The sequence below is a fragment of the Schistocerca americana genome, chromosome 2 (genome assembly GCF_021461395.2).
Source record: "Schistocerca americana isolate TAMUIC-IGC-003095 chromosome 2, iqSchAmer2.1, whole genome shotgun sequence".
NCBI lineage: Eukaryota > Metazoa > Arthropoda > Insecta > Orthoptera > Acrididae > Schistocerca > Schistocerca americana.
In genome coordinates this window covers 1,047,139,205-1,047,427,562 of record NC_060120.1, presented here as the reverse complement: position 1 = coordinate 1,047,427,562, position 288,358 = coordinate 1,047,139,205, and the positions used below count along the sequence as shown (strand labels likewise).

The following is a 288,358-nucleotide window of genomic DNA, read 5'->3' as shown; positions in this document are numbered from 1 at the left end:
GCTGGCTCGGAGAGTTTCTCCGCGCAGGGGCTGGGTGTTGTGTTGACACCATCATCTCATTCCCATCGACTCGCAAGTCTCCGAAGTGGCATCAACTCAAAAGACTAGGACCAGGTGACTGGTCTTTCCGACGGGAGGTCCTAGCCACACGACATTTCATTTCAACACTTTCATATTATTAAATAAAATAATCTTTCATTATATGTATCGCTCGTTGTACATGAATAATGTAAATGAAGAACAGTCTACCCATTAATCTTATAAGCAATTGCGACAATCGTAATTAGCTTTTCTGGAGCGACAAACCCAAAACTTACACTTCGCACACTCAAACCCCGAGATTTCCCCATATCCACGACACAAAAATAATAGTCTTCTTCCGAAGAGAAACTTTCATTACGATTTTGAAATTCAAGCTTCCTTTTAGTTGCGCTAACCGTTCTTGTAATTTGCTTGTTCTTTATATCGTTTTTAGGGCTTTCCTTTCTTGTGTTCTTCTGCCTTGTCTGCTTCTTCTGCTGTAGGACTAATAATTTTTCTTTATCAGGGGCGATTGTTTTGACAGAACCTTTTAACTTCTGCTTTTCTTGGCGCTTCGGACCATTCCCACAATTCACTTTGGTGTGAGGACGTAGAAGCTCAGGGTAAAATGTTGTTTTATTCTTGGATTCGTTTGCAGAAGAAGTGCTTTTGAAGGTTGAGCAGTCGCAAAAGTGCTAGTTGAACATTCAGGACTTGCAGAAGTCCTAGTTAAAGATTCAGCGGTCTCAGAAGTGCTACTTGAAGGTCCAGGAGTTGCAGAAGTGCTAGTTGAAGATCCACGCTTTCCAGAGTTAGTATAATTTGAAGGCATGATTGTCCGAGGAAGACTACAAATTGATGGTCCATGAGTCCCAGGAACAACGCTGACTGAAGTCAAGACAGTTTTAGGAAGGCTGCTCGTTGATGGCTCTGGAGTTGCAGGATCAGTGGTAATTGTGGGATCACCAGTGCTGCTAGCTAATGATCTAGAAGACGTAGCCATATCACAGGGTTAGAACTATATGGAGGTATTTCTTGACTCACAGATGTCTCAAGCAGCTCCGTTACTTCAGGTGGAGCGAAATCAGAATCTTGAAAACCATACCTGTCAAACGGTCAGATTGCTTGTTTCGAAAATGCTGAAGGAATATTACCATTTTAGTTTTCATTCACGAATCATAGGTGCATTAATATTATAATTCTGAATAAATCGTATATGTATGTCGACATGCAGTTGCTGAAGTCTGTGTGAAGTGTATGGCGGAAAATATAGGAGAATGATGCCAATTTCCCTGGAAAAGTTTACGGTGGTTGAGTAACGATGTGTTTCGTGGTTATCCAAAAGTAGCAGCTCACCCCTGTCTCTGGTTGGTTTCACGAAGTATTTCATGTAGGCCATGAAATCATCGTGTTGCATCCATCCATAACCATTGGCCATTCCAAAACAGACTTCGGAACCTTCTCATATAAAACAGTCAAGGCTTCACGAAGTATTTCATGTAGGCCATGAAATTTTCGTGTTGCATCCATCCAGAGCCATTGGCCATTCCAACACAGCCTTCGGGACCCTCTCATATAAAACAGTCATGAAACATTTGTCTAGGAAATATGAACATGCGCAGAACATGATTACTAAGGGCACTGATCACCAAACCCGTCGTAACAAGCGAGCCTCCTTCTGTTGACCTAATTTCACCAATTTCCTTTTTTCGTTTCGCTGGTAATATTTTAGTAGCGGGTTATACAGTTGCTACATCACTTTCGTCGTCATTGTAAATTTCATGGGTCTCCAACTTGTGTTCATCTAATTCTTTCGAAAGATTTTTGTAGGATATTTCGACACTTTATGTGTTAAAACCGGTAGCTCTAGCGAGACTTGAAGCCTCTGACTGTCGTATGGATGAGTATGAATTCCTTTCCAAAGTCATTTAACTATTCCTCGCCAGCCATTTCTTTCTCAATCCATGTACGTGGAATTTCAATATCATAAAAAGTAGCACACTGGTAGACTAAACGAAGTAACTCACGTAAAATAAATTTGCAGCTCGCTTCTCATATGGAAACAACTGTTCTTCTTCGGTACTAAACACACGACTGGGATGTCTGTGACCAACTTTTAGATCTTCACCTTTTTGCTTTTTTTTTTGACAAAATCTGTGTAAAGGCACTTGACATTTACCAAACCTTTTTTACAACACTGCGAATGCTTTTCTCTGAGCTGATAAACTTCTTCATAAGCCACTTCCGAAAGTGATTGAGGTATTTAAGCTCTATCAGTAGTTTTAATTCGATTACATGAGATCCTGAGAATATAGAATAAGATATTTTATTGCACACGTATTGTCTTATTCACAAAATTTACGATAAAGTCATGAAAGTACTCACTAGTCTTCGGAATTCGGCAGCGGAGACGATGGTAACATGTTACAGTCGTCCCCGGGGCCACTGTTACAAACGTCACTGAGTCGCATAGAAAACATTAACATGGCGCAGCGCTGATTTGTCTCGGAAAGATCCGTCTTAACCATAAATATTCTGAGGGAACTATAAATAATCTACGTCTACATACAGTTTTTGTTGTTGAAATTGCTTACTTGCAATGATGTAGGAGGAGAAAACCAAGAGACAAAAATACAACTTTTTACGGGTAAAGACAAACTCCTATCGCTATAACAGGCGACCCGCAACTAAGATCAGTTACCAATATAACGCGCGAAATCTGAATTGTTACAATAGACCACTGTCACTTTTGTCGTAGGTCTCCCCAACAGCTGGCCGAAGTGGCCGTGCGGTTAAAGGCGCTGCAGTCTGGAACCGCAAGACCGCTACGTCGCAGGTTCGAATCCTGCCTCGGGCATGGATGTTTGTGATGTCCTTAGGTTAGTTAGGTTTAACTAGTTCTAAATTCTAGGGGACTAATGACCTCAGCAGTTGAGTCCCATAGTGCTCAGAGCCATTTGAACCATTTTTTTCTCCCCAACAGCCCTTCGACTAATTAGAAATAAAATTAGTAGAGTTGCCAGCAGGAGGAAAGTAAACGGAGAGGATTACACGGTCCAGTCAAATTAACGTGACCACTGCCTGTTTTCAACGTCAACGTGCAATAACCAACCATAGACGGTAGGTGGCAGCACTTGCAGCGGGGGGTATACAGAGCGTGTAGGGGGGGGGGGGGGGGGCGCTGGAAACGGTGCAGTAGTTGTGGTAAAACAGAAACTGAGCAATTAAAATGACGTCCAAAAGCAATGATCATTGCCTTTCAGGCCAAGGGTGGAAGAATTTCCGAAACGGGTAAGTTTGTAAACTGATTACGTGCCACCCTGATTAAAGGATACCGTGCACGGCAAAATGGCGTTAGCCTAAACTGGTACCAAGGCAGCTGCGGTGCACTGCGGTCCATAGTTGATCAGGGTGAACAACAGCTGCGAAGATGTGTGTGGGCGGATAGAGGTGAAAGTGTTGAGCAACTGGCCGGCCAGGTGAGCTGCTGCGTACGAGCCTCCTCAGGAGGCATCTAGTCCATTCACCCATGGTAACTGCTGTTCATCGGTGACGAATGACGGAATTTGCACGCCATTACCGAAGCTGGACGTCCGTTGACTGGCGACAGGTGGATTTTTGATATGAATCACGTTTAACGCTGCACGGAACAGATGGCCGTTGGTACATACGGTATGAAACGTCTGAAAGCGAACACCATACGCCAGCCGTCAGAAGGGTCCCGGCTGGAGGCACTGACTGGGTGACCTTGTCATTCTGGATGGCACAATGGATCAGCGCAAGTATGCATCCATCCTTGGGAAGGAACCATGCACAGACTGTTTTTCCTCGGCACGATGGTATCTACTAGCAGGCAATGAAACGTATCACACAGCTCGCAGTGTGCTTGCATGGTATGAAGAGCGCCAGAATGAATTTACCATACTCATCTGGTCACCAGATTCCCCGGATTTAAACCCAGTGGAGAACATCTGGGACCACCTCGATCGGGCTGCTCGAGCTGCTCGCGCCAAGGATCCTTAACCAATAAACTTAGCGCAGCTGACCACGGCACTGGAGTCGTCATGAGTCCGCAGCCCTGTCGATACCTTCCAGGACCTCACTGACACTCTTCCTGCACTTCTCGCAGCGGTTCGTGCCACGAAAGGTGGTTATTCAGGCTTCCGATAAGTGGCCACATTAATGTGAATGGACAGTGTAGAATCGTTTCATTTCTACAAAAATACGCTGCCTGACGAAAAACGGACTGCATGGGAACTTAAGGGTAGCCATTCTCGTCGTCAATGTTAGGGAACGAGTTCGGCACCTTTTGGTTGCTGTTTGTGTACTTTCAGGCGCTATATCAGGCGGCTGGCTGAAGTGGTATTGGAGCGGAAAGCGGGGGTTATACGGCCACGCTCTACTTCTACCATAGGATAACCAAATCCAATAATTAATGTGCCGCTCCGTGATAATAGCGGATAAAGGCCAGCAAATAGACGGGGAAGTTTCATAATCCTCTGATCAAACCGATCGTTCGATATACATCAAAATAACGTTCTGTTTGATTTTTATTTTGGCACTTTTCTAGTGATGATTGTTTTCGTGTGCTTTTAGCCGTTCCACGCTTTTCAAGCTAGTTCAGTCAATATCTTATAAACATGATTTACATGCCAACAGAGCCGGAAATTTTTGAGGGACTCCCAATGTCATTTGGACGCTCTGAACTGTCTGTATAATTCGCCATCACTATAGCATAAAATTAAATGAAATTTAATTTGATTCACTAAACTAATACTTAATTCATTCCTAATATCTTCATTTCTTATGCAGTCTTCCCTGATAACATCAGTCACTTTCCTAAGAAATCTCATTTCCGCTACTTGTAGTTCGTTTTTATCGACGTTTCTAGCAATACAGGAGTAGCCACAGTGTGATGATAATTTTAGTTTTGTTTCTTCCGTCATTACTTGGACAAAGAAATAGAAAATAAGATCATCAAATATAAATTTGTGGAATGATAAACAAAACATTCCAGAACAAAATACGAAATGGAAAAAAATTAAAATTTTGTAACACCATGACTACATCTGTAATGCTGTATGGAAGTGATTCGTGGATCCCTAAAAAGTCGATAAAATCAAACTACAAACACTGGAAATGAGATTTCTTAGGAATATGAGAGGTGTTACCAGGGAAGACCGTGTAAGACATGAAATGATCAAGAATGATCAAACAATGGAAAATCCGGGAAGGAACAACGCAATATTATGACAAGCATAAGTGCTACTCACTTTATAGCGGAGATGCTGGGTCGCAGATAGCACAACAAAAAGACTTTCAGAAATTAAGCTTTCGGCCAACAAGACTTTCATCGAAAATAGACAACATACACACACACATTCACGCAAACGTAACTCACACACAGATGACTACAGTCTCTGGCTGCTGAGGCCGAACTAGACATTTATAACATTAATGAAAAGAGTGAACAAAATAAAACGCTATCGAATGCCAAGTAGGTGGTAGTGAAAAGTGAAGACGGGACAGGCGCAAGTGCCTAAACCCTGAAGTGCAGAAGAAGAAGAGAGGTCGTTATACTGACGAAGGATTTGTTTGACGGCATGGGAACGACCTCACAGGCCAATAAAATAAAAGCAGTAGCCTCCGCTGAAAGGGTGGGGGGGGGGGGGGGGGGAGGGGCAGTGGCAGCAGTCGTGGGTGACCGTATTGGGACGCTACCGACAGGCGTAGCAAGCAGTTACCTCGAAAGCTGGAGAAGAAGACGCCGTACTGTCTTTCCCTAGCTTCAAGTTGGATGGCCGCACGGTTTGAGGCGCCATGTAACGGATTACACGGTCCCTCCCGCCAGAGGTTCGAGTCCTCCCTCAGGCATGGGTGTGTGTGACGTCCTTAGGGTAAGTTACTTTAAGTAGTGTGTAAGTCTAGGGACCGATGACCTCAGCAGTTTGGTCCCTTGGGAATCCACACACGTTTAATTTTTTTTTTTTTCAAGTTGCAAATACTAATGCAGAGAGGCAGTCGACGGAAATTCACTAGTGTTGTTTTTATTCTGGAAGGCAAATATACACTTCGCAAGGTTTTTGTTCATTATTTACTGAGTGAAAAGAATACCTATGAAGCTGTCGACCTGCAACTCTGAAGAACAAACGACTACAAGATCCACGCGGTTTCTCGGTTAGGGAATCTACGTTATTAGTAGGTGCTCGTGTTAATGCCATTTCATATAAACTATAAGTAGTTCTCAAGTTGGCTGTTCGTGGAGCACGGCTGCGCGAGTGTTACTAGGACATGCATACGCAACGAGCTGCGGCCATTAGTGTACTGTCGCCATTTGTTCTCAGTAATTCGCAGTGATAGCTGCAATTAGTCCGTTTCTTGCAGGCATTACTCTCGTTGCAGCTCGTGAATGCGCTTGCCAAGTTGTCCCGCCAGGAAACCGCACGTAACATCCTTCGCGCGGCCACTTTATCGGCGATTTCTCAAGGAATGCCGCAGTGGGCTGTAAAGTATGTGTTTTTACGTTGCTCTCCTTGCGCAATTCGCTCACTCCACGGTACAACCTGAAATAAAACAGCACTCGTCACGTCCATCATTTCTCGGCTTCCCATGTCGGTGCTAAAAATTTTATCTTCTAGAACAAATAACTGTCGTCGGCGAGACCCCGAGCAATTTCTTCTTACGCTTCCGAGAATTACGACTCACAAGCAGAGACGTATTGTCGCCACACGAGAGTGACGAGTGTCTAGCCCGGGAAGCTACTGTGTCCATCTCTTTCCGCAAATGTTACAGGATATATTGTTTTCCAGTGAGGGAAACGATACGTTTCTTGTCAAGCTTCTTGACAAATGACAGGCTGCAGCGGTCCCACATCACGTTTATACAGACTAATTGAAGACCTCGTAACAAAAACGATCCTTGTCAAAGATTTACATTTTTCAGGATAGCGGAAAAACGTTCTAAATAGTTGTATTTTTTGTGTGGCCTCTTGAGGAGGTCTAAATCATTTTTATGACATTTTACTAACTTACTTTTCATTCTAGCTAATAAGATTATTTATTTATTTATTTTTAAGTTACTATTCTCACTGATAGAGGCTGTTTTTGTCAGAAAATATACTGGGAGTATGAAGGACAGGTGCAATAATTATACTTTATAAGCCTATAATAAACATTTTTTTACAGAACAAAAGATTACGTTACATTAATGGTACACAGAATTGATCAAACAAACGATCATTGGTCCTCTCCAGTAGCGCCGTCAGATTCAACCGTACTGAAGTTCGGCCCATCTTCTTCCTACCCCCGGGCAATTATTGTTTTGAAAAAGTTTCAGCTGCCACTCTTCAAATAAGGGAAAAGCGCCTTGAGAACTTGGGATTTCGACTTCTTAATCCTGAGTACATTGTTGTAAGTCTGATTGGAAGTTAAGTCATCTGGAAGTTTCGCGTTGTTCCGAAGTGCAACAGTACGCGAAGGTCATCTATAACTGTCTGCACAGAATTTTAACTGTTTCCATTTTATACATCCTTATCCCTTTTAATTCACCAGTTTTTTCTTTCGTAAATGGCTTCAAGTAGTGCTCAACAGCTTCTTCCATGCTGAATATCATTGACTGGTCTGCTCTGCAGTTGATGAAAGATGTTGGATGTTTTGGAGAAGAGGTAATGACTGCGTCAGAATCAATAGGTACTTCAGTGGCCTGATTCTGTTTCTTACCTCAAATTAAGGATTAATTTTGATCATTATGCTATAAATAATTACCTCTCGCGGGAAAGATGTAAATTATTCTGTTGAACATTTTCAGGCTGTGCACCAGCATACGCAGAAAATACATAATGATAAAATTTTTATTTTGACGAGTTCTTCTCTCTGAAATCAAAAATAAGTATCTCTCCAGAGTTGCTTACTTTTCAAGTAACGTACTTATAAATAAGTCACTTTTTCCTACCTAAGTCACGTGCCCTTCGCCCATCAGCTTCTTATTCTTTATCACATTTTCCTTTCTTTCTTGATGTTTCTGCATTTTAGGTCACTGAACACTTTCTTCGGTATTCATTACGAAACCTCAGACACTGAACCGTCTCTTGCCAGAGAGTAAACTGAATTAATCTAGCAAGTACTACGACGGCGACAATGTACATCGAGGTTGCATTGCAGCCTACTCTCCCTTATCAAATGCTGTTTTTGCAGAACCATCACATTTTTGACTTTCAATAACCCACGACAAGGGTCATTTCTGCAATGTCTAATTAGAATCAGGATGGCTACAAGATTGCGCGGAAATATCGAAAAAAAAAAAAAGAAAATTAACATGGGTAATTTTTGATGTGTAATCATAATTTTTTTTTTTAAAAAAGGCACCATTATAATGTAAACATCAAGTAAAATAACTACTGCCAAAAATATTTAAGACGCTAGGCTGGTCTAGACAAGGTTTGGGTTGAAATCTCCGCCCGATCATCCTGCTTAAAATTCCGCGTTGTATCCCAAAAATCGATAAGACGCAACACAGGCTAACTGTTCAAGAAAGAAAAGCGCCAGACTGCTACTTCATAAGCCGGCCGGAGTGGCCGTGCGGTTCTAGGCGCTACAGTCTGGAGCCGAGCGACCGCTACGGTCGCAGGTTCGACTCCTGCCTCGGGCATGGATGTGTGTGATGTTCTTAGGTTAGTTAGGTTTAATTAGTTCTAAGTTCTAGGCGACTGATGACCTCAGAAGTTAAGTCGCATAGTGCTCAGAGCCATTTGAACCATTTTGCTACTTCATATCTGCCCTATCCGAGGTTGTGCTCCGTCTTTAGTGATTGTGCCGTCTACAGAACGTTAAACTGCAGTCTTCCTTTTGCAATGACAGGCCAAGTAGTTTCCAACTTTGACGTGTCTGCCAGCGGTGCAGACTGCTTTCTACATTATTCGTCAAATGTTAGAGCGGAACGAAAACAAAAAATCCCTATAAATTACACAATGAGTTCTTGTCCGAGTGTTCGTAGCCAGTCGAACAGTTGGAAATGGACAAATGGAGTCTCACATTGACCAATGCGAGGTGCAGTTTAGCAGAAAGAAAAAAAAAGGAAAACTTAATTAGTGGTTTGAGCGAAAATTGAATTGCTTCAAGAACAGCTGCCGCTATGTAAATGAAGTGTCAAAATTTAATCTCTTCAATGTCTAGCTATTTTGCCTAGAAATTACGTTGGTGTGATATTCAACTGTCAAAAAAGGCTTCCTTTGAATCAAGTACTGAATTTAGCAGCTTTCGAGAGGAGAAGACGCTTGGAACGGAAATGGGGTTTCAAAAGGTTTATTTTTTTTAAGGCCAGGCTATTTTTGCACATAAAAGCGCTACATTGATGTAATATTTAACTGTTAAAATTGTTTGCATCGAATCGAGTACTATATCCAGGACGTTCGAGTAAAGAAGACGCTAGAAAAACAAGTAAGGCTTCCTGAACAAAATATGAAAACAAACACAAAAAAAAAAAGAGTTTTTGTGAAATGATTTGTCTAAAAGTAAGAAATAAAATAGGTTAGAGAAACATTTGATAAACCTTTGAAAGTCGCTCTAAATCATGTACAGCAAATGAGATGTTTCGCTAATCTATTTTTACTTTTAGACAAATCATTTTTACAAACCATATGACCGATATTTACTCGTATTACTTGTATTGACGAAAAGATAATTTTTCAGTCCAATATTAAAAATTAATTTCACTGCACATCCACTTAGAAGTCTGGACGAATGTTGCAGCAGTTACCTTTAACAACCGAAATTGTATTCACAGTTTTTCGTAATTTACATAATAATATTTTTAATATTAGGTCGATCTCACACCAAAAATAACTTGTCTTTTTTTTCCTTTTTTTGTTCACTCAAGCATTTGTCACTATGATTCTGAAATAAATTCTTTTTTTAACTTTTTCGTTATTGTTTCCAATTCAGCACCTCTTTTCTGTTATTCATCTTAGCTATTACTGTGTAACGGTCACGTTCTCCATCTCTGGTTTATGCAGTGTATAGATACACGACACAGTCGGCGAAACCTGTGGACTGCCTATTTCTTGGATTGTCCGTGTGGATAGAATATTCCATCATCTTTCGGGAATGCTTCCAAGGAAGAAATATATTTTTTCTTTCGGTCTTTCTTCATCTTTTTGAAGATAGCAGTACAGGTATCAGCCGAAAGATCGGAAGAAACAATATTCTGTCCCAGAAGGACGCTCGAAAGATTATGGAATAAGTACGCGATGCATTTCAAGAAAATGTTTACGAAATTTTTTTCATACATAAGTTTCAACATTTTGATATGCTTTACTCATACGTGGTGAAGTGTAGCAAAAATCGATAAATAAGGTACTACATTAATTGCACATTTAAATGTGTATAATTCGTAAAATCATCTCTCGTAAATCAAGCAGAGTGGACATAGTTTTCTTAGACATGCCACTGAAGATGACGAGAATGGCGAATGAACTAACGAAATACTCATTAAATACAAAGCGATATCAAAATGTGAGATGGCTCCTACTCCTTAAACTAAAGCGAAATACGTTTTTACAGACTTAGTATCTGAAGCGATGCGTTGCCTACCTGCACGCAGCGTCATAGGGACAAGTATTGAAAATGCGACAACGCATCTCTCCCAACAGGACATTAAATGTCGAGTTTTCAGGAAACCTATCTTCGCTCTGCGTACCACGTGTAGTCTGTTACTACAACAAAGATACGTACACAAGGTGAAGACAATAGATTTCAGTTTCCCAAAGGGATATACACAGTAAAGAAAAAAAATGCAGACAATATTTCTAGAGCACAAAATTTTGTTTTAACTTGGGGAACAAACCTACAAGCTTTAGATAGTGTTATTGTCCAAGGCCCAACAATTATTACCAAAAATAAGAAAATAGTCCTTATCACTTACAGATGTATCAAAGACGAGACAAACGACAGGAATTTGCGCGGATGAATTAGTTCCATTTTCCAGAACTAGAGTTACCCTTCCGGGTGGTACAGAGATCACTGTGTGCCACTGAGAAACGAAACACTGACGGGGCTGCGAGTCATGGTGATCGATGTCACTACGGCGCATTTTATAGTTTTTGTATCCGACAGAAAATGTAACTGAAATGAATATTGCATACAGATGTTTTGACATAGTTTACTGACGAAACACGTGCGAATGCCCGAGCAATGTCTGCCTCTTCATGTAGGCAACGTATGGACCAGTAGAAAGTTCCGGCGGAATGAAAATGTCGTTAGAAAGCTAATAAAGTTTGGGATTTATTATCAGGCCCAGACACTGACTACTCAAGTATGTAAATCGCTGACAGAGAGAGTTGGTCTTATGCGGCGTGACATAAAATGCAGGAACATATACGGAGGTAAATTTCATCACTGAAGCGCTGGAGACATTATATGACAATGCTGCGAATTTAGAGCCTTTAAATCAAGACAAATGCCGTCTAAAAAAATTAAATGAACACTTGGCTCAGCGAGTGGGGTAACCGTCTAGGGCAAATTAGTAATTAGTTTTGTCGGGAAAGTAATAAAAGCACTTGACAACTTTGTCAAGGAAAGTTAACTCCTCTGCTTGTGTATTACAGATATGTTCCAGGTTATATCTCCGCTTGAGAACGTGAACAAAACAGGAGGTAGGTCGTAATAACATTTCTACAAGTAGGAGAAAGGCAAGGTATGATAGTTTAACGTCCTGTAAGTGGGTACTAAACTTTTCACTAGGAACAAAGGCTTTCAGCAGCAGGCAACATATTTGTTAATACCACCAGCTATACGATCCCCAGTAGTCGAAGTCACGAAGCCACACTAGGATGGTGGTGCCAGAACTAAGGAAATGCGTGAGAAGCTTTTTGGCCGGGACAGAGAGTGGAACTGATAGCGTGTAAATTTCTTAAGGGGGTGCGGGCATGTCCTTTATCAGCAATGTTAAATTTTGTTAAATGGCGTCCATGTACTTCAGAAACCCACTGTAGCAGTGGAAACGAAAATTTTACTGGACGAGACTTGTTACGTTCTCAGTGTACTTTACTAAAATCATAGTATTTCAGTCCCTCATTTGTGGAATAAGTTAAAATTTTAGTATAATTTCTTATACTTCCTCCAGTAGTTATACTTTACATTATTTTAACACGGTAGACTCAGTATGTGCACGTTTCAACTCCCTGAAAATTTGAACACTCTGCTCCATGTGGTTCCTGAATGCAAATGAAAATATAAATTTTCAGAAACAGCTACTGAATTTCGAAATGACTAAAACTTACTTAATACATGTTTTATTTTTTATTTTTGCCCAGTCAGAAGCACGCTACACCGTGGTGTATATCGTCTTCTTGTCATTTTCCAAGGATCTCTTTCTTTTCTTCCTTCTGGACTCTTTAGAGGCCATTTCTGCTTCATCTGTGTGGACCTTGACCATCGGTTGGAGATCTTTGACCCGCGATTAATTCCCACACGCTGTGCCATTTTCACCGTATCGATGTTTTCATCATTTTTTTGGAATGCGAGATCATATGAGATTGCTGAAGGACTCACTTGGATTCTGAATCAGCCCATGCACAACTTTTTCAACAAGTCAGGATGTGCAATGTCTCTGTAAATGGGGGTTATAACTTCCACGAATGCTGCTGGAACGGAATTTTTCCGGTTGTATGAAGTGTTTAAGTAATGTGTGTTACGATACTTGCCCCATGAATTTCATCAGGGAGAGCATAGTTGATGTGTAATTCCTGACGTGCATCGCATAGTATTATTTTAATTCATCAATAAACTTGACTGTTAGCCTATCCTTTATGGTTTTACCATCGAAAAGTTTCTTGTATCTCAAATTTAATTCCAGCTTCCTAATTCTGGTTCCCGGCCTCTACTGCACGTGATCCACGCACCCCAGTTTTGTGATAATCTTATCAAGATAAGCCCGAACTGCTACTAAGCTGTTGTATGGTTTTTAGTTCTCATCGCCTACGAACCTAGTGTAACAAACACCGCTTTCATTCCTGGACTGAAAATTTCAGTGGCTGGAGAGGCCTTCATTTCACCACTTGTTCCTTTAAAGTCATATCACAGACATGTTCTGCTTCGCTCCCTAATTTACGTCTATAACAATGTTTTTTTTTTAATCTGAAAGTGCATTACCTTTCCGGTATCCATATTTAATTAGTACTTCTGCACACAACATCTGTTGACTTTACGAAAACCTACGATATTGTTTCCGTCAGAGCTACCTAGAGAAACAACACAATTTCGACTTTGTAGTACTGTAATACTCAGCCTTCAATGTAGAAAGTTACAGACTTCATTTGATCCTGAAGTAGTTCATGCAAAATTGTTAACTTTTTAATCATATGCAGACAATACTTAAAAAACAAACAAAATACTTCTCATGCGAATTTATAATTTTTTATACCATTTTACTAAAAAATTACAAATTTTGTAATGAGATAAAAATCCACAAATGAAAATTTGTTTTTTCCATCTAACTCTCTTTAGGCCACACTGTGCAGTGTTAAATTCCAAACCTTGCACAGCATCTCGCGGAGTAAGAACTAAAGATGCCGATGAGGCTATTGAGTTTGGAGGCACTGGTTGATTTTGCTCAAGAGGAATATGCTACTTAAGGGGGGTTTACTATCTTTTGGTTCAAAAAATCGATTTTTTAAAATTACATTTTTTGATCCATAAAAGCTGTTTAGAATCCACCCCTGAAACGGTTTTTCCGAATACGGAACGGAAATAGTTGTTAATCGCGGTTGAACAAAAAAAAAAAAAAAAAAAAAAAAAAAAAAAAAAAAAAAAAAAAAAGCATCTGCCTGAAATCGGCCTTTTTCACGCACCAGTTTTTTTCTTACTGGGGACGAGCTATTGTACTGGTGCTTGGGAGGAAACATACAAAATTCAAATGAAATTTTGAACGCGTGTGTTTGGAAGTTAGCCCTCAAGCATTTGCATTCTGGTGCGAAGACTGTGGAGATTGCTACTTTCCTGGCAGTGAGCAGCTTCAACGAAGGGTATTCAGCAATTCTGAAGACCATGACAACGATGAACGTCACTCTGGGACTCTATTCGACGCAGTTCTTCAAGCATGCGGACGATCACCGGATCCTAGCGGCCGAAAACTGTTTGTCACCGGCCGTGCAAGCGGCTCTGGAGCAGCGCAGGATGGCCCAGATCGAGCAGAACGCCCTCTATGAGGAAGAGGAAGGACTAGTTTATGGACCCGGAATAGCAGATTGAACGTACGTTGCATAATATTGCATTTATATGTAGTCAAAAGTTCAAACGCGTTTTTCTCGAAATGACATTTTTCTTTAACGTGCGGTATGGTAACTTCAAATCTACTGAATCGATTGGCATCGTTCTTTGTTTCCGACGAAGCTAACTAAATTTTCTAGAAGTTGTACCACTTTTATTCCGATCCATCGACTATAAATATTTTTACTTGGCCGACGAAGTCGAAAAATCGATGAAAAAACCCTATTTTTTCAAATGGCCGCCATTTTGTTTCCTATGGTCCAAATAACACAAGCGAGGTACAACTCCTGAAGAATCTTATACACTTCGCTAACGTCAACTCAATTTTGACGAGCCGGCTGACCTCTGACATACCGCGCGTGCAGGTCTACATCGAAATTTTGTTTCGTTCCGACAGCACTTCTGCCTTTGCTCTTCCACATTTCCCGCCTAAAAGATTTCAGTTTGTAGAGGAAATATCAATAAACATTTTCACCAAATTTGGCATTTATATCTATAATATATCCCTAGAAAAAAATTCTCCTTCAGTATTTGCAACATTGTGGCAACATTACTCTAAAGTTTCGATTCCGCAGCTATAGAAATCGGATGGTATTGAGACGAATAACTGGTTGAGCCATGTTCGGAACGCATTTTCACCCGAAGAAGAAGTTCCTTGCAGGTTGTTCGATAGAGAGCGGAAAAGGTGAAAATCTGAGGGCGCAAGATCATGTGCATCAGGTGTGCGTGGAATGGCTTCCCAACCCAACTCCTGTATAGTGTTTTTTGTCAGTCTAGCAGAATGCTGGTGGGAGATATCGTGGAACAGCATAATTTGACGCGATGTTCCTGGTAGTTGTTCTTGGACTGTGTCTGCAAGACGTTACAGTTGTCGCCAATAAATGTCAGGAGTTATGGTTACACCACGGGAAAGCAATAATAGTACACCACACAGTCGCTGTTCCATCAGATGCATAGCATTATCTTTCACAAATGAGCGCAGGTCTTTGTATGGGGAGTTACTGCTTTGTTTGGACTCGGTCATTCCTTTCTTTTTCTTATGTTAGCATGTTGTTGTTGTTGTTGTTGTGGTCTTCAGTCCTGAGACTGGTTTGATGCAGCTCTCCATGCTACTCTATCCTGTGCAAGCTTTTTCATCTCCCAGTACCTACTGCAACCTACATCCTTCTGAATCTGCTTAGTGTATTCATCTCTTGGTCTCCCTCTACGATTTTTACCCTCCACGCTCCCCTCCAATACTAAATTGGTGATCCCTTGGTGCCTCAGAACATGTCCTACCAACCGATCCCTTCTTCTGGTCAAGTTGTGCCACAAACTTCTCTTCCCCCCAATCCTATTCAATACTTCCTCATTATTTATGTGATCTACCCATCTAATCTTTAGCATTCTTCTGTAGCACCACATTTCGAAAGCTTCTATTCTCTTCTTGTCCAAACTATTTATCGTCCATGTTTCACTTCCATACATGGCTACACTCCATACGAATACTTTCAGAAATGACTTCCTGACACTTAAATCAATACTGGATGTTAACAAATTTCCCTTCTTCAGAAACGCTTTCCTTGCCATTGTCAGCCTACATTTTATATCCTCTCTACTTCGACCATCATCAGTTATTTTGCTCCCCAAATAGCAAAACTCCTTTACTACTTTAAGTGCCTCATTTCCTAATCTAATTCCCTCAGCATCACCCGACTCAATTAGACTACATTCCATTATCCTTGTTTTGCTTTTGTTGATGTTCATCTTATATCCTCCTTTCAAGACACTGTCCATTCCATTCAACTGCTCTTCCAAGTCCTTTGCTGTCTCTGACAGAATTACAATGTCATCGGCGAACCTCAAAGTTTTTATTTCTACTCCATGAATTTTAATACCTACTCCGAATTTTTCTTTTGTTTCCTTTACTGCTTGCTCAATATACAGATTGAACAACATCGGGGAGAGGCTACAACCCTGTCTTACTCCCTTCCCAACCACTGCTTCCCTTTCATGTCCCTCGACTCTTATAACTGCCATCTGGTTTCTGTAGAAATTGTAAATAGCCTTTCGCTCCCTGTATTTTACCCCTGCCACCTTTAGAATTTGAAAGAGAGTATTCCAGTCAACATTGTCAAAAGCTTTCTCTAAGTCTACAAATGCTAGAAACGTAGGTTTGCCTTTCCTTAATCTTTCTTCTAAGATAAGTCGTAAGGTCAGTATTGCCTCACGTGTTCCAGTGTTTCTACGGAATCCAAACTGATCTTCCCCGAGGTTGGCTTCCACTAGTTTTTCCATTCGTCTGTATAGAATTCGTGTTAGTATTTTGCAGCTGTGGCTTATTAAGCTAATAGTTCGGTAATTTTCACATCTGTCAACACCTGCTTTCTTTGGGATTGGAATTATTATATTCTTCTTGAAGTCTGTGGGTATTTCGCCTGTTTCATACATCTTGCTCACCAGATGGTAGAGTTTTGTCAGGACTGGCTCACCCACGGCCGTCAGTAGTTCCAATGGAATATTGTCTACTCCGGGGGCCTTGTTTCGACTCAGGTCTCTCAGTGCTCTGTCAAACTCTTCACGCAGTATCATATCTCCCATTTCATCTTCATCTACATCCTCTTCCATTTCCATAATATTGTCCTCAAGTACCTCGCCCTTGTATAGACCCTCTATATACTCCTTCCACCTTTCTGCTTTCCCTTCTTTGCTTAGAACTGGATTTCCATCTGAGCTCTTGATATTCATACAAGTCGTTCTCTTATCTCCAAAGGTCTCTTTAATTTTCCTGTAGGCGGTATCTATCTTACCCCTAGTGAGATAGGCCTCTACATCCTTACATTTGTCCTCTAGCCATCCCTGCTTAGCCATTTTGCACTTCCTGTCGATCTCATTTTTGAGACGTTTGTATTCCTTTTTGCCTGTTTCACTTACTGCATTTTTATATTTTCTCCTTTCATCAATTAAATTCAATATTTCTTCTGTTACCCAAGGATTTCTACTAGCCCTCATCTTTTTACCTACTTGATCCACTGCTGCCTTCACTACTTCATCCCTTAAAGCTACCCATTCTTCTTCTACTGTATTTATTTCCCCCATTCCTGTCAATTGCTCCCTTATGCTCTCCCTGAATCTCTGTACAACCTCTAGTTCTTTTAGTTTATCCAGGTCCCATCTCCTTACATTCTCACCTTTTTGCAGTTTCTTCAGTTTTAATCTACAGGTCATAACCAATAGATTGTGGTCGGAGTCCACATCTGCCCCTGGAAATGTCTTACAATTTAAAACCTGGTTCCTAAATCTCTGTCTTACCATTATATAATCTATCTGATACCTTTTAGTATCTCCAGGGTTCTTCCATGTATACAACCTTCTTTCATGATTCTTAAACCAAGTGTTAGTTATGATTATGTTGTGCTCTGTGCAAAATTCTACCAGGCGGCTTCCTCTTTCATTTCTGTCCCCCAATCCATATTCACCTACTATGTTTCCTTCTCTCCCTTTTCCTACACTCGAATTCCAGTCACCCATGACTATTAAATTTTCGTCTCCCTTCACAATCTGAATAATTTTTTTTATTTCATCATACATTTCTTCAATTTCTTCGTCATCTGCAGAGCTAGTTGGCATATAAACTTGTACTACTGTAGTAGGTGTGGGCTTCGTATCTAGCATAAAGACTCCATTTCTCGTCACCAGTAACGATACAAGATAGCAATGGTTGGTGTTGTTGTGTTATTTGTATCCCCAGAATATACGCAAAGCAATGTTATTAAATTAAAATGTTAATACTTCAGCCCTGGGTTTCCATCTGACTGCCTTAAAATCACTTCTTACCTACGCGAATCTAAACTTACACTTTCCTCAGGAACTAAAGCTTTTTCAAAGAATAAATGTTGTTCACTGTTTCACAAAATTATTTTCAAGTGGAATTCAATAGTGGACTGAATAATAGTGAGTATTCAGACTCAAGTTCTTGACTAACACACGATTATTTTCAAACTATAAACTTTTGTAACACATTTTAAATATATTTTCGTAATGCATATGCTCAAGTAGCCCAAGGATGGGGAAGGAAATCGGCCTAGTCTTTTTAACGGCACCATCCCGATATTCACCTTAATCGATTCAGGAAAAACACAGAAACCTACATGTCAATAGCTGGATGGGAATTTGAACGCGATCCTGTAGAACACAAGAGCAGTGTCTTAATCACTCACTCTGTGCCTTAGAACTAAGCCTTGGTCGATACGGGGCAGTCGACCTACACTAATTTGTTGCTGTTCCCCTCGAAAATAGGTAAGATGTGTGCGTGTGTGCGTGTGTGCCCGCGCGCGCGTGTGTGTGTGTGTGTGTGTGTGTGTGTGTGTGCGGGGCCGGCCAGAGTGGCCAAGCGGCTCTAGGTGCTACAGTCTGGAACCGCGCTGCCGCTACGGTCGCAGGTTCGAATCCTACCTCGGGCATGGATGTGTGTGATGTCCTTAGGTTAGTTAGGTATAAGTAGTTCTAAGTTCTAGGGGACTGATGACCTCAGAAGTTAAGTCCTATAGTGCTCAGAGCCATTTGTGTGTGTGTGTGTGTGTGTGTGTGTGTGTGTGTGTGTGTGCGCGTATGTGTGTCTGTATCTATTTTTATGTAAAATGTTTGAAATTCTCATAAAAATAGCTATAAGTGCGAGGGGTAGTCATACAAATTTAATTATCATATCGAATAAATGAAATTACATAATTAATTATTGTTTGTTTAGCTATATACCAGATGGATATCATTAAACTGATTGTGTTCCGACTCCTGCAGTGTAGGCTCCATACATGGCAGGACACTGAAGCGACGTAGGTACGTTCATTAATCGCTGCGCTCGCGTAGTATGCTGAAAGAAATTATGGTTCTACTCTCTGCCACCAAGTGAAAATATGATGCTAAAAGCGGCATAATGCAAACTGTTTCCTGTTTTGACGTCAGTATGCTGTTTGTTTCTTGGCGGCCCGTGTTAATTTCTTTTGTAAAGTGACTGTTGGTGTAAATGGTTGAAGTTTTCCATACGGATCGCAATGTCTGTTGAGAAAAATGAGCGTGCATTGCTGGTGAAGGTTTTTTTGTCAGAACGGCAGCAACAGCAAGCGCTGCATTGCAAGAATATCGATGGCAGAAACAGCTGCGAAAAGACCTCATATCAATTAATGGGCTAAACAATAGATCAAGAGATCTGAAGAAACAGATGAATTAGGTGGTGCAACAGAACGAGAGAGGCGGCCGTTTCCGATGGCAATTGTTGTTGAAGTCTCTGTTGCTACAGCGGACAGTGCAACACATGCCTCAGACTCTCCAGACACTGACCGAGCTGTGTCACAGGAACTGTCTCCCCCTGGTCAAGAGTTCAAAATGTTTTGCGGTGCACTTAACACTGGCATCCTTACGAGATTCAGCATGTCCACCATATGAAGCCTCGAGATAGGCTACAATGGCGTAAGTTTGACCTTTGGTTTCTGTCACGCATGATAGAAATGGGTGATAGGTGGCCGGGGAACACTCTTTGGACGGACGAGGCACATTTTACTCCGCATGCTGGCGTGAATGCACAGAACTGTCCCAGGTATTCTCCAGGGAAGCGTCCTGGGACCTCTGCTGTTCCTGATCTATATAAATGACTTGGGTGACAATCTGAGCAGTTCTCTTAGGTTGTTCGCAGATGATGCTGTAATTTACCGTCTAGTAAGGTCATCCGAAGACCAGTATCAGTTGCAAAGCGATTTAGAAAAGATTGCTGTATGGTGTGGCAGGTGGCAGTTGACGCTAAATAACGAAAAGTGTAAGGTGATACACATGAGTTCCAAAAGAAATCCGTTGGAATTCGATTACTCAATAAATAGTACAATTCTCGAGGCTGCCAATTCAAGTAAGTACCTGGGTGTAAAAATTACGAACAACTTCAGTTGGAAAGACCACATAGATAATATTGTGGGGAAGGCGAGCCAAAGGTTGCGTTTCATTGGCAGGACACTTAGATGATGCAACAAGTCCACTAAAGAGACAGCTTACACTACACTCGTTCGTTCTCTGTTAGAATATTGCTGCGCGGTGTGGGATCCTTATCAGGTGGGATTGACGGAGGACATCGAAAGGATGCAATAAAGGGCAGCTCGTTTTGTATTACCACGTAATAGGGGAGAGAGTGTGGCAGATATGATACTCGAGTTGGGATGGAAGTCATTAAAGCAAAGACGTTTTTCGTCGCGGTGAGATCTATTTACGAAATTTCAGTCACCAACTTTCTCTTCCGAATGCGAAAATATTTTGTTGAGCCCAACCTACATAGGTAAGAATGATCATCAAAATAAAATAAGAGAAATCAGAGCTCGAACAGAAAGGTTTAGGTGTTCGTTTTTCCCGCGCGCTGTTCGGGATTGGAATGGTAGGGAGGTAGTATGACTGTGGTTCGATGAACCCTCTGCCAAGCACTTAAATGTGAATTGCAGAGTAATCATTCAGATGTAGATGTAGATGTATGAGGCTCTGCTACGCCACATATCGTGCAGGACATCCTCTGCACACATCTTATGAGACTGTGTGGTGTGCTTCCACAGGTTCCTTCATTCTCGGTTCGTTTTTCATCTAAGTGATGACACCTCGTGGGCCTGTTAGGTGTACAGTGACATCTACACGTTATAAGGATCTCCTTTTGCAATACATGATTCCAGCTTTGCAAGAACTCAACTGTGTCTACACCACAATTCTCATGCTAGATGGAGAGACACCACATGTCTTCTGCCAAGTGAAATATCTGGTTTGAGAAATCTTCAGTAACGACCACATCATTTCTAAGAAATTTCAAGATGTGCGACCTTCTAGACCCTCCAGTCTAAATCCGTATAACTTCTGGTTGGGGAATATATGAAAGATCGTGTCTATCAGGGATGCATCCGGACCCTTCCTGATCAAAGGACAACATACCACTCTGATAACACCGGATATGCTGCGAACAACTGCCGACCACGCCGTGACATGGATGCAGCGTGTTGCTGAGTCAGGAAAGCATATTGAACACAAATTGGAACTTGTGACAGTATCCCAATAAACGTGCCAGAACCACCGTTATCGTGTGATTGATCGTTTCTCCCCTTTTCCCGCACCAATACCACATTCTGAATGTTTACCGCAGCCATTTCACCTGGTGGCCGAAAGTGACACTATTATTTTTTTCAGCATACTCAGCGAGCCCACTGATTAATGGACGTACCTAGGATGTTTCAGTGTCCTGCGATGTATACAGCCCCCACTGCAGCACTCGAAACACGATCAGTGCAATTATAATCACCCGATATGTCTGCAGTTTTGGTACACAGTGAAATACCCGAGCCATAGTGGCGAAACACGACACAAGAAGAAGCAAACAAAATGCCGTATCCCAGTAGTAAAGTAGATATTTCAGTGTGCACCTGCATACAAATCAACAAAAACTTACATAATTTTATTAAAACTTCTACATCCCTTCGTATAGGGACTGCCAGATAATACACGATATGTACAACAACCAAGAGGGAATGATAACAATGAAGAAAGATCAAAGGATGTGTTTGGCTTAGAAATGGTATAAGGCAAGGATGCAAGTTCTCTCTCCTACTGTTGAACCTATACACCGAAGAATTAATGGCAGAAAAAAAATAAAATAAAAATAAAAAATAGGACTGGGACTGAAATTCACGATGAAAGTGTATGAGTGGGCATAATTTCTTGTAACTGAGACCACGTCAGACTTTCTGCTGATTGCGTGCAAGATGCATCCAGTCTGCATAGTGGCAGCGATGTTTGCTGTCTCGACGACCATACTGATGGAGATGACATGGATTTACATAAGACGATCACAGGGAAGTGCCCAGTGTTCACAGAATATCCTTACAAGAGTTCGTGGCTGGTACGAAAATCGAAGCGTATCCTACGACATCAAGAAAAAGTTTTCTCGAATGTTACAATGTAAATAACGGTTATTATAAAGCATCCGGGAAGTCACAGTGCTACTATTACTCCTTTGTGTTTCTTAGCAGGTAACCATGCGTAAGCGAACATTCGTCCAGGACATGTCGGCAGTGGAAAAAATATCACGAGAATAGGAAACACATTTTCTACTAATCACTTTTTTAATGCGCTACGCTTGGACGCACAAGATCTTGGCAAAATGTAAATAGTTCCGCAGGAATGTGAAAAGCAGTGGGTGCGCTCGCTCCTTTGTTATACCAGGACTATACAAATACAGTAACCGCTTGGCTGGCGAATGAGAATTGGGTGGTGTTTGCGTTTTACGGTCCCTTTCACTTCACGCGCCAGATCTTGCGAAAGACTACTCTGTTGTATCAGCTACCCTCCTGTTTTTGTTTCGCACTTGCGTGCTTTTACTGAAGCACATAAGCACTGTTTGACCGAATTTGTTTCCTTCGATTTGGAGAAGAATATTTAAAAGGAGAAAGCAATATTATTTATGAACTGTTTCGTGTGCCAATGGCGTAATGTTTTAGGAACTGGAAAGAGATTTCGGAACAATAGCTGGTGAAATTTCCTGCTATCTCTATAAATTCAATTCTTAACACAAATTTAAGGTACATCGCATTACCTAAAGGTTGCGTGTATCATTATACTGGAACAAAAGCAAGGTTTTCTTGCAGCAGTTTCTGTCTTGTCGATTTTTAATAGTATTTTATTTGTTATTCATTCTGAGCATCAGAAATTTGTTTCGCAGATTTGCGTGTAATTCCAGTCGCATCGATCCTCGATCCGTCTGTCATGTCCAAAAATGAAGTGTTGTGTCGAAATAAGGGTTATCAAGGTGTTACACATTCAATCGCTGTAACGCATCGGTACATTGAACGATACATGGAGCTAGTCGTGGACATTACATTCTCTTTCGCGGTCATTAATCTTCCGACTGGTTTGATGCGTCCCGCCAAACTCTTGACCACAGAGCTGCACTTACACCCAGTGTTCTCAATTATTCGTTCTATATACTCCAACCTCCGTCTTCCACTACAGTTTTTGCACTTTATTGCTCACTCTAATAACATGAAATCTATCCCCTGATGTCAAAATACACTTCCTATCTTCCTTTCCTTCTTCTAGTCAGTGTTTTCCGAATATTACTTTTCTCGCCAATTCTGTTAAGGACATTTAACTTTCAACATTCTTCTCTGATACCATATCTTAAACGTTTCGATTCCCTTTTCTCAAGGTATTCCAGCAGTCCATGATTGCCTTCCATACAATTCTGTCCTTCAGACGGAGTTTCTCAGAAACTTCTTCTCCAAATGATCTATGTTTGATCCTAATGTACTTCTTTCCCCGAGGAATGCTAACTTCGCCTGTGCTAGTTTGCTAACTACATCGTTCTTGCTACCAAGGTAGCGGAATTCCCTTAATTCGTATCATACTTTGAGTCCAGTTTTGACTTCAACCTTATCGCTATCTCATTTCTGCCACCCGACAACACTTTTGTCTGCGTATTTCTGACAGAAACACGACAGTTGACCACAAAATTCTAATATCTGACCACCATCTCTTACCTTCAGAGATACGATTTCCTCTGTGAATATACAGCATCACAGGATCTAGAATTGTCATTTTATCTGTCAAAAAAGTGTTTTGCATATATGAAATTATGTGATTCACCCAATTTGTCACCGGGAACATATCCGCTTCATTATGGACGTCATTAAACCAAGCAGTAAGCAAAATCGTAGAACAACTTTATATTGTTTTTGTTGTGTTCTTCAGTCCGGAGGCTGGTTAGATGCAGCTCTCCATGCTACTCTATCCTGTGCGAGCCACTACGTCGCAGAATGACTTTGGCTCTCTCTACGATTTTTAACCCCACATTTCCCTCGAATACTAAATTGGTTATCCCTTCGTATCACCGAGCGAGTGGCGCTTTGGTTGGCCCACTGAACTCGCATTCGGGAGGACGACGGTTCAAACTAGCGTCCGGCCATTCCGAATTAGGTTTTCCTTGATTTCCTTTTATCCCTACAGTCAAATGCAAGTTCCTTTGAAATAGCACGGCCGACTTCCTTCCCCATCCTTCCCTAATCCGATGACTGATGACTACGCTGTCTCGTCCCCTCCCCCGAATCAACGAACCACCTTGATTCTCAGAATGTGTCCTATCAACCGATCCCTTCTTTTGGCCAAGTCGTGCCACAAATTTCTTGTCTCGCCAGTTTCATTCAGTACCTCCTCATTAGTTACGTGATCGACTCATTTAGTCTTCAACATTTTTCGGTAGCTTCACACTTCGAAAGCTTCTAGTCTCTTTTTGTCAAAACTATTTATCGTCCATGTTTAACTTCCAAAAGATGAGACAGGACTTTAAAGGTAGGTGTTTGTGTAGTTGCCGCTATGGATGCAACCACAATAAAGACATGCTTGCTTCGCTTCACTCCGAGATTCCGTCCAGGTCGTAGCTCTTTATCAAATCTTGACGTGGTGACAAACGTTTTTCCTCAATGACAGGCCTAATTTCTCTTACGAACTGTTAAGATTTTTGTTGAATATCGGTATCCACCTCAGGCAGTCTCTTGCTAATTTTGTGGGCTATTTTGCGGCGGGCAATCTTATTCTTACATTTAAATTTCTTCACGCAAAAGTTGTAAGCTTTGAACTGCGGTGAATTATGACGGTCAGTTCTCTTCTTTACATTGAGTGCCCAAATTCTCAATGTGCCGTAATGTATTATTGCGTTATCTTGGGTCTTCAGTATACAATGATAATGTAGTTCACGATTTATCATATCCTGCAAAATTTTTGTGTTTGACAAATGACGAGGTTTTAGCGCGTTTTCAAAATTTTGTAGCACCGTCTTGCTCTTTATCTTTCTTTTCTGGTCCACAGTGTTTTAATTTTCAGGCGCGGTTTCATATCAGTTGCTAACCCATGTCGACACAGATCTGGAGTATCAACATTTCCATCTAGAATGAAAGTTTCACTCTACAGCGGAGTGTGCGCTGATATGAAACTTCCGGGCAGATTAAAACTGTGTGCCGGACCGAGACTCGAACTCTGGACCTTTGCCTTTCGCGGGCAAGTGCTCTACCAACTGAGCTACTCAAGCACAGTAGCTCAGTTGGTAGAGCACTTGTCAGTGAAAGGCAAAGGTCCCGAGTTCGAGTCTCGGTCCGGCAAACAGTTTTAATCTGCCAGGAAGTTTCAAGATTTCCATCGTTTGCCCTTCTTCGTTTTTCCATATCTTTTTTGCATGAACCAGATATTCTTCTGGAGACGTAGTTCGTTGGAGGTGGTTGCTGATAAGATGAATCGCTACTGCCCTGGAAATTCGCCACTGGTGACGTTGCTTCATCCTTCATTGCCATGGCACTATCATTTTCCTCATCTGATGTCTCTTATCTATTAAAAGTGCAGTAAGCTCTACAATTACAGAATCCTCTCCGGTCAAGTGTTGGACTGTTTGTTCATAAATACGTAAATAACACGCTCTTCTCCTGTAGGTACGTCCTTTATAATACCAGTTATTTCCCAATTACTGCCTGTCTCATTGTCCATGGTGAAACACTTACTAACTCTGTAAACACACTTTCACACCACAAAGACGCATCTGTAACGATCCCTCTGTCAACACGACGAATAAAAAAAAAAGCCTTGAAAAAGCACGTATTGCCTCCCGGGGCGGCAGTGCGGTCCCTGGAGCAAGCGGCCGGAAACCGAGGCGACGTCAGCGGAGCGGCAGCGCTAACAAGCCGGGCGCACGCCAGGCCAGCCAGAGGGACAAATTGCAGCTTCCGGCCCACACACGCGGCCCCGGCGCCGTCACCTGCCCCCTCTGGTCGTTAGCTCTCCTCTTCTGGTCGGCACCTCTGCTAATGGCAGATCCGCCGGGCCCGCCGCCGCCATTTGGCGCGGGCCGCCGTGTTATTTGGCGAGGTGTCACCCTCCTTGTGGCAGCCGATACGCCAATAAAGAGCGGGGAGCCGCGCGTCAGCGGTCGTACTTATTACAGGTCAGGGGCGGTTGGCAGGCGTGGCGGTGGCTCGCTGATGACAGCCGCGGGCCGCGCGGCGTGGTGGCCGACACGGGACAGGAAGTGGTCGCTAGTCACACAGGCCACCAGGGCTGCCACCACACCGAGAGCGCTGAGTCACTTACACGCTCAAAACATCGTGAAACAGTCAGGACACGTGTTGACCTACTGTCAATACGAGAAAAACGAGGGGCGTTCAATAAGTAATGCAACACTTTTTTTTTTCTGAAAGCAGGTTGGTTTTATCCAGGATTCCAATACACCATATCTTTCCCCCATCTTTTCGTTTCAAATCTCTATTTTTCAACGTAGTCTCCGTTCAGTGCGACGGTCTTACGCCACCTTACTGGGGGGGAGGGGGGGGGGGGGCGCCTGTATGCCTACCACTCTACTGGTCGACGTCGGAACCAATGCCGTGCTCCATCAATGACCTACGCATCATCCAAGTACTGCTTCCAGAAGAGTGCATATTTCATTGGGTCAAACAGATGGAAATCAGAAGGTACGAGAGACAGGCTGTTGAGTGAATGAGCAAGAACAGTCCAATGAAATTTTATGACCTCCTCCTTGTGTGAGAAGGAGAAGTTCGTTTGCATACTTCTGGGAACACGCAGAAGTCCTTTCTTCAATTCCCTGTGGTTGGCATCAATCAGAATAACCCCATCAGAGTCTCAGAAGATTGTCGCCATGGATTTACCGGCTGAGGGGATTGCAGCCGTTATTAATTGCCAAAAACGAAACTGACGTCATTTAAAGTATTTATATAGTCTGTGAAGTGTCATGACAAGGCATTATTGTCAAAACTGCTCCACGGCCGGTTCGAAAACATTGTTCCACACGCGCAACATATTATTTGTTTCGCATCTCACGTTAAACGCTTCGTTACTGAGCTGGGTTTGGCCGGCCGGAGTGGCCGAGCGGTTCTAGCCGCTTCAGTCTGGAACCGCGCGACCGCTACGGTCGCAGGATCGAATCCTGCCTCGGGCATGGATGTGTGTGATGTCCTTCGGTTAGTTAGGTTTAAGTAGTTCTAAGTCCTAGGGGACTGATGACCTCAGATGTTAAGTCCCATAGTGCTCAGAGCCATTTGAACGATTTTTTGAGCTGGGTTTTCACACACTCCGGTAGATTTATTGCACAACGATATCATTACATGGCACATAATTTGTACTTGAACGTTTGACTATCTTACTTTTATAATATGTAGATGCCGTTATTGTACTTGACATCAATTTACTTTTGTTTCTGGAGGGAGAATAACGCGTTTTTCGTCGTTGCGGTTTCCCAAACCCAGTTACAATAGGGGAGTCTATCTATTTACACAAATATGATAACTTGAAATTGTAAAATAAATCAACGCAAATGTGGTAAGTTTTTCTACCACTGCGTCTAATATGAAGAGAAGAGAATTTCAAAAGATCATTAGTCTTTCGACGCTAGAAAATTACATCCAACGCAAAGCAGATCCATCATGTAGACTGGCAAGAGCTCGAGTGAGACTGAAAAGGAAATTTAACCCAAATTCCAACGAAACAGCCCTAAAAGACATAATTACAGTGCAGGTGCATTATATGTCCCAGATCTAAAAATAGAAAAACCAAACATTGACGCCATACGTGCTTAGCACATCGTTCCAATACGTGAAAGATGATTCAATAATGAAGAAGACAGTGAATCAAATATTACATGTAAGTCAACCAAATATTACATGTAATTAAACGATATAAGTGGATTTATTCTTCCTCTTTAAAGGGGTAGTAAGATGGGAAAGAAGTAGGTAAAGTGTTTCTTATTTCAAAAGTAATCGCCATCACTGTTACAACATTTATCCCACTGTGAAAGAAGACGGTCAATGAATTAATAGAAAATTTTTGCGGTTGCAAATGTTGAAATATGTGTGAAATCTTATGGGACTTAACTGCTAAAGTCATCAGTCCCTAAGCTTACACACAACTTAAATTATCCTAAGGACAAACACACACACGCATGCCCGAGGGAGGACTCGATCCTCCGCCGGGACCAGCCTTGCGGTTGCCTGCAGACCATAATTGACCCAGACGTGCACTTCTTTGTCAGAAGCAAATCGACGATCCTGAGTGTCTTTCTTCAGGGGTCCAAAAATATGGAAATAACATGTGGAGAGATCGGGACTGTATGGAGAATCGGAGGATTTGGCTTCCCAGCGAAACTTCTACAACATAGTCCTGACAATTTGCCAACAAAATACACGCACACTTGTTACCAAGGTTATTCCAAGTCCGTTGGAGAAATTTCGCTGCGAAGCCCGTACACATCCTCTGTGCAGTCCCTGTCTCTCCAAAAGCAATTTCCACATTTTTGGAGCTCTGAAGACAGACATTCAGCGCCGTCGATTCCTTTTTAGGAAGAGGTGCACGCCTGTGTGCAATTATGGCTCCGTAGGCAACAGCAAACATTTCTCCATGAAGTCATTAACGTCTTTTCTCACAGTGGAATAATTGTATTAACAGTTATAGCTATTACTTTTGGATTAATAAACAGTTTACTTATTATTTTTGCAACTGCCTCGCATTCATTTGACCGCCCCTTATATTTTTAACCATGTGAGCATTGATATTGAAAATTACAAAATTTTTAGGACTCTAAGAAAACATGATTTGAATAAACAAGACCGCTGATGCTATTAGAATTCTTTATTGGATAACACGATTGGTTTCGCAAATTTAATTTGCATCTTCAGGTGTTTCAATTCAAAAGTTTCTATTTCGGCTATGTTTGCCCTGCGTATGAATTAGTCTCTTTAAGAGAACAGTGTTGTTACGGAAAAACTAAAAATTTTTGGAATTGATGTATGTTATGAAGGTTCATTAACAATGTTGTCACCAGTATTTGGAATGGTTCAAATGACTCTGAGCACTATGGGACTCAACTTCTGAGGTCATTAGTCCCCTAGAACTTAGAACTACTTAAACCTAAGGACATCACAAACATCCATGCCCGAGGCAGGATTCGAACCTGCGACCATAGCGGTCTTGCGGTTCCAGACTGCAGCGCCTTTAACCGCACGGCCACTTCGGCCGGCACCAGTATTTGGAACAAAACTCATTGTTTTAGCTCTAAATAAAAAAAACTGAAGTATTACTCTAACTCCACAACACTAATAACGTTAAATCAATTGACCACTGTAACGAAATGTTAAGGTTGCCCATGTGTGAATTTTGAACGACGCACTCAGATGGAGAACTTATTCGAGAAAATTACCTTCCAAATAGGTTTACACTAACTAGGACAATATTTGATACTAAAGCCACTGTCGGCTCCTTTGTGGACCCATGTTTTCTGGAATACCGGCCAGTGTGGCCAAGCGGTTCTAGGCGCTTCAGTCTGGAACCGCACGACCGCTACGGTCGCAGGTTCGAATCCTGCCTCGGGCATGGATGTGTGTGATGTCCTTAGGTTGGTTAGGTTTAACTAGTTCGAAGTTCTAGGGGACTGATGACCTCAGATGTTAAGTTCCATAGTGCTCAGAGCCATTTGAACCATTTTTTTTCTGGAATGTTTTTGCTTCTATTGTCGTATATTTTCAACGGTGTTAGTTTTTGCTACTAACTATGACACTGACTGTAGGTAAATTTCGCGCTTGGGTACCTCTGATGCTCCTCCCTACTAAGCGGCTGCTTGTGTCGCTTGCCTCACTGTTTCATAGTTGTGAAACTGTAGCCTTTCCTGATGTACCGAATGTTCATTTAACTTACGCGAATGCACCTGGTAATGTCATCGACAGCGACTGTAGTTCTGTAAGTGAACGCTCCGTCATTTTCAAGGCTCGAGTGTAAAGAGAGATCACTATGCATGACAACTTCATCAATCACAGGGCAGGGCTGCGCTAACTAGAAAACCGAAAAGTAGCGTATGCCCTCTGGACGAAGCACAACACATACCGTCAACAGATAGTGCCGCCACTGAACCGAAGATGACCAACCTCAGACGATATCGATTGTGAAGCATTAATTGACAACGGCTGAGCAAGTAGTTTTAACTGTGTTCCTCTTTTATTTGAACAGAGAGAGAGTAGGACTCTACCCAGAATTTAAACAAGGTCTTCCGTTCTATTGGTAAGGTTACTTGCTAGTTTAATCTCAACAACGCCCTTAAAAACCTTCCGCAGTAACTGGAAGTGCAGGTCAGGATCTCCTGAATTAGTATTCCATCACGTGACCGGTACCGAGGAAACGTCTGCAATCGCAGATTCTCTCGGCTAATGCTCTGTACTCCAGTCCCCTGTGAGATATTATATGACGTGCTACAGCCACAGGGGATACGGCAGAAATCAGCCTTATGCAAACCAAGATCCTTTACAAATCCCGAAATCGCCCTAATCATAGATGGTGTCCGAAAAACACAATTCACACCATGTTTCCTCAGAATGGGGCCGATCCTGTTGTAAATACTACCCGTGTAAAGTAAAACGCTGTGGTCTTAGGCGCCATATCATTAGAATTGTTTTACACGAAGGTGTACTGAAAACTAATGCCTCTGAATTTTTTGTTTGATAACTCTTAAAGCTTTTTAAACAAAACAAACGCTATTGACATTCTACATCTTTATTCTTCATGTCCACATCTTTATTTCTCAACGTTGTCACCCTGGCGACGAACATATTTCTCGCAACGAGAGACCAGTTTGTTGATACTGTCACTGTAAAATGTTTGAATTTTTATCGGAGCCACAACCTCACCTCTGATTGCGCCGCTTCATCAGGATCGAAGTGAAGTCCTCGAAGTGTTCTTCAAATGTTGGAAACAGACTAAAATCGGATGAGGTGAAGTCGTGACAGTATGAAGGTTGACTGACGACAGTCAAGCCAAGGTATTGGCTTGTTGCGTTTGTGTGTGGACTAGCGTTGTCATAGTTAAGAAGAGAGTGCTCCAAGTGTGGCGAAACTCGATTACAGCACGCTGTTTCTCACTCACCGACTTAGTTAACCTTACACATCACCATGTTGCACACTACAATTCCGAGCCCTCTAACAGTACAGGACTGCAAATATTTCGATATGAAGGATGAGGATGAAGAATGTTTAACGTTTGCTACATTTAAAAAGCCTTTGAGTTTTCACACAAAAATTTCAGAGGCATTACTTTTCAGCACGCCCACGTACTTGTCGTAACTGTATTTCTAACTTTTCACAACCCTGCTATTTCCTACTAACTGTCCTGTTGAAACTGCAGCCAAGCAGCTAATTGCAAAGATGATCATCAAAGATCGGCGTAAAAATGAAGCACGCCTTGAAATTTAGCTTTACTACATTGTCACGCATGCCAAGTGCCTAAAAACAATGTGCGGCGCAGTGTCACTTCATAACCCCCATTGATGAATTCTTACAGTGCTGCGGTGTGGCTGTTATTTTGCGTTAGCACCAAGTTATCATTGTTAACGGTGTTAGAATGGTGTTAGGTATATATCAATAAGAACTGATTCGAAACAGCAGCTTCCATAAAACTGTGCACCGCAGAGAATTTAAAAAACAAATGATGAACGTTTCTGGAGACACCCGTTATACACAGTATACCTATAGCTGACTTCCCATGGGCTAGGTGGCATTTAGGCAAAAAAAAAAAAAAAATCCAAGGTGTACACTAAACACAAACGACAGAATTTGCGGAATTTAATCCTAAACTCATACAGTTAACTCCTAGTATGAAAATTATACAAGCTGCAGAAAAATTAGAATTGTCGTGTCGGCTGTTAACTTCAAGCAAGACAGTGGTGAGAATGTTTGCATTCCACTGGTTTGGTCGCATCTCACGTTCTCTTTCCGATGTCTTCCATACGAGCCACAAATTCAGTCTAGCCGAATAGTGGTTGCCCAAGCCGTTCGGAAGTACTGCTGTGTAGGACACACGGTCTAGATTGTCCCTTGTTGTAATCAGCTACAATCCACTTGCAGTTTTCCTTCTCACTAAATTTTAATTGCTATAATGATGAAGGTGGGTGGCTTGCGTGCCTTTACGACGCAGACAACCGTACAACGATTTTGGAGAGGTGTTTGTCGATAGGCCATATCGAGCTACGGTTCCTGGAAAGGGGCAGCAGCCTTTTTAGAAGCTGAATGGAAACAATTTCCATTGCTGACTGTTCCGGACTTCTAAAATTAACAGCCAGGGCCTCGTTATGTTGGTACTAGAAGCGGATCAAGGAAAAGGGAAACTACATCTTCTATATTTCCAGATGTCATCCATCTCTATTTGTGGCTTAATGGCGATGGCACCCTCTTGAACAAAATACGCGTATTTCAGAGGTAAAATAGTCCCCCATTTAGATCACGAGCATAGACTTCTTAGGAGAATGTCACCACCAAAATTGCCGTTCTACGGATCGGAGCGTGGTATGCTAGATCCCTTAGTCGGGTAGGCAGGTTAGAGAGTTTAAAAAGTGAAATGGGTAGGTAGAAGTTAGGTATAGGAGGAGTTAATGACGTACGGTGGCAGCAAGGACAGGACTTCTGGTCAAATCAGTACAGGGTTATCGGCAGGAAATTAAGTATGGGTAATGCAGGAGTCGGACAAACAATAAATAAGGAAATAGGATTGCGGGTAAGTTACTGCAGTTTGACTGAAAGCAGGGACTGGTTGTACGGCATATCCTGAGACATAAAAAAACATCGGCTTAGTGTTGTTCCGGTGGAGGTAGGTTGCAGTAGTTAAGCAGAGATGAAGAGGCTTGCAAAGGGTAGTGTAGCGTAGAGAGTTGCATGAAACCAGTCTTAGGACTGAAGACAACAACAACAACAACAACAACAACAACGGTAATTAAGCATGGACGACACACGAGCTTTGACGAATCTGTCCGACTATTACCGCAAAGAAATTACACCAAGTACAGAAATTTTTGCCGTTGATATATTTTCGTATTAATTCGATATATTTTTAGTCCATTCCTATACCTACATTTACAAGTGACCATCACAGACGGCCAAAGGCTTTGTGAGTTTTTTAAATCATAGTGTGCCGAAGCGTTCCGTGACCATGTCAGGTGCATTTCGTCGTCTCTTGAACATAGCTTTTGTCTTCAAAACTTTATCACAAAGCTATTCCTTCAGAGAAAGCCGTATTGCATTCTGTCCCCCGTTGAGACGAATCAAAATGAAGTGAACAAGCGTAGCAGCTATCGATGTTTTCAGCACTATTGCCTTTAAATTACCATTTATCGAGAGACTATAATGACACTTTTATAAATATCGATTTATCGGGTTACCACTATTTTTGAAAATTACAACAGCTCTACTTTAAATGTTTAACCGTTTATCTAAAATATTTCTTCAATTCTTGAAAGAAACGAAAGTGAATTGATACCTGTTACGGACAATGTGAAATATTTTTAGAAATTCTCGTGCTGTAAGTGGAAAAGTCATTGTCGTGCGTTAATCTGAGTGTACATACAAATAATTTTAAGTCAAATGCAAGAACATACCGAATTCCCCTGGATCCATCCGCAAGGTTTCTGGCTTCTACAATATTAAAACACTTTGTTATTCGATGACATCTAGCTGCTGATAACACATGCTGTCATATAGAATATGTATACGAAATACGTTAGATGAGCACAAGTGTCAACAAAAATCAAGAATGTCAATGTAATGCAATTCTTTTTAGTAATGAAGTGACCTGTAATTATAGAGGTCAGGACGAGTCGATATTACACGAACCAGAGCAGTTAACGTAAGGTCTGCAAAATGTAAACGTTCCATCCGACCAGCCCAAGATAAAATTGCAAGCTCGTTTCAAGAGATTTTCCTTGCAACTCGCTTTAAGCAACACCAAGCAGTATTTGTAACGTGTCGAAGTAGTAATCCTATGTGTTCTGTCACACTTATTAAATCGGAGCAGTTGTCATAACTTACCGCGCACAACACTCCATAATTCGAAATTAGTGGCTATCTAACACTGGGTAATCCGAAAGTTTCGTCAAATACTCTTGGTAATTGTTTGAGATTCAAATCTTCGAGACACTCCTTTGTTTATTTAACAATGAATAACGTACTAGAGTACATAAGTCGGCTGCAAAATGACTTCAAAGAAGTACACGTGCTTGATTCTCGCAAGACCGTCTGATTTAGGAAAAAATGTGGCATTAGATTATTTCACGCGTTTCAATGATTTTTTTGGAATGGAGAAGCAGAAGAAGAAGAACAGAAGAGAAGGACGAAGAAGATGAAGGTAAAGCTGGTCCCATTTCTTACTCGACAAGTGGCAAAGTCGTCCATGGAGATGCTGTGCTTGTAAGTTACATCCTTAAAATGGAAAGTGACGACGATATATTTTATGCGTCACAATAGAAATTTTCTTAACCAAGCACGCTGGAAGTCACTGAAATGGAAAACGATCATACGTTTCTTTTTTAACTTTCTTTCTTTACCGGATACCCTTATTTTGACTACTATTTCTTCACTGCACCTTGATTAGTCGAACTGTCGTTAAATGCAAGAATTTCTGTTATTCGAAATATTTCTGATATTCCTTGAACATTCAACTCTCCAAATTCGATTGCATTATATCAGTGTTTCTAAGATTCCTACCTGTGTTTTATTAAGTCCTTGTAGTTGATAGGCCTATGTAATGTGGATGGTGTGATGGCACAGACTTTTGGTGTTGGAGCCTGAGTAATGTGTGTGTGTGTGTGTGTGTGTGTGTGTGTGTGTGTGTGTGTGTGTGTGCGCGCCAGAAATTGTGCTGTATTTACAGACATCCATACCATGAACCGCTACTCATATTAGGAAGAACACTCAGAAAAAACAGAAGCTTCATTGCAGATTGTTTGCGCATCAACAAACATGAGCAGAAGCTTAGTGCAAAACTGGTACACTACGAAAAACTTGAGTATGAAACTGTTGTTTCCGTTTTTATTTCCCTACTCTGAAGACCAAAAACAGAAGGGGCTCGGTTGCTCATCTAAGATGACTGGTTCAGCGAGTGCCCGCTACGTCTCGCAGAGAAGCAGCAATCTCGGCTGCGCCGTATGTCTGGCTGCAGTGTCAGTGCGTCAATGAAGCGCGAGAGATGGTGGAGGGGGAAGGTGAGGAGGCGGTAATTATTCCAATTAACGCCGCGGACCGGTCTCTCTCCCTCGGCCCCGCCCAGCAGTAGCAGTGGGCGTGTCCCGCGGCGGGACTTGATTGGCCGGCGGGAGTGTGGTGGTGGGGGGAGGTGACAGCGGCGCCCAGCTAGTGACACCCCATCTCGCGTCTCGCCAGGGATTATCTCCGTAGCGCGCAGCCGCCGGTGAACGATGGACGCGTCTGGCGCCAGTGGAGGAGCCGGGGACGGCGCGAACGGTCCTACTAGGCTGCCGCGGTTGTACTGGCGGGCGGTACGTGAATAATGCTCATGTCGCGCGGCATATTTTTCTGACGTCGCTAACTGAAGCATTCGGTTAGGGTTACGAGAAGACGTGACAGACTTTAATGAGAACATTTTAACACAGAGACTCTCGGACAAGTGATTAAAGGAGGTTACGAAGCAGCACATCTGTGTCGATAAAGTAGCCTACTAATAAAGATGGTAATAATCCAGATACGAACCAGTGGCGTAAGCGGTTTGCTGTTGTCAACGCTCGCCTTGAGGCATGAAGGGAACGAAAGGGAGTGTGTCAGCGGCTGGTTGCACGCAGCCAATGAGAGAAAAAATGGTTCAAATGGCTCTGAGCACTATGGGACGCAACATCTTAGGTCATACGTCCCCTAGAACTTAGAACTACTTAAACCTAACTAACCTAAGGACATCACACACACCCATACCCGAGGCAGGAGTCGAACCTGCGACCGTAGCAGTCCCGCGGTTCCAGACTGCAGCGCCAGAACCGCTAGACCACCGCGGCCGGCGCCAATGAGAGAACAGCGGGCAGACGACGTGTCTGAAAACAAGCGACGAAGGAATATTGCCACATTCTCACGTCGATGTGGATGCCAAGTTCTCCATTTAGTCGGAAAAAAAAGAAAAGGAAAGAAAAAAAGACAGCTGGGTTCTCAGGTTACAAGGTATCCACAAGCTCGGAAATTGCGAAATGTTGGGAAAAAACAATCAAATGCTTGTGACAGTCGATATTACAAATTTAATTGCTGCTTGTAGAAATACATTGCCTCTTTTCTCGACTCTCACTGGTAACTCGTAACAGACGCCTTGCCAACCCGTGACACCCCGCCGTGACCGGCTCGACTTCAGCCAATACGCGTAAAAAACGTACTGACTTGTCGTGTGCCGTACAGTCCCCTACAAGGACAGCCCAAAGAAAAACTATAAATCACTTGGCACACGGTGTATTGAGAAGTCTCTATAGAGGGAAGGATTAATACAGAATGTGTACCAGGACATGTTGATAGGGACAACGAACGTACCGACCAAGTGGAGAAAATGCTGCAGCATCTACATCCCCTACCATTCAGTGACTTTCATTGTACACTCGCCAACCAAGCAAAAAGGAAATGGACGATATTTGTGGACACGAACCGTAGCCTTGAAGGCACATGGTAGTGGACAATTTAGCATCAGATTCCACACCACCCTTGGTTGCATTACTTGGTATTATCAACAGAGTAAGAATAGGTCACAGAAATACTACGTATTGATCAGGTTCTAGTAGAACCCGCGCATTGAGGGTTCCGTACGATCTTGATTGCGTATATAGACAATTAATCCATTCCGGGAAGCCAAGATCTCTACCATTTTTTATTATTATCGACATTGATATTGGTCCCAGGGATTCCAAGATTTTTGAGAATGTTCTAAATTCATTAATACAAATGTGATATAAAGTCATGCAGGAGGCAGACGACTATTACTAAAATAATCAGTGGTTCTCCGTTCAGGCTGGCTGGGTCGCAATGGTGAAAGTCAAACATCAGGCAAGGCATGAGTTTATTTCTCATAAGACACGTTTGGGAATTTTTCAATGATCAGACATCCAGGAGCGACTACTGCACACAGATATCTATCCATCAGACTGGTCTGGTGGATGAGTTCCCAGACGCGTCATGTGAGCACTAAAGTCATTCCTGTCCCGTTGTTGACTTTTTCCATGGAACCCAGTCAGCCTGAATGCAGAATTACAAATTGTTTTTATTTTATGTTTGACGTGGAGAACAAATGACAAAAGAAATATTTTTTCCTGGAATATAACCATAAATTGAGAAATTTCGGATGTCTTTCTTCAGCTGTACTGCGAAACTTTGTGTTTTGCCAAATTTGATGATTCTACGCCAACGGGAAGTACCCTAAAAGTTTTGATGAGTGAGTTTGCAAATATCAAAATATGTGATCTAAATGACCGTATCTTTTGGCTCCATTGACTTGGGAGCGTACACTCATTACACTGCCAAGGGACAACACACAGTATGTGACATAAATTTCCATTAGTTACGTCTACCCGTTTCCGAGGAAAAGGATTCTTAACAGTCGGATAGACAGACAGACAGATGGAGAAAATAGCGACTCTGAAAGTGTTCCGTTTTTACACATTGAACCACGGAACCCTGATAAAACGAGACTTTTGTTAAAACTGATACTGTTTTCAAAAAGCGATACCTGCCTCGTTGAAGTGAGCGTTGTGCATATACTAAGAGAATGTGATAACTACAGTCAGCCAAGAACATTGACACTGTACAATATTTTAAAAATTAAGAATTAATTATTTTAGTTCAATTAATATTCTTAATAAAATGATAGGGTTTTTGCCAAATGTATTTGCCATTTTATTACTCCTTGCAAAAGGGAACTTTAAAATTTGAAGAATTTTTCATATGTTTCACTATGTACACTGTCAGTTTGTTTTAATTAGGAGACGGCCGGTGAGGCTGAGTGGTTCTAGGCGCTTCAGTCCGGAACTGCGTGACTGCTACGGTCGCAGTTTCGAGTCCTGCCTCGGATATGGATGTGTGTGATGTCCTTAGGTTAGTTAGGTTTAAGTAGTTCTGAGTTCTATGGGACTGATGACCTCAGATGTTAAGTCCCATAGTGCTCAGAGCCATTTGAACCATTTTTTAATTAGGGACAACTACATATTTCGAAAAATAAGCATCGTACGAAAAATAAAAATGTCCATGGTGACAAATTTATGTTTTCAAGTGAACATTTATCTGTGCTAGAAATGGCCACCCGCTAATGCCCTAATCCCCCCATCCCCCATGGGAGATTAACTTTTCATTTTAAAATGAAAACTTCCCATTTTTATTACAGATTGGAATTGTGTTCGAAAAAATACCTAGGGTTCACCAAAACATATTTTTCCATCAGTAGTAGATGTTCATGTGTTAATGTTACCACTGTTCCCATAACACAGCTACTGTGTACCTTCAGAAACATTTTGTATAGTATTATACGCCCAGATGCACGTTTTGAAATTCATGGTATCATCTCTGTACTCATGAATACGCCCTGATTCTCTTCTACTGTTAATGCGTGCCAGCGCTTTTTCATTCACTAAACCATTCAGCTTAATGCAGAGTCATATATTAACTCTATTCTCTAATAAAATGTGCATCTGTTAACGCTTGTGCTGATACGAAAAATAATTTTTCCATATGTTATCGACTGTGTATACCTTTATCAGCCAACAGTTAAGTCGCGTTGAAGGTACGCTTTTCGCTGTTTATATTTATTCGAGTCAGAAAACAAATATAATACATGATGATTACCATTAGAAACAAATGAAAGAAAGAATTACGAAACTTTTTAAAATTTTATTCGTGAGTGAAAACATGGTCCAGGTATGCTGTTTTATTTTTTTATTGTCTATGCGATTGGCCAATTTCGACTTTTAGTCATTTTCAAGTACGTATCTTAAGCTTCCAGCTTCATTTTACATTACAATATATCGCTGGTACATGTCGACAGCAATATGTCTTACTTTTGTGCTTATGAGGCACAAAAACAATATACTGTTGCATATGGTTACATCTATTGGCCGGCACAAGCAGAAGGCTGTCATCTCATAGTACAGTCAAAGCTGTTCATTCAGAAATTACCAAACTCCACTACTCTTGCGGAAATCCTGCGCCTCGTGTCGCAAGCAGATGTTCTGCGCGAGATGCAGGGCAGAGCTGAAAATCCGGTAGGAGCTCCATGGTCTGTGGTTTTCCGCAGTCACAGTTGGTGGTATCCACAGGGAATTGTCATTTCTGGAAGGTTACTTTCGGATCTTCCGGCTCCAGAACGAAAACGGTGGAGTGACATCAAGACAGTGCAGTTCTGTTCATGCCCAGGTGGGAACGTTTCTAAAGAGAGAGGTCTGGCTGAGTTATTCTCAAGTCGAGAGAAGGACAACTGTTTAGGTGCAGTAACTGATGATGTTTGCAAGACTGAAGTGCTCTTGAGGAAAATTCTTCTGGACTTCAGCATTGGGGATGCCGTAACGTGACCACGTAGTGGACGGGTTTCCTGGTGAGCCTAATATCTGGTGTCGTCGTGCCAGCGAATTGGTAAAATTTTACAAGTGGCGTAGGTTTATGAGAACCTGCAATATGCCGACACGTTTCGTTTATGCGCCTTGTCCACTATGTTTACGTGGATGGATGTGTACGAGACTAGGCAGCATAGTCTGCAGCACCATATCATATTGATAGCGCCGTCATTCCCAGGATTTGTGGTCGAGAGCCCCACCTGTTACCAGTGACCTTGTGAAGGATATTATTTCTGGCTTCCTCTTTCATTATCAGAATGCTATTTTTAGGTCAGAATACGATCCAGAGTGCTTCCCAGATATTCTGGGATGGGAGCAATTTACTAACTGTACCCTTTACTACGTGGTGTCAAGTTTGCTAGGTAGCAGATTGTGCTTAAGATGAAACGCTCGCAGTTGAGTTTCAGCTGGGTTTGGACAGTGTTCATAGTTGGAGTAACTGGCACTCAGCAACCTCAAAGCGTCTGTCAGGTGGGCTTCAAATTTTCGGACGATTTCCCTCAACACGCTAGTGCCAGATCATCGGTTTAGTGGAAAGATGAATTGAAAGTTGACAAAATTATGTAGACGAGTCTATCTGGTAGTACTTCTCCAATAACGAAACACAATTTCATTTTTAAATGTTTGACCTCAACTATGTCAATCATTATTTGTAATGATTTGTGTGTGTGTGTGTGTGTGTCGGGGGGGGGGGGGGGGGGGGACACACACCAAACAGCGAGGTCATGGGTCCCATCGGATTAAGGAAGGATGTGGAAGGAAGTCGGCCATGCCCTTTGAAAGGAACCATCCCGGTATTTGCCTGAAGCGATTTAGGGAAATCACGGAAAACCTAAATCAGGATGGCCATACGCGGGATTGAACCGTCGTCCTCCCGAATGCGAGTTCAGCGTTGTAGCCACTGCGCCACCTCGCTCGGTTGTTTTTAATGTCATTATTCTTGTTCATTTTGCACACTCATTACTGCTCCACTAACATATCTTGGAGGGTCAGACGTACGAATATGTCTGTGAGATACTATATACGTTAGATTTATCAAAGAAATGATGCTGCCCGTTTTGTGGAACCTGTTGAATTAGTTTTATGACGTGATCATAAGAACGGCACTATTCTTTATTTATGATCCTTTCGGTTGGTTTATGCTTTTGCTAGCTCTTTGTGAATGATTTATGCCTGACCCAAGGAAGCATGAGCTACCCGTGAATGCATTTGTTAATCTCACGGTTACTGATCTGTTATTTAAAGCATGATTATAGAAAATCGTACGTTTGCATCTGCAAATGGGACACCGGCCCCAGTAGTACAGTTACGAAAGTGAGATTTGTTCTTCTGACAAATAGTGACCGTCGCCTACTGTACGACGATTTGGTGAAGAAAAAAATGGCTCTGAGCACTATGGGACTCAACTGCTGAGTTCATCAGTCCCCTAGAACTTAGAACTAGTTAAACCTAACTAACCTAAGGACATCACAAACATCCATGACCGAGGCAGGATTCGAACCTGCGGCCGTAGCGGTCTTGCGGTTCCAGACTGCAGCGCCTTTAACCGCACTGCCACTTCGGCCGTCATTTGGTGAAGATTCGCATCTCTATGCTCCTGTGTTCAGAAAGGAAGAACACTGTCCGTAACTAAGCCCTCTGCAACTAAGCGTTAGTGTGAACCGAATATTTCCGGAGTGCCTTTCTCGCAAACAGCAGTTTCAGGATATTACGAGTATTAAAAATCAAATAAATATTACCTTTTTTCTATATTTTTTTTGTAGATTCCTATAAATTCAGTCTTCGGGCCTGGAAATCCCTGTAACGGTGGGTTTCAATAACTAGCTGCGAAATATAAACCGTAGTAAATTCCACTGCAGATACACACCACCGACGAATGTGGGTTGTTTTCACGTTAGTGCCACATACGTCTTTGCAACAGGTAGTAGTTTCTTGCCCAACATAAGCACCTACGATCATGTACGTCAAGTACAATGCTGCCGAAGCCCTCCCACCGCCTGAAACGTTCAGTTCCAACGGTAAGGTGTTTATTCACAATGCTCAGTTTGGGGCCCAACATTGTCGGTATTACTTTGAGCATAAAAGCTTGGGACTCCGTTTATGTTACAGTTGCGGCATGTTGTGAACATATAACTACATGTCACGGCTAGCTCGCTTGTGGTAAACTGGGAAACGGGAGTGGACAGCATCGCACGTACGAAACCCAGCTTGCCATTTTCTCGCACGCTATGTAGCGAACCATGGATAAGGGACAACAGGCAGAATCCATATTCCTACACACCCTGAAAGTATTTGACACAGTGCCCATTGCAGACTGTTAACAAATGTCCGAGCATGTGGTGTAGGTTCTTATACCTGTGAATATTTAAAACTTTGTAAGCAATTGAACCCAGTACCGTGAGTGTTCATCAGAGATATAGGTATCGTCAGGATAGTATGATAGCACCGCTCTTGGTCTCTGTATACATAAATGATCTGACGGATAACGTGAGCAGCAAACTGCGACTGTTTGCTGATGATGCTGTTCTGTTTAGGAAAGTGTCATTGTGTGGTGGTTTTAGGGTGGTACAACAAGACTAGGACAGATTTACTGTTTGTTCTGATTAATGGCAACGTGCTGTAATTACCGGAAACTGTAACGTGATGCAGCTGAGTAGGTAAAACAAGCCTGTAATTTTGAAATACAGTATTAGTTTTGTGCCGCTTGACACATCCACGTCAATTAAATATCTAGGCGTAATGTTGCAAAGGGACATGAAACAGAAACTGCATATAAGGTCTGTTGTAGGGAAGCCAAATGGTCAAGTCCGGGTTACTGGGTGATATCTACAGAGGAGACGGCGTTCGGAACACCCGTGCGACCCACTCCTGCGTACTGCCGGCCGGAGTGGCCGTGCGGTTCTAAACGCTACAGTCTGGAGCCGAGCGACTGCTACGGTCGCAGGTTCGAATCCTGCCTCGGGCATGGATGTGTATGATGTCCTTAGGTTAGTTATGTTTAATTTGTTCTAAGTTATAGGCGACTGATGACCTCAGAAATTAAGTCGCATAATGCTCAGAGCCATTTGAACCTGCGTACTGCTCGAGTGTTTGTGGTCCCCACCAGGTAGGATTGAAACAAGGAATCGGAGCAATTCGGAGGTGTGCTGTTAGACTGGTTACCGCTAAGGGTGACCAGCACGCGAGTATTACGGAAATGCTCCATGATGTCAAATGGGAATCCCTGCAGGAAAACGACATTCCTTCCGCGAAACACTCAAATGGTTCAAATGGCTCTGAGCACTATGGGACTTAACAGCTATGGTCATCAGTCCCCTAGAACTTAGAACTACTTAAACCTAACTAACCTAAGGACATCACACAACACCCAGTCATCACGAGGCAGAGAAAATCCCTGACCCCGCCGGGAATCGAACCTGGGAACCCGGGCGCGGGAAGCGAGAACGCTACCGCACGACCACGAGCTGCGGACCCGCGAAACACTATCGAAAGCTTTAGAGAGCCGGCATTTACGACCGACATCAGAACGATCCTGTTATCACCAATGTACATCTAGTATAAAGTCAGTGAAGACAAGGTGAGGGAAATCGGGGCTCGTACGGAAGCATATAGACAGACGTGTTTCCCTCACTCCATTTGCGAGTGGAACTAGAAAGGCAACTATTCGCAGTGGTATAAGGTAGCGCTCACTATTAACCGTATTGTGACTTGTGAAGTGCTTATGCAAATGTAGATGAAACCTCCGCATACAAAAAGCAATGTCAAAAGAGTGTTAATGTTGTACAGGAGAAGAAGTAGAAGAAGAAGGAGAAGAAGTGAGAAATAATCTATTAACGAAAGATTGTTGGACGATTCGGATTATCTTAAAAATTCATAAGGGACTTCATTGGAACAGATCGTATGACAATGAAAACTGAAAGATATCAATTGTGGTCCCTCTGCGAACATAGCTGCGTATCTCAGTTGAGAAGGGTATGATGGTTCAACGCGTCTTCAGGGACGAGAAAAGAATTAGAGTGCCCGTTATAGCAGCAAACAAAGCTGCAAAGCTTGTATGGACGGTCGTCATAAGTTAAGTGCCACGTCCTCCACCCTTCCACGTGTAACATACATTTAAGTCCATTTATGTACACTCGGAACCCCTGTAGAGTGCTGTTATGTGCACCGAACTATGTTGCACGACTAACTACGTGTCTAGTTCTTCTTCCGTCTCTGGCGTCGACAACGATTCTCTGTAACGTGCTTGCAAACTGCTTTTAGCTCTCAGAGACCGGAAATAATAAAACTCGCCACAGTTCGTCAGTTAAGCGAAGCGACATGCCACGCGCGTCTTCAAAGCTAACACGTGTAGTACTTTGAATACAGCGGCCTTATCGTGCAGTTTATGTCGTGTTGTTGTCACTTAGCATCAATAACTCACTTTTCTTTTCCTACCAACGACATGGGTAACACTTCTCTTAACACGAACTTTCTTTTCTTTCTACATCTACATCTACATACATATTCTGCGAGCCACCGTGCGGTGCGTGGTGGAGAGTACTCTGTACCACTATCAATCGTTTCCTTTCGTGTTCTACTCGCAAACAGAGCGAGGGAAAAACGGCTATGCGTCCGTCTGAGCTCTAATTTCTCGTCTCTTATCTTCGTGGTCCTTACGCGAAATATATGTTGGCGGCAGTAAAATCGTTCTGCAGTCAGCTTCAAACGCTGCTTCTCCAGATTTTCTGAATAGTGTTCCTCGATAAGAACGTCGCCTTCGCTGCAGGGATTCCCATTCGAGTTCCCGAAGCATCTCCGTAATACTTGCGTGTTGATCGAAAATACAGGTAACAACTGTAGCAGCCCGCTTTTGAATTGCGTCGACGTCTTGCTTTAATCAGACCTGTTACGAATCCCAAACGCTCGATAAGTACTCATGAACAGGTCACACTGGCATCCTATATGCGTATCTGCCGTCTCCTTTGCAGATGAAGCTCAGTTTCCTTAAATTCTCCCAGTAAACCGAAGTCGACGATTCCCCCTCTGTACCACAATTCTCACATGCTCGTTCCATGTCATATCACTTTTCAACGTTACGCAAAGATATTTAAATGACGTGACTGTGTCAGTCAGCACACCACTAATTCTGTATTTGACACTTTGTTTTTCCTACTCTTCGGCATTATCTTACATTCTTCTACATTTAAAGCTAGCTGTCATTCACCACACTAACTAGGAATTTTGTCTAAGTCATCTCGTGTCCTCCTGCAGTCATCCAACTTCGACGCCTTCCTGTATACCACAGCATCATCAGCAGAGGACCGCAGGTTGCTGCCCACAAGATAATTTATGTACATAGAAATTAAGACCGCTTCTATCACGCTTCTCTGGGCCCTTCTGACGATACCCTTGTCTCTGATGAGCACTCCCCGTCGAGGACAACATCCTGGGTTCTATTACTTAAGAAGTCTTCAAGCCATTCACATATCTGGGAACCTATTCCATATGCTCGTATCTTCGTTAACAATCTACAATGAGGCACTGTGTTAAACTGTTTCTGGAAATCTAGAAATATGAAATCTGCGTGTTTGTCTTTATCCATAATTATCAGTGTATCACGTAAGAAAACAGGAAGTTGAGTTTCGCAGCTTTCTAACACCGTGTTGCTTTGTGGATATAAGCTCCTCGATCTCAAGAAAATTTGTTGTATTCGAAGCGAGAATTCCTTCAAGGATTCAGCTACAAATTGATGTTAGGGATATTGGAGAACAAACTCCGTAAAAGTTAACTTTTTGTACTAGGACTACCGAACTTCAAAATTTCTGCAGTACTGTTACAATGCTATTTCCAGCATCTGCTTTTCATGTGATTTATTTATTTTATTTTATTTATTTATGCATTTATTTTACCTGGCAAGATTAGGGCCTTCAGGCCCTCTCTTACACCTAACCAGGCATACTCAGATTCAACAAATTTCAGTGTCTACAGAAAATTAGGACATATAACATGTTATACAGTATTAATGTTAAAGAAAAAAATAGAGATTATAAAAGTAGTACAATGATAATTATAACAATCAAAAAATAATTATAACAATCAAGAATAATAAAAATAATAATAATAATGATAATAATAATAATAATAATAATAATGACTATGTATATGAAAGTAAACATATTTTTCTTACATGAGTGTCAGTCCTATTGCTAGTTGGGAATTTTCTCGTTATATTCTTGCAGCTTGTGAGTTATTCTCATCAAGCAGAGACATAAGACGATGGAATGGGGTGAAAGAGATATAGAAGAGGTAGATAGGTTAGAGGAAGAGAAATAGAATGGTAAAATTCGAAGCTATGATGGAGAGGAGAAAGAAAAAGATGAGGGGGAGGGGGGGGGCACAACAATGGTGGCTATACCGTCCCTAATATGTAAGTCTTAAGTTCCCTCTTGAATGCTGAGTGGTTTTGGATAAGACGCAGATCACAGGGGAGCGCGTTCCATAGTCGTATGGCTGAGATGGAGAATGATTCTTCACTGATGAAGCGAAAGACGAATAGCGGTTCCAGGACACGCTTTAAATATATCCTGAAGCTACTGATGCGTCATTTTGATTGTTGTTTGTTGTTGTTGTTGCTGCTGCTGTTGTTGATGTTGTCTTCAGTACGATGACTGGTTTGAGACAGCTCTCCGCACTACTCTATCTTGTGCAAGGCTCTTCCTTTTTTCAATAACTACTGCAACCAGCATCCACTTGTACCTGCTTACTAAACTTGTCTCTTGGTCTACCTCACTTCCCTCCACACTCCCCTGATGTCTCAGAATGCGTCCTATCGGTTGACCCCCTCTTTAATCATGTTACCTCACAAATTTCTTTCCACTCCAGTTTCATTCAGTACCTCCCCACCAGTCATATAATCTTTCGAAATCTTCTGTAGTTTCAAAAGCGCCTATGCCTGTTTTTTCTGAACTGCTTATTGACCATGTTTCACTTCCGAGCAAGGCTGCGTTCAAAACAAAGGCCTTCAGAAAAGACTTCCTACCACTTAAATTTATACTCGAAGTTCACAAATTTCTCTTATTCAGAAACGCCTTTATTGCCTTCCCGTCTACATTTTTTATCCTTTCTACTTCGGCCACCATCAGTTATTTTGCTGCCAAAATAGCAAAACTTATCTACTACTCGTACTTTTAGTGCCTCAATCTCTAATCTAATTCCCACAACATCGCCTAATTTAATTTGCTACATTCCATTACCTTTGTTTTGATTGTGTCACTGTGCGTCTCATATCTTCCTTTCAAGACACTGTCCATTCCTTTCAACTGGACTTCCCAGTTCTCTGTTGTGTCTGACAGAATTACAGCGCCATTAGGAAACCTCAAAGTTTTTTCTTCTTCTTCTTGAACTTTAATTTCTTCTCCAAATTTTTCTTTGCTTTCGTTTACTGTTTATTCAACGCACAGATCGAATACCATCAGTGATAAAGTTAACTTACCGGAATAAAACTGGTAGCAGAATATAAGTATCTTGCCCACAAATTTTCAGCTAAGTGGGCAGCTGCGTAAATTATCCACATATTCGACGACCGTTTTCCTGTACTCGAGATGTTATTCTATCTAACAAGGAAGGAAAAATATGTTTTCACAGTTGGCAGCAGTTCCGTTTCCGTGTTGTCTTCAAAAGTGCCGTAATTTTTAATGTATGAGTTGCGGAAATGTTGTGATCGGAAAGTCATTTGAAATGCCTGCGCTTCCTCCATTTGAGATATACGAATGTGTTTCTTATTTTACTTCTCACGTTAGATGAGAAGATGGATGTATAAATTACACATCAAACTATGAATGAAGAGTTCTCTATGATTCTCGGACGCTGATCTGAGCAAAAATTAACTTTCTCGGCCCGAATCCAGGGTTAAGGCGACAGCGAAGATTTTACAAAATTTATGCAGCATACGATCTGGAATCAGATAAATGTGTTGAATGTCCTAAATTTTTGGGGGTACATACTGGTGAAAACTTGAACTAGGAAAAGCATATTGATGAACAGCTCAAGACATTAGGTTCAGCTCTTCGTACAGTTACTATATTCGGAAACAAACGAATCAATATTTTTACTGAAAAATTTCATGGTTTTTCTGGAATAACTTATCACTTATAAAGATAGTAATGATTGCACAAAAGACATTCATCATAAATAATCCTTGTCAATTGTAGAGGAATGGCGACTACAACAATACTAAATGAAAAAATGACCTTTGTTGTTCATTATTAGAGCTGTTAGCGGCTCTCTGAAAGGAGTTCAATACGCATCAAATTGTGTTTTATCGCTTGCCCAATAAGATAGAATTTCTGAAATGTTGCAAACAAGTTTTGACTCTAACCTAGAATCATTTCGTCTAGACGAGTTCTTCCATTTCAAAGACATATTTTTATTTAAAAAGTAGTGGCACATTTTTAAGTGAAGTTGTATGAGTAGGACTGGAAAATAAAAAGTTCATTCACGTTAATAGGAATCATGTACACATACCATGTAAACTGACTGTTTCACTATCATTTCGATAAAACGAATGGCTCTATAGAACACGTAATGAACGAACTAAATAAATGTAACACAACGTAAGTTTTGCACATTTTCATCACGTAACGAATGGCTTCAGTCTCACTTTTCTTAGTTTTCCAGCATGGATAGATGAAAACAAAGAAACAAAGAAAACTCGTGCGTTTTATTTACAGTACCGTTCTATTTTTGGTGTTAGCTACTGCGTCGTTAGGAATCTCGCGTGTTCCAACATTTACTACGGTAAATTTCATGCGAGCTTAGTCTCTCTTGACGCACAAGTGAGAAGAATCTACTAGAGTAATTTAGTGTTTACTGAGTGGTTTTGTTTGGTCAGGACTTGGATTTTATGCTGGTATCAAAATTTCTAGTTCTAAGCGTTATCCTCAGAAGTGCACCGTATGCCCAGAGAATGTCGATACAGACAACCATGCTAACATTCCTTTAATCATTTTATAATGCGATTGGGTGAATTCAGCTTCGTATTAGTCCATGTGGTATAAGAAGTTTCACGGGAAGCGAGAAGAAGGAGGGAAGAACAACGATCCTTTCCCACAGACGCCTCGCCAGTTATCGTTGAGTGGTTTACGTCTGAAGTACTGCCCTCATTTATATGTATGACTAGCCATTTTGCAATATTGCGAGGAAACCTAGAGGCAATTAGAGTGTGTGATATTCTTATCGATAGCAGAACAACTATCCAAAACATGATTCTCTTTGCCGAAAGCGGCTAGCACACGCACGTTATTATCCAAAAGTATAATTAAGCGAGTTGTGGGGCTTTTTCGGACACCGTCAGATGTGCTTGACTCAAACAGGTTCGGTGACCACAATTGCATGTCTGTGCTGATTTGCGCCGTTCTCTGGTTGCTATAGGGGGACTGTTGCTCGCAAGACGGTTGCGAAGAACAAGCGCTTGCAAATTGTGCGCGGCGTGAATCTGGGACTACTCAAGCAAGGGCACGCTGCGTGTCTAATGCAACTGGGAAATACTCTGTAGTGACAAAAGTCATGTGATACCTCCTGCTACCGTGTTGGACCTCCTTTTGCCCGGCGTAGTATTGCAACTCGACAATGCATAGACTTGTGCGATGGAAATGTGTTAGCTCTCTGTATCCTGCAACACCCAGGAAATGGAAAAGATCTGAGTTGGAACGACTGCAAAATTTTATCTCTAAATCTCCGTCTCCGCTTGAAGTCCCACAGCAACAAGAACTTACCTGCGTAGCTGAAAATTTCATTTCAAATAAAAACAGTATCGCTGCATCACTGCGGAAGGCAGTTTATTCTCTCTCCGCTTTACAGGTAAAGAAATGAAAATAAGTTCTTAAGAACCCTGTGTTATAGAACACTTAATATACTGTTCAGAAACGGAATACAAAAGCTTACGTTTCACACATATATCCCATTTAACAGGCCATCTGTCTTTACATAACCATCCATACACAATATGTAAAGAATATCATCACATGTTATCATTAACGCCTGGAATATTATCTGATGAGTTAAAAAACGACGAGGTAAATAACCAGAAAGCTCAGATGACTGAATAAAAATTGCGTATTGTTTCCAACGTGTGATAATGAAGTTGCGCGCTGGAATAAAGACTTAATGTTTCCCACCTTAATTTCGACAGCAAAGTATCTCCCGAAAAGAAATATAATGTTCCAACATCTGAAAGACCACGTGACATATAATCACTCAAATACAGCGTAAGAAAGCAACCAGCAGCCATCTCACCAAAATCCAGAATGATGTCGGTCCAATGTGCCCATTTCATTATCACCAGCAGCAAAAGAAAGCATTCCTCCAAGCAGTGATAAACGGATTACTTAAATTATGCCTTAATAATAGGAGAACTGAATATACTGTGCCAAACTGCGCCTAGAAATGGCTGCAATTTTTCCATAATTGATAAGGTATATAATTCTAAAGTTGAAGTTCTTCAAAACAGAGATAGCATTGTAAGTGACAATGCTACAAAAAGAATAAAATTCACCGCGTTTCCCTTTTATGGGAGCCTCTCTTATAAACTCAGTGTACTTTTTCGCAGACTTAATGTTTGAATTGCCATGAAAACCGATAACATACTAGGTCAGCTACTTGTGCACAGATTAAAACTAAAAATAACAAATTTACAACTGCAGTAGTTTATAAAATCGAAAGCACTGATTGCAACGCCTTTTTATGGGCTAGAGAGTCAGAAACTTTAAAAAGAATACACAGAATAGGAAGAGAGAATGCGGAAGACAAATGTACCTTTGTTACTCATTCACTTTCATAACGCCACAGTGTCACTAATATTGCCTTTAACCTCGGAATTTTGCGTAAAATGGAGAAAAGTAAGTAAATGGACATTTTAGAGTGATCTGAAATCTATAGCTATGTGCACCATAATAAGGGCGACATACTTAGCAGACAAAAAAGTCTGGAAAACATTATCTTCCTGGATGCCTTTCAGAATGTGTTTTGTGTATTATAATGTAATTAAGTTTAGTGTTGTTACGTCTCATTACGTATTACAGCAGGAATATTTATCGTAAACAGCAGACCATGGTCAGTTCCACGTGACTACATGTCGTATTTGCATCGTGTTTGCAGGCAGAGATATCCTTTGCTGCTGCGTTGGCTTGTATCGTTGGTTTCCAAGATAGAGTACATATATCTATGGAATAAGCATAACCAACTGCGTATGTACTCAACATCACACCGGGCTAGTCACGCGATTTCGGAATGACGGTGCTTGTCTACGATTTGCGGTAATACTGAAACTTGAGAAAATTACATGTATTCGCTTTGTGTTACAGACGTTTCTCCCCGTCTCAGTTTTAGTAACAGCTATGGTGCAGTATTTTCGTTGGTACGGATGCAAAGAGAAGAGTATGGAAGGAGATCCAGACCGTCTCTTTTGATAGGTATGTTCAACAAATGTGTAATTGTAAATGTCATAGAGGTATGAGGCACTTTACATGTTGAAAAATATGGAGAACAGTATTATAAAATCTCGCATTGTAGAGATAATTTCCACGATTTTATGGTCACGTATTTACGAGACAAGTGCTAGATAAATTTGCAAGTGTATGTGAGTAAACTGCCAGTTAGTGTATACATATGGGTACTAGGTTCATATGAAAATAAAATGTATACATGACAGTCTGGTTAATTACCTCCAGTTTAGCCACGTCTTCAAGCCCTTGTGAATATGTAAGTATTTCTGCATGAGACAGATTCCTATACAGTGTCGTTGTAACGTAATTAATTAGAACAGATTCAACAATATGAATCACTGCAGTAGAAAACATAAAAGAAACATGTTTTTGGCTGTCACTTCTTTTAATATTCCAAAATTCGACCATTGATCATGTAATTTTTTTTGTGCGAAGTGTCTGGCTTTACTTTTCTGATGAGATAGCTAAAAATGTTATAGATATTTTACTTGTCCATAAAAAGCAGAAGGATGAATAAAGAAAAATGTGAATAAAAACGGACAAGCAGCTGGTGCAAATCGTTTACTGTATTTACTGTAACAATTTCGTGGTTTCAAATTCTTTCCTGTGACACTTCGGTGCCGTCTGCAGTATCATCGTAATGTAACGGATTAGAACAGAGGATTCGACAGTGTGAATAAGCGCATCAGAAAACGCAAAAAAGTATGGTTGTTGTCACTTCTTACCCCGTTACTGAAAGAAACGGATATAAAGTGGAATCTGAGTTGTGATAGTGTGGCGAAAAACGACAACATCATTGTTTCTCACATCTTTAATCCAAAAGCAGTTCCTGGTATCGAATTGTTAAGATCTCTGCAACACGCGTATACAGTGTTTCACGGTACTTACGCTACACGGGCTAAAATGCACCGTCCCAAAATCACATGACTTGAACTGCAGGAAATGTTGTGGACGGAATTATCGCTCTGCGCATCCGAATATTCACTCCACAGAAATTTAAACTCTGTGGTTTCCAAATAGACTTGTTCATCATAGAATCTCCTGAACGTCGTCTGTTGTGCTTTCTCTTTTTGTACTAATACTTTTATACGTCTTTCTCTCATACATCCTTGTCAGTTTTATAAATTCTGATTGGTTTTGTATTTTATTTAACTTTTAAAGCATTTCATCAGATTTTATCTCATCACTTGCCTCTGCCTGTTTACCTACCTGCTCACTACAGGCCCTACATGCAACTTGCCTGTCCTCTATTTAAGTGCGACCTCCTTGCACGTCTCGGCAGTCCTCCCGTGTCCTCTCAGGACGCAAGTTGAGGTGACGTATGTCGACAGCATAGATTGTAACCGACTACATACAACATCTGTGTTATATAGTGTTTTTATCATGTTTGTAGACAAGTCGTTTCTCGACATTATTTAGTTTACGTAACATATATTCAGTTTAGTAGTAGACGAATTCAAACTACATTAATTTTTAATTTTCTGCTTTTATAAAGTGTATGGACGAGTTTCTCTATATATGAGTTATTCTTGATGATGCCTGTTGCTACATTCTTCACCATTTGACTAATTCTGTTGTACTATATTGTTTGATACTGTGTAAATATCACTAGATAATGGAATTGGGAGCCGATCCGGCCGTAGTTTAAAATGAAAAGAAAACTACAGCTGGTGCTGACACTTCATTCAACACCATTACTACAGTTGCAAAATCTGAATCAAGATGCTCCGTACGCTGGACAAGCGGCTTTCAGAATATTAAAAAACAAAATTGCACCACGAGAGAGTCATCCATATTGGCCACAAATTAATATTTATACAATTATCAACAGAAAAAGCTAAGCTGTAAACGTTGGTGGCCAATGGATGGATGTGCAGTTTCACCACGCGGGTGGCAATGATTGTAAACATGGGTCATGTCGATGCCATGGAATAAAGTGTTTACATACTTCATTCCACTTACACAGTCGAACAGTAACTACCTCCCGTAGGCAGGAGCATGAACAATGCTCGTGGGTGCCAGGGTTTGAGAGAGGACGTGCAGTAGGGCACACGTGCAGTTGGGCTCGAGTAATCGGCGAATCGCTCGATGTTTGAAGAAGACGATGCCACTATTCGACTATGTCGGCAAGAATGAGTGAACCACGGCCGAACACAGCGTCGAGAAGGTAGCCGTCGACCTAGGGAGACGACACAATGTGAGGATCGAGCAACAGTCAGAGAGGCATTCAGAGCCCCGGACTGATCATTATCATCGATCCGACGTGCAGCTGGTGCTTCAGTGATCACAAGGACCATTAACAGCCGGCTCTCAGGAAAGGTGCTGAACTCACGGCGCCCTCTGCGCGGACTACCATTGACCTCTGTACACCAACAAGGTTGTTTGCGATGGTGCCGGGTACGTTCGGTGTGAAATCTCATTGAGTGCGACCCCTGAAGACGCACCAGACAGTGGTGGGATACGAGCCCGACTGTCGCCCACCACACGGCCCGACAAACTGGAGTGATGGTCTGCAGTGCCATTTCATTTCATAGCTGGACCGCTCTGGTCGTCATCCATAGCACCCTTACAGCACAGCGGTACGTCGACGACATTCTACGCCCGCTTCACTGCCCTTCGTGTAAAGCCATCCTGGGCTTACATTTTAGCAAGATAATGGCCGACCTCATATGACGAGAGTTTCTATTGCTTGTCTTCGTACTTGCCGAACCCTCTCTTTGCCAGCAACGCCACAGGTTCTCTCCCGACCTGAGAACTATTGGAGCATTATGGGCAGGACCCTCCGACCAGCTCGACATTTTGACGATCTTACGCGCCATTAGTACAGAATTTGGCACGATACCACTCTGGAGGACACAACAGCTCCGTCAATCAGTGCTAAGCCGAAGCATGAGGGCAAGACTTGGACCAGTGCGTTATTGACTTGCTCAAGTTGTGAAGCTCTTTCTCTTGGATAAACCATTCAATTTTTCTGGAAGTGTAATCATTAATTTCTCCGTACATTTACATCACATCTATCGATTTCCATCCCATTCGGATAATTTCCACCTGGTGCATCGGATTTTCTTTTCTTAGAGTGTATTTCTTAATTCTATTGGAATTCTCCCTACTGTTAACAGACTTTTCATCACTTCAAAAACTTCTTTGTCCATAAGTAATCTGCTCCTTATTTCCTCCACACAACTTTCATGTTATGCTACCAAACTATCTAAGTACCTGAATGATTTTACTTACTCCAAAATCTTTTCTTTCAGTGATATTTTGAGAGAACTTTCACGTTTGCTGATTTTAATCACTTTCATCTTTCGTACCTTTATCCTCCCTACATACTGGTTTTACAATTTTACGATCCTCCCCGCCGTAAATTGCAGTTCTTATTTTGATTCAACAAATATTGCTTGATCATCTGCATATTTAATTTTCTTTATCCATTCTCCTCCTACGCTTATGGCGCTTGCTTTTTCTAATGCTTTATCTGTTCATTTCTCAGCGTAAATAATAAAAATCACTGGTGTCAGATAGCACCCTTATATAATACCTCTTATAATACCAGTCTTATTTGTTTCTTCATCGCCATTTCTTACTACCACTTCTTACTACCACTTAATAATAAAAATCACTGGTGTCAGATAGCACCCTTATATAATACCTCTTATAATACCAGTCTTATTTGTTTCTTCATCGCCATTTCTTACTACCACTTTGTCATGTGTAGAATTCATTATACGTCTTCTGTAGTTTTCCATTCTATATTGGCATCAAATTTAACTGTCTGGAATTCGTTAACAATTTCAAAGGAAGGTCAGAGGTTAAGCCGTGAGCGGCCACGGTTACAGCTCTTCAGAATCATTCCGGCATTCCAACCAAGTGTTATCCGTCAATCAAAGAAAGCTTAATGTAGGAGGCTCAGACTGGGGCCTGAAACCCGTTTCTCTGAAACACGAGTCCAGGGTCTCAACCATTGCGCTGTGTCACTCTGCTTGACAACTCTACCACATTGCATAGTTGGATGGCATAGTTGGATCTGCTTCTATGCGAATGAGAAGAAACGCGACTTTCCGCATGATCGCAGCTTACCTTTAAACCTATCCCACAATTAGCTTCTCAGGTACTTGGGAGTTAGGAAACCTGCTAAGTAATTACGAGGTGAAAACTCTAAACTGGGGGGCCGAACCTCGCAGTAATAATCAGTTTTTCCAGAATGTCAGCGAAAGTTTCTAACACCATAAATCGATACGTCATCTTCAGTGTCCCCCTCCCTATCTTTCCTTTTCTTTCAGTAGCGGTCTCACAGCGTGACACACAATATAACATGTTTTCATCAGTTTATTTATTTACCACATGATCCATTTCAGTATTTGTAATACTACATGCATGTATTGTGTGTGTGTTTGGAGTGGAGTGTAACGTAAGTGTTGTATGATGATGATGATGATGATGATGATGATGTGCAACGTCCCCATCTGACGGACGGATCACCATCACCCGTGTCACATGGCCTCACTTCATGAGACACTGCGGAGAAGTTTGGGATTTAAACCAAGTATACAATCTGGCTATCAGTAACTTTACGCCACCACCCTTTCTCCTCTTGTCGGCCAAACACTGGAAGCGAAAATTTTTTCCACCACCCGGATTCGAACTAGCTTATCCCCAGGTCGAGCACCACCGCACAAGCGTGAGTTAGCGGCCTTTTTTCTTTTCAATCTGTTCGTTGTATTTCATAGCGGCGGACTTCACATAACATCCGATGACGTTCATCGTTGATCACTTCACTCAGTATTTTTATTGCAGAGAACAGCCAGCTCTCTAACCGAACACGCTGAGCTACCGTTCGGGCATCTCGACCAGGGCGACAGGTAATGGACGATGTTTCCTTGTTATGGTAATACTGAGCTTCATTCTGTAAATTCAGAACTTGAAAAGGTACATTCATTTCACAAGAACTGGCATCTGCAGGCTTGGTAGAAAATTTTAAGTCACAGAATTGGGATGAAGGAATATACGTAAACAATTATTATCTGAAATTGGAAATTTGTGGGAAGTTCTATGGGAGCAAACTGCTGAGGTCATCGGTCCCTAGACTTACACACTGCTTAATCTAACCTAAACTAACTTACTTTAAGGACAACACACACACACACACACACACACACACACACACACACACACACACACACACACACACACACCCATGCCCGAGGAAGGACTCAAAACTCCGTCGGGGAAGGCCGTGCGAACCGTGGCAAGGTTCCCTAGACCACGCGGCTCATTATCTGAGCCATATTGTAATCACACGTAACTTCATATGTTATCTTGGGATGGTGCATGACTCCAACAACGACTGGAGCAACTCTGCCAACACAACATACAAGAGTGAGCTGAGAATGAAATAAGATCAGAATGACATATAGTTAGTATGATGGACATCGTCATTGAAGCTTAACAACAGCAGCGGTAAGTGGCACCAGAAATTCGCGTAGTCAGGGAACAACTCATGATTGAGAAATTACTCTTTTTTAAATACCGGACACTGATTTCCTACGAAAAATTGGAGTCTCAGCAGGAGAAATATGTAACAAAGAGTAGCAAAATTGCTTCAGAAATAGGATAAGAGCGTGAAGCACAAATATGAGCTTAATTACCGCATGCGTTACTGGTGCGACAGTGCGATATTGAAGGAATCTGATGACTAACAAAAAGTTCCTGGGCTTAAATGACGACTACTTCAAGAAAAATCTACAATGCATCGGCCTCAGAGCGTCCCCAGGTGTAGCCTATATCTAGTGAAGATGAGGACAAAAATCACAATTTTTCGGTTACATAAGTGGGTGTAATAGAATGGTTTTAGCATTTACAGTGGAGTGAAGCATCTAGAGAACCGCGAGAAGGGACAAGGAGTTGAAGAAGCCGATGAGAATTTTCATGGAACTTTTATGGCTGACAATGAACCATGTCACTGGGCAACAACTGTTCGCGATTAGTTTGATAAACATTCTGGACAATTCGAGCGAATGACGTGACCACCGAAATCGCCCAATTTTTAGTGTTACTATGAGACATAATAGGGAGGTCAGTTCGCGCGAAAAATCCTGCACCAGTAACACTTTCGCAATAAAGAACGGCTCTATGGCAGAATGGCTCAGTATTTCTGCAGGGGACTTCAACGACTTGTTCAGTCTATCATGACACGTCGAATTTCTGCACTACTCTGGGATAAAAAAGGTCCAGCACTAAAAGAAATCAGCTAAATTTCGATTACGCGATAAGTCACAAAAATCTGAGGGCTGTAAATTCAACTAAATACTTAGGGATTACAATTACAAATAACCTAAATTCGAACGATCACATAGATAATATTGTGGGTAGAGCAAACCAAAGACAGCAATTTATTGGCAGAAGGCGCAACAAGTCTGCCAAAGAGACTGCTTACACTACGCTTGTCCGCCCTATTCTGGAGTATTGCTGTGCGGTGTGGGATCCGCATCAGGTGGGACTGACGGATGGCATCGAAAAAGTACAAAGAAGGGCAGCTCGTTTTGTATTATCGCGAAACAGGGGAGATAGTGTCACAGACATGATACGTGAAATGGAGTGGCAATCATTAAAACAAAGGTGTTTTTCGTTGCGACGAGAACTTCTCATGAAATTTCAGTCACCAGTTTTCTACTCCGATTGCGAAAACATTCTATTGGCACCCACCTACATAGGGAGCAATAATCATCACGATAAAATAAGAGAAATCAGGACTCGCACAAAAAAAATTAAGTGTTTGTTTTTCCCGCGTGCCGTTCGAGAGTGGAACGGTAGAGAGACAGCATGAAGGTGGTTCATTGAGCCCTCTGCCAGGCACTTTATTGTGAATAACAGAGTAATCACGTAGATGTAGATGTAGATATTAGGAGGTATCCCATGATTTTTGTCATGTTCAAATTTTTATTACATTATCGTGTAAAAATTTGAAGTAAATCGATCAAAAACTTTTCGAGATGTTTGGTAACAACGTTTCCCGTTGATATAGTAAATACGTATTTGTATACCACATATGCACAAAATACGTCGCAACACTTATTAGAGTATCGCGTAAGGATTTGTAGTAAGTAACGACGTTAAACAACGACTCATCTATATGTAGTATTATAGATCTAACTACACATCAGTTGATACCAGTGTTATCAAGTGTTTTTCCCCCACCTGAACTCAGTAATGAACCGAACGTTACACCAGCGACACTGCTCCTGGATAGGCTTCCATGTTTTCAGATTAGACATATTTATTTTTGTGTTCTTTGCTCTCAGCGCCCTAGGATCGAGACCTGTGTAAACGCGACCCTGCTGGTATGTACCATGCGAAAAACTACAGGGTCAAGGCCAACTCGAGATAAGAGGTTAAGGGATCAAAGAATCTGCGCTGTGCTTAACTTCTCCCGTAACTATACTCGTTTGTGAGGTCACGAATATCCCTACTAACGACAGCTGACAATCCAGTTATCCATTCGGTGCTGCACGAGGTTCGCAAACCAGTTGCTCGTTTTGCTCGTGTGTTCAAGATGGGAGCATTACTGAGCGATGCGCGGATGCGGTGTGAAAAATTCGCCGCGCAGCATCCTGAATTGCTTCTGGACGGCTGCGGCGTTTAAGCGACAGTCGGGCCGCGTCCCGGCGGATTATCGAGTCGGCAGGTGCGCGCGCAGCCCGGCTCGGAGCGGCGCTTATAATCGCCGCCATTATTCCGTAAACACGGGCCTCGGCGCGGCGGCGTGTCCTCGGCTAGAATTACGCGCCGCGGATGCTCCCACCCATCCCTATTACCCTCGCCTTTATTGTTATTATTAAAGCTCGATAGAGGGCCGCGCTTTATAGGCTTCTTCACACGTTTGATTTTAATCTGGGGAAACTCGGCGCTCGATCAGCACTGGATGGAGCGTAATTTCCGGCGGTCCGCGTCTTCGGCAACAGCGCGGCTCCAGCACGTGCTGCTGGAACTCTGGCAGCTGGAGCGCGAGTGGATCGCGCTGGAGGCTTGTTTGTAGCTGAAACTCGTTCATGCGTGGCGGCTTGTCGGATGTTAGGCACGGGCATCAGCCGATGTCAGAGTGGCCCCTCTGCGGTGATCGCCTTTTGACGTCATCCCTCGCTGAAATGGCTCCTCCAAACGTCTCTTTGTTTTCAATCAAATATTTGACATGTAGCTCCTTGTATCTCCCTTGTTATCACTTCTGGTTTCGATTAATAACCATCAACGCAGTATCTGTGTGTAACAAAAAACCTTGACATAACCATAAATAGAAAGATCACAACCAGTTATACGTGGGCTAGTCGAGAAGTAAGGAACGATCGGTCGCGAAATGGAAACCACTGTGAAACTCTGCTGGAACTTAGCACATATGTGGCAGTATCTTTAGTGTGCTTGTCGATCGCTTCACGACACTCTTTTCAGTTCAGAGCGCAAAGTGATCGCGTATAAATGCCTAAAACAACAGTGTCTCCCACACAGTATGTGGATCTGCTGAGAGATTTCGCCTGAAGCTACACTGCAAACATAACATAAACGTCATGCATTTCTTTCTTCAAGACAATTTTCAGCCACATTCTGCAGGAGCAATGAAGACGCTCGTGCAGCGTTTTCGATTGGAAGTGTTTTACCACCCACAATACAGCCCTTAATTGGCTGCCTCCGTTGTTCACATCTGCTCACACGAACCAGTGGCTACGAAGATAACGTTTTGGCATAAACAGCGAAAGGCAGACCAGCGAAGAGAATTGGCGGGAAGCACAGGCGACTGTTTTCTGTGACGAGGGTGCTGGAAATTTTGTACAACGCCACAACAAATGTCTAAGTTCTAGTGGCGACTATTTAGAGAGGTAACTGGAAGGTGTGGCTTACTGTTGCGAATAAAAAAAGTTCTGATTTTCGCTGTGGTTTTCATTTCGCGACCGACCGGACCTTACTTTCCGAACAGCCCTCGTACAACGCTACGATATGTGTCTATGTCGGAGCGGTGATTATGTGGAGAAACAGCTGGAAGATGTAGCTAACTGTTGCAAATAAAACATTTTTGCTTTCACTCTGGTTTCCACTTCGCGGCCGATCGGACCTTACTTTCCGTATAGCTCACGTAAATGAGGTGGTATAATGTAGTATTTGCAGAAGTCCAAATATTATTTACGTACTATGTCGTATCAGAACGGCAATGCTATTAATAAAGCCCTATCAGAAGTTATGAATATAAATTTAAATGTTAGCATGATTATTTACCAACACATATGTGTACATACTGTATAACAATCAAAAATCACCATGGTATTATAACTGGTAGTAGCCGACAACGGGGTGAGTAAGATTAGGTCCCGGAGAAATACTGCAACACGAGAAGCCATACTGATCCTTCAACTTATCCTAGAAGATAGACTACAAGAAGGTCAATCTACGCTTGTATTGTTTAGTGCGTAACAAAATTAAAGAGTCACTTTTTCGAAACCCCCTAATTGTCTCCCGCTGCAACGCATGTGTTTGAATTTTGGCTCAAAGGTGCTTACAACTTGCCTTTGCAATGGTCCAAAGTGTAGCAGCTGGCCTCGAGTACGCTTCAGACAGCGAGGTGACAACATACACACTAAAAAGGCACAGTTTAGAAGTTTGTGTGAGCTGTGGATGTGTGACACGATGGGAAGGGAGTCATACCCCTTCCTACCCTCATTCACCCCTTGTTTTGGCGCCTCTGCGATGAAGGTCAGAACCGGTTCCGGGATTGCAAAAAGGGAGTCAATGAGCCACCCCTTTCCTTGGCGCATTGATTCCCACACATTTCGCGGTCGTAAAAGGACAGTTCGAAGTACGACGAGCAACAGGACGACGTTCTTGACAAATCTGGCCACTGCTGCCACCCCCTGAGCGTTTCAACCTTACTCTGAGGACATCGTGGGGCTGCAACACCGCTGAACATGTCACCCCTTTGGAGTGTAGGGTGACAGCAATTGTCACAGTGCCATATAGGATGGGACCACTAGGGACCGTTCAAAATCGTTCGACGAAATATGAACGGTATCTGACGCTGTAACATGTTATTTTGCTTGTTCTTCCCTCCTTTTTCGCGCCGTTCTGTGTTGTGGTCATGGGAGGTTTTGACGTTCATACATGCTTCAATAAAATGGCAAAGTGTCCCTGTAAGACCACCCAGTTCGACAAGACCATCGGAGCTACTCACGCACCTTTCTTAGGCACGTTAAAAAATGTACCTGCAGATTTCAGCCACAAGGCAGCTCTGCCGCCTGAGGGTCAGGCAACCCCTTCGCCACCCTTAATTGAAGTTTGCCTATATTCAAGCGGCAGAGCAGTGACAATGTAAGAAGACGCGGCGCTTACCTTGCGAACAAATTCCCTGTAATGTTGTAAATAAAATCACCTCATACACAGACTTCGCAGGGAATGTTTGTTAGTTTGGTTAGGTTACAGCAGTTACTGCAACAAATTAACGTTAAGAGCAAAATTCAAAAATTGCTAACTTAGCCACTCATTGGCAAGGTATTTGTGGAATGCAACTGAAGTTACTTATGTTTTTTCAAAGAATTACTAAGAGGTTCTCTGAAATGGACTGTTTATTGTATTCCGCAAAACAAATAATCATACCAACAAATGATGTCATATACCTGTATGAGTCAGTAACGAGGGCAGAAAGGTACAAATTTTTGAACGTTCATACTAAAACTTGAACTGGAAAATGTCTATTAGTGAGCTACTCAAACAGTTAACATCAGCTATTTTTCCTTTTTGTGTAATTGCTAGTCTTGGAAAGAAACGAATCATATTTTGACCAAGCGAGGTGGTGCAATGGTTAGCACACTGGTCTCGTATTCGGGAGGACAGTGGTTCAAACCTGCTCCCAGCCATGCAGATTTAGGTTTTTCGTGATTTCCGTAAATCAGTCCAAACATGTGTTTGGTGCATTGAGCTGCCACCTATTGCCCGGTACTCCATATAAGCGACCTCAGTAGTTAATAGACATCGTGAGAGAGCAGAATGGGACATTCGGTGGAACTCACGGACTTCGAACGTGGTCAGACGATTGGGTGTCACTTGTGTCATACGTCTGTACTCGAGATTTGCACACTCTTAAACATCCCTATGTCCACTGTTTCCGATGTGATAGTGAAGTCGAAACGTGAAGGGACACGTACAGCACAAAAGCGTACAGGCAGACCGCGTCTGTTAACTGACAGAGACCACGGACAGTTGAAGAGGGTCGTAAAGTGTAATAGGCAGACGTCTATCCAGACCGTCACATAGGAATTCCAGACTGCATCAGGATCCACTGCAAGTACTATGACAGTTACGCGGGAGCCACACATCTCCCCGGTAAATGCCAAACGACGCCTCGCTTTGTGTAAGGAGCGTAAACATTGGACAATTTAACAGTGGAAAAACGTTGTGTGGAGTGACAAATCACGGTACACAACGTGATGATCCGACGGCAGGGTCTGGGTATGGCGAATGCCCGGTGAACGTCATTCTGCCAGCATGTGCAGTGTCGACAGTAAAATTCGGAGGCAGTGGTGTTATGGTGTGGTCGTGTTTTCCATGGAGGGGGCTCCCACGCCTTGTTGTTCTGCTTGGCACTATCACAGAACAGGGCTACATTGATGTTTTAAGCAGCTTCTTACTTCCTACTGTTGAAGAGCAATTCGGGGATGGCGACTGGATATTTCAACTCGATTGAGAACCTGTTCATAATGCACGACCTGTGGCGGAGTGGTTACACGACAATAACGTCCCTGTAATGGACTGGCCTGCACAGAGTCCTGACCTGAATACTATAGAACACCATTAGGATGTTTTGGAACGCCGACTTGGTGCCAGGCCTCACCGATCGACATCGATACGACTCATCAGTGCAGCACTCCCTGAAGAATGGGCTGCCATTCCCCAAGACACCTTCCAGCACCTGATTGAACGTATGCCTGCGAGAGTGGAAGCTGTCATCGAGGCTAAGGGTGGGCCAACACCATACTGAATTCCAGCACTACCGATGGAGGGCGCCACGAACTTGTAAGTCATTTTCAGCCTAGTGTCCGGATACTTTTGATCACATAGTGTATCTCCTCCTTCACCCTCGCTGTCAGTCCATCTCCTCGTTCTCCCTTCTTTCTCCACGTTATCGCACTAACAGCAATAGGAGGTTACTGCTTCTTATGGGCATAGTATTCCTTTCCAGATTGGAACTAATATGTGTACCAAATTTGATTGAATTCGTTGCAGGGGTCTAGGGTGAGCTTTTTACCCATGGCTTTGCTCACATGCGCACGTCTCCAATGCATTTGACACAAATTCAATATATTTCACACTTATTTGTACGCACGTTTCAACTGTATATATAGCGAATTACACCCTGCAGTTTCATTTTCTCGCATCTTAATGTTATGACGCCGTATGTCCTGAACTATGCGCTGTACAATATTATATTTTTGCAGGTATGTCCAATGGTAGATATTCCCACTGTCTGCCAAATGTGCTGCCAATAGAGGTAGTAGTAAAGAAGTGATAAATTAAAACGCTCTGCTTTATTTGGCTGATTTACTGCATGAAGAGCGACAATGTAGTAAGCGACAAACCTTTCTCCATTCAACGTTTTGTGTGGGACGACAGCGAGAAAAAACTCCGTAAAGGTTCGAAATCATGTGTAAATTTTGCTGCAGTCGTCTGAGTACTCTCATTCTCAAGTACAGGATGACTAAAGTATGCGTACCGATATTTTAGCTTCGTGGAATACACTCCTACCCCTATCCCTTTGATATGTGGGTGGTCCTTAGCCGCACAGTGATTTTTTCCATGCAGTAAATGATATGTGTACCAAGTTTGGTTGAAATCGGTGCAGTGGCTTAGGAAGAGATGTGGAATATACATACATACATACATACGTACATACATTCACTGACAAGCCAAAACGTTATGACCTTTGTCCACCGCGACGTTGGAGTCCGCCTGGTGGCGTTGCGGGGGCGTGAAGCGGTAAAAAAAGCATCTAAGCGGAGCAGACACGGCGGGGGGATCACCCTGACGAAGTTATGGGCTGCAAATGGGGAAATACATTCAGATAAGCGACTTTGACAATCTGAAAATTATTTTTACGCAGAGCCTGTGAGCGACAATGGCGAAGCTGGTCGAATGTTCACGTGCTACTGTCATGAGCATCTACAGAGAGAGGTAGAAGGACAGTGAAACTACCATCAGGCGCTAAATGATTGGAAGTCAACGACTCTTGACAGAACGTGGGGTTCGGAGGCTTGCCTGCTCTGTGGTGATCTGTGACATCTCTGCGGAAAGAGGACAATGCTAGTGCCAGCACAAGTGTTTTGGAGCACACCTTCATCGTGCGTTGTTGAACATGGAGCTCTGCAGCAGACCAACCCTACGTGTTCACATGTTGACCCAACGACTTCGTCAATTACGAATGCAGCGGGCACAAGACCACCGCGATTCGACCGTCGGTCAATGGAAACGTCTCGTATCTACAGGTGAATTATATTATTGCAACATTAGGTCGATGGTCGTCTCCACAAGCACCGTCATCGAAGTGGACGGCTGCCCGAAGTGTGCAGCACGCAAGGGACGCAGGCTGGTGGGAGCAGTATTACGCCATTGGAGATATTCTCCTGAAGCCTGCATGGGACCTGACGTAGCAATCGAAGAAACGCTGACAGCTGGGAACCACCCGCATCCCTTCATTCTTGATGTCTTCCCTGATGGCGATGTCGTCTTTCAACAATATAACTGTCCAAGTCTCGGAGTGAAAATCGTGCTACAGTGGTTTGAGAAACGTTATAGCTTGCAGTAGAAGAGATCAAGTAGAAGATCAAGAGTTGCTCATAGATCTTAAGGTACGCGTTTTAGAGCCCATGTTTACTTGACTTTTTTGTTTCGAATGGTCATTCCTTTCATATCGCTGAATATTGGTCATCACTTCTGGAAAACCCTATGTAAGAGGGGCGTTAGAAAAGTCCGTGCAGAGTCCGAGAGATGGCACAACCGGCACGCACACTAAGTTTCAGCCATATTGGTCTCTTTCTTTGTGTTTGGCGTTCGTGTGGATCGAGGAAGTCGAGTAATTGTCAAAAAATGGACGAATAAGACTTTCGTGTGGTGATTAAACATTACTTTGTGAAAGGCAAAACGCCTCAGGAGACTAAAGAGAAGCTTGATAAACATTACTGTGACTCTGTACCTTCGATTAGAACAGTTTATAAGTGGTTTCAAAATTTTCGGAGTGGCCATATGGGCACAAGTGATACTGAACGTTCTGGACGCCCTGTGGAGGTTACGACTTCAGAAATCATTGATAAAATCCATGGTATGGTGATGGATGACAGAAGAGTTAAGGTGCGTGAGATTACTAGTGCTGTGGGCATCTCGAATGAATGGGTACACAATATTTTGCATAAACATTTGCACATGAGAAAGCTATCCCCAAGATAGGTTCCGCGATTGCTCACGCTTGGCCAAAAACGGAATTGTGTGAAGTGTTGCAAGGGTCGTTTGCAACTGTTCAGGAAGAATCCGCTGGACTGTAAGTGTCGTTTCGTGACTGTGGATGAAACGTGGATACATTACTATACTCCTGAGACCAGAGAACAGTCTAGGCAATGGGTTAGCAAGGGAGATACTGCACCAAAAGAGGCTAAGACCATTTCTGTTGTGGACTGGCAAGACAGCCAATCCACAATGACGGAAAGCCGAAAGGCACGCGTTTAAGCTCACGCAGGCTGGCGTGAGGTCTGGAACAGTTAAAGTAATTGAGACTAGCAAGTAAAGTACGTAGCTTCTTGAATACTTAACTTTAATCCATAATTGGTGAACGTCGGTCTGACGGTACATGCATCACAAGATAAATAGCAAATGATAATGGCGCCTTGCTAGGTCGTAGCAAATGACGTAGCTGAAGGCTACGCTAACTATCGTCTCGGCAAATGAGAGCGTAATTTGTCAGTGAACCATCGCTAGCAAAGTCGGCTGTACAACTGGGGCGAGTGCTAGGAAGCCTCCCTAGACCTGCCGTGTGGCGGCGCTCGGTCTGCAATCACTGATAGTGGCGACACGCGGGTCCGACGTATACTAACGGACCGCGGCCGATTTAAAGGCTACCACCTAGCAAGTGTGGTGTCTGGCGGTGACACCACAATTTCTTCGGCCGGAAAGGTTATGGCGACTGTCTTTTGAGATTCGCAAGGTATAATCCTCATCGACTATCTGGAAAAGTCGTTATCGGACCGTTTGAAAACCGAGCTGCACGAGAAACGTCGGCGACTGGACCACAAAAAAGTCCTTTTCCGTCACGACAATGCACTAGCACACACCTCAGCAGTTGTGGTTGCAAAATTAATGGAAATAGGATTCCAACTCGTTTCACATTCCCCCTGCTCTCCAGACGTGGCTCCCTCGGACTAATATTTGTTCCCCGATTTGAAGAAATGGCTGGCGGGACAAAGGTTTTATTGCAGGGAGGTGATTGCAGCAACTAATAGCTATTTTCCATACTTGGACAATTCCTATTATTCGGAAGGGATCAACGAATTAAAACAGCGTTGGACGAAGTGTATAAGTCTAAAAGGGGACTCTGTCGAAAAATAAAACAGATTTACCCCAAACACGTAAGTAGTTTTTATTTTTGCACGGAATTTTCAAACGCCCCTCGTACAGGGTGTTTCAAAAATGACCGGTATATTTGAAACGGCAATAAAAACTAAACGAGCAGCGATAGAAATACACCGTTTGTTGCAATATGCTTGGGACAACAGTACATTTTCAGGCAGACAAACTTTCGAAATTACAGTAGTTACAATTTTCAACAACAGATGGCGCTGCGGTCTGGGAAACTCTATAGTACGATATTTTCCACATATCCACCATGCGTAGCAATAATATGGCGTAGTCTCTGAATGAAATTACCCGAAACCTTTGACAACGTGTCTGGCGGAATGGCTTCACATGCAGATGAGATGTACTGCTTCAGCTGTCCAATTGTTTCTGGATTCTGGCGGTACACCTGGTCTTTCAAGTGTCCCCACAGAAAGAAGTCACAGGGGTTCATGTCTGGCGAATAGGGAGGCCAATCCACGCCGCCTCCTGTATGTTTCGGATAGCCCAAAGCAATCACACGATCATCGAAATATTCATTCAGGAAATTAAAGACGTCGGCCGTGCGATGTGGCCGGGCACCATCTTGCATAAACCACGAGGTGTTCGCAGTGTCGTCTAAGGCAGTTTGTACCGCCACAAATTCACGAAGAATGTCCAGATAGCGTGATGCAGTAATCGTTTCGGATCTGAAAAATGGGCCAATGATTCCTTTGGAAGAAATGGCGGCCCAGACCAGTACTTTTTGAGGATGCAGGGACGATGGGACTGCAACATGGGGCTTTTCGGTTCCCCATATGCGCCAGTTCTGTTTATTGACGAAGCCGTCCAGGTAAAAATAAGCTTCGTCAGTAAACCAAATGCTGCCCACATGCATATCGCCGTTATCAATCCTGTGCACTATATCGTTAGTGAATGTCTCTCGTGCAGCAATGGTAGCGGCGCTGAGGGGTTGCCGCGTTTGAATTTTATATGGATAGAGGTGTAAACTCTGGCGCATGAGACGATACGTGGACGTTGGCGTCATTTGGACCGCAGCTGCAACACGGCGAACGGAAACCCGAGGCCGCTGTTGGATCACCTGCTGCACTAGCTGCGCGTTGCCCTCTGTGGTTGCCGTATGCGGTCGCCCTACCTTTCCAGCACGTTCATCCGTCACGTTCCCAGTCCGTTGAAATTTTTCAAACAGATCCTTTATTGTATCGCTTTTCGGTCCTTTGGTTACATTAAACCTCCGTTGAAAACTTCGTCTTGTTGCAACAACACTGTGTTCTAGGCGGTGGAATTCCAACACCAGAAAAATCCTCTGTTCTAAGGAATAAACCATGTTGTCTACAGCACGCTTGCACGTTGTGAACAGCACACGCTTACAGCAGAAAGACGACGTACAGAATGGCGCACCCACAGACTGCGTTGTCTTCTATATGTTTCACATCACTTGCAGCGCCATCTGTTGTTGAAAATTGTAACTACTGTAATTTCGAAAGTTTGTCCGCCTGAAAATGTACTGTTGTCCCAAGCATATTGCAACAAACGGTGTATTTCTATCGCTGCTCGTTTAGTTTTTATTGCCATTTCAAATATACCGGTCATTTTTGAAACACCCTGTATATAGTAAACTGAGTCGTTCGACATCAGTTCGAAAGAAAAAAAAAAATCGTTCAAATTATCTACAGAACGTGTACCTAACGAAGTAACTAAGTAAGAGAACTTGGCTCAGCGTGCAAAGCGTTACTGCTTTTATCTCCAGATCCGCAGGACGCCGACCGGATAAACGCAACCAGCTTACGAGCGATAGGTTACACATCGGTGCGGACTCGGTACTGCGAGGCGCTCGCTCGAATTAAGTAAGAGCGCGGTGTTTACCGGACGAATAGCGCGCGATGGTTCTCCACGGACCAGTTCTTCCATTAACACCGGCGTAGGCAGCGCCGCGCGCGCTTATCAGATTAACGGCGGTGCGAGGGAATGGCCGGAGGAAAACTCTGGGAGGTGCGAGAGACGTTAACAGCGGAGGCCGCGTCGCTGCACACCGAGTACAGTAGTTGCGTTAACGGAAATTAGTCGAGAGCGGAGAGCGGCGGAGGAGTGTATCGGCGCCTGGAATCTGGACGCCCTAATAAGGCACCAGCTGCCCGCGCCGGAGTTCTCGCCTCGGCTCCGGCAGGCGCAGGACGCTAATAGACGGGAGTCGATCGGCAGTCCGTGTTGAAAGTAGCGCCTCGCCCCCCTAATGCCGGGCCGGTTAATTACGGTGCGCTTCGGCGGCGGCCATTGGCTGATTGCGCCCATTACGCTGCCATCTCCAATTACAACGTGCCCCGTAGCGCGGCCGCGGGACGTGATCGACTTACCGAGCGCGCTGGCCGGTAATTACATTAAAATTGAGAAACTAAAACAGCGCCGAGGAAAAAAGGAACCCGAGGCCCGGGGAGAGGTAGGCCTCCGCGCCGGTACCCTCCTCCCCCCAGGCAGCGGGGAGCGCATATTAAAATAATACAGAGAGAGATAGGCGTCATTATTAGCAGCGTTTTATAATTATCTAGAAAATACAATCTTTGTGGTTAATTGTATTGGAGACGGGCAGCTTTGGCGCGTTAATACGTTTCGGAATTAAGTGCTGAAATTTTAATTAATTAGCGTCGCGGAGACGCGGGAGTTGGGAGCGCCACTCCCTCCCGGTGCTTAGGCCGCAGTATTAATTACTGGGTGGGCGCCCTCCGCCGTCTGGCGTCTGTCTGGGAAGAGGTGTCCGCTGCTGGCGCCGGCGTGGCGCAGCTATGACGTTGCTGACTTAGATGGAGAGGACTGCGTGCTCAGAATCACGTATCTGGTGTTCAACTTCGCACAGGTGGAGAACCTGGGTTAAACAGTTGCGACTGAGCGTAGGCTGAGCCTTTTCGAACCATGGGGCCCAATCTGAAACGTAGGCCCAGGAATACACCGAGATGATAAAAGTCAAGGGACAGCGATATGCACATGTACAGATGGTAGTGTCACGTACACAAATACCAGGTGATCAAAAAGTCAGTATAAATTTGAAAACTGAATAAATCACGGAATAATGTAGATAGAGAGGTACAAATTGACACACATGCTTGGAATGACATGGGGTTTTATTAGAACAAAAAAAAATACAAAAGTTTAAAAAATGTCCGACAGATGGCGCTTCATCTGATCAGAATAGCAATAATTAGCATAACAAAGTGAGAGAAAACAAAGATGATGTTCTTTACAGGAAATGCTCAATATATCCACCATCATCCCTCAACAACAGCTGTAGTTGAGGAATAATGTTGTGAACAGCACTGTAAAGCATGTCCGGAGTTATGGTGAGGCATTCAGCATCCCTAGAGATGACAGTCGATCACGATACACTTGCGACTTCAGGTAACCCCAAAGCCAATAATCGCACGGACTGACCTCTGGGGACCTAGGAGGCCAAGCAGGACGAAAGTGGCGGCTGAGCACACGATTATCACCAAACGTCGCGCGGAAGAGATCTTTCACGCGTCTAGCAATATTGGGTGGAGCGCCATCCTGCATAAACATCGTACGTTCCAGTAGGTGTTTGTCAGCCAGTCTGGGGATGATGCAATTCTGTAACATATCGGCGTACCTCCCACCCGTCACGGTAGCAGTTACAAAACCAGAATCACGCATTTCCTCGAAGAAAAAAGGCCCGATAACTTTTTTTTGTTCTAATAAATCCCCATGTCATTCCAAGCATGTGTGTCAATTTTTACCTCTCTATCTACATTATTCCGTGGTTTATTAAGTTTTCAAATTTATACTGACTTTTTGATCACCCAGTAATAAGAGAGTAATGCATTGGCAGAGCTGCCGTTTCTACTCAGGTGATCCATGTGAACAGTTTGAGAGATTGAATGGCACTCTCACTTCTAATTCGGAGTTATGCCTCTTCATGTTCTTAGGGAATGTGATCTTTATTGCGATTTGACGTCATACATCTTGATGAAATGGTGGGCAGTAGTTAATGCTCTTGCTTGCGTGATCTAGGGAAGGAGTAACAGTAAGCTTTACCTGCGTTCAAAGGAATAGGGCGCCGATTTAAACGACTGCAGTAAAAGAGCGCGGCGATGGTGGGCTGAGGGAAGTGCATTTTTTTCTGCGGAACCTGGGTGGAAACATTTCTGGATGGCCGAGTTCTTCGGTCCCATTGTGCAGCCACGTTGCTTGGCGCCGGTCGGGTGGCAGATGTGTCCAGGTAGACTGAATAGCACCGAGAAGTCATTGCTGCAATGGCCAGCACATTGTAGACCAGCAATAAAGCAGAGGATGGGCCCTTGTTAGGCAGGAAGCCGACAAAACAACTGTGAGCGAATTTCCGTGGGACCGGTCACCGGCGCCCAGACGTCAAGACTGTTACAAAACATATTTGTGAAAGCTTGAGGCTTTTAGCGAGTTTGTCGCCGTTCTTTGGAAACTTTGAAATGGACGCAACAGGGGAGATAACAAGTTTTTTGTGGAGGTGGTGTGGTTCCATCCCGGTCATGTTGTTAGCAAAAGACATGGCGCAAATGCGCAGGAAAGAGGACGTGAAACTGAAACATTTTTTTTCCTTTTCTCCCAATTAACGTTAAAGTCTCTGATTGGTCAAATCGGTGTATGCGGAGCAAAGGGCGCTCTCCCAGCTTCGAATGCCGTGCTCCACCTCGTGTGCTGGTCGTAGTGGCCGAGCTGTTCTAGGCGCTACAGTCTGGAAATGCGCGACCGCTACGGTCGCAGGTTCGAATCCTGCCTCGGGCATGGATGTGTATGATGTCCTTAGGTTAGTTAGGCTTAAGTAGTTCTAAGTTGTAGTGGACTGATGACCTCAGAAGTTAAGTCCCATAGTGCTCAGAGCCATTTGAACTTCCACCTCGTGATTGGCTTGTGCTGAAGCGGGGGAAATCTAAGATGTAAATGTGCTTTGCTACCGAGGTGAGGAGGAAAGCGGGCAGAAAGAGAATCTCACTCTTGTACTGGCGGTTCACTAGTAAAGAACTGCAGGTCTCTACCTAAACGGTGAGACTTGTGTCCTTTGCTAGTGTGCCACTTAGACCCTGTGCCAGTCTCCTTTTGAACCATCAGAGGTACTGCTTCTAGCATCATGCACACGACGAGTGACGCGTGATTGTACTTACTTGTCTTCAGTCGGCCGTCTAAACATTTGACATATTCCGTCACGCATAGTTGAGGCACGGAGTCGAATTGGTTTGGCAGACCAGCAAAGGATCCACCTGCACACTGGAATCCACCGGGGTTTCAGAGGCTCATAGGAAAGTACATGCGTTCCGAATTACCCGAATGCGAGACCACATACTTGCATTTTTCGGGCGAGTGCCATTAATAACAGATCGCGGCCGTCCATGACTTCAGTCAAATGGTTCAAATGGGTCTGAGCACTATGGGACTTAACATCTGGGGTCATCACTCCCCTAGAAGTTAGAACTACTTAAAACTAATTAACCTAAGGACATCACACACATCCATGCCCGAGGCAGGATTCGAACCTGCGACCGTAGCAGTCGCGCGGTTCCAGACTATAGAGCCTAGACCCGCTCGGCCACCCCGGCCGGCTGACTTCAGTCGCCGAACGCATGGTGGTGTGCCACCCTGACCAGTAGGATGGTAAGGTATTCGCCATGGCGTAGGGGTCCAATATATGTTTCTCAGCACCCTATTCCTTCGAACCATATTTCTCTTTTTGGAATGGTAGAATATAGATGCTAGATGATGGCGTAGTTTTCGTGTCATGACCGGGATTCACGTGTATGAAGTCAGATAAAGCGATTAGTGTTCCGGTTAGTATCTTGTGTTGATCCCCAGCTGATCACTTTGTCCACAATGGAACCCATGTTAGTGATAGCGTTTGTCAAATAAAAATGTTTGTGTGACGTTTCTTTAGTCATTTTTTTGTCTTTTCATTTTAAGGATAAATAAATCTATTGTCATGTAGATCACTACTTCTCCCTGAGTTCTCATTAACAGTACCTTCCCACTTTATTATTAAAGTCTATAATTGAAACGTAAGTAGAAGGATTTCAAGTTTCCAACGTAATTGTGGCCGCACGACGGGATTTAATAGACTTTGAACGCGGAATGGTAGTTGGAGTTGAAAAGATGGGCCATTCCGTTTTGGAAATTGTTAGGGCATCCTCAGTATCAAGAGTGTGCCGAAAGTACCAAATGTCCAGCTGGACAATGCAGTGACCGACCGTCTTGCGTTGTGCATTCACCACTAACAGACAAACAACACTGCCTGAAATAACCGCAGAAATCAATGTGGGACGTACGACGAACGAATCCATTAGGACAGTGCAGCGAAATTTGGCGTTCAGGGTCCTTGGCAGCAGACGACCGACGCAGTGCCTTTGCTAACAGCACGACATCGACGACAGCGTCTCTTCTTGATTTGTGACCACACCGGTTGGAACCTAAACGACTGGAAAACCGTGGCCTGGACAGATAAGTCCCGATTTCAGTTGGTAAGAGCTGAAGGTAGCGTTCGACTGTTGCGCAGACAGCACGAAGCCATAGGCCCAAGTTGTCAACAAGCCAGTGTGCAAACTGGTAATGGCTCCATAATACTTTTGGCTGTGTTTACATGGAATGGAGTTGGTCCTCAGTCGCAACTGAACCGATAATTGTTTGGAAATGGTTATTTTCGGCTACTTGGAGACCATTAGCAGCCATTCATGTACTTCATGTTCCCAAACATGTCACTGTGTCACAACTGTTTTCAGTTGCTTTGACGAACGTTCTGGGCAATTGGAGCGAAAATTTGATCTCCTAAATCACACGATATGAATCTCATCGAACATTCATGGCACCCAGTCGAGAGGTCAGTTCGTGCACAATATCGTGCATCGGCAACACTTTCGCAGTTATGGGTGGCTGTAGAGACAGCATGGCTCAGTACTTCTACAGGGGACTTCCAACGACTTGAGTCCATGCCACGCCGAGATGGCGCATTACGCCAGGCAAAAGGAGGTTCGGCACGGTATGAGCAGGTATACCATGACTTCTCTTACCTCAGTGTACCTTAGCTTGATGTGCGACAGATAAGTTTATCGAATGTGAATACGAAATAAAGATTGTGGTAACAGATTGATCTATAGAACAACTTGATGACTACATCTGAACGCTATTTCACACACTTAATTATTTTCAACAAACTTTTTTTTTATAAAAAGTAAAACTTAAAGGTAAAAATCAGCAGACTTATCTATAAAAATAATAAATCCGTAAAACTGTCTGTTTGAACACGCTTGTCCAAAACTAATAGACGAATTTTCACGGCGTTTTCGAAGGCAACTTGAGCATAGCTTGAATCACCGTATAGTCTTTAGTTCATCAAAATCGGATCGCGGAAAAAAGATACAGTGATTTAAGGTTTTATGTAAAATAGTCGTATCTGTCTCGTTCTCTGTTTGAACACGCTAATCTCCAAAACTACTAGACGAATTTTGATTGTATTTTCACAGGTAACTTGAGTACAGCTTGGGCACAGTTACGGCTTTACTTTGTCAAAATCGGATCATGGAAAAAATGTTGTGTACGACTTTTTACACAACAGTAAGAAGAGGTTGGCTGCGTAGTGATGTGACAGTTGTTGTCGTAGGGAAGCTGGACAGGAGCAGAAATATTTAGTGAACAAGTATCATAGCAAACAGAAGATTTACTTAACTTATATTCCTCCAAATGTAGGAAGATTCGATACAAATGATGCAACAAGAAATAGAGTCTAGCTACTACAGTAACAACGATGGTCACAGAAACGCGACTATATGACGTCTGCACAGCTTCATGTGGCTAAGTGGCTCCAGCGCGAGCTGGCTGGACCGCCGCTGCCGGCCATTCCATATTGGGGTGGCAGAGGACGCTCAAAGTACAGAGCTGCCGGAGGAGTGGCTCTGTGGGCGTGCTTCATTGGTTCCACTGGTTCTCGCACGTTCGCTATCGGCGTCTCACAGAAACTTGTAATTCCATTGCTATGATACCCGTGGGGTAGTATCGACATGCAATACCACAAAAAAGTATTGTAATTGTAAGTTTTATCCAATACCAGTATTATAAAACCAAAAGTAAATGTATCCGCTACGTTATCACGACTAAGCCACTGAACCGATTTCGGTCAACAGGTAGGGAGGGCGGAGAGAAGGGCACATATCACGATCTATGCTTCCAGTCACTGCTTATATTTTGATTAACAATCAGCATTGGCGGCCAAAGATTTCCGGCAGACGAAGTCGAGCTCTTTCTGCCAATGGCCTTGTCAAAGAGGGCGGAGGAGCGAACAAAGGTTCTGGGCACTCTCTTGTCCTAGGGGTGGGAAACTGCCCCTAAAGGCGGAAGAATCAGAAATGATCAACGACATGAGGATGCAGAAGGCAATGGAAACCACTGCATTAAAGACACGTAACGTGTATCCACAGGACATGTGGCCTGTAATTGAAGAAGTGTCATGATGATCTCTCCATTGGCAAAAGATTCCGGAATAGTCCCCCATTCGGATCTTCCGGAGCGGACTGCCAAGGGGGAGGTGACCATGAGAAAAAGATTGAATAATCAACGAAAGGATAAGGTTCTACGAATCGCGGTGTGGAATGTCAGAAGCTTGAACGTGGTAGGGAAACTAGAAAATCTGGAAAGGGAAATGTCTAGGCTCAACCTAGACATAATAGGGGTCAGTGAAGTGAGTGGAAAGAACACAAGGATTTCTGGTCAGATGAGTATAGGGCAATATCAGCAGCAGCAGAAAGTGGTATAACAGGTGTAGGATTCGTTATGAATAGGAAGGTAGGGCAGAGAGTGTGTTACTGTGAACAGTTCAGTGACCGGGTTGTTCTAATCAGAATCGACAGCAGACCAACACCGACAACGATAGTTCAGGTATACATGCCGACGTCGCAAGCTGAAGGTGAAGAGATAGAGAAAGTGTATGAGGATATTGAAAGGGTAATGCAGTATGTAAAGGGGGACGAAAATCTAATAGTCATGGGCGACTGGAATGCAGTTGTAGGGGAAGGAGCAGAAGAAAAGGTTACAGGAGAATATGGGCTTGGGACGAGGAATGAAAGAGGAGAAAGACTAATTGAGTTCTGTAACAAGTTTCAGCTGGCAGTAGCGAATACTCTGTTCAAGAATCATAAGAGGAGGAGGTATACTTGGAAAAGGCCGAATGATACGGGAAGATTTCAGTTAGATTACATCATGGTCAAACAGAGATTCCGAAATCAGATACTGGATTGTAGGGCATACCAGGAGCAGATATAGGCTCAGATCACAATATAGTAGTGTTGAAGAGTAGGCTGAAGTTTAAGACATTAGTCAGGAAGAACCAATACGCAAAGAAGTGGGATTCAGAAGTACAAAGGAATGACGAGATATGCTTGATGTTCTCTAAGGCTATGGGTACAGCAATAAGTAATAGCTCAGTAGGCAGTACAGTTGAAGAGGTATGAACATCTCTAAAAAGGGCCATCACAGATGCACAGATGTTGAAAAGGAAAACATGCGTACAAAGAAGGTAACTGCGAAGAAACCATGGGTAACAGAAGATAAACTTCATTTGATCGATGAAATGAGGATGTACAAAAATGTTCCGCGAAACTCAGGAACACAGAAATACAAGTCGCTGAGGAATGAAATAAATAGGAAGTGCAGGGAAGCTAAGACGAAATGGCTACAGGAAAAAATGTGAAGAAATTGAAAAAGAAATGGTTGTCGGAAGGTCAGACTCAGCACACAGGAAAGTCAAAACAACCTTCGGTGGCATTAAAAGCAACGGTGGTAACATTAAGAGTGCAACGGGAATTCCACTGCTAAATGCAGAGGAGAGAGCGGATAGGTGGAAAGAATGCATTGAAAGTCTCCATGAGGGGGAGGATTTGTATGATGTGATAGAAGAGGAAACAGGAGTCGATTGGGAAGAGGTAGGGGATCCGGTATTAGAATCAGAATTTAAAAGAGCTTTGGAGGACTTAAGATCAAATAAGACAGAAGGGATAGATAACATTCCATCAGAATTTCTAAAATCATTAGGGGCAGTGGCAAAAAAAAGAGACTATTCACGTTGGTGTGTAGAATGTATGGGTCTGGCGACATACCATCGAACTTTCGGAAATATATCATCCACACTACTTCGAAGACTGCAAGAGCTGACAAGTGCGAGAACTATTGCACAATCAGTTTAACAGCTCAGGCACCCATGTTGCTGACAAGAAGAATATACAGAAGAATGGAAAAGAAAATTGAGGATGTGCTAGGCAACGATCAGAAAAGGTAAAGGCACCTGAGAGATAATTCTGACGTTGCGGTCGATAATGGAAGCAAGACACTTTCATAGGATTTGTCGACCTGGAAAAAGCCTTCGACAATGTAAAATTGTGCAAGATGTTCGAAATTCTGAGAAAAGTAGGTGCAAGTTACAGCGAGAACAGGGTAACATACAATATGTACAAGAGTCAAGAGAGAATAGTAAGAGTAGACATCCAAGAACGAAGTGCTCGGATTACAAAGTGTGTAAGACAAGGATGTAGCCTTTCTCCCCTACTATTCAGTCTGTACATCGAAGAAGCAATGATGGAAATAAATGAAAGGTTTAGGAGTGGAATTAAAATTCAAGGTGAAAGTATATCAGTGATACGATTCGCTGATGACATTGCTATCCTGAGTGAAAGTGAAGAAGAATTACATGACCTGCTGAACGGAATGAACAATCTAATGAGTACAGAATATGTACCGAGGGTAAATCGAAGAAAGACGAGAGTAATGAGAAGTAGCAGATATGAGAACAGCGAGAAACTTAACATCAGGATTGATGGCCACAAAGTAGATGAAGTTAAGGAATTCAGCTACCTAGGCAGTAAAATAACCAATGACGGACGGAGCAAAGAGGATATCAAAAGCAGACTAGCAATGGCTGGTACATCAGAAAGTCTTTGCCCCTATTTTTTAGCCTAATTACGGCTATAAATGAGAAGTCAACATATCCATTCCCAGCGCCAGCGCTGGATTTTTCTTGCTTTGTGCCGGCTTTATCAGCCTGTAGCTCCGTCGCACGGCGCTGCTGTAAGTTGTTAAATATGGCGGTCGTGCGTGGCGTTAGAACAGCAAAGTGTGATTTGTTTTCTGTGAGCAAGGAACGAAGCCCCACCTAGATCTACAGGAAAATGCATCCCACATATGGGGAATACTGTCTCGCTTTGAGGACTTTGAGAGGATGGTGTTGTGAGTTCGACAAAGGCCGTGAAGTCTTGCAAAGCAATGAGCGTTCGGGGAGACCACATTCGTCGCTGACTGACATTTCCCGCGTGGATGCAGTGGTAAAAGCATATCATCGTGTGCACATGACGGCCGTTTCCCGGGAGCTTGGCGTATAGTATGGGAGTGCTTACCACATCGTTCACAGGTCCTTAGCGTAAAGGAAGGTTTCATGTTGGTGCGTGCCTAAGCAGTTGGATGACGTGATGGAAGCCAAACGAATGATGTTTTTCACTGAATCATCTGGAACGGTACACCAAGGAGAGTGAAGGTTTCCTAGACCGCATTGTTACTGGCTATGAAACGTGGATACCGCATTTCACGCCGGAATCCAAGCAGCAGAGCATGGTGTCGAAACATAGAGGCTCGCCTTCGACAAAAACATTCCGCTCAGCACCATCTGTTGGGAAAATGATGTTAACGGCCATCTGGGAAATAGTAGCCGCTTCTCCTGGATTTGATGCTACAAGGTGCAGCCATGAATGCCGACAATTATTGTTCCATACTGTCAAGTCTGAGGTGCCATCAGGCTAAGGAATCGAGGGATTCTTCATGTGGAAAATGTGATTCTGCTCCAGGACAATGCGTGACCACATGTGGAAATCACAATTGCTGAAAAGCTCCGAGCATTTCGCTGGGAGATTCTGGACCACACAGCACACAGTCCACACCTCGCCACCAGTGATTTCCGCGTTTTCGTATCGCTGAAGAATTTTCTGGCTGTATAGTAATTCACAAGTAATGATGAAGCCGAGACAACAGTTGGACGGTGGTTCCATAGTCAGCCAGACGGATTCTACCGCAGGGGCATTTCAAATTTAGTGCTACGATAGGAAAAATCTGTGAACTGGTGGGGAGACTATGTGAAAAATAGTGTAAGGTACGTAGAATAGGATGTATTTTGTCATTACCTGTATGTACCTTAGTATGGCTAATAAAAAATAGGGTCAAAGACTTTCTGATTTGTCCTCGCAGGTGTACGAAGCTACATTGATATCCGACCATATCGTCTATATGCTTCACTTTTTTTGTCAGGCAGTGTATTACGACATGCATTGGCTACTGCCATCATTCGATCCAAAACTTACATTAGAACTCGTGAAGGAGATTTCAGTAAGAGTTGCTAAAAAACCTATACTGAAGCGGGGATGAAACTTTGCGCCCATACATAGTCGTAACGACAATCTATATTTTACCGTCCCATCTGTGAATGTAATATGAAGCAAGGCCCTTAAGGCACCGAGTGTGGGCCGCGTGGGGTGGCCGAGCGGTCTCAGGCGCCTTGTCACGGTCCGCGCGGCTCCGCCCTTCGGAGGTTCGAGTCCTCCCTCGGGCATGGGTGAGTGTGTTGTCCATAGCTTAAGTTAGTTTAAGTTAGATAAAGTAGTGTGTAAGCTTAGGGACCGATGGCATCAGCAGTTAGGTACCGTAAGATCTTACCACAAATTTACAAACATTAGCACTGCGGTGCATTATGGATGAACAGAAGTCATATCGAGATCTAGTCATGAAGATTCAGGCTTTCATAATGTTACTAACGAAATCGACGTAGCCGACTTCCTGCTACTTCCCTATCCCAATGTCTGCCAGCGATACGAAGGTTTGTCTTTCAATCCTTACTCATTCCTAATTTTTTTTTTCTCCCGCTTGCTTCTACTTTGATCTTTGGCAGTGATTTGTGCGTGGAAAAAATCTCAAATTACAACTTGATTAGGCATACACTTTGCACTATAGGTCTCCCCTATGACTTCGTCTACAACGGCGTCGTTGGAGAGAGGTTCCTGCTCATTACTATGATGAGACCTGTCTTCTAGCTGTCCTTTGCAGGGTCGTCACGACTACCATCGGTGATATTTCAGATGCATGTGCTCTCCAAGGTGCTAGACCAACAAGCATCCCAAATACTGACTCTTCATTAAGTTTATTTTCTCTAACGTGTTAACATTCAGAAATGGAAGGAAGATTAATTTAATTAGTGTCGTGGATGACGACGATGTCGGACCATGTAGCCTGTGAACACCCACTTCTCTCCTGTCAGTCTTTCTGGCCTCACTCACTCACCTGAGTTTTGCATCTGCAGTGAACCATTCTGTCTATACGCCTACATTGGGTCCTATTTTTGCTCTAAACCTCCTCCGAGGTCCTCCTCCTTCTAATCCGTTACATAAATGATTAAGACTGGGGCTATACGTCCCGTAGACAGTGACATTATTGGAATCGGAGTACAAGCTAGGATAGAACAACAGCTTTTACGTCAATCGGCCACATTCTTTGGAAATGGACCAGCCAGAAATTTAACTCAATTGATTTAGTAAGCCGGCCGGGGCGGCCGAGCGGTTCTAGGCGCTACAGTCTGGATCCGCTCGCCCGCTACGGTCGCAGGTTGAATTCTGCCTCGGGCATGGATGTGTGTGATGTCTTTAGGTTAGTTAGGTTTAAGTAGTTCTAAGTTATAAGGGACTGATGACCTCCGAAGTTAAGTCCCATAGTGCTCAGAGCCATTTGAACCATTTGACTGAGGAAAACCTCGGAAAACATGATAGTGGTTGGTCGGATGGGGAGTTGAAACACGCTCTTCCGAATGTAAATCCAAATCTGTAACGACAGCAACCTCTCTTTCGGTCATCATTAATTGGAACAAAATATTTGAAGATTAATTGCGCACCGCAGTTTGCTTCGAACAACAGTGGATAAACAATAAGTTAGTGGAACTAAAGTTTTCACTGGTACTACTGAAAATTGTGCCTGTAGTGTGTGGGAGAGAGGATAGGAATTAACGCATGTAGTTAACAATAAGGTCAAAAATATTCCACAAGTGCTCTCGAAAAACCCCAATGAGAGAAACTCAGCCTGAAGAATTTTTTCTGCCTGTCCCGTGTATGCAGTAGATGAGAAAGATAATCACTAGGAACCTATAGAGAAGTTATTCACTGATAAATAATAACATCTCTCTTTTTCTTAGAAATTTTTCCATCCTTTCTGACTTATGTGGATGACACAATTGCAATTGAAAAGCGTTACGTTGCGTTGAAATTAATCCATTATGAGCTGACCAAGCACCTAGAGCCACATCGCTTTTGGACTTTTCTTTGGAACGTAAAAGGGGGCACTAAAGTTCACTCGCAGCCAGAGTACGTTTATGACGCAATAAACGAGACTAAAGTGGTCATTCGTTGGTTACCGCCAGCCTCACTGAATCAGGATTAATGCACCCGCTTGTGATAAACCGAAGATCTAACTAAGATCGTGGCAACAACTGTCTCGCATACTGCAGCGATAGCGTGGCGCCATCAGGTCAAACGTTTTTATTTATAGCATCAGTATTACAGTCGTGCTGGTCTCAATTACACTGTCCAGGCATTCTTGACATTTACAGTACATCTGTTATGCACCCTGTTATGAGAGGTCTTAAATTGAATATGGACTCTGTCATAAAAAGTTATGGCAGAAATAGTAAAAATAGTAGTGATGATAGCAGAAAAGGAAACCACCATTATATTTGTCTGTAAAGAGCAGAGCAATAAAGACAACAAAATGAGACAAGTTGAGGTGAGAGAGGAACAGGGCAAGAAATGAAGAGAGGAGAACATTTAAATAAAGAGAAAGAGTTGTGTCTGTAAAACTTGGAGGGGAGGTGTAGTTTGCTACACTGTTTGACAGAGAGAAATGGACACATATTTCTGAAGTAAAATCTATGGATATGACAAAACGAAGTGGCTCACTATTTCGAAAATGCTATAGGATAGTAAAGTGTACCTAAAATATAGGGTAACTCATTATAGAGATGGAGAGACACTATTTCTTTGCACAATTAAGTATTGTAATCCAGATACATTAATGTGACCACCTGTCCAAATCCTGAATGTCCACCTTTCACAGCGAAGATCGCTGCGAGACGTGCAGGTAGAGTGTCAGTGAGGTACTGACAGGGATGTGGGGCCATGACAACTCCTGTGCTGTGGCCAGCTGCGCTTGGTTTCTTGGCCGAGGATCCATGGATCCATGGGGAATATCGAGCTGGTCCCGCAGATTCTCGACTCGGTTGTAATCGATGTGTTTCGAAACCAGGGGGATACGATAAACTCATCTTGGTGCTGCTTGAAGCACGCACGTACACTGCTAGTTACGCCCACTCACTGGACATCCGGTTGAGGTATTGGCCTGCAAAGTCCGGCCTTCGACGGTGATGAATAGCGGTCAGCATGAGCGCTTGAACTATGCGCTGCTGCGTAGGCCCATAAGCAGCAACGTTCCCTGAACTGGCATTGAGGAGACACTGTTGGTTCATCTGGGCGATACACATCACCGCAGCCGTCGTTCACCGATGTCACCTACGGCTTGTTATACACCACAGTTGCAGCTCCGATTGCGGACAGCGCCATTTTGCCGCACATTCAAGCTGTTAAGCAGATGGTCATAACGTCTTGGTTCATCAGAGCATTATGCTACGGTGGACATAAGCATGGTACTCGAAATCAAAGACACCGTGGTAGATGCGTACTACACTCATGCTCATAAATTAAGGATAATGCTGATACATGGGGAAACAACGCTCTGGTGGGCGGTTTGCGAGTTTAAATCACCTCGAGGTATGACCATGCGGTGCATTTGACCTGCGGTCGTCGCACGGTGGCGCTGGCAGTAGTCCACATAGGCAGAGGTGTGTTAGTGCATGTCAGAGTACAGTGCAGCGAGCATGTGTGCAGACGTTTTCAGACGTGCTGATAGTGTTGAAAATGGCTCAAGAACACATATTGATGACGTTATGAGTGGTAGAATACTAGGGCGACTGGAGGTTGGTCAAACACAGCAGGTCGTAGCACGGGCCCTCCGTGTGCCACAAATTTGTGATCTCAAGATTATGGCAACGATTCCAGCAGACAGGAAACGTGTCCAGGCGCTAAAGTACGGGACGTCCACAGTGTACAATACCACAAGAGGACCTGTATCTCACCATCAGTGCCCGCAGACGGCCACAGAGTACTGCAGGTAGCCCTGCTCGGGATCTTACCGCAGCCACTGGAACAGTTGTCTGCGGACAGTCTACAGACGAGACTGAACAGACATGGTTTATTCGCCCAGAGACCTGCAAGGTGCATTCCACTGACCCCAGGTCACAGGAGAGCCCGTAAAACCTGGTGTCCAGAACACTGTACATGATCATTGGAACAGTGGTCCCAGTTTACGTTCACGGACGAGTCCAGGTATAGTCTGAACGGTGATACTCGCCGGATTTTCATCTGGCGTGAACCAGGAACCAGATACCAACCCCTTAATGTCCTGGATAGAGGTCGTGGTTTAATGGTGTGGGGTGAGATAATGGTTCGTGCACGTACACCCCTGCATGTCTTTGACAGAGGAACTGTAACAGGTCAGGTGTACCGAGACGTCATTTTGCATCAGTATGTCTGCCTTTTCAGGGGTGCAGTGGGTCCCACCTTCCTCCTGATGCATGATAACGCACGAACCCACCGAGGTGACAACTTGGAGGAGTACCTTGAAACAGAAGATATTAGGCGAATGTAGTGGCCTGTCTGTTCTCCAGACCGAAACCCCACAGAGCACGTCTGGGATGCTCTCGGTCGACGCATCGCTGCACGTATTCAAACCCCTGCGACACTTCAGGAGCTCCGACAGGCACTGGTGCAAGAATGGGAAGCTATACCCCAGCAGCCGCACGACCACCTGATCCAGAGTATGCCAACCCATTGTGCGGCCTGTGTACGTGTGCATGGTGATCACATCCCACATTGATGTCGGGTTACATGCGCAGGAAACAGTGGCGTTTTGTAGCACATGAGTTTCGTGACGGTTTTCTCAACTTATCACCAATACTGTGGACTTACACATCTGTGTCGTGTGTGTTCCCTATGTGCCTATGCTTTTAGCGCCAATTTTGTGTAGTGCCAGCTGCATAATTCCATGATTGATATCTTCCCCGCAGTGGATGGCATCTTCCAGTAGCGTAACTGTCCATGTCAAAGGCCAGCATTGTGCTTCAGTAGTCTGAGGAGCATGATAGGGAACACAAATTTATGTTTTGGCTACAACATTCGCCTGATCCGAATGCGTCAGAACGCATCTGTGACGGTAACGGGACCCCGCTCCGCTCCCAGAAGCCACCGAATCTTAATTCACTGGATTTGCCTGGCCTGTACGTAGACATCTAGTACTACACTCTTCCGGAAAACTAGGAAGGACTTTTCGTATCCACGCCACAGAGAATGGTTCCTGTATTGTGTTCCTAAGGTGGAACAATACGCTGTCAAGCAGGTGGTGGCAATGTTATGGTTGGTCAGCGTATTTTGCGCTAGCTGCTTTTGCTTTATCTCCTGTATTTTAACATTCAGGCACGGGTTTAAAAAATATTAGTTTCTAACTATATAATGTTATGCACAGGAGTTTGAAGTTCCTCTCTATCGCTCTAGTTTTTCACAAGATTCCTAAAAAATGGCTCTTTTACTGCAAAGTACTTTTTGTTCTCTCGTGGAACGAAAGCTTTAGTAACGGTTCCAGGCACCGATCTGCTGCTGTTTTTACAGATGAAGGAAAAATGAACAGTGTTTGAGACACTTACTAAATAGCAGTTAACATTGCATTATTGCCGTGAAATATACAAGTATGTTTGCAACAAAATATGAAGTTAATAACAAGGCGTGGTCGATTAGTGGCTACTAGAGTCTGGTGTTCAGAACAATCATGTGCCAACTACCGTGAGGTAGGTGGAGTTGCGGTCGTTTCTTTTTGCCCCGGGAAGTGAAATCCATTATGTGTCTCTGAGAATGGCTGTCGTGTCTAGCGTCGTAATATTGGCTGCTAATTATACTGCCAATAACTTTCATCTGCGTGCTCTTTACGCAATGATCTATTGCTACGGCAGGAAATATTTAACTGAACGTAAAGTTTATGTGGGTTGCAATCAAAATTTCAAACTAGAAACTCATGCGACGCAATGCCACAGAAAAGCAGACTTATTATCCACTTAAATTTATCGCCGAGAGATGAAAGTGATGTTGCAATACGAAGAGAGGGAAATGTTTATACGAATGATCAAGACAAGCAGAAACGTGTCTTTTGTGGCGGAAAAAGGAAATTGTTTATCAATGAATGAAATACAGATTATAGAACGTTCCACTTATAGTAGATATTCCATTTGCAGTTTTTTGTTGTTGGGACAATTCATATGTGGCCCGTGCACTATGCATGGCCTGTAAACTCTGCCTTTGTTTCTTGTCTCTTTTCTCTTGTCAAGTCCAACTTCACAGCGAAACCCTGTGAACGATGAAGAAATAATAGTCATGGAGGTCTTTCCCAATACGAAGATCCTATCTAGAGTACTGTTATGGTAATATTTTCGAACTGTGAAGATTAGTTTTTTGCAAAACGTTACTCCCGTGCGAAGAAGGCTTCTTTTAGTAAACAACTGCATTTCGTCTACCGAATGCCTGAAATATCTATTTTCCCTGCCAATAAAACAGTTGGCAGCTGTCAGCTGTTTCCTCGAGTTTAAGAGCTCAGCACACCGTCACAAAACAGATTTAACTTTCAGACCTCTTAGACAATCAGCCTTTGGAGGAGAATGCAAAATTTTCGGTGGATCATAGTCTACTCTCACCACAGCACTCCACTGCAAAATGCTGCTACACGCCTGGACCTTCCATAAGCTTACTTCTGATATGTACTGGTAAACGCCTGAGTTCATGGGAAAGACCACCCTCGTAAGCTCCGACTACCACTTGGACGGATTACAGAAAGTCCAACCCATCATCACTACGCAGGACAAAGCCCCCTTCCACCAGATTCCAGAAACTGGCCCCTGGCATTCTCTGCAGGAAAAGACGACCACCCCTCAGAGAGAGCCGGACCGTTGTGTTACGAAGAATTTGAGCCAACGTTCACAGAATATAGCCCAAACGGATCGTCTCCTGTAACCTATTCTGATATGTTGGTTAAGCCTGTGCGATTCGTATAAGATAGCACTAATAGGTGGCATCGAAGATGTGAAAATAAGGGTCTACACTACGGCAAGGAAAATATTTCTGCCGGCCGGGATGGCCGAGCGGTTCTAGGCGCTACAGTCTGGAACCTCGCGACCGCTATGGGCGCAGGCTCGAATCCTGCCTCGGGCATGGATGTGTGTGATGTCCTTAGGTTAGTTACGTTTAAGTAGTTCGAAGTTCTAGGGGACGGATGACCTCAGAAGTTAAATCTCATAGTGCTCAGAGCCATTTGAACCAAAATATTTCTCTTTCTGACACGATGTGATACCAATAACATTTTCGTGTGTTGTGTTGGTATGTATCGCACAATAAGACGATTCAAGCGTCATCTTCCACATCTATATCCATATCTGTACTCCACAAGCCACCAGAAAAAGGTGTCTGGCAGAGGGTAATTTGTATACCACTGCACTTTCCCCCTTTTCTCTTCCAATCACGAATGGTCTGTGGGAAGAACGATTGTTGGTAGCTTTCTGTATTGGGACTTATGCTGGTTTACCTATATGGATATATGTTTTATTTTTTTCTGTCTATTTTTATCGATTCATTCACCTAAGTAGTTCACGACAAACATTAAAATGCGGTATGCCCATAGCAACCAAACCTGTGAAGGTAGTGAGAAAAGATGAACATTAATTTTCTTACGTTTGTAAAAACTGCTGTCGGATGTTTCATTGATATTGTATTGTCTGTCTTTTCCCGTCCATGATAGAGAAAAGACGTGGATTTCTGTTTTTACTAATAATGTGAAATACATTAATTCTTATGGTACAAAGTCAATGTCACTTATTAGCTCCTTATTTCAACTGATGTATCTGTTTGCATTACCGGTATCTGTAATACTTCGGAGATGCAAGAAATTTAAGCAGAGTAAGATGGACGCCGTAACATTGTCTTCAAAGAAGAAGAGGAGGTAAATATCTTCAAGGCTTGAACAACTATCAACTAATACTACAATATTATACGTTACAGTTTTTTCGTGAATACGAATAATCGTAAGCCTTACTGTTTGCTGTGTGCGTCGCTGTGCATAAACTAGCTGAGACGTGCGTTCTCGATCGAACTCAATATTGTTGCCCTCTCGTGCAGCGCCAGCATATTCCCATCGTCATTGCTCGTATTATTCTTAAAATTATTAATTAATTAGTAGAATCCGTGTGGTTTGATTTCCTCTGAGTTTACCATCGTTGTCTTTTCGTGAGATATTTGGAGGAGAAAGTAATATAAAACTTCTGAAAGCAATATAATTGTTGACGCTTCTAAGAATATACCATTTCAGGATTTTAACAATAAACCTCACCGTGATGGCCAATCCCTCTCTTGCAGCGCCTGCCACAGCAGATGGATCGGCATCTCCGTGACACTTTTGAACCTTTGGCGAAAGACAGCGCTCTTATTTGGATCACTTTCAGTTCTCTTTCAATCGCACCTGGAACAGATCACAGAGTGACGAGCAATATTCAGGTATTGGTGGAACGAAGATTTTGTAAATTACCTCCTTCGACAACCATTTTGTGAAACTTCCTCGCACATTAAAACTGTGTACCGGACCGAGACTCGAACTCGGGACCTTTGCCTTTCACGGGCAAGTGCTCTACCAAGTGAGCTACCCAAGCACGACTCACGCCCCATTAAGTTTGCAAAGTAGGAGACAAGTTACTGGCGGAAGTAAAGCTGTGAAGACGGGGCGTGAGTCGTGCTTGCGTAACTAAGTCGGGTCCGGCACCGTAGCTCAGGGTGTTCGGTCAGGGGGCTGCTCGCCCTCTGCAATAAAAAAACTGAGTAAAGGAATTAACGATCAACTTGAACGGATGTCTTGTGGCGTTCGCCCTGAGCAAATGCAACGAACAATACCGAACAAAATAAGAAAAAGAAAAGAAAGTTGGTAGAGCACTTGCCCGCTCAAAGGCAAAGGTCCAGGCTCCGGCACACAGTTTCAACTTGCCAGGAAGTTTCATACAGGTGCACATTCCGCTGCGGAGTGAAAATCTCATTCTGGAAACATCCCCCAGGCTGTGGCTAAGCCATGTCTCCGCAATATCCCTTCTTCCAGGAGTGCCAGTTCTGCAAGGATCGCAGGAGAGCTTCTGTGAAGTTTGGAAAGTAGGAGACGAAGTTGTGAGAACGGGGCTTGAGTAGTGCTTGGGTAGCTCAGCTGGTAGAGCTCTTGCCCGCGAAAGGCAAAGATCCCGAGTTCGAGTCTCGATCCGGCACACAGTTTTCATGTGCCAGGAAGCTTCATATCAGCGCACACTCCGCTGCAGAGTAAAAATCTCATTCTGGATCATTTTGTGGTAAGTTCCTGTGGAATCAAACTGCTGATGTCATTGGTCCCTAGGCTTACACACTAATTGATCTAGCTTAAACTTACTTACGTTAAGGACAACACACTCACCCATGCCCGAGGGAGGACTCCGACGGGGGCAGCCGCGTGAACCGTAGCAAGCCGCCTAAGAACGTGCGGCTAATCCGCGCGGCCCTTCGCCAACACATTCCATCAGTGCGGAAGTGTCGCTCCTCAGGACTCTCATAGCCTGCCAGAGCTCTCGCTTAGGTTACAAACTCCACTCCTTCAATTTCAGTCAGTTAAACTCCGCTGAATGTTACCGTTCAGAACGGGGTGTCGTTTCTCCCGCATCACGCGCATTAGCTAGATTGGACGCAAGACAACGACAACGGGAAACTATTAGGTGACGCGGAAGAAATGAATATTTCAAGGTTAATTGCTAGTAATACAAGGAAAGCGAACCTAAGGCGGCCCTAGATCAAACACAGCCGAAGCGTGTGCCGCAGGGGAGGGAGTGGTTCTGACAGCACACAATGGGACCTTAGCGGAGGGTGTTGTTAGCGCAACGGGCGGGGGGGCCCCAGGACGCGCTCATTGTACGGCCCGGCCCGTGATGGATTGATATTGATTGAGCCGCCAGCAGACGGATTGCTGGCGCCAGTGTCTGTCTGCGTCTACCGTCCCCGCCCCCCCCCCCCCCCCTTCGGTGCCCTGTGCGCTCCAGGAGTAGTGGACAGCGCACAACAGTACACGCTCGCTACTCTCTATCACTACGATCTACTATCGCTGATTTGAAACTTGATATATCTAATCTTTCAATAAATCGAACTTATCGTCAAGTCCCTTGGAGCATCTACATACATACTCCGCAATCCACCGTACGGTGCGTGGCGGAGGGTACATCGTACCACAACTAGCATCTTCTCTCCCTTCCACTCCCAAGCAGAACGAGAGAAAAATGACTGCCTATATGCCTCTGTACGAGCCCTAATCCCTCTCATCTTATATTTGTGGTCTTTCCGCGAAATGTAAGTTGGCGGCAGTAAAATTGTACCGCAGTCAGTCTCAAATGCTGGTTCTCTAAATTTCCTCAGTAGCGATTCACGAAAAGAACTCCTCCTTTCCTCTAGAGACTCTCGCCTGAGCTCCTGAAGCATTTCCGTAACACTCGCGTGATGATCAAACCTACCAGTAACAAATCTAGTAGCTCGCATCTGAATTGCTTCTATGTCCTCCCTTAATCCGACCTGATAGGGATCCCAAACGCTCGAGCAATACAACAGCACATCGATAAATCGAAAAAATACTCTGTGTTTGGCATGTTCGATAAATCGAAGCGATTGCACAGCAGACGTTCCAGCAAACCCTACAATTCTAAGTCAGTGTCTACTTAAAACTTGATAATTCTAAAATGTTTCGTCAGTTAGATAATTATTTCGTCATTCATCTCTTCGCTATCCTCCTTTATTTTCTCAACAGTGCATAACTAGCTATAGCACACCAGCTGTAAAAGTGACTACAGGTTCTTGAAGATGTGGTCGGTCTATGCTGCAAACGAAAGCCTGTTGTTTATATTGTTGTCCTTATTTAGGTTCAAAAAAATTGCTCTGAGCACTATGGGACTCAACATCTTAGGTCATAAGTCCCCTAGAACATAGAACTACTTAAACTTAACTAACCTAAGGACATCACACACACCCATGCCCGAGGCAGGATTCGAACCTGCGATCGTAGCAGTCTCGCGGTTCCGGACTGCAGCGCCAGAACCGCTAGACCACCGCGGCCGGCCCTTATTTAGGAACTGTGAACATGACAGTATTCCATACGCAGGAAGTTCGAATAAAAACACCTGCAGTCACAACTTTTTTTCGTGTTTTATTAAATTACACGATGCAGTTAGGACCCTACGGCTCTATCTTCAGGTGCAAATCGTTTACTACACGACAGCAAAATCGGGCACAACAAAAAGTATTGTCATAAGCAATGGCTACACAGCCAAAACAATTGATGATTTGGACACACAAATACACAAAAATAAGACAACAAACGTGAAAAGTAAGAACTGGAAGCGCAACAGCTTCAGAAAAACTAGGAATTAGGACAAGCAAAGAGTACACACTTGCTCGAGACTTTCCTGAAGAAAACCTGTTGCGGTCTGCTTGAACTGGCACAGGGAAATAGAATTCCTTTTTATCAGGATTCTAGTTGAGCATTATAAATCTATTAATGGCTCTATCTTCAGAGCTACTGACTAACGCATACGTGTATCTACATCTACATCCATACTCCGTAAGCCACCTGACGGTGTGTGGCGGAGGGTACTTTGAGTACCTTTATCGGTTCTCCGTTCTATTCCAGTCTCGTATTGTTCGTGAAAAGAAAGATTGTCGGTATGTCTCTGTGTGGGCTCTAATCTCCCTGATTTATCCTCATGGTCTCTTCGCGAGATATATGTCGGAGGGAGGAATATACTGTTTGACTCCTCGGTGAAGGTATGTTCTCGAAACTTCAACAAAAGCCCGTACCGAGCTACTGAGCGCCTCTCTTGCACTGTCTTCCACTGAAGTTTATCTATCATCTCCGTAACGCTTTCGCGATTACTAAATGATCCTGTAACGAAGCGCGCTGCCCTCCGTTGGATCTTCTTTATCTCTTCTATTAACCCCATCTGGTACGAATCCCACATCGGTGAGCAGTATTCAATAAGTGGGCGAACAAGTGTGCTGTAACCTACTTCCTTTGTTTTCGGATTGCATTTCCTTGTGATTCTTCCAATGAATCTCAGTCTGGGATCTGCTTTACCGACGATTAATTTTATATGGTCATTCCATTTCAAATCACTCCTAATGCCTACTCCCAGATAATTTATGGAATTAACTGCATCCAGTTCCTGACCTGCTATATTTTAGCTAAATGATAAAGGATCTTTCTTTCTGTGTATTCGCAGCAGATTACACTTGTCTACATTGCGATTCAATTGCCATTCCCTGCACCATGCGTCAATTTGTTGCAGATCCTCCACCATTTCAGTACAATTTTCCGTTGTTCCAGCCTCTCGATGTACTACAGCATCATCCGCAAAAAGTCTACGTGAACTTCCGATGTTATCCTCAAGGCCATTTATGTATATTGTGAATAGCAACGGTTCTACGACACTCCCCTGCAGCACACCTGAAATCACTCTTACTTCGGAAGACTTCTCTCCATTGAGAATTACATGCTGCGTTCTGTTATCCAATCCAATCACACAATTGGTCTGATAGTCCATATGCTCTTACTTTGCTCATTAAACGGCTGTGGGGAACTGTGTCAAACGCCTTGCGGAAGTCAAGAAACACAGCATCTACCTGGGAACCCGTGTCTATGGCCCTTTGAGTCTCGTGGACAAATAGAGCGAGCTGGGTTTCACACGATCGTCTTTTTCGAAACCCATGCTGATTCCTACAGAGTAGATATCTAGTCTCCAGGAAAGTCATTATACTCGAACATAATACGTGTTCCAAAATTCTACAACTGATCGACGTTAGGTGTGTATCAGTTGTTCGTCCAATTAACGCACCCTCTTTGCAGTGAGTTTGGTTTCCCTAGTATGGCTGATCAGCCTGAATGAATGTGACCAGGTGGCTGACGTTTATTTTTTCTGGTATTAACAGCTTCCAATGTGGGATGACGGTTGTGCCGTTTTTCATACCCGTATGAACCTATTGTACTGTCTCTGGTGATTTTCAGACAAGGGAAGCACACCATACAATCATGCAAGTTAACTGAAAGGAAGTGACGTGCAAATGGAAAGGTCTTACTGGAATGATAATTAGTAGGGGTAGTGCAACCAAGCATGAAAATTTGGGTACCACACCATGGATATACACTGAAGCGCCAAAGGAAATGGTACAGGCATACGTACTGAAATACAGAGATATGAAAACAGGCAGAATACGGCGCTGCGTTCCGCAACGCCTATATAAGATAACAAGTGTCTGGAGAAGTTGTTAGATCGGTTACTGCTGCTACAATGGCAGGTTATCAAGATTTAAGTGAGTTTGACCGTCGTGTTATAGTCGGCGCACGAGAGATGGAACACAGCATCTCATATGTATTGGTGAAGTGGGGACTTTCCCGTAGGAGTGCACAGTGAATATCAGGAATCCGGTAAAACATCAAATCTCTGAAACATTGGTCATTCTGCCTCGTTGTCAGTGGTGGCCGTGTGCTGGTTAAAAGAGTGGCAGTTGGGGGCCTGCAGCCAACCTGTCTGCGTGCTGGACACACTGGACCTAAACCTGGAGTTTGGGTCTGGGCTGCGATTTCGTATGACAGCCGGAGCACTCTAGTGGCTGTCCTAAGCACCCTGACTGCAAAATTGTACGCCGTAATTCGATCTGTTGTGCTGCCGTTCATGAATGGCATCCCAGGGTGGGGGGCTCCTACAGGATAATTGTCACGTCGTTCCTATGAAACACAACTAGCTCTTTATTCACACGAAGTGTTGAGTGCTATTGACAAGGGATTTCATATCGATTCCGTATATCTGGATTTCCGGAAGGCTTTTGACACTCCACCAAACAAGCGGCTCGTAGTGAAATTGCGTGCTTATGGAATATCGCCTCAGTTATGTGACTGGATTTGTGATTTTCTGTCAGAGAGGTCACAGTTCGTAGTAATTGACGGAAAGTCATCGAATAAAACAGAAGCGATTTCTGGCGTTCTCCAAGGTAGTGTTATAGCTCCCTGAGCAGCCGTCTTCGGTTGTTTGCAGATGATGCTGTCGTTTATCGACTAATAAAGTGATCACAAGATCAAAAGAAACCTCAAAACGATTTAGAAAAGATATCTGAATGGTGCGAAAAGTGGCAATTGACCCTAAATAACGAAAAGTGTAAAGTTATCCACATGAGTGCTAAAAGGAATTCGTTAAACTTCGGTTACACGATAAATCAGTCTAATCTAAAAGCCGTAAATTCAACAAACTACCTAGGTATTACAATTACGAACAACTTAAATTGGATGGAACACATAGAAAATGTTGTGGGGGAAGGCTAACCAAATATTGCGTTTTCTTGGCAGGACACTTGGAAAATGTAAAAGACCTACTAAGGAGACTGCCTACACTAAGCTTGTCCGTCCTCTTTTAGAATACTGCTGCGCGGTGTGGGATCCTTACCAGATAGGACTGACGGAGTACATCGAAAAAGTTCGTAGAAAGGCAACACGTTTTGTATTATCGCGAAATATGGGAGAGAGTGTCACAGAAATGATACAGGATTTGGGCTGGAAATCATTAAAAGAAAGGCGTTTTTCACTGCGACTGTATCTTCTCACGAAATTCCAATCACCAAGTTTCTCCTCCGAATGCGAAAATATTTTTTGATACCGACCTACGCAGGGAGGAACGATCACCACGATAAAATAAGGGAAATCAGAGCTCGCACGGAAAGATATAGGTGTTCGTTCTTTCCGCCCGTTATGCTAGATTGGAGTACTAGAGAATTGTGAAGGTGGTTCGATGAACCCTCTTCCAGGCACATAAATGTGATTTGCAGAGTATCCATGTAGACGTAGATGTAGATATACTGCTTCTGAAGCCTAACATGCTTTGCAAAGTGTCTACATGCTGAACTTCAGCATCATCGACAAACAGCATTAACTATCCCTGTGTTGCTCAGGTGCAACAGGTATGGAACTCCGTCTCACAAACTGACATCCCGCACGTGTACAGTACAATGCAGTCACGTTCACATGCTCGCATTCAACGTTCTGGCGGCTATACTGATTTTAGAGTACCGGCATATCATGTTTGTTACGGCTTGTATCGCGCTCACATTCACCTGTGATCTTGCAATGTGTTACCTAGACAATTGTATTTCCGAAATTCCACTGCTCTACGTTAAAGCCGGCCGGGATGGCCGAGCGATTCTAGGCGCTACAGTTTGGAACCGCGCGACCGCTACGGTCGCAGGTTCGAATTCTGCCTCGGGCATGGATGTGTGTGATGTCCTTATGTGAGTTAGGTTTAAGTAGTTCTAAGTTCTAGGGGACTGATGACCTCAGAAGTTAAGTCCCATAGTGCTCAGAGCCTTTTGAACCATTTTTTTCTACGTTAAATAGATTTTGGTACTGCAATTTTTATTCCTTACGCGTATTCGTGCAGGTAAGCTGACGAGTAGCGAGTGAATGTGTTTGTTTGTAGCCGGCAGTGGAAGGCTAGCACGACGCGAGTGGCTGCTACGAGCAGCCGTTTCGCGGCGTGAGCACGCGACACGAGACGGGCAGCCGGCGGCAGGAAGCGGGCCCATTTGGCACTCGGGGCCACTTGTTTGCGCCCCGGTGCGTTCGGTGACTCGGCTATTAAGCGGCCGCCCCTGTCAGGTCGGGCAGCGGGGGTGCGCCGGTAATTAGGCTCATTAGGTGCGCGGTGGCGGGCGGGCTGTGACGTCAGCGCGGTGCGCCGCCGCTTCCGCCTCGGCCTGACACGGCGGCGCCCGCCGACTGCCGGCGACGCATTCCATTGTCTCCGCGGGGGCAACGTCCAAGGTCACGTGACACGGCCCGCCGGCGCCGCCGCCTCGACACCACTACGCCCGTGTCACACACCCGCTACTGCCGTAAGTGAACCAGTGACCAGGCCGGCATGAGTTCCTTTCGTTCTATTCTTTCCCATCAGTCTTCCCAATGATTTGCTGTGGCCCACCACGAATTACTGTCCTGCATCCTCGTCTTCATCCCACACGGGAAGTCCGCCATAGGTCGCCCCCTGATACAGTCGAATCTTGTCAGTGTGAAAGAAGGGACACCTGCTTTGGTTTTGGCTACCAATACTCAACAGTTCCCGAGAAAATCTACATTTGTATGGCTGCTCTGAAAATCACGCTAAAAGTGCTTGGCAGAGGTAACGTTCCAACACCTGACTGAACGATACCTGCGAGAGTGTCATCAAGGCTAAGGGTGGGCCAACACCATACTGAATTCTAGCATTACCGATGGAGGACGCCACGAACTTGTAAGTAATTTTTAGCCAGTTGTCCGGATACTTTTGATCACATAGTGTATCAACTCACTCAGACACACGCTACGCGAGATGACTGGTGAAGTGGCTTCGAAACTTTGACAGTCGTTTTCTCGGAAACTATTGAGTGCTGGTGTCTAAGCCAAAACAGGTTCCCTTTATTTACATCCTGCCATGTTTCGCCCTATGGTAGCTTTGCCTTGTCAGAGTAGCACTTGCACCCAACGTCCTCAATTATTTGCTGATGTTTTTACCCTCTACTGCCCCCTCAAGTACAATGGAACGTATTCCTTCACGTCTTAACGCTGGTCCTGTCGTCCACTCTTCTTCTTATCTCTCTCTTCTTCTTCTTCTTCTTCTTGTTAAGGTTTCCCTCATGTTCTCGCTCTTGCCTGTTCCGCGGAGACTCTCATACTCCTCCTTTCTAATCAGATCGCCTGATTTTCAACATCCTTGTACAGCGCCAGATGATAGTCGCTTCGATTCTCTTTGTCTCCGGTTTTCCCACACTACATCAACACACAGCGTAACGGAAATATGGTTACTGGACACAAAACTGTCACTACAGGAGACATGACACTGATGCCATTTAGCACCGCCTCTAGACTAGATAACAGCTCTGTTCAAAGAGAAAGAGAGTCCACACATTTCTTCATCTATGACTCGTATGTAGCTGAAGCCACTCATTGATGATTATAATTACTAAGGCACTTGTTCCATATATCAAGTACACGATAAATGGTATGATGTGGAACATGTCAACAGAACAAACATAGAACACTTATATACAATTAGAAACCTCTTTAATCTAATTCTGAAAACATTTCTACCGTCTGTCAGATATTTTATTTCTGTGAGTAGATTATCAAAGACTTATATAGCTGATTATTTAACCCCTTTTTTCATTAAGGGTAATGCATTCCTTTTTCCCTTCTAGTGCTGTTTTTGTGAATATCCCTGTTACTTTCAAACTTAGATGGATTGTTGACAACAAATTTCATAAGTGAATAAACGTGCTGCGATGCTGTTGTTAATTTTCCTAGCCGCTTAAGGAGATACTTGCGCGATGTACATATGTGAACTCCTCGCATAATTCTAATTGCTTTCTTTCGTGCAATGAATACTTTTTAACTAAGTAAGGAATTGTCCAAAATACTATCTCATAAGACATCAGTAAATGAAAATATGCAAAATACTGTAATTTTTATCTGAAGGTCTTAGGAGGCGTATTATTTGGATTTTCTGGTTTGCCGGCCGAAGTGGCCGTGCGGTTAAAGGCGCTGCAGTCTGGAACCGCAAGACCGCTACGGACGCAGGTTCGAATCCTGCCTCGGGCATGGATGTTTGTGATGTCCTTAGGTTAGTTAGGTTTAACTAGTTCTAAGATCTAGGCGGCTAATGACCTCAGCAGTTGAGTCCCATAGTGCTCAGAGCCATTTGAACCATTTGATTTACTGGTTTAAGTTTTCATCAATATGCGCACCTAAGAACATTCAGTTTTCTGTGCTATTTATTATTTCTTGTTGGTGAACTAGGCCAACAGGAGGGAGTACGCTTTTGACAGTACAAAACTGGATGAACTGCATTTTTTCAAAGCTTAACGCTAGCACTTTTATCCAAAACCATTAAATAACTTGCACAACCATGTTGTTTACTGTTTACTCTAGTGATGTTTTTTTGCTCGGCCTCACCACAATGTGTATCATCTCCAAACAAGACTGATTCTGCCTCCTGCTTCAAATGAAATGGCAGATCATGAACATAGAGCAGGAACAGTAGTGGGTAAATTTCGAACCCTGTGGGACGCCGACTGTAATTTCTCACCATGCAGATGATGTGACGTTCCCCTTTGTATTACTCAAACAGCCTAAGGTAAATTTCTGCATTCTGTTTCTTAAATAAGAACTAAATCAGACATTTGCTGAATTATGTGTTCCATAAAAAGTCGACTTCTCTAAAGGAATATTATGAAAGACACAATAAAATGCCTTTGAGAAGTCACATAAGATTTTTAGTGCCTTATTGGATATATGGCAACGGCCTTGCCGCAGTGGATACCCTGGTTCCCATCAGACCACCGAAGTTAAGCGCTGTCGGGCGTGGCCGGCACTTGGATGGGTGACTTGGTGGGTTGGAACTTTTGTAGTCTGTATTGTTGATCACTGCGTGTGATACATGAGAATTCACCTCCCAGATATTTAAAAGTATTTATTTGTTCTACGGTTTATCGTCAATCACTATTTTTGTCCTTGCATGCTATTTGCCATATAATGTCATTATCTTAGTTTTACGTTTAGATTTTGTCATATTATAATCATTTTCCAATTACCAAATTGCTCTCTTTAATTTATCTCCAGAGTCCGCTAAGATTATTTAATCATCTGGAAACAGGAGTCTATATATAACTTTATTATTAACCTTATAATGGTGCTCTAATTTATTCTGCCATGTCTTCATGACGTCGTGTACGTATATATTAAATGATGACAGAATGAATTAGTGCACCATTGTAGGCTTAGTACTAAAGTTATAAATACACTCCTGTTCGCAGATGATCAAATAATCTTAGCGGACTCAAATATTTTCAAAAAGTAATTTTTTTATGGGTCATTACTTTTTCTGCATGTTTTATACATGGCCTTGTCTTCTTGTGAAGAGACTCTAATAGCTATAGTGATCGAAGGTTTCTTGAAAGACTCGCTCGCCATCAACCACCGCAACCGTTGCCCTCTCGTCTTACACATCGTCTGCACGCGATGGGTGAAGTCATTTTGCACGCACCCTACCACAGGAACGATGTATGCAGTGGTAGCGATGTAAGCAGTCTTCTGTTTCCCACTGATTTTATGTTACCTGTGAGATCGCTGTATTGGTCCTCCTCATTGTATGTAATTAACAAACAGGTGCTTGTTAGCCCTGATTTACTATAGCGAGGGTGACTCGCTCTGCCTTATTGATCACCGTTACGTCAAATAGATTGCCACGGATCGTTTAGTCTGTTGTTAACCTGTCGTTCCCGTAAATTTTGTATACTTTATTTTCTAAAGCAGTGAGATTATCTTATGTGCAGTTGGAGGAAGGTGTTTGTTTAAGTGATACGGCTGTCCCAATGTTTGGTGGGTTGTTTTGGCGACCACGTCCTGCCTTTTCCTATATTCGTTCATTGCGTGATATGCTCTCATTTAGTTATTTTTCTTCTTATTATTATTATTATTACTAAGGAGTATACGAAGTACACGGTCCACTCTCATTAATGTGACGTCAACGTCTAATAACCACTCACAGACGGTAGGTGGCAGCACTAGCAGTTGAGGGTAAATAATGTGTGTCGGGAGGACGCGGAAAGCAGTGCAGTTAATGTCGCAACGAAGAAACGGAGCGATTTATTTCACGTCCAAGATGGCATGATCATTGGCTTTCGGGAAAGGGTGGAAGCATTTCCGAAACCCGCAAGTCTGTAAACTGCTGCAGTGCCACCGTGGTTAAGTCATATCGTGGATGGGAAAATGGCCCTATCGAAAACGAGCGCCGAAGAAAGTGTGGAGCACAACAGGATAGACGTGACAGGGCTGCAGGACGGCTGTTGAGGCGCGGAAGGATGAACAACGTGCAACTGCTGAACAACTGCCCGCCCATATCAACCCAGGGGTTGCCAACAACGACCGTTCAGCGAACGTTGCAGACCAAGGTTCTCTGCATAGGGCGCCTCGTTCATGCATCCGAGCGGACTTCTGTTCATCGGCTATACTGAAACTGGATGTCACTGTGAGTGGCGACAGCTGGCGTTTTCAGATGAATCACATTACACGCCCCATCGGACAGATGTCCGTTGGCGTGTACGGCGTGAAACGCTTGAAACGAAGCATCTTGCAATAATCGTCGAAAGCCTCCAGGCCTCAGGACATTCCCTGTGTGATTCTATCATTCTGGAAGGCACAATGGATGCGTCTATTCTTGGGAACCATGTCCATCCCTACAAGCAGTCTCTTTTTCCTCGGCACAAGGACATCTACTAGCAACGAGGCACACAGCTCGCACTGTACGTGTGTTATTTTAAGAGCACCAGGATGAGTTTATTGTACTCCCATGGTCACCAGACTCATCGCAATTAGGCTCAATCGAGAACCCGTGGGATCACCTCGATCGGGTTCTTCGCGCCCCATATCTTCAGTCGAGAAACCTTGCGCAGCTGGGCACGTCACTGGAGTTGAGGTGGCTCCACATCTCTGTCGCTACCTTCCAGAACATCACTGGCTCTAGAATGAGATTTTCACTCTGCAGCGGAGTGTGCGCTGATATGAAACTTCCTGGCAGATTAAAACTGTGTGCCCGACCGAGACTCGAACTCGGGACCTTTGCCTTTCGCGGGCAAGTGCTCTACCAACTGAGCCACCGAAGCACGACTCACCCCCGGTACTCACAGCTTTACTTCTGCCAGTACCCCATCTCCTACCTTCCAAACTTTACAGAGCTGCTGTAAAGTTTGGAAGGTAGGAGACGAGATACTGGCAGAAGTAAAGCTGTGAGTACCGGGGGTGAGTCGTGCTTCGGTGGCTCAGTTGGTAGAGCACTTGCCCGCGAAAGGCAATGGTCCCGAGTTCGAGTCTCGTTCGGGCACACAGTTTTAATCTGCCACGAAGTTTCATCACTGGCTCTCTTCCTGCACGTCTTGCAATGGTCCGCCCTCCAAAAGGTGGTTATTCAGGCTTATGACAGGTGGTTACATTAATATGACTGGACAGTGTATAAAAAAATGGTTCAAATGGCTCTGAGCACTATGAGACTTAACATCTACAGTCATCAGTCTCCTAGAACTTAGAATTACTTAAAACTAACTAACCTAAGGACAGCACACAACACCCTGTGTATAAAAATGGCACTTTGGTATATACTGACTGATAGGTTACACAATAATTTAAATACGGTATTTTGAGGGCGTCAAGGCAACAGGAAACCGTGCAGAGGCTGTGCTTTCACCGGACGCTTCGTTATTAGGTACAGCCCAAGCTGCGTTCGCCGCGGTTCGCTCTGTCGGAGGGCGTGGTCGCAGACAAAGGAAACGGTCTGTGTCGCCATCCAGTGCGTCACAGAGCGCGCAGATTTTATCCCACTTGTCGCTCTTTGCCTGTCAGAGAAGAGCGGTGCAGATGGCTCCCGGATACCCCCGCTGGATTTGTAGCAATTAGCGGGCTATTATCATCGCTGTTCCGAAGTCGCAGCGCCTAGGGTCGGCGACGGCATTGATGAACATCCGCTATCAACAGGCCCGAGTAGCGCTCGTTAATCTGTCGTAATTAAGTAATTATTTGAGCGCTAGGGTTTCGTAAGAAGGTGCAATTAAAAAATCTGAGTAGCTTTTATCTACTGGGAACTCCTGTCGTGGATGTCGCGTAGAAGTCTCGCTGCGTAGCCTCGCCGCGTGTCGCTGCCTATCTGCCGTGTCCATCGGTAGTTACTTTGTAGAGCGAAATTTTTGATGGTGTTATAATTTCCTCTAAACAGCATACCCGAGATTACTCTCTTCCTTTTCAACTGTCCAAGAGGTTCCTCCTGAGCTGCTCCTTTCCTACCTAAAGCCTCGGAACCTTATCTCGTTTCGGCCTTCTTCCTTTCCACTTGCTCTAATTTATACATTTCATGCATAAAACAAGCTACTGTCTCCGTGAAATACAGATAACCAAGAGAATCTTTTTAGTAGATGGTGGCGCACGAGTTCCGTGTAATCTTTAGCAACTGCTTTTTGAAACAAACTGTGTCTGCATACAAATATTGACATAAAATTCGGAAAGTCTTAGATACACGTAGTTGTAAAAAAATATGATGACAAATCGAGGAAACATATAATAACATTAGTTATTATTCTTCATCGTAAAAACCGAGCGAGGTGGCGCAGTGGTTAGACACTGGAGTCTCATTCGGGAGGACGACTGTTCAATCCCGCGTCCGGCCATCCTGATTTAGGTTTTCCGTGATTTCACTAAATCGCTCCAGGCAAATGCCGGGATGGTTCCTTTGAAAGGGCACGGCCGACTTCCTTCCCTAATCCGATGAGACCGATGACCTCGCTGTCTGGTCTCCTTCCCCAAACAACCCGACCCAACCCATCGTAAAAATGACAATAATCCAGATGATAGGATTAAATCGCTATTATCTCAACATAACCAAAGAGGAGAAAAAAGAAAAAAGAGCCCTAATCGTAGACTGTCACTATTCGGAATGATTATGTGGTTTAAAGAAGAGAGAAAAACACCCATAAAACCCTTATTAGAATAGAGACGTAACATAAGCAATGTGCACGAGCATGCTATTGTCAATTTGACTGCAATGAATGTCTCTGCGCTACACTGAGAAAAGGAACGTCGTCTGGCTACAAGGAGGTGCAGCATCAAGCACAGTTAACACAAAAGAAACATGCGAGTGCGAGCGGAAAAGTAATGGCCCCGAATTTCTAATGTGAATACTCTTATAAAGTGTTGCAGACGTTGCAGCGCTCGTGTGTCCTTTGGCATTTTCGTGCTGTAGGAGAAGATGCCCCACGTGAGGACGAACTCTTCCAATTCGGAACTACACTCCTGGAAATGGAAAAAAGAACACATTGACACCGGTGTGTCAGACCCACCATACTTGCTCCGGACACTGCGAGAGGGCTGTGCAAGCAATGATCACACGCACGGCACAGCGGACACACCAGGAACCGCGGTGTTGGCCGTCGAATGGCGCTAGCTGCGCAGCATTTGTGCACCGCCGCCGTCAGTGTCAGCCAGTTTGACGTGGCATACGGAGCTCCATCGCAGTCTTTAACACTGGTAGCATGCCGCGACAGCGTGGACGTGAACCGTATGTGCAGTTGACGGACTTTGAGCGAGGGCGTATAGTGGGCATGCGGGACGTACCGCCGAATTGCTCAACACGTGGGGCGTGAGGTGTCCACAGTACATCGATGTTGTCGCCAGTGGTCGGCGGAAGGTGCACGTGCCCGTCGACCTGGGACCGGACCGCAGCGACGCACGCCAAGACCGTAGGATCCTACGCAGTGCCGTAGGGGACCGCACCGCCACTTCCCAGCAAATTAGGGACACTGTTGCTCCTGGGGTATCGGCGAGGACCATTCGCAACCGTCTCCATGAAGCTGGGCTACGGTCCCGCACACCGTTAGGCCGTCTTCCGCTCACGCCCCAACATCGTGCAGCCCGCCTCCAGTGGTGTCGCGACAGGCGTGAATGGAGGGACGAATGGAGACGTGTCGTCTTCAGCGATGAGAGTCGCTTCTGCCTTGGTGCCAATGATGGTCGTATGCGTGTTTGGCGCCGTGCAGGTGAGCGCCACAATCAGGACTGCATACGACCGAGGCACACAGGGCCAACACCCGGCATCATGGTGTGGGGAGCGATCTCCTACACTGGCCGTACACTACTGGTGATCGTCGAGGGGACACTGAATAGTGCACGGTACATCCAAACCGTCATCGAACCCATCGTTCTACCATTCCTAGACCGGCAAGGGAACTTGCTGTTCCAACAGGACAATGCACGTCCGCATGTATCCCGTGCCACCCAACGTGCTCTAGAAGGTGCAAGTCAACTACCCTGGCCAGCAAGATCTCCGGATCTGTCCCCCATTGAGCATGTTTGGGACTGGATGAAGCGTTGTCTCACGCGGTCTGCACGTCCAGCACGAACGCTGGTCCAACTGAGGCGCCAGGTGGAAATGGCATGGCAAGCCGTTCCACAGGACTACATCCAGCATCTCTACGGTCGTCTCCATGGGAGAATAGCAGCCTGCATTGCTGCGTAAGGTGGATATACACTGTACTAGTGCCGACATTGTGCATGCTCTGTTGCCTGTGTCTATGTGCCTGTGGTTCTGTCAGTGTGATCATGTGATGTATCTGACCCCAGGAATGTGTCAATAAAGTTTCCCCTTCCTGGGACAATGAATTCACGGTGTTCTTATTTCAATTTCCAGGAGTGTAGATTATAGCACGTTGTTTCTCACAAACCGACATTGTTTGGTTACAAACGTCTATATTGTCTGCTACAATGCGGAGCACCCGAGCAGCAGTGTATTGCAACTTGTGTCAGCGAAGTGCCGACTAATATGCATGACATATGATGCCTCACTCTGTATGAAAAACAGAGTTACAAAATTCGCAGGCATTGCTTTTCAGCACGTCGTCGTACATCAGGCCAACATATTCTTCGTGATGATATGTGTAGCAGTAGTAAGAACAATCTAATGACAAACTAAAATAAGGTGTTAAAATACTCGATAAATACTTAAGGTGTTAAAAATGTCTTTGCAGCTAGTAGAAATGCTAATTGATAGTGCCATGCGCATTTCGTTTCAATCATTTAATATATCATCATTTGTCTGATTTTTGCTTGCATCCGTAACTGTCTTCTGCCTATATATTTTCCGGAATTACAGCGTTTGGCACTGGTGTTTTCGGCATAGTTTTCTCAGACTTGCAACACCACACATTTCTTGGCGTAAATTGCGACTAAATATTGCACCAGTAAGCGGATTCAAAACTGTTAAACCGATTTTTTTTCTGGATAAAATGTCGCTGTAGACAAGCTTGTTTGTTTTTCGTTTTGATAGAGAAATAAAGACAGACTTATAGAAAGAATATATACGCTATGTGATCAAAAGTATCCAGATACCTGACTTAAAATGACTTACAAGTTCGTGACGCCCACCATCGGTAATGCTGGAATTCAATATGTTGTTAGCCCAACCTCAGCCTTGATGACAGCTTCCTAGGAGGGGAAGAAAGCCAATGTGCACTCTGTGTGCATACCGGATGGAGTCATTTCAGACGTGGGAAGGATCCTTCGGGATGCATAAAGAGTACAGACTGCAGCCAGCTGCTGGTGGTGGCTCGCGTCGGTACCAATGATATGTGTCGCTTTGGGTTGGAAGAGATTGTCTCTGGTTTCGAGCGGGTAACAGAAGTGGTAAAGGCTACCAGTCTTACTTGCGAGGTGAAAACAGAGCTCATCATATGCAGCATTGTCGACAGGACCGATTGCAGACCTCTGGTACAGAGGCAATTAGAGACTCTGAATCAGAGGCTCTGACGGTTCTGCGACTGTGTAGGCTGCAGATTCCTCGACTTGCGCCATAGGGTAGTGGGGTTTGGGTTCCGCTAAATAGGTCAGGAGACCATTACACGCAGGGGGCGCCTACATGGGTAACAGGGGCTGTGAGCCGTGGACTTGGAGTTTTTTTAGGTTAGAGAGTCTCGGAGTAACACAAAAAGCGCTTCAGTCTCAATGGGTGCAGGTAGAACACAGGAAGTACGTAGATACAGGAACCATCCGTATAACAGCTGTAAATTGTCGTAGCTGTGTTGGAAAAATACCAGAGCTCAAAGAGCTGACAGAAAACACTGATGCTCAAATCGTTATAGGCACTGAAAGCTAGCTAAAGCCGGATATAAGCTCAGCCGTAATTTTTGCGAAGTAGCAAACCATTTTCAGAAAGTGTAGATTAAATATAGTTGGTGGTCGCGTGTTTCTCACTATTAGAGGTAGTTTGCTTTGTACGAAGTTGAAGTAGGTAAGTTCCTGTGTGTCAGCATGGGTAGAGGTCATACAATAATGATCGGATCCTTTTACCATTCCCCCAACTCAAATGATACAGTTGCTGAAAGGTTCAAAGAAAACTTGAGTCTAGTTTCAAACATGTACCCGACTCGTACGATTGTAGTTGGTCGTGGCTTCAATTTATCCTCAGTATGCTGTCGAAAATACATATTTACATCTGGAGGTACGCATAAAACATCACCCAAAATAGGGCTAAAGGCATTCTCTGAAAATTGTTTCGAGCTGTTAGTTCATGAGACCACTCTAACGGTAAACGGTTGTGAAAACACACTTGACCTCTTAGCAACAAATAATCGATACACGCCTCAGCCGACCCACATTGCCACCTAGCACCACCTATCACAGTCCCTGTCCGTATCCTCCATGGTCACTACTTTGAGATTCCCGACATGCCGAAACAACAGACAGCACGCATTCACTTATATCATAAAACCTAAGTAGCCTGGAACATGGTACCCAACAGTCGTTGTCAATCCAAACTAATAAACCGCTAATTGGCGGTACGTCACTAGTTCAGAATCTACTGGACGTATGGCTCCATATGTTCTTTTAGTCAAGCTGTGACACAAATTACTCTTTTCCTAAATTCGACTCAGTACGTCTTCATTAGTTATTTGATGTACTTATCTTCAGCATTCTCTTGTCGCCTGAATCGTTTATCGCTGAGTTTCAAAAAAATGGTTCAAATGGTTCTGAGCACTATGGGACTCAACATCTTAGGTCATAAGTCCCCTAGAACTTAGAACTACTTAAACCTAACTAACCTAAGGACATCACACACACCCATGCCCGAGGCAGGATTCGAACCTGCGGTCGTAGCAGTCCCGCGGTTCCGGACTACAGCGCCAGAACCGCACGGCCACCGCGGCCGGCCTGTTGAGTTTCACACCCATACAAGGACACTCGATACAATTGCCTCCAGAAACGCCTTTCTAGCAGTTAAATTTGTATTCGACAATAACAATTTTTTTTTTTAAAGATCGCTTCTGTAGTGAGTATTCTCTCTACTTCGGCCATCATCAGTTGCCGAAATACCAAAACTCGTCGACTATTTCTTCCTCTCTCCTTCTGCAATCCATTTCGTGTTGTCGACAAAGCCTTCCTCGGTCGAAATACCGACCAGCGGACACAGCAAAACCCGGCGCTCGGAACTTCACGGTGGACGAGATAATTTGACACGAAATGCTTTTACTGAGGAAAGCGGACGCTGGCGGCGACAATTAATCCGAGTCGGCCGCGTACACGACTCTGGCATTACGGCCGGCCGGCCGCGGCAGATAGCGCGCAGCGGGCAGCGGGCCCTTCCACTGGCGAGGCGCGGCCGGCTCAGAGCCATGCCGTGGCGGCCCCACAGCCACCTGCTTACTACCTGCTGGTGCCTGCTACCTGCCCCGCTGACGGCTCTATCGCGGGCCGCGGCGTGACGCTGCGGTCGCACGACTGCACGCGGCCGCCGCTCGTGACCGTATCGCGAATTGCGGCCGAGTTGCCGCAGCCCCGACATCGCTGGGGTTGTCGGCACTTTTGTCGGAAAACATCGTTTTACTGTACTCTCAGCCAATGATTCGCCTATTAAGTAAACTTACTGAGCGTATCGAACAATGGCTGTAATATGGAACGCTGAGTCGGCCGGTAATAACTTCCCTTCACGACAAGTAGTGAGCTTTGCAGCCTGTAATATTATAAGCCATGTCTCCTTTGCTTTCTTTTTTCTTTGTGTTACGGGACACTCTGCTAAGTCTCATAGATCTCACTTGTATCCTCCTACACTGAAGAGGCAAAAAAAAAAACAAAAAAAAAAAAAAAAACAAAAAACCTAATGTTTGAAGTAGTTCTGGAGAGAACTGACACCATGATTCCTGCAGAGATGTCCATAAATACGTAAGAGTACGAGAGGATGGAGATCTCTTCTGATCAGTACGTTGGAAGACATTCCAGATACGCTCAATAATGTTCATGTCTGGAGAGTTTGGTGGCCAGTGAAAGTGTTTAAACTCAGAAGTGTGTTCCTGAAGCCACTCTGTAGCAATTCTGGACGTAGGAGGTGTCTTACTGTCCTGCTGGAATTGCCCAAATCCGTGGAACTGCACGAGGGACATGAACGGATGCAGGTGACCAGACAGGATGCTTACGTACTCTCACCCGTCAGAGTCGTATCTAGACGTATCAGGAGTCCCATATGGATCCAACTGCACACGACCCACACCATTACAGAGCCTCCACCAGATTAAACAGTCAACTGCTGATAAGCAGGGTCCATGGATTCATGAAGTTGTCTCCATACCCGTACACGTCTAGATGGATCACGTAACTAATGAAAAATTACTGAACTGAACTGCGGAGAAAATAATTTTTTTTTCATAATCTGACTAGAAGGCATCGGTAGACGGGGCACTTCCCGAGACGTCAAGGGGTCACCTGTTTAGTGCTGGAGGGAAGTGTGGGAAGTGAAAATCGTAGAGGGAGACCAAGAGATGAATACACCAAGCAGATTCAGAAGGATGCACGTTACAGTGATTACGCAGAAATGAAGAGGTTTACGCAGGATAGATTAACATGTGGAAGTTTATCAAACCAGTCTTCGGTCTGAAGACCACAACAACAACAGTACTCTCAACCCATAAGTCTCATTTCGTTTCCTTCTGCCTTCCTGGGTACTTCACTCTTTTTATCGTATGTATTTTTTTTATGTAACCTGCACTGATGAGCCAAAACATCATGACCACTGCCCACCCCTAGGCTGAGTGCCTCCTGCTGCTGTTGCGGGCACGTGACGCAGTAAGGAAGTAATTTAAGAGGAAGGCTGACCAATGGGCAGTCGATATAGGGAATATACGGGTCGCGAATGCCTAAATCCGCTGATATAAACGTCTTTGACGAAGGACACATTGTTGTGGAGCTGCGGCTAAAAACGAGAATCTCTGAAACAGCGAGGCTGGTCGCCTGTTGGAGTTCTACTGTCGTGAGTACCTATGGCTGAAGGATGGTGAAATAACGAGTAGGCCATATGTTACTGGACGACCACTTTCCATCACAAAATGCAGAGGTTGGTGGTAAGTCTCCTTGTGGGCTCGAATCTCTCTTATTTCATCTTCATAACGTGTTCGCGAAATATACACAGGAGGAAGCTATACAGGGTGTTATAAAAAGGTACGGCCAAACTTTCAGGAAACATTCCTCACACACAAATAACGAAAAGATGTTATGTGGACATGTGTCCGGAAACGCTTAATTTCCATGTTAGAGCTCATTTTAGTTTCTTCCACCTACGCTCAATGGAGCACGTTGTCATGATTTCATACGGGATACTCTACCTGTGCTGCTAGAACATGTGCCTTTACAAGTGCGACACAACATGTGGTTCATGCACGATGGAGCTCTTGCACATTTCAGTCGAAGTGTTCGTACGCTTCTCAACAAAAGATTCGGTGACTGATGGATTGGTAGAGGCGGACCAATTCCGTGGCCTCCACGCTCTCCTGACCTCAACCCTCTTGACTTTCATTTATGGGGGCATTTAAAAGCTCTTGTCTACACAACCCCGGTACCAAATGTAGAGACTCTTCGTGCTCGTATTGTGGACGCTGTGATACAATACGCCATTCTCCAGGGCTCCATCAGCGCATCAGGGATTCCATGCGAAGGAGGGTGGATGCATGTATCCTCGCTAACGGAGGACATTTTGAACATTTCCTGTAACAAAGTATTTGAAACACTGGTACGTTCTGTTGCTGGGTGTTTCCATTCCATGATTAATATGATTTGAAGAGAAGTAATAAAATGAGCTCTAACATGGAAAGTAAGCGTTTCCGGACACATGTCCACATAACATATTTTCTTTCTTTGTGTGTGAGGAATGTTTCCTGAAAGTTTGTCCGTACCTTTTTGTAACACCCTGTATATTGGTTGACTCTTCTAGGAACGTACTCACTCGGACAGTCAGCAATGTGTGGCAGATGTGACGGCGGAGTACACCGCTGCTGGAGGCACAAGTATTTCGTAGCACACCGTTTATTGTTGAACATGGAGCTCCTCGTCACACGACCCCTAAGTGTTTCTGTGTTGACCTAACGACATCCTGTGTTATGATTGAAATTGGTAAAGCATCACTGAGTTTTTACTGTGGTGCAGTAGATGCGTGTATCCTGTCGAAGGAATCGCATTTCTTGTTACATCAGGTCGATGGTTGGCTCTTCGCACGCCGTCATCCAGCCGAATGGCTGCACGAAACATCCACATCACCACAGATGCAGGCCACTGAGGGCCGAATTGTGCTATGGGGCCCACTGAGTTGAGCTTCCATGGGATCTACCGAAGGCAACATGACAGCAGTAAACTACGTGGACCACCTGCACCGCTTCCTGCTTGAAGTCTCCCCCTATGGCGATGAAATGTTCCAGCAGGATAACTGTCCGCTTTGCAATGTTAGAACCGTTCTGCAATGATTTGAGGGGCATTGTAGTGTACTCAAATTGATGTATTTGTCAGCAAATGTGCCTGATATGTACCCATTGGAACACACATCGGACACCAGCTGCGTAACCGTTAACCATCATTCTGTAATTTGCGGGAATTGCTTAACCTGTACGTAGACATCTGGTGCCACGTACTTCTGGAATCCTGTCAAGGGCTTGTAGACTCCAGAACAAGCAGAATTGTACTGTGTTTGAAAAGTGGAACAACACGCTATTAAACAGGTGGTCATAACATCTTAGTTCATTGGTGCATACTCTTCATATGCATACCAAATGCTTGTTCTAATCAAATGAAGCTATATGGTTGCAGACAACTTTTCAAGTCGCAAACGGCTATGATGCACCGGGTGATCAAAAAGTCACTACAAATTTGAAAACTGTATAAATCATGGAATAATGCAGATAGAGAGGTACAAATTGATACATGTGGATGTAATGACATGGGGTTTTACTTGAACAAAAAAAAGTTCACAAAATGTCGGACAGATGGCGCTGGACAGCAAAACGTCAGTGACTGCGCATGACAATCGTGTATAAAAGGAGCTATAATGAGATAGAGAATCAGATGCGCCAGCAGTCGCAGCATGTTGACGTTACCTGAAAAGGCTCTTTTAGTGAAGCTGTATTATCAGAATGGGGAATGTGCTACTTCAGCGTTACGATCCTATCGCCATAGGAAGGGGATTCGAACGGGTAAAGGTCCGTTGACAAATGCAGCTGTGGCGAGAATGATTTCGAAGTTCGAAGCCACGGGTTGTATAGACGATAGACGCCGTAGTGGCCGACCGAGCACAAGGCGTAATGCTGCTGAGACAGTTCAGGAAGAAATGGAGACTGTAGCGGGTTCGTCTATGCACGGGGAAGTCAGCGCTCGTGCAGTCGCACGTCGCACCGGCATTTCATACACTACTGTTTGGTTGGCACTTAACCGTACCCTATGATGCTATCCGTACAAAATCCATCGGCATCATGAACTGTTACATGGCGATTTAGTGAAGCGGACGGCATTTGCTGTGTGGGCGTCTCAAAAGATGGCGGAAGATGACGACTGGTTGAGTAACGTGTTGTGGACCGACGAAGCTCATTTCACGCTCCGAGGGTCTGTGAACGCCCACAACTGCAGAATTTGGGCTACCGAAAATCCTACAACTGTCGTGGAAACTCCATTGCACTACGAGAAAGTCACGGTATGGGTTGGATTTACCACATCTACCGTTATCGGGCCTTTTTTCTTCGAGGAAATGCGTGATTCTGGTTTTGTAACTGTTACCGTGACGGGTGAGAGGTACGCCGGTATGTTACAGAATCGCATCATCCCCAGCCTGGCTGACGAACACCTGCTGGAACGTACGATGTTTATGCAGGATGGCGCTCCATCCCATATTGCTAGACGCGTGGAAGATCTCTTGCGCGCGTCGTTCGGTAATGATCGTGTGCTCAGCCGCCACTTTCGTCATGCTTGGCCTCCTAGGTGCCCAGACCTCAGTCCGTGCTATTATTGACTTCGGGGTTACCTGAAGTCGCAAGCGTATCGTGATCGACCGACATGTCTAGGGATGCTGAAAGACAAAATCCGGCGCCAATACCTCACCATAACTCCGGACGTGCTTTACAGTGCTGTTCACAACATTATTCCTCGACTACAGCTATTGTTGAGGAATGATGGTGGACATATTGAGCGTTTCCTGTAAAGAACATCAGCTTTGCTTTGTCTTACTTTGTTATGCTAATTATTGCTTTTCTGATCAGATGAAGCGCCATCTGTTGGACATTTTTTGAACTTTTATATTTTTTTAGTTATAATAAAACCCCATGTCATTCCAAGCATGTGTGTCAATTTGTACATCTCTATCTACATTATTCCGTGATTTATTCAGTTTTCAAAGTTATACTGACTTTTTGATCACCCAGTATGTATGCAGACTGAAGTGACGAATGAAAATTTCTACCAAGACCGGGATTCGGACGTGGGTCTCCTGCTCAATAGTCAGATACGCTGACCACTACGCCACCCTGTGCTTTGCACAGCTACGTGGACTACCTTAGCACGTTCCCCGCCTCTATCAATGTTTATACGTTTGTACAGCAGGCGGTTCACATTTAATTAATTGTTGTGAAGTATAGGGCATGTGCTAAATAAATATATCTGAAGCGGCAGTGCAGGCCTGCTGCTGGCGGGACAGACACGCGGACGCGGTGAGAGTCCTCAGCGGCCGTGACGATAGCCGCGGTGGCGCCGGGCAGGGGCCGATAAGGCGGCCAGGGGCCCGCGCGGCGCGCTCCATTAGCTGGGGGGACAGGCAGAGCAGCGGCCGGCTAATGGCCCGCCGTGACGCGGCACGCAGGAATCCACGCGCCTTCCGGAGCGGAGCTGAGCTGACGTCAGCCGCGACACATCCGCGATACATGGCCGCAGCGTAGCGCCACGCCGGCCGCTGCTGAGGCGGGGAACGACTCGCACAGCCCACGCAGCGGCTCCACTGACCATCCAGCCACGACACACCCAACACTGACGCCGTGGTGCTCACTCGCGTTCATAACCGAGGACGCTAATGTCCGTCGCTACGACGCACTGGTACAGGAGGTACTGGGTTCGAGTCTCTGAATGCAAAAAATAATTCTCATCGTCTGTAATCGCCCAGTAGAGAGCTGACAGAATACAATTTATGATCGCGGGACTAAATGCCAGCATGAAAACAAATACAGGGTGCTAAAAAAAAAAGAAAAAAAAAGTAGGGGCAAGTGCGAGTAGGACTTGCGTTCTGAGGCTTTTGTACTAACTTAATTACCTATGTACATATATAGTTCATCTATTGTTTTTGAAATGTTTCAAAACATATAACGTAACTGGTCGTATTTTTCATTGCATTTACTCAGAAGCTTACAGTCTTCACACAACCAAGCCACCGTCAACCTTAGCATCATATATATCAAAATGGAAGTTGTTATATCTAGAATGAGATTTCCACACTGCAGCGGTGTGTGCGCTGATATGAAACTTCCTGACTGATTAAAACTGTGTGCCGGACCGAGACTCGAACTAGGGACCTTATCCTTCCGTGGGCAAGTGCTCTACCATTTTTTTTTCGGTATTGTTCGTTGCGTTTACACTGGGCGGACGTGACAAGACATCCGTTAAAGTTGATCGTTGATTCGTTTACTCAGTTTTTTTTTGTTTTTTTTTTTTATTACAGAGGGCGAGCAGCCCTCTGACCGAACACGCTGAGCTACCGTGCCGGCAACCATCTGAGTGAGCTACCCAAGCAAGCACGACTCTCGCCCCGTCCTCACAGTCTTCATTTAACTGGAGATATTTCTGCACAAACATTTGCCATGCAACGTTTGCATATGGGAAACAGGAAACTTCCGGTTCTTCCTGAAACACACGGTATATCAATCCAACCCTACTTCTGTCAACTTCAGTCACGAACTGAAGTTCTTGAAAAGGAGTTTTTTTTTCGAACATCGTCAATAAATTCAGCAATGGGATATAGACCCTAGTTCACCATCAATTTATACCAATAAAAATAGCAGAATCTCATTATTATGAACTATATTTCATTTGTACATATTTTTCTGCAACGAATTATGGATTGTAGATCACACAGAGATCATCCTTTTTTTGTATGCAGAGGCAAATGAATAAAAGCAGGCAGAAAAACGTATATCCGGTTTAGCTAGTTTGACATACATTTCAACTTTACCAGTACCGCTCCCTGAGAAAAAAAGGAGTTTTAACAGACGGACAATATCTTAATTTTGTCCATTGTTTCTTCTGTGATTGTATTACTTTCATAATAATAAAGAACAACCGCCTTCAGGCACAAATCGTGATATTGTTAACGTGCACAATGCACTTCGAACCCTGGGGGCTCATCTTCAGGTGCTTTGACAGTCTATATCAACTTTATATTTCTTTTAATTCTGGGTCTGGCGGGGTCACATTGTTATATTAACTTATGAAATATAAGTTTATAAAACTATGATAAAACGAAATGCAACTTACTGTTTCTAGTAGCAGGTGTAAACATTCAGCTGAATCATACACCTACTACTAGAAACAGTAAGTTACTTTTCGATTTATCATAGTTTTATAAACTTATATTTCATATGATCTTGCCAGGCCAAGAATTAAACGAAATGTAAAGTTGATGTAGACTGTCAAAGAACCTGGAGATGAACCCCCCCCCCCCCCCCCCCGGGTTCGACATACATTGTGCATGTTAACAAAAATCACGATTTCTGGCCGAAGGCAGTTGTTCTTTATTAATACGAGACGGATAATAAATGACGAAGATTTTTTGCAGTATAATTTCAAATTAATGATTTTCGGATTTTTTCTTTTACTTGTACTGTGAAACATTAGTTCTTGTCCAACTTCGTAATTCTAGGTCAACGTTTAGTATCCTCTCGGTTTTTGTCAGTGAGTTTGCGTGATCGAAAACTTGTGACATAAATGACCGTAAGTTTGATTACATTGCAATTGAAGCTTAACTTTTTGATACTACCAAGATGTCATAGACCTTAGTATTTGACATAATTTTCAACTTGATACTTGTAACCTTTCTGAGGAAAGGAGCTCTTAGCAGGTGGACAGACGGGCGATCAACAAAGTGATCCCGTAAGGGTTCTGGTTTTACCGAATGAGGTGTAAAACAGTGCAGAGTATCACATATTGGTGCGGGAGGTGCTATTGGTCAAAACTAATAGAAAAATTCCTATAATTATATGTCCAGAAACCAATATATGTGAGATATGGCCGTTTTACTTGTTTCGAGTAACATGCAGTACTTTGTGGTGCAGGCAGGATTCACTAAAGAAGGTGTACTAAACTACCATAATACGTACATGTGGCAGACGAAAATCCTCGAGAAGTCATGGAGATGATGCATCACAGTCGCTTCAGTATCGCTGTGCGGACAGGTACCGTCGATGACAGACTCATGGGGCCACACGCTTTTTCCAGGCAGAGGAACAGGTGCAGTGTATCTCCAACTTCTGCACGATGATTTACCAGTGCCTTGGAGAACGTTACCCCTCCAGAAAGACAACAACTGTGATTTATGCACGACGCAGTACAGTCCGCACAGGATACGGTGCCCAATGAGAGGTGACCAGCTTTCGTCCAAGTGCTGGGCGAGTTCATTCGTTTGTTCGGAAGGGGAGGCCGACACTGTCTGCCACTTTTCCGTCACTCGGCGATTACAGAATCGAGGCGCACGCCCTGCAATCTTTCTCAAACGAATTTACGATTTACAGAAAGTATTCAGTAAAATATTTCCTTTTTACGCTACTTGTAGCTTTTGTAGGTCAGGTTCATTATGACGCCCCATCATTTCGTTAAAGGTATTGTTATATACACGTGGAAGTAAGACACTGCGCGAAATTCGAAAATGTTCGCAATGAAAAATAGGGTTCGCTATGATTTTACGTTTCGTGCATATTGCATAATATGTTACCACGTATGAAATTTAGCTAACATATTGAATTTTTCTTTAGATTTGGGTGAAGGTCTCTGTCTGTTACCAGTCTCTCGAAAATTGATCTGACGTAGCTGACTCATTTGTGATGGCCCTCGCCAGCGATAAGATGATGATGATGTCCCATACTCCGAGGAGCTAAGGGGAGAATGCGGGAGACCCACACTGCCGACTAGGCAATGTCCTAGCGGAGCTGGTTTGCCATTGCCTTCCTCCGACCGTAATGGTGACGATTGATGATGACGACGACGACACAACAACACCCAGTCATCTTGATGCAGGGAAAATCCCTGATCCCACTGGGAATCGATCCCGGGACCCCACGCGCGGGAAGCGAGTACGCTACCGCAAGACCACGAGCTGCGGACAACATTCCCCATATTTCATAAAGGGTTTGAGTTACTGATATGAGACTGTTTTAAAGCCGGCCGGAGTGGCCGTGCGGTTCTAGGCGCTACAGTCTGGAACCGAGCGACCGCTACGGTCGCAGGTTCGAATCCTGCCTCGGGCATGGATGTGTGTGATGTCCTTAGGTTAGTTAGATTTAATTAGTTCTAAGTTCTAGGCGACTGATGACCTCAGAAGTTAAGTCGCATAGTGCGCAGAGCCATTTGAACCATATTTGAACTGTTTTAAAATTCTCTCACAATTGCGTCTGCACAAGATGTTAGTGAGGTGAGACTGTGCAAATTCACCTGTGTAGTAGCAAAAGAAGCGTATTTTAACGTGTCAACAAGAGAAATTTGCAGGTTTTACTCAGAATTGCCACTCATGTCATTTCTCTGAAAGCTACAACTGGTTAACAAGTCAGCCGAAAATAAATCGCTCCGTTTTCGGCGAAATTCTATTTAGATGCTAACGAAAGTGGAGGTGACAATAGATCCTATTGAATGGTCACCATGGAAGTGCAGGCTTGGAGTGGATCCCACTTAATATTTGCCCGCATCTCGTGGTCGTGAGGTAGCGTTCTCGCTTCCCACGCCCGGGTTCCCGGGTTGGATTCCCGGTGGGGTCAGGGATTTTCTCTGCCTCGTGATGGCTGGGTGTTGTGTGATGTCCTTAGGTTAGTTAGGTTTAAGTAGTTCTAAGTTCTAGGGGACTGATGACCTAAGATGTTAAGTCCCATAGTGCTCAGAGCCATTTGAATCATTTTTGAACCACTTAATATTTACAAAAAATGTGAGTGTGGGCTTCAGTTTAGAACGGCACTTTCCCTCCAGCACTCGGCATTTCCATTACAGCGCCTGCCTGCAGACCCTACCACCACCGGTCTCCCCATGTGTGCCCTGCCGTCTGCGCATTTACTGCCCAATGTATTCTGTACGGAATCTACCACACAATTTTCAACGGATCTTACGACACTACCTCACTGCAACTTTTCACGGGTGATGGGTTGGTCGAGGAGATCGGGTATTATGACCGCCGCATTCCCCGTACCTGAATCCATTGGATTTCTGGCTTTTCCGACATTTAAAGGCACCGATGCATGGCCAACCCATCAACAATGTGCAGACGTTACAGGAGGATGTGACACAATCAGAATGTAGGCAGGTGTATTAGAAAGAATGCGTGATCCACTGCAAAGAAAGGCTGAAGGATGTGTCAGGATGCATGGTAACTATATGCAAAACTGCCAATAGTGTGTACTCATATTGAGATAAGAACTAGAGGATAGATTGGCCTATATCTGAACAGCTATTGGGTCATGGACATGCTCCTGTAGGAGAATGTGGCGCTGTTTTTTTAGATGCACTTTAAATCTCAATAGCCAACGCAAGCGAAGATCCTATTTGTGGAATATTTCCTGAGAGCGATTATTAACTAATCTGTCAATAGTTGCAGTATTTACATTATGCGACTAGTGTCGAACCTTACAGGTTCATTTTCAAGCCTAGCCTACTGAGGCTGCACCGACAGTGCCTGATACTATGAATGAACATCAAAGTGGCAATAAGAGTGAGGGATAGCATTTTGTACTGGAAACCTGATAAAACCAACCTGGTTTCATTAAAAAAATGTGTTGCATTAATCTGAACCAGACATAGGGTGAAAAGTGGACGAGTTTAGATGGACCAACTTCTTGACCCCACGGTTGCCAGATTTGCCTCCTCTAGAATTTTTCTTGTGTATGACATTTGGAAGAAGATCTGGTTGCACGAGATCTGGCTGCAGCAGAAATTATGCGACACACACCAGAGATTTTGGACCGTATGTACCGAAACGTGCGCCGCAAATACACCTTCTGCAAAGAACAGTAGGGTCTTCAGGTGGCATAGCTCCTGTACTGTACACCCATCAGAGCTCATTGTCCCCGCTGTGAAGTGGGAGATACCTGATCTTCGATGAGAATGCAGGCTTTCTCGGCGAATCTCGATGATAAAATCTTCTCGGGTTGACATCCGAGTCAATGCGTTGTTTCAGCAAGTTTCTTCCTTGCCATCTTCGAGCCCCTGATCTTCGACTTTGTTTTACATCCAAACAGTATATTTCCGGATGCGGGTTTATTAAGACCCCCCCCCCCCCCCCCCTACAACCACTAGAAGCCTGTAATAGGAATTGTGAAATAACCTTGTATACTCTGAGGTGACAAAAGTCATGCGATACCGCCTAACGTCGTGACGAATCTCCTTTTGGTGGGCGCAGTGCAGCAACTCGATGCGGCAAGGACTCAACAAGTCTTTGAAAGTCTCCTGCAGAAATACCGAGCCGTGCTGCCTCTATAGCCGGAAGTGTTGCCGGTGCAGGATTTTCTGCGCGACTTGACCTCTCGACTGTATCCTATAAATATTCGATAGGATCCATGTCGTGCGATCTGAACGGCCAACTCACTCGCTCAAACTGTCCAGAGCGTTCTTCAAACCAATCGTGAACAATTGTGGACTGGTGACAGGGCACATATGCGTCCGTAAAAATTCCATTTGCAGTTTGAATCGTGAAGGCCATTAATGGTTGCAAATGGTCTCCAAGTCGCCGAACTTGACCATTTCCAGTCAGTGATTAGTTCAGTTGGACAAGAAGACCTAGTCATTTCCACGTAAACACAGCCCACACCATTATGGAGCCACAACCAGCATTCACAGCGCCTTGTTGACAATTTGGGTCCATAGTCCCGTGAGTCTGCACCACAATCGAAGCCTACCACCACTTCATACAAACTGAAATCGGGACCCATCTGACAAGGGCGCGGTCTTACAATCGTGAAGGGTCCAACCCAGGAGAGGCGCGTCATAACCCAGTAAAGCCAAATTTCGCCGCACTGTCCTAATTGATATAATCGTCGTACGGTCCAGATTGATTTTTTCAGTTATTTCATGTAACGTTGGTTGTCTCTTAGCACTGACAACTCTACGCAAACGCCGCTGCTCTCGGTCGTCGACTGAAGGCCGTCGGCAACTGTGTTGTGGGTGGTGAGAGTCAATGCCTGAGATTGGGTATCCTCGGCAGACTCTTCACACTGTGATTCTCGGAATACTGAATCGATTTCCAATACTGAATATCCCACGCGTCTAGCTCCAAGTACCATTCCACGTTCGCAGTTCGTTAATACTGTCGTCGGCCATAATCGTATCGGAAAACTTCTCACATGAATCACCTGAACACAAATGACAGTTCCGCCAGTGCACCCCCGTTTTATACCTTGTGTACCTCATACTGCCTCCCATCTATGTATGTGCATATCGCTACCCCGTGACTTTTGTCGCATTAGTGTGTGGTCGGGAGGCTAAGACTCTCGTCTGGCCGATATGCTACAAGCTGATGTTACCACTGCAAGCAAACCCAATCTCTGACGTAACGGTAACAAAGTGTGATTGTCTTGGCAGATCCCGAGCCTGCGCCGTCCCCGCCTTCGTCCTCGGAGGGCAGCCGCGAGTCGTCGACGCCCGCGGCCGGCGCCACCCCCGCCAGCCACTGCGACGGGGACTCGGACCACGGAGGCGGCTGCGGCGCGGTGCCCGCCCCCGCACTGGCGCCCGCCCCCGCAGGCGGAGGTGGAGGCGCGCCCTCGGACCACGACGACCTGGACGAGGCGGATGCCGAGGCGGAGGCGCCGCGGCGCAAGCAGCGCCGCTACCGCACCACCTTCACCTCGTTCCAGTTGGAGGAGCTGGAGAAGGCCTTCGCCAGGACGCACTACCCGGACGTCTTCACCAGGTGAGCGACCGCGCCGAGTGCTTTACTTTCCCGTGAGGGTAGTTTGGAAAGTTCTCGGGCCGAAATAGAAAGAAACGACTAACTCAGTGAATTTTTTAGTTTTTCAATCTAGTCTCCCTGCACATTACTCCAGCTATATTCCAGTGCCTTGATCCCATGTCGAAAATTAGATTCCTCCAGCCCTGCAAAATATCCGTCAGCCTCGGCTGTCATTTCCTCGTTCAACGAGTTTTTTCGTCCATCGAGGAACATTTTGAGTTTGGAGAAGCGATGGAAATTTGATGGAGAGAAATGAGAGGAATAAGACGACTGCGGAACCAATTAGTGTCTTAGTTCATGTATTTTCACCACGCACCGACACTTCCGTGTGCGTGCGAATTCTTGATAAAAGATGACTTCCTTCCCCGCCAAACTTGGCCTATTTTCGCGTATTTTTTTCTGAAATTGGACCGGGAGGTTAACGTAGTATTTTCCCGAAATGGTCTGACCAGTGGGATGATACTCTATCACCAGAATCGCTTTTACCTCACAGAAAACTGACTCAATGATCTGTCCGGCCGACGGTGTTCCCTCTACTTTCTTTGGTGGTGATGGTTCACCATGTTCCCGTTCCTTCAACTGTTGTTTAGTTTTCGGTTTGTGATAGTGACCCATGTTTCGTCACGAAACGCGGCAATAAATCTCGATGCTTGCTCTGAGAACGGGTCAAATACTGTTCCGACATTCCCGTGCTGATGCATTTCTGATCCTGCGTCAAGGGGCACGGAACCCCTATAGCACATATTTTCCTCATTCCAGGTCCACCGCCAAAATGTGATATTCTCGTTCAGAAGACATCCCTTCAGATTCAGCAGTTTATCGCCCTTTCAGTCGGCTATCCTCCATGACCAATCATTTCCGGGTTGATGGCACATCTTCGCCGACCACTATGCAGGTCGTCATGTAAGTTATCCCGACCAAATTTAAACTCATTTGTCCAATTCGCAACTGGTGAATATGAAGGAGCAGAGTCCCCCAGTGTCTTCTGAAAATCGGCTTGAATTTCGTTTGGTTTCATATCTTTCTTTACAAAGCTCTTAATGAGTGTTCGAATCTCAATTTTTTCCATCTCTATATAGGTCACTTGTTTGCTGATAACGGATGACGTATGATTACGCGGGAACCTCTTTGCGCCAGTGGTGACATCCGGTGGTAATTCTGTGAAATTTTTCAAACTAGCTTCGTATAAATCACATGATCCGCAAAACTGCTGTATTCTGTCATATTCTGCGGCTTCAGCCACCATTATTAATATAGGAGGAGGTTGTATGGACCAAAACAATAAAACAAACAATAAAAAATTGTCTAGTGAGCAAGGGCTATGAAATGTACAACTTAAGAGTCGTGGTCACTCTTTTATATAAGACACGTGTTTTACAGTGGCACAGATGAACAAATATTCAAGGCTCTTAAGCTATGCATGTTTACTGGACATTATTCATTGATTTCGTCCATACTACCACTTCTCAAAATGTGGAAATCAAAGAGTTTGCTGTAGAAGAGGTTTGTTTCACAGTACCGAAGATGAATAAATGCTCATAACTCCAAACCTACTGATTTTAGAGGCCATATTTACTGGACTTTTTGGCTTCGAATAATCGTTCCTGTCGTATCCCTGAAACTGTTCCTCCAGGGACACCGTCTATAGTTTACAATCAAATTTACAGATATGAAATGGAATTTGCTGATGAGATGGCAGAGTATTTGACATATACAATTTTCTAGTGATGTAGGAAAACAATGTTGACGACACTTTTTTTTTTTTTGAGATGGCACAAATATACGCGATTCATTTGAAGGTTACATGTTTTTAAGTGTGTATGTGTGTATGTGTGTGTGTGTGCGTGTTGTACATGTGTGTTTCTGAGGTATTTCAGATGTAGAAATACTACAAACGTCTCGCTTTATAGAGCTTCTTCGATAAATACTTTAGGATGTGGTACAAAAACTTCAGATCGTTCGGACACTTTTGAGTGCAGCCAAGACGGCTCCTCGGGGGCTATTTCATGGTTGGCTATTTCATTTTAATGCCCGATTAAGTATTATGTTGTGAGTGTCACTTCGGTATTGATAGTATGCTGATCTTGGCTGGAGAAGGGGGAGGAAAGGGAGAGAAGAGGGAGTGGCTTGTCACATTATGATTATGCTGTCATAGATAAGGACGGTGGGGCTTGTGACATCATGAGTGGTATAACTATGGTGTTTCTAGTCCACTTGCACTTTTCGTGGACATTTTACTGCAAAGTGAGTCAGATACATCCTGCCATTTTTATCCTCCTGGTTTGCAGCTCTAGCTCTGTGACTCCTTATTTAAATGAAAATGGCTTCATTTTTCAGTCTAAAATTTATGTTGAAGGTTGCACTGTCAGTACAATGAAAGTAACTGATAATCACTGCAGTTATAACACTTTACCAAACTAAAGAAGAACGAATTGAGTTCCTACTCATCCTATTAATCATGAAATTACATAATATCTTACAGAAAAGTGAAATCTTTATTATTTTTGTGTTATTACTAGCAGTCAGCGGTAACTGAAACGAATAAATTTTCTCTCATTTTTAATTATTGATGTTGTACACTAAATGAATTTTTGAGTACGCTAATGCCACAAATTCAAAGATAATTTTTTTCTTTTATCAGAGTATCTTCAGTAATGAAATGTTATGTCTATCTATCATTTTGTTGTTGTTGTGGTCTTCAGCCCTGAGACTGGTTAGATGCAGCTCTCCATGCTACTCTATCCTGTGCAAGCTTATTCATCTCCCAGTACCTACTGCAACCTACATCCTTCTGAATCTGTTTAGTGTATTCATCTCTTGGTCTCCCTCTACGATTTTTACCCTCCACGCAGCCCTCCAATGCTAAATTTGTGATCCCTTGATGCCTCAAAACATGTCCTACCAACCGATCCCTTCTTCTAGTCAAGTTGTGCCACAAACTCCTTTTCTCCCCAATTCTATTCAATACTTCATCATTAGTTATGTGATCTACCCACCTTATCTTCAGCATTCTTCTGAAGCACCACATTTCGAAAGCTTCTATTCTCTTCTTGTCCAAACTGGTTATCGTCCATGTTTCACTTTTATACATGGCTACACTCCATACAAATACTTTCAGAAACGCCTTCCTGACACTTAAATCTATACTCGATGTTAACAAATTTCTATTCTTCAGAAACGATTTCCTTGCCATTGCCAGTCTACATTTTATATCCTCTCTACTTCGACCATCATCAGTTATTTTACTCCCTAAATAGCAAAACTCCTTTACTACTTTAAGTGTCTCATTTCCTAATCTAATTCCCTCGGCATCACCCGACTTAATTCGACTACATTCCATTATCCTCGTTTTGCTTTTGTTGATGTTCATCTTATACCCTCCTTTCATGACACTGTCCATTCCGTTCAACTGCTCTTCCAAGTCCTTTGCTGTCTCTGACAGAATTACAGTGTCATCGGCGAACATCAATGTTTTTATTTCTTCTCCATGGATTTTAATACCTACTCCGAATTTTTCTTTTGTTTCCTTCACTGCTTGCTCAATATACAGATTGAATAACATCGGGGATAGGCTACAACCCTGTCTCACTCCCTTCCCAACCACTGCTTCCCTTTCGTGCCCCTCGACTCTTATAACTGCCATCTGGTTTCTGTAAAAATTGTAAATAGCCTTTCACTCCCTGTATTTTACCCCTGCCACCTTCAGAATTTGAAAGAGAGTATTCCAGTCAACATTGTCAAATGCTTTCTCTAAGTCTACAAATGATAGAAACGTAAGTTTGCCTTTCCTTAATCTAGCTTCTAAGATAAGTCGTAGGGTCAGTATTGCCTCCTGTGTTCCAATATTTCTATGGAGTCCAACCTGATCTTCCCCAAGGTCGGCTTCTACCAGTTTTTCCATTCGTCTGTAAAGAATTCGAGTTAGTATTTTGCAGCCGTGACTTATTAAACTGGTTGTTCGGTAATTTTCGTATCTGTCAGCACCTGCTTTCTTTGGGATTGGAATTATCATATTCTTCTTGAAGTCTGAGGGTATTTCGCCTGTCTCATACATCTTGCTCACCAGATGGTAGACTTTTGTCAGGGCTGGCTCTCCCAAGGCCGTCAGTAGTTCCAATGGAATGTTGTCTACTCCCGGGTCCTTGTTTCGACTCAGGTCTTTCAGTGCTCTGTCAAACTCTTCACTCAGTATCGTTTCTCCCATTTCATCTTCATCTACATCCTCTTCCATGTCCATAATATTGTCCTCTAGTACATTGCCCTTGTATAGACCCTCAATACACTCCTTCCACTTTTCTGCTTTCCCTTCTTTGCTTAGAACCGGGTTTCCATCTGAGCTCTTGATATTCATACAATTGGTTCTCTTTTTTCCAAAGGTCTCTTTAATTTTCCTGTAGGCAGTATCTATCTTACCCCTGGTGAGATAAGCCTCTACATCCTTACATTTGTCCTCTAGCCATCCCTGCTTAACCATTTTGCACTTCCTGTCGATCTCATTTTTGAGACGTTTGTATTCCTTTTGGCCTGCTTCATTTACTGCATTTTTATATTTTCTCATTTCATCAATTAAATTCAATATTTCTTCAGTTACCCAAGGATTTCTACTAGAACTCGTCTTTTTACCTACTTGATCCTCTGCTGCCTTCACTACTTCATCTCTCAAAGGTACCCATTCTTCTTCTACTGTATTTCTTTCCCCCATTCCTGTCAACTGTTCCCTTATGCTCTCCCTGAAACTCTGTACAACCTCTAGTTCTTTCAGTTTATCCAGGTTCCATCTACTTAAATTCCCACCTTTTTGCTGTTTCTTCAGTTTTAATCTACAGTTCATAACCAATAGATTGTGGTCAGAGTCCACATCTGCCCCTGGAAATGTCTTACAATTTAAAACCTGGTTCCTAAATCTCTGTCTTACCATTATATAATCTATCTGAAACCTGTCAGTATCTCCAGGCTTCTTCCATGTATACAACCTTCTTTTATTATTCTTGAACCAAGTATTAGCTATGATTATGTTGTGCTCTGTGTAAAATTCTATCATGTGGCTTCCTCTTTCATTTCTTAGCCCTAATCCATATTCACCTACTACGTTTCCTTCTCTTCCTTTTCTTACTACTGAATTCCAGTCACCCATGACTATTAAATTTTCATCTCCCTTCACTATCTGAATAATTTCTTTTATTTCATCATATATTTCTTCAATTTCTTCTTCATCTGCAGAGCTAGTTGGTATATAAACTTGTACTACTGTAGTAGGCGTGGGCTTCGTGTCTATCTTGGCCACAATAATGCGTTCATTATGCTGTTTGTACTTGCTTACCCGCACTCCTATTTGTTTATTCATTATTAAACCTACTCCTGCATTACCCCTATCGATTTTGTATCTATAACCCTGTATTCACCTGACCAGAAGTCTTGTTCCTCCTGCCAGCGTACTTCACTAATTCCCACTATATCTAACTTTAACCTATCCATTTCCCTTTTTAAGTTTTCTAACCTACCTGCCCGATTAAGGGATCTGACATTCCACGCTCCGATCCGTAGAACGCCAGTTTTCTTTTTCCTGATAACTACGTCCTCCTGAGTAGTCCCCGCCCGGAGATCAGAATGGGGGAGTGTTTTACCTCCGGAATATTTTACCCAAGAGGACGCTATCATCATTTAGCCATACAGTAAAGCTGTGTGCCCTCGGGAAAAATTACGGCTGTAGTTTCCCCTTGCTTTCAGCCGTTTGTAGTACAGCACAGCAAGGCCGTTTTGGTTAGTGTTAGAAGGCCAGATCAGTCAATCATCCAGACTGTTGCCCATGCAACAACTGAAAAGGGTGCTGCCCCTCTTCAGGAACCACACGTTTGTCTGGCCTCTCAACAGATACCCCTCCTTTGTGGTTGCACCTACGGTACGGCTAACTGTATCGTTGAGGCACGCAAGCCTCCCCACCAACGGCAAGGTCCATGGTCCTGCCTCTGTTTTGATTTCTCGTTCTCTTATCTTTCTGACTAATTTCTCTTTTTAAATTTTCGCCTTACGCATCCTCTCTAAGACACTTGTAAGCGAATTTAGTATGTTAAGTCGTGTTCCTGCTCTCGTTTGTCTGAAACTCTCTCTCGATTTAAGAATTTTTTCTTTTGCTTTACCTTGTATAGAGCTGTTACAACTTTATGCGTAAGTACCTGTGTTAATAACTGATCCTCCCTTCTCTGTCTGAATAATATTGATTTTCCCAGATTTCATAAGTCTTTTGACTAATCTGATACAGCTCGACATGATTTCAACTCCTAATCTAATGTCTTCATTTAAGAGAAGCGTTGGTATACCCATACCCCGGAATCTCACTAGACGTACTAACGTTGCCAGTGGTGTGTTACTTTCACAGTATGTTTTTGCAGATGATAAGACAAAGTTTGCTTACAAATTTTCCAGACGTTCCTAGAGTTGTGCATGAACATGCGTGGACTCTCTCTCTCTCCCCCTCTCTCTCTGCCTCTCTCTCTCTCTCTCTCTCTCTCTCTCTCTCTCTCTCACACACACACACACACACACACACACACACACATACACTACTGCCATTCTTCGTTACAGATACGACAAGGTCAATAAGCACAATGGTTTGGAAACAACTTGTTCGAATATTCACGGCAAATATTCTGTGAAGAATCAAAGAAATTGGTACACCTGCCTAGTATCGTGTAAGGCCTCCGCGAGCACGCAGAAGTGCCGTAACACGACGTGGCATGGACTTGACTAAAGTCTGAAGCAGTGATAGAGGGAATTGACACTATGATTCGTGCAGGCCTATCAATAAATCCGTTAAGTGTTCGAGGGGGTGGAGATCTCTTCAGAACAGCACCTTACAAGGCATCCCAGATATGCTCAATAATGTTAATGTGGCCAGCGGAAGTGTGTAAACTCAGAAGAGTGTTCCTAGAGCCACTCTGTAGCAATTCTGGACGTGTGCGGTGTCGCATTGTCCTGCAGAAACTGCCCAAGTCCGTCGGAATACACAATGGACATGAATGGATCATACAAGATACTTACGTACGTGTCACCTGTCAGAGTCGTATCTAGAGGTTTCAGGGGTGCCATATCACTCCAACTGCACACGTTCCACGCCATTACAGAGCCTTTACCAGCTTGAACAGTCCCCTGCTGATATGCAGGGTCCAAGGATTCATGAGGTTGTCTCCATATCCGTACACGTCTATCCGGACGATATAATTTGAAAGGAGACTCGCCGGAGCAGGCACTATATTTCCAGTCATCCACAGTCCAATGTCGGTGTTGACGGGCCCAGGCGTGGCGTAAAGCTTTGTGTCGTGCTGTCATCAAGGGTACACGAGTGAGTCTTCGGCTCCGAAAGCCCATATCGATGATGTTTCGTTGAATGTTTGATGGCGTAGCATCGGAATTTGCAGCAATTTGCGGAAGGGTTGCAGTTCTGTCACGTTGAACGATTCTCTTCAGTCGTCGTTGGTCCCAATCTTGCAGGATCTTTTTCCGGCCACAGCGATATCGGAGATCTGATGTTTTACCGGATTTCTGATATTCACGGTACGCTCGTGATATGACCGTACGGGAAAATCCTCACTTCATAGTTACATCGGGGATTCTGTGTCCCACCTCAAGTGCGCCGACTATGACACCACGTTCATACTCACTTAAAGCTTGATAACCTGCCACTGTAGCAGCAGTAACCGATCTAACAACTGCGCGAGACACTTGTTGTCTTATGCAGACGGTACGGACCGCAGCACCGTATTCTGCCTTTTTACATATCAATATAACTGAATACTCATATCTATACCGAGCGAGGCGGCGCAGTGCTTAGCACACTGGACTCGCATTCGGGAGGACGACGGTTCAATCCCGTCTCCGGCCATCCTGATTTAGGTTTTCCGTGATTTCCCTAAATCGCTTCAGGCAAATGCCGGGATGGTTCCTTTGAAAGGGCACGGCCGATTTCCTTCCCCATCCTTCCCTCATCCGAGCTTGCGCTCCGTCTCTAATGACCTCGTTGTCGACGGGACGTTAAACACTAATATCCTCCTCCTCATATCTATACCAGTTTCCTTGGTGCTGCACTGTGGATACGACAAAGTCAATAAGCCAAAAAGATTTGGAAACAACTTATTTGAAAGTACACAGAAAATATATTAGTATTCCATAACGATGTAGGACAAGCGGTGGATTCTTTCCATGAGCGCAGAATCGCAAAACGAAACCAGTATTTGAAATGATAGTATTAAACGGTAATTTTCGTCAGCTGCTCAAAGCTGAGATTGTTAAAGGTTGGAAGTAGATTTTTAGCTTGATGAAGAGTATGCCGGGAATCAGGTCGCCTGCTGACGCGTCCACGTCAAAAATGACGCCTCTTCTGTAGCGTAGAGCCTGAGATCAGTAACTCCGATACCAAAACCATAGACCTACGCGTAGAAAAAAACATTCAATTACGGAGGTCGTTGGCCATGGCGCCCTTGCCCCTAAAATCACTTGTCTTCTAACTCGATGATGGATCTGGTCGCAGGTCCCTAATTGAATGCGTACCATTACCGGGGCTAATATTTCAGGCGTCGTTAATAAAGGCGGTCGTTAATCAAGCTCGGACGACGGACGGAGCGGCTGCTGGTTGGACACCTCGTTACCAAGACGACGGGCGCCGTCGCTGAGCCGCCTCCGTCCTCTGGAAAACTATATGATAGGCTAGCGGAGGCGGAACACGGCCTCAGCGGCTCCGGGGCCTAGTGAACAACGCGATACTTGGAGAAATGTTATGTAGGTGGGGTCAGCGCTGTTTCTTTTTGTTTTGGGTTGGGGAGTAAGTTCGTAGCGTTTTTCCACAAGTTTAACAAATACAAGAGACATACAGAACTGAGATTTTAGTCTTCTCCTTCACTTTTTACAACAGGCTCCCGATGCTGGGGTACGTTTTGATTCCGCGACTGAGTAAATCACGTGGTTTTGAGGCGAAGAAATCGTCGACCTATGTTCGGAGCACATTTTCATCCACAAAGAAATATACTTGAGTGTTGTTCGGTAGTGAGCGGAAAAGATGAAAATCTGAGGCCCAACCCAACTCCTGTATAGTGTCAGCCTAGCACAATGCGGGCGGGCTTTGCCACCGGGTAGCATCACTGCACGCAAACCTTCCTGAACGTTGTTCTTAGACTGTGTCTGCAAGACGTCTCAGTTGTTGGCTCACACGCCAGCTGTGATGGTTACACCTCTGGGAAGCAATTAGTAGTACACCACACAGTAGCTGCTTACATCTTTTCTGGATGCGGCAGGTTCTGTACGATCAGTTGCTGTTTTCTTTACGGCCAACTATTCCTTCCTTTTCCTTACGTTAGCATAAAGATACCATTTCTCGTCACCACTAACAAGGGGAGGCCGCCAATTGTGAATTTCACATTCGATTCATACTGCGCATAATAAAAGCTCATGGCCAGAGATGTAATGTGGCAAAGCACCAAGATGCACTTCTCAGCCGTTGTCGAGAAAATCGACAGTTAAAAGAAACCGTTGCGGTGAAATACTCTCTACGATTAATACTTTTCCACAGCGTCGTGGCGCAACGGTAAGCGCTCGGGTTTGTAATCTGAAGGTCGCCGGATCGAATCTCGCACCATGCAACTTTTTTTTTTAGTATTTGTTTTTTGTAATTCATATATATATATATATACACTCCTGGAAATTGAAATAAGAACACCGTGAATTCATTGTCCCAGGAAGGGGAAACTTTATTGACACATTCCTGGGGTCAGATACATCACATGATCACACTGACAGAACCACAGGCACATAGACACAGGCAACAGAGCATGCACAATGTCGGCACTAGTACAGTGTATATCCACCTTTCGCAGCAATGCAGGCTGCTATTCTCCCATGGAGACGATCGTAGAGATGCTGGATGTAGTCCTGTGGAACGGCTTGCCATACCATTTCCACCTGGCGCCTCAGTTGGACCAGCGTTCGTGCTGGACGTGCAGACCGCGTGAGACGACGCTTCATCCAGTCCCAAACATGCTCAATGGGGGACAGATCCGGAGATCTTGCTGGCCAGGGTAGTTGACTTACACCTTCTAGAGCACGTTGGGTGGCACGGGATACATGCGGACGTGCATTGTCCTGTTGGAACAGCAAGTTCCCTTGCCGGTCTAGGAATGGTAGAACGATGGGTTCGATGACGGTTTGGATGTACCGTGCACTATTCAGTGTCCCCTCGACGATCACCAGTAGTGTACGGCCAGTGTAGGAGATCGCTCCCCACACCATGATGCCGGGTGTTGGCCCTGTGTGCCTCGGTCGTATGCAGTCCTGATTGTGGCGCTCACTTGCACGGCGCCAAACACGCATACGACCATCATTGGCACCAAGGCAGAAGCGACTCTCATCGCTGAAGACGACACGTCTCCATTCGTCCCTCCATTCACGCCTGTCGCGACACCACTGGAGGCGGGCTGCACGATGTTGGGGCGTGAGCGGAAGACGGCCTAACGGTGTGCGGGACCGTAGCCCAGCTTCATGGAGACGGTTGCGAATGGTCCTCGCCGATACCCCAGGAGCAACAGTGTCCCTAATTTGCTGGGAAGTGGCGGTGCGGTCCCCTACGGCACTGCGTAGGATCCTACGGTCTTGGCGTGCATCCGTGCGTCGCTGCGGTCTGGTCCCAGGTCGACGGGCACGTGCACCTTCCGCCGACCACTGGCGACAACATCGATGTACTGTGGAGACCTCACGCCCCACGTGTTGAGCAATTCGGCGGTACGTCCACCCGGCCTCCCGCATGCCCACTATACGCCCTCGCTCAAAGTCCGTCAACTGCACATACGGTTCACGTCCACGCTGTCGCGGCATGCTACCAGTGTTAAAGACTGCGATGGAGCTCCGTATGCCACGGCAAACTGGCTGACACTGACGGCGGCGGTGCACAAATGCTGCGCAGCTAGCGCCATTCGACGGCCAACACCGCGGTTCCTGGTGTGTCCGCTGTGCCGTGCGTGTGATCATTGCTTGTACAGCCCTCTCGCAGTGTCCGGAGCAAGTATGGCGGGTCTGACACACCGGTGTCAATGTGTTCTTTTTTCCATTTCCAGGAGTGTATATTTCCCGGCAAGCAGTTGCAACAATTATGCATACAATAAGTTGTTGAAAGTCGTTTGTCGTGGAAAAACTGGCGACTTCGAACATCATTATCTTTTCCGCAAACAAAGTTCTATTTCACAAATGTTATTAATTGTCTTCATAATGTTAACCATGTATAGTTAACGGAAGACGTAGAAACGATATTCCGAAACGAATACGTATAACGTAAGTCAAACGTTCGAATAAGAATAGAGACCCCACAAACACAAATTCGCTGTGGCAGGTATGAAATATAAACTCCGTTACTCGCTCGTTACACTTGAAGGACAGATGTTGAATGGGCCGAAACGAGCCGCCGCATAACAGCGTAGTTGCCTGCTGACTTCGAAAGAAGGTGGATGCGGTCCCTGGCGCAACTTATAACATCGTCGAAATTCAGTGCGGACGGGAGAGCTTTAGTACACCCTGTTAAAAAACGGAAAAATGGAGGCGGTACAATTGGAGAGCGATCCGCCTTCACCAACATGCATAAGCAATTCATTAATAGTTTGTATATATATATATTTGATTTACAAAAAACTAATAATAAAAAAAATTGCATGGCGTGAGATTCGATCTGGCGACCTTCGGATTACAAACCCGGGCGCTTACCGCTGCGCCACGACGCTGTAGAAAACAATTAATCGTAGAGAGTATTCCACCGCAACGGTTTCATTTAACTGTCGATTTTCTCGACAACGGCTGAGAAGTGCATCTTGGTGCTTTGCCCCATTACACCTCTGGCCATGAGCTTTTATTATGCGCAGTATGAATCGAATCTGAATTTCACAATTGGCGGCCTCCCCTTGTAAGATACAAGACAGGAATGGTCGGTGTCGTTCAGAAGCCAGTTAGTGACGACCAAGCATAGATGCACATATGGCCAGCCGCTGATTTTTATGGTTTTCACTTGAAGCATGCAGTACCCATACACCCGAATTCCGGACCTCCCCCAATGCATGCAAATGTCGCACGGTGTTTGAATGGTCACAGTTCATCGCATCTGCAGTTCTCGAGTACACTGAAGTGGATCACTGTGGATTAATGCGTTTAAACGACCTTCAGCAAACCCACAAGGTCTTCCTGTACGTGGACAGTAAATAATGTCAAAACGATCCTCATTAAAGGGGGGGGGGGGGGGGTAGGACGTCAAACGGGCCGACTTGGAGCAGGAGAGGCACCACCAAATTAAAATGTGCTGTGGTGCCTCTCCTGCTCCTAGTCGGCCCGTTTCACGTCCTACCTCCCATTAAAACGAGAAAACATGTTTCTTGCCGTGCTGTCCAGTGGCATTATCCTCATACACGGCCCAAATTTTCTAGCGTCCACAGCTCCATTCAGTGTCTCCAAATGACAATATGCAAACTCAAATAACAATAGTGAACTACAAATGAAAATGGCGATCTATAAATAAACCCATAGCAACCGAAATTCCAACACGCAGAACAAAAACGCTACGAGCTTATGTGCCAACCTAGTATTTCAGTTATAGGTGTCATGCGGGTGTCTTATTTACAATATCTCGTTAAGTTCTAGCGAGTGGTAATTTGTCTTGAGTGGTTACTTTATCAGTGTAGGTCCAGCTGAAGATAATAGAAGAGAGAAAGTGTTGGGGGGGGGGGGGGGGGGGACCGATGGATTACGTCACGTCCAATAGAACTGTGTTGAATAAAATACTTAACACATTTTTAGCTTTATACTTTACAACAAATTGTTTTATTGTAAACTGACGCTGTATGTAAAAACCATGAAGTAAGAAGGAAAACGGAGACGCAGACAAAATGCACACAGTTTCCTTAGTGAGGGCAATAAAAGTGGTGAAACCTTAGTTATAATAACATACCAATAATCTACTGCGTACATTTTCACTTCTCCGCAGTTCTTCTAGTTGAGAAACGAATGGCTGTCCCCAGTGATTCTAAATTTTAAAGTCATGAAAGTGTCCCCTTGTGTCAGCCAAGAAAGTTTAGTAATAACGGAGCCTTTCCTACAATATTATGATTTTCTTTACGTAGGTGCTGTGAATACCACATTTCTCGACTGTTCTACTGTGGGGTACCATGTGGGAAAAAATGAACCCCTACATCTTTCCGTGGGAGCTCCGATGCCTCTTACTTTCTTATGATGGTCATTTCTCCCTATGTAGATGGGGGTCAATAAAATATTTTCCATTCGCAGAAATAAAGTTGATGATTGAATTTCGTGAAAAAATGTCACCGAAACAATTATGTGCTCTAAACGTACATTCTCACAGATTTATTCCTCAAATTAAGGTAGATATTTGATAGTAGAACGTTTCCTTTGGACTGGAGTGCCATCTTTATCTATGCTTGTCGACTTTGTATGTCCTCCTTGCTTCGTTCGTCATATGTTATGTTGCTTCCGAGGTAGCAGAATTCCTTCACTTCACCCACTTCGTGGTCCCCAGTTTTGATGTGAAGTTTGTTGCTAATCTCATACCTGCTACTCCTCGTTACTTTAGTCTTCCTTCGGTTTACTCTCTCTTTAGTCATTAGACTGTTCATGCCATTCAACAAATCCTATTACTTTCTTCACTTTCATTGAAGATAGCAATGTCATCAGAGAATCTTATTGTTGATATCCTTTTACCCTGAATTTTAACTCTGGACTTGAACCTTTCGTTTATTTCCATCATTGCTTCTTCGATGTATAGATTGAAGAGCAGGGACGGAGGACTGCAGCCCTGTCTTACACCTTCTTAATCCGACTATTACGTTCGTAACATTCCAGTCGTATTGCTCCCTCTTTGTTCTTTGTTCTTGTACATATTGTATAATATCTGTCTTTGTCTATAGCTTACCCCTATTTTTTCGGAATTTCTAACATCTTGCACCATTTTACTTTGTCGAACAATTTTTATAGACTGACAGATCCAAAGATTGAGTCTTAATCTTCCTTGTCATCCTGCCATTATCAAATGCAATGTTAAAACTGTCTTTCTGGGGCCTTTCCCTTTCCTGAAGTTAATCTGATTGTCACCTAACAGGTACTCGAATTTCTTTGTCATTCTTTTGTATATTATTCTTGTCAGCATCTTGGATGCATGAGACGTTGAGATAATTACGTGATAATTCTCCAACTTATCTACCTTTGTATCTTAGGAATTGTGTGGATGTTATTTTTCCGAAATTCTGATGATAAGACTCTAGCATCATAGACCCTACACGCCGACTTGAATAGTCGACTGTTTAGCACTTCCTCGAATTATTTTATAAATTCCACAGGAATTTTGTCTACCTCTTCTCACTGATTTGATCTTCTCACTTATTTGATCTTCCTAAGCTCTGCTAAACTCTGGCTCTAACACTGAATCCTTTTTTCGTCCATATCGACTCCCATTTTGCTTCTATTACGTCGGACCAGCCTTCCTCTATTAGATGTCACCAATGAAATCTTTTCACTTTTCCGCTCTTTCCTCTGTGTGCAACGGTAGAATTCCCATTGCAGTCTTAATGTTCTGCCCTTAATTTTAATTTCACCAAAAGTTGTTTTGAGTTTTCTACAAGCTGATCAGTCTTTTAGACAACAGTTTTTTTTAATTTCTTCGCATTTTTCCTGCATCCGTTAGGCCTTGTCTTCTCTGCAGTCGCTATGTGTTTCATTCCTGACTTACATTGCAGTATTTGCTTGTTTCGTTTATTAAATGAAATATTTCTTCTGTGCCCAAGGTTTCTTCGCAGTTACCTTTCTTGAGACTATGTTTGTTATTGCCCTTTTTAGAGTTGCCCATTTCTCTTCAAGTGAACTGCTTATTGTGACACACACTATCTCAGTATCTTCAGCCTTGGAGAATTCCAGACTCGTCTCATCATTCCTCACTGCTTCAATGTCCCATTTCCTTCCATACCGACTCTCCTGGACAACTAACTTAAATTTCAGTCTATTGCTCATCATTAATAAACTATGATTCGAGTGTATATATGCTTCTGTATACACTGTACAATACAGTATCTGATTTGGATTCGAATGGTTCAAATGACTCTCAGCACTATGGGACATAACGTCTGAGGTCATCAGTCCCCTAGAGTTGATCTTCTCACTTATCTGATCTTCCAAAGAACTATTTAAACCTCACTAACCTAAGGACATGACACACATCCATGCCCGAGGCAGGATTCGAACGTGCGACCGTAGCAGCAGCGCGGTTCCGGACTGAAGCGCCTAGAACCACTCGGCCACAGCGGTCGGCTCTGATTTGGGAATCTCTGCCTGAGCATATGAAATTCATCTGAAAGTTTTTCTTGTCTCTGAGCCATTTCAAGAATACCCCTCATCCTGTGACATCTGAATACTGTATCTAAGCATCGAAAACGCAGTTTTTGGTTTGCCTTCCGTCTGTAAAGTTATTTGTAATCTTTTTGTTGAAAGTACCAGATAGCATTTCACGGTGTAGTTTCATTCCGTCGTTGTGCTGCAGTGACAAGTAAATGCAGAGAGAATAGAAGATTCAGAGAGATATATGAATAATGATTTTGTTACTCGTAATGAAGAAAATATATCCTTATCCTTTTCGTAGATAAAAGGTTTAATGTCTGTTTTGTCGTATCTTATTGTTTCGTTGCATATCGCTCAGATTAGACGCGAGTAATATGTAATGTTCTCTTAAATGAATATTGATTCATTTCAAGATTAATCGTGTCGAAACTTTCATGAAAATTAATGAGAGAAATAATCGGTTAATGTTGAACGTGGCCGTATTGAAAACGGAATCGATTTCTTTTGCGTTATAGTCTTGAGTGTCTTTTGGTCCCATTTGATTCACCACCGTTTTAAAAATTGAAGCTACAGAATTAAGAGACAAAATTCGAATATTACTTTCAATTAGATTTTCATATAAAGAATACTGTTTAATAATTAGGTGGTCGCGCAGTTATTAAACAAGTCAATTCCATAAAGATTATCAGCCGAGCTAACATTTTCTAATTCCACACAAACTGAAAGAAAACCCCATTGATTTCATTTAAAGGATGAACGTACGCTGCAGTCACTACATTTAGACTTGTAGAGAAGGCATATATTAATTTTATTTTTCTTTGCACTGGGCTCGGCCCATTCTATTGGGTTGGTGCATAAGATCAGCTTTTTCCACAAGATTAAAAAAGAAAACAGATACACAAAACAGAAACTTTAGTCGTCAGTAATATATTCTCCTTCACTTTTTACAAAAGTCTGCCAAATTTTCGATTGCGCGACTACAGAAATTACGTGGTTTTGAGGCGAAGAACTCGTCGAATCATCATTACAACGAAAGACCACCCAAAGTTGCAAATTTCACTTTTTTTATTCACTCGACGACTAGTATCGGGCCGGGATCCATTTTAAAAGTCACCATAACATAGTCATAAATGGTACTTCCGAAAGTGAAAAAAACCACGTCAAAAATGTGCAAACGAACAGTTACAGCGCATGCTGGAAGTTCACCGAGTCCTGTTCGGAAGCATTCTCATCCGGAAACGAAGTTCCTTGAAGGTTGTTCGATATAGAGCGGAAAAGGTGAAATTCTGAGTGTGGAAGACTCCTGTACGGTGCTTTTTATCGACCTATCAGAACGCGGGCGGCGCTATCGTGGAGTGGCATCATTTCACGCAGTGTTTCAGGTCTTTGTTCTTGGACTGCGGCTGCAAGGCGTCCCAGTTTCTGTGGCTACACCTCGGGGAAGCAATTCGTTGTACACGACTCCTTCGCTGTTCCACCAGGTGCGTAACAATCTTTTGTGGATGCCTACAGGCCCTTGTACTGATAGTTACTGCCTTGTTTGGGCTCAACCTTGCCTTACGTTAGCACAAAGATATCATTTTCCGTCGCCAGTAACGATACAGGCTAGGAACGGTCGGTGTTGTTCACGTGGCAAATGATGAGGAGCAAGCAGATATTCACATACGACCACCTGCTGATTTTTGTGGTTTTGGCTTAGAGCATGCGGTACCACTACACCCGATTTTTGAACCTCCCCCATTGCATGCAAATGTCGCACAATGTTGGAGTAACAACATTTCTTCACATTTTGATCACTGTGGATTAATGCGTTTAAACGACCTTCATCAAACCCTTAAGGTTTTCCTGAACGTGGAGAGTCACTAATGTCAATACGATCCTTCTTAAAACGAGAAAACCATTTTCTTGGCATGCTGTCCATTGGCATTATCTCAATACATGGCCGAAAATATCTGATTACCTCTGCTTCCGTCACCCCTCTGTTGAACTCAGACAGAGGAATATGTCGCAAATGTTTCGATTTCTCCACTTGGCACTCGATTTTATAGCGTCCACAGCACCACTCAGTATCTGAAAATGACAAGATGACAATATGTAAGCTCAGATATCAACAGTGAACTACAAATACAGTGGCAATCTGTAAGTAGACCTACAGCAACTCGAATACCAACATGAAAAAGAAAAAACGCAACAAACTTATGCACCTACCTAATATCATAACTTTCGATTAAGGAAGTGTGGGAACTACTTATTCATTAGTAGTAGTAGACAACTTCCTGGCAGATTAAAACTGTGTGCCCGACCGAGACTCGAACTCGGTACCTTTGCCTTTCGCGGGCAAGTGCTCTACCAACTGAGCTACCGAAGCACGACTCACGGCCGGCACTCACAGCTTTACTTCTGCCAGCATCTCGCCTCCTACCTTCCAAACTTTACAGAAGCTCTCCTGCGAACCTTGCAGAACTAGCACTTCTGAAAGAAAGGATATAGCGGAGACATGGCTTAGCCACAGCCTGGAGGATGTTTCCAGAATGAGATTTTCACTCTGCAGCATTGGAAGGTAGGAGGCGAGATACTGGCAGAAGTAAAGCTGTGAGGACCGGGCGTCAGTCGTGCTTCGGTAGCTCAGTTGGTAGAGCACTTTCCCGCGAAAGGCAAAGGTCCCGAGTTCGAGTCTCGGTCGGGCACACAGTTTTAATCTGCCAGGAAGTTTCATATCAGCGCACACTCCGCTGCAGAGTGAAAATCTCATTTTCGAGTAGTAGTAGACCATTGAAACCCCAGCAATTCGTATGGTGTGGTTCGCAAGTTATTTAGTTTAATTCATAACCTTTAAATCTGTATAGAACCGAAATGTGAAAGGATTGTTTTAGTACCCATGTGGAGGCCCTTACAGTTGCTATAGATCAAGGTCAACTGCCACGTTTCGCACCTTGCATGTGTCTTGTCCAAATCCTTTCGCAATTAGTTTTGCTCTTCTGACGTCTAGTAAAGATGCTAAGCGACACCACCATAAGCAGTCTAAGAGGGCAGCTCGGATAATCGCCAAAATTGTTTATATAAAGAACGGCAGAAGCCCTATCACATTTCTTTGAAGAATCCCAGCTATCACTTCAGTTTCACTAGATGACTTCCCATCACTTAATACGAAGTGTGACCTTTCTGTCAGAAAATTTCTAGCTCAAACGACTGTCTAGTGGTAAATAACTTTATTAGAAATTGCTTGTGAGGAATGGTGTCTGGAAATCTGACAATACGGTATCAACTTGAGATCACATGTCGATTGTTGTGATGAATGCAGTACGAAGGATACTTGTTGATACTTCGACTCACTTTCTGTGCCACAAACCCATGAGCCTACTTGTTTCTGCTGCGTTGGTTCTTATCGCTTAATCGATAGGTTAATCTTCCTAGAGCACCAACGAGCATCACACGAACAGCACAGCTCAAGTAGTGAGGAGCAGCAGACTGCTGTTTAAATCACCGAACGTTAGACGGAAAAAGTGAACTACACAACAGAGGAGGCATATCACGCATGGAAGCCAGCGTGCTGCGAAAGCAGTTCCGCGAACGTGTCGGCAATTGCACTTACGCAAGTGAAGGCCCAGTACCACTGAGAAGGCCGTTAGAGGCAAATGAAGTCAGAATTGGACAATAAATGAGGAAGATAACCGCGTGATCTCGCCAATGGCTACAAGCAACGTGCACAGTAATGGGCTGCCTTCACAGTGGACTAAAGTTCTCATTTGCGCTCTTCAGATTGAGAACTGCCGTCGATTAGCGTACGGTTCTACTTATGCACGTCCTGAAGCTAACATGACTGCCTTCGCCATGTTCTATTTGGCATTTAACTTTCACCTTGGTTATTGAATTTACAGCGGTATCGTTCCCAGCTGAATTGCAGACATAAGGTACCAACAGACGCAGCTATGATGATATGAAATCCTTATTGCCCATGGAATATAGTGTAACGTTGGCGCTTGAGATAAACCACTCTGCTGTAGCAAATATCAGAAGCGATTTGCACTGTCTAAGTTTTATCAGTCACCTCACGTTTTCCCTCGTTTTTCACTCACGTGTCCTTGTTTCTTGCGTTTACCAATAACGTTCTCCCAATCGATTCGTTAAAAAATCGATCTGCCACAGCTCCACTTAAGAAAAGCTAGCTTTTCAAACGCCTCAGTGATTATGAATTCATATCTCCGTAACTGTGCGTCGTACAATGATATAATTTTGTAGGTACTTTAAATTGTATAATTGGGTACTGTCCCTAAAATAGGCTTCGAATAGAGTCAGTGGTACAGGAGTAATAAAGTAAAAATGTCACTGCTGATACTTAAAGTGTACTGCATCAATAGCGAAAATTTATTAGGCCTAAGTGATAAACTTTTTTCTATCATTATTATGTGGAGGGTGTCAGACTTTTCGAGAACAGGCGAGAACTTTCGAACTACTAGCAGAAGACGTACAGGAACCATGCAACGGCACCTGACTAAATGGGTGATCATTTCAGCCGTTTAGTAATGCACAGGGTGTAGTGAATATAAAAGCAGCTATTGCTATTGGTGACTGAAGACGGTTACTAAACACCATTACCTCAAAGTTTATCATTGGAGAGTATGTTTTTAGGTTCGGTGGTACCTTCAAGTACATGTGGCGTTAATACATGTTTTCCGGTGGCAGCATTTCAGGTGTTGACATGTGGATACGTGGACGCAATATGATTGGAATATACTGACGGAGATAAACACTTACTGCTGTAATTACGAATGCGCAGAAAACTTCAGATGGTAAATTATGTTATGTGCTTACTGAAAGACTCTTCGACGTGGACAAAAAAACGACCAACACACTGATGTGTGTACATATTAATTAACCACCCATAAATATACACTATGTGATCAAAAATATCCGGGCACCCCTCCACCCCAAAACATAAATGAATCATATTAGGTACATTGTGTTGCCACCTACTGCCAGGTACTCCATAAAAGCGACCTCAATAGTCATTAGACATCCTGAGAGAGCAGATGGGGCGCTCCGCGGAACTCACAGACTTCGAATGTGGTCAGCTGATTGGGTGTCACTTGTGTCATATGTTGTAAGCGAGATTTCCACACTCATAAGCATCCCTAGGTCCACTGTTTCCAATGTGATGGCGAAATGGAAACGTGAAGGGACACGTACAGGCCGACCTCGACTGTTGGCTGACAGAGACCGCCGACAGTTGAAGATAGTTGTAATGTGTAATAGGCAGACATCTATCCAGACCATCACACAGGAATCCCAAACTGCATCAGGATCCACTGCAAATACTATGACAGTTAGGCGGGAGGTGAGAAAACGTGGATTTCATGGTCGAGCGGCTGCTCATAAGCCACACATTACGCCGGTAAATGCCAAACGACGCCTCGCATAGTGTAAGGATCGTAAAAATTGTGTGGATTGACGATTCACGGTACACAATGTGCCGATCCGATGGCAGGGTGTGGGTATGGCGAATGCCCGGTGAACGTCATCTGCCAGCGTGTGTAGTGCCAACAGTAAAATTCGGAGGCGGTGGTATGATGGTGTGGTCGTGTTTTTCATGGAGAGGGCTTACACCCCTTGTTGTTTTATGTGGCACTATCACAGCACAGGTCTACATTGATGTTTTGAGCACCATCTTACTCCTCACTGTTGAAGAGCAAATCGGTGATGGCGAATGCATCTTTCAACACGATCTAGCACCTGTTTATAATGCACGGCCTTTGGCGGAGTGGTTACACGACAGTAACATCCCTGTAATGGAGTGGTCTACACAGAGTCCTGACCTGAATCCTATAGAACACCTTTTGGGAAGTTTTGGAACGCCGACTTCGAGCCAGGTCTCACAGACCGACATCGATACCTCTCGTCAGTGCAGTACTCCGTGATGATTGGGCTGCCATTCCCCAAGAAATCTTCCAGCACGTGATTGAACTTATGCCTGCGAGAGTGAAAGTGTCATCAAGGCTAAGGGTGGGTCAACACCATACTGAGTTCCAGCATTACCGATGGAGGTCGGCACGAACTTTCTCCCTGCTCTCAGTCACCTCCACTATGGGCCCTGTGCACGAGTTTCCTATGGGCTACACGTGTAGTTACAAGAACATCCTGCTCACAATATTTCCTCATGTAAAAGAGTCATAAGCTACACATACCAAATGTATCATTGGGTAACACGGAGATCATGACCTAAAATATGAATATTAATCTGTCAAACGGAATAGTTAAAGTGAGAGAGTGGCTTACCATCTTTCAACACCCTTTCTTTTGATACCTCTGCGACGGAGGTCAGAACCGCGACGCCCAGCGTTGAAATCACACCGGTTTCTTAGGAGTGGCCTTGGAATTTTGCTGTCCTGTACAAGGTTGGGCCACTAGGGACGATTCAAAACCATCTGACGAAATTTGAACGTAATGCAAAGAAGCTAAGACTGCTTCTGCTTTACCCGAGCTCCTGTTTTATGTCCTCTTGTTGCCTGATCACTGGAAGATGCGACATTGACACATGCGTGAATAAAACAGCGAAGGGTCCCTCAGACCCCGTTCGCTATAGCCCTCTGTGGCATTTGCCCACCTTTATTGAGAATCACATACAGAACCCATGAGTACGTCCTAGGCAGTTGCAGACGGACGAACCCTCTGACATTCTCGGATTCCAGATGGTGTGCTGTCAGGTGCAAGATCAGCATTGTAGCGGCGAAAGAGCACCAGCGTAGCCTACCTGCAGGCACCGGGTTCTGCCTGCAAAGGCGCATTTTTTATAATTCTCAATAAAGGTGGGCGGGTGCAACTGATGGTTTTGCCGAACTGATGGATCTTAGAGCGACCCAGTGTCGAATTTTGTCAAGAACGTCATCCTGTCTCTCATCGCATTTTCGACCGCGAAATGTGTGGTAATCAACGCCCCAGGGGAAAGTTTCATTGACACCCTTTATGGCACCCTCTTTTTCTGAGCGGTGATACGTCTGGAATGTTTTCCTAGGCCACTCGTAACAGAAACGCATGATTTCAACGCTGGGCGGGGCGTCGCGGTTCTGACCTCCATCGCAGAGGCGTCAGAAGAAGGGGTGAAATGTGGGTAAGAGCGGATATGGCGACCTTCAGATCGTGTGGCACGTCCACCGTGGCATTGGGCAGAAATGTGGTGAAATTTTCTGCCAATGTGACTATCTTAACACACCTTGCACGTCGCATGGGCTTGTGAGGTCTGGCGTTTATTTCGCATGTGTCGACACCTTGTTGTTTGAAGAGTGCTCGAGCCCCATGGTGACGTATCAGGTCTCCATGCTTTTGCACCATTACAGAGGAAGGTTGTAGGCACCCTTCAGCCAAACGTAATACTTAAGTGTTGCAATGGGTTTCGAAAAAGTGATCCTTTAATTTTGTAGCGCAGTGTACTTCGGATTCCACGTTGACTTCTTCAGAGTAATTTTTCGATCTGAAAGTGCTCCGTATAACACGAGAATAACTGCAATTGCACACGGTGGGCAAAATGAACTGACCCGCAAAATATTTCGTGTGCGTTAAGATAGGTAAACTTTCCTGGTAGCAGATGATGTAAGTTGGGTAGCCTACGTTAAATAGAATATCTTCCAGCTCTGCTCCCTTTTGCCCACCTTGTAAATTTCGTAGGGTTACAGGAGGCTCTGTCTAAAAGTAAAGAGCGTTTTGATATGGAGAACCACGACGATGACGACCAGAGAGGAGCAGGAGGAGGTAGTCATTGACAATGAATCGTTTCAGAGATCCAACAGCTCCTTCACCTTTTGGTTTCGCGGTATCTAACTTGGGACATTATGTTGCTCCCTGCTTACATACTGATAGTAATTTCTGTACAACTTTACCTACTAATTCAAAGTGCATGGTTAGCTATTTGTGAGGTTACACTTCAGATACTCTGTTACTGATAGTTAGCTCCACGTTTGGTCTCCACGTCGCAGTAGAGTTGAAATTGTCTTTTGCCAGCATAATAGCTCCAGTACTTCTCTAGATTAAGAAAATCAATTACGTACAACAAAACAGTCATTCCTTTTCATACTTTTATTTGTCGAATACCATGTTTCGATATTTTTTGCCATTAATACGATGTAAGGGGTTTCCGTAAACCAGTTGAAACGAATGTTGGAATCGTTCCTTATAGCGGCCACCGCCGACTGGGTGCCCATATTTCTTGTGTTGAGTGAATGTTCAGCCGCTGATGAGAGAAGTGTTCTTGGAACAGCGTATAAATGTGGATATTAGGAGAAGAATATATTGACATTATGATGGAGCACCGTCCTACGTCAGCAATGGAGGAAGCTATCAATCATTTGACCGTCATATAAGAAAGATTGATGTGCGAGAGAGTTAACTCCGTGTCTTGACTATCAAAGTGACCCGACGTCACATATCTTAAGCTCGTCTTCTGACTGTGCATCACATATCTAGTGTATGATTCATTGCGTCACATGAAAACCTCGTCCCAAGATTCACGCAGCACGTGGAGCCATCCACAACATGCTGGGAATGTACGAACACAGGAGGTCTGACAACAAAATAAACGCGACAGTTCGCTTTACTAAAGTTGTATTTATTATGTGACACGTTTCATCAAAGCCGACCAATTCAGCGGTAGTGTATTTATCTTCAAAGCTGAACCTGTTTGACTTCATGCATTTCCACATTATTTCCTTCCACTGCTTAAAAGCTCTGTACATGTCGTTTTCAATGCAGCTGCACGAGAAGGAAGGAAGGGATATTAGGGTTTAACATCCTGTCGATGACTACGTCGCTAGAGACGAATAAGAAGCTCGAGGGAATAAAATCAATCTTGCACTCTGAAAGTAACCATCTCGGCATTCGGCTTAAGCGATTTAGAAATTTGGATGGCTTGGAGGGAACCCGAACTCTAATTCTTCCAAATACGAGTTCCGTGTCTTACCACTGCACCACCTTGTTCGGTACCGCACAACAGCTCCGTTATATTCATGTTTCGGAGCAGCCAACACTCTGACGCAGAGTTGCACGTGCTGAAGCCTCCAGTCACACGCTTAAGTGACTCCTGGAAACTTCGCAACTGTTCCTACCATGCTACACGATCTCCGCTAACATGTTTATTACTGATCCTTAGTATCCAAAGTTGACGTCAGTGACCGTTTGTTTCAATTCTAAATATGTTAAGTTTAGTGTTCCTGCCTTTTACATTACATTAATTTGACACTATCATGTTCCAAAGGCTAGTCCTTGCAGCTACAACCATATTTGTCTCTCCTCTGCTGAATTTAAGTCCACCCATCAATGAATCCAAATTATTCTTGATCGGTCTTCTTCTTCCTTTCTTAATTAAAACTTTTTCTTCCAGTTTGGTGGTCAAGATTTCGTTGTGCTGTATCACGTGCCCAAAGAATTTTCTATTCCTGTTTTTTATGGTAATGATCAATTCCCTTGTTTCATCTACTTCCTTGAGCACCCATTCGTTCGACTTCTTCTCTCCTTGGCTTATTTTGACTATGCTTCTCTACATCCACATTTCGACTACTTCCAGACTTCGTATTTCCTGTCCCATTTGGACCGATGCCACGCAACAAACCACGCAACAGCCACGCAACAAAACACTCCAGACTAATGTCTCGATGAATTCTTTCCTAGTTTTAATACTTCAAAGAATTAAAGACATTATCTACCAGTGGGTACTGATTTATATTAGTATGGGTAGTTGAGAATATGTACCAGACCTGGATTCGGAACCTAGTCTACTAAACAGATGCGCTGACCACTATGCAATCCGGACACAATGGTCATCGCAACTGCACAGACTAGCCTAGCAAAGCGCGTATGACCCTAGTTGTTTTGCACCCTAAAACAAAACAGTACCCTAGCAAACCTCCCATCAGACCTAGATTCTTCAACTTATACCACACGCTACTGATGTACTGTCCCTGTTCATTAACCTCATTACTCGCAGCATTTTATCTAACTCCTTCTCCGAATCTACGGTTGATTTTGACGCCTTAATTTCAAAGAACAATTTATTCGACATCGTGTATGTATACAAGAGAGATAGACTGCGACAGGCAGAGGGACAGAGAGAAAGTCTGGCGAATACTTAACAAAGACTCTGACGGATCTTATGACTCATAACTATAGTGTGATGTGCTTTGTACTGGTAGCCGAGATCTCTTAAAATAAGAAACACTCATCGTAACCCCTGGTCCGCCAAATATGGTGGCGGGTGGTAAGTTGGTTCGCGCGGGCCCAGCTACTAGCTGCGGAGCAGGCAAACGCCCGGGGCCCATCTATCGATCATTTGTTAATTAGCGTTCTCCTCCCCCCACATCTCTTTCTCTCTCTCTCTCACAAACACACACACACACACACACACACACACACACACACACACACTTGATCACCTTTGTTCCGACCGAACCGGTCCCCTGGTGTGGAACTCACCGCGTGCTTTTCCCGAGCTCTTATGAAATTGTTACGCTACGCTCTATATGCTTATGAATCTTTCCGATTACAAATTAATTTTAGCTGACATTATTGCGTCAGCTGAGGTGGGTAGTATATTTTTCTCTGTTGCTCCGTGATCGGCCCCTTGCCGTCGTGGAATAACTATGTACCTTTAATTACTCTTACCATTGACTGTATTTAAGAACACTGTTTTAATTATAGATCCAATATTTATGGAAATGAGTGGACCACTATTTTACAAAGTCTTGTTGGAGTGCCTGGAATACTTATTTTCTCTCGTCGCTCTTTATACACCCAGAATTTCGGACAAATCATATGTTTTTGTGATGCTATGATTGTGATGTATACCATCGAAGAGAAATTTCTGTGCTTAACTTTTGCGTTATGACAACCTGTTTTCCTTTCCATGGATCCTGCAGTGGTACGACCTTCTTAATGTGGTTCAGATGGCTCTGAGCACTATGGGACTTAACATCTGAGGTCATCAATCTCCTAGAACTTAGAACGACTTAAACCTAACTAATCTAAGGACTTGACACACATCCATGCCCGAGGCAGGATTCGAACGTACGACCGTAGAAGTCGTGCGGTTCCGGACTGAAGCGCCTACAACCACTCGGCCACCACGGCCGGCTCTTAATGTGGGTTAACCTTGTTAGCCAGCAGTAAGTATCTTAGACGATGTACTTTGTCTTCGTCAGACTGCGAGTTGCACGCACGAAAACCGTATCTCACATGCACCCGAAGATAGTTCAATTCTTGTAGAGAGCTCTACGCTCTCGTGGTCTGAATGTAGGTATTAATTCTAAAATGTAACTGGTAAATACTGTTATTTTTAAAAAAATCAGTTTTGTAGTCAGCCGAAATCGGTTTCAAATAGTTCAAATGGCTCTGAGCACTGTGGGACTTAACTGCTGAGGTCATCAGTCCTCTAGAACTTAGAACTACTTAAACCTAACTACCCTAAGGACATCACACTGATCCATGCCCGAGGCAGGATTCGAACCTGCGACCGTAGCGGCCGTGCGGTTCCAGACTGTAACGCCTAGAACCGCTCGGCAGCTCCGTCCGGCAAATTGGTTTCGTTTATTTCTCCATTGCTACGCCAACACAGAGATCACACCTAACTGTAGTATGATTGTGATAGCCAACTCGGCTGCTCGCAACACTTTGTTCTCTGAAAAGTCACTTAGTGTGTCGCCAGTTTCTCAGTGAACATTAACTATTCAGTGTGAAATATTCTTCCCTAATCGGACATCGTACAATACCATAAAATTTCAAACATTTACCCTTCTGGTTTATATTTTGCGTAATTTGTTTCTACCAGAGATCATAACTATTTCCGCGCAGTTGAATGATATAATCTCTGCTACGTGATATTCACCTTTCAAATTATATGCAAATTGGCTTTATATTTTAGCACTCTCTTCACTGAAGTGATTAAAATGTTCTAACTAAAGAATATCTCAGTGTCAGTTATCATCATGAGCTGACTTCGTATCACCAGTCAGATTACTAATGTCCTTTTGCTCAGTTGCGGAAGTTTCAATAAACCAAAGATAACTTTTACTTTTTCAGTTGCGTCGGTCTGAGTCTCTTCTTTAACTATTATTTTTACAAAATGACATTGACATTACCTTTTCCAGTGACACTTTTTCAAATATTCTCTTCACAAAATTTTCAAGATAAATCAGAACACCGGCATCTCAAATTAATTCCAACAAGATTACCAAAGTTTTATTGGAACATAATGCATACAGCTTCGTGCCACGTAATAAATTTTAACTTGATGAGCAGATTACAACTTTCAGTATTTCAGGCTCTCAGTTAAAAGTTTTACCGTAAGAGTTATATCTTTCTTTCTTTATTCATTACTAACAAAAATAGGCGCAGCGTGAACTTCATGCTCTTGGCATCTTCCTCATCCCACTGGCCGCCGACTTGATGGGGAATATCGCTGCCAATATCTTTCTGCGTCGCTCACGGAACTAAATAAAACATCTTTTGTAGTTACATGCGAACAGTAAGAATTTCATTAACATGAAGTTATAATTCAAGTAAAACATGAATTCGACTTAATACAGTTCGTTGCTACTGAGAATACCAGTAGAGTAAATCTGGGTAGCTTTGGACCACTTTTTTCCAATTTTTGAAAATAGTGGACCGAAATAAGTTACACATCACAATAGACATCGTAACATTTTATATTTATAGTTACTGAGTGGGTGGCAAAGTAGAAATGAACGCTAACTATTGCCTGCAAGAGAAAAATTTCTATTCTAATAGTGGTACAAAGTTACACTGCCATTTAGGGTAACTTTAGACCAATCTTAAAAATTATTGTATTTTTTCTGTATCTAATGCTGTGGGTAAATTTAGATCATGCTGGAAGGAGCTTAGGTGTTTATAAGAATTAAAAACAAACAGTGTTCATTCGTTATTGCAGGCTAACTTTGAAATATCAAGATATTCGTATAGACCTGGCGTTATTCAATTGAAATCATTGTTGGCAGAAGTTCTCTTCACAGACGATGCAATTAGGGCTTGTCACACGACTGAGAGTTTGTTAGAATGTCGAAGGACAATTTAAATACTAAGTAGAAATCAGAGAGCTAATAAAATTGTTATTTTTAGTACAAAATAATGCAAGCATTTTGGGCAGCAGCCATTTGAAATAAAGTGATGAGTGGTACAAAGGTACCCTGACTGGTAAAATGTTACCCTAGTTGATTGTAATGATGCGACTGAATATTTCTTATGACTACAATCCACTTCCGTTTCGTTTTCTTTTTGTCTTGAAAATTCTACTCGCTCTCCAGTATCTCACAAGGAAACTTCTGAAGCGTAAAAGCACCGTAAAAAATAATAATGCTATGGTGAACCTCGCGTATAAAGATCTTCTTCTTCTAAATTCAATGACTGGCCAACAGAATTCAGTGGGGGAAATCTAAGACGAATGAACAAAACTACTGCTTCGTCTTCTAGACGTTACTCGCAATGACCATGACGGCCAAATTTATGAAATTCCCACTTACAGACATATCGACAACCGTATGAAGATGTTGGTGCAGTTTTCAGAGCGTTTACCTCGAAGACTTGACAACGACTCGTTGTCGACTGTTGTCTAGTCTTCGAAGTAAACGCTCCAGAAACGAATTTACGGAAACAGGTATTGATGGCTCCAGTTGTGCAAGTATCGATATATCTGAGACTATACTTGGAGTGCATAGGGGCCTGAAGATGGCATTACAGAGATCCTAAACTCGCTGTCTAAATAAAGTGACTTCCCAAAACATACGGCTATTTGTCAATTTTTCTTGGTAAAAGTTAATTGATTCTGCCTAATAATTTATCACCTGTAGGGGAAGTCTGTCTGCGGTCGGTGTACCATTACTGGTGTGAAACACTTACTTCAAGCTGTCGGGAAAAGTTCCTTCAGTGTTGTAAACAGTCTAGTATCAGATAACGACGGGTGCCGCAATGACTTTTGGAGGAGGGCGCTCAATCCTTCTCGGACTTCTAAGGTTTTGGTTTTCGTTTTCCGCTGAAGAAAAAAGGCGGGGCGGTTCCTTTAAAATGCATACGTCCAGCTTCCTTCATTATTTTTCTCCAACCTGATCCTGTGCTGTGTCTTCAATAATGTCGTTGCTGCGACATTAAATTATAATCATACGTCTATTCCTTTTGGTGTTATAAGAATGAGTGCCAAGGCTGAAATGTTACTTTTTTTCCTTGAACTGATCTTTCTATATTGGTTTTATTTTGCATTGAGCCGTTCTGGGTTCGTTAGCGGTCGTGCAATCCACCTGCCACTCTTACGAACTCAACAAAAAAAAGGAGAGTTCTCCCGGCGATTTCACGCTTAAAGAAAGAAAAACATCTCTGCTCGCTGAATAATCATTCATGTAGAATATAACAGCCAAATCTTTACACTGAAAAGTCCTTAAGCCGATATCACAATGAGTACCATGTAACATTATGTGATTGCCTTATCATTTTAAATCATTCACTAATCGAGCAGTCGCTCGGCAAGAGCTACAGTTAGCAAATAATGTTGCGAGAATGTAAAAAGTGAACCACCTGTGACCTAACTTGTTTATTGTCGAAGCGCCGTCAGAGATGCAGTGAGTTATTGACTTTGAAAACCGCGGCGCGAAAAACGGACAGAAGAAGAACACTTTTACACATTCTTTTGATGTACCAGATATTCTCGATGAACCGTTACTAATTTACTCATTTTTTCTCTTGTCTCTTTTAACTTTTGCCGGACGCGCATGTCTTGCAGCCGCATTATTATCGTTAAAAATAGTATTATTTTAGTGTTAAGTAAAAGTGCAATACTAAAAGTGCAATACTGCATAGCAGTAGATTTATTGTGCGACGTGTATGTGAAAACGTCAAAGGAATTATTTTCGTTACGAGAAGAGAAGAGCCAGTCAAAGCGGCATCCATGTTAAATCCTTCATTGCAGTGAAAGTTCATCTATTAATTGCCATAAATTCAGAGTTAAATGGAACTAGTGTATGGATTATTTATTTAATATAGAATCTATGTCTCACTCCTTCATGAAGTTATTTCATTTTCTTTATGTTTCTGCCAAATATAGAGTTCACAGTCACGAATTCTTTCGTCGAAATCGGACGGAAACTGCATGCGGCGAAATATTTTCTCCGCGCCATTTTCTACTGGTAAATGCATGATAAACTACGGTCCCTTAGGAAATTCATGTTGAGCTATCCAAAAATAATTACATTTTGAATAGGCATTTACTCTCCTCTGCAATGCAACTTCCGACTGATCAGACGATCGAACAAGAAACAGCCGCACACGGTCGGCGTTCGCAAATATATTTCCACCGCTGATTATAGCTATACGTTACAGCACAAAAGTAAACACATTGTTATAATTAGCGACTACGAACGGGGACATTTGTAACTGTATGTTTATGTACACACATTACGTAACCATATCGTTATAACATGTACTGCAAAAGATCGCCAGCGCAATGGAATACACATTAAAATAAACAAATATGACCGAACATATGACTGTTCAGAATCATGAAGTTGAATGAACCACTTTTAATTAATATAGTTCATTTCGTTGTTTGAGCATATACAAAAAAACCTGAAGTGAGTGATACTCATAAAAATAGAATTTGCTGTAAGAATAACATAACAAGAAAAGTTAACTTGAAACTAAAAATCGTGGAATCTTAACTATCAACGAAATGCTCAAAATAGTTATAAACTTTCTTGTGTAACACCGTTAAACTAATCATTAACAAAGAATATTAATTTACCCAACCAGACAGTTAACTGTGATTACTTGAATAACACACAAATGAGAGTGGATGATACCCCAATTATTTGTGAGCAGTTGGCGTTAATAGCAAGGAAGACCGCTAGCGGAAGCGCAGGTGGCGTTCCAATACGTCTGAGGAGCTCGCATATGCAATTAAAGGACTGTTCAATACTCTGAATCCCGAATTTATACAAATGCAACACAAGTTGGGATTTAAAGGACACACAAGTTGCGAGTTATTCAGAGGTAAAAGGACAGAACTGTTCCCAAACTGTGACGCTTAAAACAGTAAAACCATCCAAGGCTGCAGACCAGCGTCTCGGTGACTGAAAATTGCACGTCGCGGACCGACGCCACTCTTCACCCTCCCTACAGCCACATTCATCCTCTCCGTAACACCAAGTCCTCGAGGGTAGAGTCTATAACCGTTACCAGCCCGACGACCCGAAATTTCTCTTTCCACCTCAAATTGTGGGGGAGAAACTGTTACAATTTTTGAATAGTACCCACTGTGTATATCTTAGTTGTTTTAAGGTTGGCACACCGACTTCTATCCCGCTGCTCATTGGGTGATCCAAAAATAGTTGCAGGCGACTGCTGGAGCTCCCAGAATACGAAAAGTTCTCACCTGGCTGAGTCGCGCACTTCAGCGCCCTGCAGGGAGTGTGGATTCGTCACGCTTGCGAACAGTTCCGGGACTCGACGGTTACCTCCTGACCTCAAAGGGCGCACACACTGTTCTGCCGACAAAGAACAACTGGAACAGGCGTCCTACGAATTCTGCGACACTTGAGAAACTTAGGAAAAGAGCCCTTTGTTCCGAAGCAACCAGCGGTCCCAGGTTCAACGCCTGAGCTGTCCCACACAGGAGAAAGATATTGTAACTTAACTTCAACACTCACCACATCTGTCTGTGCTCCCACCACGGTTAAAAAAACTCAGATACACTATTGGCCATTAAAATTGCTACACCCAGAAGAAATGTAGATGATAAACAGGTATTCATTGGACAAATATATTCTACTAGAACTGACATTTGATTACATTTTCACGCAATTTGGGTACATAGATCCTGAGAAATCAGTACCCAGAACAACCACCTTTGGCCGTAATAATGGCGTTGATACGCCTGGGTATTGAGTCAAACAGAGCTTCGATGGTGTGTGCACGTACAGCTTCCCATGCAGCTTCAACACGATACCACAGTTCATCAAGAGTAGTGACTGGCGTATTGTGACGAGCCAGTTGTTCGGCCACCATTGACCAAACGTTTTCAATTGGTGAGAGATCTGGAGAATGTGCTGGCCAGGGCAGCAGTCGAACATTTTCTGTATCCAGAAAGACCCGTACAGGACCTGCAACATGCGGTCGTGCATTGTCCTGCTGAAATGTAGGCTTTCGCAGGGATCGAATGAAGGATAGAGCCACGGGTCGTAACACATCTGAAATGTAACGTCCACTGTTCAAAGTGCCGTCAATACTAACAAGACGTGACCGAGACGTGTAATCAATGGCACCCCATACCATCACGCCGGGTGATACGCCAGTATGGCGATGAGGAATACACGCTTCCAATGTGCGTTCACCGCGATGTCGCCAAACACGGATGTGAGCATTATGATGCTGTAAGCAGAACCTGGATTCATCCGTAAAAATGACGTTTTGCCATTCGTGCAGCCAGGTTCGTCGTCGAGTACACCATCGCAGGTGCTCCTGTCTGTAATGCAGCGTCAAGGGTAACCGCAGCCACGGTCTCCGAGCTGATAGTCCATGCTGCTGCAAACGTCGTCGAACTGTTCGCGCAGATGGTTGTTGTCTTGCAAACGTCCCCATCTGTTGACTCAGGAATCGAGACGTGGCTGCACGATCCGTTACAACCATGCGGATAAGATGCCTGTCTTCTCGACTGCTAGTGATACGAGGCCGTTGGGATCCAGCACGGCGTTCCATATTACCCTCCTGAACTCACCGATTCCATATTCTGCTGACAGTCATTGGATCTCGACCAACGGGAGCAGCAGTATCGCGATACGATAAACCGCAATCGCGATAGGCTACAATCCGACCTTTATCAAAGTGGGAAACGTGATGGTACGCATTTCTCCTCCTTACACGAGGCATCACAAGAACGTTTCACCAGGCAACGCCGGTCAACTGCCGTTTGTGTACGAGGAATCGGTTGGAAACTTTCCTCATGTCAGCACGTTGTAGGTGTCGCTACCGGCGCGAACGTTGTGTGAATCCTCTGAAAAGGTAATCATTATGTATCTCAGGATCTTCTTCCTGTCGGTTAAATTTCGCGCCTGTAGCACGTCATCTTCGTGGTGTAGCAATTTTAATGGCCAGTAGTGTATATTCGGACAAGATGAAAATCGGGTAGCGGACCATATAAGGCACTGAGATAAGCTAGTGTCGTACTTAATTTTATAATAGTATATCAGTGCACTATATGTTGAATGGATACTTTTACAACTTTGCTATGTTTTGAAACTTGTGCGCCTCAAATGATACACTATCTGGTCAGAAGTATCAGGACACCTATTGGTGGACATTAATATGGACTGGGTCCACTCTGAGCCTTTATGACTGCTTAAGATCTGCGGGGGACGTTGTCAACGAGGTTTCTGAATGTCTGTGGAGAAATGGCAACCCATCCTTACTGAAGAGCCGAAACTAGAGATCATAATGATGTTGGTCGATCGGGTCTTGAGCGAAACCGACGCTCTAACTCATCTCAAAAGGTTGAGATCTATACCCAGGCCAGTTCATTTCAGGAAGTTATTCTCCACAAATCGTTGAGCCACAGATGCTGCTTTATTACAAGGTGCATTGTCATGCTGATACAAACAATCGTCGCCCTCAAATTGTTCTTCTACTGTACGGAGTACACAATGCTATAGAATGTGTTCGTATCCTTCCACGTTTAGCGTTTACTCAAGCACCGTAAGGTGACCACATCCTTACCAGAAAAAATACCCCTTTATGGTAACATCGCCTCCTTCGTTCCTACGTTATACAGGCACTCGACAAACCCAGACCCTTTTATTGGATTGATACAGGGTACAGCATGATTCATTAGTCCAGTCATCTGTCCAGTCCAGTCCAGTCCAGTTGGTTCCATTCATCTACTGTGCTGTGGCGTCGCTGTTTGCACCACCTCAAGCATTGCTTAGCAATGACTGCAATAATGTGTAGCTCTCAAGGAGCTGCTTGATCATTGTAACCATTCGTTTTAACTCCCAACGGACAGTCACTGTACTAGTTGAGCTAGTGGTAGCACTACGGAATTGATCAGTGATTCCTTCCGGTGATATCATGCGATTTTTTACCACCATCCTCCGCAATACTCGACGTTCCCGGTCCGTCAGGACGTGAGGTCTGCTTGGTCTAGGTTTAGATGTGGTTGTTCCTTCGCGTTTGCACTTCATGGGCGTAGCATAATCAGTCCACTTGGGTAGCATTATACAAACATCAAAAAAAGGTCTGCATCGCCTCGGTTGCGAGAGCTGCGGAACCTGTAAAGAAAATTGGAATAGAGATCAACATAAACATCAGTTCCGGCCTTTTTATTGGTCATGAAAACGACACATTGCACGTTGTACCACCACACAGCGAGACCTTCAGAGGTGGTGGTCCAGTTGCTGTACACAGCGATAGCTCCAGTACCCAGCAGCACGTCCTCGTGCGTTGATGCATGCCTGTATTCGTCGTGGCATACTACCCACAAGTTCATCAAGGCACTGTTCGTCCATATTGTCCAACTCCTCAACGGCGATTCGGCGTAGATCCCTCCGAGTGGTTGGTGCGTCACGTCGTCCATAAACAGCCCTTTTCAATGTATTCCAGGCATGTTCGATAGGGTTCATGTCTGGAGAATATGCTGGTCATTCTAGTCGAGAGATGTCGTTATCCTGAAGGAAGTCATTCACAAATGAGCACGATGGGGGGACAAACCGTCGCCCAAGAAGACGAATGCCTCGCCAGTATGCTGCCGATATTGTTGAACTATCGGTCCGAGGATGGCATCCACGTACCGTACAGCCGTTACGGCGCCTACCATGACCACCAGCGGCGTACGTCTCCCGACATAATGCCACCCCAAAACATCATGGAACCTCCATCTTGCTGCACTCGCTGGACAGTATGTCCAAGGCGTTCAGCCTGGCCGTGTTGCCTCCAAACACGTTTCCGACGATTGTGTGTTGAAGGCATATGCGACACTCATCGGTGAAGAGAACGTGATACCAATCCTGAGCGGTCTGTTCGGCATGTTGTTGGGCCCAACCGTACCTCACTGCATGCTGCCGTGGTTGCGAAGATGATCCTCGTAGTGGACGTCGGGAGTGGAGTTGAGTTGAGTATCATGCAGCCTATTGCGCACAGTTTGAGTGGTAAGATGACATCCCGTGGCTGCACGAAAAGCATTATTCAACACAGTGGCGTTGTTGTCAGGGTTCCTCCGAGCCATAATCCGTAGGTAGCCAACGTCCACTCCAGTAGTAGCCCTTGGGCGGGCTGAGCGACGCATGTCTTCGACAGTTTCTGTCTCTCTGTATCTCCTCCATGTCCGAAAAGAGCCAGCCGCGGTGGCTGAGCGGTTCTAGGCGCTTCAGTCCGGAACCGCGCTACTGCTACGGTCGCATGTTCGAATCCTGCCTCGGGAATGGATGTGCGTGATGTCCTTAGGTTAGTTAGGTTTAAGTAGTTGTAAGTTTTAGTGGACTAATGACCTCAGATGTTAAGTTCCATAGTGCTCAGAGCCATTTGAATTTTGTTCGAAAAGAATCGCTTTGGTACGCTCCGAGACGCCTGGACACTTCCCTTGTTGAGAGCCGTTCCTGGCGTAAAGTAACAACGCGGATGCGATCGAACCGCGGTATTGACCGTCTAGGCATGGTTGAACTACAGACAACACGGGCCGTGTACCTCCTTCATGGTGGAATGACTGGAACTGATCGGCTGTCGGACCCTCTCCGTCTAATAGGCACTGCTGGTGCTCGGTTGTTTACATCTTTGGGCGGGCTTAGTGACATCTCTGAACAGTCACAGGGACTGTGTCTGTGATACAATATCCATAATCAACTCCTGTCTTCAGGAGTTCTGGGATCCAGGGTGATACAAAACTTTTTTTGATTGGTGTAAGAGTTGAAATGTCCCTGACGGATCTGTTAGCCGGGTGACATTCAAAGACGTCATGTTATAAGTGACTGAGCTGTCCTGAGGGACCCACTTTTGTGTTACTGCTTCTCTACTCACAGCACAGTGCTCCCTGCCATCTTTTATACTGGTGGGTCCGCCTTTCGCCCTATCTAGTGGGTAATTCCGCATTAAATACTGGTGTGCGGATACTTTTGATCAGATAGTGTATGTATATGTACTACAGTACAAAAGATGCTTTAATTAACGAATTCCTCAATAAGGCCCAGACCTTCGTGTTGTACATATAACATTTATTGTTTCAGGGAGGAGCTTGCGATGAAGATAGGCCTGACAGAAGCACGTATACAGGTCAGTTTATTTTACTATTTTGTAAAACCTAAGGTTAATGTTATTCTCTGTACATCCTAATTACATCCCACAAATAATGCGTCGTTTGATGCGACGCTAGATTAAAAATCACGTTCAGGATCCGAATTGTATTTCCAGATAAGATCGAAATGATGTATTAAAGAAAAAAGATTAAATTTATAATATTCATCGACATCTCTTTTCTGGACGCGACATTGCTTTTGGCCGCTATACCGCCAGAATTTCACTGTTAATCCATGTGAAATTTAGACGTTTTGCCTACAAGAATCGTACTGTCTATTCTACTTCAACTTGGGACTACGTTTCTAATTGCCATGCAGCTTCGCCCACACAATTTGAAGCACCTGTTTTCCGTATCGCATAAAATTGTGTCTGCAGGATACCTTGAACCCTTACTCTCTTCTGACTACTCTGGCAGTATAACATTCGTAATGTAGTATTAAGGGGAGCCGGAGGTGCCTATGTTGCCCATGTTAAAATCACTAAGTTTGAGGAACATTTATGAATAAACTACCAAATAGAAAAATTTGAATTTTTTTTACATACAGAGTGGTTTAGTATTGCAGTTATGACAGAGGGATTTTGGAGTATCTTTTCTAGTTTCCTTCCAATTACTTTTTTTTATTAATGACCCAAATTTTTTTCACAAATAATTGCTTTATAATTAAACTGAAATGAAACTACTGAACATATTGCCAAACGGCTGTGTTACAATGTGAGTTTGACCACTAGGAGTGCTGTATAAAAATTTCATCTCTCTAGCTTGAGTGGATTTTGAGAAAATGTTCCTTGTATTCGAAAAATTCTAATTTACGGGAAATGGCTATCAAAGTTTCTCAATACATTCCTGCACTATAGGATGGATTATCAGGGTCTTCTTCTTCATCCTCCAAAAGCTTCCTCTTCTGTCTTCTTTTCTGGCCTGTTGTTCCATCATACTTCATATGCCTTTCTCTTCTTTCTGCTCCTCTTATCCTTTCTCTGTCAATATTTCTTAGTGCTCGTACAGTGTTCACCCCAGCTGTAATTCCTAATGCCTTCAGAACTTCACACTTCACACTGTTCCCTTGGTTGTAGGTTGCTATTGCATCATAAATGCCAAAGTGCAGTGTTTTATGCTTACAAACACCCTTTTAGGAATCACTTTCCAAATCAAATTGTTTACGCCCTCATTAGGATTCTGCGTCTTTCCGCGTAGACATTTGTGTAACAATTCTGGCTGTGCTAAGTCATGAAAAATTGCTTTTATTGCAAATATTTCTTAGTGCTCGTACAGTGTCACTAACATATTCACGAAATCTGTAACTTCCACCAGTCAGCTTCTTGCTGGAAGATGTCACAGGGCTATGGCAGGCCATGTGTTGCTTAGCAGAAGAACACACTGTTTCAGTAATTGCAGTATCGCAACTTGGTATTAGTGTTAATTTTCTTTTCCCTACGTTCTTCCTCTTCTTATATACACGGTTACTAAAACGTGGCATCGTAACCAGAACAACGCTTTACGCAAGAAGTATACTACCAACAACAGGCGCAACACTGAACTAATTCGAAATGGTAAACAGCAAAGAGACGATGTTCCGCGCTCTTAGCGCTTCATTTGTCACAGAAAACAATGTAGCCAACCCTTGCACACTCGCTGTATGCGTAACATAAGGCGCTGTATGCGTAACAGGCCAAGAAAATCCCAAGCAGTTCGCCAGGAAGTCACGAGAGGGTGTTAGATGCATTCAGCGGCCGCCCATCTCCTCTGCAGGCGTGGGGGAAAATGGTAATAACTCCACTTCTAGGGCGAATAGAACAATAATTCAAAGTTTACATTAAAGAGGAATGTTCCTATTAATTTTCGGTAGCAAAAAAAAAATCGTAATTTGTTGGATTTGACCACCTCCGGCTCCCCTTAATGGATCAAAGGAGTCAATGCAGTAGCGTTGCAAAAGTCACATGGTAAAATTAAATTTAATCATGGTGTATGGAATTTGTTGAGGTCAGTCATTGTATCATAAATTGGTGGACTGTAAAGCACTTGATGATGGCAGCAAGCCGACGGAACGCGTCGTGCTAGTAAATACTAGAGGAACAGTAAAAAGTGACTGTAGCAGAAAAACTTTGTTCCATGAAAGGTCAAGTTAGTCTACGTAATTACTTATATAGGTATATAGGTAGAGAACCTGGTATCGGAGAAGCCAGCTAAATTGTTCAGTGGAGCATTCTCTACGCCCTGTTACATTTTTGCACGCTCTTACGGAAACACGCAGTGTATAAGTTGGTCAGAAACAGTCTTAAAAGCTTGTAACTCAGTTGCAGGGTAGGTTGTGCTGAGAAATAAATTTTAAGAAAAACTTCAGTACGTTGCGCCTTTTCAAAGTTAATTAGCATTGAAGTTAGCGAATCTGGCCCTTGTGCTCAAATTCAAGCTGCCTGCCAGGTGCAGTATCAGTTGTTCTCATAGGGTAGGTGATAGCGTACGAAACTGCTCAGTTTTTGGCTCTGGTACGATCCTTACTACCGTGCCATGTTCAGTTTTTGTGTCCTTCTCTTGTTCTGTTTTAAGAAACCAATCGAAGAACACGTTTGACGACAACGCCTTTGGCGGACCGCTCGAATTTGCGCACGCAACGTCTTGTTTGGCTAACGTCAATGCCAACTAACTCGTAAAAGGCCCTAGGTATCGATTTTCTTTCTGAACATTTTCTTCTCAGCACAACCTACCCTTTAACACACTTATAAGCTTTTCAGACTGTCTCTCACGACCTTGTATATTGTCCTCGTTGGTCTATGGTAATCATAAAAAAGAAATAAAGCAGTCATAAACACCAATTTTCTTTTTCAGTGACTTTTTCCATCATGTATAAACTCCAGCGACTGATCGAGGAGAGGGTGCAGAACAAAAAAGGTCTAATGAACATATGTCCGGAAATGAATGGTTTCCATGCTATAGACAATTATTCAATCATACATTGTTACAGAGTCTCCGGTCTAATACCTGCTATACATTGCATCCACAGCTACGGAATGTGTTGAAAATTGTGTTAGACCACAGACTCAGACAATGTATCGTTGAATAAATGGTCTCTAGCATGGGAACCATTCATTTCAGGACGTAAGCTCATTAGACATTTCTTTGCTCTGTATCCTGTCATCGATCAGTCCCTAGAGTTTGTACTCGATGGAAAAAATCACTCTGTATATATCAGTGCAAATTACCACTGCTAACCAAAAAAAAAAGAGCCTTATATGAACTCAAGTGTGTGGAGACCCCACTGACGGAAGCGCTGTGTGGGACGTCAGCGAATGCACTCGAGTGTGTGTAAATACTGGTGTAGGCCTAAAAATGCGTTACCATCAGACACGTTTGTGGATAGAACGACTTCACTGAGAGAATTCAAATTGGAAGGAGTATACTGTTAACGATGTTGTAGATCAGAAATAACATGGACCAAATCATTACTCTGATAGGCATAAGAAATTAGTTGACGAGTCCTCAAATTTCCAAAGCGTACTGGTCTTACTAACCGCCGGACGTCCTTTATGAAAAAACGTAGTAGAATTTTGTCACAGCGAAGGTCAGTGGCAGAACGACCGGTGAAGATGCGACAGCTCACGATTTTCATGGTCGTGCTGCTGGATCCAAGTCACTGGCCACAAAAAATGAAAGCGTGACTCTTCTTAGAGCTGTGCAAACAACGCCGTTGTTTGTAGAGCAGCGGAAGAAGGGGTAATGGGCTGATGAGTCACACTGTATACGATGTGGGGGAGGGACGGCCATCTATGGGCCTGGCAGGTGCCTAGGAAACAGATCAGTCACTTGTGTGGGTAGTTGCGAAATTCTGATGATCCAAAATTAAGAATTTAACTTCCCGTCGCGGAAGGGGTCATTAGAAACGGGAAATTCGGTGAAGGTGGTATACTAGTCTGGGCTACTTTCTTGATTTTGGAATGGAGTCTTAGTTTCGCTGGATGGTAAAATAGGTTCGGGTGTTTATGAAGACATTTGAGGAAATAATACACTTGTAGTTCGCAATCGAAGATTTACTTTCGCAGGTGCTATTGGCCCTGGCTAAAAAACAAGGACCACTGTATCTCGGCACGTAGAAAATGAGTTGAATTTGGTGGTTGCCCAACTTAATCCTAAAACAAGTCCAGTCGATCGTCATCTGTGACACATGTGCTGACAACTTTGGAGGTCGTTGGGGTAAAATGGATACTCCTCTGGTCACACGCAGTTTCAGTTATATCAATGCGTCCAAAACTCTGGCAGTAGCTATGCATCACACTTTGAAGGAAAGAATCCGTTTTCGATGTGTCATAATCTGTGGAAGCCTTCCCCGAACAATGAACTCCGTAACACGAGGAAATTGTAAATGCTTTAGTTGCGCATCTGGTGGTTGGAACGATGAACAATGTGTGCTTAGAGTATCAACTGAAGACATAAAGTTCATACACGTGTCAGCGATCATATTTAGCACTTTACGAATAATTGTTCGTCTTGATCGCACTTAATTACGTAGTTCGCAGTATCAAAGGTTTCGGCTTCCTGCCATGGTAAGATCTGTTAAAACAAATTGGAAAAATCACTTACGTAGCAGCAATACTTTTAACTGACCGAAGGCCAAATCTCTAGAAAAAAAATCGAACGGTAGTTATAAATGACTGACGGCCAGATAGTGCCATTATGAGTATTCTGACACGAATAACGACGTCAGATTCTTTCTACATGCAAATACATGAACAAGCGGTGGCCTTAGGGCGTCCTATACTTGTACAAACACGAACTATACCCGGTAGGAGTCGCTAATGGTGAAGTAACGTAAGTGTCAAGCATCATATGTTCATTAGTTTAACATAGGAAATTCACAGTCGTTAACTGGAAACGTTACACATAGCTAAAGTGTTTGTGTTAGAATAAACCAGAGATGAAATATATTGCAGCAATATCCATACCTAAAATCAGAATAAAATCTATAAAATCTACTGACAGAAAAATTGACAACATACAAAACTAAATAAAACATAGCCGCGTGAATAAATTTTAATTAATTACTGTGAATATTGTATTTTAAACTATGGAATCCATGATCCAGGATACTTACCTTACCACATCGCTATCATCCTCTACCGACTACAGTTCGTGTTTTCCTAAGTATGGCACGCCCTTAGGCCATAACTAGCTCTAGTTGATGTATCTGCGTGCACAAAGTGTTTGACGTTGATGCTCGTAATTATGAGGTTTCGTACAATAGTTCTTACGATCTCTCCGATAGGCCTATATAGCATGTCACACTTGCTCGATGTAATATGAGCTATATACCCATTTTTGGGACCCTAGATTATCTTCCTCACAACATAATAGATCTTTTAATTTCCTCGAAGTGATCGATATAGGTTCGATACGAAACCATATCTTGGAAGTATCTTCGCGATTTTCCGGGTAAGGGAGTCGGTTCCCTCTGCGGTGTCGATTTGCGGTGTAGGGCACGCTCAATTGTAGTTCTGGTTATTCATTCTTTTCGAAAATCTCCCTGGAGCATTCGGTTTCTTCGGCGACGTTTTCGTCTGACTACGTACGTGCTCTGTGGACCAGTGATTTCATCATGGAACTCCTCTGTAATGGGTGATGATGGGTCTTGGGGAGAAGACGAAGTTCGGTGTTCGTGGACTTTCTCTAAATATTGTTTCAGGGATACATCCACTATTCTCTTCACAGTTTCAGTCTTTAGGAAGCAAATAATACAATCAGTGTTTGGCCGGTACGGAGACAGGGGCAGGTTGTCACAATTTATAATTTTTAATTTTCGAAGAGGCAGTGTTTATAGTTTTTGTTACTACTATTAGTGTGCCTTGTAGTGTGTATCTTTGGCTGTATTTTTACCACAAATTTGTGGCCACAACGGCAATAAGATTTTCAGGTAAAAGTGTTTTGTGAGAGTAAATTTTTGTGAGAACCTGCTCGGCTTCAGATTGGTTGTCATAGAAGTTGCAATTGATTTCAAGGATCATTTGGATCGGAAGAGGAAATTATTTATTTAAAAAAGTTGTATTAAGAATTCATAGTTCAGTAATAATATTGATATAGCACAAATACGTATTTAAGATCATTTTAGAAGCTAAAATATTAATTAAAGTAAATAATTAAGAAAATGTTATCTATCAGCCTAGTCACTTCCGAACGCACTCACACAATTTTGAATTGTATAAAAGTTCTTTAGCCTAGCGGTACATAATTACTGAAACACGTAATATATTCTATGCATTGGGATCCATTATTCTTTAGCCTTAGTGTTAGAAAATCATCCAAGATTAACTAAACAAAAACAGTTATCATTGTTAACTCAGTCACCAGTTGCAATTTCTTATTCTTTTTTTTTAAAATTCTTTTTTGTTTGCATTCTCGTAGTTTTCAGTTGTGTTTCTAAATAGACATATCATTAATTGTTTTACTTCCATTTTTTCTGGTCAATCTGTTAAAACTGCTATATCTCTTGTTGGGGAGTGATTTAGAACTGTATTTTTCTGTCGCCATCCTTTGCTATAGATCTTAACCGAAGAAATGACATGCGCGCAGTTTTGGATCTTAGAGCATTTAATAGATTTTGCCACGCTAATATCATATGGCAAAGTTTTGAAGTCTTTTGGTGTTAAACCATAGTATGTAAAATAGTTGAAAATAATTCGGATTCAGACTTCACTGAATAAAGTGTCAATTATAACATTAAATAAACACTTACAGCTGCAAAAGCACAGATTAAATCCCGAAATTTGGAGCCAGAAACTGGACACTACGTAGTCCATATTCAGATTCTTGCAGTCGCACTGTGTTCTGTGTGTACACCGCTAGGGGGTAGCAGCAACTGAGAACCGAGACTCGTGACAACGAACCCCCATGACAACCCACCCCTGTCTCCCATTCGATGTGGCAGTCTCTGTTGCATATACTGACATCGCAACAATTCTGCTGGCTCTCTGCTTCGGAGGTCATTAGAGTTTCGTACAGCAGTTGATAACCCTTCAGGAGCACGCAGTTATCCATCTCTCTGTCTGTTTATCTGTCCGACTGTAAGAAAGTTGTTTCTCGGGAACTGACAGCCGTATCAAGGTGAAATTTATGTCACATACTAAGGTCTACGGTCCCTTGGCGGTGTAAAAAAATGTAAGTTTCTGAGTCCATGCAACCAAAGGTTACGACCGTTTGTGTGACATTATTTTGACACTCTAAGCCTCAATCATCAAACCCTGCAGCGTACTTACCATCGACCATTAGTCATGAAATTTGGCAAGAAGCAAGATTTTACAGTACGCGTAAAGGAAAATAATCCTAAAAATGTTAATTTGTAATTGTACCACACGGAAGTCTTGGAATTTCCGTGACCGTTATCTTACCAGTATTGATATAGATGTTGTTGTTGTTTATATGAAGACAGTAACTGTTCTCGAAAGAATAATGACTAACTGAAACCCTCAGCTGCCGACAGGTATTGTTGATATACCTCTTTATTACAGAGGCCAGTCAGCTCTCTGTCCGAACGCGCTGAGCTACCGTGCCGGCAAACATCCGTTCAAGTTGACGTTGATTCCTTGACTCAGTTTATTTTATTACAGAGAGCACGCAGCCCTCTGACCGAACACGCTGAGCTGCCGTGCCGGCCTATCCCATCCGAGCCACCGAGGACACAGATGAATAGCACGAATGCAAGGACTTATCCCTTGCACGCTTCCCGTGAGACTCACATTCCCAACTGTCCACAATTCTACATGTGTAATGTAGCCGGAGATCCCGGGTTCGAATCCCGGTCGCGGCACACATTTTCAGCTGTCCACATCGAGGTATATCAACAACACTTGTCGGCAGCTGAGGGTTTCAGTTAGTCATCATTTATTCCAGGGAAAAGCTGCACGGTCATCAACAGTATTCTGTTCATTCGAGAACAGTTACTGTCTTCATATATATAGTTAAAGGCTACCCAGCCATTGACCTTCGTCTGTGCAAATGCGCACAGGTTGCCCAAACTCTTACGGAAATCGTCGAAGCGTGCGCGAGTAGTGAGTGGATGGGCAAATATCTATGAGTCCTTGCTGTCACGCTATTCATGTGTGTCCTCGGTTGTGATGGCTAGAGCGTCTGCCATGTAAGCAGGAGATCCCGAGTTCGAATCCCGGTCGGGGCACACATTTTCAGCTGTCCACATCGAGGCATATCAACAACGCCTGTCGGCAGCTGAGGGTTTCAGTTAGTCATCAGTTGTTGTTGTTGTTGTTGTGGTCTTCAGTCCAGAGACTGGTTTCACGCAGCTCTTCATGCTGCTCTATCCTGTGCAAGCTTCCTCATCTCCAAGTAACTTCTGCAACCTACATCCTTATGAATCTGCTCATTGTATGCACCTCATGTTCTTCATCTACGATTTTTAATCTCCACGTTGACCTATAATACAACATTGGTGATCCCTTGATGGCCCAGAACATTTCCTACCAACCGATCACTTGTGCCACAAATTCCTCTTTTCCCCAATTCTATTCAGTATCTCCTCATTGGTTACATGATCTACCCATCTAATTTTCGGCATTATTCTGTTGCACCACATTTCGAAAACTTCTATTCTGTTCTTGTCTAAATTATTTATCGTCCATGTTTCACTTCCACGCAACGCTACACTCCACACAAATACTTTCAGAAAAACTTCCTGACACTTAAATCTACATTAGATGCTAACAAATTTCTCTTCTTCAGAAACGCTTTCCTTGCCGTTGCCAGTCTGCATTTCATATCCTCTCTACTTCGATCATCATAAGTTATTTTGCTTCCCAAATGGAGAAACTCATTTAGTACTTAAGTGTCTTTTTTCCTAATCTAATTCTCTCAGCATCACCTGCTTTCATCTGACTACATTCCATTATCCTCGTTCTGCTTTTGTTGATGTTCATCTTGTATCCTCCTTTCAAGAAACTGTCCATTTACTTTTAACTGCTCTTCTACGTCGTATGCTGTCTCCGACAGAAGTACAATGGCATCGGCAAACCTCAAACTATTTATTTCTTCTCCATGGATTTTAATTCCTACTCCGAATTTTTCTTTTGTTTCCCTTACTGCTTGCTCAATATACAGATTGAATAACACCGGGGATACGTTACAACCCAGTCTCACCCTCTTCGCAACCACTGCTTCCCTTTGATGCCCCTCGACTCTTATAACTGCCATCTGGTTTCTTACAAATTGTAAATAGACATTGGCTCCCTGTATTCGACTCCTGCCACCTTCAGAATTTGAGAGAGAGTATTTCAGTCAACATTGTCAAATGCTTTCTCTAAGTCTACAAATGCTAGAAACGTAGGTTTGCCTTTCCTTAATCTTTCTTCTAAGATAAGTCGTAAGGTCAGTATTGCCTCATGTGTTCCAATATTTCTACGGAATCCAAACTGATCTTCCCCGAGGTCGGCTTTTACCAGTTTTTCAATTCATCTGTAAAGAATTCGTGTTAGTGTTTTATAGCCGTGACTTATGAAACTATTAGTTGGGTAATTTTCACGCCTGTCCACACCTTTCTTTGGAATTGGAATTACTATATTTTTCTTGAAGTCTGAGGGTATTTCACCTGTCTCGTACATATTGCTCACCAGATGGTAGAGTTTTGTGAGGGCTGGCTCTTCCAAGGCTGTCAGTAGTTCTAATGGAATGTTGTCTACTCTCGGGGGCTTGTTTCGACTTAGGTCTTTCAGTGTTCTGTCAAATTCTTCACGCAGTATCACATCTCTCATTTCATTTTCATCTACATCCTCTTCCATTTCCATAATATTGCCCTCAAGTACATCGCCCTTGTGTAGACCCTCTATATACTCATTCCACCTTTCTGCTTTCCCTGCTTTGCTTAGAACTGGGTTCCTATTTGAGCTCTTGATTTTTATACAAGTAGTTCTCTTTTCTCCAATGGTTTCTTTAATTTTCATGGCTTACCCCTAGTGATATATGCCTCTACATCCTTACATTTGTCCTCTAGCCATCCATGTTTAGCCATTCTGCACTTCTTGTCGATTTCATTTTTGAGACGTTTGTATTCCTTTCGCTTGCTCCATTTACTACGTTTTTATGTTTTCTCCTTTCACCAGTTAAATTCAATATCTCTTATGCTACCCAAGGATTTCTACTAGCCCTCGTCTTTTTTCCCACTTGATCCTCTGCCGCGTTCGCTATTTCATCCCTCAAAGCTACCCATTCTTCTTTTACTGTATGTCTTTGACCAGTTCTTGTCAGCCGTTATCGATATCGATAACAGGCTCAAATCGATTAGATTCTCCATTCCCGAGAAGTATGAACTACCTATAGTTTCAGTGCGCGAGTCGTACTCGCACCTAGCCAAATCTTTAAAAAGAGTCAAATGAAAGTATTTGGTTTTAGAGACCTTTTCAAGTCTCAAACATCTATGATGTACATATGCAGACTGAAGCGCAGAATGAAAAATTTGTACCAACATCGGAATGCGAACTAAGGTCTTTTGGTCACTAGGCAGATGTGCTAAGCACTACGCCGCCCTGGCAAAGCCGTGCAGACTACCCTAGCATGCCTCCCTCCTCAGTCCAATTTCTCTTTCACACTCACCCAACTTGGTGTTCTCCATAAACAATATGCCAGGGTGACGTAGTGTTTAGAGTGTCTGTTAGTCACCAGGAGACCCACGAACGAATTCTGGCCTTGGTACAAATTTTAATTCGGTTCATTATACATATATTACGGCAAATAGAAAAAGAATATGAGAGAGAGAGGGTGATATAAACATGTGTGTAATAAACTCCTTCTCTGAAAATTTCTCTCCTTCATACCTCCTCTGTGTTACCACAGATGACGTGTCACTGATTTCATTTGTACTAAGACTACAGTACACGCGAGGGGCCTATTTGCTTCCACCGCCCTGAGTGAATCGCATAACTCCTAATTAATGTTCACCAACCTGCGGTCTGTTCTCCGAGACTACCGAAACATCTATGATCTTACAGCCGAACCACTTCGACCGTCATCCAAGTTAGGCACGATCCGAAGATCTGCGAAGTGCTTCGTCTGCCTTTCCGTTTAGCAGCTGTTTACTATTCTGCTGGTAATTAAGTCTTTTGAAATAATGGAATGATAGCCTGCTACTGAGAGGTGCTTTTACATGAAATGCAATTAAATACTCTATTTAGTTTTTCTGATATTAATGGCAGGAGGTTATTATTTTGGCGCGCAACTTCCGAACGCAGCAGCCAATCGCGAAGAAGCCCCGCACTTTGGGCGATCTCTCTCACGATACACGTACCGAACAAATCATAGTCATCGGTAGCTCACACCAAATTACGTCACTTGGCACTGCTTCCTTCTCAACTGCTCTAAGAAGAGCTTCTTGTAGCCGAATATGATGGCTGTAAAGCCTGAAATATTACGATATACATCATTCAAAGAAATGCTTTCCCCACTTGTAGGGGACCGATGGCCTTTGTAGTCTGGTCACTTCAACAGCCACAAACCAACCAACCCACTTGTAGCTAACGAGAGGTAAAAGCACTAACAACTGAAAAGGACATTCATTCTTATTTCATTAGCAGTACAGAGTAACCCACCGCCTTGAAATGTAAGGTGGATCGGATGCTTCTGAATCTAATAGCAAAGACTTCTCATTGTTACAGTGTTATTGATATACAGTTGTTAATGCTTTTTTAAAATAATATAAAGAACATAATATATAAAGATTTCTCTGAGGTTACAGAGAATTGAATGCTAAACAATTGTTAGGACAGAAAATATAAACTGTAGAAATTTTGTGAATGATCGCCCAAAATGTAGTACGCTCCCAAATTTCAACAGGTTGGTACATCTGTAGGGCCCAACCTGTTTAGGAGCAGCCTCGCGTTTGCAGCTGGCGGTAGCAACTTAGCGCGGTAACTGGAACGGGGACGCTGTTTTCGGAAACATCCATGCGTTAACCCAATTTAGAACGTTTTGTCTCCTTAAAGAGGGACAGCACACCGCTCCAGCACGCACGAGTGCGTACGACGGTTCTTGGACCATTTCTCCATTTTTTTCCCCTGCCCCTCTCACTCGGAGCCGCCGGCGGCAGTTCCAGTAGAGAAATTTCACCATGACAAGAGACTGGCGCGGTCCGCAAGAACCAGGAAGAGCCCGACGCCGAGGGGGGCGGAGGGAGCGGCAATAACGAGAGGAAGCGGGCCATAGCGACCGCAGACCTTTGTTCCAGCAGGAGTCGATGCGCTCCGGCCGAGCAAGAAGTGCGGTAGCCAGGTAATGAACTGTACCGTCGCCCAAGAAAGAATCTAATTATGAGGTTTCTTAATCTTAACTCAACACTCGCCGGCAGCTGGCGGCGACCGCTAAATTGGTTTTCTTCGGCGCGGCCGCCGACGCCGCGGGCGTTTCTGCTCCAGTTGGTGTGCCAGGTGTCGTCGCCGGGTAGCAAGAAGCGCGGCGTGCCCGCCTGCCTGCTTTGGGTGGCCGGGTCGACACCCAGCCACGTGCAGCCAGCGCCACCTCCTGCTGCTTCCTAGTCGTCCCCCCCCCCTCCCCCCTCGCCCCTCCTGTCCCCTGCCAGCTGATATCGGCGCAAGTACGTGGGGTAATTAGAACCAGGGCATCGACTCCGGATTGGGGACTTTTTCGCAGTTTCGGGGAAAATTATTGCTGTGGGGGAACCTTTGGTGAAACGGAAACCTACGGGAAATAATTGGGGAAAAAAATTCGGTACCGGGGTAATTGGGGAAGTGTTTTGCCTGCCTAGCAATACTACTAGTACCATCTCTGGTATTTTAGTTCAAACCACACGTACTTAGTTATCTACATACTTGTTAGATGTCATCCCATACATCTAGATATTTCATGTTGTACTTCCAGTAGCAGAGACAGTAGCACTTCGGAAAGAAACTGTACCTATGTTTTACCCTTTAAAACTTATTTCATTGACGTTTGGATGCCACTGTCTCTTAAAATCAGTAGATACACCTTACCTTTCGTTGGATGCTCACCACGGTGATACCTTTCCGTGACATCGCTACGATGTGCACATGTCCATTTTCGGCCGATTGGGATGTCTATCGACTATCGTGGGCATACTGATGTCTAAGGAGACGCTATATTGGATTTTGTAGTTTTAGTTGAAGATTGTATTTCCTGTGTTTTATCCTAAAACATATGTCCTATGAATACATGCTGCTCCAATATAGAGGATCTCCCAAAAACACATCAGTACTGGAATGATTTGTTATAAATAAATGTAAGGTAATGAAGGATCGGCGGTTAAGAGCTTTCAGGAAGCGCAACTAAAAAAACGGGTACAGGTTTTTGTGTTCACAGTAGCGCGAACAGAGGTGTCGAGTAGCGAAGTGAGACACAGATGGTCTGCTCATATTAAATCAACAGAACATTGAAAAAGTATGACGAAAGGAAAGGTGGTACCTCTAGACAAGGTTTTTGATTTTTATGGTCGGACTATTGTTTTTACGTAAAATAAAAATTTTAATTTGATATGTACTATAATTTTACGGCCTGAAAACGTAATTCCATCTCTTCAAGTTGTCAACAGCCATAACAAATATAATTAAAGGAGTAGGTAGGTTTAAGATATTTGCGGGAAAGTTACCGAAACGGGATCATTTTGGAAATTTTGTTTGTCTGCTATGGGAGAATTTCGAACACTCTCTCTGGAAACAGTGAGCCACGCCCACGCACAAAGGGGAAAAAAATACAATCTACTTTCTTACAACTATGGCGATATGTATGAGACATGTTGGGCACAGCAGGAAGAATGTACGAATTTGTCTCTAACATCAAGGAGGAGATAAGATTGAGGTCCATTAATTCGCCTAGCGGTCTGATTTACGACATCGCTGGTCCTGTACGCAACGATCTGTATGAAATCAAAAGAGAGATAAATTATAGACACTTTAAAGCACATTATGTTGGTGTGTAGAATCTATGACAGTGGAGTCGTGCGATCTAACCTTCGGAAAAATATCGCCCACACAATCCAAAAGGCAGCATGGGTAGATAAATGCGAAAACTACGTCAGCTCAGCTTAACGGATAATGCATCAAAGTCGATAATAAGAATAACATACAAGAGAATGGAAAAGAAAATCGAGTATTTGTAAATGACGATGAATTCCGCTTTAGGAAAGAGAGAGGCAACAAAAAGACAATTCTGACTTTGCGCCTAATGATGGAAGGAACACTTAAGAAAAATAAAAACATTTTGATAGGATTTGTTGACCTAGAAAAAGCATTCCACAATGTAAAATAATGTTAGATGTTTTAAATTCTTAGGAAAATAGACGTAAGTTATAGGGAAAGAGAGGTAATGTACAATATTCGCAAAATACAAGAGGAAACAATAAGAATGGAAGACCACGAATGAAATTCTCGGATTATATGGGGTGTTAGACATGGGTGAAAACTTCTGCGCCTATAGTCAGTCTATATATCGAAGAAGCATCCATGGGACTAACAGAACGGATCAGAAGTGAGGTTAAAATATCAGCGTCAAATGATATCATTGATCAGATTCGTTGATGATGTTGCATTCGTCAGTAAAAGTGAAGAAGAATTACAGGGCCAGTTGAGTGAAATAAACAATCTGCTGGATTCAGGACACGGATTGAGGACAAACTGAAGATGGGCTAAAGTAATTAGGAGTAACAGAAAAAGGATTAGAAATAAACTTTACGTTAGAATTGGTCATCGCCAAGTAGATGCTGTGGAGGAATCCTGCTACCTTGGAAGCAAAATAATACGTGAAGGACGAACCAAGGAGAACACCACAAGCAAAGATGGAATTCCTGCCCAAAAGAAATCAACTACGAGAGACTGCTGACAAGCAATGCCTCTAATTTTGTATGTGAAAACTCGTATAGCTTTTTAAACAAAACAAACGGTATTAACATTCTATATCTTTATTCATCATGTCCAGATATTCATTTTTCAATATAGCCACCCTAGCAACGAACACGTTTCTCCCAGCGAGGGACCAGTTTGTTGATACCGTCACTTTGCTGACGCAGCCACAACGTCAACTCTACTTGCAACGCTTCTTCACTATAAAAGTGAGGTCCTCGAAGAGGTTCTTTATGTTTTGGAAACAGATGAAAATCAGATGGAGTCCAATCGAGATTGTACGATGGATGATCTGTGAAGTGAATCCAAGGCGTCGGATTGCTGCAGATTTCGTAGCGCTCGTGTGTGGTCTGACATTGTCATGCTCCATGTGTGGACGGATTCGAAACTCGATTACTGTGCGTTGCTTCTCACGCACCGACAGAGTTACGTTACATACCGCCACGTCACACGCTACAGTGTGGATCCCTCTAGTAGCAGAGGGCTACAATTATGTAAACCTGAATAACAAAGATTTAGAATGTTAATGTCGTTCGTTTTATTTGAAAACGATTAACAGTTTTCACAAAAAAAAATGGCTCTGAGCACTATGGGACTGAACATCTATGGTCATCAGTCCCCTAGAACTTGGAACTACTTAAACCTAACTAACCTAAGGACATCACACAACACCCAGCCATCACGAGGCAGAGAAAATCCCTGACCCCGCCGGGAATCGAACCCGGGAACCCGGGCGTGGGAAGCGAGAACGCTACCGCACGACCACGAGCTGCGGGCAACAGTTTTCACAGATATAATTCGGAGGCACTACTTTTCAGCACGCCCTCATGGTGTCAAACACAGGCTTTAATCTGAGGAAGAAATTTCTGACGATGTACTTCTTCCACACAGCAATGTATGGAGATGAAACGTGGATTGTTGAAATACGGGAAAAGAAGAGAACCGAAGCATCTGATACGTGATGCTGTAGAAGGGTGCTGAAAAATAGGTGGATTGATTGGAAAGAAGGAGGAGGTTCTCTGAAAAATCAGCGAGGAAAGGAACATGTGGAGAAGATTGACAAGAAAAGGTAGGCCGTGATTGGAAATGTGTTACGGCATCAAGGGTAACTTCCATGGAACTAGAGGGAGCTATAGAGGCTAATGAAACCTGCCAGCAGGATGACGAACTACAATAAAAGAAATACACAACTCTGATGAAGTTACAATTGATTATCCTAACTTGTAAGCAATATTACTGCATTCGTATGAAATTAAACATCAGCAGATTCATTGTACGATCCGAGATTGCTTCAATAATATGCGTAACAATGCAATGGACTGTCAATCCATGCACTTAGTGACTAATAGAAAAATATGTCAGTTAATGGACGCATGAATAAATAACAGGTCCTCAGGTTTGTGTATGTCTATAGCGGGTAGACATAGGTTTACTACGTTTTTTAATGTTTTTACGCATATTGATTTTTAACTGTATCATTTACATGCTGCAACTGATAATTATCATATGGTTGCTTGTATGGCTATCTTCTGCAGTAGCTACAATACATTAATTATTATTGGTTTTTCCGTATTCAACTAGCTGCAATTATGGTATATATTTAACCAGATGCAGTTCTCTGTTATTAACAAAACCTACGGTCATTGGTATTTTTGTCTCCTGTTACTTCGCTGAGGTCGAAAACTTTGTCACAAATCCACTTAAACAGTTTTTCGTCCTTTTTGAACGCTGCATTTGTCATTTTTTCTTTTTTCCCACGTCACTCTTGCAGGAAACACTGTGCTGAGTGTGGTACACGTGAAACTGGAATACTATTGCTCTTGAGAAGTTTACAAAACTTACGTGAAAAAACAACGCAAATGCAACGTAATATAAAAAGAGATCAAAATAGAAGAAAATTTACAATAAATGAATATGTGGAAAAGATTCCGAGCTCATCCTCCGTTAATAACAAGAAAAAAAGGCAATGGACTTCAGAATATGTAAACAAGAGGCAAGAACGCCACAGAAGATATTTCATAAATGAAAGTGAAACGAGTTTGGTGAAAAGTATTCTTTAATTGTAGTTAGCTTAAGGAGACACGCCCCTGAACGGGCTGCATTTTTAGCATTGTCTTCACCCTCATACTGCAACAGATCTATAAATGAGAGATAGCTCAAAATTCTTACATGTAATTGGGGCCATTAGTTAAAGCATTTCCCAAAAGTCATTGAGATATTTATTATGTTTTGGTACTGACAACAATATTTATAATAGTATAAAAAACGGAGGATTATTTCACTGCAGTACCATTTTCTTTGGGATCACTGACTGCACAGCTTGGAAAAAGAGTCAGATTAGAGACAACATTCGCGTAAGTGCTTTATGCCTCCAATTTCCTTCCCTGATGCTGATCTGTGAAAAAGACAAGTAATTTATTTTACTACAATAAAAATATTTAAATATGTAGTTCAAATACCACCGACATCATCATCACGTTATAAATTTTTCAGGAAATAGTAGGCAAGGGAGGTAGAGGAAGTCATTATAAATATCGGTACCAATTTTTGTGAGTTTAACTTCAGTCATTTAGGAGAAAAGTGTACCTGAATTCAAGTTTTCGGTCAATCGCAAAAGAAGATTTACAGATTTATTAACTTACCACAATGCTCGTTTAGAACATTCCAGCTGCATACTCCAGCCGGCCGGAGTGGCCGTTCCGTTCTAGGCGCTACAGTCAGCAACAGAGCGACCGCTGCGGTCGCTGGTTCGAATCCTGCCTTGGGCATGGATCTGTGTGATGTCCTTAGGTTAGTTAGGTTTAATTAGTTCTAAGTTCTAGGCGACTGATGACCTCAGAAGTTAAGTCTCATAGTGCTCATGGCCATTTGAACCATTTTTTTGCATACTCCAGTTGTCCTCCTGTTTCCTTATCCTCCATACTCTTTATCTTCATTCCTTGACTCCTTGCTAGCAGGTTCTGCAGCTGCCTCTGCTTCGGTTACCCACCGTTCATCAATAGCAGTTAGAGCTGAAGCCATATTCCTTTCTGTTTGGATGTTCAATTTCCTCATAACATTGATCCTTGAAATTGCACCATCACTGAATATTATTATTGCATCCACTACACCAAACACCAGCTCTGTCAGCCCAACAAATACAGTTTTGGGTATTCTCTCCCATATATAGCTGTTGAAGCTCTCATTTGCATTCTGAGAGAGACCATGCATACATTTCCTAAGTAGATTTTTATTTACCAGGTCCCTATATATAGGCCTAGTTGTCTCCATTACAGCAAGTGGTAAGGAATGCTTGTGGGTATATTGTATGCCTGTAGCATTGCTCAACCAGTACTTGCACCACGAATCTTCCTCTTTTGGATAGGAACCATGCTGTGGGGTTTCATCTGTTGACACTCTGTGAAACCATGTTGCCCAAAAAGCTCGTCTCATGTTCTCCAAATATCCTACATTTCTCTTTATTGCTAGTCCATAATATAAAGTCAAAGGATCATTTCCACGTTTTGTAAGACGACCTGGACCAGCTATATGTTTTCCGTCTGCTAGTTTTTTTCCACTGATGTCTTTACAAAATTTTCTGAGCCGAGCACCCATTCTTTTTCGTACATGCCAAACACATTCAAGCGTTTCTATCTGAGTGTCCCCATATGGTCTGTCATTAACAACAGTAGTGTGTCCTTTGCAGTTTCCAACCCCAAGGTAGCCTACATACCTCACACGACGACTGACCTCTGATCTTCTAAAAATGTTTAGATCTCCTTTCGTTTCCAAGTTTCTACTTGGGCCATCAAAGTTCTTTACACAAACAAGGGTGCCAATAAATTTACTTGAATAACCCTGGCAGTGCTTAGTTAGACATTCATATTCTAGTATCGTACCAGTTTCAACAAATGTGGCGGTTACATCCCCATTCAGAGAAGTATGACCTCTCTTCTGCCAACATCCATCAAATGCTGCTACAATGTCTTTTTTCTCAAACAAGGCTACTGCCTCTTCTGCTGCTCTCCTCATTGAATGTTCACTTACACCACATAAAGCGTTATGTATTAATTTATTGTATTTGTCAAACCTCAGAGAAGGTGGAGGCAGATCCATCACTGCACAAAAAGTCTCGGCAGATCTCCATCCCCTTCCAATACATCGCATTGCATAAGCAATATTTACACTGTAATTTCAACTATTAGTTACTGGCGATGTCATAGTATCACTGTGCATCTTCCAAGAGTTACAGGCAGTCACTAACCGACTTGAAAGACCCTTTCTTGCTGAAGTATCCTTAGAAATGTCAATACTATCTTCACAATTGCAGTACTTACATTACACACCACTCTTCAAAAGTCTTGACAGCATATTTAGTTTCACAATAATATTTCCGTCTTTATTGCTGCTCACAATACTACTAGGCTTGTTCTTACTGGATTCAGAACGTGAAAGTTTACGTCTAGACGCACTGTCTGTAGACACAGTTTCCATAAGCGACTTTTGAAGCAACTGATGTGTATTATTCGGTTGTGTTTGGAACTGGTTGCCGCGAAACTTCCATTTGGGGCTAAATTTCCTTACTCTCGACATTCGTAGCACACGAAACATACACACAGAAACAAAACAACACACAATAACTATAAAACCACATGCGTATGAAATTCTGAAATTATATATTCTCAGATCTTTGTTTACAATCGATCTATAGCCTTCTAGATATGGCTGTACTTTGGTTCCAGTAGTCGGTGCCTTCTAGAATACACCTATGTTAACGATCCGTAACTAACGACGGAAAAAAACGGAAAAACAAAGTAATGCATCGCGTATTCTGATGCACTTCAAACTAACAGATAGGCGTGGCCAGTGTGCAACATTAAGTTCAACCTCAATTTCAGAATGAACGGAAAATGATAGTGCCCATAAACTATACATTTTTGAAATCAGCATGAAATGCTCTTTTATAGGTCAACAAATTTCTTTTCAAATTTTTGTTCATTTTCACGAGCATATCCCCTTAGGACGAAAAAACCAGCAATAATAATCTGATCCACAAGAATGAATATTTGTTTGTTTGTCTTTATGTGACTCTATACCATTCATCCGATTACAAAGAAAATTTGCTTGTTGTTGTATTCACGTCTGCGGAAGTTCTTGTGGGGGTAAGTACCACCTCCCAACAATAGGGATGAGGAAGGAAAGAGGTTAACATAGAAGCGTAACTCATAAACGCCTGGAGAAATTTTAATACAGTTTTGCATATAATTGACCCATTATTTGTATAATTATTTATATAAAGATATTTTTCGGGTAATCTACGGCAACCACCCCTAGCGGTAGAGATGTGGTTGAGGAGACGTGACGTGTAAAAGCATTCGATAACGACTGATATCCATTGTTTTCGGCTTCTGTGGACTTATTGGCGACAGTCGAGACAACGTTTCTCGCCACTATGATTGGGTGGAGGAGCGGAGGAGGGGGGGGGGGGGGGAGGGGGGAGAGTGGAGGCTGTAAATAAAACGAGAATAGTAACGTATCACCTTAACTGGCGCCTGAAAGGAAGGCACCCCTAGCACCCTATGGGTGAGGATTTGGGATGAATACGAGTGATATAAAAACATAACTCAGGAACTCCTGTAGCAATTTCAACTAAAATTGCTATGTACATGATCTTATTTGTATAAAAATTCTGCGGAAACAGAATATCCCTACTACCGTTAGGGGCGAGGTTGACGATAGGAAGAAAGGTTCGAAAACGTCCTGTCAGTATTTCGTTCCTCTAATTAGTTGACTTGAAATACTTTGAAAGCATGAAGCATAATCTGTATCTCAGGTTATTCAGTGTATTAACCACGACGTTATTTGGCCAAAGATAATGCCACATGGCTTTGTATCAGAGATACGTTTAACGTCCTCTCTAAAGTCCAGTGGCGTAAAAGAGAGGAGAATCAGACAGTTGGTAGCGACATTCCTTTTTTTTTGAAACGACAAGGACTTGAATAATTTTTTAAAATTTGTTTTAATGTACAAAAATTCATTAGCTTTCATTTATTTTGAGTAGGAGATTGCTGTACCTAGAGAATAGTTAGTGCACCTAGGAACACACGTTGTTTTATGGTCTGTGCTTCAGTATAGTGCGCACTAAAGACCGCCATAGCAGTTTCTGCCATTTTCTACAGTTTTTGTTGTTTTTCGACATCACGTTGTGTTTTGCGCGTCATTTGTAGGGATTTCGCACATATACACATTTAAATGCTCTGAAATATATTAAAGTTATTTGGAGAATATCGTTGATTCTTCAGGTACAGAATTTTATGGTGATAATATGCTCCATATTTTTAAAGCTATTTGTAAACATGTGGGTGATTAAACCATAATTCGACGGTCGCGCACCATCTCGTATTATGAAACAGAAGAAGGTTTGTTACCGTAGGCCATTTGCTACTCGCAGATGAAATGAGTTTCTTTAATGTCTTAACAATTTAATGTTTCGAAACTGGAGATTTTTGTTAGTTTCTAGTAGCTTTTATTTCAAAATAGCTAACTTTTAACTGATCTTTGATGAAACTTCTGCTTAACTTCAATTCATTTACTTATTGTATTCTCGCCACTGTGATTGGGTGTAGGAGCGGAGGAGGGGGGGGGGGGGGAGAGTGGGGGCTGTAAATAAAACGAGAACAGTAACATATCATCTTAACTGGCGCCTGAAAGGAAGGAATCCCTAGCACTCTAGTGCCTAGAGCAATAATGTAACAGACAGACCATTAAATATAGCACTGACAAGAGATTTTTGATTGAAATGCTTGTAAACTTCAATAGAGTATTTGTTCCTAGGTGCATGATCACGATGTACCTTGGAACATGTTTTTACATGGGAAGACCTCAATTTTACGGAGAAATTTCCGTAAATTAAAAAAAAAAGACAGCAGCATATAGAAGCGAATGCCTTGATTTAAAAATGAAATAAGAAAGTACAGAGTGTTCCAGAACTCTTTCGCTGGTTAAAAACATGCATAAAGCAGAAAATATGACACACATGCATATATGTTTCATCTTGATGTGCAGGTAACATATTCCAGTTATTGTGTACGCGCACACATAATTAATAAATTTAGACGTGTGTTCCTTTCGTTACCAGAAAGTAACGGGGTCGGAGCAATTTTCTCAACACTGTATTAATTATTCCCAGTATTTTGTAATATGGCGGAATCCACAAAGGCTGGACGAACCGTTAGTTTGAAATTGGTGCCAGTGCTATTTAGCGGTGGAGGGGCACTAGACAGTCCCGCCCTATTCAAATTGCCACCACTCCCGTACTTCCAACCTCTGACCCACGAGGTCTCACTTCACTGGCCGTAACAAATTGTAACAGCCATCATAGTTTGGTTGGTCAAAGGGTCCTCTATCTGTCGGCGGAAGCATACCTCGGCGCAATGCCCGCGTTAATACACTGAAGCACCAAAGAAACTGGTATAGGCATGCGTATTCAAATGCGGAAGTATGTAAACAGGCAGAATACAGCACTGCAGTCGGCAACGCCTGTATAAGGCAAGTGTCTGGTGCAGTTGTTCGATCGGTTACTGCTGCTACAATAGCAGGTTACCAAGACTTACGTGAGTCTCAGTGTGGTGTTATAGTCGGCGCACGAGCGTTGGTACTCAGCATCTACGAGGTAGCGATGAAGTGGGGATTTTCAGGTACGATAGTTTTACGGGTGTACCACGAATACTACGAATTCATAAAACATCAAATCTCAGACATCGTTGCGACCGGGAAAAGATTCTGCAAGAACGGGACCAACGACGACTGAAGAGAATCGTTCAACGTGACAAAGTGCAACCCTTCCGCAAATTGCTGCAGATTTCATTGCTGGGATATCAACAAGTGTCAGCGTGCGAACCATTCAAGGAAACATCATCGGTATGGGCTTTCGAAGCCGAAGGTTCATTCGTGTACCCTTGGCGACTGCATGACACAAAGCTTTACGTCTCTCCTGGGCCCGTTAACACCGACATTGGACTGTCGATGACTGGAAACATGTCGCCTGGTCGGACGAGCCAAGTTTCAAATATTATCGAGCGGATGGACGTGTACGGGTATGGAGACGACCTCATGAATTCATGGACTCTGCAAGTCAGCAAGGGACTGGTCAAGCAAGTGGAGGCTCTGTAAAGGGTGGGGCGTGTGCAGTTGGAGTGATGTGGGCTCCTGATACGTATAGGTACGACTCTGACAGGTTCAAAATGGCTCTGAGCACTATGCGACAACTTCTGAGGTCATCAGTCACCTAGAACTTAGAAATAATTAAACCTAACTAACCTAAGGACATCACACACATCCATGCACGAGGCAGGATTCGAACCTGCGACCGTAGCGGTCGCACGGTTCCAGACTGTAGCGCCCAGAACCGCACGGCCACTTCGGCCGGCACTGTGACACGTGACACAACGTAAGCATCCTGTCTTATCACCTGCGTCCATTCATGTCCATTGTGTATTCCGACGGACTTGGGCAGTTCCTGCAGGACAATGGGACTCCTCACACGTCCAGAACTGCTACAGAGTGGGTCCAGGAACACTCTTCTGAGTTTAATCACTTCCGCTGGCCACCAAACTCCCCAGATGTGAACATTATTGAGCATGTCTGTGGATGCTTTCTAAGGTGTTGTTCAGAAGAGATCTCCACCCTCTCGTACAATAATGGATTTATGGACAGCCCTGCAGGATTCAGGGTGTTAGTTCACTCCATAACTACATCGGACATTAGTCGAGTACATTCGACGTCGTGTTGCGGCACTTCTGCGTGGTTGCTGAGCCCTACACGATATTAGGCAGGAGTACCAGTTTCTTTGGCTCTTCACAATACATCGACGTGAGAAATAATGAGACAGTGCGTGTACTGCCTGGCTTCCTAAAATAGACTTCAGTTCAACAAATTTACCTCACTGTCCTCTAGCTCCACTCACAGTCAGAAGGCAATCCTGCAGCTGAATCCGAAGGGAGGAAACAGGCTGATGATCACAGACTACCGTTATACTGCTACCAAATACAGCACAGCCGACTGAAGTCCCGGAAAGGTTTAATGCGAATGACCAACCCTTTAGACGAGGCGCCTGAAATATGGCGACAAAATGTTGGCAAAACTTTATTAATCAGATGCTAATAAAGCCTAAAGGATAACCACCCGCTGGGAATCGTGTATCGTTTCCGATATGGAGGGCGTTTAAACGCTTAAGAACTGGCGTCACACGGTGCAATACCAACCTCAGAGATTGGGGATATAAAGAGAAAGACTTCTGAGAATGTGGTGCAGTACAAGATCATCGCCGCGCGGGATAGCCTCGCGGTCTTGAGGCGTCTTGGCACGGTTCGCGCGGCTGCCCCCGTCAGAGGTTCGAGTTCTCCATCGGACATGGGTGTGTGTGTGTGTGTGATTGTGTGTGTGTGTGTGTGTGTGTGTGTGTGTGTGTGTGTGTGTGTGTGTGTGTGTGTGTGTGTGGTTATGTGTTGTCCTTAGCGTAAGTTAGTTGAAGTTAGATTAAGTAATGTGTAAGCCTATGTGTCGACGATCTCACTAGTTTGGTCCATAGGAACTTACCACAAATCTCCAAAGAAAACAAGATCATCAACATTGTCCCAAAAATAGAAAAAACTTGCACAGTGGCATCTTAGCAAATGAGAAAGTGATCCATCTAGTTGACTTTTGGGTATAGTGGGTGACCCGGATACGTAAAGTGAGTGTTTAGAGATACAGTACTTCTTACACATTCCTGTTAATATGTAGTTGACTTGAAGACAGTTGCTTGACCGTAACTGGTTGTCGGTAAACAAATGCACTGCACAGCAGCTTTTCATGGCCTCGTGGCGCCGCTGTTTAATTACATTGAGTAAGTAGAGCATTGTTTACATGCTGCCTATTGGCTTCTTTGGCCGATGTTCCGCAAAGACGGCGTAAAGACGATTTTCAAACCGACAAGGAAGATTGGTTCAAATGGCTCTGAGCACTATGGGACTTAACTTCTGAGGTCTTCAGTCCCCTACAATTTAGACCTACTTAAACCTAACTAACCTAAGGACATCACATACATTCATGCCCGATGCAGGATTCGAACCTGCGACCGTAGCGGTCGCGCAGTTCCAGACTGTAGCGCCTAGAACCTCTCGGCCACTTCGGCCGGCGGCAAGGAAGATTAAAGAGTGTCTTAGATCGGCAAAGGAGAGGGGCCCACTTGAAATGTCGGGAATATACTGTAAACCATGCACATGCGGAAAAGTTTGTCTCGGAATGACTGGACGATCAATCAACACCAAGACCAAAGAACATAGCGACATTACAGGTTGAGGCAGGTGGAGAAATCGGCCGTGGCAGAGCACGCACTGAGTGAGACCGACCAAGTAATAAAATTCGCCGACACGGAAGCTTTGACTGTAGAGAAGCACTATCATACGCGCTTGTTCAGAGAAGCTGTAGAAATACAATAACACGCGAACAGTTTGAACAAGAAAGAGGAAAGCCTTAAGGTAAACGGATCCTGGCTTCCCGTACTGCAGCGAACGACCGTTGCAGGTAGCAAGAGGAGAACCGCACTGGAAATGACCGCGGAGAAGCCCTCGGACGTCGGCGCGCCAGGTACATATGGTGTGCGGACATTTCCCACGCCGGACATTTGCCACGATTTTACCTGCTCCGAAGGGTTGGGTCCCTTGTCTCCCCCTCCTCCTCCTCCTCCTCCTCCTCCTCCTCCTCCTCCTCACTCACCGCCCGACCCGCAGTAAAGGTACTTACTGAGCCTTTCCGCTGCTTTTCTTAACATAGGACCAGAATCTCTACGGAGTTTTCGCCACATTTCTAGAGAGAGTGTCGTTGTGGAAACTATTAAATGTATCTCCAATTGAAATCCGCGCCAAATTTCTAGCCCCCAGTAAAACTTCGCCAATCTTGGAGATTTTGTGCTCGTCTAAAGTATACGTGCCTTTTTCGTTGCTGCTGCAGCAGCTTTCTGTCGTGTTTTGTGTACAATGTAGAACAACAACAACGTACGGTGCAAGCATAGCATTCTGTATTACTTCATTACCTTAATTGGTTCAAATGGCTCTGAGCACTATGGGACTCAACTGCTGTGGTCATAAGTCCCCTAGAACTTAGAACTACTTAAACCTAACTAACCTAAGGACAGCACACAACACCCAGCCATCACGAGGTAGAGAAAATCCCTGACCCCGCCGGGAATCGAACCCGGGAACCCGGGCGTGGGAAGCGAGAACGCTACCGCACGACCACGAGATGCGGGCATTACCTTAATTCTAACACTTTAAAATTGTATGTTGACTTTAGATGACATGTCAATCAAAGATGTTCATATCTCTGTTTATGAACGTACTTTCAGCCACGTTTTGAACATTGTCCCACTACACTTTATTAACTAATGTTTCGCTGCAAGGGATATCGGATTTTAGAGTGAATTAATATGAAGTATGTCGTCCTCCTTTTCAAACATTCACATTCCCATTTCTTCTTTCCTTATTGTCTTTTGGGCATGCAGTTGTAGCAATTAAAGTAGGCACAAATGCAGCGATCAAAAAGAAATGGTTAGCGTACATTCGCATTCTGTTTACAGCGTTCCTTTCTTGTTGCTCCCATGGCGATGGACTGTTTCTATGGCAATCAGTAAGCGTGAAAGGAAGCCACCGTACAGATAGGGGGATCTATATTTATACTTGGCAGAACTAATTACATACTGACATAATCGTCGGAATTGCTTTCATTTCCCAAAACATACAAATATTTCGATTTCGGAAAAGAAGCTATGTATTTGGTCAAGATGTCGAAGAAGAAGGTTCCTTACGTACTGATTGTATCGAGTAAGATGTGGAGAAAGCGGTTTGAAAGCGGACAGAAGAAGCACGAGGAAGGGCGTCCCTTACCCGAGGGATCAGTACCTGGCGAAGGGGCATGTGTGGCGAATGTCCTGAGTGGCAAATGTCCGGCGTGGCAAATGTCCGGCTTGGCAAATGTCCGGCATTCGTACATATAGCCTGTGGCCTCGAGCTCGGCAATGGAGGGTGAAGCTTTGACAATGCCAGCCACTCGTGCCGGCGAAACCTCAGTAAATTCATTAGATGAACGTCGGCCAAAGAACCCGGTACACAACAAGTGGCCACGAAAGCCTTAAGAATTTTGTAGAGCATTGTTTACTGAAAGTACTACTACTAATACCTTAGAAGCCTTGTGCATGATGCCTTGCACGCAGGCGGCGCACCCAGCTGCTGACTCGAGTGTTCTCGTCGCCATTAGCGCGGCTCCGGGAAACACGTGTCCTCCCCGGTGACGACCGGCGGCCCGTTCCGCATGGCCGCACCGCCGGCAGCGGCAAGAAGTGCGCCGGCCATCCGCGGAGACACCCGAAGTTTCCGGCACCGGCGTCTCAGTGATTGCCGCGCAACGTACGACGGCTGAACAAAAAAGAAAACACTACAGCATCAGAGTGATTAAAATTAGCGTCCATCGAAATAGGAGCTCGCTTGTTTCTTGTGCATGAAAACATCGCCGTCGGAGTGGCCAGACGTTGCATTATTTCTGCTAGTGAACTGCAAACCTAACGTGGTGCGAGCAGATAAAACCACAACCCGCGCGTCAGGCACTGAGCACCATACGATGCTGATACTCCACCTCGTCATCCTCTGGCAACAGAGTATTTCCAGGAAACAGGGACTAGTTAAGCCGCTACCTGTAAAGGTCGTTGCACAGCACCCTCTGATTGCACACTCATTTGCATTTTTCCTGCACTGTCCAGGACCTTAGAATTTTCCTGGTGATTCTTATCAACGTTTAAAACACCTGAAGCGATGTAGATGACGGTGAGACAACTAATTTAAGACACATGGGATCGCAAATGTCAGAAAATACCCCAAAAGTGGAAGAAAGATGCTGAACGTGTGACGTCACCACATGGAGTTTCTCATCGTACGTGCAGCGGTTCAGTCTGTCGCTCTGACGCACCTGTTTACTCCAACCCATGTCAAGTATTTCCGTCGATGTAGCTCTGAGTCAACGTGCTCGACATCAGCGCGTGGGTCCAGAGTTCGAGTCTTGCTTGTGACAGGCAGTATTTCTGTCACTACGTTAAGCAATTACGTGTTTCTTCACTGAGGTAAGGTTTCTCGTTTTGTTTACCGGTATTGCGGTCTCCGATGATTTACTGCGAAGTACACTGAACCGTCACAGAAACTGGTATAGGCATTTGTATTCAAATACAGAGATATGCAGACAGGCAGAATATGGTGCTGCGGTCGGCAACGCCCCCATAAGACAGCAAGTGTCTGGCGCAGTTGTTCCATCGGCTTCTCCTGCTACAGTGGGAGATTATCAATATTTAAGTGAGTCTGAACGTGGTGTTATAGTGGGCATCTTTGAGGTAGCGATGAAGTGGGGATTTTCCCGTATGACCATTTCACGAGTGTACCATGAATATTAGGAATCAGGCAAAACATCAAATCTTCGATATCGCTGCGGCCGGAACAAGATCCTGCAAGTACGGGACCAACGACGACTGAAGAGTATATCTTTCACCGTGACAGAAGTGCAACCCTTCCGCAAACTGCTGCAGATTTCAATGCTGGGCTATCAACAAGTGTCAGCGTGCGAACCATTCACCAAAACATCATCGATTTGGACTTTCGGAGTTTAAAGCCCACTCTTGTACCTTTGGTGACTGCAGAACACAAGGAATTGTGCCTCGCCTTGGCCCGTCAATAACGACATTGGACTGTTGATGACTGGAAACATCTAGCCTGGTCGGACGAGTCTCGTTTCAAATTGTATCTAGCGGATAAACGTGTACGGGAATGGAGACGACCTCATTAATTTATGGACCCTGCACGTCAGCAGGGGACTGTTCAAGCTGGTAGAGGCTCTGTAATGGTGTGGGGCGTGTGCAGTTGGGGTGATATGGGATCCCTGATACGTCTAGATACGACTTTGACAGGTAACACGTACGTAAGCACGCTGTCTGATCACTTGCGTCCATTCATTTCCATTGTGCATTCCGACGGACTTAGGCAATTCCAGCAGCACAATGCGACACCCCACCCGTCCAGAATTGCTACAGAGTAGCTCTAGGAACACTGTTCTGAGTTTAAACACTTGTGCTGGCCACAAAAGTCTGAGACATGAACATTATTGAGGATATCTGGGATGCCTTGCAGAACTGTACTCCTGTCAACTGCAGCATCGCCATACATTGTACATAACGTTTATAGATTTTCACCACGGCTTCCTTTTCTGCACACAAGAATTCAACAACAGCACGCAGCTTTTAACGTGAGTCATATGTAATCGCTATTTTGTCGCTGTAGTACGGCTCTGCCATCTGCTAGAACGGTTCGCACAGAACAAACATAAAATGTGAAGCACCAACAAGGATGTTTATATTTGTATATTAATGGTTTTTTAATAAAATGTGGGGCATTACTTACTAAACTACCTTCGTATTATCAGAGCGTGGATATGACAGAATATTCGAAACGATTTCAATATTTTAACTACAAATTCATAGTCGTGATAGAAGATCGAAAACTTTTGTTCAGTATTGTACCTCCATGCCGCAAAGAATGAGAATCTGAATTCTGATCATCAGAAAAAACTGAGGTCAACATTGCTCTGCTGCGAACGAAGTGTTGCCAGGTGTGGATCCCGGGTTTGGTTGTGGGTGTGGAGGGAACAACTTGCCGTCACCCTCGCTTTTGAAGTGGCACAGATGCCTGCGATTTTATTGATAGTAAAAATAGAAATTACTTTAATACAACGAAATGATAAATTGTTTAATTACAACAAAATGTATAAAATATTTTAATATAATTATACTTTTACATCAGTGCTTAGCATATAACATTTAGGATAACTTCAAGAAACTGCAGTTCAGAGAGAAGTATCATTTGAAAATGCTGCTTTCAGAAATCTGAGAAGTTCTTTCAAGAAATGTAATAGCATCAAAACGTCAAAGCTTTGACCACGTCTTCATTTGTACAAATCCAGCGAACCCGCCAATGCTTCGAAATTACTAAACATGTATGGGGATTGAATATACATCCCAAATTCCTTCCCACCCCTCTCCCTGCCCACCTTCTCATCCCCCCCCTTCCTCTCTGTACATCTCCTCCTCTCCCCCATCTCAGTGCATAGCTTCGTACCCCCACTCTATGTCCATTTCTGTCTGAGTGTTCAATAATGTGTCGTTCAAAAATTTAAAAGAAATCCGGGAAGACATTTCCTAGATTTTTGTTAAAACATTTCCCCTTTATATATTACATATGTATTTACGTACGTAACATTTTTCAAAAATATACAGCTTATGTCTGTCCGAATGCTCATTAGAGTACCGCGTAATAATTTGTAGTCATTCAGTCAAATTTTCGAGATTTGCAGGAGCAACTTTCCCCATTTGTATTTACATATGTATTTATACATAAAACTCTCAAACTGGTTTATTGTGAAGGCATGAGACAGCAGGACTGTCAAACTAAACACATAATTTCTTTTTCATTCCAAAAATACCATTACCATCCACAATTACGAAAACAAATTAAGCAAACTGACCGATCCTCTCTCACGTGCTGATTTTTCAAAAGCGATTTTAATTTCCGACTTCTATGGTGGATTTTCCAAAATTTTTCTTTATACTAACCTTGCCCTGACAATTACAAACACAACAAAGACAAAAATTAACCCCATCTGTGGAGCCGTTCTTAATTGGTGATATTTCATACATGCAGAAGTTGAAGTCAATTTCCGGCTTTTCCGTTGGATTTTCAAAAAATTTTATGCCATACAAACCTTGTTATGACCAAAATATCTTTCATACCTGTGTAAGATCTTCCCCTTCTACTGCGCCTTACTCAACTACCTGTGGTACAGTAGTTCAGTTGGCACACCAACGAACTGGGTCGGATTTGTTCTTGCGAGCAGGTGCGAGCAGTCTCTGAATGGACGCATACTCAGGGCCGGAATGCTCTCTGTAGCCCATCTACATGGGCTAGATCCGACACAGGTAACAGAAGAGTATCCACGCATGAGTGTTACAGCATTAAAGTTTTTCGTTCAGGTAGGAATATTACAGATTTCATACTAAAATAATGCCTTACTTATTTTTAAAAAATCGAAACCGGCAATGGCCGGCCGTTGTGGCCGAGCGGTTCTAGGCGCTTCGGTCCAAAACCGCGATGCTGCTACGGTCGCAGGTTCGAATCCTACCTCGGGCATGGATGTGTGTGATGTCCTTAGGTTAGTTAGGGGATAAGTAGTACTAAGTCTAGGGAACTGATGACCTCAGAAGTTAAGTCCCATAGTGCTCAAGCCATTTGAACCATTTTTTTGAAACCGGCAATGCAAAATATGTATGAGAACTGGATGTACATCCCAATCACCTCCTGCTCCCTCTCCTTGTTAATTTACTCCTCCCCTCTTTGTCAATCTTCTCCTCCTCGTCCTCTTCCTCCACCTCCTCCACCCTTTCTCTCGTCATCTCCTCCTTCCATCTCTGTCTGTCCATCTCCTCTCTCCTCTCTGCCCCATTGCGTCTTCTCCCCTCTCTCTATCTCTGAGCCTTGTTTTTGCAAACGAAACATTGATTGGCATCTGAAATGGCTTGAAATGAGTGGGTAAATCGGTTTGGATCATTGGTGTTCAATGACAATATTTCGCATAGTTTTATAATTCTTTTATCCTAAATATACATGGAAGAAACAATTTGCCTAATAGTTAAAATTTGATGTTATCGTAGTTAGAACTGGCTGTGAGAGACAAAACGAGACTGCACGTTTTCACAGCACAGTACAGCAATTTCTTTCTCGCAGTATAGATAACATTTTTACTACTTTATCGTTACGAAAGAAATTTCAGACGATTTTGTTTTTCTTGCTTACCTCTGAGACAAATTTCTTCACTAGATTTTGTGTATAGGTTTCGAAGACGATTTAGCTCTTTCAAAATAAAATATCGGTCTTAAAAAACCGTTTTGGAGTTGCGTTCACACAGGCGTGGTTGCTAAGGCCCTTTGAACCTAGGACAATTATGAATGGAACAGGTTTCACTGCAGACCAAAACCAGGGTCTCTTAAACGGACAGCAATAAAGATCAGTCTAAACGCTTTCCTGGAACAGGAAGGGTTTACGCTGCTCATAAAATGTTTTCTTGAGTGGAAGGAGTTCTCTGAATGCAGTACTTGTAAGACAGCCAACATCCGCCTTAAACAGGACACTATTCCCTTCTTATATTGGGCGTTAACTGCGCCGTCTACGGAAGGTCGCGAGCAAGGGGATAGCGTTATGGCCGGTTAGGCTAACACACCTCTGTGTGTTCGCTGACGTGGCTCTTGTAAATGCGAGCAGTCCTTTGCTGCGGTTTCTTTTTCGCTACAGGCTTTTAAAGACCAACCGTAGCTACGTAGTGGCGGAATGGTGTCGTGTTTGTCATTTCAGGAAGAGAACAATGATCAGTATGATTATTAACATCACATTTTATTACAGTTAATACTCACGTTAGTAGTTCTGTGGCTAGATTGGTTTCAGCTGGACAGCTATTTTGGAAAGTAGGTTTACTGCCAGGAACCTCGCATGAATACTGCCGCTCGACGTACAGGGGTTGGACAAAAATATGGAAACACCGAAAGACATGCGTGCTTGAACAAAAATGCGAATGCTAACCAAGCCTGCAGGATGCGCTGCTGTGTTTGACCACAAACAGTACCGTTACAGTGTCGTCAATACGTTGCAAGTGCCAGTCGCGGCCAGAACAGTGTTTTGTGTACTCGTGGGTGCTCTATGTCGCAGCTAAGTGAATTCGAGCGTGGTCAAAGTAACGGTGACCGTACGGTGGTTGCTGTAACCAAGGTACTCGAACTATATCGAAGATTTATACCGTGTACAGGGAAAACGGAGAAACGCCATCCACTAAGTCACAATGCGGATGAAAGTGCTTGTTGTGTGATCTCAGCGGACGGCCACTGAGGAGGACTGTGACGAAAAATGAGAGGACAATAGCTGCAAAAGTTACTGCAGAAGTGAATGTCGCACTAGCGAACCCTCTCCGCAACAAAACAACACGAACGGAGCTCCATAGAAGTAACTACAGGGCGGGCTGGAATTGCAAAACTACTCATCACTGACGCAAAAGCCTTTAACGGAAAAACGTGGTACCGAAGCCATAAAATCTCAACTAAGGAGCAATGGAACAATGCAGTTTATTTGGATGAGTCTTGTTTCACACTGTTTCCAACTTGTGGCCTCATTAATGTTCCAAGAGTGAAATATGTCTGCGTAGTCCAGTGATGGTTTTGGCAGCCGTCTTGTGATAGTCCATGGGCGCCACGGTTACTCTGCAATGGTCACCCAAGGATTATGTGACCATTCTGGCAGGTCAAGTCCGTCCCATGATACGATGTTTGTTCCCCAACAGTGGCGCAGACTTCAAAGAAGGCAGAGCCCCTGTTCGCTGAGCTCGCATCGTCCAGGACTGGTTTTGTGAGCACGGGAACGAATTGCCCAACCTGCTCTGGCCACCACCTCCACCAGATCTCAGTAATATAAAGCATTTGTCGTCTATTTTGGAAGGAAGACTGCGAGTTCGCTATCCATCTCGATCAACATCATTTGAAGTTGCCGAATTTTGCAGGAAGAATGATATAAAATGCCCCTAAAAACCAAAGAGGACTCGTAATTATCCATTCAGAGACGACTTGAATGCTAACGGTTTTCCTGTACTGTATTAGGCTCGGTAATATGTTTTGCTTGTGGCGTTTCCGTTTTTTTTTGCCCACCCTGTGTACAGGAGAGGCTGTCTGCTTCACGGGGACCTGGTTTTAAGCCCCGAACACACTGCCAGGTAAAAAATCGCCTAGCTCTTCTATTTTCTTTCTTCTTCTTTTCTTTCTTTACATGTGACGCGGGCCTTATCGACCATACGCCTGCTCTATGAGCCTCTTCCACTTCTGCCTGTACAATGCGCTGTTTGTCCAGTTGCTGCTGCTGTTCATCCTCGTTGTGTCCTCCTGAATGTTATCCCGTCATCTGATTCTGGGTCTCCCTCTTCTCGTTCCTTCTATTGCTGTGCTGAATGCCATTCTAGGTAGTCTATTCTCTGTCATTCTTGCAATATGGCCTGCCCAATTCAATCTTCTCCTCTTGAGCGCTTCGACGATGTTACGGTGTTTATACAGCCCTCTTAATTCTTCATTTCTTCTTATTCTCCATTCCATGTTATTTTCGTTGTATACAGGTCCAAAAATTTTCCTTAGTACTTTTCTTTCGAATATTAACAGTTTTTCTTCATCTTTCTTTCTAAATATTAATGTTTCACATCCATATAACATCACAGGTATAATGGTCGATTGATATAAGCGGATTTTGAAGCTCGTCTACTTACTACTGAAATTTCGAGAGAGCACTTTCCGGGATGATTCGGACACCATATTGCTTCCCACTACGTACGTCTCGCGTAATGACCGTGAGGAGATAATTCGAGAAATTAGAGGTAATACAGAGGTCTACCGAGAATCATTTTTCCCACCCGCTATTCGCGAGTGGAACAGGGTTGGAGGGCTCAGTTAGTGGTACAAAACTGCCCTCCGCCACACGCTGTTAGGTAGCTTGCGGAGTATGAAGTAGACGTAAATGCTCAATAGGATTTTAATTCGAGAAGTGTTCTAGCTGTGGCATCGAAGTAGTGGTGGAAAGCGGCTTAAATCGTAATATGATGCAGTATTGCACCAAGAGCAGTTCCGTCGGTTGCTGAAAATGACTGCCAAGCAGAAACTGATATAGCCATAGAAATATTTACGCGAGATTCGATTGTAGTAAACCATATTGTGGATAAGATGCTAGGTTCAATCTCCGACTGGTCTTACACCTTCTGGCAGTTAACGGAATTGTCACCACGACAAATACCTCGATGTGGCAGACACACCTCCTGCTCTGTTGGTTCTCTGAGCAGCAGAGTAAGTACCGACTCAGCGTCGCCAACCAGCACCACCCCCGTCCTTTCGCCTTCTCCCCAGGACGCTGCTCAGGCTGACCTTTCTCCCTGCGAGCGAGGCGTGCCCGCCACAGTCGATGTTAAGTTAAATTGGATTAGCGTAGGCGGTTTAATTAAGTAGAGATGCTATCTGGCCGCAGCCGGCAGTGACACGCCATAACAACCGACCGACTGCCGGCTGCCACCGAAGGGGGGTTGGGGGGGGGGGGGAGCGGGGGCGCACGCGATCGCCCCCGCCCCCACCTCTGCTTGCCACCGTCGATTGGCTCTTCCGGGCCGGGTCGCTGTTTATGCCGGTTCGCCTGTCAGGAAATTTAATTACACCTGTTCGTTAATCCCACTGCGGCCTGAGTCACTCCACATCGCCAACTAGGTCGGAGCATATTAATACAGCGTCTGTCATACGCGCAGCAAATTTCTAACCTGAAAGCTTCGTTTAATTGGAAACAAATTGTAGCTACAATTAATCTTATCCTACGCAATGTCAGACCACATAGGCAACCCACCTCAATAGTCTTAAGTTTCCCGTTAGAATAATCTGTTTAGATTCGATAGTTCTTGCTCTCTAATTTTGATCTGCCTATTGATGCTGTAGCATACGACGTTTCTTACCGGCCTCTGTGACTGTGGTCGCTAATGTGTCGGGGTACTCGACTCGGAGGTATGCCGGTTCGCATGCTGGTGGGTGGACAAAAATCTCACCAGCTGTATGTATTTGGCTGGCAAGGGGAGGAGATTTGGTGGCGTAAAGTTCCTGACCATCAGCTGTTGTGCCGGTGTCTTGGATTAAATTGCAAACCTCACCGCGATGTCTCGTGAAGTGAGAGAATGCGACACTGTTGATGGTGATTCCTGTACCACTCATCACAATCATCCATCTGACACAGGTACACAACTGACATCTCATAACAGGTCGGAGGAAGGCAGCAGTAAACCTTCTCCACTAGGACCCCGTTTCTAGCCTCGATGCTGGATTTCTGTATCCGTTACGATACACTCATTCTCTGACTATGAGACTACTTTGACTTTTTGATACACTGTTTCCTAAGCGATACGTATTGTACAATTACAGTTTTTTCTTAAATTTGTTCAGAACGGCTAGCCGGGGTGGCCGAGCGGTTCTAGACGCTACAGTCGTCACAATCAGTTGCTAAGCTGCGTCTCTGTACCTGAGATATATAACGGACGTCCGGAAAGTCCCGAGATTGATTTTATTCCTGGCTTAAAAGCGACGTAGCGCTGCACCTGCGGTGGCAACTTGAAGTGACAAATGTAAACAAGAGCTGTTCATTCGACCAGTCAGTTGGGAAAACGGAATGCTAAGTAGTGGACTTAAGATATAGGGTGTCAGCGTCGTCGCGCGACAAATCGCAATGGGGAAACATCTCTAAATCAAGTGTTCAAGATAACTTTCAGAATGTTTTGCAGAAGAGAAATGTGTCTGCGAGGTTTTTCCCGCACACCTTTACTCTTGAATAAAAATAACGACAAGTGGAAGGGTGCCGTGATTGGCTGAAATGATGGAAAATGTGGATACTTTTTTCTGGAAAATGGAGTGACTAGGATATGCGTACCAGTTCGAACATACCATAAATTGACAATGGGTCTCAGGTGTTCCGCCAAGACAGTACAAGTTGCGAAAGTGATGCGCGAGTTGGACAACATCCCAATCAACGCCGTTTCTGACAGTTTGACGTTGTTGTTTGAACGTTCCGTGCGTTGTACTCAAGTGCGTGGAGACTGTGTAGAACATATGAAGCAGTAAAACCACCATCTTAACGCTTCTGTCTTTGATATCAATCCAGTTTCGAAACTTTTTGGACTAAAGGGGTAAATGTTGAAACAGAACTGACGAGGAGCGCCTAGTTTTCCAATAAGAGCTATAGCTCTTGTTGGCTGCATATTAGAAAAGGGCGTTTCTGTGATCAGCAATAACTCTTCAGGCAGGGTTTACTCATACTCCCTGTGGAATAGCGTTGGCACGGGTGACGACGTGACTGCAGCCATCACAAATTACTGCCGTACTTTAGAATCGCCGCTGCACCATATTTTTCAGTGATCTCTGTTACTTTCGGTCAGAAATGATCGGTGATGCCGATTTCACCCTGCCGCTTTTTCATGTTTTATTCTCAGAATCACAACTGCTGGGAAGGCTAACGCTGTTTGGGCATTTTCTGATTGTACATTCCCAGCTTTGTCGCAGCTACATTTTGCCATAACGTGTGAACGTCTTGGTAAACGTCTTCTTTGGCATTAAGGACACTGCTGTTATTCCTGCGTTTTCCTCCGTCTGCCCTCTTGTTGTGTAAACAGCTCGGCCGCTCACGCGAAGGGAATATCAAAGAATTCGTTAGCTTCAGCCACTGCACACAGGCACCGTAAGCATCTCCAGGTCGTCCGTTTCTTTCTAGTTATTTACGCAATGTTGGAAAGTCACTGAGTCGATATTAAGCTGATACCTGAGTTAGGGAAGAACAAAGGCCACCCGGCTAGCCACGCGGTCTAACGCACTGCTTCCCGAGCGGGAAGGCCGGTCCCCTGTACGAATCTGCCCGGCGCATTACTGTCTGGGTCCGGTGTGCCGGCCAACCTGTGGATGGATTTTAAGGCGGTTTTGCACCTACCTTGGCGAATGCGGGCTGGTTTCCCTTATTCCGCCTCAGTTACACAGTGTCGGCGATTGCTCCGCAAATACCGTTTCCACATATGCGTACACCATATACACCATACTTATTCTTCCACGCAAACATTTGGGGTTACACTCGTCTGATATGAGACGTTCCCGGAGGGGTCCCCTGGGGGCCGAACGGCACAATAACCCTGGGTTCGGTGTGGGGTGGTGGTGGGGTGGGTGGACTGCTGTGGCCTGTTGCGGGGTTGTGAACCACAGACGGCTACGGCAGGACGAAGCTTGTCCGTCGTTTCTAGGTCCCTGGTTTAATACATACATACGTACACACATAGGGAAGAACAAACGCTAAGGAGCACTGTACAATCCGCCTGCAGATCAAAGATAGTTGGAGCATTTGTGCTTTCTGTGTATAGGCTTTGAAGAAACGTAATTTATCTAGTTACACTACATTATAATATGTACAAAGCAGAATGTTTTGCACCATACATTAATTATAGTGTTAATTAAATCATTAATCAAGCATCGCAGAAAATGAAGGCTCACCACAGTTGAGAGGGATAACTATTTAACAAAGTTATTATCCAAATTGCGATATATGTTCACGTAAGAATAGAGGAGAAAGGAAGAAAATATCAAATGGAACAAGCCTCATTAACAGAAAAGATGAGACTTACAAGTAAACGGTAATGCGAACATGACAGAACGTGCTAAATTTAAACAAAATTGTTGATAAATCGTTCGAGAGAGTATGTCAAGAAACACTGTAATTTTGAAAAAGAAAAATACTGAAAAAATAAGATTTTGTAGAAGACCAAACAGAAACCTCTGGGGTGCAACAATTACAGCATTGTGTGATTGATGTACGATGAGAAGCATAAGTGATTCTCAGTATCAGAATACAGCACATATAGTGTTGTTCCCGCATTTGCAAGTCACAACGTAAATTAACAGCTACCTCACATGCAGCTACAAGAAACCACCAACGTTAACCACTAACAGCAGCTAACCAATAAAAGATGTCTTCCACCTGTTGACAAAGCTGTACTGGATGTAGCAAAAACTTAGCGACTGACGCAGCACAATATATAGTTTTCCAGTTAGAACTGTAGCTGGTTCCACCACAAGGAAATATCGATCCATTAGATAACCGAATCTGTGGAGACAGTTCGTCAAAGAAACTACCAATTTTTCTACGGCTGTTCAACGTTCCGAGTTCAAATAGCGAAGAATGTTCTCCGCTTTATTTACATCTTATTACTCCTATCCATCCGATACAATGAAGATTTTTGGAAGAGGATCAGATTCGAGCAGTGACTGGAAGACACTCGAAACCATTGCTGAATGGTGTACTCCTCATCCAGGAAACCATCTTTGGTATTTTCGAACAGTAGTGGTACACCATATCGACATAATCTGGTTGTGTAAATATTCGATGCTTCATGACACAGGGTGTAGACTACACTGGTAAACTGCTCCAATTTTCCTAATCCATATATGCCAGAATGTTAACGTCCATAACTGAATGTCGTTGTGAAAGATGAGTCCACTAGTCTGAAAAAGTGACGTTCGAAATTCAAGATTGTTACATGACAAATGCTGCGAGCTTCTAAGAGCTCTCTGACGATAGAACGTGTCTTTAGATAATGTTTTTCGTGCAGAATTGTCCGTACTGTCGCCTCAACAGACGTCCATTTAATCACACTGTATGTCATATGGAGCAAATATTAATTTATAATACGAATCAATTTCTGAACAAGAATTTTGTCCTGAATTTTTGCTTTGTAGCACTCTTTGCACTCATTAATATACTGTACGGAATGGAAAGCGTTACCACATGAGATACCACTGAGACATTTAAGTTAGTGGAAATCTTCATCACATGTTTGGAACTGATGATATCCATCATTAGCGTAAGTATGAGATGTGATCCCCAAGTGTACGAATACATGGCATGGAAGGAAACAGTCTGTGAATGTCATCTTGAGGAATTTTTACATTTACAGCTGAAACACATATTGTGTCCAATCGTTTAGTAGCTACAGGTTGGAAAGTATTGGCCTCCCATCGTATCCTAGGCGTGTTCTACGTGTGACAATTGGGCAGAGCCTCATGGATACGTAAATTACACAATACGTTTGTGGTGTGAACTGCTGTGTGGGGTCTTGCATTATCTTACTGGAACACTCAGTTTGTAATACTGGTTACGATGGGATGACAACAATGTTTAGTGTTGTTGCCAGTACTAGCGTGCATTCTGCCTCCCTTCAGTAACTACCAAATCAGTCAAGTTTTCATATTCAGTAGATCCGCGTGTTAAGTTTCCAGGAGTTGGACAGATTTGGCTCCAGAGAATCACTGCTTCCTGTGATGTTCTGTTAGTGTCGACTTGACAGAGCGCGAGAACACTAGTATGCAAGTAACCTTCTTATTACGAGTGTAGTCGTATAATCTTGATAAAATTTCAGTGGTGCAGAGACTGCAAACTTGCTTTGCATGTTCAGCACTGTAAAACTGGGCACTTCACAAAAAGAAAAGACATAGCATGCTTTGACTGCTGTTTCTGCGAGTCACAAATGGAATCGGTCAGCTCGAACAAATACTTATTGTAGGGATGTGAAATGGAACGATCACATAGGCTCATTTGTAGGTAAAGCAGGTGGCTTTCATTGGTAGAATGCTGGGGAAATGAGATCAGTCTAGAAAAGAGCTAGCTTACATATCACTCGTGCAGCCCGTGCTGGAGTATTGGTCTAGTATATGAGACCCATTCCAGATAGGAATAGCTGGGGATACTGAAAGTACAGGATGTTTATAATTAAACTTTCGTTTCTTGAGCGAGCCACTCCTATGAAGACCGAGCGATATCAGTACAATGAAACGTTGTGTTAACGTTGGTCAGGACATGTGGAGGAGAAATAACGAATAAACCAATGAACGAAAAGTTTTAGTTTCCACGTGAGAGGGTAACATTTAACTGCGTACCGTGTTTGTGTTCCAGGTTACAAACGTTGCTCGACGATCATCTGCGTCCACGAAAGCTGGAATCGCGCTAGAGATTGCTCTACTGATGCCCGGAACATCTCAAGCGAAATGTTGGCTACTTTCCTCGTTATTCTCATCTTCAGCCTCCGTGTTGTGTTAGTGACCCGTTGGGGAGCCTTGTCTTTCAAATAATCCCACAGGCAGAAATCCCACGGAGTCATATATGTTGTATTTGGTGGCAAAGCAGTTTGGAATTTCCGAATCATGTTCTTCAACCCGGTGCGGAAAGAGGGCCCTTCTGTACTCCTTTAATACGCCGACACGCGCGAAGAGCAGCAACTCTACTGCTGTTGCTTATACAAAACAGCTGTACGAGCGAAACCTTGGTCACCCTCTCCAGACCCATGTTGGCTGTCTGCAGCTGTAATGCACACTGATGCTTGTGTTTCAGTCTTACGTCGCAGTACCAATACCGGTGCCTAACGGCAAGTCATGACATTAACACTACTGCTGTTGTTGTTGTGGTCTTTAGTCCAGAGGATGGTTTGATGCAGCTCTCCCTGCTACTCTTTACTGTGCAAGCTTCTTCATCTCCCAGTACCTACTGCAACCTACATCCTTCTGAATCTGTTTAGTGTATTCATCTCTCACTACTAACAACGCAAATCCTGCAGTGCGCAGTCCAGACATGGTTTCTATAAAGTTGGGTAGAAAGTTTTCCGTCTACACTGGTTCAAGTAGTCAAAGTTTAATTGTAACGACCCTGTACAGAAATGGCAGCACGAACGGACACAGGTAGGATTGACCAGAGGGAAAGTATCACAAAGATGATGATGAAACTAAATTGGAGGAAACTTGAAGACAGACGCAATTTGTCTCGAGACAACGTACTTACGAAGTTCCAAGAGCCGGGGTTTCAGAGATGAATCTAGAACTCTACTACAAACCTCTACGTATCGCTTCGGTAGGGATCGTCAGGTGATCAGATTAACCGCGGCGCTCACAGATAAATAGCCGTTCATCCCGTGCTCCGAACTTGAATGGAAGGGGAAGGATCCCCAATAACTGTTACAGTGGGAGTACCCTCTGCCATGCACTACACAGTGGTTTCCAGAGAGTGGATGTAGATGTCGGTGTAGGCTGGCACTCAATGCCTGAGTTGACTCTGGCTCTACATCATGCAAGTCTGTTTTCTGCGATATAGTGGCAGTGGTAAAAGAGGCTTGGTATCTCGAGACCGCAACCCAACTTCCAGTAATCTGTTCGCAACTGTTAGTGGTGATGCACTGGCTGTTATCTCCACCCGCAAATTTGCTGTGGTTATCCACCTGTCAGCCAGAGCCCGTCGAATAATCCTAGAGCTTCTCGTGTCGTAAACCTGGAAGGACTGTGCACATCCTTGGATTCGTGAGCATCACCGGAAAAGTTCTAATAACGTTAGAAACACTCAAAAGCCATAATGTACTCACATCATTTTCCGCCTGGCGCTTTTCCGCACGGAAACTGCTGAAAATAAGTTCGTATAAGGAAGAACTTTTAATCAACATATCCTACAAGCATGCTAATAATGGCGTATCAGTTCGGTGGTCATGGTGTAACACTTTCCACACCAGTCTGTGAAAATGTTCCAAAACAAAAATTCGAGGAGTGAGGGTGTTTTCTTCATACGGCATGGAAAAATCGAAGCAAAAAGTAACGGAAGGTGAAACTGCGTGCGAGAGAAACGTCTGATATAGTAGAAAAGATCAAACGTTTTCATCTCGCCGCAAAGCGATGGCGGTTGTGAGGCCGTCCGCGTGGTTATACGTGTGGGAGACGGCACTTTGAGGGAGCTGGTGTCGATAATGGAGGGCTCACATGATGGACGGCCTGTAGGGCTCGCCGTAATGAGCGCAGGGCTCAGCACCTGCCGGGGCGTAGGGCTCGCTGGGCTTCCCTTCCAGGCCAACTGCGCGAGGGCCGCACCACGACTTTGGTGGCGTGGCTGCAGTACTCATTCTTCAGGGATATATACTGCCAGTCGTGAGTGTTTCTTTGTTTTGAAAGCGAAAAACTGCATCAATTTTGTGTCTCACGGCTCTCTGGATACATGTACAGGGCTATTACAAATGATTGAAGCGATTTCATAAATTCACTGTAGCTCCATTCATTGACATATGGTCACGACACACTACAGATACGTAGAAAAACTCATAAAGTTTTGTTCGGCTGAAGTCGCACTTCAGGTTTCTGCCGCCAGAGCGCTCGAGAGCGCAGTGAGACAAAATGGCAACAGGAGCCGAGAAAGCGTATGTCGTGCTTGAAATGCACTCACATCAGTCAGTCATAACAGTGCAACGACACTTCAGGACGAAGTTCAACAAAGATCCACCAACTGCTAACTCCATTCGGCGATGGTATGCGCAGTTTAAAGCTTCTGGATGCCTCTGTAAGGGGAAATCAACGGGTCGGCCTGCAGTGAGCGAAGAAACGGTTGAACGCGTGCGGGCATGTTTCACGCGTAGCCGCGGAAGTCGACGAATAAAGCAAGCAGGGACCTAAACGTACCACAGACGACGGTTTGGAAAATCTTACGGAAAAGGCTAAAGCAGAAGCATTTCTTAAACAGGAGTTTGGAAAACCGATGGATCGGTCGTGGTGGAGATCATGATCAACAATTCATGTCATGGCCTCCACGCTCTCCCGACTTGACCCCATGCGATTTCTTTCTGTGGGGTTGTGTGAAAGATTCAGTGTTTAAATGTCCTCTACCAAGAAACGTGCCAGAACTGCGAACTCGCATCAACGATGCTTTCGAACTCATTGATGGGGACGTGCTTCGCCGAGTGTGGGAGGAACTTGATTATCGGCTTGATGTCTGCCGAATCACTAAAGGGACACATATCGAACATTTGTGAATGCCTAAAAAAACTTTTTGAGTTTTTGTATGTGTGTGCAAAGCATTGTGAAAATATCTCAAATAATAAAGTTATTGTAGAGCTGTGAAATCGCTTCAATCATTTGTAATAACCCTGTGCATGTGGTAAACTATTGTGTGACTAAGCAACTTAAAAACATCAGGTTACCTTCCATTTGGAAAGCGGTTGCACTCAGCGACTGTTATATTAAGTTGTAAATTATAGATTGCAGCAATCTGTCGTCCTTGCTTAGATTTTATTATGCAGATCTAGATTTCAGCTAGAAGCTAGCCATTCTCAATGCACTATTATTTTCGCTCAAAGCATGTAAAATCGGGCTTCACGCACAGTTCATTGAATACTTATGAAGGATTCAATGAACTGTGGCTGAAGCCCGATCAACAGGGACTTAGATGCTTTGGGCGAAATTAATAGTGCATTGAGAATGGCTAGCTTCTAGCTCAAATCTAGATCTGCAAAATAAAATTCAAGCAAGGACGACTGATTGCTGCTATCTATAATTTACAACTTAAAAACAATTGGAGGATATCATTGCGTGAACCTTTTACTCGCGAATGTCTACGTTGCACATGTTTTCTTATTTATTTATTTATTCATTTTTTGTTTTTGTTTCATGGAGATCGCTGTATTTCACATTACAGTCGACCTGCCAATTTGATTACGTTTGCTGTTTCGTTACATAAAGACACGATTGGAGCCGGCAGCTGTTAAGGGAAATAAATTGTTGATGGTATAAATTTTTCATGATGTGAACTGTTGATGGTGTACAGCAGCCAACCAATAACTGGTTTCATGTTACTTTATTCAGAATGTGCCTTTACTGCTTTCGAATTTACACAATTCTTCATCAGGCGGCTTTCATGCTTTTGTTGATACAACTGATACATTGGCTTCCCGTGAGCTGTCCTAGGACAAACAGTAATTCATAGTTGCAAACATGTAACAAAGACGGTTCCGCTAAGGATTTGTGTTAGAGTCCAACTTACGTGAAATGTCCATCTGGCTCATTAGTTTTTGCAGTTTTCTTGCAACGAATTATATTCGCAAAGATGTTTTTATTTTCACCCACACATCTGTTGGTTTGCGTTATAAAACACTGTCGCTTGGTCACATAACGAATTTCCAGTATGCACCAAATGTTTTGGTTCACAACATATGAAAACAAACACGGAGTTTACGTACTGCATCAGTGTCAAACACGCTACTATACGATTCTATTATGGTCGACGCTTCGTTAAGGAAACGAAACGGTTTTTATTAATAGGAGGCCGTTGAAATGGAAGGCTTGAGATAAAATCTGAAAAGAAAGTAAAATCTGGACTAAATATTTTTCCATTGTTTCAAGGTAACCCGGCTGCTCAGAACCAATGATGAACATCAGTTTTCCTTAGCACCATCTCAGAGGAATGTACTTCTTTATTCAGTTCCGTCGTCGGTTTTGGGTGAACTACCTATTTTCAAGCGGAATCACTGTTGTAATAAAACAATATAAAATTAAACGATACTTTGAGTATAAAATCATTACATAAAAGTTTAAGTGCAAACGTTGAACTGCCAGAACTAAGACTGTCCACGCCGTGCGACAATAACCTTTAACCCATTAACGGACAGAGATATCAACAACTACATGTAAAATTTAATCTTATAATTCCGAAAATTTTCTTCTCAATAACTAATGTAGAGCGAAGAAATAATCGATAAGAAAAGATACTGATATGTATAACTCTGCAGTTAATAGTGAACAGCAAACTCCAGAGCCGATTAGGTGACAAACTATTTCTGTGATTTTTAGTGGGTAAAGTTTCATCATGATATCAACTACGTTAGAATACTGTAACGCTACTACAGTTTTATAGTAAATCCTGCACTGTAGAGACGGCAGTGCAGTTAACAAGTCGACATGTGGTACTGTAAGGTGAAATGCATTTAAAGATTAAATCTTAAGAACACGTATTTTGATGTTTGCTATGTTCTGAGTCTAAGAATTAACTTTTATTCTAGCAAGCAGATCATCAACTGTAAAGTAAGTGAGTGATAAAAAAGAAAAACAAGAATTAAATTATAAACACTCTTCTTTCTCAAGTGATATTTTTAAAGTCAAAATTTCTACTTCCAGAGTCGCTACAGGGTTGGCATCGTCGTAGAAACGATTAGCGCACCCACTAGAAATGATGGTTGTCGCAGCTGCAGAAATAGTTTTAGGAATTCTTTCACGAGTATTTTCTTCCGTGTACAGGCTCCTGATTGTCTGCTGTTTTATGCCGTAGTTCCATAACCGTGTTTTACAGACCATTGGTTACGTAGATAGTTTTTTCTCGGTTCAACGGCACATACCTTGAATGGACTTTATTATGAATTAATATGAATTAATATTGAAGTTGTGAAACCAGTGTACAGCATTTTCATATTCTTTCATTTCGTAGCAGTGTGCAGAATTTAACATACGACCTTTGTCGAGAAGATCCAATTGATGAATTTTGCTGTGGCCATTAATAGTTACTACTAAAATTGCTAGCTCCTTAATGGTGAGCCTATGTTGTTACTGTGGTCTGCAGTCCAAACATTGATTTTATGTAGCTCTCCAGGCTAGTCTTCTCTGTCCAGTTCTCTTCATATCTGCGTGACTTATGCAGCTTTCACCCATTTGAACTCTCAGTGGTGAAGTCTTGGCCTCGTTCTAGAACGTTTACCCCTCAGCACTGAAACAGACGTTTCTTTGATGTCTCAGTGTGAGACCTTTCTACCGATCCCTTATTTTAGGTAAGTTGATACATAAATTTCTTTTCTCCTCAGTTCGGTTAAGTTTTCATTAGTTATCCGATCTACCCATCTAATATCTTCAATATATTTCTGTACGACATATGAGCGGCAAACTTCAGAGCCAATTATGTCATAAACTCTTTCTGTGATGTTTACTGGGTGAAGTTTCACCATGAGATCAACCCCGTTAGAATACTGTAATGCCATTACATTTTTACAGCATCTGTGTTGTATATCGTCCGTGTATTGCTCCCGTATAAAGCTACACTCCAGACAAATATTTTTACAAAAGACTTCCTAATACTTAATTTTTTATTAAAATTTCTGTTTTATAACAAAGAGTTTTTTACTTTAAGGAGTCTACATATTATATCCTCTCTACTTCGACCAAAAACAGTTGTTTTGCTTTGCAAATAACACAGCTCATTTGCTACTTTTAGTGTCTTATTTTCTACTCCAACTTCCGCAATATAACCCGATTTAATTCGTCTATATTTCATCACCCTCATTTAACTCTTGTTGATCTTCATCTCATAACTTATTTTCAGGACAGTATCTATTCCATTCAAATGATCTTCCTCGCACTCTGCCGACTTTGAGAGATTTAATATGTCATCTGCAAACTTTAAAATTTTATTTCCTCTCCCTGAATTGCAATTCCTTTTCCAAATTTATTTTTGGTTTTCTATACTACTTGTTCCTTGTACATACCGAATGACATCAAGGATAGCCTTCGACCTTCCCACATCACTGCTTTTCTTTCGTTTTTCCCGACATCATTAACTAATGTCAGGTTTCTCTCCATGTATTTAATCGTTGCTGCCTTTATAATTTCAGAGAGCGTTTACCAGTCAACATTATCAATAGCTTTCTCCAAATTTACAAATGCTATAAACGTATGTTAACCTTCCTTCAGCTCAAGATAGGATGTTTTGACAGCATAGCCTCGCGTGTTCCTACGTTTCTACGGAACGCAAAATGGTCATGCCTCAGGCGCACTTTTAACAGTTGTTCCACCCTTGTGTAATATCACAACTTCTTGAAGGACGGACTGTCCCTCACGACCTCCCTTTCTTTGTTGAGTGCTGGGAGGAGTCGCTGTCGTTACGTTCCGTCTAACGCGAACACTCCTCCACTAGCGTTGGATTGTGATGTAATTATAATCAATCTTCCAATCTTTTGGTAAATCTAAGGTCGAGAGGTCACACTCGATCTATACGTAAGCGATTGATTCAGAAGGGAGGTCCTTCTTTTATCGTAAGATGAAGGTTGGTTCAACGTAACATAACAGACACTTCGGGTAGTACATAAAATTGTTTGAAGTTGTCCGCATCTTTCCATATAGATATTTTTATTTGCATAGGGTATATGAAAAAGTGTCACATATTGACATAGTGTCCACTTTCATCTAACAGACTGATGGGAATGAGAGGACAGATTAGTCCTTATCTCAACACGTTATGGTTTCCTTACATATCGTCATAGGAACTTTTCTTCTCATTGTGGCTAATATTATTTCTTGTAGGACTATGTGACACATTTTTAAACACTCTGTATTCAAGTTATCAACTTTCTTCGCGTAATTCAAAGTTTTGTATTTGATTTCTCTTTCAGAAATTATACCCATCGTAGCTGATATTTTTTGGGAATCAGAACTACCTCTTATTCGCAGTACCGTGAGAGGTTTTTGGGGGGCGAGTAACCTCCATGAACTAGTCTCATAGAGCCTTACGATAGAGTACGTCTCAAACTAATTTTTGACTCTGTCTTTGAAAAAGCTTTCTAAAGAAACTGAAGTATGGCAGTAGAAGTACTGTACAAGATCGAAATAACTCAATACAGAAAATGTGTTTCATTCGAACAATGGTATTTTAATTACTACTGACTAATTAAAATATTTATACAAAAGTGTCGCTGACGTAGAGATACTTTGCCCATAACAAATTCCAACTCCTGGTGTATAACACACGCGGTGATTCAATTGCCCCTGTCTACGATTTTTATAAAACTTGCACTGCCTTCAAAAACGAAAAGTGAGATTTTCGTTTTCCCTCCCTCACTACGTGCAAACTGTTAGTCCTACAAAAAAACAGGAATCGAACCTATTTGTAGGAAATTTAATATAGGTTAAATTCTTTACTGGGATATGTTTTCGATGGAGGCTGAAGTTTTCGAACTATTTAAGGAAAACGCGTCTGAAGGTCACTTTTGTACCTTCTTCTTGAATGATTCGAGAACTACAACATTTAATTACACTAAATTTCCTTAAAAATGTCCTGTTCATTTTCTGTAGGATTAATACACTAGCCGGCCGGTGTGGGCTAGCGGTTCTAGGCGTTTCAGTCTGGAAGCGCGCGACAGCTACTGTCGCAGGTTCGAATCCTGCCTCGGGCATGGATGTGTGTGATGTCCTTAGGTTCAATAGGTTTAAGTAGTTCTAAGCTCTAGGGGACTGATGACCTCAGAAGTTAAGTCCCATAGTGCTCAAAGCCATTTGCACTAATACACTGAAGCGCCAAGGAAACTGATATAAGCATTCGTACTCAAACACAAAGATATGTAAACAGGCAGATTCGGCGCTGCGGTCGGCAACGCCTATATAAGACAAAATGTGTCTGGCGCATTTGTTAGGTCGGGTACTGCTGCTACAATGGAGGGTTATCAAGATTTATGTGAATTTGAACGTGGTGCTACAGTCGGCGCACGAGCGATGGGACACAGAATCTACGAGGTAGCGATGAAGTGGGGACTCTCCCGTACGACCATTTCATGAATGTATCGTGAATATCAGGAATGAGGTAAAACATCAAATCCCTGACATCACTGCGGCCGGAAAAAGATCTTGCAAGAATGGGACCGACGACGACTGAAGAGAATCGTTCAACGTGTCAGAAGTGCACCATTCCACAAACTGCTCAAGATTTTAATGCCGGGCGATCAAGAAGTGTCAGCGTGAGAACATTTCAACGAAACATCGTCGATATGGGCTTTCGGAGCCGAAGGCCCACTCGTGTACCCTTGATGACTGTACTGCACAAAGCTTTACGCCTCGCCTAGGCCCGTTAACACCGACATTGGACTGTTGATGACTGGAAACATGTTGCCTGGTCGGACGAGTTTCGTTCCAAATCGTATCGAGCAGATGGACGTGAAAGGGTATGGAGACAACCTCATGAATCCATGGACACTGCATGTCAGCAGGAATTGTTAAAGCTGGTGCAGTCTCTGTGAAGGTGTGTCGCGTGTGGAGTTGGAGTGTTACAGGCCCCTGATACGTCTAGATATGACTGTGACAGGTGACACGTATGTAAGCATCCTGTCTTGCATCCATTCACGTCCACTGCGCATTCCGACGGACTTGGGCAATTCCAGCAGGACAATACGACACCCCACATATTCAGAATTACTACAGAGTGGCTCCAGGAACACTTCTGAGTTTAAATACTTCCGCTGGCCTCCAAACTCCCCAGCCATGAACATTATTGAGCATATCTGGGATGCCTTGCAACGTGCTGTTCAGAATAGATTTCCACCCCCTCGTACTCTTACGTATTTATGGACAGTCCTGCTGGATTCATGGTGTCAGTTCCCTCCAGCACTACTTCGGACGTCGAGTAGAGTCACTTTCGCATGGCCGCGGAAGCCCTACGCGATATTAGGCAGGTGTACCGATTTCTTTGGCTCTTCAGTGTAGTTTGAGTGTAGCGAGGAAGAGAATATGAAAATCTCACTCATGGTATTAAAAGGCGTTGCAGGTTGCATAAAATCCGTAAGTAGGGACAGCTGAATCAGCCTGCATTTATTCTCCTTTTTCTTCGTCTTCATCCTGTTTCTTCACTGGATCGGTTTGTTAATTTATGGACTTGCCAATGTCAGTGGTAGAAGACGGCCAGATGCCCATTCTGCTGTCAACCCTTTCGCCATTCCTCTCTACCATCAGGACAGAATATCACAACTGTGTCAGCCGGGAGGCGTGGCCGAGCGGTTCTAGGCGCTACAGTCTGGAACCGCGCGACCGCTACGGTCTCACGATTTTAGACGAACAGTTGGTAACAGATAGGTTTTTTAAATTAAAATACAGAACGTAGGTACGTTTGAACATTTTATTTCGGTTGTTCCAATGTGATACATGTACCTTTGTGAACTTATCATATCTGAGAACGCATGCTGTTACAGCGTGATTACCTGTAAATACCACATTAATGCAATAAATGCTCAAAATGATGTCCGTCAAAATCGCAGGTTTGAATCGCAGGTTTGAATCCTGCCTCGGGCATGGATGTGTGTGATGTCCTTAGGTTAGTTAGGTTTAAGTAGTTCTAAGTTCTAGGGGACTGATGACTTTAGAAGTTGTCCCATAGTGCTCAGAGCCATTTTTGAACAACTGTGTCAAGTGTTAGCCCATCTGAAAGCACCCGAACGTTTTCGAAATGTTTGTCAATGGCGTAACTGAGACTGGATGTGGACGTCAGCCCGGTATTCACCTAGTGGGATGTTGGGAAACCGCCTAAAAACAACATCCGAGCTAGTCGGCACACCGGCGCTAGTCGTTAGTCTGCCCGAACAGATTTGGTCTTGCGTCGGTGCGCCTTCCCGAATTCCGAAAACAGCGTGTTAACGTGCTTTTAGATTCCTTATCTTCTGTGTGGCTCTCATTCTTCTCATTGTTATAGCTTCAGTCCACTAGGTTAGTGAGCGGCATTCTTTTATTTCCCCTCATTCTCTGGCTGTGCCACGTAACAGTTTACGTTTTGACTCAAACCACCAAGCGAGGTGGCGCAGTGTTCATCACACTGCACTGGCATTTGCGAGGACTATAATTCAAATGCCGTCCAGCCATCCAGATTTAAGTTTTCTGTGATTTCCCAAAGGCAAATGCTGGGATCGGTCGTTTGAAAGGGCACGTCGGATTTCTTTCTCCATCCTCCCTTAACCTGAGCTTGTGCTCTGTCTCTAATGATCTCGTTGTCATTGGTACAATAATCTCATCTTCCTTCCTCTTGACAGAACAGATTTCTGTCTAATACTCCCATTGCTTCTATCTGGGCTCTCTTGAGGTCTTTTTCATCTTCTTGGATCCATGGCACACTCTTCAATTTTCCTATACATGTCGTAATTTGTGTATGAGTCTCATTGTTGGGAGTCTTCGAAATTCTCCATAAAATTTCAGTCTTAGTTTTATAATGTCTTCTGCCAGATTTGATAATTACTCTGTTACTTTTCGAGATTTCAGTCTGTATCTCTCCTCTATTTTTCCTGGGCGAAGAATTTTCCTTATAACTAATCGCTCTTCCTTAAGGTTGTTTTTCACATCGCCTTTTCTGTTGAGAATTAGAGTTTCGCTGGCGCACAAAACTTCATGTTTGATTACTGTGTTGTAGTATCTACCCTTTGTCTACGTGGACATGGACATCCTGTTGCAGAGTCATGTGTCCTCCTCTACCCTCTTGAGTGTCTGTACTCCAACTCTGTGGTTCCTTTTTATGGCCCTTTATTCTATGATCTCGCCAAGGCACATGAAATATCTGTCTGCGTTTTTTTTAATAGGAACCCCCATTTTTTATTACAGATTCGTGTAGTACGTAAAGAAATACGAATGTTTTAGTTGGACCACTTTTTTCGCTTTGTGATAGATGCGCTGTAATAAACATATGGCTCACGATTTTAGACGAACAGTTGGTAACAGATAGGTTTTTAAAATTAAAATACAGAACGTAGGTACGTTTGAACATTTTATTTCGGTTGTTCCAATGTGATACATGTACCTTTGTGAACTTATCATATCTGAGAACGCATGCTGTTACAGCGTGATTACCTGTAAATACCACATTAATGCAATAAATGCTCAAAATGATGTCCGTCAAAATCAGTGCATTTGGCAATACGTGTAACGACATTCCTCTCAACAGTGAGTTGTTCGCCTTCCGTGATGTACGCACATGCACATGCACTGACAATGCGCTGACGCATGTTGTCAGGCATTGTCGGTGGATCACGATAGCAAATATCCTTCAACTTTCCCCACAGAAAGAAATCCGGGGACGTCAGGTCCGGTGAACGTGCGGCCATTGTATGGTGCTTCGACGACCAATCCACCTGTCAAGAAATATGCTATTCAATACCGCTTCAACTGCACGCGAGCTATGTGCCGGACATCCATCATGTTGGAAGTACGTCGCCATTCAGTCATGCAGTGAAACATCTTGTAGTAACATCGGTTGAACATTACGTAGGAAATCAGCATACATTGCACCATTTAGATTGCCATCGATAAAATGGGGGCCAATTGTTCTTTCTCCCATAATGCCGCACCATACATTAACACGACTAGGTCGCTGATGTTCCACATGTCGCAGCCATCGTGGATTTTCCGTTGCCCAACAGTGCATATTATACCGATTTACGTTACCGCTGTTGGTGAATGACGCTTCGTCGCTAAATAGAACGGGTGCAAAAAATCTGTCATGGTCCCGTAATTTCTCTTGTGCCCAGTGGCAGAACTGTACACGACGTTAAGTCGTCGCCATGGAATTCCTGGTGCGTAGAAATATGGTATGGGTGCAATCGGTGTTGATGTAGCATTCTCAACACCGACGTTTTTGAGATTCCTGATTCTCTCGCAATTTTTCTGCTGCTGATGTGCGGATTAGCCGCGACAGCAGCTAAAACACCTACTTGGGCATCATCATTTGTTGCAGGTCGTGGCTGACGTTTCACATGTGGCTGAAGACTTCCTGTTTCTTTAAATAACGAAACTACCAGGCGAACGGTCCGGACACTTGGAAGATATCGTCCAGCATACCGAGCAGCATACATAACACTCGCCCGTTGGACATTTTGATCACAATAGCCATACATCAACACGATATCGACCTTTTCCGAAATTGGTAAACGGTCCATTTTAACACGGGTAATGTATCACGAAGCAAATACCGTCCGCACTGGCGGAATGTTACGTGATACCACGTACTTTTACGTTTGTGACTATTACAGCGCCATCTATCACAAAGCGAAAAAAGTGGTCCAACTAAAACATTCATATTTCTTTTTGCGTACTACACAAATATGTAGTAAAAATGGGGGTTCCTATTTTAAAAAACGCAGTTGATATCCGTTTGAGCTATGGCAGCGCCATCTAGCGGGCCAACCATAGCGCCATCTGGTTTCCCCCATCAAGCTAGACAAGTATCGTTCTATGTGATTTTTTTCGTTTGACGCTTATTTCGTGAGATATTTGGCCCGGTCACTATCAATGGACCACCCTATATATATATATATAGGGTGAGTCACCTAACGTTACCGCTGGATATATTTCGTAAACCACATCAAATACTCAAATACTGACGAACCGATTCCACAGACCGAACGTGAGGAGAGGGGCTAGTGTAATTGTTTAATACAAACCATAAAAAATGCACGGAAGTATGTTTTTTAACACAAACCTACGTTTTTTTAAAATGGAACCACGTTAGTTTTGCTAGCACATCTGAACATATAAACAAATACGTAATCAGTGCCGTTTGTTGCATTGTAAAATGTTAATTACATTCGGAGATATTGTAACCTAAAGTTGACGCTTGAATCCTCCGACGTTCAGTTGCGAGTTGTAACAAACACGGGCCACGGTCGGAGAGCAGCATCTGCAGGGACATGTTTACGATGACGACTGTGTTTACGAGTGTGGCTGTAGTGCACTGTTGTGGTTTGGTCTAACTGTCGCAGTGTCCGCATGTAGCACTTGCTGCTATTGTTATTCTGCATTCGTCTCTTCACGCAGACCAACTGTAGTACACCGTGTTACCAGACGTCTGTGATAGTGTAGTGTTGTAGGAACTGTGACCATGGTGTATTCGAACTCTGAAAAGGCGGAGATGATACTCATCTATGGCGAGTGTCGACGAAATGCAGCTGAAGCCTGCAGGGTGTATGCAGAACGGTACACGGACAGAGAGCATCCAACGTGCCGCACATTGCAAAACATCTGCCGCCAACTGTATGCAACAGGTATGGCCGTAGCACGCAAACGGGTCCGTAACAGGCCCGTCACGGGAGAAGCGGGTGCAGTTAGTGTGTTAGCTGCTGTTGCCATGAACCCACACATGAGTACACGGGACATTGCGAGAGCCGGTGGACTGAGTCAAAGTAGTGTCATGCGCATACTGCATCGTCACCGCTTTCACCCGTTTCATGTGTCGCTACATCAGCAATTACATGGTGATGACTTTAATCATCGAGTGCAATTCTGTCAATGGGCATTAACAGAGAATGGGTTGCAGTTATACCTGTTTACCGATGAAGCGGGTTTCACAAACCACGGGGCAGTGAATCTACGGAACATGCATTACTGGTCCGTGGACAATCCTCGCTGGCTCAGACAGGTAGAGCGACAGCGACCGTGGACTGTAAATGTATGGTGCGGAATCATGGGCGACCACCTCATTGGTCCTCACTTCATTGCAGGGGCCCAAACAGCTGCAACATACATAGCGTTTCTACAGAATGATCTGCCAACGTTGCTCGAAAATGTCCCACTGGAAACGCGTCGACGTATGTGGTATCAGCATGATGGTGCACCTGCACATTCCGCAATTAACACTAGGCTGACCCTTGACAGGATGTTCGACGGGCGTTTCATAGGACGTGGAGGACGCATAAATTGGTCAGCCCGTTCTCCCGATCTTACACCTCTGGACTTCTTTCTGTGGGGTACGTTAAAGGAGAATGTGTACCGTGATGTGCCCACAACCCCAGAGGATATGAAACAACGTATTGGCTCTGAGCACTATGGGACTAACATCTGTGGTCATCAGTCAAAAAAATGGTTCAAATGGCTCTGAACACTATGGGACTCAACTGCTGAGGTCATTAGTCCCCTAGAACTTAGAACTAGTTAAACCTAACTAACCGGAGGACATCACAAACATCCATGCCCGAGGCAGGATTCGAACCTGCGACCGTAGCAGTCGCGCAGTTCCGGACTGAGCGCCTAGAATCGCTAGACCACCGCGGCCGGCGAAACAACGTATTGTGGCAGCCTACGGCGACATTACACCAGATGTACTGCGGCGTGTACGACATTCATTACGCCAAAGATTGCAATTGTGTGCAGCAAATGATGGCCACCACATTGAACATCTATTGGCCTGACATGTCGGGACACACTCTATTCCACTCCGTAATTGAAAACGGAAACCACGTGTGTACGTGTACCTCACCCCTCATGGTAATGTACATGTGCGTCAGTGAAAAAGACCAATGAAAAGGTGTTAGCATGTGGACGTAATGTGCTGTTCCAGTCTCTTCTGTACCTAAGGTCCATCACCGTTCCCTTTGGATCCCTACGTAATTCGGTGCTCTCCGATACACACGGTCGAACAGCAGAGGAGTGGTACTCAAGCGTCAACTTTAGGTTACAATATCTCCGGATGTAATTAACATTTTACAATGCAACAAACGGCACTGATTACGTATTTGTTTATATGTTCAGATGTGCTAACAAAACTAACGTGGTTCCATTTTAAAAAAACGTAGGTTTGTGTTAAAAAACATACTTCCGTGCATTTTTTTATGGTTTGTGTTAACCAATTACACAGCCCCTCTCCTCACATTCGGTCTGTGGAATCGATTCGTCACTATTTGATGTGGTTTACGAAATATATCCAGCGGTAATGTTAGGTGACTCACCCTGTATATATTCTTTATACTGTTGCTCTACTTCTGCCATTAAAGCATGCTTAAATGTATATATTATAAAAATGATTTGCATTCAAGCAAAGCCAGGAATTCACTAGGACTTCTGAATCTGCCTTGTTTTGGCTTAGCTGTGGGTGTTCCTTCACGTTTACACCTCACAAGCGCATCCCCATCAGTGGACTAGGACTGATTTACACTACTGGCCATTAAAATTGCTACACCAAGAAGAAATGCAGATGATAAACGGGTATTCATTGGACATATTTATTATACTAGAGCTGACATGTCATTACATTTTCATACAGTTTGCGAGCATAGATCCTGAGAAATCAGTACCCAGAGCAACCACCTCTGGTCGTAATAACGCCCTTGATACGCCTGGGCATTGAGTCAAAAGAAGCTTGGATGGCTTGTACAGGTGCAGCTGCCTATGCAGCTTCAACACGATACCACAGTTCATCAAGAGTAGTGACTGGCGTATTGTGACTAACCAGTCGCTCGGCCACCATTGACCAGACGTTTTCAATTGGTGAAGGATTTGGAGAATGTGCTGCCCAGGGCAGCAATCGAACATTTTTTGCATGCAGAAAGGCACGTACAGGACGTGCAACGTGCGGTCGTGCATTATCCTGCTGAAATGTAGGGTTTCGCAGGGATGGAATGAAGGGTAGAGCCACGGGTCGTAACACATCTGAAATGTAACGTCCACTGTTCAAAGTGCCGTCAATGGGAACAAGAGGAGAGCGAGACGTGTAACCAATGGCACCCAATACCATCACGCCGGGTGATACGCCAGTATGGCGATGACGAATACACGCTTCCAATGTGCGTTCAGCGCGATGTTGCCAAACACGGATGCGACCGTCATGATGCTGTAAACAGAACTTGGATTTATCCGAAAAAATGACGTTTGCCATTCGTGCACCCAGGTTCGTCATTGAGTACACCATCACCGGCGCTCCTGTCTGTGATGCTGCGTCAAGGGTAACCGCAGCCATGGTCTCCGAGCTGATAGCCCGTGCTGCTACAAACGTCGTCGAACTGTTCGTGCAGATGGTTGTTGTCTTGGAAACGTCCCCACCTGTTGACTCAGGGATCGAGATGTGGCTGCACTATCCGTTACAGTCATGCGGATAAGATGCCTGTCATCTCGACTGCTAGTGATACGAGGCCGTTGGGATGCAGCACGGCGTTCCGTATTATCTTCCTGAACCCACGGATTCCACATTGTGCTAACAGTCATTGGATCCCGACCAACGCGAGCAGCATTGTCGCGATACGATAAACCGAAATCGCGATAGGCAACAATCCGACCTTTACCAAAGTCGGAAACGTGATGGTACGCATTTCTCCTCCTTATACGAGGCATCACTACAACGTTTCACCAGACAACGTCGGTCAACTGCTGTTTATATATGAGAAATCGGTTGGAAACTTTCATCATGTCAGCACGTGGTAGGTGTCGCCACCGGCGCCAGCCTTGTGTGAATGCCCTGAAGAGCTACTCATTTGCATATCAGAGCATCTTTCTCCTGTCGGTTAAATTTCGCGTCTTTAGCACGTCATCTTCGTGGTGTAGCAATTTTAATGGCCAGTAGTGTAGATGGGTTGAAATGTCCGTGATGAATTTGTAACTCAGATGATGTCGAATGACTCAGTGAGCTCTTCCGACTGATTCATTCTGCCGTTACCGCTACTCTGCAGGCAACAAAGTACTCCCCGTCTCTTCTCATACTGGCGAGTCCGCCTCACGCAGTATCTGGTGGTCAGTTCCGCATTACGTAGGGCGCCTGGATACTTTTGATTAGACCTGATACAGACACATCTCGACGTGATATGTCGTTCGGTTGAAGTCCAGCACGTATCGGTCTTAACACACAACGGTGCGGACAGCTTGGGTAGTTTCAGTATCTACCGTGGCAGCGCCGGCGGCTATTAGCAGCAAGTAGCGGGGCTATCGCTACACATCGACAGCGGCCGCTATTAGCAGGCTGCTTGCTATGCATCGAGCCGCTCCCTCCCCCCCCCCCCCCCCCCCCCCCGTCCATCGTTCCTGGTGGCTGTGTTTTTTGCCGCCTCCGCCTATGCCTCCGCCTGCCTGCTACGTCAAACCGCCTTCCCCCAAGGCGCGACGGACGAGGGCGGAATTTACGATATAATGCGCAGCGTGTTTAATTAAATGAAGACGCTGCCGACGCTCCGTCGCCGGCCGCTGTCGATTAACAGGGCCACGAATAATTGGGGGCGGGCTGAGATCGGCTAGGCTGGCGAGCTGGGTCGGACCAACGGCGCTCTCAGCTCAACACAGTCGCTGTCCCCTAATTTCAATCAGTGTTCGTAACTGGTGACTGCTCACGCAATCGACTTCCACTGTCGCTTTGCAAGTCTTACTTTTGCTGTAGAACTGTTCCCTTGTAGTCAGCGTGCTCGTTGTGTCCGCTATCACATGCGTCGATTTGATGTTTAGCTTTCAGGTACATATGAAGACGAGGCTGGAAGCCCAAAAACGAGCATTTTAAAATAAAATTGAAGATTACTTAATTGTACTTCATGCTTACTATCTGTTCCTAATTCTCATTACGGGAAAGGGCTAAACGGTAAACAATTTCGTAGAGGGTCTTATAGTTCTCGAAATTGGGGAATCGGCCAGTAGCCTTCTCAGGGTTGAGGTGGGAAATCGTAGGTCCCGTAAAGCAGATCTCGTGTCTTAAAGTGTTTTATTAAGGTCTGGAGTCAGTGACCTTTCGTAGTAAATTCATATACGAGAAAGCTACCAGAATTACAAGTACATTCCTGGGCGCGTTCGTTCAGTTCTGGTTAGCCCCATTTCCGGTTATCTAAGCAACTTATCATCTACACACTCATCTGCATGACTACTCTGCAATTCGTAATTAAGTCCCTGGCACAGGCCGCATCGAACAATGTCTAACTATTTCTGTATCGTGCCACTCTCGAACAGCACGTGAGAAAAATAACAGTCAAATCTTTCCGTGCGAGCTCCGATTTCTCTCATATTATTAAGATGAGCATTGAGCACCAAGTACATTGACACCAATGACATATTTTTGAATTCAGAGGAGAAACTCGGGGATTTCAATTTCGTGAAAAGATTCTGCCGCTACGGAAAAAGCCTTTGTCTTAATCACTGCCGCCCCTACTTGCTTATCACACCCATGACATTCAGTCCCCTGTTATGCGATCAAACACAGCGATCTGCCATTCTTTGAACTTTTTCGATGTCCTCCGTCAATACTATCAGATGCGGTCCCATACCGCGCAGCAACACTCCATAAGAGGACCCACAACCATAGTGTAGGCAGTGTCTTTAGTAGACCTCTTCCATCTCCTAAGCATTCTACCAACCAGACGCATTCTTCGGTTCGCTTTCCCCACAACATTAACTGTGTGATCGTTCCAGCTTAAGTTATTCCTAACTGTAGTCCCTGCTACCCGCCCGGAGAGCCTCGCGTGTTGAAGCGCCGCTTCCAGAAGAGCGCTACCCACAGGTGGGCGCTACCCACGAGGGTCGGTGTCCCAGCCAGCCCGGATGTGGTTTTTAGGCGTTTTCCCACATCTCACTAGCTGAATACCGGGCTGGTACTCAAGTTCCGTTTCAGCTACACGATTTGCAAACATGCAGGAAACTTTCGCTCACTTTCACACGTGTAACACAACGAGTAGATAGGTTGGGTACACACATTCCACCCCTGGGGGTAACAGGGTGGCGACAGAAGGATATCCGGCCACTCCTTAAGATAACAATGCCAAACCCGTTAATAAACATGTCGACCCTTTGATGAAGCGGGACAAAGGCACAAAAAAGTAATTGTAATCTTTACATACGTTGTTGATCTGACAGAATTTGAATTTTTGTGATTTATCGTGTAACTATAATTTAGCGTTTTCCTTTTATTACCCATGTGATGACCTCATTCCTTCCATTATTTACAATCAATTGCCACTTTTTGCACCATACAGATATCTTGTCTAAATCATTTTGCAGTTGGTTTTGATGTTTGATGACTATGTGAGATGGTAAATGACAGCATCATCTGCAAACAATATAAGAGAGCTGGTCAGATTGTTTCCTAAATCGTTTATATTGATTAGGAACAGCAGAGGACATACAAACCTTCTTTGCGGAACGCCAGATATCATTTATGTTTCACTTGATGTTGCCTTTGCGTGAACGTGCAAGACCTCCACGGGAAGAAGCGTCCCACACCAGAGCGAGAATCTGTTAAGTACCTGGAGGTAGTGTTGATTGAATGAAGCGAACTTGACGAGATTTAATTGAAGCAAACATGTTTAGATATTTATGCTTTAGCCTGCCGGAGTGGCCGAGCGGTTCTAGGCGCTACAGTCTGGAAACGCGCGACTGCTACGGTCGCAGGTTCGAATCCTGCCTCGGGCATGGATGTGTGTGATGTTCTTAGGTTAGTTAGGTTTAAGTAGTTCTAAGTTCTAGGGGACTGATGCCCACAGAAGTTAAGTCCCATAGTGCTCAGAGCCATTTGAACCATTTTTTTTCTTTTTTTTGCTATAGATATTTGTATGTGGTTTTATTGTATGACATTTTTTCCTCTTGATTTTCAACTTTATTCCTGTTTTATTATTGTGAAGAGTATCGCCAATATATGCCGCTATCCAACTGGAGGTTCTGTATGAATTTAAGTAATAAAAAATTAACAGGCAGTATTTTTTGCGATCTTTCTAAGGCAACTGATACTGTAGATCGTGTTATTCTCTTAGAAGAAACTTCAGGTCTATGAAATACAGATATAGTGAGAAATCACGAAGGCGGTCCCACACGGTTCAATTTTGCGTCCACTCTCATTCCTTACATATGTGAATAATCTTCCACTTAAAACTCATGAAACAGAAATGGCACTTTTTTAGATGATAGAAGGGCTACAACACATTCAATTAGATGTGATGTAACATAAGAAATTGTTAATTGTATTTTTCAAAGAATTGTTAAATGAGACTGATAAAGCATATGAGCAGTAGTCAGTAAACAAGCAGAATCTTCCAAATTTTTAGATCTGCATATAGATGAAAACTTGAACTGGAACTTACTGAGCATCCATACAGTATCGCAATGGATACTAATGCATTTCATGCACTCATAAATGAAGTTATTACCGATATAATCCTTTAGTCCCACAACGCACACACACATTAACATCTTCCATTTGTCAATGCACCTGCAACAAGAGACCTGTAGTCTTCACAATCCTGATTTCCACTTCTAAATTATTTACATGAACCAATGGAAGCCAACATTAAATTTCTTTAAACATTCGGTTTGCCGGCACCAGGGCAGATGGCGGTGTCTTACACTTCTCAAAGGAGTCCCAAATTTGTTTCTTTTACATTTTCTAAGGTAGTGACAGCCCGTGTTATTGGGTGAAGTTTGGCTGCCCGCTGTTTCTCTTTGTCGTAACAGTTCTTCTGGTATTCTGGCCGTTAAGTGGCACACATCCCGAGAACACACAACTCCTGGAAAACAAACTTGGCCTGCGCATTCTGGAGATGTAATCTACATTGTCTGACTTCAGATGCTCCGCACCAGAGCGACTTTCTTTCTCACTCTCGTCGCACAAAACACGGTTCATCCCGACATTATACATACCTGCTTCGCATTTCCCGTCAAATGGAGAGTGGGAACGAATAGCCCTGGCTGTTGACTCCCTATGCTTTTACATCCCCAACCTTCTTTGACAGTGGCTTCTCTTTTAGCTGTGCACGCAGTTTAACGTAGTAAATCGTATGTCGTAGGTTCAAAGATGATCTTGTGTTTATTTATTAGATCTTGAATTAGTTCTTGCTGTTGAAGAAGCGGGGCCAGTAGATGTACTAGTGCAGCATAATGAACAGCAACACGAGAACTATTTAACAATAGAAATACCAGCTTTCAGGTCTGTGAGTGGCTTTCAGGAATGGTATTCAGTGAACTGATCATGTTATGTTCGTACCTAGAAAACAGTATTATCATGAAGTGCTACACTACTTTCATTCCAATAAATCTGCTGCTGAAAGTCATTGTTCACCTGTGGAAGCATAAGCATAACGTGCTCTGTCGGAAACAGCGTGCAGAGAATGATTTCGACAAACATTTTGAGGTGCGTGACAAAATGCGTCCTAGTGGATGTAGTGTTCCATGATCTGGTGACTGCCGAGTACTACCAAGCATAGTTATTCAATAGCACACTTAAATACCGTGCTCAGAGGTCTGAGAAAGTCATTCTGCTACATGATAATGATAAACGATACGTTGAAAACCAACTGAATGAAACACTGAAGGGATGTCGATGGTATGTCTTACTCCAGCCGCCGTATTCTCCAGACATCACGCCGTCCCAATACTAGTTCTCTACATCTACATCCATACTCCGCAAGCCACCAGATGGTGTGTGGCGGAGGGTACCCTGAGTACCTCTATCGATTCTCCCTTCTATTCCAGTCTCGTATTGTTCGTGGAAAGAAGGATTGTCGGTATGCTTCTGTGTGGGCTCTAATCTCTCTGATTTTATCCTCATGGTCTCTTCGCGAGATATACGTAGGAGGGAGCAATATACTGTTTGACTCTTCGGTGAAGGTATGTTCTCGAAACTTCAACAAAAGCCCGTACCGAGCTACTGAGCGTCTCTCCTGCAGAGTCTTCCACTGGAGTTTATCTATCATCTCCGTAACGCTTTCGCGATTACTAAATGATCCCGTAACGAAGCGCGCTACTCTCCGTTGGATTCTCTCCATCTCCTCTATCAACCCTATCTAGTACGAATCCCACACTGCTGAGCAGTATTCAAGCAGTGGGCGAACAAGCGTACTGTAACATACTTCCTTTGTTTTCGGATTGCATTTCCTTAGAATTCTTCCAATGAATTTCAGTCTGGCATCTGCTTTACCAACGATTAACTTTATACGATCATTCCATTTTAAATCACTCCTAATGCGTACTCCCAGATAATTTATGGAATTAACTGCTTCCAGTTGCTGACCTGCTATTTTGTAGCTAAATGATAAGGAATCTATCTTTTTATGTATTCGCAGCACATTACACTTGTCTACATTGAGATTGAATTGCCATTCCCTGCACCATGCGTCAATTCGTTGCAGATCCTCCTGCATTTCAGTACAATTTTCCATTGATACAACCTCTCGATATACCACAGCATCATCCGCAAAAAGCCTCAGTGAACTTCCGATGTCATCCACTAGGTCATTTATGTATATTGTGAATAGCAACGGTCCTACGACACTCCCCTGCGGCACACCTGAAATCACTCTTACTTCGGAAGACTTCTCTCCATTGAGAATGACATGCTTCAATCCAATCACACAATTGGTCTGATAGTCCATATGCTCTTACTTTGTTCATTAAACGACTGTGGGGAACTGTATCGAACGCCTTGCGGAAGTCAAGAAACACGTCATCTACATGGGAACCTGTGTCTATGGCCCTCTGAGTCTCGTGGACGAATAGTGCGGGCTGGGTTTCACACGACCGTCTTTTTCGAAATCCATGCTGATTCCTACAGAGTAGATTTCTAGTCTTCAGAAAAGTCATTATACTCGAACATAATACGTGTTCCAAAATTCGGCAACTGATCGACGTTAGAGATATAGGTCTATAGTTCTGCACATATGTTCGACGTCCCTTCTTGAAAACGGGGATGACCTGTGCCCTTTTACAATCCTTTGGAACGCTACGCTCTTCTAGCGACCTACGGTACACCACTGCAAGAAGGGGGACAAGTTCTTTGGCGTACTCTGTGTAAAATCGAACTGGTATCCCATCGGGTACAGCGGCCTTTCTTCTTTTGAGCGATATTAATTGTTTCTCTATCCCCCTGTCGCCTATTTCGATATTTACCATTTTGTCATCTATGCGACAATCTAGAGAAGGAACTACAGTGCAGTCTTCCTCTGTGAAGCAGCCTTGGAAAAAGACATTTAGTATTTCGGCCTTTAGTCTGTCATCCTCTGTTTCAGTACCATTTTGGTCACAGAGTGTCTGGACATTTTGTTTTGATCCACCTACCGCTTTGACATAAGACCAAAATTTCTTAGGATTTTCTGCCAAGTCAGTACATAGAACTTTACTTTCGAATTCATTGAACGCCTCTCGCATAGCCCTCCTCACACTACATTTCGCTTCTCGTAATTTTTGTTTGTCTGCAAGGTTTTGGCTATGTTTATGTTTGCTGTGAAGTTCCCTTTGCTTCCGCAGCAGTTTTCTAACTCGGTTGTTGTACCACGGTGGCTCTTTTCCTTCTCTTACGATCTTGCTTGGCACATGCTCATCGAACGCATATTATACGATGGTTTTGAACTTTGTCCACTGATCCTCAACACTATCTGTACTTGAGACAAAACTTTTGTGTTGAGCCATCAGGTACTCTGTAATCTGCTTGTTGTCACTTTTGCTAAAAAGAAAAATCTTCCTACCTTTCTTAATATCTCTATTTACGGCTGAAATCATTGATGCAGTAACCGCTTTATATTCGCAGATTCCCTGTTCTGCGTTAACTGTTTCAAATAGTTCGGGTCTGTTTGTCACCAGGAGGTCTAATATGTTATCGCCTCGAGTCGGCTCTCTGTTTAACTGCTCAAAATAGTTTTCAGATAAAGCACTTTAAAAAATTTCACTGGATTCTTTGTCCCGGCCACCCATTATGAACGTTTGAGTCTCCCAGTCTATATCCGGCAAATTAAAATCTTCACCCAGAACTATAACATGGTGGGGAAACCTACTCGAAATATTTTTCAAATTATCCTTCAGGTGCTTAGCCAGAACAGCTGCTGAGCCAGGGGGCCTATAGAGACATCCAATTACCATGTCTGAGGCTACTTACCCGTGACCTTCACCCAAATTATTTCACATTTCGGATCTCCGTCAATTTCCTACGATACTATTGCACTTCTTATCGCTATAAACACGCCTCCCCCTTCACTGGCCAGCCTGTCTCTGCGGTATACATTCGAATCTGAGTTTAGGATTTCATTACTGTTTACGTCTGGTTTCAGCCGACTTTCTGTCCCTAGTACTATATGGGCATTGTGACCGTTTATTAATGAGAGCAGTTCTGGGACCTTTCTATAGACGCTCCTGCAGTTTCCTATTAGCACATTAATATTGTTATTCCCTGTTGCATTTTGCCTACTCCTACCTTGCCGCGTCTCAGGAGGCGTCTTGTCGAGCCTAGCGAGGGAATTCTCTAACCTAAAAAACCCACATGTGCACTCCACACGTACTCCGCTATCCTTGTAGCCGCTTCCGGCGTGTAGTGCACGCCTGACCTATTCAGGGGGACCCTACATTTCTCCACCCGATAGCGGAGGTCGAGAATTTTACACCCCACATCTCCGCAGAATCGTCGGAGCCTCTGGTTTAAGCCTTCTAATCGGCTCCAAACCAGAGGACCGCGATAGGTTCTGGGAACGATACTACAAATAGTTAGCTTAGATTCCACCCCGCGAGCGAGGCTTTCCACCTTCACCAGTTCCATCAACCGCCTGTACGAACTGAGGATGACCTCTGAACCCAGTCGGCAGGAGTCATTGGTGCCGACATGAGCAACAATTTGCAGTCGGGTGCACCCAGTGCTCTCTATCGCCGCCGGCAGGGCCTCCTCCACATCTCGGATGAGACCCCCCGGCAAGCAGACAGAGTGAACACTGGCCTTCTTCCCCGACCTTTCCGCTATTTCCCTAAGGGGCTCCATCACCCGCCTAACGTTGGAGCTCCCAATAACTAATAAACCCCTCCCCCCGTGTGCATGATCGGACCTTGCTGAAGGAGCAGCCACATGTCCACTCACAGGCAGAGCGGGCGATGCCACACGGCCAGCGTCCACATTGACCCTCGGCCTCGTGCGCCGTGATTTGTTGCTCAGAAAGCACATGCTGCATGGACTGAAACAACTGGAAACAGCTGAACGTGTTGATGGCCGCGGTCAGCCGTCATCAGACTGCTGCCTCGGAGTGCAGCGGCAGTGGAGAGTCTGGTGCGTCGCATGGTACACCCCAGGTGTTACATGCTTCACCCACTGTCCTTGCTGTCGAGACATCTTCGCGGGTACCGGGCGCGGTTGGGCCACCCTCTCCCCAAGGGGAGTGGCGGGTTCAGCGGCTTTCCCGGACCGTTGGGTATGACATTCCGTTGCACTGGGCACTCAGCTACCAGGGGCAGACTTTTTATTTATTTTATTTTTATTGTTTTCAGTTATTTGTTCTTGTCCGTAGAAGGCTACTACACGAATGTTTCCTATCAAATTAGGGGATACAACGGCCTTTATTTATTGTGAAACTACAACTGGATTTCACAATAACTGTCACACTTTTATTATATAATATATGTGTGTATGGTATGTTGATGGGTTATAATCTTCTAAAATTCTCATATTCTGATATATCACTCTCATGTCATTTCTTATAATTTTTATATTTTACTCAGAATTTATTCCTCAGGAAGATTCGGTGCATTCTGTTGGATGATTCCCTTGGACAGATATCAGAATCATTCGAAGCATAGAAATTTCGAATACCACAAGCATTGCGCGGAGGCGGGCTTGGCACAGTGACTTTTATTCGTACGAATCTCACTCGGCGAAGAAACGTCGTTAACACTGCTGAAGATTTCATGCGTTGGCAGTAATTTCGTGGCAAACCATGCATAACGGATCACGTTACGCCAAACTGGCGCTTGAAACTGATTATGACACACAACAAAATTGTCACCGAAAACAATTTAAAATAATTTACTCATTTTTTTTTTTTAATTTATTCATCTGACATACAAGTGGTAGACGAATAAGGACAACGTTATATCAGTAGTCACTGGAAAACATTGGTTTAGTGACGTTCTGCAGACATTGGTGTATAAATGATAACAAAAATAAAAGTATTAATCAGGTTTTGAACGCGGGGCGCAAATTTAATAACGCAGTACGCTACTCACTCAGGCCCCTTTTCGCCGGAAGATATCGCGATCTAAAGGGATATAAAGTACTTCGAAAATGCTTCGAAGACTTTGGCTGTCGTTTTTCCGAAAACGGTCCCGTATATACGGATAAGTCGAATCACAGGTTCGCTTATTTTGATCCCTCTTCTTCTGGGAAATCCGGTCACGTTACGTTCTGTGTTATTCTCGTGAGCGGCGAATCGCTTCCTGGAATCCAAATGCTCAGACGTTACGCATCGGATCTAATTTAACGCAATTTATAGTGAGGTGGCCCTGGCCTTGAATTCCAGGTAATGACATTCCACAAGTATTTTATCGTCATTAATGTCATGACAGACATTAGCTAATTACGAAATAAAAGAGATGGCCCAGTTAAACCCTGATACTTATTACAAATTCTTAGCGTCCACGGACTAGTCATAACATTGCAAGATTTTTGAATGGCGCACACGACAGGAACTTCAAAATGAGACATGAAACTAAGTTACAGTGGAGTACGGTGTGGTTGGTAAAGATAATTTAATGAGGAACGGGGAGGTGTAAAAATTAACTTCCTAGCATATCAGTACCAAACAAATCAGCCGAGACTGCATAGTCGTAACGAAAACAGAAGACGAGATTACATTAAACAGTGTCTGTATACCTATTCATGAGAAGTCAGCTTGCATTTAATGGAATATTAACAAAAATTTACCTCGATTCCTCCATAACCAGCTGCTGCTCACAATAACCGAAGTCTCGATCCAGCCTCATACTGCGCCAGAATCAAGTGACGAATTTTCTTGATCAAGCTCAACCGAAGAATTGCTGTGAAGAGCTCGGCATCGTTCTATGCGTCGTCTCTAACAGAAGTCGAATCTAGAGTTGAAGTGTCTCTGCCGCATCTGGAGAAGAAGTGTGTAACGCACGGTGTCCTGAGAAGGAGTGTCTGCCTCCATGTCTCTGTCAGAAGTCGAGCCTAGAGTTCCTCTTGGCACCAGCAAATCGTACAATTTTTAAGTTGTTAATTTCTGCTACTAGGGACTTCGTAGATGCGGCACGCATTCGTTCGTCGTCCTGCTTTCACGTCAGTGCCTCGTTTCTTTGCTACCAATCCCTAGTCTGCTGTCAAAAAAACTGGAAAACGGTCAGCGTTCCCCATTCCACTTGTTTCTACAAATTCACTGGCTAGCAGAATATGCCATCTACAGAAAGCGCACATCCGGACGCTGACTGTTATAAAGTGTCCATTATCAATGGGGTGAGTCCACTGGCTATCTTTTTAGTGTGCACACAGAGCCTGCATGCTGTTCTCAACTTTCCAGAATTCTCAGAACAATCCAGTAGTGTGCGACAAGTCGGCGCCAGGCTGACAATGCAAGAGCACATGCCACCGCTGGTGAGGTTCCGTTTTCAATTCAGCCCTCAGTTAGTTCAAGTGGCTCTGAGCGCTATGCGACTTAACATCTTAGGTCATCAGTCGCGTAGAACTTAGAACTAATTAAACCTAACTAACCTAAGGACATCACACACATCCATGCCCGAGGCAGGATTCTAACTTGCGACCGTAGCGGTCGCTCGGTTCCAGTCTGTAGCGCCCAGAACCGCACGGCCACTCTGGCCGGCCCTCAGTTAGTTCCACTGGAGGATGCCATCCGGGGGTGCACCGAATGCTGCCCCTGTCTCCTACTACAAGACTGGCTGCCCATGTCCAGGGTTACTGAGCGAGAAGATACCTTATTGCAGTGATAACCAATTATTACACTCTAAGAAAAGAACAAAAAAAAAAAAAAAAAAAAAAAAAAAAAAAAAAAAAAAAAAAAAAAACGGGGAAGGAAAATCTGACACAGGTCGAAGGAATTATCCGAATGAGACGTAAATCAAATGGTTCAAATGGCTCTGAGCACTATGGGACTCAACTGCTGTGGTCATAAGTCCCCTAGAACTTAGAAATAATTAAACCTAACTAACCTAAGGACAGCACACAGCACCCAGCCATCACGAGGCAGAGAAAAATCCCTGACCCCGCCGGGAATCGAACCCGGGAACCCGGGCGTGGGAAGCGAGAACGCTACCGCAAGACGTAAATCGGTAGATGGGATGTACATGTAACAACAAACAAATGATTACAATTTCTAAAAAACTTGATGATTCATTGAAGAGAAAGAGCTTCACAGATTGAGCAAGTCAGTAACATAATTGCCCACTTCTGGCCCGAGATGGAGGACCCTACCTACAATGCTCCAGCCATTTTCAGTTGGAAAGTTCTTGCTGGCCCGTTAGGGTTCGGCAAGCGCGAAGACATGACGTAGTAGAAACTCTCGCCTTGTGCGGACGATCATCATCTTGATGAAATGTACGTCCAGGATGGCTTCCCATGAAAGGCAACAAAATGGGGCGTAGAACGTCGTCTACGTACCACTGTGCTCTAAGGGTGACACGGATAACAACCATAGAGGTCCTGCTATGGAAAGAAATGACCAACTTGGATTGCCACTTCTGGCTGTCGGGCCATATGGCGGGCGACAACCACGCTGGTATCCCAGCGCTTTCCGGGGATTCTCCGGACACGTCTTCGGCTTGGAATGGCATTGACTGGATAGAATTTTCATTGATCAGTCCCGCTTCGACATGAACCCCACAGCCAGCGGAGATGTGTCAGGAGGCGCCCCAGTCAGTGGTGGGATGCCCACCTGACTGCCACCCGCTGCACGGACGGAGAACCGGGAGTGACGACCTGGGGCTCCATTCCTTTTCATAGCGGTACCTCATTGATTGTCACCCTTTGCACCTTTACAGCACAGCGGTACGTCAACGCTACTCCACGCCTTGTTTTGTTGTCCTTAATCGTTTGCATGGGGCGAGGGTTCCTAATGCATGTCTTCGTGCTTGCCAGACGAGCCTGCGGTCAACAACGTCGCCGAATCTCTCCCCAGCTGAGAACATCTGGAGCACTACGGGCAGGCTCTCCACCCATATCGGGATTTTTGCAGTGTAACGCACAAGTTGGGCGGAATTTGGCACGGTATCCCTCAGGAGGACAAAAAAAATGGTTCAAATGGCTCTGAGCACTATGGGGCTTAACATCTGTGGTCATCAGTCCCCTAGAACTTAGAAATAATTAAACCTAACTAACCTAAAGACGTGAAACTTCCTGGCAGATTAAAACTGTGTGCCCGACCGAGACTCGAACTCGGGACATTTGCCTTTCGCGGGCAAGTGCTCTACCGAAGCACGACTCACGCCCGGTACTCACAGCTTTACTTCTGCCAGTACCTCGTCTCCTACCTTCCAAACTTTACAGAAGCTCTCCTCCGAAAGTTTGGAATGTAGGAGACGAGGTACTGGCAGAAGTAAAGCTGTGAAGACCGGGCGTGAATCGTGCTTCGGTAGCTCAGTTGGTAGAGCACTTGCCCGCGAAAGGCAAAGCTCCCGAGTTCAAGTCTCGGTCAGGCACACAGTTTTAATCTGCAAGGAAGTTTCATATCAGCGCAGACTCCGCTGCAGAGTGAAAATCTCATTCTGGTAACCTAAAGACATCACACACATCCATGCCCGAGGCAGGATGCGAACCTGCGACCGTAGCAGTCGCGCGGTTCCTGACTGAGCGCCTAGGACCGCGAGACCACCGCGGCCGGCTCAGGAGGACATTCAACAACTCTGTCGATCAATGCCAAACCAAATAACTGCTTGCATAAGCTGATGAATTCTTCTCGGGTTATCAGCCGAGTGGTGGTATCGTCTTGTCGCAACGTTTCTGGAGTTTCGTACCCATCATCTTCTGGCGAGAAACTCATTGAAACGTTGCGATAAGACGACGCCACCTCTCGGCTGATAATCCGAGAACAATTCATCAGTGGAATACGCCGCGAAAGACTGCAGTTGCTTGCATAAGCCGGCCGGAGTGACCGTGCGGTTCTAGGCGCTGCAGTCTGGAGCCGAGCGACCGCTACGCTCGCAGGTTCGAATCCTGCCTCGGGCATGGATGTATGTGATGTCTTTAGCGTAGTTAGGATTAATTAGTGCTAAGTTCTAGGCGACTGATGACCTCAGAAGTTAAGTCGCATAGTGCTCGGAGCCATTTGCACCATTTTGGCTTGCATGAGGGTATATAGAGGAGAGATGAATAAAAATGGCTCGGTCTATGCGATCACTGTATTAGTTCTTGTCATTGAATGAAAAGTAAGGAGACGGTCACTCTGCACATGACCCTAATTGGTATCTGAATTGATTTGCAAAAGTCACCCTGACGATGATGATGGAGACAATCGTCGAAAGCTTTGGATTTTAGCCATATTTGACGAGGCGAGTCATTCGAGAACTCTCTATCCAACACATAGTTCACTCTTTGTATTTGTCAACACATAAACAGAATTTAATAAAAAAAATTGTTCAAATGGCTCTGAGCACTATTGGACTTAACTTATGAGGTCATCAGTCCCCTAGAACTTAGAACTGCTTAAACCTAACTAACCTAAGGACATCACACAAATCCATGCCCGAGGAAGGACTCGAACCTGCGACCGTAGCGGTCGCGCGGTTCCAGACTGAAGCGCCTAGTACCGCTCGGCCACCCCGGCCGGCCCAGAATTTAATCGCGGGAAAACAAATATGCTAGGTACAATATTTATCGAAAAAATTTGGTTTTGTGCAAATTCGTATTTGAAATGATTAAATGATTGTACAGTGCGTTTGCTTGACAGAGATAAGGAACTAGCCGGCACTTTTGGCCCGTGAAGCGCGAAAAAACCGCATTTAGGCCAGTCAGCACGCCGGTTCGATCCACGTCCTACTTACTTGCCTTTCTCGGGAAGTAGCGTACTTTACTTTAAGGTCCCTAGACAACTTCTTGTCCGTTTTAAAAATTAACGACCGAACCGAATTTAAGTGTTTTATGTAACACACATTTCCACTAACTACCGCGAGAATTTGCTTACGAGCCCGCAGGCTTTCCCTCGGTGGCAATTTTCGGTATCGGGTGCATTAAAGGTGACTGACCACAGACGGAGAGGCCAGTTAACGCGGCAGCGACTTCAAGGAAAGCGGGCCGTTCTCCTTAAAACGGATCGGCCGGTGGGCCCGGCAGCGCCACTTTAGGAGGCGGTGGGCGTCGTTATCTGAGACAGCACAGCGAGCAGCGACCACTGTCACGTACGGCCGGGCAGCCACGGCTCTGTCCGCGTTAATAGCCCCGAGCCGGAACTGAGGACGCGCGCTCGTAAAGTGTCATTACGGGCCGGTAAAAGCCCGGCGCGGCCGCTGTCCGCCCCCGCCGCCGCCGCCTCCCGGGCTTGAAAGGGTCCGCCGACGACATCCGGGCCGCAGCGGACAGCAATTAACACGCCCGCCGCTCGCTGCCCGCTACCCGCTACCCGCTGGACACTCCCGTGGCTGCCCAGCGCGCGACAGCGCCGGGACGTCGCTAATTACCCGACGTGGCGCCGGGGGGCGGCACTTAACGTCTGTTCTCCATCGGGCTCATCTACAGAGGAATTCCACGAAGAAAGGGGCGGGCACTATGGTGTTTAAGGCGAGCTGGCCACTATAAATTACGGCACCAATGGACGAATGGAGATTTTATATACACTCCTGGAAATGGAAAAAAGAACACATTGACACCGGCGTGTCAGACCCACCATACTTGCTCCGGACGCTGCGAGAGGGCTGTACACGCACGGCACAGCGGACACACCAGGAACCGCGGTGTTGGCCGTCGAATGGCGCTAGCTGCGCAGCATTTGTGCACCGCTGCCGTCAGTGTCAGCCAGTTTGCCGTGGCATACGGAGCTCCATCGCAGTCTTTAACACTGGTAGCATGCCGCGACAGCGTGGACGTGAACCGTATGTGCAGTTGACGGACTTTGAGCGAGGGCGTATAGTGGGCATGCGGGAGGCCGGGTGGACGTACCGCCGAATTGCTCAACACGTGGGGCGTGAGGTCTCCACAGTACATCGATGTTGTCGCCAGTGGTCGGCGGAAGGTGCACGTGCCCGTCGACCTGGGACCGGACCGCAGCGACGCACGGATGCACGCCAAGACCGTAGGATCCTACGCAGTGCCGTAGGGGACCGCACCGCCACTTCCCAGCAAATTAGGGACACTGTTGCTCCTGGGGTATCGGCGAGGACCATTCGTAACCGTCTCCATGAAGCTGGGCTACGGTCCCGCACACCGTTAGGCCATCTTCCGCTCACGCCCCAACATCGTGCAGCCCGCCTCCAGTGGTGTCGCGACAGGCGGGAATGGAGGGACGAATGGAGACGTGTCGTCTTCAGCGATGAGAGTCGCTTCTGCCTTGGTGCCAATGATGGTCGTATGCGTGTTTGGCGCCGTGCAGGTGAGCGCCACAATCAGGACTGCATACGACCGAGGCACACAGGGACAACACCCGGCATCATGGTGTGGGGAGCGATCTCCTACACTGGCCGTACACCACTGGTGATCGTCGAGGGGACGCTGAATAGTGCACGGTACATCCAAACCGTCATCGAACCCATCGTTCTACCATTCCTAGACCGGCAAGGGAACTTGCTGTTCCAACAGGACAATGCATGTCCGTAGATGGTGACCTGGAAAAGATAGCCACTCAGACTGGCAACACGAATGTGCATTTCGTGGAACTGTTTCAGCGTCACGATCGGCCTCATCTTAATACAGCCGTCAGGCGTAATAACATGAGACTTGGGGGTGCGCTGATGACAGAAGGCATGAGTCACATTTCAGTGGTGTCGGTGGAGTCTATCAGTAGGACGGGTTTCACTAGACATGGCCTGCACCTCAACAGGTATGGGAAGGGGAGGTTGGCAAAACTTATAGGTGACAGCATAGGTGGGGGTGTCGGGATCACTCATGGGAAAATTCCGGTAGTTGTGGGTGTTAGAGCTGTACCTTTTTTAGATTGAAGTCAGCTGATAGGTATTCCTGCTTAAGGGAAGTCTCTCTAACAAAGAAACCACTTTCTACAAAGCTTGGGTATCCGATTAATGAGGGAATTAGTATATTTCATCAAAATATACAAGGTATTAGAGATAAAGTTAGTGAACTGCTTATAGATGTTGACTCTGAAATTATTGGTATATCTGAACACTTCTTAAATAAGGAGATAATTCAGAGGCTTCCTTTACCAGGATACAGGTTGGCTGGCAGCTTTTCTAGGAGCTCTTTGCGGTGTGGGGGAGTAGCCATGTATGTGAAAAACGGTATCCCATTTGAGTCAATTGATGTTTCAAAGTACTGCACTGAAAAGGTGTTTGAATGTTGTGCAGGTGTGGTTAAATTTAGTGGAGCTAAACTTCTTACTGTTGTTATTTATAGATCCCCAGACTCCGATTTCACAACATTTTTGCTAAAGCTAGAGGAGGTTCTTGGTTCACTTTATAGGAAATACAAAAAGTTAGTTATATGTGGTGACTTCAATATTAATTGTATAAGTGATTGTGCAAGGAAAAGGATGCTGGTAGACCTCCTTAATTCATATAATCTTATGCAAACCGTATTCTTTCCAACGAGAGTGCAAGGGAACAGTAGAACAACCATAGACAATATTTTTGTTCATTCGTCATTATTAGAAGGGCATTCTGTTAGCAAAAAGGTGAATGGCCTTTCAGATCATGATGCACAAATTTTAAGTCTAAAAGATTTTTTTGCTGCAACATATGTTAAATATAGTTACCAACTTTTTAGGAAAGCTGATCCAGTTGCTGTACAGACTTTTGTAAACCTTATCAAGGAACAAGAGTGGCAAGATGTTTATAGTGCTGATACAGTAGACGATAAATATAACGCTTTCCTCAAGACTTTTCTCGTGCTCTTTGAAAGTTGCTTTCCGTTAGAACGTTCAAAACAGGGTACTAGCACAAACAGGCAGCCTGGGTGGCTGACTAAAGGGATAAGAATATCTTGTAGAACAAAGTGGCAATTATATCAAAACGTTAGAAACAGTCAAAATCTAAATGCAGCAGCCCATTACAAACAGTATTGTAAGGTGCTTAAAAAAGTTATTAGGAAGGCAAAAAGTATGTGGTATGCAGATAGAATAGCTAAGTCTCAGGATAAAATTAAAACCATATGGTCAGTCGTAAAGGAAGTGGCTGGTCTGCAGAGACAGGTCGAGAATATAGAATCAGTGCGTAGTGGGGATGTCCGTGTTACTGATAAGTCGCAAATATGTACAATACTTAATAATCACTTTCTGAATATAGCAGGTGAACTAAATAGAAACCTAGTCCCAACAGGGAATCATATAGCGCTCTTAGAAAAAAGTGTTCCGAGACTGTTACCTGAAATGCTCCTCCAGGATACTGACAAGAGGGAGATTGAATTAATAATTAAATCACTAAAGACCAAGAACTCTCATGGATATGACGGGGTATCTAGCAGAATACTGAAGTATTGTTCCACGTATGTTAGCTCAGTACTTAGCCATATCTGTAACTTTTCCTTTAGGAGTGGTCGGTTTCCTGACCGATTAAAGTACTCGGTAGTGAAGCCACTTTATAAAAAGGGAGACAGGGATAATGTTGACAATTATAGACCTATTTCTATGCCATCGGTGTTTGCTAAAGTTATCGAGAGGGTTGTATATACAAGGTTACTGCAGCATTTAAATTCACATAATTTGCTGTCAAATGTACAGTTTGGTTTTAGAAATGGCTTAACAACTGAAAATGCTATAGTCTCTTTTCTCTCTGAGGTTTTGGAAGGATTAAATAAAAGGTTGCGAACGTTAGGTGTTTTCTTTGATTTAACGAAGGCTTTTGACTGTGTTGACCAAAAAATATTACTGCAGAAGTTGGAACATTATGGAGTAAGGGGAGTAGCTTACAATTGGTTCGCCTCCTACTTTAAGAACAGAAAGCAGAAGGTAATCCTCCACAATATTGAGAGTGGTAATGATGTTCAGTCCCAATGGGGCACTGTTAAATGGGGCGTTCCCCAAGGGTCGGTGCTGGGGCCACTGCTGTTTCTTATTTATGTAAATGATATGCCTTCTAGTATTAGAGGTGATTCAAAAATATTTCTGTTTGCTGATGACACCACCTTGGTAGTGAAGGATCTTGTGTGTAATATTGAAACATTATCAAATAATGTAGTTCATGATATAAGTTCGTGGCTTGTGGAAAATAATTTGATGCTAAATCACAGTAAGACTCAGTTTTTACAGTTTCTAACCCACAATTCAACAAGAACTGACATTTTAATCAGACAGAATGGGCATGTTATAAGCGAGACGGAACAGTTCAAGTTCCTAGGCGTACGGATAGATAGTAAGCTGTTGTGGAAAGCCCATGTTCAGGATCTTGTTCAGAAACTAAATGCCGCTTTATTTACCATTAGAACAGTATCTGAAATAAGTGACATTTCAACACGAAAAGTAGTATACTTCGCATATTTTCATACGCTTATGTCATATGGTATTATTTTTTGGGGTAATTCTTCTGATTCAAAAAGGGTATTTTTGGCTCAAAAACGGGCTGTTCGAGCTATGTATGGTGTAAGTTCGAAAACCTCTTGTCGACCCCTATTCAATAGTCTGGGAATTTTGACATTACCCTCACAGTATGTATTTTCTTTAATGTCGTTTGTTGTTAGCAATATTAGCTTATTCCCAAGAGTTAGCAGCTTTCACTCAGTTAATACTAGGCAGAAATCAAATCTGCATGTGGAATGCACTTTCTTGACTCTTGTGCAGAAAGGAGTGCAGTATTCTGCTGCATCCATGTTCAATAAGCTACCACAAGAACTCAAAAATCTTAGCAGTAGCCCAAACACTTTTAAGTCTAAACTGAAGAGTTTCCTCATGGCTCACTCCTTCTATTCTGTCGAGGAGCTCCTGGAAGAGCTAAAAAATTAAGCAAATTCCAGTGTTACATTCTTGATTTCTTTATTTAAACTAACGACTTGTCGCCTGAATATGTTTCTTATATTTCATTTTATCTGTTTCTACAATCCTGTTATAATTTCATGTATTGACTCGTTCCATGACCATGGAGACTTCTCCTAAATGTGGTCCCACGGAACAATAAATAAATAAATAAATAAATAAATAAATGTATCCCGTGCCACCCAACGTGCTCTAGAAGGTGTAAGTCATCTACCCTGGCCAGCAAGATCTCCGGATCTGTCCCCCATTGAGCATGTTTGGGACTGGATGAAGCGTCGTCTCACGCGGTCTGCACGTCCAGCACGAACGCTGGTCCAACTGAGGCGCCAGGTGGAAATGGCATGGCAAGCCGTTCCACAGGACAACATCCAGCATCTCTACGATCGTCTCCATGGGAGAATAGCAGCCTGCATTGCTGCGAAAGGTGGATATACACTGTACTAGTGCCGACATTGTGCATGCTCTTTTGCCTGTGTCTATGTGCCTGTGGTTCTGTCAGTGTGATCATGTGATGTATCTGACCCCAGGAATGTGTCAATAAAGTTTCCCCTTCCTGGGACAATGAATTCACGGTGTTCTTATTTCAATTTCCAGGAGTGTATATCGCGGGAATCGAGGATCTCCAAGAGTTTTGCCTGTTATCTACAATGATACTGGCAAGATACCAGTTCCAGAGATACCAAGACTTTCGACAGTATTGTAATTTCAGGCGTGAAGTCGGTTAGCAAATGATAAAAAAAAAAAAAATTCCGTGAGATGTAATTACAAATTAGCAATTTTATTATCCTTTTCCTCTGTTTGTACTGAGAAATTTTTCTTCTTGCCAAATTTCTCGATTCTACGTCAAGGAGAATTACCGTCTAGGTGTTAATGAGTGAGATTCTGGGTTTCAAAATGGGCGACAGAAACGACCGTATTTTTTGTTTACATTTACTAATAAGCTTAACATTTTTATTGAGCCATAAGGCTAAAGACCTTAATCAGTGACATAATTCTTAACTTGGTACGTCTCCCCTTTCCTTAGAAAAAGAGGTTTTACCAGATGGAGGACGACACAGTCAGATAACAAATAACAATTTATTTTTCATGCGATGTAATTACAAATTAACAATTTCGAGTTTTTCTCTTTACCTGAACTGCGAAACGTTTCTTCTTTTCAAATTTCATTATTGCAAACCTTCAGGAAGTACCCTACTAGTTTTGATGATTGAGTTGCAAGTATAAAAACATGTGACATAAATGGCCGAATCTTTTGATCGCACTGAGCTACACTCAATATGACACATAAATTTCATTTTGATACGCCTTCCTTCTCCTGAGAAAAAAGGGTCTGAACAGATGGACAGACAGTCTGACAACAAATAACAAAAAAAGTTTTCCGCATGGTATAATTGCAAATTAACAAATTTTGGATTTTTTCTCTTTGGTTGTAATGTGAAATCTTGCTTCTAGGAAAATTTCTTGACTCTAGTTCAAGGGAAAGTACCCTGTAACTTTTGGTAAGTGCGCCGGCCGAAGTAGCCGAGCGCCTCTAGGCGCTACAGTCTGGAACCTCGCGACGCTACGTTCGCAGCTTCGAATCCTGCCTCGGGCATGGATGTGTGCGATGTCCTTAGGTTAGTTAGGTTTAAGTATTTCTAAGGTCTAGGGGACTGATGACCTCAGAAGTTAAGTCCCATAGTGCTCAGAGCCATTTGAACCATTTTGGCAAGTGAGTTTGGGAGTATCGAAATACGTGACATAAATGTCCATAATTTTTGATTGAATTGATTACGAAGCTTCATTTTTTACAACGCCAAGGGACATTCGACATCAATATGCGACTTCAAATTCATATGTCTACTCGTTTTCTGAGAAAAAGGATTTTGAACAGTCGGACAGACGATACACAGACACACAACAAAGTGATTCTTTACTGGTTCCGTTTTTACTGAATGAGGTGTCAAACCATAAAACTTGATAGATTCTGCAGCTTTTTGGGGGTAGTTATAAGCGGCCCACCACGAATTCCTTTCCTGTGTCAACTTCTTCATCTCAGAGTAGAACTTGCACCCAACGTCATCAATTATTCTTTTATATTATTTTACACGTCTAGTTCCGTAGGACCAAACATCCAAGGTCGTGGAACCTGTCAGTACATGAAATTACGACATAAAAATAATAGCGGATAAAATAAAATACTTATTAATCCAACGAAAGTCAGGCCATAAGTTTAATTAAACGAGTCAAATTGGTTCAAATGGCTCTGAGAACTATGGGACTCAACATCCTAGGTCATCGGTCCCCTAGAACTTAGAACTACTTAAACCTAACTAACCTAAGGACATCACACATATCCATGCCCGAGGCAGGATTCGAACCTGCGACCGTGGCGGTCGCGCGGTTACAGACTGTAGCGCCTAGAACCGCTCGGCCACTAGGTCCGGCTCTTGGGAACTAGCTGATATTGTTAACAAGAAACGACAGTAAAGAATATATATATATATATATATATATATATATATATATATATATATATATATATATATGGGAAGAGTTACCCCAAAATATAATACCATACGTCATAAGCGAATGAAAAGAAGCAATTTGGCTACTTTTCGTGTCGAACTGTGTCTTACTTCAGATACCATTCGAATAGTAAAAATGGCAGCATTAAGTCTTCGAACAATGTCCTGGACGTGGGCTTTCCACAACAGTTTACTATCAATCTGAAGACCGAGAAATTTGAACTGTACAGTTTCACTAATCAGAAGCCCATTCTGTGAAACATCGGGTTTTGTTGAATTGTGTATTAGAAAATGTAAAATCTGAGTCGTACTGTGATTGAGCGTTAACTTATTTTCTGCAAGCCAAGAACTTATGTCATGAACTGCGCTATTTCAAACAGTCCGAATGTTGCACACGACAACTTTTGCTTCCAAGCTTGTGTTATCACCAAACAGAGAAATATTTTAAAATCATCTGTACTATTAGAGGGCATATCATTTACATATAGAAGGAGCAGGAGTGTCCCCAGCACTGAACCCGTAGGGCATCCCCCCCCCCCCCCTATTTCACTGTGCCCCATGCCCCATTCAAACTCCACATCATTGCCAGTCTCAACATTGTAGTTAATGACTTTTTGCTGACTATTGTTAACGTAAGAGGTGAACCAATTGTGAACTACTACTCGTATTCCATAGTGGTCCAACTTATGGAGCAATATTTTGTGATCAACACACTCTAATGCTTTAGTTAAATCAAAAAAGATGCGTAACGTTCGAAACTTTTTGTTTAATCCATCCAGTACCTCACAGAGAGAAGAGAATATAGCGTTGTCAGCTGTTAAACCACCTCTAAAACCGAACTGTACATTTGATAGCAAATTACGTGAAATAAAGTGATTAATTATCCTTGCATACATAGCTTCTCCAAGACCTTTAGCAAACACTGATGGCATAGAAATAAGTCTACAATTGCCTACGTTATCCCTTCTTTCATTTCTATAAATCGGCTTTACGATGAGTACTTTAGTCGTTCAGCATTCTGACCATTCTTAAAGGAAAAATTACAAATACGGCTAAGTAAAGGGCTAACATGTGCCGCACAAAACCTAAATGTTCTGGTAGGTACTCTATCATATACATGAGAGTCCTTTGTCTTCAGTAATTAAATTATTGACTCAATTTCCCCCGTGTTAGTATCTCAAAGGAGTATTTCAGACACGTCCCGGAAAGGCATTTTCTAAGAGAGTTGCATGATTACCTGTAGAAACCAAGAAAATGATTGTTAAATATTGTACATATATCTAAATTATCAGTAATAGGAACGTGAATTTTAAAATTTTCCCGGCGAATTGACTGTTCAAACAAATTTCGGGTTTGCAGCCGGTCGTCGTTCAATACTTCGCATGATATTTCAACTGGGCACCTGCCAGTCATCTTCAGGTGAGCCGTCGCAGACTGGCGAAAACGTCTTTTTTTTTTTTTTCTTTATTGTCATTTTAACACCTTATACAAAGGCGGGCTGGCAGCAGCACAATACGCCGCTCTTCAGCCTTGAGTGTTACAACAAGTAGTACATAAAGGTGGCACAGAGTAGACAGTAAAAACGGTGGGCAAAAAAAATGTAGACACTAAAAATCGAAAAAACATGTAGCCGTTCACGCTGGACGAGAAACATCACTAACACTGGGCGACACGATGCACAGAACATGGATGATGGCGACGGCACGTGAACGGTAGGGGCGTGACGGCGAACAACACTACACACAAACGAAGGCACACACACGAAACACTGACGGTGATGATCTCCGGCGCGAATGTTCACTGAGCGAGGGAAGGGAAGGGAGGGAGGGAGGGTGCCTAAAGGAGAGGACACAGGAGGTGGGGGGGGAGGATCAAAGTTGATAAGAGGGGTAGATGGAGGGGACGAGGACGTCATCAGGGAGGGGGAGCTGGTGGAAGCCACCTTGGGAGAGGGTAAGGAGAGTGGAGAGATGGAGACCGGGTGGAACGTGGGAATACAGGCGCGGCAGCGGGCGGGGGTGGGAGAGGATCGGGGACACGAGCGGGTGAGGAGGATCAAGTTTACGGGAGGTGTACAGGATCCGTATCCTTTCAAGGAAAAGGAGGAGGTGGGGGAAGGGGATGAGATCATACAGGATCCGCGTGGGGAAGGGGAGACGGATCCGATAGGCAAGGCGGAGAGCATGGCGTTCAAGGATTTGGAGGGATTTATAGAAGGTAGGGGGGGCGGAGATCCAGGCTGGATGGGCGTAACAAAGGATAGGGCGGATGAGGGATTTATAGGTGTGGAGGATTGTGGAGGGGTCCAGACCCCACGTACAGCCGGAAAGGAGCTTGAGGAGACGGAGTCGGGAACGTGCCTTGGCTTGGATTGTATGGAGATGGGGAGTCCAGGAGAGGCGACGGTCGAGGGTGACGCCAAGGTACTTAAGGGTGGGAGTGAGGGCGATGGGACGGCCATAGACGGTGAGATAGAAATCAAGGAGGCGGAAGGAAGGGGTGGTTTTTTCCTACAATGATCGCCTGGGTTTTCGAAGGATTGACCTTGAGCAACCACTGGTTACACCAAGCGGTGAATCGGTCAAGATGGGATTGGAGAAGGGCGAGAACGTCCTCCGTTCCGCAATATATAGCGTACTGTAACTATTCTGCGCATGCGTCGAAAACTTGATAGTTGAACCACACTGCCCGCCGGCAGCGCCCTCGCTGGTGGAATAGCGGAGCTCAGTCGCCCTCTGCGTTGCTGTTTGCCACGGCCGTCGACGCACTCTGTCGTCTTCGACTTGAGCAAATCGTGGAGATGATGGGATTCCATGCACTGTCCAGCTGGTAGCCGCTGTCACGGTTTAACAGATTTTCCGCCAGTCGTATTTCTACGGATTCTTTAATAATGGAGTCTCAGAGAGACGTTGCTGTGGACAAAAACATTGTTTTCTCATACTCCATTGAATGTCCAGTAGAAATACAATGTTTAGCAATAGCGGACTTGCTTGGCTACAAAAGGCGGGCGTAACGTTAATGTTCAGTGCAGCGTTCTTTCACGGTGCGTGTGGTTTGACCTATGTAAGCCATACCACATTGGCACGGTATCTTGTAAATTCCGGCCTTTCGTAGTAACAGATTGTCCTTAACTGATCCCACAAGGTCCGCAATCTTCGCTGGTGGGCGGAAAACCACTTTTACCTGAAATTTTCGGAGGAATATTGCTATTTTAAACGAAGTGTTGCCAACGAAAGGAAGAAAAGCTAAAGATTGTTCTGGCATGTTCTCCTCTTTATTCACTTCCTGTTTCTTAGTTTTGACTGTTAGTGCCCTTTTAATCTGCCGGATGGAATACCTATTTTCGCTGAATACTGTCTTTAGATGGGCGAGTTCTTGATGTAAGCTATCTAGATCTGAGACAGTATGAAAAATGATTCAAACGGCTCTGAGCACTATGGGACTTAATATCTGAGGTCATCAGTCCCCTAGAACTTAGAACTACTTAAACCTAATTAACCTAAGGACATTACACACATCCATGCCCGAGGTAGGATTCGAACCTGCGACCGTAGCAGTCGCGCGGTTCCGGACTGAAGCGCCTAGAACCGCATGGCCACCGCGGCCGGCTGAGACAATATGAGCTCTATGAACAAGTGTTTTAAGCAAACTCATGGTTTGCGATGGGTGGCCGGCCGCGGTGGTCTAGCGGTTCTAGGCGCGCAGTCCGGAACCGCGCGACTGCTACGGTCGCAGGTTCGAATCCTGCCTCGGGCATGGATACGTGTGATGTCCTTAGGTTAGTTAGGTTTAAGTAGTTCTAAGTTCTAGGGGACTGATGACCACAATAGTTGAGTCCCATAGTGCTCAGAGCCATTTGAACCATTTTGCGATGGGTGATGGCAACTCGATCCTTGCAGGTACAAATCAGTATGAGTGGGTTTCCGGTAAACTGAATGCCCTAGAGAACCATCATTCTTCCTTAGAACCAGGACATGGATTGTGATGGTAGTCGCAGCTCCCATTTACTATTAACTGGTATTGCTTTGACGGCTATAGCCATGTTAAAAACTTTTCCTTGTTTTAGAGCTTATTTTCATATGTATCTCTTACGGAGATAACAATTTCAGGCAAATCTTAATGAGTATGGGATACTGGCTCTGATGTCGAGCGATATTTGTGAAATAGTACAGCAGTTGGCGAGTGTGGTCCCTTTTCTGTTACACAGGCAGTTGTGTTGACGATTAGTGCCGCACATTTTGCGTGCAACTCCTTCAGTCCCAGTCCACCCTCATCTTACATGAGGGTGCAGGTTTGCGGAGAAACCTTAACGTACCTCCACCGCACAACCGTACTCTGGCGACCTCGACTAAGGAGTCGGTTGTTCTGGAAACACGGTGAACTATCCAGTAGGAAAGCCTACATCTGCAGCAAAATACGGTGGATGCACAAGCATTCCCGTGTTTCTTCGTAGCGCGTACACTGTTTTACCGCGGGAAGCTCCATTCTAGAGCACCAATGGCTGTTGTCCCGTCACCCACGGTTGCACAGACAACCGTTTGGCTGCCCCTCAGCTTGCTCGCCTGGCGCGGAAACTAGCCGCAGCCGTGTTCGCGTCCCGTTGCGGTCTCTTCTCTTCGATCACGATCTTTACTGGCTGCAGGTGCTGAATTCCGTCAAAAAGCAAAGACACCGGATTTCGCCGACGCGAGCCATTATCCTGCCTAAAGTGGATACTTTGAGAGTAATGCCGTCGAGATCGCTCAGTATATGATGTAGTTTGGGCTACTACATAATCAGGTTTTATTGACAGGTTTTATTGACAGGTTTTATTGACAGTGACTCTGCGCGCTGTGTTAAAAGTTCCGGGTTTTGGTGAGTGAACTTTTTAATTTGTTTTGAGTTTTAATTTTTCAACTTTTGCAGCATGGTACTGCATAAAAAATCATGTCTCGTTTTTATGTCCCTTTAGTCTTAATGACAGACCTGATAACGAAACTTGTAAGTAGGCTGTTTAAGTTTTTATATTGGTAACGCCACGTAGCGCTCTGTATGTGCTGTGTGCAGTCTGTGGCTGGTTTGCATTGTTGTTGGAATATCTGCCATTGTAGTGTTGGGCAGCTGGATGTTAACAGCGCGTAGCGTTGGCAGTTGGAGGTGAGCCGCCAGCAGTGGTGGATGTGGGGAGAGAGATGGCGGAGTTTTGAAATTTGTAAGACTGGATGTCATGAACTGCTATATATATTATGACTATTAAGGTAAATACATCATTTGTTCTCTATCAAAATCTTTCATTTGCTAACTATGCCTATCAGTAGTTAGTGCCTTCCGTAGTTTGAATCTTTTATTTAGCTGCGTTGCGCTAAAAATATTGTGTGTCAGTTTAAGCTCAGTCTTGTATAATTTTTCGTAAGGGGACGTTTCAAACTGAAACTTCCTTCCAGATTAAGACTGTGCGCCGGACCGAGACTCGAACTCGGAACATTTGCCTTTCACCGGCAACTGCTCTACCATCTGAGCTACCCACGCACGACTCGCGCCCCTTCCTCACGAGGTACTGGCAGAATTAAAGCTGTGAGGACGGGCCGTGAGTCGTACTTGGGTAGCTCAGATGGTAGAGCAGTTGCCGGTGAAAGGCAAAAATCCGGAGTTCGAGGCTCGGTCCGGTACACGGTTTTAATTTGCCAGAAAGTTTCACATCAGTGCACACTCCTCTGCAGAGTGAAAATTTCGTTCCAGAACTGATCATTTCTGTACTTCAAACGACGTAACGAATAAAAAAATATCAACAAAATTCTTCTGGATTTGAGGCCGCATTGTCATCTGTAAAATACCGACGTTTCAGCGACTCTTGCAAGGCGTCTTCCGCAGGGTGTGTTGCTAACAACAGATGATGATTTTGGGGGATTTTGAAGGTCAGTTTGGTTTTATAAACTAAGAATTTTTCTTAGTCTGGCTTGACAATCTAATAATAAGAATGGTAAAAATGTTATCTTTCAAAATTGCTTCAAAATTAAGGTGCGTCTTACGGCCCGTAGCGTCTTATAGTCCGTAAAGTAAGGTGTTTAGGTTCGCGTCGTATTCAATCGGTCGTTTTCAACTGAAAGCCAGTAGTACCGTACTCATTTTAGTGGCTCGTCTTCGCAGCGAGGTGGCAGACCTCCCGAGTCGGCCAGGGGCCGGCGTCGTCCGTGACGGCGCTTCGTGACGGCGTCCGTGTTTTCATCAGCCCGGCCGCGCGCGAACGCGCCTAATTACGCGCATTAAGGGGCCGCAGCGCAGCCTGTGATCAGCGCAGCGCGCCCGCTACCGGAATGCCGGCGCGGCCCCGTGCCGAGCGTAAAGCCGCGCCACCGCAGCGCGAGATTAGATCCCGCTGCGGTACGCTCGGCTGTTAGCGACGCGGGACAATTTATTTGGCGTCCTCCCGTACCGTTGCGCAACTGTCGGCAGCCGCTCCTCTCCTTTTTCTTCGTGGCGGCGCGGCGAGCCTCGTCGATTACAGAGGTCCCACTTGCCGTGCATTACGCGGATGCTGATGCTTCATTTTCATCCTCTCGATTACGTGCTCGCTGCGGGCTCTCGGATCTCGTGGAGGATTTCCTAATGATTGCAGTTAATTTCAAGGTAATGAAATACGTACGTCGTAAGCAAGTGGGACTTCAGAACGGTGGAAGGAGGACTGGTAGCCCCGCACAAAATATAAAAATTAATCGATGATGCATTGGAATTGTCAACATCTTTGATTTTATCCGTACTGGATGAGAGTTCGTGGTTGTGAATGTCAATGTTAAACAATATATCGGCTCAACCATTTGTTTATAGTGTAAAACACTTAGATTGACGCTTTTCTGAAGTCAAGCTTCCATCATCAGAATAATAAAAAGTAAAATAAACTGTTAAAACTCGCTAAAATGGAACATGCACCAGGGACAATAACATTGATAATAAAATTAAAACATCAGCCCTGTCTTCCAAGGTGCATCTCCACATAGTCGTCAAAATATAAAAAACTCTAAAATGGTGTCGCCTATGGTGTTCAACATCTAACCACATGGCTCTCTCCTCTATCGTCGTAAACCGCCCGTGCGTCTTCGTTGATACCACACACCACGTAGCCAAACACGACACTGAAACGCGAGTGAGCTCACGCGCAAGTAAACAAGGAAGTCACAGAGATGTCTATACAAACAGATCACGTGTACATGTCCGAAAGACTTCATGAAATGATGGTATCCTGCCAATTGCTAAAAATGTAGTTACTAAAAGAAACAATTGCTAAAAATGTAGTTACTAAAAGAACGTCACCGGCCAGCGTGTGTAGTCCCAACAGTAAAATTCGGAGGCGGTGGTGTTATGGTGTGGTCGTGTTTTTCATGGAGAGGACTTGCACCCCTTGTTGTTTTGCGTGGCACTAACACAGCACAGGCCTACATTGATGTTTAAGCTCCTTCTTGCTTCTTACTGTTGAAGAACAATTGCCGGCCAGAGTGGCCGAGCGGTTCTAGGCGCTACAGTCCGGAACCGTGAGACCGATACGGTCGCAGGTTCGAATCCTGCCTCGGGCATGGATGTGTGTGATGTCCTTAGGTTAGCAGTCAAGTCCCATAGTGCTCAGAGCCATTTGAACCATTTTTTGAAGAGCAATTCGGGGATGGTGCCTGCATCTTTCAACACAATCTAGCACTCTACCACCTGTGGTAGAGTGGTTACACGACAATAACATCCCTGTAATGGACTGGCCTGCACAGAGACCTGACCTGAATCCTATAGAACACCTCTGGAATGGTTTGGAACACCGACTTCGTGTCAGGCCTCACCGACAGACATCGATACCTCTCCCCAGTGCAGCACTCCGTGAATAATGGGATGCCATTCCCAAAGAAACCTTGCAGCACTTGATTGAACGTGTGCCTGTGAGAGTGGAAGCTGTCATTAAGCCTAAGGGTGGACCAACACCATGCTGAATTCCAGCATTACCGATGGAGGGTGCCATGAATTTAAAAGTCATTTGCAGCTAGGTGTCTGGATACTTTTGATAACATAGTGTATCTCCGTCGATGTCTCACAAGGTCTGCCCTATGGTACAGATGATGCCTTCTGTTGTGTTGCGGAGCATGCCACGGGTCGTAATCGCACGGACACATAGGGGGTGACTACGGTGGATATATTATCAGTAACTCCCACCCCCACATATGCAGAAGCTCTTGCACGCGGTTCGCCGTGTGGCTTCGTGCATTGTCATGAATGATAGAAGGAATGCAGTGCCAGAAGGAAACATTATTAGACGCTGCAACTACATGCCACGTAAATGTTGATCCACGCGCGTTGCCGTGTTTCCAGCACGTACTGTTAGGGCGCTTGAACTGGCCTTCCGAAGTTTCAGACAGCACATACAGCAGCTGACTCACAGTCGTCGCCAGTCACTGCACTACTTTATCTGCCCTTCTGCTGTCAGCTACAGACAACGCGTTTGTTGTTTGATGCGTATTCTTCATGTTACGGCAGCGTTATCACTACTTTCTATCCAACCCACGAATAACACATGTGTGCATGGTATTGTCAAGAATTACGATCTGTTGAATGCTTATATTCTTATATTTCATTCTTACACGAATTCTTATATTAACTCTTATATTTAAACTTACGTCAGTTCTTCAGGAAGATTTGGGTCGTCCAACTTGGATGATACCGATCGTTCAAACATTCGAAACACAGAAATTCCGAACACGACGAGCATCGTGGGAAAGCAGGTTTCCAACAGCGAAACTTCTTCTCATGAATCGCCCTCTGAACGTCGTTAACATTCTGAAGATTTCACACGTTGACAATAATTTCGAGGCAGGCCAAGCTGGTAACTGGTTATGAGTCAAGGTAGACTACAGGAATTTCGATTAATTTTCTCGTTTATTTATTTATATATTTGTTTTAAATTCAGTCACCAGACATTCAAGTAATATGAAAACGAGCAACGTCATTACAGTGCACATTTGAAAACATCTGTGTAATGACCTTCTACGGACATGTAATCACAAAAGTAATAACCGGGGTTCGAATGCGGAGCGCAAAAGCACGAAACTATGACGTAGGCGCTGTGCCATCGCTTGCTTCAAATTATTTACCCACTAATAGCTTTATAAGGTACCTCGATAACTTTGACCGCCATTATTCCCAGAAACGGTCCGGTATCTACAGATAAGCCAAGACACGAAAACACGTGTTCGCTTATTTTGACCTCTCTTCCACTGGGCGAAGTTTTCGGAAAATCGGGTTATAGCACCTGCCGTCTTCTCCTCGTGTGTCAGAGTCTTTCCAACTAAATACCAGTCGAACAGGTACCGTACAATAGCGTGACAGTTACAGAAATGTACGAAAAAGTTGTGTGCTATCGTGTCGGACGAGAAACGGGAATACCAGTCAAAGATTTCTATGTCTAGGTTGGTAGTGGCTCAATTTAACAGGAAATTATGAATTTTAAAACTGGCGACTGTCAATTCTTGTTTTGTTTACTCTGTTATAAGCATCGGATGTGGTGCTGAATTTGCTTACTTCGAACTTTGTAAGTATTTATCTGAATTGGCTTGTTTTAATTTAAGAACCTGTGAAGCAAATTTGCAGCTGCGTTGCATTAACCAGTAGTTCTTTTATAGTATACATTAATGTGACATGTATTTCGGCTAACTGGAAACGAAAGGTTTATGGTTTCGGAATTTATGGGTTGAACAGAAACAATAATCGTCAGTGTTCCTTCAAAAGAAGACCAAGTATTTGACGGAAATGAAGAACCACCTGGCACGGTTCTCAACCCAGGTGTGTGTGTGTGTGTGTGTGTGTGTGTGTGTGTGTGTGTGTGTGTGTGGAGCTATGCGGAAAAAGTAAGCAGCCATTTAGATTGTATGCGACTAAAATTTGTTATTGACAAGGCAAAGATTATGTTGGTGTTTTTTGATAAAATACAGGCTGATTAAAAACGTTTATTCCAGATGATCATGTTTCACTTTGAAACGTCCCCTTAGAAAAATTATAAATGACTGTGCTTAAACTGACACACAATATTTTTAGCGCAACACAATCTGACTTTCAAAAATCCCTACAAAAGAATGGCCCTGACTAACATTAACCTATACCTTTCATGAACCACTTACCTCACAAAAATCTTCATTACTCGAACTACTGCAATACAGCGTGCGCCAATACTGCCAGCTGAATAAAAGATTCAAACTACTGAAGGCACTAACTACTGATAGGCATAGTTAGCAAATGAAAGATTTTGATAGAGAACAAAGAATATATTTACCTTAATAGTGTTCAAAAGTCATTACATATATATCTGGACGTAAATTTGTAATACTGGATATCATGAACTGATATATATATATATATATATATATATATATATATATATATATATATATATCCTTACAGGATCACTTTGTTGTCCGTTTGTCGGTCTGCGAGTCCGACGGTTAAAAATCCTTATTCTCAGGAACAAGAAGACTTGTCAAGTTCAAATTGAAGTCACATATTAGGTTTACGGTCCCCTGGTGGTGTAAAAGATGAAATATTCAAACTCAGTGCAATCAAAAGATACGACTATTTGTGTCACACATTCTGGTACTCGCAAACTCACTGATCATAGCCTATAAGCTACTTCCCATTGACCTAGAGTCATGAAATTTGGCGAGAAGCACGGCTTCACATTTCAACTAAAGGAAAAAAAACCGAAAATTGAAATTAGTAATAAAATAATACGAAAATCATTTGTTATCTGACTGTTTCCCTTCTGTTAAGAACTCTTTTTCCCAGGAATGGGTACACGTATATATTGCGTGTACCGGTATCAAGAGGCAAAAATCTTCGGTATTCTCGATTACCGGGATGGATGAACTACGTATAGATAAAATTAATTTCGTACCGAATCACCGATACGCGAGTTCCACAATCGTTTATCCGGAATTTTAAAAATGATGCCAGTGACTTAATAAGCACCCCGTCGTTAGGCCACGAGTGGCCTACCGGGACCATCCGACCGCCGTGTCATCCTCCGAGGAGGATGCGGATAGGAGGGGCGTGGGGTCAGCACACCGCTCTCCCGGTCGTTATGATGGTATTCTTGACCGAAGCCGCTACTATTCGGTCGAGTAGCTCCTCAATTGGCATCACGAGGCTTAGTGCACCCACAGTGACTTAACAACAAATCAAGTACATCAGTTTAATGTTACAATAACGTAGCTACAGATATAACTGCTTGTTTGGAAAACAGAAGTTTAAAAAAAATCCTGGTTGAAGCAATTTTCTTAGTTCTGTATTGAATAAAAGTTTTTCAACCAGATAAATTTTGTTTCTTATTCTGCAAGAACCAAAACAGATTCTTACACGTTCCTAATCACGAAATGCCCATTAATAGAAACAATATCTCCTCTCTACACGGTGAATAGAAATACCAACTTTTTATTTGTTTTATGTTATAAAATCATAAACTAAGTCCGAAAACTATTTGTAAGTTAGAGTTAGCATAAGCTAGAGTTAGCACAAAATCCACAATCTCTTATAATTTGTATTCTTATTTTTCTATTCAAAATTGTCAGTCTTTTATTTTGAAACTAAAAATTGTCTCTATTCACCTTATTTTATGCTGGTGGGGCAGAAGGCATCCAAATTGGGGAAATCTGGCAAGGGTTTCCAATTCCAGCATTTGCTTTATAACCGAGGTAAACCTCCCGAAAACATTGGTCTGAATTAAGAGAGGGAAGCATTTTTATTTTAGTACGTTAACTTCGGAAGTTTGCTGGCGGCACTACGGTCCCTTGTATTTCTGCGCAGGCACAGTGTTCGGCATGGTGAGGGTTTTAGAGCTGTGCACTCGGCACTGTGAACTGATCAATGGCCTACTCACGACGTGGTAGGCATCTGATGTAGAAGCAAGCACGCGACAGGCACCCGGCATGACCAGTAGATTTGGACCACAAAGTCGCTAGCGTAAAATGAAATCAAGGGAGCGTTTTCAGGAGACTGCAGGCTTGTATTGCAAGGATGTACTTGAACACAAAAGTCAGCCTCAGCACCAATACGGAATGATCAGATCTGCCGGCAGGATAATTTGCGCCTGTTATACAAAATAGTCCAAAGATTAATTATTTGTATTTTTCTACTACCAGCCACAATCATTTCTTTTATGTTTAATTTAACACTTTGTAACACGTTTCAAACATGTTTTGTTCGTCATCACACGTTTGTGCACACAGATGTTACTTAAACGTAAAATGTCTTAATCTAAAATAACGTAGAGCTGTTTTTTTCGCCTTTTTACTGCCGGGATGGCTATTGGGGTACTCGGTAAGTGGGGACTAACAGTGTGTGGGCAGAAATCGACATCCAGTCTTGTCTTCTGCTAGCATGGAGGTGTGCCTCCCCGTTATGATTCATAGCACAGCTCGTTGTCGACGGGACGTTAAACACTAATCTCCTCCTCCTCATAGCAGAGCCTGTGCGAGATGCAGTTAGTTTTGCGTCAGTTGTAATCGTGTGATATACTTTTCTATATGTTGGGTGTTCACTTAAAGACTTAGACGTCCCAGTGCTTCATCACTGGTGGAACTGTTATTCACCATTAGACTATTGCACTGCTTAATCGAACATGTTCTTGAAGTTCCACTGTAGATCTGTAGAGGATATCTTAAATGCAGTATGAAGCTCTTGCAGTGTGTTGATGAGCATCGACTACCACTTCTTTCCTGCAATATTGACGATACTGACAGTCTGGTAGCCGTTTGTTTCGCACTGCCTACCTTAAATCAATTGCACTAGTACTGTTTGAAGGCTACTGAAGAATTTCAGTTGTTTCATTAAGAATATTATCAACATTTTTTGTATTGCGAATAAAAATTACGATTTCTACCATGATATCTATTCTTTTACTTTTGTCGATTTTGAGCAAATTTTCAAGATTGCCTTCGATTTTCAAAGATTGGCCTGTGTCATTAATGTGTGTTGCTACTGCTGATTTGTTACATTTCTGTAGTGTGTAGGAGTCTATATGTTCTTTAAATAGCAGTCTGTGCTATCAATCAAAACAGGGAGTTCCATGCCAGTAGAACACGTGACTGGACGCTGATTTCTGGCCACCCACTGCTCACCGTTTCCCACCAATACCCCAATAGCCACTGCACCAACAGAACGCCGAATAAAAACAGTTCTTGGTTGTTACAGACTAAATTTCATCTTTAAGTAGCATCTGTATGCATACTCGCCCGATGATGAGCAGCCGGCCATGGTGGCCGAGAGGTTCTAGGCGCTTCAGTCAGGAACCGCGCGACCGCTACGATTGCAGGTTCGAATCCTGCCTCGGGCATGTATGTGTGTGATGTCGTTAGGTTAGTTAGGTTTAAGTAGTTCTAAGTTCTAGGGGACTGATGACCTCAGATGTTAAGCCTCATAGTGCTCAGAGCCATTTGATGATGAGCAAAACAACCTTTAAATGAGTTGCAAAGAGTTAAATGAAATACAAAACAAATATCATGTCAAAAAACAAAAAAAAAAAAAAAAAAAAAAAAAACGCCGATCCGAGACAGCAGTTGAAATGTTGCATCTGTGTTAGGCCAATGTAGGTGACTTCTTTAGCAGGCTAATCATCAGAGACAAGTGCTGAGAGTATCACTACGTTCTCGAGACAAAGGAGCAGCAATCGAAACTCGTGGATTTAACACCGCCGAGGCAGACCGTCGTAGGAGCGTACGACCGAAACCTCTTGACAACTTTAAGGGAGGCTGTCGAGGATAAGCGTCGAGGGAAGACATCCAACAGGGTACTTTTGCTCCAAGACAACACCTAGGCTCATATCGCACCGGACACAGTCGTACAAGCTGCTCATTTCGGCTATCAAATTTTGCCCAACCCCCTGTATTCCACACCTACACTGATATTCCGCAATCCACCACAAGGCAGAAGGTACCCAGTATCGGAGCTAGTCATTTCCTTTCCACTCCCCACAGAGTAAGAGAAAAACGATTGTCTATATGCCTCCGTATGAGAGCCAACCTCTCGTATCTTCTCGTCGTTTTGGAGGCAGCAGAATCGTTCAGCAGTCAGCTTCAGATGCCGGTTCTCTAAATTTCCACAACAGCATTCCTTGAAAAGGAAGTCGCTTTTCCTCCACGCATTCCCATTTGAGTTTCCGAAGCGTGTCCGAAACACTTGCATGTTGTTCGAACCTACTAGTAACAAATCTGAAATGCTTCAATGTACTCAAGATTAGGTTTCGCTAGTGTACAGGGTTATTACAAATGATTGAAGCGATTTCACAGCCCTACAATAACTTTATTATTTGAGATATTTTCACAATGCTTTGCACACGCATACAAAAACTCAAAAAGTTTTTTTAGGCATTCACAAATGTTCGATATGTGCCCCTTTAGTGATTCGGCAGACATCAAGCCGATAATCAAGTTCCTCCCACACTCGACGCAGCATGTCCCCATCAATGAGTTCGAAAGCACTGTTGATGCTAGCTCGCAGTTCTGGCACGTTTCTTGGTAGAGGAGGTTTAAACACTGAATCTTTCACATAACCCCACAGAAAGAAATCGCATGGGGTTAAGTCGGGAGAGCGTGGAGGCCATGACATGAATTGCTGATCATGATCTCCACCACGACCGATCCATCGGTTTTCCAATCTCCTGTTTAAGAAATGCCGAACATCATGATGGAAGTGTGGTGGAGCACCATCCTCTTGAAAGATGAAGTTGGCGCTGTCGGTCTCCAGTTGTGGCATGAGCCAATTTTCCAGTATATCCAGATACACGTGTCCTGTAACGTTTTTTTCGCAGAAAAAACAGGGGCCGTAAACTTTAAACCTTGAGATTGCACAAAACACGTTAACTTTTGGTGAATTGCGAATTTGCTGCACGAATGCGTGAGGATTCTCTACCGCCCAGATTCGCACATTGTGTCTGTTCACTTCACCTTTAAGAAAAAATGTTGCTTCATCACTGAAAACAAGTTTCGCACTGAACGCATCCTCTTCCATGAGCTGTTGCAACCGCGCCGAAAATTCAAAGCGTTTGACTTTGTCATCGGGTGTCAGGGCTTGTAGCAACTGTAAACTGTAAGGCTTCTGCTTTAGCCTTTTCCGTAAGATTTTCCAAACCGTCGGCTGTGGTACGTTTAGCTCCCTGCTTGCTTTATTCGTCGACTTCTGCGGGCTACGCGTGAAACTTGTCCGCACGCGTTCAACCGTTTCTTCTCTCACTGCAAGCCGACCCGTTGATTTCCCCTTACAGAGGCATCCAGAAGATTTAAACTGCGCATTCCATCGCCGAATGGAGTTAGCAGTTGGTGGATCTTTGTTGAACTTCGTCCTGAAGTGTCGTTGCACTGTTATGACTGACTGATGTGAGTGCATTTCAAGCACGACATACGCTTTCTCGGCTCCTGTTGCCATTTTGTCTCACTGCGCTCTCGAGCACTCTGGCGGCAGAAACCTGAAGTGCGGCTTCAGCCGAACAAAACTTTGAGTTTTTCTACGTATCTGTAGTGTGTCGTGACCATATGTCAATGAATGGAGCTACAGTGAATTTATGAAATCGCTTCAATCATTTGTAATAGCCCTGTATTTATGCGGTCTCTTTTGCAGATGTACCACATTTTCCTTGAATTCTCCCAATAAATCGATGTCGACCATTCGTCTTGCCTACCACAATCCTCACATGCTCCTTCCATCTAACATCGCTTTGCAACGGTACGGCCAGGTATTTAAATGATGTGACTATGTCTAGCAGGATACTGCTAATGCTCTGTCCGAACATTACGGGTTCGTTTTTCCTTCTCATCCGCATTAACTTACATTTTTCTACTTTCATCACACCAAATTGAAATTTTGTCTAAGTCATCTTGTATCCATCTACAGTTACGCAACTTCGACACCTTGCCGTACACCACAGCATCATCAGAAAACAACCGCAGATTGCTGTCCACCACGTCCGCCAAGTGATTTTGTGTATAAAGGCAGTAATAGTGGTCCTATCATACTTCCCTGGGGCACTCCTGATGTTACCCCTGGCTCCGATAAACACCCGCTGTCTATTATTTAAGAAGTCTTCGAGCCAGTCACATATCTGAGAGCCTATTCCGTGTGCACGTACCTTCGTTAACAGTCTGCAGGGCGTACCGTGTCGAATGCTTTTTGGAAATCTAGAAATATTGAATGTGTCTATTTCCGTTTATCCATAGTTCTCAGTATATCGTCTGAGAAAAGGGTACTCTGAGTTTCGCACGAGCGATGTTTTCTATAACCATGTTGATTCGTGGACACTCTTCAAGAAATTCGCGATAAAGGGAAAAATGGCACAGAGCACTCTTTTAAAACCGAATTGGAATTCCATGCGGACCTAGTGACTTACTTGTTTTCAACTCTTTCAGTTGTTTCTCTAAGCGAGGCATGTTTATTACTATGTCATGCATACAGGAGTCTGTTCGATGGTCAAACGACGGTGTGGTTGTACAATTCTCCCGTGTGACCTATTTCTTGGATGTGAAATTTAAAACTTCAGCTTTTGTTTTGCGGTCTTCAACTGCCACACCAGACTGGTCAACAAGGGGCTGTATGGAAGCCTTAGACCCACTCAGCGGTTTTACATAGGGCCTGAAATTACTCGAGTCCTCTGCCAGATGTTTTGCTAAGATGTGACAGTGGCAGTAGCTGCATTCTTTGCGAATAGATCTTTTCACATGACATGTGTGATATCTTCATCTTTTTTCGGGTAAAGAAACAATTATTTGGTAGGATTTCAGATTGACGACGAGGTGATTTTCGAAGTAGAAGGTTGCTGAACAACTAAGTTGCAGATTTGTATGGCTGGGATCATTGCCAATGCATGCATCATTGGGAAGAATGTGTACCATTGAAGGATAAATACGTGGAGAAGGACTAACACCAACACCAAATTTCATGATCGTAGGTTAATTTTTTTCGAGATGGTGATTAAAAGTGTATAACTGCCCCTCGAACATACAGGGTCATTTAACTCCCCTTATCACTGTCGTTTTATGCAGCCCGAATTGCTACAGCTGGCATTCATAAATCACACGCGATATTTCCATATTCGCTCGCTCACTACGCGCAAACAATTAGCCCTTGAAAAAAATGAACAGAATCTTTTTGTCGCAGTCTTAATGTAACTAGGTTTGGTACTGGAATAAGTTTTCAAAAAACATGGTTCAAATGGCTCTGAACACTATAGGACTTAACTTATGAGGTCATCAGTCCCCTAGAACTTAGAACTACTTAAACTTAACTAACCTAAGGATATCACACACATCATGCTCGAGGCAGGATTCGAACCTGCGACCGTAGCGGTCGCGCGGCTCCAGACTGTAACGCCTAGAACCGCTCGGCCACAGCGGCCGGCGATAAGTTTTCGCTAGAGGCTGTAATTTACAAGTTTCTTTTTTCGTAAAAAAAAAAGAAAACGTACAAAAGTGACCTTCAAATGCACTCCCGCTCTCATACTGAGGCACCACCAGTCAGGATCTCTAGTACGTTCGTGGCAGTCCCTACCATCACTGTGCAAATATTCGCAACTACACAAATTACTTTCGACATTCGACCTGTTTTGGCCTTTAATGACTAGCTTACAACAACGCCAGCATAGTCGTGCACTGCAGTAGACTGTAAAACTGAGGTTTACTTGACAATTTCGTGAAATTTAATAGTATAAAATGAACTATTACTTCGTTGTTTTCGCCAGGCCTTCTGACTGCAAAGCTGTTGTGCTTGTAAGGCTTAAGTTCGGATCACACTATCAACGTAATTAGGTTTAACGTAACGTTTACAAAAATCGTTTTTGTTCATTACACTCAGGGGCATGTTTAAATTAATAATGTTAATGAAGTAGCCGACTATGCTGGCGCCATAACAGCCCAAAAAATAGAGACCAAAAGAGGTCTAATATCGGGAATAGCTCGTGTAGTCAGAAATTTTTGTTCAGTGGTAGGTGGGAGTGGTACGAACAGTATACCAGAAATCTGACTGATGAGGCATAAGTGGGGGGTGGAGGTGCGTTTGAAGGTCACTTTTGTACGTTTTTCGTGAATAATTCGAAACCCGTGGCTTCCAGCGGAAACGTATCTCTGGACAAAATTTAAATTCATTAAATTTCCTACAGTAATGTTCTGCTCATTTTCTCTGTAGGACTAATAATTTGAGGCCTAGCGAGCGAGAGTATACGAAAATCTCGCGATTGGTTTATGAGGGCCATCTGGAACATTGCGGGTTGCATAAAACGACAGCGGTACGGGCATCTGCATCACCTCGTATACTACTCGTTTTCTGCTGGCCAGTGCCTTACTTACAGATGCACAGAAGTTTCCAGTGGTACCTGAGACCTTTCGTGCAGCTGCGGTAGTGTCCCTCGCCTTCTGGTGGGGAGGTGCCTTGCGGGCGTGGGAGTGGGCCGTCACGAAACGCCGCCGGTGTTTTTGCAGTGCCCGACCTGCCACCGGCTGTCTCCTGCCTGGCGAACGCAATTAGCGAACTCACTACGTGCCTCACGACTGCCGGGGCGTGCAAATCTACCTAATTCCAGAGGGTGCCCATTACCCGGATTACGGGCGCTAATTGAGAAGGCGCTTTGTCAGCCGTGTTCAGGTGTCCCAGGAAACGGGGCTCGCCAGTTGCCAGGTAGCAGCGCATTCTTTGCTGCATCTGCCGGAGCAGGCATAGGTACCGCAGCTTCAGGTGAAGTGTGAGGAGTTCATTGATCTTCTCTTTCAAGCAGCTGACGCCACAGTAACGTTACAGCCATCGGGTATTTTCCTGACGGGTTCACTAAAACGAGGCTAGTGCAGAGGTGCTCGACCTATAAAAAAGATGATTCAAATTATGGTGGAGGCAGATATTTTCATCATCAACTTTTGGGTTGCAAGACGACGAGAAATAGTAGCGTATAGTTCATGACCGCCGGACTGTGCGCTATACTCGTATTTACTCTTCCATTGGCTACTGTCGACCCATAACACATTCACGCCATTGAGCTCAAATAATATGTCGTTCGCGATGGACCTAGTAACGGCCCCCTGCCTTAATATGATGAAAATTCAGTTTTATGTTAGTAAATAAAATGTCACATGCTTTAGGAGAATATAACTTCTCATCAAAACATTACAAAGATGTTCGCAGGGTGGTCGTCACAACGCTGAATAATACTGTTTCCAAGATAAAGTTTATGGCTCTTCACTTTTGTTGCCTAGGGTATTACATATTTATAAGAAGTCCGGATTTTTAAAACAGGTAAGGCTGGAGACATCTAGTAGTTTTATAAAAGTCATCACACGGTTTTTTTCCTCTTTAAAAAACACACGTAAAGTTTACATGGCGTCTCTGACAAAACAGTTACATCTTGTGCATCAACCTCTTTGGTTCTGCAATCCACACATGTTTACATGTTTACATACAATGGAATTAGCCGGGACTAAAAACACTGAGAGACGTGACTTTCACAACTACACTGAGCCAACTGCCTGCCGGTCTTTGACAGTGCTCGTATTTATAACCTTCCAAAGAGATCAACAAATTATCTCTTTTTTAGAGTCAATTAAATTGTTATTAAATGAATTATTTACATGAAATAGTTACAAATGATTCTGGTGCTCAGGTGTTTAGATTAAAACCATAAATGGTGCATTTTACTAATAATTACAAGTGTCAACCAAGTGAAATAGCTGGATTGCAAAGTGTTGAATATGACCTTTCTCATTTGCATAATATTGGGGTTAAAAAGTGCAAATATATAAATAACGTGAGTATACAGTACAAAAGTATTATTAAACTTATTTGTTTTTCATACTAAGTGTAGTGAATAATCAGGTTCTCGTGGCCAAATTTTATAACAAGCAATTTCGTAGTCACATATGTTGACACTCTGAATAAGCCTATATGAGCAAAACATAACAGTTCCTAATGAAATACTCGTGTTAAAACAGTTTAAATAAATGTACCTTGCTTTTGCAGTCTCTTTTGGATCGAAATATTATATATTAACGACATTGAAAAATATTGCATCATAATTGCACCCATACGAAATTTAACTAATTTGAGTTTAATTTACTGAAAAATCATAATTTATCCTCAGTATCGTGTACTTCCATACTTCTTTTCCCTCCTATCGGGATCATTACAACCTACAGCTTCATATGTGAAAAACAACGGTTGGTAAGGCACAATGAAAATTACAATAAGCAACATCTGTGAATTGGTGGATGATTCGTGTTAAACAGCAACTATACATTTATATTATTTTTAACTTTATTTGTTGTCCAACTGCATTTCCTACATGAATCATCCATCCTGCGTCAGAATAGATAAGATACTCTGAACTACGAATTGTCTGTGCCACCTAGCATACAATACCAGCAAGTCACTTACACCGGCCGGCCGCTGTGGCCGAGCGGTTGTAGGCGCTGCAGTCTGGAACCGCGCGACCGCTACGGTCGCAGGTTCGAATCCTGCCTCGGGCATGGATGTGTGTGATATCCTTAGGTTAGTTAAGTTTAAGTAGTTCTAAGTTCTAGGGGACTAATGACCTCAGAAGTTGAGTCTCATAGTGCTCAGAGCCATTTGAACCATTTTTTGAACCACTTACACCGAACAGCCAAAACATTATGATGACTGCCCACCGCGTCTTTGGATGGAACCTGGTGGCGTTGCGGGCAAGTGACGCGGTAACGAAAGTATGCAAGCGGAGCAGACGCGGACAGGAATCACTTTAGTGAAAATAAGGGCTGAAAATGGGGAAATTCATTGAGATAAGAGACTTTGACGAAGGGCAGATTTTTATTACGCAGAGCCTGTAAAAAGTATCTCGAAAACGGTAAAGTTTGTCGAATGTTCACGTACAACTTTCGCGAGCATCTACGGAAAGAGGTATAAGGACAGTGACACTACCACCAGCTGCTAAATGGATTGACGTCCACGACTCTTCACAGAATGTGGGGTTCGGAGGCCTGTCTGCTCTGTAAAGTAAGACAGACGGCGATCTTTGGCATCTCTGCCGAAAGAGTGCAATTTTGTTGCACTCTCAAGTGTTTCGGAGCACGCCGTTCATCGTATAGTGTAGAACAAGGAACTCCGCAGCAGACCACCCCTACGTGTTCACAGGTTGATTCCACAACATCCTCAGTTACTACTGAAGTGGGCACGGGACCACTGGGATTCGACCGTAGATCAGTGGAAACGTGTCAACTCTTCACATTTTTGCTGCTGTAGGTGAAAGGTCGTCAACACAAGCAGCTTCATCGACATGAACGGCAGCTCGAAACGTGGAACTCACCAGCGATGCAGGCTGATGGGAGCACTATTATGCTATGGGAGAAATCCTCCTGTGCTGGCATGGGACCGGTAGTGCTAATAGAAGACACACTAAAGGCTGGGAACCACCTGCATCCCTTCGTACTTGATGTCTTCCCCAACGGCGATGTCATCTTTCAGCAGTATAATTTTCTGAAGAAGAGAAATTTGTTAACATCGAGTATAGATTTAAGTGTCAGGAAGTCGTTTCTGGAAGTATTTGTATGGAGTGTAGCCACGTATGGAAGTGAAACATGGACGGTAAATGGTTTGGAAAAGAAGAGAATAAAAGCTTTCGAAATGTGGTGCTACAGAAGAATGCTGAAGATTAGATGGGTAGATCACATAACTAATGAGGAGGTATTGAATAGAATTGGGGAGAAAAGAAGTTTGTGGCACAACTTGACTAGAAGTAGGGATCGGTTGGTAGGACATGTTCTGAGGCATCAAGGGATCACCAATTAAGTACTGGAGGGCAGCGTGGAGGGTAAAAATCGTAGAGGGAGACCTAGAGACGAATACAGTAAGCAGATTCAGAGGGATGTAGGCTGCAGTACATACTGGGAGATGAGGCAGCTTGCACAGAATAGAGTAGCATGGAGAGCTGCATCAAACCAGTCTCAGGACTGAAGACCACAACAACAACAAGAATTGTCTCGGAGCCAGAACCGTACTACAGTGGTTCGATGAGCATTATAGTGAACTCAGGTTGATGAATCGGTGACCAAATTTGCCTTATGTCGATCGCACGGACTCCATCTAGGTCACTATCTGGCACCATCACCGAGTACGCAAACCAGAGGCCAGTTTTTCGTGCGAATTACATGACCCGGGGGCAGACAGCTAACGCTACATACCTCCACAAACCTAACAACAAACATTCGGATCCCTGATACGCAGAATCAGTATTGTATTGTGTTCCAAAGACGGACAAACAATTTATTAAGCAGGTGGTCACAATGTTTTGGCTCATCAGTCTATGTGTGCGCCTCATAAACGACTGGTAACAGTAGTTACACACTTACATCAAGAAAAAAAGTACACTAAAAGTGCTATGGAAAGTAACAGAATGTAAAATAATGAGAAATTCTAAAGATAATAAGAGATGAATTGTGTCACCAAAATCCAAGGCAGAAAACTATAGCAAATTCGTAAAATCATGGTTACAAAGCGAATACGAAACAGCTAGCAAATGGGACGCAGAAGAAGAATAGACATAAACAAGCTAACTACCAATTCTTCGAAAACACAATTACGATAGACTAATCTTAGAAATAAACAGAGAAAGACTTCACGGCATTAGAGTCATCAAACCTAACGTACCGGGGTACAGTCACGAAAGTTACGAAGAGATAAGGCTTCGACGAACAAAGAACATATATGAACAACAACACACGTTGTCTCGTTGTGCATAACAGAATAGTGGGGTAAAAGGAAGGGCAACAAATGTTGCTTTTGCGTGTTCCTAAGTAATACATCCGCGAAAGAAGAAACGACGTGTTAAAAGTATATTTTTTATACACACGGTTCCATAGCCTCTATTAAATATTTCAGTGAGGACATTTTATTCTTGAGGCTTTAAATTTTTCGTGTTTATGATTGTCTGCTTTCGATCTTTAGATCAACCTGAAGGTAATCGAATTGCTTTGTTGCGCAATGATAAAAATGTTTTCTACACACGTCTTCATTCAAACATTTCATCGATGCCGTAGAAAATTGCATTAAGAAAATATTTTAAACGCGTTCCAGGAGGTCGTGAGGTTTCCCCTTGGTAATAATCAAAAATTCGAAACAAGTCAATCGCCAATGTAAATAAAGAAATGCCAAGTCTAGAGCGAAATTGTTTCATTCGATAAAAAGCGACATGCGGCTTAATCAAAAGTGATCCGATCTTTCATCAAAAGCTTATGATTGAGATATGCTCCTTCAAATACACCAGCTTGTTACCACTCTTGGGCGGGTTGCAGTCATCGTGTACGAAACATTCTCCAATCTGCGTACAGCGTACTTGCAAGAACTGTTATTTTATAATCCCTTTATAACACAAATGAGTACGTTTTGGTAGACATCTTGGCAATCGTTAAATTATTTCATTAATGATGTTTATGTAATGTTCTATTGCTAAAAAAAAAAAGACTGCATCGCTTCAAGTGAGTCTTTCGTGGTTGGAAAGATTGATTTCAGGCAAAGTAAACAAACCGTCAGACAGAAAAGATAATAAGAGCCTCATTTCATAATGAAACTGTTCATTCCTGTTTGTATCTTGATTGTTGTAGTTGTTATTAGGCAGTAGCTCTTTGAAACTTCCTGGCAGATTAAAACTGTGTGCCGGACGGCGATTTGAACTCGGGACCTTTGCCATTCGCGGGCAGGTGCTCTGCCATCTGAGTTGCCAGAGCACGACTCACGACCCCTCCTCACAGCTTCAATTCTGCCAGCACCTCGTCTCCTACCTTCCAAACTTTACAGAAGCTCTCCTGCGAACTTTGCAGAACTAGCACTGCTGGAAGAAAGGATATTGCGGAGACTTCGCTTAGCCACAGCCTGTGAGATGTTTCCATTTACATTTACTGCGAAATCCTACTTCTTGTCAAATTTCATGAGTCTAGAACCCTGTAGGTTTTGTCGAGAGAATTTGCGAGTATCTAATGTGTAACATAAATGCCCGTATTTTTTGTTGGGATTGGCTTAGATGCTTCATTCTTTCACCGCCAAGGCGCCGTAGATCTTAGTGTTTGACATGAATTTAAACTTGATTTCTGTACACGTTCGGGAGAAAAAAGGCGTCTTAAGTGACGGGGAGACAGACGACAGATGGACAACAAAGTGATTCTAGAAGGGTTACGTTTTTACGAATTGAGGTATGGAACCATAAAAATCTGGTTGATACGAGAAAAACTTATTCTACCTGCTTCTTCATTTCTTGGAAAGGCTTCTTACAATTAAGTACTGGTTAGAATACTTATGGTGTTGTCCTTTAGACTCATTTTGTATTTTTGATGTGGTGACTGCACCAACTTCGGACGCTTATGTTTTTGTTCGTTATCAATGTCGTAAATTGATCATTGATGAATTAGTGTGCTGGCGGAGTGAGAAAGTCCGCTGTAAAAGTTGTCAGATAGGGAGAGAACTGACTCTGGAACAATTTTCGTTTTTAAGTCATTGTGGATTGTTAAGTTTCTAACAAAGAATGGGGCATTTAGTATTAGTTTCAATATCTTATTTTCGGGAACCTGAACTTTGTTAATATGAGTAGAAACAGAGTGTCCCCCATATGGGGCAGGTATACAGTATTATCATTTTGTTAAGTAGATTGTTTTCCCTATTAGGAGACGATCTAGTGATTAGTAATGGATATAAGACACTGTCCGTTTATTCATTACTAGTGAAGTACCCAGCGCTGCCCAGGTATGTATGCGTTCCAGTTTTATTAGCTATTAGTCTATCTCTTCCTCCCCCCCCCCTCCAATGTGCCGTTCTACTCTGCTCCCCTCTCTCGCCATCTACCGCTCTCCCTCCCCCTGTCCTCCATCTCCCCCACCCCCCACTCTCTGTGCATATCCTCCTGCCCTCTCTTTTATGCATCTTCTCTGCCCTCTCTCTCTCTCTCTCTTTCCATCTCCTTCTCTCTCTGCCTACCTCCTTTGACTCTCTCTGACCATCTCTTTCTTGGTCCTCTCTGCCTGCCTCCTCCACCTCTCACTCTCTGCACATCTCATTCTCACCCTCTCTCTGTCCATCTCCTCCTCATCCTGTGTCCATGTCCTCTTCCCTCTCACTGTTAATTTGCTTCTCCCTCTCTTTCTGTCCATCTCTTCCTGACCCCTCTCACAGTGCACCTCTCCCCTCCCCTCTCTCTCCAACTCCTCCATACCAGTGTTCACTTACTCCTCCCCCTCTATCGACTGCTGCCCCACCTATCTACTCCACATACCTTGTGTCTGCTCTACCCCATCCCTCTGTAAATCTCCTCTTCACTTTTCTGTCCATATTCTCCTCTTCATCCCTCTGTCTTCCCCTCCTCATTTCTCTCTCAGCCTATTTTCTCCCCCTCTTCATCCGTCTCCACCTTCCCCTTTTCAGTCTGTCCACCTTTTCATCCTGACGTTCTCTCTCCATGTTATCCCCCCAACTTGAGTAGGTGGTCGCTGGTTCTTACCCCCACAGCACTTGTTACCAGATAGCAAGTAACACATGTATCAAGTTTGGTTGAAATCGAACAATGAGCTTAAAAGCTTAGCAAGGGGTTTGCCCATATACACACGTATCACATACATTTGGCATAATTCACACATAATTTTACATGTGCTTCACCTATATCTCCAGTATATTTCGTCCTACAATTTCTTTTTCACGCGGTTCACCGCTTATGACGTCTTATTTCCTATGCACATACATATGTACGTACATTAATGCATACATAGATACATCCATTTTTTATAATATGTGTGGCTGGTTGTTTCTTGAAGGGTTTTGTCTATCTAGTGGGAGTGAACGTGACATGCGTACTGTTGGTTCATGTGTGCGGCGGTGTTGCAGGTGTGGTTCCAGAACCGGCGCGCCAAGTGGCGCAAGCAGGAGAAGGTGGGCCCGCAGGCGCACCCCTACTCGCCGCTGCAGGCCTACGGCGCGCCGCCCGCCGCCGCCGCCGTGGCGCCGTCGCTGCCGCACCCCTTCTCGCACCTGGCGTCGCTGGCGGCGCTGCGCGGCAAGCCCTTCCTGGCGGCCGGATCCGTGCCCTTCCGGCCGCCGCCGCCGCCGCTCGCCGCCTACCTGCCGCCCCCGCCGCCCCCGCACCACCACCACCATCACCACCAGCACCACCACCACGCGCACGCGCCACCCCCTCCGCCGCCGGCCGCGCACCTGCTGCCGCCGCCGCCCCCGCACGCGGGCTTCCACAGCCTGCTGCTGGCCGCCGCCTCCGCCAAGGACGCGCCGCCCCTCGGCCTGGACGTGCGCAGCTCCAGCATCGCGGCGCTGCGCCTCAAGGCCCGCGAGCACGAGCTGCGCCTCGAGATGCTGCGCAACGACGGCGACGTCGCCAGCTGAGCCCGCGCCGCCTGCCCGGCGCCGCCGCTAGCCTGGCTGTGCGCCCGCCTGGACTCCTAGAGTACCGATCCGTACTGGCCAGAACATACAAACGGACGCGATCCGGAGCTTCGTCCGTCACGGCGGATCCACTTCACATCTTCACAACCCTTCGTTACCGCATCCTTAGACCAGGCTGGTCCAGTTCGAGGGCCGAGAGGCAGTCGGGCACCCGCAGGCAGCGGCGGACAGGGATAGACAAATATCTGACACTCGGCCAGTCAGGCAAACTGCTGTAGTCTGCGTGATCGAACTGCCCTGACCGAGCGCCTGCAGGAGGGTGTAGCCGACCGGCTCGGGCATGCGCAGAATGCGTGCAACAGAGCTACGTGCCAGGAACCTTATACTACCTACCCGAGGACAGCGTTGGAACACTGTGGCCTAAACTAACATAGTCCGTCCATGATTTACATTAAGTGATAGCCCATTGAAATAACTGTCATTAGTCCCTTTGGGGGATAGATTCCAAGAAAACTGGCAGACATAACTAGAATTCTAGAAGAATTTGCTCGTTCAAGAAACAATACCACGTAACCGTCTGTGTTTATTTGTTATGTAAATCCAGAAGTTCGCACTGCCACAGTATAGTGTTAAAGGTTTTTGTGTGCCTCTCAGCGCTCGAAATTGGTTCTTGAGTCGAGAAATTAGTTGACAGAAACTATCAGCGTGTCACATGCTCGTTCACCAAGAGAAAAATTGTCACTCACTGGAAAGTTGGGTATAAAAGTAGAGATTGGTTTTTGAGAGTGCTGCACGCCACTGCACCAATCATCAGTCTTGTGCAGTTGTAGGTGTTCCCGAATTTCATCACAATCTTCTGGCGTTGCAAAGTCACCGTAGATCACACCATAGAACTTCCGACTCTCCAGTTACGAGACATTTCATTTTTTTGTAGTTACGCGGGATGCACACATTTATTACCTTGTTTCACTTTGCGGAATTCTTCCAACTTCATTCCTGTTACAAAGCACTGAAAATTTGTGATTCCAAAAGTAGCAGCAGGTGCTTTAAGTCAAGTGGATAAACTGCTCGAATTCCAGAAAATGGATAAAGTCAGTTAGACGGTATTGTTTCTTCGACGACTATGTACGATTTTGAGCGTAATATTGTAAATAGTGACAAACCGTTCATGAGCACACAAAATATAGAATTATTTTACATTTTTTAATTGAAGAAACTGGACAGTAGCTGACTTCTCTGGCCCATTTGCAATGAATCTACTGGACAAAACCGAGTGAGAAAATTTGTCATAATATTCTGGTTTAGTTTTGAAGGAGAATTGTACTGGTGGGTCAGCAGCTGTTTCTTCGACGTACTATCCCAACCTGTTGATTGCTTGGGAATGGGGCTGCAAACTGGAAACTAGTCGCGAAGAATGAAAGTTAAATAAATAAAACAAAAGCAAAGTCGACAAATAAGAAATAGTATACACGTCATGCTATCATTATTCTATCCCTCATATGAGAAAAAAGATGCAGTGCCTACATCACCAGCTTCCGTAAATGACGTTGCCAGTGCACACTAGCGCGGAGGTGCTCCATCCACATGTAGCTGGTGTAGCTGGTCAGAGTTTTGTACAGTGGTTCGTGGAGTGATAGTATCTGACATTGTTGGTGACTACCTGTTTGTCTGGTGTGGACATTAGACTCGACAGCCCCCTAAACTTTAATAAAGATGCAGGCTTCCGTTTTCACCGTCTCCCACCCTTTCATTATTTACCAGTCCACCGTAACACAAACAACATTACTCATCTGAATCATCCACAGGACACAGACACCTGCTACTTCGTAACAGGTTAGAGAGGTGTGTCAAATCTTCTTCCTTAGGATCTATCCCTTGACAATAAAGCGGAATTCTTACACAGTTACCGACGTTTATTTTAGAAGACGCAAAATCTAATTCAGATGAGGCACCAGATAATATGATATACGACGCGAAAAATAAAAAAAGTATTTCGTCCCGCTTCAGGTAGGCAACCTAACTTACATCATCTGGCCCAGATGCTGATGATGTATGCTGGGTTGTCTATCTTAAGGGAAATGAAATATTTTAGAGGTCAGTTTTATTTTGGCCACACTGTGGAACCTCAAATCTATAGACATAAAGATAAGCTGAGGATTCATATAGCACTCACAAAAACTAGCAGAACTATACTATGTCGCGTATCATTGTTGTTATTTCGATCATCAACCGTAAGTTAGGTTTGATGCAGTTCTCCAGTCCTACGCCTACCAACAACCCTCCACACTTCAGCATAGCTGCTGCATTACACATTTGCAACGACCTGTCGTACCTACTCATATCCCGGCTTGTCACTGCCATACTGTCTTTCCATCATCCTTTCAACTACAGCTTGCCGTTCCATCTCTTCGATTCATCACTATCTTTATCTGGTATTTCGTCTCGCTGATTCGTTGCAGGGTCTCTCCATTCCTTACTCGATCAATCCAGCTGACAATCAACAGGTGAATCATTCTTTTGGTCTGTGGTCTCGGAGCTTCCGTATTGTTAGGCGAAGTTCCTCTCGCGGCCACAGCCAGGATCCACAAACTTTTAGCGCCGTGCAGTGCGAGAGACAAACCACGCGACTTACTGCTCCGTAGACTTCCTTCAAAACGTTTGGTGACGGGCCCGATTTATTTCTATTCTTCGCCATACATATAGTATGCAGACTCTATAAGGGTCGGCTGCCTCTCTTTCACCCACGAGACATGCTTAAATTAGTCAATTCTTCTACATCACTAATCAGTGCTCTGTAGCAGTCCAACTACTTTCAAAAGATTCTCAGATCCTGCCATTGATTTTGAAAACCAACACCGCCGACGGCAACTACACCTTCTCCAATGGGTTTCTAATATCTACTCGGAAAAAATGAGGATAACAAACTGAAGTTAAAAGAGAGCAGGCTACACTCAAATACACCACAAGTTGTTGGAAAAAAACGACATTTTGTTTGTGGAAACGGGGATTGACTTATTGTAGGATATTTTTTTAATTTTTGACCCAATCACTTTTTTATGCCACAGCCATAATCAGTTTCGTCCTTCCAATGCCACCTTGAGATGCTACAATAGAGAACAGAAAAGCTTAATTTAAGACTTGACACAAGTGCAGTTAATTTCACTAGGTCTATTTGTGAGCTTAGTAATGTGCTATTAACATGCATATGGTACATACCTATGGGCGATAATTGATGATCAAGCGTTCATGCGTTTTCAACTAAATAAAATCAGAAATCAAAGAATTACATACGTACAACCAAGTGTACTTTTCCTCCCCTACTCTTTGCACTAGATGCGCACGTCCTCTTTAAGGCAATCTTTTATCGTAAAAGCTAACTGATTAAAACGTTATTGTAATAATCGTAATAATTTATAGAGAGCTACTAAAAACGCCCCTCGAAATTATTTTAATGTGCATTACGTTTAGGTCAATCAGTCTGTAGGGCAGAATGTGGGCACTTCAATTTGAAATTTCCTGCTAATACTCATAGTACCTCCTGTAAAGTGCTCCTTCCTGCCTCTCAGAAGTTTCATTTACAGAAGTTGTCAGGAACATCTGTGAAAGTCATTCACCTTTGGAAACAGGAGGTTTGATCCAGGCCACCAACCATTTAGCCGAATTAGGGGAAGACTTTCCCATGCATTTTAGGTTGTTTCAGTTCTGTCTCGCCCCATTGTCCAAATTTCGGATTCGTGTAGAGCTATGTCGTAAATACAGATTTTCAGGAATCTTTTCCTGCTCTCAAGGTTTGTACTTACCGAAGGTAACAGATGTTTCTTTTTGTTTAGGCCCCTTTTGCTTTGTACCATAGTTGCTACTATATTTTTCTTCCATTTTCCTTCATTATCTACTTACGAGATGTAATTCATCTGCCTCTTTAAGAGTCTCCTGTTCAAGTTTCACATTTAGCCGTCTATCATGTCTAAATGCGGCGCACACAATTGCTTTTTTTTGCGTGGGTGAAATGTGACTCTGGTAAAGCAGAAACAACCGCCGAGCACATAGTGTTCGAGTACCCTATGTTAGCACAAGTTGCCTCTGTGGAGGACAGACGCTTTCAACTCTTGAAGTCAATGAGCTGCTGAATGATTCTTTTGTCATCTGTCTTCTAACTGGTTTGATGGGTCCCGCCACGAACTCCTCTCCAATTCTAAACTCTTCGTTTCAGAGTAGCACTATACTCTCTCTATAGCTACGTCCATACTAGTGATTCCCTGATGTCTTTAAACGAGTACTGCCATCCTCTACTTTCTTGTCCAATTTTCCCAAGTGACCTTCTTTTCTCCGATTCTGTACACAACCTCCTCATTTCTTACCTCATCAGTCCACTTAAGTTTTAGCATCCTTCTACAGCACCACATCTCAGACGCTTCAGTTTTTCTTTTTTCGGTTTTTCCACAGTCCGTGATTCATTGTCTGTGTTAGACTGCTTTTTATGTCTTCCTTGCTTCGTCTTATTTCGTCTATTTCATGTTCGTCAATATCAATGTTAAGTTGCTTGCTATTCTCATTTTTGCTACTCTTCATTGCTTTCGTTTTCCTTCTATTTACTCTCAATCCATAGTGTGTTCTCATTAGACTGTTTATTTCATTCATCACGTCCTGCAAATCTTTGCCCTTTCACTGAAGTTAGCAAAGACACCAGCTGAACTTATCACAATATTCCAATGTTTGCGTGTGTGTAATAGCCGTCAACTAGCACACTTACCACCTCATTAAACATGTGTCCCAATTTCTGTTCACTTTCAGCGACCACTGCGGCGCTATCAGTGAAACGTATCACAGTGATTCCCTTTTACTGTCATACAAATCCGTCATTGCTTCTTCAGAATACAAATTAATTATAAATGGTGGCAAAGATCGACACTGTCTGACACCTTCCTTGATTTCTGGCCTCTCGTGTCATTCCGGCAAGGCTGATTACTCCAGACTGTAGTTCCCTTCTGAACCGGTAGTTTTTACCACACGCCATAAGAATAGAAAACGTATTACTCCATTCCACATAATTAAAAGCCTTCTACATTTTGTGGATATTTCACTGTTTTGCCCAGTTGCGTTTCTTCGCTCTCTTGTAAAGACTGTTCGTAAATAATATTTGATTTTCATGCCGGAGAGATTATTTCATGCCTTCTGCACTTCGAAATTTTAGAAAGAGCGTCTCCTTCCTTATGTACTAGTATTTGGAGTGTATTTTTATCCATTCCAAACCGACGCTATTTTTAAAAATATATACTATCCAACGTAGTGGATCGTTAACTATAAATCAAATCGCACAATGAAATAATTACTTATAAGAACGGACGCACTGGTAAACAGTGAGCTTGAATGTTGAATTAGGTATAGAACACATTTAGTCAGTATGCTGATTTGATTATTATGTATACGTATCTCAAATAGTGCCCAGTTTCATGTGCAACATGTAGAATGGGACTACCTTAGAGATTATATTCCGATGTCGCTGTTCGTGTTCCTCAGAATGATGATGATATTCGATACCACGAAAAGTACTTTTTTAGTATGAAGACGTTCACTGTTTTTCTCGACCAGCGCTGCAAAGAGCGGTCAGTTGCGCAAGGAATCACATGCGCGTCTCATTTATCTATAAAGTGGATTATTTTTCTGTGCTTCTAGGGTACATAACCAGGCTGAAGTTTAAAGTTTTACTGCTAAAAGTGACAATACAATTATGATGTTACTGAAGAAGGTTGTGTGAAGCGACGGGCGATTTCCCGTTTGTACAGATGCTACTTTGATTGTTTAAGTGTGGCGGCAGCTAAGTCTCGATATGCAATGAATTGTGTTATCAATGAGATACTTGTGGTGACATTCTAAGTACAATGTTCAGAAGCAGAATTAAAATAATTTGTGTGCCTAACGACAGGAACCTTCGCCTATGATACTATGCGGTAACAGAGTTCATGTTACTGATATAGAAGTGATTTTCGTTATTTACAAGTAAATCAAATCAGGAAATACAATGATGTCGATTACTGTCATTAAGATACTGCAGAAATAAAGCTTTGTGCCTATAGAGATAACTGTACTGGTAACACTTCATTGAGAATTCCTTGCAACTGACAGGTAAACTCCTATTGTTAGGAAAGGGGCATGATTCCGCCAATGACGTACTACTGGTCCTGCTCTTTCCTCATTCAAGCACACTGCGCTGTGACGATGACTTAAGTGTCTCTCTGCATTTCCATGAAGTTGTATTACTCAGTAACGAAGATTTTAAAATAAGTACAGCTCCAGTCGCTATTCTTTAGTAAGTTTCACCAGTTTCGTATCATTTATTTGTCAGATTCGGATGTTACCCTCTGAAAAATCAAGTGAGGCATGACAGGTACTGTAGAAAACAACAAATAACAGATGTTAAGAAGCCAATAAGCTAATTAACTCTTTCACTTATATCTGAAGTTACTCAAAGTGTGCATGATCAAGATGCCTATCGTTATTTAAGTATTTGTCATTATGTCATAAAGTATTATCCTTATCTGCGTCTGCATTCACATGACTCTCGTACTCATGGTGTGTGGAAAGGTAGCATACCTGTCGCCCTACACAACATTCAGTACTGCAACTGACCATCAAAATTGTTGATTACTTCTCAAATACTGACTGAATTTGTTCTTTTAGACTCTGAATTTTTTGCTGCGCTCTAGAGTGAGCGTCACAAAGATTATTCATTGATTGTTTGTGATTAGTCATTTTCAAAAAGACTTCATTGTTATAGCACATAAAACAGTTTCGTATCATATCAGGTACTTGTTATTATTTAATTAACACAACAAAATGTTACGTTGAGTAGACTAGAAAGAGTACTGAAATAGTATGAATTGATACCGAAGAGAATGAGTCAGGTCTTATAACCTTTTTTGTTGTAGGAATTAAAGCTTCTAATTGGTTAAAATATTTTATTTGTTGTTATGTAATATTATATGAATTTGTGTTTTTGTTAAATTATATAAATATATGTAGATCTAGAAATGTTTCCTTATTTGCCCAACTCCTTTCGCATCATATGTCAATAAACTGATGATTGCATCCTCCAGCATACACTAACCCCCCTTGGAAACAAAAAGAGAGAAACAGATTATGTCAGAGAGACAGAGATCAATATTGTATGAAATCTCGCCATTAGCAGTACATCAAGAAAAAAGACAAATGTCATTAAATCTGCAGCTCTAAATATGATTAATCTTAGGTCAAGTCTTATTTCAGAAAATTTTCCGATCCTTTAAATTAGTATATTGTAACATTGTTTTGCTCACTTTTACTAGAGGCAATACTTGAATTAGACACGAATAAATGCTAAAATGATATACACTCACCGCTATACTCCTGAAACACGTAAAGCTCATGAGGAAAATTTTTTGCGATAAACTTAAGGTAATCAACATTTCTGCTGACACATATCAAATCAAAAATAAACCGTCACAAGGGAAATGTAGCTTCATGTTTAAGTGTTTATGGGAGTAAACAGACGTATATAGATACTCCTACTAATCTGAAGACCGTTCAAGATACAGAGTCACGTTCTTTGTTGTGCTGGTAATAGTGACAACTTTACATGCAGAGACATTGTAGCAACTATGGCTGAACCCTTTTGCAGCATCTCATAAAACATAGACTAATCCATCGCAATGCAAAAATTTACAGTGCCATTAGTAATAGATACAACCAATTCCGTATTTTTTTAACATTCATATACTGTACAGTGTGAATAATTTATAGTGGGATTAGTAGTAGATAAAACCAATTCTGAATTTTTTTGACATTCATATATTGTACTTGCAAGATTTTGACATACAGGTTTATGTTAGGCAGAGATAACAACGTAATATGCACAACTGCACATCAAACAACAACGACATTAGTCAATATTCATTTTATATGCTGAGATTTTGAGTGGGTTGTATCTATCAAACAACTCCAAGTACACACTTACAATACAGTAGAGTAAATGTTTAAAACAGCAGAGAAAACTTTTATTTTTGAGATCTGATAGTTCATTAAGTACATATTGTGGTTGACCTTTGAAGGAGCTATAGATTTCAATTTCTTCTAGAACATCCATCAAGCTGACTTTCTCTACCCTGTGTAGTACCTGTAAAGTTTCCTCAATGCTGTTGGTATTATGGTTACAGTATTGTAGACGTGCACTAAATGAAGATTTACACTTCTCGCTTATGTTTGCGTGCTCCCTGAATATGATGGAGAAACATGTACCTGTTTGCCCTACATAAATGACTGTCAAAAAACTACAAAATCGGTTGCACCTACAATTAGTTCCACTGTAAATTATTATCACTACATTGTATTATGTTTTGTAAATGCTTCAAATGGCTTAACGCCAAAATTGCTATTGCAAAATAAAATTCTAAAAGCTGAAAGCAAGATGAAATCCTTTAAAAAATTCATACAATCTGAGAACCCATACTACATGAAAGTAACTATGGTTTTCTAGGGAGAAAGAGTACTGTTATCTAAGTCATTCCTATAATCGTTCTGAAATGAAATGGGTAATATCTAGAAAAGATGTTAGTAGATGAGTATCAGAAGTGAAACACGCATGAGGCATTACAGTAAAAAGAAGTGAGGTGATTCTGAGGAGGGCAGAGAAGGAAATGAGGCATTAAAGATACTAAGTGAGTTTTGCTATTTCCGCAGCAAACTGCTTGACAATGGCTGAAGTTAAGAGCATATAAAATGCAGACTGGTCTAGGAAGGTGGGCCTACGTTTATTTAAAGAAGAGAAATATGGTAACATGGTAAATAAATTTTAGTTTTACGAAGTTGTTTCTGAAAGTATTTGTCTCTAGTATAGCCTTATGTGGAACGATAAACAGTACCTGCAGCAAGAGTGTAGAAGGTTTCGAAATACGTCGTTGCAGAAGAACGCTGAAGATATGTAGGATAACCAATCCAGTGGAGGAGAAAATATCTTTATGGCAAAACTTGATAGGGATAGGTTGATGAGCCACATCCTGAAACATCAAAGAATAATTTATTTGACAGTGGGGGGATGCAAAAGAGCATCCTGTACTGAAACCTTGGCACTGGGAGACTAAAATTAAAAGCCGTTTCAACGCAAGAAGAGGTAAGTTTATTCTGTTATTTCCTTACTGAACTATCGGAAAACACCAGTTACGTTTAAATACCACTCATATTTACGCAATAAAGCCGTGTCCACACCACCAGTTGAGCGAGGATTGTCTAACTAGAAAACAGAAGGATCAGTTTCGACCGGCAGCAGCGCAAAAGAATTTTGGTGGAAGATGGGTTGGAGTCCACACAGTCCCGTCACGACAGCGGAGGAGCTACTGGAAGGAGAAGCAGTGGCTCCAGTTTCAAAACACTGCAGTAATGGCTGGGAGAATTGTTTGCTGATTAATCTCTCCTCCAGTACCATCTAATGCCTACAATGAAACAAAGGTCGATCGAAGACATTGCGTGGTTCACTGGACCTGACAGCATATTTACTTCCAGGTATTATTGTATTAGAGTTTTACTGACCTCATACTCGAACAACAATACATAATCAATAATAATTTCTTGTACTTACCAAATCGGCACGAAGAACAGTTTAGTGAATGAGACGATTGTGTCAGAGTCTGTGTGCCTATTTGTCAGTTCCCGCAGTCAGTAACTACACTGAAGTTCAGAAAGAAAAAACAGAACACTTTGAACAAATAGAGACAGGACGTTCATATTCACAGGACATGTGCATTGGTATGTTCTGCAGAAATGATTAGCGTCTCAGTCACCTCGGTTCAGTATGCGTCCTGTTACCTAGTAGGCACAGGGTCCGACACGGGCCCTTTTAACTTGTTCCATGCATGATAGCATCGATGATAATACGCCACGTGTGTAATCCTGTTGTATAGCCATCCATGCTGCATTCACCTGGTTCCCAAGTTCATCTGTGGCGTTTGGTATTGGGTCACAGCACTGAACCCGTCATTTCACCATATCCCACACATTTTCGATTGGTGACATGTCTCGTGATCTGGCGGGCCAGATGGCTGACATCCTATGGCACCGAGAAGACACGTGGTCGTGCAGCAACATGTGGTCGTGTATTGTGCTGCTGAAAAATGGAGTCTAGGGTGCTGGGCAGAAAGGGTATGGCTACGGGTCGCAGGATGTTATTGACCAGATATAGACTGGGACACTCAGATGTTTACGACGGGTGGTAGGGACAGAGCATCGAGTGACATTATACTGAGTGCACTATCCGAAAATTACCTCGAGCAATTAAACAGAGAACCGACTCGTGGAGATAACATCTTGGACCTACTGATAACAAACAGACCCGAACTTTTCGACTCTGTATGTACAGAACAGGGAATCAGTGATCATAAGGCCGTTGCAGCATCCCTGAATATGGAAGTTAATAGGAATATAAAAAAAGGGAGGAAGGTTTATCTGTTTAGCAAGAGTAATAGAAGGCAGATTTCAGACTACCTAACAGATCAAAACGAAAATTTCTGTTCCGACACTGACAATGTTGAGTGTTTATGGAAAAAGTTCAAGGCAATCGTAAAATGCGTTTTAGACAGGTACGTGCCGAGTAAAACTGTGAGGGACGGGAAAAACCCACCGTGGTACAACAACAAAGTTAGGAAACTACTGCAAAAGCAAAGAGAGCTCCACTCCAAGTTTAAACGCAGCCAAAACCTCTCAGACAAACAGAAGCTAAACGATGTCAAAGTTAGCGTAAGGAGGGCTATGCGTGAAGCGTTCATTGAATTCGAAAGTAAAATTCTATGTACCGACTTGACAGAAAATCCTCGGAAGTTCTGGTCTTACGTTAAATCAGTAAGTGGCTCGAAACAGCATATCCAGACACTACGGGATGATGATGGCATTGAAACAGAGGATGACACGCGTAAAGCTGAAATACTAAACACCTTTTTCCAAAGCTGTTTCACAGAGGAAGACCGCACTGCAGTTCCTTCTCTAAATCCTCGCACAAACGAAAAAATGGCTGACATCGAAATAAGTGTCCAAGGAATAGAAAAGCAACTGGAATCACTCAATAGAGGAAAGTCCACTGGACCTGATGGGATACCAATTCGATTCTACACAGAGTACGCGAAAGAACTTGCCCCCCTTCTAACAGCCGTGTACCGCAAGTCTCTAGAGGAACGGAGGGTTCCAAATGATTGGAAAAGAGCACAGGTAGTCCCAGTCTTCAAGAAGGGTCGTCGAGCAGATGCGCAAAACTATAGACCTATATCTCTGACGTCGATCTCTTGTAGAATTTTAGAACATGTTTTTTGCTCGCGTATCATGTCATTTCTGGAAACCCAGAATCTACTATGTAGGAATCAACATGGATTCCGGAAACAGCGATCGTGTGAGACCCAACTCACTTTACTTGTTCATGAGACCCAGAAAATATTAGATACAGGCTCCCAGGTAGATGCTATTTTTCTTGACTTCCGGAAGGCGTTCGATACAGTTCCGCACTGTCGCCTGATAAACAAAGTAAGAGCCTACGGAATATCAGACCAGCTGTGTGGCTGGATTGAAGAGTTTTTAGCAAACAGAACACAGCATGTTGTTATCAATGGAGAGACGACTACAGACGTTAAAGTAACCTCTGGCGTGCCACAGGGGAGTGTTATGGGACCATTGCTTTTCACAATATATATAAATGACCTAGTAGATAGTGTCGGCTTTTCGCGGATGATGCTGTAGTATACAGAGAAACCCAGAAAATTGTAGCGAAATGCAGGAAGATCTGCAGCGGATAGGCACTTGGTGCAGGGAGTGGCAACTGACCCTTAACATAGACAAATGTAATGTATTGCGAATACATAGAAAGAAGGATCCTTTATTGTATGATTATATGATAGCGGAACAAACACTGGTAGCAGTTACTTCTGTAAAATATCTGGGAGTATGCGTGCGGAACGATTTGAAGTGGAATGATCATATAAAATTAATTGTTGGTAAGGCGGGTACCAGGTTGAGATTCATTGGGAGAGTGCTTAGAAAATGTAGTCCATCAACAAAGGAGGTGGCTTACAAAACACTCGTTCGACCTATACTTGAGTATTGCTCATCAGTGTGGGATCCGTACCAGATCGGTCTGACGGAGGAGATAGAGAAGATCCAAAGAAGAGCGGCGCGTTTCGTCACAGGGTTATTTGGTAACCGTGATAGCGTTACGGAGATGTTTAATAAACTCAAGTGGCAGACTCTGCAAGAGAGGCGCTCTGCATCGCGGTGTAGCTTGCTCGCCAGGTTTCGAGAGGGTGCGTTTCTGGATGAGGTATCGAATATATTGCTTCCCCCTACTTATACCTCCCGAGGAGATCACGAATGTAAAATTAGAGAGATTAGAGCGCGCATGGAGGCTTTCAGACAGTCGTTCTTCCCGCGAACCATACGCGACTGGAACTGGAAAGGGAGGTAATGACAGTGGCACCTAAAGTGCCCTCCGCCACACACCGTTGGGTGGCTTGCGGAGTATCAGTGTAGATGTAGATGTAGATGTAGACGTAGGCCGCACTGGTCACAGTGCCCTGGACATGCACCAGCAGTAACTTGTGGTTGTACCCAATAGCGCCCCATACTACAAGGCCTTGTGTTGAGTGAATGCAGTCACTGGCATGCCGCTACCCCTGTCTGCGACGAACCAAAATGTGGAAATAATTTTCAAATAAAGAAAACATTTATTTGTCCGGAAACACTATCTGAGGTCATTATTGTCCCCAGCGACGTCGTTCCATACACCACTGCCGTCTAACATATTTCTGCACATTCGTCAAAGGAAAGCAGAGAAGCGGACGTAGCGCACGTAGTACACGCCATAATAAACAGCCATGGACTGTCACCCCTGATAGTGTCCGATATGTTGCATTGCTCCACTGTTGCCCCAGAGCCGGCCGCGGTGGTCTAGCGTTTCAGGCGCTCAGTCCGGAACCGCGCGACTGCTACGGTCGCAGGTTCGAATCCTGCCTCGGGCATGGATGTGTGTGATGTCCTTAGGTTAGTTAGGTTTAAGTAGTTCTATGTTCTAGGGGACTGATGACCACAGATGTTAAGTCCCATAGTGCTCAGAGCCATTTGAACCATTTGTTGCCCCAGAGCGGAGGAGTACGCAAATCTCCCTTGCAATGCCATTCGTATGAGGTGTCGATCTTCTCGGAGGGTGGTCTGTGTGGTGCGACCTCAGCCACCCCGTCGTGTACTACGACCTTCCATGAATCGACTTGAACACACCCGTTGCACCTCCGAAACACTTCGACCCACGCGAGCAGCAATTTTCCGGATGGATGCATCACATTCTCTCATGCCAGCAACACACCCGAATTCCAGACTCACTGATTTGACGGTACGGTTAGCGCGCACGTCTCCGAGACATCCTGCACGGCTGCTCAAGTCACGCTCATCCTTTACCTTAGTTTTATAGCGACAACGAGAGCCGCAGGCATGTTTCACCGGTAGGTGGTGTTGCGATATCGATGTTGACCTTGAACCAGTCGGCTGACAGGTTTAAATGCTAACCGTTTCCGCAGAACATACTAATGTACATGAATTAAATGGTTCAAATGGCTCTAAGCACTATGGGACTTAACATCTGAGGTCATCAGTCTCCTAGACTTAGAAAATACTTAAACCTAACTAACCTAAGGACATCACACACATCCATGCCCGAGGCAGGATTGGAATCTGCGACCGTAGCAACAGCGCGGTTCCGGACTAAAGCGCCTAGAACTGCTCGGCCACAGTGGCCGGCGTACATGAATGTATATGAATGTCCTATCTTTAGTCATTCAAGGTGTTCTGTTTTTTTTTTTTTTCTGAACATGAATGTATCTGCAGTCTGGATGAAAGTTTTATCGTGTATTCGTTATTTAGTGCTGGCCTGCGGGAGACTCTTTCAAGTTAAAAATCAGTCCCGTCACTTGAAACAGAGTATTTACATGAAGCTCGTTCCTATCGTCATTTCGTTACGAAATTATCTATTACTTCAAAGATAGACTATGGAACCATGTAAAGGTATTCAAATTACCAGCATAAACTAAATTACCTGAATCATGTACCGTAGTGTCGTTCGCTTCTATATTGACTGAAACATAATGTCATTCGCAGGGGGCCAAATCAGAAAAGGAGAACAAGTAACACACATTCCTTAATATTCAACATGTTTAATTAAAGTTCTCGTCTCGAAACGCTGTACAAACAGATCCAGCATATTAGTGACAGAATATTATTGACGGAGGGGAAAACGTCACCGAAAAAAATTAACGAAAATAAAAAAAATAACGAAAATTTCACCAATACGTGGCCCTGTAAACGCACACCAACAAAATCGCGGCACACGGCTGTTCCTCAGTTTGCTTCCGAGACCCCAACATGACATGAAGGATCGAGCGCTGCTGGTAAAGCTCTTTTGCAACAACGGTGACTTTGCGTCAGTAGGCATGCAGAAATTCCGGACAGTCAAAGGCAAAAAAATGCATTAGTTCGATTTCCTCTAAGGGTCTGAAGAAAATTATTGCAAAATTCGAGAAGACAGGTTCTTTTGAAGTGCAATGTGGTAGAGGGAGGAAACCAGTTGATTCGACGTCTTTCGAAGATACGGCCACAATATTGCAGGAGGGCTTGAGAGTTGGTGCGCAAACGTTCAGTGCACGGGAACTGCCCGAACGTTGGACATGCCTGCGAGCACGGCACATAAAACCCTACGAAACATCCTGCGATGCTGTCCACACAAAATCAGCCATGTTCAGGAGTTGGGGGTGCTGACCTGCCAACAAGACAAAAGTTAGTTCTTGAATTTCTCACTAGCATGGAAGTGGACAGTGAATGGCCATGAACATGTTGTGCACAGACAAAAAGCCCATTTCCATCTCCTAGGACACGTGAAAGCTCACAATTGCAGAATACGGACAATGGAAAATCCCCTCGCACACAGGTCGGTACCACTTCATTCTGCAAAGGTTACCGTGTGGTGCGGGTCGGCGGTATCTTTTATCGCAGGGGGTAATTTTTCGAGAAGATGAGTCGTGCAGGTCATGTTACCTGTAGCGTCACCGGTAAACGCTATAAGAGTCTTCTGTACACGAACGCCATTCCAACCCTTGAACAGCGCGGATGCGTGGGTAAGATCATTTTTATGCAAGTTGGGGCTCCTCCGCACATTGCACAGCCACTGAAGCGGCCGCTGCAGAAGCATTTCGGAAATCCTAGAATTACCAGTTGCCATTTTCCTACAGCCTGTCCGTCCAGACCACCGAATCAGTCAGCGTGACTTCTGGCTGTGGGATACTCTGAACGATGTTGTGTTCAGTGCTCCAATTACGAACGTAGCAGAACTGTAGGTACTCTTTGGGCATCTCATTCTGAACGTGACCCCGAGACACACTGATTTTTTTGGTACGTGCTGTTTCTCAATTTCACCTTGTGGCAGAAAACTACGGACAGCATATTGAATGTGATACAGGTTTATTCTTGCAGAGCAATAACAGAATAACAGGAGCCAGCCGCTTTTTCTAACGCTATTTTTTTAAATATAAATAGCACCGTTATCGGTTTATTCATGATCAGACGGTGTGTTGACGTTAAGATGCGTTTTTGTGACTTCACATTCGGTTTCACTTTTTATTCCGCCATATGATGAAATATTTTTGGGATGGTGTTGCTCTGAAAAAAAAAAACCCATGAAGCGAGAAATTGTCTGTGTAACTGCAACTGTGCCTCCCGACGATTTTAAATTATGTAAACAAATTATTAAAGTGAAAATATTTTAATTACTTACGTCGAAAATTACGGGACAGGTTCCAGTGCTGACTAGTGTTCATGCCGCAGCGAAGACTATACAAAGCACTTTCTTTATATATCTGTACACACATACCCTAAACCAGCACTCATGCACCAGGAAGGTTCGCTATATGGAAGGATGTATACAAAGCTGGCGATATCACAACCGTACCAGTGCTAAAATGTTTCTCTCTCAGAGATATTTCGATATATACATTTGTGCGTCAGCAGAAATTTACAAAGTATAAACGTACGTTAATTACAATTTATATTAAAAGAGAACTGGCTAAAATTAAGATAAACAAATAGAACACCCAGTTTGTTACAAAGTACTTATGCAAATAATATGGTATACATTGGAGGCAAAGTAAATGATAGGGGACAGATACAGATAAATAAATACTACAACGGTGGACATTATATTAAAATTATTTTATAACTAGTTGAAGGTATTGCATGACTAAGCAAACTGTTATATTGTATGCACTATTTAATGTTGAGTTAGTGTCTGCAATTTGTTGTTGTTTAAGGGAATAGTCATTATTGGAAACTGTAAGCCAGGTGAATGAAGTTCTGAAGAAATGTTGCGTTGGCTAGTTCGACCAGTTCATTGAGAAAATTTTGTGGTGATCTGCTTTCATGAACATGTATTTCAGTCAAGCAAATTCGTAAAGCTACCTTTCTCAGCATTATGAAATACCTGAATGTGGTCTTCACTGTTCCTGATTTCTTGATTGTTAACAGTTATGTGCATAGTAAATGGGAATTTCTAAGTGTTATTGAAACTTGTGGCATCTATACGCTTTTTGAATCGAGCCTCTGTATCCACTGTCTGAGGTTATGGTTTTAATTATGCCGATTTCTTTTTCATTTTGATCTTGTTCAAATTGAATTTTATGCAGGCAGTGTAATGTGGATCTAAAATATGCCATCTTATGCTGGTTTGGATGACAGCATGAAGTGTTGACCTACACTTCAGCGGATGTTTGTATTCTACAAATCTCAATGTGATGTTTACGGTTTTTTGTATAAGAAATTGATGCTGTTGTTGGTCTCATGTTCAACTGTGAATTTAATCTTTCTGTGCGTGGAGCTCAGATTTGTTGCTAATGTGTCATTTTCCTCACTGGTGCCATCAGAAAGTATAATTGTGCCATCGACATTCGTTTTGTAGTAGATCATTTGTTGTTGATGTGACTGTTAGCGTCGAAAAATGTTTGCTTTGAGTGATCTATGTAAGCATCTGCTAACATCCCATCTACGCTAATACTCATTGCCGACTCATCTTTCTTTTTGTATATTTTGTTATTAAAATTGAAATAATTGTATTGCAGAAGCAAGGTAAGCTAATCAACGAGCTCACAAATCACTGCCATGCTTAATTTCTTTTGTTTATGTAGATTACTTCTGATTATGTTTATGGTGTCCTCTAGAGGGCTATTAGTATAAAAGGGTTACTATGTCAAGCTATACAAATTGGCTGTCGGTGGAATTTACACTTCTTTAATTTTGTCAGTGAGCTCATATGTGTTCTTAATGCAGAATTCGTTTTCAAAAGTGTAGTAGGTATTAAGAAGAGCATGCAGAAAATTGCCCAATCAGGCCGATTGTTAATTCTAGGAACAGTCCGTCATGTAGATTAAATAACAAACTACTTGCTTAATATCAGATGTAAGTAATGGAGCGTTTGAACTTTGTAAATTTCTATTGTCATGTCAATATCTCTGAGCGAGGAAGTATTTGGTATTGTTATGGTTGTAATATCACCATCTTTGTATACATCTTTCCATGTGGAGAAACTTCTTGGTGTGTGAGTGGTGCTTTAGAGTATATATGTACATATTTATACAGAAAAGGCTTCATTTGTCTTCGCTGTGGCATGAATACAAGCAGTCAACACTGGAACACAATGACGTAGAATTTTCGACGTAAGTAACAAAAATATTTTCACTTTACCAACTTGTTTACAAAGTTAAAAATTGTTGTGAGGCACGATTACAGTTAAACAGGTATTTTCTCACATCATGTTTTGGTTGTAGGACTCCACCACCCCATGGAAATTTCATCGTATGTGGAAATAAAATGTGAAAACTAATGCAAGGTAAGAAAAATGTATCTTAACGTGAAAAAGTCATCTGGTAATGCATTTGTCGGTTCGAAACCGACAACGGTGCTATTTATATAAAAAGCATAAAAAGTGGCTGATTGCTTTTCTCTTCTCTGCAAGAATTACCCTGTATTCTGCACACAGCCACGGGCTCAAAATGTCACTTTTCGACAATAAAGCATATTGAACGGATATTGCGTGAGTTTGGCTACAATCAGAAACCGATTTGTTTTTGATGCAGTTTTTGGACTCAGGTCAGTTAAAAACCGATTTTCCCATCCGATCCACCTGGTCCTGGTGGATGGGCTTATGGAACTAAAAGAGCACAACTGTTGACTGCCGAATTTGTGCAGTCATGAAAACTGAACAGTAAGGATGGTTAATGTGCAACTCAAACCATAGGCGTCGTAAAGCGATTCGTCTGTTATTCAACCGTTAAGACTCTTACAGCGCGATCTATTGATAAAATTTCCGTTGATTTTTATTTTGTTCAGTGACCTTTCTCCCTGCGTCAATAATATTCTGTTCAAATCTGACGTCATTCTGAGCACTGGTTCTCTTTCTACAGCGTTTTGAAAGTGGAACTTTAATTGTGGACACCATTTATTTTAAGCTACAGCGGGCTTCCTAGTTAGCTACACAGCTTGATCACTGTTTATTTGTCAACATATAATGTATTATAGGCGCTAGGATAGGTTGTCAGCACAAAGGGCAGGTGGGAGGGTTTTACTTGGCAGCCACGTCTGCTTGTCAGGTATTTGCTTTGCTGACTATGTAGAACGGCTCAAGGAATCTCTATGTCTTTTATTGAATTCATCTTCCCTTGCAACAAATATGCAGGGGTTTTAGTTTGATGGTAATACCAGTAACAATGTATTTGGCATGGCTGATAGTAAAGGTAGTTTGCCGTAGCTTAGACGCGCGGATTGAAATTGTGATTTCACGGTATTTTACTACACTCAAAGCAATGGATTTTTGAAACCTTAACCCCAACTTCACAACGGCACATTCGCACGAAAATCGCGTCGAGCACCTCCACAGTGTCTATCTCCATCGAAAAATAATGACTCTGTATGTTAGGAAGGCGTAATGTTTATTTTATTACTAACTGGAGTTTACACAGTGGTTTATGTAGTAGTTTTTGATTGCCTGCAAAGTGTGCAAATATTGGTTCTTTTATTTTTTTGCTTCTTCTATACTTCACAGAGTAGGAACTGGCCTTTTACTTTACCCATCTTTTCTTCGACCTTCTGGGACATGATCCCTCTTCTTATATCTTAAGCATATGACTACTTACTCTGATAATGTGTTGTGACAGTTCTGTTTTGTTTTATTCTATTTACAGAGGAGCAGTTCGTATCTAATACCATAAATCTCAATTCTTTCTAATCTACGGCATCCTTTCAATGCTCTAAGAAATCTGATTAAAGCAGCCTGGAATGTACTCTCTCGTGATTTACTTATGACCTATGACTCTGTGGCATATAATAATGTAGGAAAGCAAAGAACTTACAAAATTGAAATTGCTCTAGTATGGTCTTTTTATATGTAGTATCTTTATGTAATAATTCCCTAGGCAAAACATCCAGTGGTACGTATTGTGCATGCCCAACACCTTGCACATACAAAGTAAATCTGAAAATGATCGGGATCGGCTTGGAACAGATGGTGAAATAATCATCAAGTCGTCGTTTTCAGTTCACTAGCTCTAAACTGTGATGGGGATTCAATGTAAGAAATGTACAGGGTGGTTATAATTAAAATACAGCTAGTGAAAGAAATCCTGTGATGGCTGTAATTATCATATGGTGGTGTAACTTGGTAGATAATCTAATGCGCTGGAACGGAATCGATATATACTGGAAGGAAGTTCCAATTCTGGTCACCAGACGAAAGAATGAAATATGGAAATGCATCCATATGTAATGGATTAGGAATAGGATGCGGGCAGGAAGGGTCAAACTATTGAGGATGGCGTAATGCTGATGTTGTTACTAACTGGCGTCTTCACAGTTTGTTCAGTAAGAGCGCTGGAGACGTAGAGGAGATGATGTACAACGCCAGATATGCACCTGGTAGCCAAAATTGGAACTAATTTTTTTTCAGTGTGTATCTGTTCCACATTAACGCAATGGAATATCTGCCAAGTTTCGCTGATGTGCAATAATTGCAGCCCACATTTATCCTTTGTGAGTAGCTGAACTGCAAGTACAAATTTATTCACGAAAACTTATTTCTGTGTCTATTCAGAGGTTAAACCATATGTGTAAGTCAGTGCTTGTTCTCGGGCCGCACAGAGTGGAATTACGTGATAGCCAAATTGTAGTTTCACATGTCGTTTCCGATGTATCATATCAGAGTGTGGTTCTCCACGATTAGGTAATGGTTGTGGGAGGGAATGAGTATGGATGGGGTGGGGAGAGATGATGAAGCGAGAGGGGTTGGGGGGGGGGGAGGAACAGGGGGAGAGAGGAAGGCGCGGCGGGCACAGGCCGGCGGTATCTCCGCCGTCAGCCAGCCTGAAATACGAGGCTCCGAGAAGCCGCTACCCTCCCCCTCCCCTCCCCCGCCGTGCTCGTCCCGTCCGCCTGATGTGATGCACCCACTTTGTTTCGTCGCTGCTGTCCCTCCGTCGTCCTGGAAATAACAAAGTCGTGTAGCACAGTTTGTCCCGATGTTTATCGGGCGCACGCTATTAAAGTTTTCACGGAGCGGGAGGCAGGTAGCGGACCTTCCGGGCTGCGGCACTTGCAGCCTCGGTCTCTGTCCCCTCCCGTGTCTCTGTTGTCCCCCCGCCCCGCCACGCCTTCTGACCCTCCCACACAGCCGCACGCCACGCACAGCGAGATGTCCTCCTTAATGCTGTTACACGCGCGACACAGCCGCGCCGTCACGCGAGCGCCGTGTGCGTGAGGCCGCCTCGCGTGGCGTGCACGCCGCCCCGTCGTGGCTCTATTAGCCCCGCGCTACCTGCCGTCACGCTACCTCGCGTCAGCTGTCTGCTCTGTTCTGGCCTTCCCGCAGCTTTCTCGCCTGTCTTCTGCTCTTACTAAGTACACAGGTGTGGTCGGCTAACTCAGCTGACATCAGAGGAAACGTCTGGGGTTCGCTCTGAGCCTGGTGACGTATTTGTTTGACACTAAAACTACCGTAAGCTATCGTCCACTACCGTAAGTATGCGAGACTACGGTAGTTTTCCTAGCAGCTTTGGTCTATTGAGGTCGTACTCGCATTATCTGTATGTTGGGTGTGTTGCATGCCCAATGAGCGTTACCTCGTAGCGATCGCTTTCTTTGTGTATGCTATCAATGTCTTACTCGATTGCCCCTAAAATCTGAAGTGGTAAACGGTCCAGTAACTAAGTGATGATAAATAAAGTGCCAGGTAACCTACAGAACATTTGTGTCCCACATAGTCTGTTACTTAAGAATAAACAGTATTTACAGCAAAACTGAAACTGTCAATCTCTGATTCAGGCTTTATTCGAAAAATGTTGATTTTTAACAAGAAACAGAGATATGTTGTAGTAAAAATAAACAAAAAAAATACAGAAACTTCCTGGCAGATTAAAACTGTGTGCCGAAGCGAGAGTCGAACTCGGGACCTTTGCCTTTCGAGGGCAAGTACTCTACCACAACTGAAGCCGTGAGGACGGGTCGTGAGTCGTGCTTAGGTAGCTCAGATGGTGGAGCACTTGCACGGGAAAGGTAAAGGTCCCGTGTTCGAGTCTCGGTCCGGCACACAGTTTTAATCTGCCAGGAAGTTTCATATCAGAGCACACTCCGCTGGAGAGTAAAAATCTTATTCTGAAAACAGTACAGATTTATCATATAGCGCTAGAAAACGCAACTTCTTCAACAAAAAGGTAAAGAAAATGACTGTGTACTGAGATACCTCACAAGAAGAGTTTGCGGCAGTTGTTACCAGAAGTACCGTAGAACATCGGAACATCGCTGCACGCAAACTAATCATGCTGCCCATAAGAATACCCCTCGCCCCGTAGTGGCAGTGCCATCAGGAAGTGAGATGCGCCCTTAAGTAATCGTGCGCGAGTAAAAGTTTTCCGTCGCAAGTTGTAAGTCAGTCCGAAACTTGCTTGAGAGTTCCTGCAGAACGTGCGTCGCGTTTTCAAGTCTTCAAGTCCCGGAGTGAGACATAAACAGTGGCCGATAGATAGTTGGTAAAAGAGCGAATAGAATTATCGTGTATGGGCAGAGACCGCCTGCCTAGACGTTTAACTGAGTACCGTTCATTTGGAACTGTTCTTCGAATAATACATCAAGACAGAAGATTAGTTTTATGCCGAGTTTAATTCAGAGAACACTATTTACTTTATGTCCATGGTAATGTAGTCAGCGCAGGACAGATAGCCTAAACCTGCATTTCACAGTTGCTGTAGCCAGCATTACAGAAGTTAAGTAATGTATTTTACTATTCGCTACTCTTTGTTGCTATCATTTAGTTTGAGGTGCCCTGGAACCGAAAAATTTGTCCATCTAGGACACCAAACACACACAATCACTCACACTCACTCACTCACTCACTCACACACACACACACACACACACACACACACACACACACGCACACACGCACACACACACACGCAGATCCAGTTGTAACCCAGCCAGTACACAAAATCAGTTATCATGATTGCACCAGAATATCCGAGGCCTAAAGGGTAAGCTTAATTAGTTGCTTATTTCTGTCGAAGAATTAGAACTGAGCAAACCAGTTGATATAATCTGCCTCTCTGAACATCATGTGACCACTGGTATAAATATGTTAAATGTTACAGGATTCAAGTTAGCTTCTTATTTCTGTACAGCAAATATGGACAAAGGAGGGGTTGCCATATTTGTCAGAAACCGTTTTCATTTCAAGAATATTGATATTAATAAATTTTGCTCAGAGCAGCACTTAGAAGCTTGTGCAACATACGTAGTATTTCATAATAAGTCCCTTACGATAGTAGGTATTTACAGATCACCTTCAGGAAATTTTTACCTCTTCATAAAAAATTTGGAAGCTCTGTTGTCCCATCTCATAGTAGAAAACAAGGAAATAGTGGTTGCTGGTGATTTTAATGCAGATTTATTGAAAACCTATCAGTGAACAATTATTGCAGTCAGTAACACTATCATTCAGTTTAGTTCATAGGTGCATTTTGCTACTAAGATAGGTAAATGCTTTGAGACTGCTACTGATAATATCTTTGTAGACAAATCTAGGAAAAAAGTCATATCAAAAAACCAATAGTAAATGGGCTATCTGATCATGACATGCAGCATCTTGTGTTAAATGTTGAAACTTCTCAGTATAAAAAAATCTATTAAATCTGAGTACAGGACGGCAATAAATAAGTCAAAAATTGAGAAATTCAGAAAATTGCTCAAAGACATGAATTGGATAGATGTTTAGAATACTTCTTATTCAAATGGAAAACACAAAGCATTCATTAATAAAGTTACCTCCACTTTTGAAAATTGTTTTTCCCTAAAGGCAACTCACATTATATAGGAGTCAAAAAATGAACCGTGGATGACCCAAGGAATAAAGATATCACGTGGTACAAAAAGGAGACAATAGATACAGTCTAATAACAGCTTTGATGTTATCACTGTAATGTGTTACTAAGAATACAGCAAAATATTGAAGCAGGTAATTCAGAAATGGAAGCAGCTTTATTATGAGAAAAAGATAATATAAAAAATAAAAAAGGTAGTAATTAAATAAATGAAACTCACACCTATTCACACACACACCCAGAAACACACAAGCAAAATCTTCCACACAGTATTAGTTAATGGCAGGGATAACCATAACATGCTCAATCGTAAATTTTCGAAGTATGTAACTGTTCTACGTTAAGTTCTGTACGGCTGCAGGTGGTAACTGTGAACAAATCAAGGTAACAAGAAGATAACAAGAAAGTGTTGATGATGCTGAAACTTCAGCGATACATGTCGGAGAAATAAGGAGAAAAATATAAATTGCGTTTTGGTCAAGGTGGACTGTCTCCAAAAACAAATCAGTATACATTTATTTGTCTTCCTCAGCAGCAGCAGCAAGATTTTCGTGAAACTGGACGCCCCCATCCACAACAAAAAAACGCAAAACTAAAATATATCAAACCACTTCAATACTTCGTCGTACATATATATACAGGGTGGTCAGAAAAATGTGTGAAATGTTGGTAGGGATGTTACACGGCCGGTTGTACTGAGATATAAATGTTAAGAAAGAAATTCGATACGTTGCGCCGTTTCCGAGTTATTTAGCACTGAAGTTGGCCAATCAGACTGTCGCGTGCGTAAATTCAAGTTTCAGCTAACGAGACAAAGCACCCGTTGGGCAACACCGCCCCTGGCAGGCCGCTTGAATGTGAGCGCGCGACACCCCGATTGGCTAAATTCTATGCTAAGTAACTCGGAAACGGAGCAACGTATCGAATTTCTTTCTTGACATTTATGTCTCAGTACAACCTGCCCTGTACCATCCCTACAAGCATTTCACACATTTTCTGACCACCCTGTATATGCACATGTAAACTATATTTGCATCAAAATCACAAACAATTGGTTTGGTTATTTGAAAGCGCAGACGATACGTGATCAACTAATTTTTATCAGTTATAAATTGCAATTTGTGTTCTGTAAGGATGTAAGATACACACTGGGCTAACACGGAATGACTGCGATTCTAATTACGTGCAAACCAAACAATAAAACAAAGATAAGACGTTGACTTCCACTGTCTCTCTTACACATGCTTTATGTTTATTTCCCCACCAGTTCCTGCAATACCGCCCGTAATTCTACCATTTACTACGTGAGTTAAGTAGTGTACCTAAACCACCGAACAGTAGTTTTTGTAGAACGCAACTCTATTTGACAACGTGCAGTGTGACGCTAGAACACTCTCTGATTTTGATAAACAGTGTCTGACAGACAAAGTGAAGCACAGAAAGGGGAAGAAGAATCGAAACGAAACTTCATAAGTTGAAACAATATGTGACGCTATTGCAGTGATTACAAAATCTACTGAAATTTGCGAAGAATTGGCCAGAATGAGTCCAATTGTCAGTGCGACGTAGAATCCCTCTGGTCAGAGTGCATCCACTGATTAGGTTGGAAAGGATCGTACAAAGCCTTTGTGTCCCCTTATGACGCAAGCGGGCCGTCAGATGGTGTAACTGGTCCTTGACATCCTGGATACTATCCTCCATATCACGATGCCAGGAGAAACACCACTGTTTCACAACAAAACAATGGAAGAATGTCGCCACCGAACTCGCCGACGATGGTCATCCAGAGTAATGCAGATTCACGCTATTCTTCAGTCCACGGTTCCCGGCCACCGCCCCGCTCCAGACACATCGGTTCGTGCCCTGACGTCAGCGGCAACCAACGCATGGCTCGTAATTCCCTAGCCCAGCTGTTGTTAGTCTCCGACCCATGGTGCAGAATGACGCAGAATTATGCGGCAAGTCGTCGTTGCTGTAGCTGGTCCTTGATGCCTGGATACTAACACTGGGATGGAGTCAACGTCCGAGTTGGTCCCAAACGTTTCCTGTCAGGAACAGGTCTGGGCATACTGCTGGCCAAGGCAGAACCTCAACATCACGTACATCAGTTCATGGAGAAACGTGCTTTGTGTGGACGAGCAATCTGCTATTGAAAGACAGCACGACAATAGAGTCGCATGAGAGGTAACACGTGAGGACACAAGATGTCCGTGACGTACCGTTGTGCTGTCAGAGCTGCCTCAGCCACTACCAGTCTGGAGCTCAAGTCGTAGCTTACACGGCAGGGTTGTTGACAAAATAACGATGTATCGATACATCAACTTTTTCAAGGAATATGGGTGTACATCGGTGACACATTTTTCACCATATATCGATATCAAAATGGGAAAGCGATTGCTGTTTTTATATATTATATTTTTTCCGCAATTTTCGGTACATATTTGAAGGTGTTCTTTTGATATAGTAGTAGAACATAATGTTACTTTCACTGTGTGGGGTCTTCACAACTATTTCGACAAATTGGAATTCTTCAAAACCAGTTGCTAAAAATGATGAACAAAAAACTGAGTGACAAGATGTGTCTTTGCGGTGGGAGAAGACGTGTGAGGGGAAATGCTGACGTAATCGGCGCTTGGTACCAGCAGTAGCAACTGCCACGTTTAGCTTCACGACGCAATTTTGACGCTACAACTACTAGGTCGCTGGCGTTGGCAGAAATGGAAAAACAAGGAAGTCGACATTAAGTGTACCGGACTAATTCGATGTGTGACTAAACCAAGCGAGGATTCATCGAACACATTTTACTTTGCCATTTACATGCAGTTACCATTGTTAGCAAAGTGGTTATCGCCAAGCGTGAACGTGCATCGATTTCCTTTCGATTCTTGCTCTAAGTAGGATAGACAGGCACCTAGTTTGTTGATGTACGGAATATCTGATAATAAATCAATACTTAAATGTCGTGAAGGTAACCACGCTGTTTGAGGCACCTTGCCACGGTTCACGCGGTTGCCCCCGTGGGAGGTTCGACTCCCCACTCGGGCATGGGTGTGTGTGTGTTTTCCTAAGCGTAAGTTAGTTTGATTAAGTAGTGTGTAAGCCTAGGGACCGATGGTCTCAGCAGTTTGGACCCGTAGGAACTTAATACAAATTTCCAAAATTTCCAATACTGAAATCTACAGCTCTATAACCGTCAGTATAGTTGCCGTGTGAAGCCGACATTGTTATGGACCGGTACTTCGATAATTTTACTGTCGATGTGTCGGTGCATTTTATCGATATATCTAGAGTCGGTAATGATATATTTTTAAAAATACCGATATAGCACATTCCGGATATTTTTAAAAATATCAAGAGTCCTACTACATGGTAGCTCTCCAGACCATAGCGCCAGGAAAAACTCCAGTGTTTTACTCCAAAACACCGGAAGAAATGGTCGCTGCCTTACTCGCCGACGATAATCACCCGGGGTACTGCAGAATCACGAATCACCGTTGGACATAACGCGACGTCATTAATCAGCAGTCTATCCTTCCCGATTACAGC

General features: G+C 43.6%; 1 protein-coding gene across 1 annotated transcript; it reads left to right on the top strand.

Moving 5' to 3' along the window:
- Positions 1 to 69,048: 69,048 nt before the first annotated feature.
- On the top strand, positions 69,049 to 261,356 carry LOC124594662 (paired mesoderm homeobox protein 1-like). The gene is made up of 6 exons (XM_047133032.1): positions 69,049 to 69,184; positions 106,262 to 106,495; positions 118,761 to 119,091; positions 155,736 to 155,781; positions 260,844 to 261,032; positions 261,237 to 261,356. The coding sequence occupies exons 1-6, from the start codon at positions 69,049 to 69,051 to the stop codon at positions 261,354 to 261,356; spliced, it is 1,056 nt and encodes a 351-aa protein (XP_046988988.1).
- Positions 261,357 to 288,358: the final 27,002 nt, after the last annotated feature.

Excerpts from the sequence above, each read along its gene's own strand:
- LOC124594662 (XM_047133032.1), top strand. The coding sequence starts at position 69,049 with ATGCCGGGCCGGTTAATTACGGTGCGCTTCGGCGGCGGCCATTGGCTG. Across the intron at positions 106,496-118,760 it reads GCAGCCCCGACATCGCTGGG|ATCCCGAGCCTGCGCCGTCC; the intron begins GTTGTCGGCACT and ends TTGTCTTGGCAG. Across the intron at positions 261,033-261,236 it reads GCAAGCCCTTCCTGGCGGCC|GACGCGCCGCCCCTCGGCCT; the intron begins GGATCCGTGCCC and ends GCCTCCGCCAAG.